General features: G+C 44.2%; 9 protein-coding genes across 12 annotated transcripts in view; 4 read left to right on the top strand and 5 right to left on the bottom strand.

The window, feature by feature from the left end:
• Nucleotides 1-5,950, bottom strand: part of LOC132865830 (microfibril-associated glycoprotein 4-like) — an 8,725-nt gene extending 2,775 nt beyond the window's left edge. Inside the window, exons 1-4 of the mRNA XM_060898326.1 lie at nt 5,942-5,950; nt 5,798-5,857; nt 5,418-5,639; nt 5,176-5,272 (exon numbers count right to left, since the gene is read on the bottom strand). Coding sequence (XP_060754309.1) covers nt 5,176-5,272; nt 5,418-5,639; nt 5,798-5,857; nt 5,942-5,950 — 388 coding nt within the window. The remainder of the gene's footprint in view (nt 1-5,175; nt 5,273-5,417; nt 5,640-5,797; nt 5,858-5,941) is intronic.
• A 16,072-nt stretch (nt 5,951-22,022) lies between these two features.
• On the bottom strand, nt 22,023-28,036 carry LOC132865829 (microfibril-associated glycoprotein 4-like). The gene is made up of 5 exons (XM_060898325.1): nt 27,989-28,036; nt 23,230-23,436; nt 23,048-23,144; nt 22,439-22,606; nt 22,023-22,279 (listed from the first exon to the last, which is right to left on the bottom strand). Exons 1-5 carry the CDS (start codon nt 28,034-28,036, stop codon nt 22,023-22,025), a joined length of 777 nt encoding a protein of 258 aa, XP_060754308.1.
• Nucleotides 28,037-47,685: 19,649 nt separating this feature from the next.
• On the bottom strand, nt 47,686-67,441 carry LOC132866498 (peptidyl-prolyl cis-trans isomerase NIMA-interacting 1-like). The gene is made up of 4 exons (XM_060899305.1): nt 67,277-67,441; nt 53,833-54,024; nt 53,477-53,587; nt 47,686-48,110 (listed from the first exon to the last, which is right to left on the bottom strand). The coding sequence occupies exons 1-4, from the start codon at nt 67,332-67,334 to the stop codon at nt 48,001-48,003; spliced, it is 471 nt and encodes a 156-aa protein (XP_060755288.1). The 5' UTR covers nt 67,335-67,441; the 3' UTR covers nt 47,686-48,000.
• Nucleotides 67,442-68,232: 791 nt separating this feature from the next.
• ubl5 (ubiquitin like 5) lies at nt 68,233-69,196 on the top strand. The gene is made up of 3 exons (XM_060899615.1): nt 68,233-68,316; nt 68,843-68,924; nt 69,109-69,196. The coding sequence occupies exons 2-3, from the start codon at nt 68,869-68,871 to the stop codon at nt 69,194-69,196; spliced, it is 144 nt and encodes a 47-aa protein (XP_060755598.1). The 5' UTR covers nt 68,233-68,316; nt 68,843-68,868.
• Nucleotides 69,197-95,681: 26,485 nt separating this feature from the next.
• LOC132866497 (proto-oncogene vav-like) lies at nt 95,682-146,646 on the bottom strand. Of its 2 annotated transcripts, none has more exons than XM_060899303.1 (28): nt 145,469-146,646; nt 139,935-140,051; nt 135,210-135,326; nt 134,234-134,292; nt 134,011-134,076; nt 133,705-133,813; nt 133,427-133,522; nt 133,185-133,253; nt 132,108-132,211; nt 131,721-131,820; nt 130,879-130,974; nt 130,723-130,791; nt 130,355-130,441; nt 113,277-113,362; nt 110,077-110,212; nt 109,855-109,964; nt 109,458-109,559; nt 108,216-108,310; nt 108,095-108,117; nt 107,826-107,865; nt 107,198-107,334; nt 100,671-100,736; nt 100,295-100,326; nt 99,984-100,094; nt 99,770-99,857; nt 98,663-98,801; nt 96,357-96,508; nt 95,682-96,264 (listed from the first exon to the last, which is right to left on the bottom strand). In XM_060899303.1, the coding sequence occupies exons 1-28, from the start codon at nt 145,553-145,555 to the stop codon at nt 96,211-96,213; spliced, it is 2,547 nt and encodes an 848-aa protein (XP_060755286.1). In that variant the 5' UTR covers nt 145,556-146,646; the 3' UTR covers nt 95,682-96,210. The 2 variants fall into 2 exon arrangements, with proteins under 2 accessions (XP_060755286.1, XP_060755287.1); XM_060899304.1 differs by having other exon boundaries at nt 107,318-107,334.
• A 12,802-nt stretch (nt 146,647-159,448) lies between these two features.
• Nucleotides 159,449-189,727, top strand: sh2d3a (SH2 domain containing 3A). 2 transcript variants are annotated; one of them, XM_060899301.1, is made up of 15 exons: nt 159,449-159,632; nt 162,190-162,281; nt 164,358-164,469; nt 165,099-165,327; nt 171,161-171,194; nt 173,657-173,773; nt 173,887-174,030; nt 177,844-178,136; nt 178,388-178,470; nt 178,545-178,813; nt 178,947-179,315; nt 180,409-180,696; nt 187,762-187,873; nt 188,470-188,655; nt 188,808-189,727. In XM_060899301.1, exons 2-15 carry the CDS (start codon nt 162,192-162,194, stop codon nt 188,981-188,983), a joined length of 2,502 nt encoding a protein of 833 aa, XP_060755284.1. In that variant the 5' UTR covers nt 159,449-159,632; nt 162,190-162,191; the 3' UTR covers nt 188,984-189,727. The 2 variants fall into 2 exon arrangements, with proteins under 2 accessions (XP_060755284.1, XP_060755285.1); XM_060899302.1 differs by lacking the exons at nt 159,449-159,632; nt 162,190-162,281; nt 164,358-164,469; nt 165,099-165,327 and adding an exon at nt 169,549-169,979.
• A 5,644-nt stretch (nt 189,728-195,371) lies between these two features.
• On the top strand, nt 195,372-219,540 carry trip10b (thyroid hormone receptor interactor 10b). The gene is made up of 15 exons (XM_060899300.1): nt 195,372-195,586; nt 196,977-197,092; nt 204,245-204,298; nt 204,405-204,552; nt 205,104-205,166; nt 205,299-205,403; nt 205,551-205,679; nt 208,960-209,106; nt 209,247-209,402; nt 212,427-212,450; nt 212,595-212,704; nt 212,779-212,911; nt 214,617-214,669; nt 214,788-214,924; nt 219,025-219,540. Exons 1-15 carry the CDS (start codon nt 195,563-195,565, stop codon nt 219,165-219,167), a joined length of 1,542 nt encoding a protein of 513 aa, XP_060755283.1. The 5' UTR covers nt 195,372-195,562; the 3' UTR covers nt 219,168-219,540.
• On the bottom strand, nt 219,541-269,885 carry dnm2b (dynamin 2b). Of its 2 annotated transcripts, XM_060899299.1 has the most exons (22): nt 269,633-269,885; nt 269,318-269,599; nt 255,318-255,391; nt 255,068-255,217; nt 253,292-253,376; nt 253,075-253,193; nt 252,886-252,984; nt 252,086-252,246; nt 250,154-250,296; nt 249,909-250,044; nt 244,065-244,132; nt 243,244-243,382; nt 237,883-237,969; nt 236,311-236,381; nt 236,131-236,179; nt 235,913-236,023; nt 235,721-235,830; nt 235,497-235,608; nt 234,301-234,465; nt 223,690-223,916; nt 221,667-221,915; nt 219,541-221,552 (listed from the first exon to the last, which is right to left on the bottom strand). In XM_060899299.1, exons 2-22 carry the CDS (start codon nt 269,476-269,478, stop codon nt 221,486-221,488), a joined length of 2,583 nt encoding a protein of 860 aa, XP_060755282.1. In that variant the 5' UTR covers nt 269,479-269,599; nt 269,633-269,885; the 3' UTR covers nt 219,541-221,485. The 2 variants fall into 2 exon arrangements, with proteins under 2 accessions (XP_060755282.1, XP_060755281.1); XM_060899298.1 differs by lacking the exon at nt 243,244-243,382 and adding an exon at nt 240,988-241,126 and having other exon boundaries at nt 269,318-269,885.
• A 15,773-nt stretch (nt 269,886-285,658) lies between these two features.
• LOC132866492 (A-kinase anchor protein 8-like) overlaps nt 285,659-288,358 on the top strand; it is a 63,130-nt gene continuing 60,430 nt past the window's right edge. Inside the window, exon 1 of the mRNA XM_060899297.1 lies at nt 285,659-285,729. Within this exon, the coding sequence (XP_060755280.1) occupies nt 285,705-285,729 (25 nt within the window). The 5' untranslated portion in view covers nt 285,659-285,704. The remainder of the gene's footprint in view (nt 285,730-288,358) is intronic.

Genomic DNA, 288,358 nt, shown 5'->3' with positions numbered 1-288,358 from the left:
CCCTGAAAATTTGAAGTCAATCGGTGCAATTGTCTTGACACTAAATTGTTAACAGACAGTCAGACACACACACACACAAACAAACAAACCGCACTGATTACAATACCTCACCTCACTTACTCCATCGCAGGCGAGGTAAACACTCAATAACGTGTGTTACTCAGTGTGGCCACATGGGGGAAGCATTGAGCTTAAGTGTTTGGCATTTTCAATAAAAACAATATTCAATATAAACATTAACCTGGTGTTTTGCATCTCAAACAGTTGATGTTAATTAGTGATTAGTGATAGAAATGAGTCATATTTTTAAAAAATGAAAAAACAGTCACATTCTTGTATCTCTGCTAAAACTGTATATAAAGTAACAGTATTTATATGAAATGGACGACTTTTCACTGACTCTTAAAGGGATAGTTCGGGATTTTTGACATGAATCTGTATGGCATCCCCATCGATAGTGTCGTGCAAACACACTGACTTACCCCTGACAGCATCCTGTGAGTCCAGTTCTTGTCCAGTTTTGGTCCAGACGAAAGTAGTCCGGCAAGTTTGTTGGGGTCACGAAAGTAAAACGTTTTTCGTCTCAAAACAGTATGTGTTCAAAAGAGTGATATATTTGCATCACAAAACCGTTGTCAAATAAAAAGTCAGACCTCGAAATCGCTTGGTGCTATTTTCTCTCCCTTCTTATCACTGCGCGCTGCCGGCTTCATCCAGCTGCGGCTCCAGCTTCAAGGATAAGCTGGAGCCGCATAAGTAGGAGTCCCGGCGGGTGGTTTGTATTCGATTCGTTTATATCCCGACCTTGTCAGCTGTCACATTTATGTTCATGGACCCGGTAAGCTGGTAAATAATATTTATTTATTTTTTTCTTTACCAAATTCTAACAGAAAACGAGAGCGCCCGAAAGGGAAAACCGAGCCGCCTCACGGCTGTAATGCAAATTGCTTTCCTCCTCAGTATACAAGTGCGCTTCCATGGCAGGGAAAAAGAAACTACCACTGCTGCCTATGTAGTGCCCTCATCTCATTATCTCTAGCCGCTTTATCCTTCTACAGGGTCGCAGGCAAGCTGGAGCCTATCCCAGCTGACTATGGGCGAAAGGCGGGGTACACCCTGGACAAGTCACCAGGTCATCACAGGGCTGACACATAGACACAGACAACCATTCACACTCACATTCACACCTACGCTCAATTTAGAGTCACCAGTTAACCTAACCTGCATGTCTTTGGACTGCGGGGGAAACCGGAGCACCCGGAGGAAACCCACGCGGACACGGGGAGAACATGCAAACTCCACACAGAAAGGCCCTCGCCGGCCCCGGGGCTTGAACCCAGGACCTTCTTGCTGTGAGGCGACAGCGCTAACCACTACACCACCGTGCCGCCCATGTAGTGCCCTATTTATACAAATAGGAGTCATTCAGGATTCAGCCATGACACGGAGCAAAAACATGGCTGAATCCTGAATGACTCCTATTTGTATAAATAGGGCACTACATAGGCAGCAGTGGTAGTTTCTTTTTCCCTGCCATGGAAGCACACTTGTATACTGAGGAGGAAAGCAATTTGCATTACAGCCGTGAGGCGGCTCGGTTTTCCCTTTCGGGCGCTCTCGTTTTCTGTTAGAATTTGGTAAAGAAAAAAATAAATAAATATTATTTACCAGCTTACCGGGTCCATGAACATAAATGTGACAGCTGACAAGGTCGGGATATAAACGAATCGAATACAAACCACCCGCCGGGACTCCTACTTATGCGGCTCCAGCTTATCCTTGAAGCTGGAGCCGCAGCTGGATGAAGCCGGCAGCGCGCAGTGATAAGAAGGGAGAGAAAATAGCACCAAGCGATTTCGAGGTCTGACTTTTTATTTGACAACGGTTTTGTGATGCAAATATATCACTCTTTTGAACACATACTGTTTTGAGACGAAAAACGTTTTACTTTCGTGACCCCAACAAACTTGCCGGACTACTTTCGTCTGGACCAAAACTGGACAAGAACTGGACTCACAGGATGCTGTCAGGGGTAAGTCAGTGTGTTTGCACGACACTATCGATGGGGATGCCATACAGATTCATGTCAAAAATCCCGAACTATCCCTTTAAAGCAGGTATCAAAAACAGACAAAACTAGTCATAGACCTGTATTTAACAAAACTTCAATGAAACACTGTCAAAAACCAACCAGAGATGAGAAAGGCTTTGCGCCATCACATGATCCTCCATAGCAACAGTAACTACACCGCCATGACAGGAAGCAGATTAAACAAAATGGCCACAAGAGAGAGAGAACACATGCCTTCTCTACTGAAATATCAGGACTGAACAGCATAAAAATTCATGAAAAAAAAAACTAGACTTCATCAGTAATATCAATCCCTACAATGTCATGAACTGTCATCCATTCCCCCCCACCCCCCCACCCCCCCCCCCCCCCCCCAGAATTGATGGAAATCTGGCCGGATGCGGAATTCCCCGAAAAAGTGACCTACTTGAAACTCTATGAGCCTTTACACAAAAGATCAAATCAAGCCTAGAAGCTTACTGGGTTTTTTTTTTTTTTTTGTGGCTGGCTGGGTAAGATGTGTTTTTGTAGGTAAAGCAACAGAAAATGTAAAGATTCTAATCGGAAGGTTGGGATTTCTGAGGGATCCATCCATCTTCTACCACTTATCTGGATCCGGGTCATGGGGGTTGCAGCCTAAGCAGAGCAGCCCAGACTTCTCTCTCCCTGGCCACCTCCACCAGCTCTTCCAGGGGAATACTGAGGCATAGCTTGTGACCATATGTGAGCTGTGTCACATTCAGAAGTTCGCTGATGACACAGCCATCGTTGGGTGTATCAGTGACGACAGAGAGGATGAGTATAGGAGCCTGGTGAGGGACTTTGCTGTGTAGTGCAACAGGAACCATCTGCAGCTCAACACCTTGAAGACCAAGGAGCTGGTCATTGACTTTGGGAGGTCCAGACCAAGGTCACGACCACTTCTGATTGAGGGAGTCGAGGTGGAGGCTGTGGATTCCTACAAGTACCTCGGGCTGTGGCTGGACAGCAAGCTGGACTGAACTTGCAACACCAACCACTTATACAGGAAGGGACAGAGCAGGCTATACTTCCTGAGGAGGCTGCGGTCCTTTAACATCTGCAGAACACTCCTGTGGATGTTCTCTCAGTCTGTGGTCGCCAGTGTCCTATTTTACACCGTGGTGTGCTGGGGGGGGGCAGCACATCCAAGAAGGACACATCCAGGCTGGACAAACTGATCAGGCAGGCCGGCTCTGTGGTCGGCATGAAGCTGGACTCTCTGGTGACGGTGGCAGAGAAGAGGACTATCGAAAAACTATTGAACATCATGGACGATGCCAGTCACCCTCTGCACACCATCATCAGCAAACAGAGGAGCCTGTTCAGTGACAGAATGCTCCTTCCCAAGTGCAGGACGAACAGACTTAAAAACTCCTTTGTACCTCACGCCATCAGACTGTACAACTCCTCTCTGGGAGGGAGGAGGGGGAACAGGAGGACAGAGGACGGGAAGGAGCTGTAGCCTAGCCTAACAATAAGCAATACCGGACAATGTGCAATATAATGTGCAATATAAAGTGCAATATCTCTCCTGCTGCCCCCTTTTCCTTTTTTCCCTCCTTCCTCTCTTCCCCATATCTTATTCTTTTTATATTTGTATATGTAAATACTTAATTTAATTTTATTTATCTAGAAGTTTTTTCTCTATTTTCTATTCTCTGTTTATCCTGTAATGATGTTGCTGGAATCTTAATTTCCCTGAGGGAACCCTCCCAAAGGGATCAATAAAGTTCTATCTAATCTCTAAGATAGGTCAGAGTGGGAACATAGATGGACCAGTAAATTGAGAGCTTTGCCTTTAGGCTCAGCCCACTCTCACGCAGCCTCTCAGCCTGCTCTCAGCCCGCTCTCGCGCAGTCTCGCTCTCGCTCTCAGCCTGCTCTCAGCCCGCTCTCAGCCTGCTCTCAGCCCACTCTCAGCCCACTCTCGCGCAGCCTCTCAGCCTGCTCTCAGCCCGTTCTCGCGCAGCTTCGCTCTCGCTCTCAGCCCGCTCTCGCGCAGCCTCTCAGCCCGCTCTCAGCCCACTCTCACGCAGCCTCGCTCTCGCTCTCAGCCCGCTCTCAGCCCACTCTCAGCCTGCTCTCAGCCCACTCTCGCGCAGCCTCTCAGCCTGCTCTCAGCCCGTTCTCGCGCAGCTTTGCTCTCGCTCTCAGCCCGCTCTCAGCCCGCTCTCGCGCAGCCTCTCAGCCTGCTCTCGCCCCTTCTCGCGCAGCCTCGCTCTCGCTCTCAGCCCGCTCTCAGCCCGCTCTCAGCCCACTCTCGCGCAGCCTCTCAGCCTGCTCTCAGCCCGCTCTCGCGCAGTCTCGCTCTCGCTCTCAGCCTGCTCTCAGCCCGCTCTCAGCCTGCTCTCAGCCCACTCTCAGCCCACTCTCGCGCAGCCTCTCAGCCTGCTCTCAGCCCGTTCTCGCGCAGCTTCGCTCTCGCTCTCAGCCCGCTCTCAGCCCACTCTCACGCAGCCTCGCTCTCGCTCTCAGCCCGCTCTCAGCCCACTCTCAGCCCGCTCTCAGCCCACTCTCGCGCAGCCTCTCGGCCCGCTCTCAGCCCACTCTCGCGCAGCCTCTCAGCCTGCTCTCAGCCCGTTCTCGCGCAGCTTCGCTCTCGCTCTCAGCCCGCTCTCGCCCCTTCTTGCGCAGCCTCGCTCTCGCTCTCAGCCCGCTCTCAGCCCGCTCTCAGCCCGCTCTCAGCCCACTCTCGCGCAGCCTCTCAGCCTGCTCTCAGCCCGTTCTCGCGCAGCTTCGCTCTCGCTCTCAGCCCGCTCTCAGCCCACTCTCGTGCAGCCTCTCAGCCCGCTCTTGCGCAGCCTCGCTCTCGCTCTCAGCCCGCTCTCGCGCAGCCTCTCAGCCCGCTCTCGCGCAGCCTCTCAGCCCACTCTCAGCCCACTCTCGCGCAGCCTCTCAGCCTGCTCTTGCGCAGCCTCGCTCTCGCTCTCAGCCCACTCTCGTGCAGCCTCTCAGCCCGCTCTCGTGAGTGGTTGGCATTTTAAAGTCAGTATAGTGTGAAGGGCTTCATACAAGGGACTATGATCATCTCGTCCTAAGTCTTAAAATAATATCCAGTGAGTGATCTGTGATGTAATTTCTCACCTAGCCAATATTCTCCATACTTGTTCCCAAACCCTTTCTTGTAGTGTTCCCATGGTCTGTAGAAATTCACACTGCCATCCATCCTCCGCTGAAACACCTGGTATAAAGGTAACATTCAACACTTTAGCTGAATCCCAGTCACTAGTATCTATTTCTGTGATTGATCTGATGATTTATCACAAAAAACACCTGCTCAGATCTACATTTAATTTAAATGAGAATAATGTCCACAGTGTTCATACCGTCCAATTCCCATCTTCTGTTAGGCTTTCTGCACAACCCATATCACAGTACACCTGGACAGGTGTTTTCCCCGTAGGGTAGATGGTGTACACGCCACTGAGTGTCTGTCCGTTAGCGTAAACATCAGAGCAGTCTGTCAGAAACAGATCCTGAGAAATAGGAGTACTTCCAACCAGCAGGGGGAGCGCACAGAACACAGCAAACACTGAAAACACCATGTTCTGGAAATCGACAAATAAAAACAATGACTTTTAAAATAAAAACAAAACATGTTGTGAAGCTTCCATTATAAAAAGCCATAACACTGAAAAATTGTTGAACACAGCAAACTGGATGAGCACTTTAACAAAGCAAGAGCTAATCAGAATACAGTAATTACATTATGACTTACACTCACTTTAGTCTCCTCTAACAATTTCAAGAAAACAGTCCCTCGATTCTAAAGCAGAGATTGTGGATTTGACCAGAGACACCTGTAAGTTTAACAGCAGTTTTCAGAGAACATGATTCTTTTTACTCACACTTTATCCATGACATTTGTTTTATTTCAAGATCTTATTTTTGTTCCCAAAACTGCACAATTTTAAAGAAAAGCTTTGTATCATGTAAATGAAACATAACAGTGGAACATACCTGAGGTGTTTATCTTATCTCTTTTTCAGATGTTCATCCTTCCATACTTTTAAACCCTGCTGAACTCCCAAACCCCTCCTACTGTAACTACATCACATGAGTGTGTGTCAATAATGGAAATTCCTGAATGAAATTCCAGTCATTGGATCGATGGCCTTATGGATAAGGTGGTGGATTTGTTCCGACCTTAATTTTTTTTTTAATGAATTTATACAAACCCAATTCCAAAACAGTTGGGACGCTGTGTAAACTGTCAATAAAACAGAATGTGAAGATTTGCAAATCATGGAAACTCTACATTTCATTGAAAATAGTACAAAGACAACATATCAAATGTTGAAACTGAGAAATTTTATTGTTTTTTGAAAAATATATGCTCATTTTGAATTCGATGTCAGCAACAAGTTTCAGAAAAGTTGGGACAGGGTCAACAAAAAACATAAAAAGTCGTGAAAAAAACCTAATTAGGTTAATTGGCAACAGGTCAGTAACATGATTGGGTATAAAATGAACATTCCAGAGGCGGAGTCTCTCAGAAGTAAAGATGGGGAGGGGTTCACCACTCTGTGAAAGACTGCAAAGAATTTGTGGATCACATCATCTCTGGTCCATAATATCATTAAAAGATTCAGAGAATCTGGAGAAATCTCTGTATGTAAGAGACAAGGCTGAAAACTGACATTGGATGCCTGTGATCTTCAGGCCCTCAGGAGACACTGCATTAAAAGCAGACATGTGTCTGTAGTGGAAATCACTGTATGGGCTCAGGAACACTTCAGAAAACCATCGTCTGTGAAAACACTTCATTACTGCATCTACAAATGCAAGTTAAAACCAGATATAAACAATATCCAAAAACACCACCCCCTTCTCTGGGCTCGAGCTCTTTTACAATGGACTGAGGTGAAGTGGAAAACTGTCCCGAGGCCTGACAAATCAAAAGTAGAAATTCTTTTTAGAAATCATGGACACCACATCCTCCAGGCTAAGGAGGAGAGGACCCATCCAGCTTGTTATCAGTGCACTGCTCAAAAGCCAGCGTCTGTGATGGTATGAGGGGCTTTAGTGCACATGACATGAGTAGCTTGTACTTCTGGGAAGGCATCATTTATGTTGAATGAGAGAGTGTCTTGCAAAAGTATTCATCCCCCTTGGTGTTTGTCCTGTTTTGTCGCATTACAAGCTAGAATTAAAATGGATTTTGGGGGGGTTAGCACGATTTGATTTACACAACATGCCTACCACTTTAAAGGTGCCAATTGTTGTTATATTGTGATACAAACAATAAGATGAAAAAAACAGAAATCTGGAGTGTTCATAGATATCTCCCCCCCTCCCACCACCCCCCCCCAAAAAAGTCAATACTTTGTAGAGCCACGTTTTGCTCAATTACAGCTGCAAGTCTCTTGGGGTATGTCTCTATTAGCTTAGCACATCTGGCCACTGGGATTTTTGCCCATTCCTCAAGGCATCACTGCTCCAACTCCTTCAAGTTAGATGGGTTGCGTTGGTGTAGAGCAATCTTCAAGTTATGGCACAGATTCTCAATTGGTTTGAGGTCTGGGCTTTGATTAGGCCATTCCAAGACATTTAAATGTTTCCCTTTAAGCCACTCCAGTGTAGCTTTAGCAGTATGTTTAAGGTAATTGTCCTGCTGGAATGTGAACCTTCATCCCAGTCTCAAACCTCTGGCTGACTCAAACAGGTATTCTCAGGGTGGTGGGTTTGCACCACACATAGCGTTTCCCATGATGGCCAAATAGATCAGTTTTTGTATCATTTGACCAGAGGATCTTCTTCCATGTGTTTGGGGAGTCTGCCACATGCTGTTGCACAAACTCCAAATGTGTTTTCTTAAACAATTACTTTTTTCTGACCACTCTTCCATAAAGCCCCACTCTGTGGAGTGTACGGCTTAAAGTGGTCCTATGGACAGATACTCCCATCTCCACTGTGGATCTTTGCAGCTCCTTCAGTGTTATCTTTGGTGTCTTTGTTATACTGTATCTCTGATTAATGCCCTCCTTGCCTGGTCTGTGAGTTTTGGTGGGCGGGGTCTTGTCTTGTCAGGTTTGTAGTGGTGCCATATTCTTTCCATTTTGCTATAATGGATTTAATGGCGCTCCCTGGGATATTCAAAGTTTGGGATATTTTTTATAACCCAACCCTGATCTATACTTCTCCACAACTTTGTCTCTGACCTGTTTGGAGGCTCCTTGGTTTTCATGTTGCTTGGTTAGTAGTGTTGCAGAGTCAGGGTCCTTCCAGAACAGGTTGATTTATACAGACATCATGTGACAGATCATGTGACACTTTGATTGCACACAGGTGGATCTTAATTAACTAATTATGTGACTTATTAAGTGAATTGGTTGGACCAGCTCTTATTTAGGAATTTCAAATGAAAGGGGGTGAATACCTATACACACTCCAGATTTCTGGGGGGGGGTGTTTATCTTAATTATTGTTTGTGTTACAATAAAAAAAGAAAACAATTTGCACCTTTAAAGTAGTAAGCATGTTGTGTAAATCAAATGGTGCTAACCCCCCAAAAATCCATTTTAATTCCAGCTTGTAATGTGACAAAACAGGACAAATACCAAGGGGGATGAATACTTTTGCAAGATGCTGTATACACATTTCAAAGCAATATGCTGCCATCCAGACAAAATCTTTTTCACGGAAGGCCTTCCTTATTTCAGCAAGACAACATCAAACTGCTTTCTACACATATTACAGCTGCATAGCCCTGCAGTAAAAGAGTCCAGGTGCTAAACTGGCCTGCTGCAGTCCAGACCTTGTCTTCCATTTTAAACATTTGGCACATTATGAAGCACAAAATACGACAAAGGAGACCCCGAACTCTTGAGCAACTGAAATTGTATATCAGACAAGAATGGGACAACATTTTTCTTTCAAAACTACAGCAATTGATCTCCTCAGTTCCCAAATGTTTACAGAGTGTTGTTAAAAGTCGAGGTAATGCAACATAGTGGTAAACACGCCCCGTCCCACTTTTTTTGAAATGTGTTGCTGACATCAAATTCAAAATGAGCATATACTTTTAAAAAAAACAATAAAACATCTCAGTTTCAACATTTGATATGTTGTTTTTGTACTATTTTCAATGAAATATAGAGTTTCCATGATTTGCAAATCTTCATATTCTGTTTTTATTTACAGTTTACACAGCGTCCCAACATTTTGGGAATTGGGGTTGTACATGAAAGTGTTCTGTGCTGCCATATTATATTATATTATATTATATTATATTATATTATATTATATTATATTATATTATATTATATTATATTATATTATAATGTTGTTGTTTTTATTGTACCTTAAACACAAAATCGTACTTATGGCCATTTTACCTCAGGAGCAATCCAAACAGACTCTGTAAATACATGACATATTTGTTCAATATTTACTCTGTACCAGTTGTTCCAGGATTGTGAAACAGAATTACGGATGCGTGACTGTGCTCTGGAACTGTGCCCTGGAACACGCTGAACAAGTCAGTTCAGCCTTCAGTATTTCCAATTACAGATTTCAGCTCTTCCTGGTTGATCCCCAGACATTCCCAAACTGACTGTGAGATATTATCTCTCCTGCTGGTCCTGGATGTGCCCTGTGGTCTCCATCAAGTGGAATGGCCCTAATACAGCTCTGCTGGAGAATTTGGAGGAGCATCAGCTCTACTCCGAGGCTCTGCCGGATTGCTGAACTCCTCACTCTGATTGAAGAGTAAGGCCAGCAACCCTGCATAGGAAACTCACAATAAAGATCTCCTTGATTTACTGACACGTTTCCCAAAATTCCTCTCAGGGATCCATAAAGTCTACAGTATATCCATCCATCCATCTATCTACATTTCTGTTGCCTGTACGCATGCCCATAGGTGAAGACAGGGATGTAGATTGACCAGTGAACAAAGCGCTTCACTTACAAACCAAGTTCCTGCTTCATTACCACAGAATGGTACATCTGCTGCAGACCTGATCCATTTGTCAGTCACACACTCTTTTTCCATCAACAAAGATACACCTTGATGGATTTCAAATTAATACCAAGAATGTAGACACAACTCTCACTCTGCATGTACACAGACTAGATCACATGAAGAATTGACCCAGACACCCTGCACTCATATAGTACCTTCAAAAACAGATATTGAGGCACATAATCATATGCCTTCTTCAAATCCACTACACATGTGCTGACTGGGGCTGGTGATGTAGTGGTTAGCACTGTCGCCTCACAACAAGAAGGTTCTGGGTTCGAGCCCAGTGGCTGACGGGGGCCTTTCTGTGTGGAGTTTGCATGTTCTCCCCATGTCTGCGTGGGTTTCCTCCGGGTGCTCTGGTTTCCCCCCACAGTCCAAAGACATGCAGGTTAGGATAATTGGGGGCTCTAAATTGACTGTACGTCTGAATGTGAGTGTGAATGGTTGTTTGTCTCTGTGTCAGCCCTGTGATGATCTGGCAACTTGTCCAGGGTGTACCCCACCTCTCAGCCATAGTCAGCTGGGATAGGCTCCAGCTCGCCCATGACCCTGCACAGAGTAAGTAGTTATGGATAATGGATGGATGGATATTAGGGTGGAGCTAATTTTTAAAGTTATTAAATATGACCATCTTTATATATATATATATATATATATATATATATATATATATATATATATATAAAATTCTGGTAAGATATTAAGAAAAATGAAGTTTGGCAGCCAAGCCATGAAGTCTGTCACAATTAAGTCCTGCTGTCATTAGAGGCATTATTCAGTATAGGGCCTACAATAATACTACACTGGAATGGATTGGGGCAGCATGAAATATTATCAGTTCATTAAGGGTTGACTGCAAAGTATACAGTGAAATGTACACTGTGCAATTGTTATAGTGTTAATCATTTTAAAAACTGATCACTAACATTATGGAGCTAACCGATCGAGCTGATCCCATTCCACAGTGCCCGACAACATAAGGTGAAAATATGCTCAGGAAAAAAGCCTCTACTGGCCCTCAGTCTCCCTATAACCCATACTGAAGACACTTTTTTGAGTACCTCTGAAGTCTGGATACAGAACTAGTGCATGGTAAATATGTCACATTGCTATAATTGTGAATGTATAAATAAACTATTTTGTTGAACAATATTAGTTTATTTACTTTATTGATAAAATATATCAAAAAGAAAGCACTAATAGGCTAAAAAAACTTGTAGAATGGGTTCTTCTTTTGAATACATGTCTGTGTGCATTTCTCCGAATATGTTCTGAATCTGTAGTTCTGTACAATATATACAAATACAGAGCTGGCCAAGAATACGTTTCTAATTTTTCCAAAACTTACTATACACATACATGAAATAAAAGAAAATAAAATTATATAAATCTTACATTAAACAAGAAGCCATCACAGTGAGCTTTTTCACAGAAATGCAAAGGACTAGAATTGTATACAAACTATATAATAATATAGTTTACAATTTGTACACATGGCAACAAATATAAATAAAATAAATAAATATAAATGAACAAGTGATGCTATAGTACCAACTAGAATACACATAAAATGGACAATTGTAAAAAGAAAATGAATAAAATACTTTTGTAATCTTCGAGTTGATGGAGCTACCATTAAAATTTAAGATATCATGCACAAACTTTGTCTATATGGTTTTTAGTACAAATGGAACAGGTTCAGGAAGTAAGACCAAATAAAATCAATGAAAAACAATTTTCTGTCATTTAAGTTCCACCCTAATGGATATGCTGACTAGATTGGCATACTCAGATGATACGATCACAAAATTGGTCATTGACTGTTAGCCCAGGATGTTCTGATACATAATCTATGGCTCTTCACAGTCAAACACCACCAAGGATCTCCATCATTCCCACATTATACACTTTTTTGACATCCCATTCCAGATTTATTCCCCTTTACTGTTCTCGTGAGCTCCACTCTTCTCCACGCTTCTCTTCTCTTCTCTTCTCTTCTCTTCTGGGAAGGCTTTCCACTAGAGTTTGGGGCGTGGCTGTAGGGATTTGTGTTCATTCAGTTCAGCTACAAGAGCATTAGTGAGATCAGGTACTGATGTTGGAATGTTGAGGCTCCAGTTCCAGTTCATCCCAAAGGTGTTCATTGGAGTTGAGTTCAGTCAGGGATCTGTGCAGAACACTCAAGTTCTTCTACTCCAACCTTGACGAACTATATACAGTGTGGGAAATAAGGCCAGACCGATGGACATTGACTGGTAATTTTCACATTTGTCTGTCTGTATTTCAAAAGCATCAAACTGGATGGCCCATGAAAAATTGTAAAGATATGGGTCTAATCTACTTCTAATTTTCTTCCAAATGTTACACTGGGCAAATACATTATGTCATAACACGGTCTGTGAAACGGGGGCCCCGCAGGCCCGATTTAAAAATTCATAACTTGGCCACCGATGGTCCTAGCCCTGCCAAACTTTACAGGCACACCCCACTCCCCAAGCTCTTTCCAACCAGCCCAGGCACAGCCCAGTAGAACCACGGCTCAGCCTGCTATTTGCCCCGGAGCCCCTGAAAAACTTTAACACAAGCTCTGGCTCAAGCCAGCCTTTAAAAATTCCTAACTCGGCCACCAGTGGTCCTAGCCCCACCAAACTTTACAGGCACATCCCTCTGCCTGAGACCTTTCGAATCAGCCCAAGTTCAGCCCAATCTGACATCAGCAGCGAACATGTCAGGGGTTAGGTACCTTGCTCAAGGGCACTTCAGCCCAAAGCTGCCCCATGTTAACCTAACTGCATGTCTTTGGACTGTGGGGGAAACCGGAGCACCCGGAGGAAACCCACGCAGACACGGGGAGAACATGCAAACTCCAAACAGAAAGGCCCCCACTGGCCGCTGAGCTCGAACCCAGAACCTTCTTGCTGTGAGGTGACAGTGCTAACCACTACACCATCGTGCCACCCAGAATTATCTAAGTTCTAGTCCAGCAGATTTGAGTCTGAATGCCAAATGATATGACCATGTTTAATTCTGAGTCATTTTAAGTCATTTTGTTACAAAGTTACTTGGAATCTCATCCTCAAAATTTTAACTCTATTATGTAAGAATAGTTGTATTATTAATTACTAAATTTCTTATAGATTTATTATAAACATAGTATTAAAAAATAGTGTGGCAGCGGGGGCGTGGTCAAGCGCCGCTCTGTGACAGGAGGGCGGAGTCAGGGAAGGTAAGTGGCAGAATCGCGACACCTGAGGGTAATTAACCTGTGTTTTGTGTGTGTTTTCCCCAGTAAACCGCGCCCTACTTAAGGAGGGAAAGGGAGAGCGGAAGGGAGCTCCTTCCCGAGCAGAGACGACAGTGTGTGTGCGATTGGGCGGGAGATAAGGTACTCATTCTGTTGCCCACGTCGAGTTCCAAATTAATCGCCAAGTGGCAAGGACCCTTTGAGGTCACACGGCGAGTCGGGTACGTCGACTATGAGGTTAGGCGAACGGACCGGGAGGGGGCGCTACAGATCTACCACCTCAATCTGCTAAAACTCTGCAACGAGGAGGTCCCCGTGGCGTTGGTGTCGGTAGTTCCGGAGAAGGCGGAGCTGGGGCCAGAGGTCCAAAAAGGGACATTGGCATCTCGTACCTCTCCGGTCCCCTGTGGAGACCACCTCTCCCCGACCCAACTCACGGAGGTCGCCCAGTTGCAGGCCGAGTTTTCGGATGTGTTCTCGCCCCTGCCCGGTCGCACTAACCTCATAGAACACCACATAGAGACGCCCCCGGGGGTGGTAGTGCGCAGCCGTCCTTATAGATTACCCGAACACAAAAAAAAAGGTGGTTCGGGAAAAACTTCAGGCCATGCTCGAAATGGGCATCGTCGAGGAGTCCCACAGTGACTGGAGCAGCCCGGTGGTCTTGGTTCCTAAGGCCGACGGCTCGGTCCGGTTCTGTGTGGACTATAGAAAAGTCAACACGGTGTCTAAATTCGATGCGTACCCAATGCCTCATATTGATGAGCTGCTCGATCGACTAGGCACGGCTCGCTTTTACTCGACACTGGATTTGACGAAGGGATATTGGCAGATCCCCTTGATTCCATTATCCCGGGAAAAAACGGCCTTTTCCACACCGTTTGGCTTACACCAGTTCGTCACACTTCCGTTTGGGCTGTTTGGGGCGCCCGCTACGTTTCAGCGGCTGATGGACCGGATCCTCCGGCCCCACGCCACCTACGCGGCTGCTTACCTAGACGACATCATTATTTATAGTAATGACTGGCAGCGGCACCTGCAACACCTGAGGGCCGTCCTTAGGTCGCTGAGGCGGGCGGGGCTCACTGCCAACCCGAAGAAGTGTGCGATTGGGCGGGTGGAAGTACAGTATCTGGGCTTCCACTTGGGTAACGGGCAGGTGCGTCCCCAAATTAATAAGACAGCAGCGATTGCGGCCTGCCCGAGGCCCAAGACCAAAAAGGGGGTGAGACAGTTCCTGGGGCTGGCTGGCTATTATCGTAGGTTTATACCTAATTATTCGGACGTCACCAGCCCGCTGACTGACCTCACTAAAAAGGGGGCGCCAGATCCGGTCCAGTGGACGGAGCAGTGCCAGCGGGCTTTCTCTGAGGTAAAGGCTGCACTGTGTGGGGGGCCACTTTTGCACTCCCCTGACTTCTCCCTTTTTTGTTGCAGACGGATGCGTCGGACAGAGGGCTGGGAGCTGTTTTGTCCCAGCGGGTGGAGGGAGAGGATCGCCCCGTCCTATACATCAGCCGAAAGCTGTCAGTGCGTGAGGGGCGCTACAGCACCATTGAGAAAGAGTGCCTGGCGATCAAGTGGGCGGTCCTCGCCCTCTGTTACTACCTGCTGGGGTGCTCTTTCACCCTCTGTTCGGACCACGCGCCCCTCCAGTGGCTCCACCGCATGAAGGATGCCAACGCGCGGATCACCCGTTGGTATCTGGCACTCCAACCCTTCAACTCCAAGGTGGTCCACAGGCCGGGGGCGCAGATGGTCGTGGCGGACTTCCTCTCCCGTCAAGGGGGGGGGAGTCGGCTGCGGGCCGGACGGGCGCCCGGCCTGAGTCGGGCGGTGGGGGTATGTGGCAGCGGGGGCGTGGTCAAGCGCCGCTCTGTGACAGGAGGGCGGAGTCGGGGAAGGTAAGTGGCAGAATCGCGACACCTGAGGGTAATTAACCTGTGTTTTGTGTGTGTTTTCCCCAGTAAACCGCGCCCTACTTAAGGAGGGAAAGAGAGAGCGGAAGGGAGCTCTTTCCCGAGCAGAGACGACAGTGTGTGTGCGTGCGTGTCTCTGACTGTCGGTTTACATTGCGAGACTGCAAAGTTCGGCAATAAAGCCTTCTGTAAACCTTGATCTCTGTCCTGCCGTCCTCTGTGCTCCACCCACACGCTATTCGCGCTACAGTGGTGCCGAAACCCAGGACGGCAGGACAGAGATCAAGGTTTACAGAAGGCTTTATTGCCGAACTTTTCAGTCTCGCAATGTAAACCGACAGTCAGAGACACGCACGCACACACACTGTCGTCTCTGCTCGGGAAAGAGCTCCCTTCCGCTCTCTCTTTCCCTCCTTAAGTAGGGCGCGGTTTACTGGGGAAAACACACACAAAACACAGGTTAATTACCCTCAGGTGTCGCGATTCTGCCACTTACCTTCCCCGACTCCGCCCTCCTGTCACAGAGCGGCGCTTGACCACGCCCCCGCTGCCACAAATAGTCATTGTTGACATAATGTTTCATGAGTGCTGTTACAGTACCGATATATGAGGACCAGTAAGTTGTAACCAACTGGAACATCCTTGGCCCCCAGACTTTTTTCTAGACATGGAACTGACCTGTGTGTGCTACTGTTTTCTTGGGTAGAACTTTAAACATGTTTTTCTTGAAGAAGAAACCTTTATTTGTCACATGCACACTTCAAGCACAGTGAAATTCATCCTCTGCATTTAACCCATGTGAAGCAGTGAACACACGCGCACACACACCCAGAGCAGTGGGCAGCCACACTAGAGCACCCGGGGAGCAGTCAGGGGTTTGGTACCTTGCTCAAGGGCACTTCAGCCCAAGGCCGCCCTACGTTAACCTAACTGCATGTCTTTGGACTGTGGGGGAAACCGGAGCACCCGGAGGAAACCCACGCAGACATGGGGAGAACATGCAAACTCCACACAGAAAGGCCCCCGCCAGCCTCTGGGTTCAAACCCAGAACCTTCTTGCTGTGAGGAAACAGTGCTAACCACTACACCACCGTGCCGCCCAGAATTTTCTAACTTCTGGTCCAGCAGATTTGAGTCTGAATGCCAAATGATATGACCATGTTTAATCTTGAATCTTCTGACACGTTCTTGTAAATTATATTCAATTTTTAGTGTAATTAGCAACTAATGTCTGGTGTAATTTGGCCTTTGAAGATCACAAAAATATGCCTGGAAATAGCTGAGAAGCCATCTCCAGGGATCTAAAGCCCTTTGGGCCCCGGACCCCTGGCCGCATTGTTTTAGGCCTTTGGCCCGTCATTCAGACAGGCTGAAATTTGGACAGAGAGACAGACAAACAGACAACATTTCAGACTTGTCTGTCCTGTGACAGTCTGCTTCAAATTCCTTATTTCCCAGACTGTATATATGTAATTTTTTTTAACTTGAGTCGGTTTCATCTATTAGTTTTCTAACCTTGCTGTCTATAAATCATGTGCTGTCCACTTAACTACAGTGGTGCTTGAAAGTTTGTGAACCCTTTAGAATTTTCTATATTTCTGCATAAATATGACCTAAAACATCTTCAGACTTTCACACAAGTCCTAAAAGTAGATAAAGAGAACCCAGTTAAACAAATGAGACAAAAATATTATACTTGGTTATTTATTTATTGCAGAAAATGATCCAATATTAGATCTCTGTATGTGGCAAAAGTATGTGACCCTTTGCTTTCAGTATCTGGTGTGACCCCCTTGTGCAGCAATAACTGCAACTAAACATTTCCGGTAACTGTTGATCAGTCCTGCACACCGGCTTGGAGGAATTTTAGCCCGTTCCTCCGTACAGAACAGCTTCAACTCTGGAATGTTGATGGGTTTCCTCACATGAACTGCTCGCTTCAGGTCCTTCCACAACATTTCCATTGGATTAAGGTCAGGACTTTGACTTGGCCATTCCAAAACATTAACTTTATTCTTCTTTAACCATTCTTTGGTAGAACGACTTGTGTGCTTAGGGTCATTGTCTTGCTGCATGACCCACCTTCTCTTGAGATTCAGTTCATGGACAGATGTCCTGACATTTTCCATTAGAATTCACTGGTATAATTCAGAATTCATTGTTCCATCAATAATGGCAAACCATCCTGGCCCTGATGCAGCAAAACAGGCCCAAACCATGATACTACCACCACCATGTTTCACAGATGGGATAAGGTTCTTATGCTGGAATGCAGGGGGTTTTTTCCCCCCTCCTAGAACTGCCACCTTATTGTGGTGGAGGGGTTTGTGTGCTTGAATGATCCTAGGAGCTATGTTGTCGGGGGCATTATGCCCCTGTTAGGGTTTCCCAAGGCAGACAGGTCCTAGGTGACAGGCCAGACCAAGAGCAGTTCACCAAAAAACCCCTATGGAGAAAAAATCCAGGACCATGACGTCGCCCGGTAGGACGCAGCCGGGGCCCCACCCTGGAGCCAGGCCCGGGGTTGGGGCTCGTATGCGAGCGCTTGGTGGCCGGGCCTTTGCCCATGGGGCCCGGCCGGGCTCAGCCCGAAGAGGTGACGTGGGCCCGACCTCCTGTGGGTTCACCACTCACAGAGGTAGCAGTAGGGGTTTGGTGCAGTGTGGATTGGGTGGCAGTCGAAGGCAGGGGCCTTGACGACCTGATCCCCGGACACAGCGGCTGGCTGTTGGGACATGGAATGTCACTTCGCTGGGGGGGAAGGAGCCTGAGCTTGTGCGGGAGGTTGAGAGGTACCGGCTAGAGATAGTCGGGCTCACCTCCATGCACAGCTTGGGCTCTGGAACCCAGCTCCTCGAGAGGGGCTGGACTTTCCATTTCTCTGGAGTCGCCCGTGGTGAGCGGCGGCGGGCTGGTGTGGGCTTCCTTATAGCTCCCCAGCTCAGCCGCCATGTGTTGGAGTTTACCCCAGTGAACGAGAGGGTCGCCTCTCTGCGCCTTCGGATTGGGGAGAGGGCTCTTGCTGTTGTTTGTGCCTACGGGCCAAATAGCAGTATAGAGTATCCGGCCTTCTTGGAGTCCCTGGGAGAGGTACTGAGGGGTGCTCAGACTGGGGACTCCATTGTGCTACTGGGGGACTTCAATGCTCACGTGGGCGATGACAGTGACACCTGGAGGGGCGTGGTTGGAAGGAACGGCCTCCCCGATCTGAACCCGAGTGGTGTTTTGTTATTGGACTTCTGTGCTAGTCACAGTTTGTCCATAACGAACACCATGTTCGAGCATAGGGGTGTCCATAAGTGCACGTGGCACCAGGACACCTTAGGTCGGAGGTCGATGATCGACTTTGTAGTCGTGTCATCTGATCTCCGACCCTATGTCTTGGACACTCGGGTGAAGAGAGGGGCTGAGTTGTCAACTGATCACCACCTGGTGGTGAGTTGGATCCGCTGGCGGAGGAGGAAGCTGGACAGACCTGGCAGGCCCAAACGTATGGTGAGGGTCTGCTGGGAACGTCTGGCCGAGCACTCTGTTGGGGAGGTCTTTAACTCCCACCTCCGGGAGAGCTTTTCCCAGCTTCCGAGGGAGGCGGGGGACATTGAGTCTGAGTGGACCATGTTCTCTACCTCCATTGTGGACGCAGCTGTTCGGAGCTGTGGCCGCAAGGTCTCCGGTGCCTGTCGTGGCGGCAATCCCCGAACCCGGTGGTGGACACCGGAAGTAAGGGATGCCGTCAAGCTGAAGAAGGAGTCCTATCAGGCCATGTTGACCTCCGGGACTCCTGAGGCAGCCGACGGGTATCGGCAGGCCAGGCGTGCTGCAGCTCGGGCAGTTGCGGAGGCAAAAACTCGGAACTGGGAGGAGTTCGGGGAGGCCATGGAGAAGGACTATCGGTCGGCCTCGAAGAAATTCTGGCAAACTGTCCGGTGCCTCAGGAGGGGGAAGCAGTACTCTGCCAACACTGTTTACAGTGCGGGTGGGGAGCTGTTGACCTCGACTGGGGACATTGTCGGGCGGTGGAAAGAATACTTTGAGGATCTCCTCAATCCCACCGTCATGTCTTCCACTGAGGAGACTGAGGCTGATGACTCAGAGGTGGACTCGTCCATTACCCAAGCCGAAGTCACTGAGGTGGTTTGCAAGCTCCTCGGTGGCAAGGCACTGGGGGTGGATGAGATCCGCCCTGAGTATCTCAAGTCTCTGGATGTTGTGGGGCTGTCTTGGTTGACATGCCTCTGCAACATCGCGTGGCGGTCGGGGACAGTGCCTCTGGAGTGGCAGACTGGGGTGGTGGTCCCTCTTTTTAAGAAAGGGGACCGGAGAGTGTGCTCCAATTATAGGGGAATCACACTTCTCAGCCTCCCAGGGAAAGTTTACTCCAGGGTACTGGAGAGGAGAATTCGACCAATAGTCGAACCTCGGATCCAGGAGGAACAATGCGGTTTTCGTCCTGGTCGCGGAACACTGGACCAGCTCTATACCCTTCATAGGGTGCTCGAGGGTTCATGGGAGTTTGCCCAACCAGTCCACATGTGCTTTGTGGATCTGGAGAAGGCATTCGACCGTGTCCCCCGTGGTATTCTGTGGGGGGTGCTTCGGGAGTATGGGGTTCGGGGCTCTTTGCTAAGGGCTGTCCGGTCCCTGAACGAACGGAGCAGGAGTCTGGTTCGCATTGCCGGCAGTAAGTCAGACCTGTTCCCAGTGCATGTTGGACTCCGCCAGGGCTGCCCTTTGTCACCGGTTCTGTTCATAATTTTTATGGACAGAATTTCTAGGCGCAGCGAGGGGCCGGAAGGAATCCTGTTTGGGAACCACAGGATTTCATCTCTGCTTTTTGCGGATGATGTTGTCCTGTTGGCTTCTTCAAACCAGGACCTTCAGCATGCACTGGGGCGGTTTGCAGTCGAGTGTGAAGCGGCTGGGATGAGAATCAGCACCTCCAAGTCCGAGGCCATGGTTCTCGACCGGAAAAGGGTGGCTTGCCCTCTCCAGGTTGGTGGAGAAGTCCTGCCTCAAGTGGAGGAGTTTAAGTATCTCGGGATCTTGTTCACGAGTGAGGGAAGGATGGAGCGTGAGATCGACAGGCGGATCGGTGCAGCCTCCGCAGTGATGCGGTCGCTTTACCGGTCCGTCGTGGTGAAGAAGGAGCTGAGCCAAAAGGCGAAGCTCTCAATTTACCGGTCGATCTACGTTCCGACTCTCACCTATGGTCATGAGCTTTGGGTAATGACAGAAAGAACAAGATCGTGGATACAAGCGGCTGAAATGAGTTTCCTTCGCAGGGTGGCTGGGCGCTCCCTTAGAGATAGGGTGAGAAGCACAGTCACTCGGGAGGAGCTCGGAGTAGAGCCGCTGCTCCTCCACATTGAATGGAACCAGCTGAGGTGGCTCGGGCATCTTTTTCGGATGCCTCCTGGACGCCTCCCTGGGGAGGTGTTCCAGGCATGTCCCCCCAGGAGGAGGCCCCGGGGAAGACCCAGGACACGCTGGAGGGACTATGTCTCTCGGCTGGCCTGGGAACGCCTCGGTGTTCTTCCCGAGGAGCTGGCCGAGGTGTCAGGGGAAAGGGAAGTTTGGGCTTCCATGCTTAGACTGCTGCCTCCGCGACCCGGTCCTGGATAAGCGGAAGAAGACGAGACGAGACGAGGCAGTGTTTTCCTTTCTCCAAACATAACGCTTCTCATTTAAACCAAAAAGTTCTATTTTAGTCTCATCCATCCACAAAACATTTTTCCAAGAGCCTTCTGGCTTGTCCACACGATCTTTAGCAAACTGCAGATGAGCAGCAATGTTCTTTTTGGAGAGCAGTGGCTTTCTCCTTGCAACCCTGCCATGCACACCATTATTGTTCAGTGTTCTCCTGATGGTGGACTCATGAACATTAACATTAGCCAGTGTGAGAGAGGCCTTCAGTTGCTTAGATGTTACCCTGGTGTCTTTTGTGACCTCGCCGACTATTACACGCCTTGCTCTTGGAGTGATCCTTGTTGGTCGACCACTCCTGGGGAGGGTAACAATGGTCTTGAATTTCGTTCATTTGTACACAATCTGTCTGACTGTGGATTGGTGGAGTCCAAACTCTTTAGACATGGTTTTGTAACCTTTTCCAGCCTGATGAGCATCAACAACGCTTTTTCTGAGGTCCTCAGAAATCTCCTTTGTTCATGTCATGATACACTTCCACAAACATGTGTTGTGAAGATCAGACTTTGATAGATCCCTGTTCTTTAAATAAAACAGGGTGCCCACTCACACCTGATTGTCATCCCACTGATTGTTGAAAACACCTGACTTTAATTTCATCTTCCAATGAACTGCTAATCCTAGATGTTCACATACTTTTGCCACTTACAGATATGTAATATTGGATCATTTTTCTCAATAAATAAATGACAAAGTATAATAATTTTGTCTCATTTGTTTAGCTGGGTTCTCTTTATCTACATTTATGACGTGTGAAAATCTGATTATGTTTTAGATCATATTTATGCAGAAATATAGAAAATTCTAAAGAGTTCACAAACTTTCAAGCACCACTGTAAATACATAAGAAAAATATTATTTCATGATGTTCCTAAATGTGAAATAAGCTCTGTATCTGTAATCCTACCAGTATATCCAGTGCCAGTATTTTATTTTCCTACAATTTTAAGGAACAGACACAAACCCCAGGAAGTAGATCAATACACATTTATTTCTGTAAAATCATGTGGTAAAAAAAGAAATACAGTGACGAAATCAAATCCAGGCAGACGACAAGACAGAATTCTATCAAACTCATCACTTTGTCACAATGAGTCTAAGACACAGGTCTGATCTTCAGAGTGATGAACTTGACACCATAATCAAAACCTTTCCAATGGTACCAGACATTTCCAATGGCAAAAAAAGTACCATCACGTCCCCACAGGTATATCCCGTTGGGGTTAGCATGGTGGCACTGATTGTACCAAAAACCTCCGAGGTAGGATTTAGCACAGTTAGCATCTTCTTTGGAGTCCTGGTCTTTATGAAAGGTAGAGAATTTCTGCCCATTGCTTGTCTCCAGAGAATCACCTGTGAAGCAATTTTAATGGTTATAAAGGATGTAGTTTATGTATCAGTGTTGCCTTTTGACTCATTTTCAGCAGTAATATCACAGGATTTAAAATGTTCCCATGTAGGACAATAGTCCCCTTGGTGTCCTTAATTATTCTCATATTTCCTCATTCTCACCTGCACCTCCATTGGTAAAGCCGCTAACATGGAGTTTATAGCCATCAGTTTCAGATTCTATTGAGAAAGAAGAATCCTGGGCATAAACTGTCACTCCATCAAAGTCCTGCAGGTCCACTTTCAGCTCGTATTTCCTCTTGCGTGTGAGTTGGTAGAGATTCTCCAATCCTGTCAGAATGTTAGCATTACACACATGAGATATTACACAGTGCTCATACATCAGTCAGTATAAGTGTAGAATTATTAAGACCATCGCTTCCTGAATTGTGGAAAATTTGTTTGTGTCCTCAACGTGAAATGTATTTTGAAGACAACTAAGTGAAGCTGTATTAGGTTAGATGTATGGGATATATTAATGCTGTGTATTAATCTTAATTCTAGCCCATAAGTTGGTAGAGAAGATTTAAACATCTGCTTAACATAAAGCACAATTTTTTTAATTATAATAATTCATAATACGATAAATAATTTCCTTTATATAGTTTTTCATTTTGACTGTTGCACTTTTAGCTTTCATTTTATTTATTCAGCATTTCAGCTCAGAATACAGTGGGTCTATTTATGATTTCTTTCATAGCCAATGAACAAGTCACTGCTGTAATTTCTCACCAAGCCAATATTCTCCGTACTTGTTCCCAAACCCTTTCTTGTAGTGTTCCCATGGTCTATAGAAATTCACACTGCCATCCAGCCTCCGCTGAAACACCTGGTGTAAAGGTAACATTCAACACTTTAGCAGAAGTAAAGACAATACGAGGACCTCTCATTTAAAAAAAATGTCTCTAATATACCGTCCACTTTGCATCCTCTGTTTGGCTTCCACCACATCCCATATCACAGTACACCTGGACAGGTGTTTCCCCTGTAGAATAGATGGTATACACTCCACTGAGTGTCTGTCCATTAGAGTAAACATCAGAGCAGTCTGTCGGAAACAGTTCCTGAGAAATAGAAGTACTCCCAACCAGCAGGGGGAGCAGGAGAGTCCATAACACACCCTGGGAAAATGAAATACAACACAATGATATGAAACATTAAAGAACATAAGTTGCCCTGGCACGGTGGTGTAGTGGTTAGCGCTGTCGCCTCACAGCAAGAAGGTCCTGGGTTCGAGCCCCGGGGCCGGCGAGGGCCTTTCTGTGTGGAGTTTGCATGTTCTCCCCGTGTCCACGTGGGTTTCCTCCGGGTGCTCCGGTTTCCCCCACAGTCCAAAGACATGCAGGTTAGGTTAACTGGTGACTCTAAATTGAGCGTAGGTGTGAATGTGAGTGTGAATGGTTGTCTGTGTCTATGTGTCAGCCCTGTGATGACCTGGCGACTTGTCCAGGGTGTACCCCGCCTTTCGCCCGTAGTCAGCTGGGATAGGCTCCAGCTTGCCTGCGACCCTGTAGAAGGATAAAACGGCTAGAGATAATGAGGTGAGATGAGATGAAGTTGCCCTGGTTTATGGCCACCATGCATGATTTCTTCACAAAGTCTCACCAAAATAATATATTAGAATAACATCCAGGAAACTGAAATGATGTACGAAATGATATAAAAAGCACATTTGATTAACTCACACTACTGTGACTTACAATCATTTTAGGCTCCTTCAGTTGTTCACAAAAAAAAAAGCAGCTCAATTCTGAAGCACCTTCTAAACCTAGACAATGAACCAAGGATTAATTTTAAAGAACTTTAATATCTGTTCAATATGAAGACATGTACTGTTTATGTTTTTAAACAGGGTTTCTTTGTGATTCAGACCAGAAGCAAATCTATTTTGATTACAAAAAATATCTGAATTTCAAAAATAACTATATTTTCTTTGCATTTCAGGACCTCACAGATACACAATGGGTGGAAGAATGATTGTAGTCTATAAACTACAAAAATACAATGTACCTGCTGTGTTTCTCTGATCCTCTATTCATCCTGGGGGATCAGAGAATGATCCTCACACTTATAAACCCTGCAGGACTCCAGAACTCCTCATAATGTGTGTGTGGGTGAAAATTCCTGAAGAAATTCCTGTAACAGTCCCTGACTTCACCAGGGTGTTGGACCATTTGGTACATTCTTGGATTTCTACATACACTCCTTTACCTTTAGGCCAAAAAAAAATTAATACTTTGTTTAGAGTTTCATACTGTTTTGAGTTTGGCTCAGTAGGTAGGGATTTTTTTTTTTGAGAGATGATAAAATAGGGTCGGGTTTTAGAAAAAAATTTTTACCCATCGAGATTTCCCGGCAGCCAATTCATAGTATTCTGAATAAGGGGGAGCAAATTGCATACATTTCAAAGTCTTAGCTGCAACATTGTAATGGTGTAAAGAAGACACTTTTTCATAAAACTTCCAATATTTATTAAAACTGTAATGAAAACTTTCATTTATTAAAACACCAAGAAAATCTTGTGACAAGAAAATCTTCAATAAACACTTCAACATATTCAAGTTACAAACCAACAACAGGAGCACTTAGTATATTCATAGTACATGTATTGCTGTCCCACAAATACTTCATGAAGTCAAAACTTCTTCAAAACTTCCAGGAAAACTTTTACTGACAGATTTCTTAACAAACTTCAATGAGAACTTCAGCATTCATTGGTAATACAGAACAAAACACTGCAAGAGAACATATGAAGTCACCCTTCTGTAATCAACAAACATCAATATTACAAAATGTTCATCAAGGCAGATTCAGCCACCCTTAACTAAACAAAAGTCTTTTCCAGACAGAGAATTACATGAATTACATGCAAGACGTACAAACACAGGTAAGTATGGCAAGTATGAATGTTTATTGAGTGTTCTTTGTAGCTTTTTTTTTGCAGCTTTGCCAAATGGTCTCATGCAGGCATGTTTTGCTCCTATTTGTGTGCATGCCGGACACAAAGGGAACACCGTCTTGTACCTTTTGGTCAAGTCCTTGTCTACCAGTCCCTCGTCATTACCACAATAATAACAGGTATCCTTTCTGCCAATGTCACTGCTGTAGTAGGCTTTCTCCATTGGACTGCTACACTGTATGTTCAGTCTCACCAAAACTTTACCGTGTAAAGTGTGGTTTGGTTCAGTGAGGGGAGCTCCACAAGTATAGTCATTCTCAGATAACAACATAGCGATTGATAATTTTTGTCTCTGACTTAGACTTGTCTTACTGTATATTATTCTCTGTTTTCCACATTCAACACAGGTTGCTAAAACCCTGGCGTTCTGACTTGTGAATGTAGCAGCATCACCCCTGAGTTCTGGGTCATCTGGCACAATGTTCACAATACCTTTAGATGTAACTGTGGGAGTTCCTGTGGCGTCAGGTGTAATATTCTGAGCTGTGGCAATCTTGGTTGGACATTGATCCACTGTTTCGGTGCCTAAGCCTGCTTCAAAGGACTTGTAATGCTCACCACTGTCATCCAGGACAGGGTCTGGCAGCCACTGAAGTTTAGATTTGCTTTTGACCTCGGAACAGCAATTGCGATCTTCACACTTTTTAATTTGGAAAGTATACTGCCTTTGACGACAGTGACGCTGCATCCAAAGTCCATATGTGGGCACTTTACTAGTGTGCTGCTTGTTTAGTTTAGTAATGTCCAAAGTTGGAAAAAGTCTGGTTAGATGTTGTTCCAGTTGGTTGATGGCTTCATCAGAAATCGGATCTTGAACTTCCAGGGGTTCATCCTGTAAAGCAAGGCGTCGAAATCTGTTGCCAATGCATGACTGCACTGGTTCAATACTTTGTGTCCACTTTTCTCTCATTTCAGGTGAATCTGATAGTTTGTTCCTCATTGCTTCCATTCCTGAACATTGTTTTATAAGCTTCTCTGTGTTTTCATCAAGCTGGTCCCGTTGCAGGGTGCAGTTTTGGAGACCAAGGTTTAATATTGACATCACACACTCGGCAGGGTTGGACCAACTCTGTCCTGGAGCACAAAGTGCAGCAACATACATATCCAAGTTCAACTCCTTGAATAAAACTATGGCAGAACATTTTACTGCCTCAAGTGTGTTCCTGTGGTCAGTTCCACCATCTGAAAATTTTATCAAAATATTTGGGGGATTTCCACGAGACTGGACTTGTCTCACAATAGCTGCTGCATGACATATTGGTTTGGACATTTGCAGGACTGAGTCATTGACAATGACACAGACTTTTCCTCGGACAAAGGACTTGGAGATATCATCGGGAATATTGCACCGCAAATAAACGGATGGGGTCAAGCTGCCTTTGTGATGAAGATCATGGTCTGTGGCACTAAGAGTAGTGTCTGTTGGTGTAATGGATTTTTTTCTGTGGACACTGGTGGAAAGTGCAACACCTGGTACTCCATAGGGCACTTTTGCCTTATCATCACAAAAAAATAGTTGAGCTTCCTCTTTGTACAAGAGGGCATACTGTTTCAAATATTTCAGTTGGGCCTGGCAGTAATGATCATCTGGATGACTTATCCTGAGTTGTCTATGCTGCACCTTGTACTGGACATCCAATTTGCTGGTAAATTTCAGAGCTGCATGTGTATAGGCGTTGCGGGGAGTGAACTGGAGCCTTACTAGAGCTGCAGATGGTATTTTTGTGTTTTCTGGGCATTTTTCTTCTGTTTGTTTCATTAAATCTGCCAAGGATAACCATTGAGACAGATGTGCCACATTGTGGCGTCTCTCATCTGCAGCAGTAACCTGTTCTATAACCTCGTTCATTTTTTCAAAAAAGACATCAAAGCTACAAGGATGCCCTGGGTTCAGTTCTCTCAAGTCAGGTATAATGCCAGTCTCTCCCATAAGAATCATGTACATTCTCTGCTGTACAACACTGGTTATACAAGATGCATCAATAGCTAGATCTCTGTATACGACTTCCAAAACAGATGATCATATATTTGCAATGCGTCCTACTTTGTCCTTAAACTCCCTTTTCATGGCTCGTGTGTGAAATTCTGGAAACAGAACTTTTACTTTAGCCATTGTGGATGCAATCTGACTGATCTTTTCACTCTCTGTTCGGCTTTCATTCACTCTGACAATACAAGCGACAGTGTGTGACGATCCACCAGGACTGTATTTGTAAAAGTCGACTGGCACAGATAGATGAAGGTTTTCATAAAACCTGTATCGCTGTAAACGAGATAGAGGTTGTTCAGTCACCTCTCTCATGTGCTTAACCTCATCAATGAACACCGGTTCAAGAGGTTCTGTGCTTTTCACATCTCTGTCTAGTTGACGGTATTGTGGAGGTATAACACCGTATAAATTTTTGGGAATATGACGTACACATGTACTTTCTGACACTTGTCTGACAGGATGAGCCAGCATATGGTTTGATTGTATTTCCTCAGCCTTGGATTTGAGGTAAGTAGCATAATTATGTAGACAGTCAGCAAGCCTTTTTATCAAATCAAATCAAATCAAGTTTATTTGTACAGCGCTTTTAACAATAAACATTGTCGCAAAGCAGCTTTACAGAATTTGAACGACTTAAAACATGAGCTAATTTTATCCCTAATCTATCCCCAATGAGCAAGCCTGTGGCGACGGTGGCAAGGAAAAACTCCCTCAGACGACATGAGGAAGAAACCTCGAGAGGAACCAGACTCAAAAGGGAACCCATCCTCATTTGGGCAACAACAGACAGCCTGACTATAATATTAACAGTTTTAACAGATATAACCCTCAACTGTCCTCATGGGGCCGTCCTTCACAGGAGTGGGGCGATAAAACTCCGACCAGACACAGGGCACCAGGATGGATCAAGCAGGTCCGAGGGGCAGAAGAGGCCAGCATCTCAATCCCAGGATCAACATGTAACTCAGAGGGACAGATGGGGGGGGGGGGGGGGGGAAGAGAGAGAGAGAAAGAAAACACGTTGTTAGGTATGCCCTAAAAATGACAAGTATTAAATCTGTGTGGTAGGCTCGCAGAGACGAGAGTCTTTACATCAGGCATAACACACAATGGCATGTTAATATGGTAAAAAATATATCATGACCTGCTCTGGCTGGATGCTTGATTGGGTGATGGGAGCACACTCCTCAGCAATGATGAGATGCAGATGGGACCCTTAGGCCTGGCCAAGACAATTCAGTTACATTTCACCGGGTCTGGGACATGCGACAGAATGTCTGACGGCCGATTCCCTGCAGGCTACGATAGCCAGTCGAGGTCCCCACCGTCTCCACCAAAAGATTTCCTGTTGACTCCATGTAACTCAGAGGGACAGATTTGGGGTGGGGGGGGGGAGAGAAAGAAAACACAGGTGGTTAGGTATGCCCAATGTCACCTGAATAAGTAGGAACAGTATACATATTGCACCGAGTACAAGCAGGGACTCCGGCAACTAACTATGACAGCATAACTAAAAGGAGAGAGCCAGAAGGTAACACAGGCATGAGGGAGCCCCGGGACATAAAGCAGCCAGCCACTACACCGTCAACAAACTCGAGTGAGCAAGCGAGTGGGGACTGACAGCATCCATACATCCCAGTTTACCAAAACACTCTGTCTGAGGACCCTCCAGATCTACTCCTTTACCTCATAAACACCATTAACAAAAGGCTTGACTAAACAGATGTGTTTTCAGCCTAGACTTAAATGCTGAGACTGTGTCTGATTCCCGAACATTACTTGGAAGGCTGTTCCATAACAGTGGGGCTTTGTAAGAAAAGGCTCCGCCCCCTGATGTAGCCTTCACTATACGAGGTACCAGCAGATAGCCTGCACCTTTTGATCTAAGTAGGCGTGGCGGGTCATAGAGGAGCAGAAGTTCACTCAGGTACTGTGGTGCGAGACCATTTAGTGCTTTAAAGGTCAATAGTAGTATTTTATAATCAATACGAAATTTGATTGGGAGCCAATGCAGTGTGGATAAGACAGGCGTGATGTGGTCATATTTTCTAGTTCTAGTAAGGACTCTTGCTGCGGCATTTTGAACTAACTGGAGCTTGTTTATGCACTTATTGGAACATCCAGACAGTAAGGCATTACAATAATCCAACCTGGAGGTAACGAAAGCATGGACTAGTTTTTCTGCATCATGCAATGACATTAAATTTCTTATCTTTGCAATATTTCTGAGATGAAAGAAAGCTATCCGGGTGATGTTATCAATGTGAGTTTCGAATGAAAGACTGGGGTCAATAATCACTCCGAGGTCTTTTACTGCTGCACGTGAAGAAACAGAAAGGCCATCCAGAGTCACTGTGGAATCAGAAAACTTGCTTCTAGCTGTATGTGGTCCTAGCACAAGTACTTCAGTCTTGTCAGAGTTAAGCAGAGGGAAATTTATAAGCATCCAGTGTCTAATGTCCTTAACACATTCCTCAATTTTATTAAGCTGGTGTCTCTCATCAGGTTTTGCAGAGACATACAACTGTGTGTCATCAGCATAACAGTGGAAACTAATACAATGTTTACGAATAATATCGCCCAGAGGTAACATATATAGAGAAAAAAGCAGTGGACCCAAGACAGAACCTTGTGGAACACCAAACTTTACCTCAGTATGTCTAGAAATATCACCATTTATATCAACATACTGATAACGATCAGTTAGATAAGACCTGAGCCAGGAGAGGGCCATTCCCTTAACTCCCACAACATTTTCTAGTCTATCCAGAAGAATGGAATGATCAATGGTATCAAATGCTGCACTAAGGTCAAGCAACACAAGTAGCGAGACACAGCCCTGATCAGACGCCAACAGTAGGTCGTTTACTACTTTAACCAGTGCTGTCTCTGTGCTATGATGAGGTCTAAATCCTGACTGATACATTTCATGGATGTTATTCCTATGTAAATATGAGCATAACTGCTGTGCCACAGCTTTTTCAAGGATCTTGGAGATAAAGGGGAGGTTTGATATTGGCCGATAATTGGACAGCTGACAGGGATCAAGGTCAGGTTTTTTAATCAGGGGTTTGATAACTGCTAGTTTAAAGGATTTGGGTACATAGCCAATCATAAGAGAAGAATGTATTATTTTTAGAAGCGGTTCAATTACTCCAGGCATTATCTGTTTGAATAGACGTGTCGGTAAGGGATCTAGTACGCAAGTTGAGGCTTTTGATGTAGAGATTAATGAAAGTAATTCAGTTTCTTTTAGGGGAGTAAAACATTCTAACTGATGATCTGATACAGTTATATTGTTAACTATAAGGTCACTTTCAGTGTCTAACCTTAAATTAGTAATTTGAATTTTTTGTCGGATATTCTCAATTTTGTCATTAAAAAAATTCATGAAGTCGTTGCTACTACATACTGCAGGTGTGCATGTGTTGATAGTGGACTTATTCCTGGTTAATTTTGCTACAGTATTAAATAGGAATCTAGGATTATTTTTGTTATCTTCTATTAGGGAGGAGAAATATGTTGATCTCGCAGCACTAAGAGCTTTTCTATACTTCAGGAAGCTCTCCTTCCAAGCTAATTTGAACACTACCAATTTTGTTTGACGCCATTTACGTTCCAATTTTCGAGTGGTCTGTTTTAATGTGCGAGTGTCATCATTATACCAGGGTGCTAATTTTTTGTCTCTGACCATTTTCCTTTTTAGAGGAGCTACATTATCTAAAGTATGGCGGAATGTTGACTCTAAGCATTCAGTTGCCTGATCAAGTTCTGCAGGGGCTGACAGTGACCCAATCAAAGTTGACAGCTCTGGGAGATCATTTATAAAGCTCTGTGCAGTAGTTGACGTGAAAGTACGTTTAATACAGTAGCGTGGTGAGGTGCATATATTATTACTCAGACATATTTTGAATGAGATGAGACAATGATCTGAGATAACTTCAGACTGTGGAAGTGTGACTATATTGTCTACGTTTAATCTGAATGTTAGTATTAGATCAAGGGTGTGACCACCATTATGGGTCGGTCCTATGACATTCTGCTTAATCCCGACTGAATCTAAGATGGACACAAACGCTGTTTTTAAAGGGTCTTCTGGGTTATCGAAGTGAATATTAAAATCTCCGACAACTAAAGCTTTGTCTAAGGAAATAACCAAATCTGAGATAAAATCTGCAAATTCAGAAAGAAAGTCAGAATATGGCCCCGGGGGCCTGTAAATAATAAGCAATGGAATTAACTGGGTAGACTTATTTTTCGAGGCTACGTACATTATATGAGTATGAAGAACTTCAAATGTATTAAATTTATAACCAGGTTTGTGTGTTACACCTAGATAATCTTTATAAATAACCGCGACGCCTCCTCCTCTGCCAGTTAGACGAGGCTGGTGTATATAACTGTATCCAGGAGGACTCGCTTCATTTAATGCTATATATTCATTTGGCTTAATCCATGTTTCAGTTAAACACAGTACATTAAACTCCTGATCAGTAATGAGTTCATTAACCATTAGCGCTTTAGATGTAAGAGATCTAATATTTAATAGCCCCACCTTTAGATCAAAGGTGCTGGCAGCAGCTGTACAGTCAGTCTGATCTAATTTTATATTGATTAGGTTACTGGAACAAACTCTCTGAAAATTTCTACCTTTTTGTTGAGCTCGGGGAACAGACACAGTCTCGATGTAGTGGACCCTGAGTGACGACTCTGTGCAGCTAGCAGACAGTCGGTTTAGCCTGTTCGTCTGCTCCCTGGCCTTGGCTCTGGATTGTCAGAAATTAACTAGGCCTGTTCTGAGACTATGACCTATGCTGCAGGAAATGAGAGCAGCACCTTCCCGAGTGGGATGGATACCGTCCCGCCCTAACAGGCCAGCAGTGCCCTCAAAATTAGCCCAATTATCTATAAAGCCCACACTGTTTTCAGAGCACCACCTGGACAGCCAGCAGTTCAATGACCATAACCTGCTGTAAGCTACATCGCCAGGCCGCATTGGGATGGGGCCAGAGCATACTACAGCATCGGACATCGCCTTCGCTAATTTAAACACCTCTACAAAGTTACTCTTAGTAACCTCAGACTGACGAAGGCGTATATCATTAGCTCCTGCATGGATAACTATCTTTGAGAACCTGTGCTTGCCTAGGACCCTAAGATTACCTGCTATGTCCGGCGCCCTGGCTCCCGGTATACACCCAGACCCGGTGCCAGACACGGACTGACGGACGGGCCTCGAATTGCTTTGGGGGGGCACACATTTTATACGCCAAGCCAGGGCAGCACAACTGTTTCTAGCAACCCAGGAGAGCAGCACAGACGTGATGAGTTAAATATTCTAAGAAACCTATAAAGCAACCAAAACAACTTTCCAAAATCTATCAAACATTGCTCAGCATATTAAAAGGGTTTTTTTTTTTTTTTTTTTTGCTCCGCTGGCCTCACAACGCACAAAGCTGATTTCGGGTATCTACCGGAAGATGTCGTGATATGATCCCGTCCAGCAATAAAATGTGATTGGCTGAGACAGCTGCTCATTTACCCAGATACCATTTGAAGAAAAAATGCGATTGGTCGGTTGGTTCATTCCATTACATTAACCCATTGGTTCCCAAGAAATATTAGTCCATGTTTATAGCAATGATCCAGAAATTATTACTCACGGATAATAATGAATGAACCGATCAGCCGATTTCGAATAGTTTCAATACATTTTAAATTGAGCACATTTTTCTTTATTATTGTTATACTGAAAAACTTTGACTTGTAGTTTACGTTTTTTTTTGAGGGGGAAAAAAAACAAAGAAGAAGAAGAAGCTGTGACGGGCTCCTATCAGGCCAAGTGCGGTCACTCGCCGGCCACTTTCAGGCATCTTTTTCGGATTAGTGAGACCAGACCCTCTGAACATGAATGGGAAGATATCAATACTGGACTCTGTGAAAACTAACGGTCGCGAAGAGCATATGATTGAAATCGCCATGAAAAGTTGATTATACTTGAGTGTTAGGTTGGTTCTCATGACTCAGAAAAAGCTTTAAAATCCACTTTTCTCGTGGATTATTTTGACACTGCGCAGGCGCAGTACTTCTATAACGGCAGGAGAGGGACAGCGGAGCACGAAGCTGCAAGATGATTGGAAAGCTGTTGGTTCAGATCGACATATGATTGGTTGTTGGCAGTGGAACAGGCGGGATATTTGCAGACCCGTACTGCCATCAGAGACGGTTGATTAGAATGTTTGCTGCCGTTACGAACTGTCCCCATTCATTTCTGTGGAAGATTTCTTCAGTGACCTGTCTCCTATGAAAAAAAGTCTCTGCTCTGGGTTCCAGCAGGGCGGGCCCACATGAGTCTCAGGGCGGGCACGGCCCCCTAAGGCCCGCCCATGGCGACGGGCCTGTATACACCTGACTAAAGCTGCTGGTGCCCCTAAAGGCTGAGCTAATTTCACGTGCCGTATGATAGAGTCCCCTATAACCAGAGCTCTTTCAGGTTTCTCAGTGGGTGCATCACTAAGGAGAGCAAACCTGTTCGACACGTGACGCGGAGAGGAGTGGTGCTCCCGTGGGCGAGCCTCAGCGGTAGCTTTGGCTCTACGCTTATGCCGCCGAGCCGTCACCCATTCGCCCCGCTGTAAGGGCTCTAATGCCGGAGTTGGGGGATTGCTAACTCCACCTAAGGCGTCCAGACTTTCCCTAACAGAAACTACACTGTTCTCACGCTCACTAACCTGCTCTAAAGCCTGGACACGCGCTTCTAGCACTGTAATCTTCTCCGTCAGAGAGCAAACTAATCTGCACTTATCACAAGTAAAGCTAATAGAGCTATCGCTAGTGACGGAGGAAGAATGACTAAACATCCTGCACTCAGCACACTGAACAGGCTGAAGGTGTGCCATGATGAAAAGATTCACGTACCTTAAATGAAAATCTGTTGATATTAAAGCAGATCAGATGGCCTCCGCTTGTGGACTTTACACAGGAGGAGAGAAAAAGAAAGCTTCCGGTCTCGGCGTTCTTCCGAGAAAAGAAAGAGAAAAAACCGGGAAAAAAAAACGGAAAAAGGAAAGCGAAAGTGAAAAGTACAAAAATGAAAGCGACAGTATAATAAAAATGAAGAGGATACTGGAAATTTATTTATAGAAAAAAAGTTAAAAAAGGATTAGTAATTAACGCCGGCACTCGCGGGAAAAAGGACTCGGCGCGAACAACTCAGGAAACAGGAAGTGCATCACAGAACAACCCTTCTGCCACTCAGGTGTACTGTTCATCACTGGCCGGGTACAGAGACTATACACACTCTGTGCATGAGTTTCCAGAAGTCCACTCTGTAACCTTTCGGTTTTCTGTTTTGTTTTGTTTTTTTCGCTTAATGTCATTGTAGTTAACAAATGCAGCAAACTCTGCAGGGAAAGGCAAGACCTTGGCTGATTCTCTCTGACTGGCACTGTTAATTTTATCATGATGGTTTGTCACATACCACAAGGTATTTGTCAATACCTGAAGAAAATGTTTTTTAAAAAAATTACATATAATTTGCAATAAATGACTTTGCCAAAAATAAAATAGTGTTTTTACAATGTCTTTCAGCTTTGTGGTTTGAATATGGTTTCAAAAAAATAATGTGTTACTTTACCTGCAAAATGTATTTTCCATCAGTATCTGCATTCAGCATTGTCAATTTCATATTTCCAAGTAGCTCAACTAGGTCATTGTACATTTGGTCCTTTTTGTTCAGAGAACTGCCACTACTGAAACAGTGAAAGAAATGAAATCTGAGGAAAGTTGATATTAAATTATTTCACTATCACAACACACATATTTGTAAATATTAGTAAAAATTGTTTTAAATACACAAACTTATATTCCGTGACATTCTACTTTAACCTTCATCCTACCAAGTGGGGTCCATCTGGACCCCGCACCTATATGTTTGTTTGCCATTTTAAAAATATGTGACATACTGCCTCACCGTTTTATGAATTTGTCGGAATTTATGTCTTAATTAAAACACTAAAACACTGGAAGATCAGCTTTTTGCATTGTGAAGGTATAATTAATTTGTTACTGGGGTCCAACCGGACCCCAGAGTAAAGTTTATCTGTCTTTCATTTTATAATTGAATAGCACACTGAAAGTTAACTTCTTTTATTTCTTTTATGTTCCATAATGAAACTACCAAGGCATTCCTTCTTGGGGTCCGTGTGGACCCCACTGCTGCAATAAGCACAGGCTGCAAAACAAAAGCCCTAAATTATTTTACAATTACTTTTTTTGTTTTAAATTCTGTAAGAAAAGACCTAAGTTGTAATCCAGAATGTTTTACAGCTGCATGAGCTGCAAAATCATGTATATAATGCCAATTTTTTTTGTGGCACTATAATTTGCTACATGTATGCTAGTTATTGCAATATTATTGCAATGTTATTGCATTTATAATACATCATTGATATTCAGCCATAGTGGATTTTGTTCTTCAATAAAGTTATGTCTGTTTGCTGCATTGAATTGGTTCTTACTGCATTGATTTCAAGGTATTCCCTCCTGGGGTCCATACGGACCCCGCCTGGTAGTTTGTGTATGTAAAATTGGCTGGTAGGATGAAGGTTAAGTGTGTTCTTTATGCCTTGGGCCCTTTAGTGTATTGCTGTTATTAATACAAGATGTTCTGAACAAAACTTATCTGGTGATTTTGTCTTTATAAGCTTTAATTTTAAAGAAAAGTATTGGGGTCCAAACGGACCCCACATGGTAAGATTAAGGTGTAAAATAGCATGGTTGGATGAGGGTTAATATCACAGGTACCAGTGCTAAAAACTTTTTTTTAAAGCCTTGAAGGTTCAGGATATCTAAACAAGCAATGAACCATGTCATGAAAAGATTTAACTGAGTTTTGATGCTGTCACAGTCCTGAATTAACTCTGATAAATTGCAGATTTTTTTCTGTCCAAAAATAATATATGTTGGCATCAATAGACCACCTTACCTGGCAACTTTTTTGCTGGACAGAGAATAATTGGCACGATGGGATGTAGCTTTCATCATGATATCAAATGCATTGGTTCGTGCTCTCTTGTTTGGGGGTTCAGCAGCTGCTTCAGAATCATTTTGTATACATTTCAACTTCAAAACTTTTAAATTCTTGAAAACACCGAACACATTTTTTGAGTGGCTGTCTGTACATTTGGTCAGTGTTATCCAAAGTTGTCCATGGTCCTTTAGCTGATTCTGACATCGATATCTCCAGATTTGTTGTTGACAAACATGCAAAGTCAGATTCAATATCTTCAAATGTTTTACGGGTATCCAAAACATGAAATATGTTCAATCCTCCTCCGTGTTTGCAAGAATCTTGTAAAATATTGACAACAACATTCTCGGCATCCATCATGGCGTCCATCTTCTCGCGCTAGCAACAGCAACTTCCCATCCCGTATGTAACGGGGACGCTGATTGGTTGGTGCGCTGGAACAGCCTCAATATGGCGCCGGCGATATTCCAGTCTAACTTTGGTGAAATGTTTGATAAGCATTTCGTTTTTATTTGTCAACGTGTATCTGTTTTAGAAAATCTGATAAAATAGTTAGATTTGCCAGCTAATTTCAGGGTCAGTCGGGAAACCCGAAACAGAAATTTTTTTTTTTCATATTTTGGCCTTTAGACATGCACAGTCAGCTCCATTTCAATGGGTCGGTCGGGAAACCCGAAACAAAGGTAATTTTTTTTTTGGCCTTACCTTTACCTAGTCCCATCCTCATGCCTGAGGGTTGGGGACTATGGTGGCATCCAGTATCAGCCTCTTCCATTCCCTCCTGTCTCTGGCTCTGTGAGAACACTCTGCTAGTGATGTGCCCATCCAGTCTCGGATGTCGTCACCCCACCTCCTTTGTGGTCTCCCACGGCTCCTCTTACCGTTGATGGTCCCTTGTAACATGAGTGGTGATGTTACCCGCTCTTGTGACATGACCAAAGTATTGGAGTTTCCGCCTTTTTATGATGTTAAGTAGTGTTCTTCCCACTCCCAGCTCTTCTAACACAGAGTCATTTGTGCGATGGTCAGTCCAGCTGATACGCAGTATCTTCCTGTAGCATTTCATCTCCAGGGTCTGGATCCTGCGGATGTCACTGGCGTGTAGAGTCCATGCCTCACAGCCGTAGGTTACCACAGGCCAGACAAGAGTCCTCAGCACTTTCAGTTTAGTGGCTGTCTTGAGGGCTCTGTCCTTCCAGATTACATTTAGACTTCGGAGGGCTGCTTGAGCTGTTCCTAGACGTATACTGATCTTGTGGCTACAGCTGGCTGTTTGTTCCATTGTGGACCCCAGGTACTTAAAACTAGAGACCTGTTGTAATTGTTCTCCTCTGCAGGTGGCTGTTACTTGGGTAGGTTCCTTGGTTACGGCCATCACTTTGGTCTTTTTGGTGCTGATTTTCAATTGGTACTCACTAGAGGTGCTGTCTGTGGAGTCCAGCAGTTCCTGGAGTCCTTCCGGTGAAGTAGCTATCAGTGCTATGTCATCGGCAAAGCGGAGGTTGTTGATGATCCTGCCACTTACACTGACACCAATCGTGGGCTGTTCCTCCACAGATTCCCTCATTACAACCTCTGAGTAGAAGTTGGAACACATCGGCGACAACAAGCAGCCTTGCCTAACCCCCTTCCTGACTTCAAACCACTCTGTTAGGTCATCTTCTACTCTCACTGCAGCTTGCTGATCCCTATATAGATTGCGTAGCAGCTTTACCAAGTGCCCTGAGACTCCCATAGTTTCCATCACCTTCCATAGGGTTTGATGTTTAACTGAGTCAAAGGCTTTCTTGTAGTCGATGAAGGCCATAAAGAGCTGCACGTTGCTTTCCCTTGCCTTTTCCATCAGTATCCTTAGGTTAAAGATCTGGTCCCTTGTACCCACTCTCTTCCTAAAACTCATCTGCTCCTCAGCAAACTCCTGCTCTGCCACTCTCTCCATACGCCAAAGGAGGATTCAGAGGAGGACCTTACTAACATGGGATATTAGGGCTATAGTGCGGTGTTCAGAACAGTCAGTGGTGCCAGGTACCTTGGGGATAGTGAGGAAGACAGACTTCACCCAGTCAGATGGCCACTGTCCAGTGCTGACGATCTTGTTGCAGAGTTTACACAGTAGCTTAGGTATTGTTGGGTTACCAGTCTTCAGTAGCTCTGCAGGAACGTCATCTACACCTGCTGCCTTGTTCTTTGGTAGACGTTGGATTGCTTCTTCCACCTCTGCCTCCAGGATTTCCGGGAAGTTGTCACTCCCATCTTCCTCTGGTGTGCTGTGGTTATCTCCATCATCTCCATTGTCACTGTACAACTTCTCGCAGTACTCCTTCCATCTTTGAAGAATGCTTTGTAGGTTGGTCAGTATGCGGTTATCAGCTGCTTTAATGTTCCTTTGTCTAGGTTGAAAACCTCACCGCAGCTTCTTGATAGTGGAGTAAGATTTCCTTAAGGTGCTGTTGCATTGCAGTCCCTGTTCTATATCGGCACACTGTTCTTCTAGCCACTTTGCCTTGTAGTTCCTCGCTTCTCTCTGGATTTGTCGGTCCAGCTCCCTGTAGTGTTGGTCACCGTTTACCGTGATGCTGCACTGGGTTTTCAAGTCCCGTCTTCTGTCCATAAGGTCCAGTATACTTTGTTTAATCCATGGGTGGTTCGCTCTTCTTGGTGCTTTACCAAGGGTCTTTGCTGCTGTGGATTTTATTACTTCATTAAATGCCGTACAGAAGTTGTCCGGTGTGCTTTCTTCTTCCAGCAGGTTCAGTGCTTCAAACCTGTTGTTGACTTCAATCTTGTACTTTTCCCGCACTGCAGGTATCTCTAGTGCTGCCAGATTCAGTTGGTTCCTCTTGTTCCTCTGGGCATTCCGTTTGATCTGGAGCCTTAGGGTTGCAATTACAGCGTTGTGGTCAGATCCGCAGTCCGGTCCAGGGTAGGATCGGCTGTTGGTGACACAATTTCTCCATCTTCTATTGATGAGAATGTAGTCTATTTGATTCCTGTACCTTCCCCTGGGTGCCTGCCAAGTGTAGCGTCTTCTTACATGGTGCTTGAAGCCAGTGTTTGTGAGGAACAAACCATTATCCTGGCAGAATTCCACTAGGCGCTCTCCATGTTCATTGGCTGTTCCTAGACCAAAAGGACCACACACCTCTTTCTCGTCTCTGTCAGCTCCTACTTTGGCATTAAAGTCCCCTGCTACCATCACCATGTCCTGGCTTGGGCAGTCTTGCAGTATCTGCTGCAACTTGTCATAGAAAGCTTCCACTTCTTCATCCGGGGCGTCTACAGTTGGAGCTTAGACCTGTACGAAAGATAAGTTGAAGGGTGAGGCCATGATGCACATGTAGAGGAGTCTGTTGCTTACTGCTTTGTAGGCCAACATGCTCCTAGCAGCTGCTTTAGACATCAAAACCGCCACTCCCCTCCTGTGGATATCCCCTCCTGAATAGACAACGAGTTCCCCTCCTGTTGTGGTGAAGTAACCTGTACCAGTCCAATGGGTTTCGGCAACACCTAGGACACTGATGTTACACCTTTCCATTTCCCTGGTAACATTGTCTAGCATCCCTGCTTTGTACAGTGTACGCACATTCCATGTTGCAATTCTTATGGTTGATCATAGGTTGATTCTGCCGGAATTCTCCCTTCCGTCTGTAGTGGGCCTCCCGTCAGTGTTACCATCTGGGTTTGAGTCCACCATGTCATCCTCTGTCCTCGGGTGGATACCAACAGCACCCCCCCTCTTCTCCAGTAGCCATTCGGGCGGGATACAATCTCCTGGAGGGACCAAGACTCCCGTCCATCACTCTCTGCTGATACTGTTGTGCTTCCATAGTACTCATGGGAAAGTTACGCCAGTGGGTTCCCAATCCTCTTCTGGCTGTGACACCATGTAATGGTATCACCCCCTCACATGGTTTAGCCCGCCTGCTGAAGCGGTATACCGGGATGTGGCGCTTGGAGCCAACACGTGAGAGTTTAGGGGATGAGTGAGGTCCAGTGGCACCTGTCGACCCTACTGTTGGTCGGTCGGGTGCAGTAGACAGGCAACCAAAGGTGCAGACCAAGGTACGATGTGCAAGCCCATGGTGTGAACCATGGTACGGTGTGCAAACCCGAGGTACCAAGGTACAAACCCCTACCCAGAGCCCCCTACACCCCGACATACACTCCAACCCCACTAAAATGAACTCCTTGTGTGACATCCAAATAGTTCATTATACAGAAAAATTCATAATACTGAATGGAGCCGCTCATCACACCAAATACTCACTCTTACATAAAACAACAACAACTGAGTTTAATTTATATTCATGCTGAATTCACTTACATATTTATGAAGTAAAGGAAATGTCACTCTTTCAATGTGTCATGTAAAGGAGGCGGTTGGACGGATGTAACTGCAGAAAGAGTGTTTATTTACAGACAGGCAGGCAAACAGTTCAAAAATGTAATGTGATAGCAGAGCGAGGAAACAGGGAAGAGTCAGGCGAAGCACAAACAGAATAGCTGAGTCAAGACCAAAAGGCAGAATCCAAATCTATAAAACAAAGTCAAAAGAAGAAGAGTGATACAGAGACACAAGTTACAGCACGTATAATTTATACATCACAAAATCTGTGTGTTTTCATTATCCTTATAAGTGTGCACTGTGATTGCACTCTGATCAGGAACAGGTGCACGGCAATTAGTCCTCATGAGCTTGAGTGCAGCACGGATGAGTAGCAGTCGCACAATGTCATAAAAATAATGTGAATATTAGAAACTGTCAGTTAGTAAAAGTACAATCCTACAGCAGGATTCTAACTAGGCCTTTTCAGCATATCAGGCCAATACGCAGTGTTTCCTTACAGCTACGCCCACAATATTTCTGACACGCCTGTAAAAGTTGTCGCTCCACTAATAAAAAGACTTGTCAATCTTGAAAATGTGGTCTTTTGTTTAATGTTCTCTTGTTGTCCCCACACAGTGGTTATGGAGCGCTGCCATGCAAATGTTCTACACTCGGACGTACTCCACTCCCCATCCACGTAAGCGCCCAGTGTAGAGCTGCCCGAGTAGTTCAGTGTGGAGATTGTCACTGATCATGCTAGTTCGGTTTACCTCCTTCCTTATGCTGTGTTTGTGGTAAAGTGTCATCCGTGTTAAGAGGCGCTTACGCGCCATGCAAGTAATCCGTGATGGCCCCCAAGTTAGATCTGGATAGTCATGTACTGTAACTGAATGGCTGAAGCTGAAAATAAAGCTGACACTTGGTGAACATCAACTGGTTGTTTTATTCTTATTTCATATATGTCATTATTATAGTTGACTATTAATTATAAAAAGTCTTCAATCAAAAACAATCACAAATTGTAAATTTCCCCACCGAGGGAGAATTTTGCATGAATAAAGTTTATCTTATCTTACCTTTTGGAGGGAACAAAAATCTCATGAATATTACCAAAAAAGAGTGCCTTTCAGGGAGGGCTGCAAGTGCCAGGAAATGCACTAGAATGCTCTGTCACAGCAAGGCTGCAGACACAGCACCCTGAGGCATTTATGATCATTTCTGGGGACTTTAATCACGCTACTTTGGACTCTACTTTGGCTGCTTTTTACCAGGTTGTGGACTGTCCAACAAGGAACAACAGGACAATTGACTTGCTGTATGCTAATGTGAGGGATACATACAGAGCCATACCCCTCCCCCACTAGGGAAGTCTGACCACAACCTGGTTTGTCTACAGCCGAAGTACACCCCCCTGGTCCAAAGGCAGCCTGCAAATTTGTGGGAACACAAATAGACTACTTTTTTGACATCAATAAGGATGAGACTTCAGCCTCTATGAGATGGGAGGCATTTAAGGCTTATATTCGTGGTCAAATAATTAGTTACACCAGTTCAATAACCAATAAAACAAATTTAGAAATGCTTACTTTAGACAAGTCAATTAAGCAACTTGAGAGGGAGGTCGACAAGACAAATCCTCATACACAGGAATTAGCTTCCCTCAGGGCCAGATATAATGCACTTTCTGCCTCTAAAGCAGAAAATTGCTTAATAAGATTGAAACAAATATTTTACGAACAAGGGGAGAAAAGTGGAAAGCTATTAGCTTGGCAAATAAAAAAGTTGGATACAGAAAGAGCCATCAATAGTATTCAGTCTTCAAATGGTGATATAATTGTTGATCCTTTAGGGATAAATGATATTTTTGCTGCATATTATAAGACCCTATATGAATCAGAATTATCAGAATTAGAGGAAGATCAAACTCCCTTTCTCAACCAACTCCCTGTCCCCATCATATCTGAAGACAATAAATCCTGGATGGACTGAACACTCAAAAGTCAGCAAATCTTAGAGGCTATAAATCACATGAAAGGAGGGAAAACAGCAGGTCCGGATGGACTCCCAATTGATATTTATAAATTATTTAAAGATAAATTGATAAGGCCATTGAAAAATATGTATGAAGAATCTTTTCAGAAGGGTACCCTGCCCCCCTCTCTGAGAAACGCACTTATCACCTTGATATTAAAGCCAGACAAACCTCCTTCTAAATGTGAATCCTATAGACCGAGCTCTCTATTGAACTCAGATACAAAGATAATTGCTAAAGTTTTGGCGTTAAGGCTAGAGAAATGCCTCCCATCTGTAATAGATGTTGATCAGAATGGATGGATGCATAAAAAAACATCAGCCATATTATAATATTAGAAGAATTTTAAAAATAATTCATGAAAAAAAAGAGACACAAGATTCATGTGTTTTGTCACTGGACGCTGAAAAAGCGTTTGACAGAGTCGAATGGCCATATCTATTTCAAGTACTCTCCCGCTTTGGTTTCGGTGTTTATTTTAGGCAATGGATCAAACTCTATTACTCAGGACCATGCGCAGAGATTATAACCAATAATATTATTTCCAAACCATTCAATCTCCATCGTGGGACCCGTCAGGGTTGCCCCTTGTCTCCCCTGCTTTTTAGCGGAACTCCCAGCGGAGCACCATACCTAAGAAAAAATGGTAAACCCATCGAGTCGATTTTTTGTGGTTTGTCCGTGTACGTGTACCACCAGTCATACACACCGCCTAGTGGTCAGTGTTATTAATTACCAGTCATACACACCACCTAGTGGTCAGTGTTATTAATTACCAGTCATACACACCACCTAGGCGGCACGGTGGTGTAGTGGTTAGCGCTGTCACCTCACAGCAAGAAGGTCCGGGTTCGAGCCCCATGGCCGGCGAGGGCCTTTCTGTGCGGAGCTTGCATGTTCTCCCCGTGTCCGCGTGGGTTTCCTCCGGGTGCTCCGGTTTCCCCCACAATCCAAAGACATGCAGGTTAGGTTAACTGGTGACTCTAAATTGAGCGTAGGTGTGAATGTGAGTGTGAATGGTTGTCTGTGTCTATGTGTCAGCCCTGTGATGACCTGGCGACTTGTCCAGGGTGTACCCCGCCTTTCACCCGTAGTCAGCTGGGATAGGCTCCAGCTTGCCTGTGATCCTGTAGAAGGATAAAGCGGCTACAGATAATGAGATGAGAGGAGACACACCACCTAGTGGCCAGTGTTAGTAATTACCAGTCATACACACCGCCTAGTGGCCAGTGTTAGTAATTACCAGTGATACACACCGCCTAGTGGCCAGTGTTAGTAATTACCAGTCATACACACCGCCTAGTGGCCAGTGTTAGTAATTACCAGTCACACACATCGCCTAGTGGCCAGTGTTAGTAATTACCAGTCACACACACCACCTAGTGGCCAGTGTTAGTAATTACCAGTCATACACACCGCCTAGTGGCCAGTGTTAGTAATTACCAGTCATACACACCGCCTTGTGGCCAGTGTTAGTAATTACCAGTCACACACATCGCCTAGTGGCCAGTGTTAGTAATTATCAGTCACACACACCGCCTAGGGCGGCACGGTGGTGTAGTGGTTAGCGCTGTCGCCTCACAGCAAGAAGGTCCTGAGTTCGAGCCCCGGGGCCGGTGAGGGCCCTTCTGTGTGGAGTTTGCATGTTCTCCCCGTGTCCGCGTGGGTTTCCTCCGGGTGCTCCGGTTTCCCCCACAGTCCAAAGACATGCAGGTTAGGTTAACTGGTGACTCTAAATTGAGCGTAGGTGTGAATGTGAGTGTGAATGGTTGTCTGTGTCTATGTGTCAGCCCTGTGATGACCTGGCGACTTGTCCAGGGTGTACCCCGCCTTTCGCCCGTAGTCAGCTGGGATATGCTCCAGCTCGCCTGCGACCCTGTAGAACAGGATAAAGCAGCTAGAGATAATGAGATGAGATGAGATGAGACACACTGCCTAGTGGCCAGTGTTAGCAATTACCAGTCATACACACCGCCTAGTGGTCAGTGTTAGTAATTACTAGTCATACACCGCCTCAGCTTTCTGTGTGGAGTTTGCATGTTCTCCCCGTGTCCGCGGGGGTTTCCTCCGGGTGCTCTGGTTTCCCCCACAGTCCAAAGACATGCAGGTTAGGTTAACTGGTGACTCTAAATTGACCGTAGGTGTGAATGTGAGTGTGAATGGTTGTCTGTGTCTATGTGTCAGCCCTGTGATGACCTGGCGACTTGTCCAGGGTGTACCCCGCCTTTTGCCCGTAGTCAGCTGGGATAGGCTCCAGCTTGTCTGCGACCCTGTAGAAGGATAAAGCGGCTAGAGATAATGAGATGAGACACCGCCTTAGCGGCACGGTGGTGTAGTGGTTAGTGCTGTCGCCTCACAGCAAGAAGGTCCGGGTTCGAGCCCCGTGGCCGGCGAGGGCCTTTCTGTGTGGAGTTTGCATGTTCTCCCCGTGTCCGCGTGGGTTTCCTCCGGGTGCTCCGGTTTCCCCCACAGTCCAAAGACATGCAGGTTAGGTTAACTGGTGACTCTAAATTGAGCGTAGGTGTGAATGTGAGTGTGAATGGTTGTCTGTGTCTATGTGTCAGCCCTGTGATGACCTGGCGACTTGTCCAGGGTGTACCCTGCCTTTCGCCCGTAGTCAGCTGGGATAGGCTCCAGCTTGCCTGCGACCCTGTAGAACAGGATAAAGCGGCTAGAGATGATGAGATGAGACACACCACCTAGTGGTCAGTGTTAGTAATTACCAGTCATACACACCGCCTCGTGGTCAGTGCTAGCCAGTAAAGAAATAAAGCAAAAGAGACTGGCTATGATATAAGAAAATTCTACAACCCAGAAACAGATGGGAGCTCCGCTTTTAGGCAGTGCCTAAATCTATATATTATTTTAGCGCTAGAACCCTTTGCCATCTCCATTAGAAATCACCCTATTATTAAAGGAATTCAGATTGCAGATGTAGAGTATCGCATAGCTTGGTTCGGAAATGATACTTTACTTTTTCTGATGAACTTGGAAAAGTCTTTCTTAGCCCTTGCTGACATGATCAATAGGTTTGGGAAGTTCTCAGGATACAAAGTTAACAAAACTAAATCCTCTGTTCTCTTCCTCAATGAGTGGGAAAGACTCCACCCCACAGTCCGGCACCCATTTATGAACACGCCTCAAGGATTCAGGTATCTTGGTATCTTTATTACTCCCAATTTAAACTCATTAATCTCTGCCAATTACAGCCCAGTTATTTCAAAAGTCAAGGAATTGCTCAGCAGATGGATCTCACTTCCCTTGTCTGAGATTGGACGTATAAATGCTTTCAAGATGAATGTCCTCCCCAGATTTATGTGTTCCAGTCAATCCCACTCCTTCCTCCTCCTAAATTCTTCCAAGATATGAAAACAACTCTTACAAAATTCATTTGGAAAAACAGGCGCCCGAGACTCTGATTTGCACTACTATACCTTCCATTTGACAGAGGAGGCCTAAAGGTACCAAACCTAGTATCGTACTACTGGGCACCCCAGCTTAGAGCTGCCCGTTTATAGTTCTCATCACATCCAGACTTACCTTGGGTAAAAATGGAAGCATCGTCCACAAGAGGGCTCGCGTTAGATTCATATTTATATTCTGACTCTCTTAAGAACTTGAAAAATACACTAAATTCATTTGTTAGAAACACCTTGATGATATGGCATGAAGCTCATAATGCTGTAGGTGACAATCCACCTTTGTCCTGCCTTGCACCTATCTGGGGAAATACAGAGTTCAAACCTGGCGTGAAAGACTTAGGATTCAAACAATGGTCACACAAAGGGATTAGAAGGATCATAGACCTCTATAATGGTGATACTCTGATGTCCTTTAACGAAATCAAAGTAATGAAGTTGATGAAATGTGTCTCTTTATAGGGTAGTTCAAGGTTTCTTTATTTGTACCGTACCATAGTACTGGTAAATTCGTTGCGCAGGCAGGAATTCAGCGATCCCAGTACAAAATGACAGCTACGTAAAATACATTGTGACAGACAAGACAACAACAGTACACACATCCTAACATATACAGTCCTTAAAAGTGTGGTCATTAAAAAGTGCTTCAACATCAATTGTTCAGTATGAACAAGATTGTTCACCTCTGGGCCTTACTGTTCAGCAATACAATTGCTGTTGGTACAAACCTTTCTGTACTGTTTTGTCCTTCCCTTAGGGACCCCAAAACGACGACCAGAGCGAAGGAGCTGGAACTCACCAAGCAAAGGGTGTGAGCCATCTTTAAGAATACAGGTAGCTTTATGTTGTAACTGTGTGTCATCAAGAGAAGACATGGTGAGTTGAGGCTTCCCAATTAGCCACCCAGCCCATTTAATGATTTGGTTCAGGGAGTTTTTGTCCTGAAGTGACAGATTACCAAACCAAGACAAAAGATAACAGTGACTCAATAAAAGCACGATAAAATAGGGTCAGCATAGTTTTGTCAATGTTAAAACGGAACAATTTCCGAAGATAAAACAGCCGCTGATGTCCCCTCTTGCATACTGCTTCGCAGTTCTTGTTAAAAGTCAGTTTGTCATCAATGACAATCCCAAGATACTTAGTTATAGTCCCAAGATAAAGGTTATTTATTACCTTATATGATTTGTCCCATTTTGTTTTAGTAATGTTCTTGGACTTGTCTGTGTTGTTTTGTGTTTTATTGTTTTTATGTATTAACATCAAGGACCATGATGGAAATAAGTGTTTTTCACTTTAACATATTATCCTTTGGAATTTATCATCAATCTAAAATAAAATCACTCACTCACTCAAAACATTTTTGAAATGTCTTTACTGTTACTTGTCACATTTTCTGAGAATGGCCCATTTAATGAATTTAAAAAGTTGAATAAAGGAACTTAAATATACAACTAAATTTAAGGTTCCTTTAAGGTTGAGATTAAATGCACTAATATTCACATCTTCAGCGAGTGTGTTGTGTATTTTTACAGTACAGGAGCAAATCTTAACTCACAGATTACTACTACTATTATTATTATTACGTGTTAAACTCATCATGACAAACCTGTATTCATCATGTGATCATTTTATTGGTCATTATCCATCGCTGCAGGTTCGACATCGTGTCCAGGATGAAGGTAATGAGAGACACAGCAGGAAAAAGAATCAGGGCTTTGATGAAATATGAAGTCTGATATCAGGCCTGTTCAGTGCAGACAATTTTATTCTACTCTTTATTTTATTACAGGTGTTTTATTGTAAACAGTTTGAAAGTGATTGTGTGGTGTGTGTTGGATTGAAGTCCATGGACTTTTCTGTATAATGGAATAAAAGACACAGACGGACTGATGGAGGGAGGGAGGGAGGGAGGGAGGGATGAGATTTATCCTGTACGCAGGATGATGTGAACACCGGAGTCAGTGAACACCGGACCGCTCATGTCTCCGATCTTCAGCGCAAATGAGGCGTCTTCAAACGGCTTCTGCATCTGACCTGTTCAACACACACACACACACACACACACACACACACACACACCTTAAAACAGGAAAGCATCAGTCACTGTACACAGGCTGGGCATGTTATTATTTACTAAAATGACACCAGTACTGCTGAAATTCACTGCTTTTTAATATGAAGCTCGTGTTAAGTGCTGGACACATGGTTTCGTGTATAAATTTACACCCCCTCAGTCTCTGAGTCGGGGTAACAACGTAACGGTTTCTCAGGCAGCAGTTCTGAGATTAGAGAAAACAGAAGCACAACTTTTTCAGTCTTTTGTTGCCCGTATTTGTTCCAACTTTTCTGAAACATGTTCCTGACATCAAATTCAAAATGAGCATATAGTTTTCAAACAACAAGCTTTCTCAGTTTCAGCATTTGCTATTTTGTCTTTGTACCATTTTCAATGAAACATGTGACCCCTCACCGAATCCAGGGACGCATATCGGCCGAAACGAATCCGAGATAATCGCAAAAGATGCATTTTTTTTTCAGAATTTGTGATTTTCGTTTTTTTCCATCATGTGCAAGTTGAGATCTTGAAGAATGCAATCAGTATTTCAGATAATAGATTGTTTTGTTGGAAAAGCATACATTTTTTGTTGCAAATTGTCTCGTTTTTGTCAGGACTGTAGCCTGCTGGGGGGTGTGGGTAAATTACCATATGGGCCATTCACATGATGATTTAAGTCTTTTGTTGTTGTTTTTCGCGAATCAGCTGTATGATACGAGTTGAGCGCATGGCTACTTAACTGCATACAGGCGTGTGATTTCACTATGGAATGAGTTACTAAACAGAGCGCAGAGGAGCTGAAACACCGCGAAGCAAACAGACACACGGTATTTACATCGGAGATCACCATTTCTAGCAAAAAAAAAAAAAAACCCCGCAACCTCGTTTTCCAGATTGAATGGAATACTTGAATGATCGGATGATACACGGACCGTTCTAGGATTACATTCCATCGGAGGCATTGGTGTGTGCAAGGCGCCGTTTCTCTTTCTGATGGGGTAAGTTTATTAATCTAAGGCTGTGTGGTTATTTTTGCATGTAACAGAGAGTGTTGTGGTTTGGTTAAGCCTAGGTCACAACCGGATGTATGATTTTTTGGCCGTGTGATTTTTGGCGTTTCCCAAATCGCTGCGGGTTTTTTTTTTGTTCATGGAGAAAGACGCGCGTTGGCCGTAAGTTTGTCTTGCAACCTGAAAAAAACGTAATCGCCTGTAGAGCTTGTTTGACATGACAAAGAACCTCTGCGGCCGGTCTGCGGCTCGAAAATCAGCGCAACACATGCGCGCTCTCGTGCTTTTCATGCGCGCTCTCATGCGTTTCATGCGTGTAGACCGGCCGTAGGAGCGCGTACTGTACGGCCGATTGTGACCGAGGCTTTACATGAAACTAGTGTTGTGTTAGTTGTGTCATCACCGTGCTATCTTTCTTTCTTACGGTGTGAGTAATTTTTCAACCACAAAACGTTAAAGTATACTTTAGGACTTATTTTTGTACTTCATAATTGTGTTGGGCATACTTTGCATGGAAGGAAAATTGACGTGGTGATCTTTGTTTACATGAAAGTAGCATCGTGCTAGCTCGTAGGGGGTAGCGCTTTCCTTAATGTCATGCAGATGAGCAGCATTATGTGCCCGCCCTACACCCAGAGTAGCTGAGATGGAAAACTTTGAGGGCGATTTTCTCCCTTTTCTGTTTTAAGAAGTATACACTTTCAAAAGGCCACACATTCTTCAAATATTGTCAGATCTCCACATGGAAGGCATCATTGGAAAGCTTAGAAACTGTACTTTCTGAATCTGTCAATAACTCAAAATGCCCCCGGGCCGACATGTGTCCCTGGATTCTGTTTTCTGACACATATGTGAAACAGGGTTTCCGTGATTTGTAAATCTTCTGTTTTTATGTGTTTCACACAGCGTTCTGGAAACAGTTATAGAAGCTCTCTTTTGCCGCTTTTCCACTACAAACGCGGCTGAGCCGTGCCGTGCCGAGTCGAGCTGAGCGGGGCTGTTGGAGTTGCATTTCGACTACAACCGCGCTGAACCGTGCTGGCTGGAAGTGGGTGGACACATTGGGTGGAGTTAGCGAAAGTGGGTGGACGTCATGTGATGTCGTTAAGCAGCGCAAACAGTGACATCAGTGACAGTGGCGGAACAGAGCCGGGCCGGGGGCGGGGCAAATGACCGGGCCCTTTATTAAAGCTTATCATAACATCATTTTAGGCTACAAAATGTCCGCAACTGCGGTGTTTACCAATTTCAACACTACCGGGTGCAACTATGTTAATTTAGTACATCAAGTCCTTCAAACGAACATGTAACTCAGAAACAAAAAACATTAGGATACTGTACATGGCTCATAATAAAACATCAATAGCCTATACTGCGCACATTATTTGAAGGGCATACGAATGAGCGCTCAGAGGTTGCAACGGTGACAGGAAGAGTCAGAAATAAAAGGAGGGCGGTGCAAACCTCACTGAATGCACTGTATTTACCAATTTCAACACTACGGGGTGCAACTATGTTATTTTGTACATTAAGTCCTTCAAACGAACATGTAACTCAGAAACAAAAAAACATTCGGCGACATACTGTACATGGCTCATAATAAAACATCAATAGCCTACTGCCCGCATTATTTGAAGGGCATACGGCGAGCCTTGCGCTCCGCGAACTCGTCCACGATGCTCTGTATGTCACTGATTCAGTGAGCTTTTAAGCGGTAGTCTCAAGACCCGAATAGTAAACAATAAACATGGAGGACATGGAGTCGTTAGTGTTTGCTGGTCTTGGTGCTGTGGCTTGTTGTCACCGACAACGCGGACAGATACTGGCAAGAGCGTATAGATGAGGCGAGGCGCATAAGGCTTCAGAAATTCTCGTAATTCATAATTATTCTCCTTCCGGGTTTGCGGTGTTTACAGATCCCAGCGCGCTCGTGTGTGGGCATGTGAGGACACTCCTCCTCACCAATCACTGCACAGGGGAGTGTCTGCTCACACCCCCAGCCTCAGTCGGCACGGTTTGGCTCGCTTCAGCCCCACTCCAAAACGGTGCGAGTTTTAGGGGCTAAGCAGGGCTGAAACGAGCTGAGTCGTGCTGGTTTTTGGTAGTCGAAACGCGAGCCGTGTCGGGCTGAAGTGAGCTGAAGCGAGCTGAAGTGAGCTGAAAAAGGGTAGTGGAAAAGGGCCATTTGCCTTTTGAATGTTTTATTTAACTGCATGAATGTCAGCAAACGCAAACCTTCCTTCTTTCTGCACATATTAAAACTGCATGGCTCTGTAGTAAAAGAGTCTGGGTGCTAAACTGACCTGCTGCAGTCCATACCTGTTTCCCATTTAAAACATTTGGTGCATTATGAAGCGCAAAATACGACAAAGGAGACCCCGAACTGTTGAGCAACTGAAATTGTATATCAGGCAAGAATGGGACAACATTTCTCTTTCAAAACTACAGCACTTGGTCCCCTCAGTTCCCAAACGTTTACAGAGTGTTGGATTTGGGGTTGGATTATTAGTTGTCAAAGCATTTCATGGTCCGGCATCTTCATACACCATTTCCAATCTCATTCACTTCCACTCCACACCAGTCAGTCCCTCAGGTTCACAATCCAGTCGTTCCCCATCAATCCCACGGACTCGTCTGCAAAGGAAACATGATTGTGCATTTTCTGCTGCTGGTCTTAAACTGTGGAATAGCTTCCCACTCAAGGTTCACCTGTCTGTCTACATTATCGCTTTTAACTCCGCCTTAAAACTAATTTTCACTCTCATAGCATCTGGGTGCGTTTGATGTTTTAGTGCGTCTTTTTCGTCGTTGTTGATTTCTTTCTGTTATTACTCGCATTTCATGTCTTATCAGAACTTACTGCTTTTAAATCATGTTTAAAATCTTTTTCCTGATACTGTTTAAGTCAGTTTTAAACCATTTATATTGTTCTTGATTCCACTCCAGAAGTGGAACCACACGTCCCTGTGACGCAGACTGCACCAACTGTGATTGGTCCACTTAAAAATATCCTTTTCCTTCTTACATCCAGCTGTTCCTTCCACTGACTCTCACGATACTGTGTTAATATAAAATACCTAAAGCGTGACGCTCCGTAACGGCTGTAGTTCGTTATAACAGTCTGTTTACTCTTGTGAACTTCAACACTAGTTACAGTGAAGTGCCTCGAGCTTCTCATCCTGCTGAAAACAGACGAGTTCAAACTTCAGAAACGCTTTCGGTGAGAATCCAGTTCACCACCAGAGGGTTCTTTACTCAAAGGACGTTTATTTCAAAGCAACGTTATTTATCGTTTATTATTCCTGCAGTGAAACACAGAATCTGTTACTTTTTCTGCTCTTCGTGTTAAATCAGTAAATTACCGTATTGGCTCGAATATAAGACGGTGTTTTTGTTGTAAAAAATAGCTCTTAAAAAGGGGGGTCGTCTTAAATTCGCGGACTAGACAAAATGCCGCCAAAAACAAAAGTGAAAGTGAGGACAGTGAGAGTGAGCAAAGTGAGGCTGAGGATCTCTGTGCTGAGTAGCTGTAATTTAGCAAACTACCCTTTCCATTGTTTCAGTTGTTTATTATTGTAAACCTTAATGTATTGTTTAATGCATTGTTTAAAGCATTTGCACTGTTCTGCAAATTTATTCCATATACCCGTAGGCTATGGGAAGTTAATGCATTGACATTCTGAAGTTTATGAACTTTCAATCTAAACCTGACAAATTTGTTGAATTAATGCAATTTAAATGTTTTAATTTGGCTTGTCTAGTAGCCTGCAGTTTAGCCTCTTTTTTTACTTCTATGAAAAGTGTTCACGGAAATGAGACTGAAATGACCTCTATTTAAATGTGAAAAACAAAAGCCTCTAATTTTAAACAGAATTTTGAAATAAATACGCTTTATATGAATGAACATTTGGTCTTCAAAAAACTTTTTCCCCAAAGATGAACTTGGAAAAGGGGGGGTCGTCTTACATTCAGGGTCGTCTTATATTCGGGCCAATACGGTATGGTATTTCGTGCAACAGCGCCTCCTAGAGGACACACACTTGACATGCAGGTATAAACACTTCACCCTGTGTGAGGGTCAGGGCATAAATCCTACACAGACGTCTAAGTCAGTGTTAACTCCTCAGCGATGGCACGTTCCTGGACTGGACTGGACAGGGACATGTAAAGTGGGCGGACCTAGAAGCTGTGCAGATCAGTGATTGGTCCCTGAAGCTCTTCCACTCTTTTACTGGGTCAGGTGATAAACTCTCACCACACCCTCAGGCAGAAAAGCCAGTAGGAGTATGTGTGTGTGTGTGTGTGTGTGTGTGTGTGTGTGTGTGTGGTGTTACCCTTGCCGAACAGGCCAAGGTCTCCTCCGTTGCGTGCGGAGCTGCAGTCACTGAACTGGGATGCCAACGTCTCGAAGTCTTCCTCACCAGACTTTATCTGTTCTATATACCCTACACACACACACACACACACACACACACACACACACACAGAGAGAGAGAGAGGAACTTTTACCACCAAACCTTTATAGCTGCATGGTTCCAGTTCCTGCTCAAAAATCAGCAGAACTAACAGTACTTTTGGGCGGGGCTAGCAGCACAACTCAGTGCTGACTGGCTAAACACACTGAATAAAAACACACTAGTCTGGCTCTGTGGCAATATTATACACTCATTAATATTCATGATGCTCTCACTGTGTATGAGCTGCACAGCTTCTTCTTTGGTGCGTGTGATGTTCTCCTGTCTCCATGATGACGGTCTGCGTGATTGGTTGTGTTTGACCAGCAGGTGAGAGCAGCGCACCTTGTCCACCGCTGCACCGCCAACCCCACTCGGCCGCTCCCACTGACTCGCATTCGTGCTGTGGTTAAAGTAGTACACCCTGCCTGGAAAAGGGGGCGGGGCAGAAAGAGAGAGAGAAAATTTTTGACTCAGGATTTAAACGTCCCACACAGACCCACCATCACGGTGCAAAAGAGAAAGGAAGGTTTTTTTCCTGGAAGTGCTCCCTCTTGTGGTGACAAAGTAGTGTATGCCATTAAATTTTATGAATCATGGTTCCAATAACATTATGAACTAACAGTCCTTTAAAGGTGCAGTCTGGGGTTTTTTTTGTTTGTTTGTTTTTTAAAGTGGCCCCAGACCTGTGTTAGCAATATAATTTCAGAAATACCTTTACATTCATGATAGATAGATAGATAGATAGATAGATAGATAGATAGATAGATAGATAGATAGATAGATAGATAGATAGATAGATAGATAGAACAACGGATCGCGTCTCAGTTCGGTTTACATTGCTAGGCCAGAAATTTGCTCCACCCCCAACCAAAGCAGAGCTGCTCAGGCCTGAACGTCTGTCAGAAGGCATAAGTGGATCTAAAACAGAGGTTGGCAAAGAAAGTAAAGATTTACCCATGCTTGAACTGCAACTGCAATTCACCTCACAGACAGATGGGGTAAATTATATACTGCCCCTTTAATTACAACAATAAACATACTGCACCCGCTGAATTATCAGTCACATGACACGATGGACTAAACACTTCCTGCTATCATGACGTGACATGTAACCAAGGCAACGACAGCCCATACGATATTACACACACTCCTCCAAGACCAGCGTCTGGGTACCTTTGGATGGCAGCTGAACCAAACGTCATGCATGTGAGATGTTCTCCACCTGCATCACAACACTCACTGCTGGTCCGGAGTTAGACTTCAACAGCTTCTCCTCAGCTCTGTTAGATTGTCCTTCACCTGGACGGTGTTCCTCAGTCTCATCGCGTTCCTGTGGGTTCTCCTGCTGCTGCTTAAAGGGTTAGAGACGTCCTCGGAGCAGACGTTAAGGCCGTGGCTGCTGCTGCTAACACTATTTTCGGTGTCAGTACAGGCTTGGGTGTTAGCGTTAACATTAGTATCACTGGTGTTGTGTTCAGTGCTGATCTTGTTCATCTAAGACTCCACACTCTGGTCTCCGGTTCCCTGTGGCCCTCCCACAACGGTGCTGCTGCTGTATTCGGACTGAACCGACCTGGAGCCAGACCCTCACCATCACTGCACTCAATCTTGCATCCAGGTTCTCACATAGATTAATCAGAAACATGAACCCTGTGCTTGAGAAGACAAGATCAGTTTCACTGCAGGGTTCTTGAAACACATTCACATGACAGACGTGATGTGGCAGCAGGTGACCCCAACCACCTCCCAACGCGGTTTCATTGATCAAAGGACAAAAAGTTCTTCAAGATGTACTGGACCCCATCACACGAGGACTGAGCGATTAAAAGCCCCACTGTTTGCCCTGTTGGCTGTAGACGGTGCTGTTATTATTTCTGGACAAATTAATGAGCCTTCTTTGTGGACAGAGGACATGGGGACCATGGGATGAAAAGCCCCAATGACTGAAGGTAACCGAGTCGTCTCCTCTAATTCGGGTTCCTTCCCTGGTTACAGCATGACGCCAAATCAACATACAGCATCAGCAACAAACCGAATAAAACCTCTGACCTTTAAAAGGAGTTACAGTGTGTTTACAAACAAAATACAAACATGAGGGCATAAGTTTTACCACTTCCGGGAGACAGACATAGAGGGACAGAGAGACAGACACAGCAACAGCAAGCGAGCGTGCCAGACAGACACACAGCGAGTGAGACAGCCAGAGACAGCAAGACAGACAGACAGAGACAGACAGAGAGACGACAGGCGAGATAGCCAGACAGAGAGATGGCAGGCAAGCGTGCCAGACAGACACAGCGAGCAAGACAGCCAGAGACGGTGGGCTAAACAGACAGAGAGATGGCGGGCGAGACGGCGAGCGAGACAGACAGCGAGACGGCGAGCGAGACAGACGGCGAGTGAGACAGACAGCAAGACGGCAAGCGAGACAGACAGACAGGGCCAGACAGGGCGGGCGAGACGGCCAGACAGGGCGGGCGAGACAGCCAGACAGGGCGGGCGAGACAGCCAGACAGGGCGGGCGAGACAGCCAGACAGGGCGGGCGAGACAGCCAGACAGGGCGGGCGAGACAGCCAGACAGCCAAACAGACAGGGCGGGTGAGCGAGCCAGCCAGCCAAACAGCCAGCCAGACAGGGCGAGCGAGCGAGCCAGCCAAACAGCCAGACAGGGCGAGCCAGACAGACAGACAGACAGACAGGGCGAGCGAGCCAGCCAGACAGGGCGAGCGGGCGAGCCAGCCAGCCAGACAGGGCGAGCCAGCCAGCCAGCCAGACAGACAGACAGGGCGAGCGAGACAGACAGGGCGAGCGAGACAGACAGACAGACAGGGCGAGCCAGCCAGCCAGCCAGCCAGACAGGGCGAGCCAGCCAGCCAGACAGACAGATAGGGCGAGTGAGACAGACAGACAGACAGACAGACAGGGCGAGCCAGACAGACAGCCAGGGCGAGCAAGCAAGCGAGCGAGCCAGCCAGTCAGACAGACAGACAGGGCGAACAAGCCAGCCAGCCAGACAGACAGACAGACAGGGCGAGCGAGCCAGCCAGACAGACAGACAGACAGGGCGAGCGAGCCAGACAGACAGACAGGGCCAGACAGGGCGGGCGAGACGGCCAGACAGGGCGGGCGAGACAGCCAGACAGGGCGGGCGAGACAGCCAGACAGCCAAACAGACAGGGCGGGTGAGCGAGCCAGCCAGCCAAACAGCCAGACAGACAGGGCGAGCGAGCCAGCCAAACAGCCAGACAGGGCGAGCCAGACAGACAGACAGACAGGGCGAGCGAGCGAGCCAGCCAGACAGGGCGAGCGAGCGAGCCAGCCAGGGCGAGCCAGCCAGCCAGGGCGAGCGAGACAGACAGGGCGAGCGAGACAGACAGGGCGAGCCAGCCAGCCAGACAGGGCGAGCCAGCCAGCCAGACAGGGCGAGCCAGCCAGCCAGACAGGGCGAGCCAGCCAGCCAGACAGGGCGAGCCAGCCAGCCAGCCAGCCAGACAGACAGATAGGGCGAGCGAGACAGACAGACAGACAGGGCGAGCCAGACAGACAGCCAGGGCGAGCAAGCAAGCGAGCGAGCGAGCCAGCCAGCCAGACAGACAGGGCGAGCCAGCCAGCCAGACAGACAGGGCGAGCCAGCCAGACAGACAGACAGGGCGAGCGAGCCAGACAGACAGACAGACAGGGCGAGCGAGCGAGCCAGACAGACAGACAGACAGGGCGAGCGAGCGAGCGAGCCAGACAGACAGACAGACAGGGCGAGCGAGCGAGCCAGACAGACAGACAGACAGGGCGAGCGAGCGAGCCAGACAGACAGGGCGAGCGAGCGAGCCAGCCAGGGCGAGCCAGCCAGCCAGGGCGAGCGAGACAGACAGGGCGAGCGAGACAGACAGGGCGAGCCAGCCAGCCAGACAGGGCGAGCCAGCCAGCCAGACAGGGCGAGCCAGCCAGCCAGCCAGCCAGACAGACAGATAGGGCGAGCGAGACAGACAGACAGACAGGGCGAGCCAGACAGACAGCCAGGGCGAGCAAGCAAGCGAGCGAGCGAGCCAGCCAGCCAGACAGACAGGGCGAGCCAGCCAGCCAGACAGACAGGGCGAGCCAGCCAGACAGACAGACAGGGCGAGCGAGACAGACAGACAGACAGACAGGGCGAGCGAGCGAGCGAGCCAGACAGACAGGGCGAGCGAGCGAGCCAGCCAGACAGACAGACAGGGCGAGCGAGCGAGCCAGCCAGACAGACAGACAGGGCGAGCGAGCGAGCCAGCCAGACAGACAGACAGGGCGAGCGAGCGAGCCAGCCAGACAGACAGACAGGGCGAGCGAGCGAGCCAGCCAGACAGACAGACAGGGCGAGCGAGCGAGCCAGCCAGACAGACAGACAGGGCGAGCGAGCGAGCCAGCCAGACAGACAGACAGGGCGAGCGAGCGAGCCAGCCAGACAGACAGACAGGGCGAGCGAGCGAGCGAGCCAGCCAGACAGACAGACAGGGCGAGCGAGCGAGCGAGCCAGCCAGACAGACAGACAGGGCGAGCGAGCGAGCCAGCCAGACAGACAGACAGGGCGAGCGAGCGAGCCAGCCAGACAGACAGACAGGGCGAGCGAGCGAGCCAGACAGACAGACAGACAGGGCGAGCGAGCGAGCCAGCCAGACAGACAGACAGGGCGAGCGAGCGAGCCAGCCAGACAGACAGACAGGGCGAGCGAGCGAGCCAGCCAGACAGACAGACAGGGCGAGCGAGCGAGCCAGCCAGACAGACAGACAGGGCGAGCGAGCGAGCGAGCCAGCCAGACAGACAGACAGGGCGAGCGAGCGAGCGAGCCAGCCAGACAGACAGACAGGGCGAGCGAGCGAGCCAGCCAGACAGACAGACAGGGCGAGCGAGCGAGCCAGCCAGACAGACAGACAGGGCGAGCGAGCGAGCCAGACAGACAGACAGACAGGGCGAGCGAGCCAGCCAGACAGACAGGGCGAGCGAGCGAGCCAGACAGACAGACAGGGCGAGCGAGCGAGCCAGACAGACAGACAGGGCGAGCGAGCGAGCCAGACAGACAGACAGGGCGAGCGAGCGAGCCAGACAGACAGGGCGAGCGAGCGAGCCAGCCAGACAGACAGACAGGGCGAGCGAGCGAGCCAGCCAGCCAGACAGACAGACAGGGCGAGCGAGCGAGCCAGCCAGACAGACAGACAGGGCGAGCGAGCCAGCCAGACAGCCAGACAGGGCGAGCCAGCCAGCCAGACAGCCAGACAGGGCGAGCGAGCCAGCCAGACAGCCAGACAGGGCGAGCGAGCGAGCCAGACAGACAGGGCGAGCGAGCGAGCCAGCCAGCCAGACAGACAGACAGGGCGAGCGAGCGAGCCAGCCAGCCAGACAGACAGACAGGGCGAGCGAGCGAGCCAGCCAGACAGCCAGACAGGGCGAGCGAGCGAGCCAGCCAGACAGCCAGACAGGGCGAGCGAGCCAGCCAGACAGCCAGACAGGGCGAGCGAAAGGCCAGACAGACAGACAGACAGGGCGAGCGAGCCAGACAGACAGACAGGGCGAGCGAGCGAGCCAGCCAGACAGACAGACAGGGCGAGCGAGCGAGCCAGCCAGACAGACAGACAGGGCGAGCGAGCGAGCCAGCCAGACAGACAGACAGGGCGAGCGAGCGAGCCAGCCAGACAGACAGACAGGGCGAGCGAGCGAGCCAGCCAGACAGACAGACAGGGCGAGCGAGCGAGCCAGCCAGACAGACAGACAGGGCGAGCGAGCGAGCCAGCCAGACAGACAGACAGGGCGAGCGAGCGAGCCAGCCAGACAGACAGACAGGGCGAGCGAGCGAGCCAGCCAGACAGACAGACAGGGCGAGCGAGCGAGCGAGCCAGCCAGACAGACAGACAGGGCGAGCGAGCGAGCGAGCCAGCCAGACAGACAGACAGGGCGAGCGAGCGAGCGAGCCAGCCAGACAGACAGACAGGGCGAGCGAGCGAGCCAGCCAGACAGACAGACAGGGCGAGCGAGCGAGCCAGCCAGACAGACAGACAGGGCGAGCGAGCCAGCCAGACAGACAGGGCGAGCGAGCGAGCCAGACAGACAGACAGGGCGAGCGAGCGAGCCAGACAGACAGACAGGGCGAGCGAGCGAGCCAGACAGACAGACAGGGCGAGCGAGCGAGCCAGACAGACAGGGCGAGCGAGCGAGCCAGCCAGACAGACAGACAGGGCGAGCGAGCGAGCCAGCCAGCCAGACAGACAGACAGGGCGAGCGAGCGAGCCAGCCAGACAGACAGACAGGGCGAGCGAGCCAGCCAGACAGCCAGACAGGGCGAGCCAGCCAGCCAGACAGCCAGACAGGGCGAGCGAGCCAGCCAGACAGCCAGACAGGGCGAGCGAGCGAGCCAGACAGACAGGGCGAGCGAGCGAGCCAGCCAGCCAGACAGACAGACAGGGCGAGCGAGCGAGCCAGCCAGCCAGACAGACAGACAGGGCGAGCGAGCGAGCCAGCCAGACAGCCAGACAGGGCGAGCGAGCGAGCCAGCCAGACAGCCAGACAGGGCGAGCGAGCCAGCCAGACAGCCAGACAGGGCGAGCGAAAGGCCAGACAGACAGACAGACAGGGCGAGCGAGCCAGACAGACAGACAGGGCGAGCGAGCCAGACAGACAGGGCGAGCGAGCCAGACAGACAGACAGGGCGAGCGAGCCAGACAGACAGACAGGGCGAGCGAGCCAGACAGACAGACAGGGCGAGCGAGCCAGACAGACAGACAGGGCGAGCGAGACAGACAGACAGACAGGGCGAGCGAGCCAGACAGACAGGGCGAGACAGACAGGGCGAGCGAGCCAGACAGACGGTGAGACAGGGCGAGCGAGCCAGACAGACAAACAGACAGGGCGAGCCAGACAGACGGTGAGACAGGGCGAGCGAGACAGACGGTGAGACAGGGCGAGCGAGACAGACAGACGGTGAGACAGGGCAAGCGAGACAGACAGACGGTGAGACAGGGCAAGCGAGACAGACAGACGGTGAGACAGGGCAAGCGAGACAGACAGACGGTGAGACAGGGCAAGCGAGACAGACAGACGGTGAGACAGGGCAAGCGAGACAGACAGACGGTGAGACAGGGCAAGCGAGACAGACAGACGGTGAGACAGGGCAAGCGAGACAGACAGACGGTGAGACAGGGCAAGCGAGACAGACAGACGGTGAGACAGGGCAAGCGAGACAGACAGACGGTGAGACAGGGCAAGCGAGACAGACAGACGGTGAGACAGGGCAAGCGAGACAGACAGACGGTGAGACAGGGCAAGCGAGACAGACAGACGGTGAGACAGGGCAAGCGAGACAGACAGACGGTGAGACAGGGCAAGCGAGACAGACAGACGGTGAGACAGGGCAAGCGAGACAGACAGACAGATGGTGAGACAGGGTGAGCCAGACAGACAGACAGACACAGCGAGCAAGACAGAGACAGACAGGGCGAGCGAGCCAGACAGACAGGGCGAGCAAGTCAGACAAACAGACAGGGCGAGCGAGCCAGCCAGCCAGACAGACAGACAGGGCAAGCGAGCTAGACAGGCAGGGCGAGCGAGCTAGACAGGCACGGCGAGCAAGCCAGACAGACAGACAGGGCGAGCCAGACAGACAGACAGGGCGAGCGAGCGAGCGAGCCAGACAGACAGGGCGAGCGAGCGAGCCAGACAGACAGGGCGAGCGAGCCAGCCAGCCAGCCAGGGCGAGCGAGCCAGACAGACAGACAGGGCGAGCGAGCCAGACAGACAGGGCGAGCGAGCCAGCCAGCCAGCGAGCCAGACAGACAGGGCGAGCGAGCCAGCCAGCCAGCCAGACAGACAGACAGGGCGAGTGAGCCAGCCAGACAGACAGACAGGGCGAGCGAGCCAGACAGACAGGGCGAGCGAGCCAGACAGACAGGGCGAGTGAGCCAGCCAGACAGACAGACAGGGCGAGTGAGCCAGCCAGACAGACAGACAGGGCGAGTGAGCCAGCCAGACAGACAGACAGGGCGAGTGAGCCAGCCAGACAGACAGACAGGGCGAGTGAGCCAGCCAGACAGACAGACAGGGCGAGTGAGCCAGCCAGACAGACAGACAGGGCGAGTGAGCCAGCCAGACAGACAGACAGGGCGAGTGAGCCAGCCAGACAGACAGACAGGGCGAGTGAGCCAGCCAGACAGACAGACAGGGCGAGCGAGCCAGCCAGACAGACAGACAGGGCGAGTGAGCCAGCCAGACAGACAGACAGGGCGAGTGAGCCAGCCAGACAGACAGACAGGGCGAGTGAGCCAGCCAGACAGACAGACAGGGCGAGCGAGCCAGCCAGACAGACAGACAGGGCGAGCGAGCCAGCCAGACAGACAGACAGGGCGAGCGAGCCAGCCAGACAGACAGACAGGGCGAGTGAGCCAGCCAGACAGACAGACAGGGCGAGTGAGCCAGCCAGACAGACAGACAGGGCGAGTGAGCCAGCCAGACAGACAGACAGGGCGAGTGAGCCAGCCAGACAGACAGACAGGGCGAGTGAGCCAGCCAGACAGACAGACAGGGCGAGTGAGCCAGCCAGACAGACAGACAGGGCGAGCGAGCCAGCCAGACAGACAGACAGGGCGAGCGAGCCAGCCAGACAGACAGACAGGGCGAGCGAGCCAGACAGACAGACAGACAGGGCGAGCGAGCCAGACAGACAGACAGACAGGGCGAGCGAGCCAGACAGACAGGGCGAGCGAGCCAGCCAGCCAGACAGGGCGAGCGAGCCAGCCAGCCAGACAGACAGGGCGAGCGAGCCAGCCAGCCAGACAGACAGGGCGAGCGAGCCAGCCAGCCAGACAGACAGGGCGAGCGAGCCAGCCAGACAGACAGGGCGAGCGAGTCAGCCAGACAGACAGGGCGAGTGAGCCAGCCAGATAGACAGGGCGAGTGAGCCAGCCAGACAGACAGGGCGAGTGAGCCAGCCAGACAGACAGGGCGAGTGAGCCAGCCAGACAGACAGGGCGAGTGAGCCAGCCAGACAGACAGGGCGAGTGAGCCAGACAGACAGACAGGGCGAGTGAGCCAGACAGACAGACAGGGCGAGTGAGCCAGCCAGACAGACAGGGCGAGCGAGCCAGCCAGACAAACAGACAGGGCAAACCAGACAGAGCAACAGGGCGAGCCAGACAGACGGTGAGACAGGGCGAGCGAGACAGACAGACAGACGGTGAGACAGGGCGAGCCAGACAGACAGACACAGCGAGCAAGACAGATGGACGGTGAGATAGCGAGCAAGACAGACAGAGCCAGACAGACAGGGCGAGCGAGCCAGACAGACAGACAGACAGGGCGAGCGAGCCAGCCAGACAGACAGACAGGGCGAGTGAGCCAGCCAGACAGACAGACAGGGCGAGTGAGCCAGCCAGACAGACAGACAGGGCGAGTGAGCCAGCCAGACAGACAGACAGGGCGAGTGAGCCAGCCAGACAGACAGACAGGGCGAGTGAGCCAGCCAGACAGACAGACAGGGCGAGTGAGCCAGCCAGACAGACAGACAGGGCGAGTGAGCCAGCCAGACAGACAGACAGGGCGAGTGAGCCAGCCAGACAGACAGACAGGGCGAGTGAGCCAGCCAGACAGACAGACAGGGCGAGTGAGCCAGCCAGACAGACAGACAGGGCGAGTGAGCCAGCCAGACAGACAGACAGGGCGAGCGAGCCAGCCAGACAGACAGACAGGGCGAGCGAGCCAGCCAGACAGACAGACAGGGCGAGCGAGCCAGCCAGACAGACAGACAGGGCGAGCGAGCCAGCCAGACAGACAGACAGGGCGAGCGAGCCAGCCAGACAGACAGACAGGGCGAGCGAGCCAGCCAGACAGACAGACAGGGCGAGCGAGCCAGCCAGACAGACAGACAGGGCGAGCGAGCCAGCCAGACAGACAGACAGGGCGAGCGAGCCAGCCAGACAGACAGACAGGGCGAGCGAGCCAGCCAGACAGACAGACAGGGCGAGCGAGCCAGCCAGACAGACAGACAGGGCGAGCGAGCCAGCCAGACAGACAGACAGGGCGAGCGAGCCAGCCAGACAGACAGACAGGGCGAGCGAGCCAGCCAGACAGACAGACAGGGCGAGCGAGCCAGCCAGACAGACAGACAGGGCGAGCGAGCCAGCCAGACAGACAGACAGGGCGAGCGAGCCAGCCAGACAGACAGACAGGGCGAGCGAGCCAGCCAGACAGACAGACAGGGCGAGCGAGCCAGCCAGACAGACAGACAGGGCGAGCGAGCCAGACAGACAGACAGACAGGGCGAGCGAGCCAGACAGACAGACAGACAGGGCGAGCGAGCCAGCCAGACAGGGCGAGCGAGCCAGCCAGCCAGACAGGGCGAGCGAGCCAGCCAGCCAGACAGACAGGGCGAGCGAGCCAGCCAGCCAGACAGACAGGGCGAGCGAGCCAGCCAGACAGACAGGGCGAGCGAGTCAGCCAGACAGACAGGGCGAGCGAGCCAGCCAGACAGACAGGGCGAGTGAGCCAGCCAGACAGACAGGGCGAGTGAGCCAGCCAGACAGACAGGGCGAGTGAGCCAGCCAGACAGACAGGGCGAGTGAGCCAGCCAGACAGACAGGGCGAGTGAGCCAGCCAGACAGACAGGGCGAGTGAGCCAGCCAGACAGACAGGGCGAGTGAGCCAGCCAGACAGACAGGGCGAGTGAGCCAGACAGACAGACAGGGCGAGTGAGCCAGACAGACAGACAGGGCGAGTGAGCCAGCCAGACAGACAGGGCGAGCGAGCCAGCCAGACAAACAGACAGGGCAAACCAGACAGAGCAACAGGGCGAGCCAGACAGACGGTGAGACAGGGCGAGCGAGACAGACAGACAGACGGTGAGACAGGGCGAGCCAGACAGACAGACACAGCGAGCAAGACAGATGGACGGTGAGATAGCGAGCAAGACAGACAGAGCCAGACAGACAGGGCGAGCGAGCCAGACAGACAGACAGGGCGAGCGAGCCAGACAGACAGACAGACAGGGCGAGCGAGCCAGCCAGACAGACAGACAGGGCGAGCGAGCCAGCCAGACAGACAGACAGGGCGAGCGAGCCAGCCAGACAGACAGACAGGGCGAGTGAGCCAGCCAGACAGACAGACAGGGCGAGTGAGCCAGCCAGACAGACAGACAGGGCGAGTGAGCCAGCCAGACAGACAGACAGGGCGAGTGAGCCAGCCAGACAGACAGACAGGGCGAGTGAGCCAGCCAGACAGACAGACAGGGCGAGTGAGCCAGCCAGACAGACAGACAGGGCGAGTGAGCCAGCCAGACAGACAGACAGGGCGAGTGAGCCAGCCAGACAGACAGACAGGGCGAGTGAGCCAGCCAGACAGACAGACAGGGCGAGTGAGCCAGCCAGACAGACAGACAGGGCGAGTGAGCCAGCCAGACAGACAGACAGGGCGAGTGAGCCAGCCAGACAGACAGACAGGGCGAGTGAGCCAGCCAGACAGACAGACAGGGCGAGTGAGCCAGCCAGACAGACAGACAGGGCGAGTGAGCCAGCCAGACAGACAGACAGGGCGAGTGAGCCAGCCAGACAGACAGACAGGGCGAGCGAGCCAGCCAGACAGACAGACAGGGCGAGCGAGCCAGCCAGACAGACAGACAGGGCGAGCGAGCCAGCCAGACAGACAGACAGGGCGAGCGAGCCAGACAGACAGACAGACAGGGCGAGCGAGCCAGACAGACAGGGCGAGCGAGCCAGCCAGCCAGACAGGGCGAGCGAGCCAGCCAGCCAGACAGACAGGGCGAGCGAGCCAGCCAGCCAGACAGACAGGGCGAGCGAGCCAGCCAGACAGACAGACAGGGCGAGCGAGCCAGCCAGACAGACAGGGCGAGCGAGTCAGCCAGACAGACAGGGCGAGCGAGCCAGCCAGACAGACAGGGCGAGCGAGCCAGCCAGACAGACAGGGCGAGCGAGCCAGCCAGACAGACAGGGCGAGTGAGCCAGCCAGACAGACAGGGCGAGTGAGCCAGACAGACAGACAGGGCGAGTGAGCCAGACAGACAGACAGGGCGAGTGAGCCAGACAGACAGACAGGGCGAGTGAGCCAGACAGACAGACAGGGCGAGTGAGCCAGACAGACAGACAGGGCGAGTGAGCCAGCCAGACAGACAGGGCGAGCGAGCCAGCCAGACAAACAGACAGGGCAAACCAGACAGAGCAACAGGGCGAGCCAGACAGACGGTGAGACAGGGCGAGCGAGACAGACAGACAGACGGTGAGACAGGGCGAGCCAGACAGACAGACACAGCGAGCAAGACAGATGGACGGTGAGATAGCGAGCAAGACAGACAGACAGACAGGGCGAGCGAGCCAGACAGACAGACAGGGCGAGCGAGCCAGACAGACAGACAGGGCGAGCGAGCCAGACAGACAGACAGGGCGAGCGAGCCAGACAGACAGACAGGGCGAGCGAGCCAGACAGACAGACAGGGCGAGCGAGCCAGACAGACAGACAGGGCGAGCGAGCCAGACAGACAGACAGGGCGAGCGAGCCAGACAGACAGACAGGGCGAGCGAGCCAGACAGACAGACAGGGCGAGCGAGCCAGACAGACAGACAGGGCGAGCGAGCCAGACAGACAGACAGGGCGAGCGAGACAGACAGACAGGGCGAGCGAGACAGACAGACAGACAGGGCGAGCGAGACAGACAGACAGACAGGGCGAGCGAGACAGACAGACAGACAGGGCGAGCGAGACAGACAGACAGGGCGAGCGAGACAGACAGACGGTGAGACAGGGCGAGCGAGACAGACAGACGGTGAGACAGGGCGAGCGAGACAGACAGACGGTGAGACAGGGCGAGCGAGACAGACAGACGGTGAGACAGGGCGAGCGAGACAGACAGACGGTGAGACAGGGCGAGCGAGACAGACAGACGGTGAGACAGGGCGAGCGAGACAGACAGACGGTGAGACAGGGCGAGCGAGACAGACAGACGGTGAGACAGGGCGAGCGAGACAGACAGACGGTGAGACAGGGCGAGCGAGACAGACAGACGGTGAGACAGGGCGAGCGAGACAGACAGACGGTGAGACAGGGCGGGCGAGCCAGACAGACAGACACGGCGAGCGAGACAGACGGACGGTGAGACAGCGAGCAAGACAGACAGAGACAGACAGAGAGAGCGAGACAGACAGACAGACAGACAGACAGTGAGTGAGACAGACGGCGATCGAGACAGACAGACAGTAACAGAGTGAGAGACAGGAGCATAAAAAGTGCAGGAGGAAAAAGGATGAAATAAAGATAAAGACAGGAAGGGAAAAAAGAAACTCAAGCAGGAGAGAGAGAGAGAGAGAGAGGTTTCTGACAGACACAGTAAATGTTATTATCTCGTTATTACACTGCTCCCCTTTAGCTGGGGTTAGCATGCTAACTGTAGCTCCAGGTCCCAGAATCAGCGCCGATTATTCGCCCTGATTTTCATTAAAATCTGCAGCTCAGACCCCAGATTCCTCAATAAACAAATAAAAGTGAAGAGAATTACTGAAAACTTTATGAGTTAGCTGTGATGCTAACGCCTGAAGGAAAACCACCGCAGTGGCTAGTTTAGCACAGCGAGCTAACTGTTAGCTTTGCGGATTTTCCCCCTCGCGCTTTATAAACTCCACAAACACGGCAGTAATTTAATTCCTTCATGTTGCTCTCACCTGAACTCCGGCTCATGCGCTTCTCCCACCCGGGCGGTAATTTATCATCATCGGACATGTTTTTGTTCTTTTATTTTTTCTAAAACAGTGGACTGATGCTAACTGCAGCTGCACACAGTCACTCCCCTCACAGACAGCGTTTTTATCCCACTGCACTTCCGCCTCAATCCGCCAGAGAGCAGTAAAACGAAACGCCAACCATAATATATACATGTACGCGCAGGCGCCATCTGCTAGGTTACGACAACGCGTCCGCCATATTGGAAAGGTCAGCTGTAGTCGGAAAGTCAACTAAAGTGAATGAAGCTGTGCTTATTTACGTTAATAAATTCGGCTAAAACACACTTCATATTTAACCGATTTTCAAAAAAAACTTGCTTTGTTACAGGCTTCATATATTTATACACGTCACCTGAGATGTAAATGTAAACAAATATGCACTGTTGAGATATATATATATATATGTATATATATATATATATATATATTTTTTTTTTGATTGTCAGTAAAGTCCAGTCCAGCACGTGGCGCTAATTCACCTGTTACTGATTCTTCACCGCCTCAAAAACCATCACAGAGACATAAAGAGGTTACAAAAGCATCGAACTATTCATTATATGTATGATAAATGAGGATTTTAAAACAATATTAGAGAACTCTTAAAATTATACTGCTTTCCATTAACATTGATTCGTGACTAAATAAACACATTACATTTTCAAACTTTATAAATGTGTATAAACACTTGCCATATTGTCTTACGTCATATTATTATATATTATACGTGTACACGTTTTCTTTATTTTATTTTATTTTATTTTACACACGCTGATTATTTTTTCACTCACTTCTTACCCCTTATTACGACATTTGAAAACGTTTGACGACAGCAGCAATAGTCCCGCCCACGACTGCGGATATCTGTCATTCTATTGGCTCGTTCTGAACGTCAATCTGCATTTCTTGCTATTTGATTGGTTTAGAGATTTCATTCGTTTTCTTTACAAGACGGACTCCTTTACGGCAAAGCGTTTCGAAACGTGAGTATGTTTATTTTAAAATTATTATTATTTTTTGGTGAAAGTTTCTGCTTTAATATAAACACGCCTTAATGTATATGTTTAAACACGTTGATTTAATGAGTGATGAGTTCAGGCGTGGCGTGTGACGCCGTTTAACATAACAGGAAGTGCAGCTGAAAGCTAATATAATAATAATAATAATCGTGTAATGCAGTTTAATTTGGATCTCACACACTTCAGGAGAGAACTGTGGTGATTACTACATCACTAAACACACTGTTTATGTGCCTGAGAGAGAGAGATAAGGAAAAAGATGCAGATCTGCAGTGTTTTCATTGTGATTGTGTTTATATTAAAGTGCAATTAACTTCATTAATCACATCTGGGTCTTCAGTGGTCATGTGATTTAGGATGCACTGTGTGATATTTACAAGTTACTTCCTGTTGTCAGTTCTATTATAGAAGCTATAAACAGCATTGACAGTGGAGACTCCTTCCTCCACACTTCCTTTACTAGGTCTGTCTGTCTGTGTGTGTGTGTAAGAGACAGGACAGGACAGCAGTGTAGAGATGATTGAGGTTGTGTGTAACGATCGACTGGGCAAAAAGGTCCGAGTCAAATGCAAGTATCCTTTCAAATCAGTTAATAAAAGCTTGCTTTTGTAACGTGATCTAAATATTGTTTAATTACGTCCACCATTTTAGATTTTTACTGATTAAATCCTAATTGCACATCAGTTCCTCATCTAAAGATGAAGTGTGTGTGTGTAGCACTGTGTATGTGAGCCTTAACAGTGTGTGCGCGCGCAGTCCTGATGACACAATTGGAGATCTGAAGAAACTCATCGCTGCTCAGACGGGAACCAGGTGGGACAAAATCGTCCTAAAGAAATGGTGAGACACACGCACAGACCACTCCTCGTTAGTACAGTTATTTCATCAGCCAATCATGTTGCAGCAGTAAAACACATAAAATCAGCTTCCGGAGGCGCTCTGCCATACCCTCCTCAATCACCGTGTCTAACTCCCCAGTGAAGTATTTCCGCTTCCTGGACAGTATAATCACTCAGGACTTTAAGTGGGAGACGAATATCTGCTCTCTCTCTCACCAAGAGGATGTTCTTCCTGCAGTAGCTGAAGAAGTTTGATCTGCCAGAGACAGTGGTGTAAAAGTGCTCCATCACTATCATTGAATCCATCACCATCTGGTATGCTGCTGCCAGGGATGAGGGCAGACTGCAGCGCATCATTTGCTCTGCTGAGAGGACGATCGGCTACAGCCTTCTGTCTCTTCAGGACCTGTACGAGTCCAGGACCCTGAGGAGAGCAGAAAGGATTGTGGCCGACCCCTCTCACCCTGCGCACGTACTTTTTTTTTTTTTTTTTTTTTTTTTTAATCACTCGCCTCTGGTAGGAGGTTGCGGTCCATTAAAACCAAAACCTCACACCATGAGGCCAGCTTTTTCCCCATTGTAGCTGCCTCATCAATAAGGTCAGAGACACACGCACACACCCCACTGACTCTAAACTCTCACTTCCAATCTGTGACATTAATGCACTTCGTCTCTGAACTGCGATTTTGCACATTTCATGGTCATCTTCATTCTGTGAACTTTTATTGCAAATTCTGGCTCATGCCGTACAGCTCAGCTATTTATTTAACCCATTACACACATTCTCGTCCTCTCACACACTTATCATGTCTCTTCTCCATCTTCACCCCGTGATCGTTTTTTTTTTTTGCAGATTCCGGGACATACTATACAGCTTTGACTTTAAAACAACCCATACACATTCCCCTTAAATATGTCCACTTTTCAAATTCGTATATTTCAGATTCTTCTACTTTTTTATTCTATTTATATAATGACTTTTTGTCTTTGCTAAATTCTTCTATCTTAACTGTCCAAGTACCAGCCACCAAAGCAAAGTCTTTGAATGTGAGATCAGACTTGGTACTAAAACCGATTCTCATTCAGATTCTAACGTAATGCAGGTGAAGAGCTTCAGTCACTGTTCACATCAAATATCAGTAAAGGGACAAATGTGATCTCGGTGATTTCAGTCGTGTTTGCTGGCGTCAGACGCAGCAGTGTCTGGAGTTTGGTGTAAGAAAAAACCAAACCCATCCAGTGAGGAGCAGTTCTGCAGAAACTTCTCGTTGATGAGAGCAGAGAGGAGAAAGGCGAGTGAGAAATTCCCATCAGTTACCAAAATGTAAAAGAACTGATGGAAATCTGAATTCCGTCCATCATTTTGACGGATACAAAAAAAGGCATTCGTCTTCTGTCGTAGATAGATTTACTGTATTGATCCCAGTGTTGTAGTCGAGTCACTAAACCTCGAGTCCAGTCTCGAGTCTCCAGTGTTCAAGTCCAAGTTATTAAAGAAAATTCCGAGTCGAGTCCGAGTCCAACGCTCCACCCGCACCATGTGACGGTGTCTGTTTCAGCCCCATTAACATTAGTTTGTTCCTGAACATGGCGTATGAACAGGTGAATGTGCTTCTCTTTATCAGGGAGTGCAAAGTATTCTGTCAGAGATGGTTGGGAGACGGATGGAAGTGCAGAAGCTGTGTTTATTAATACAAGTGAAGACGGTAAACAATCCAGAACGGCAGGAAAAATCGTAAAACGGTGAAACAGGCGATCGGTCGAGCGAGGCACAAACAGGCTATCGTAGACTCGGCAGAATCAAAGACGAGAAACAGGAAATCAGGGATCAGGAAACCAAACAAGGAAATAAGGCTCAGTAATGTGTCAGCAACACAACTCAATACTTCGCAAAGTGTTTTTTCACAGTTTTTATATCGGTGTGCTGATTGTGCCTTAATCCTGTGCAGGTGCAAATTGTTTATGGCGCGCGCGAGAGAGAGTCCGCTCAGCGCTGTCCGGGGCGCCTGTGAGTCTATCTGATGCACGCGCCAAGACACGCAGGTGTGACACGCTTACACGAAATTAGTACAAAAAATTAATGTAGATATAAATATCTTATGCCAAATTATTATGGCATGTTACAAAAAAGAAAGAAAAATCTGAGTCCTCATCTCCAATTTACGAGTCCAAATGCAGTTAATGCACGAGTCCGAGTCATCAGTGATCAAGTCCAAGTCAAGTCACCAGTTCTTAAAATTAGAGCGTGAGTCGGACTCGAGTAGTACAAGTCTGGTTGATCCCAGGCTGGAAAACTGTTATGTAACAGCAGTAAAAAAAAAAAAATAGACAGTGTACAACATAGAATTAAAAAAATTCCAAGAACAAGCAATGTGGATTGGGTGGCAGTCGAAGGCAGGGGCCTCGACGACCTGATCCCCGGACACAGCGGCTGGCTGTTGGGACATGGAATGTCACTTCGCTGGGGGGGAAAGAGCCTGAGCTTGTGCGGGAGGTTGAGAGGTACCGGCTAGAGATAGTCGGGCTCACCTCCACGCACAGCTTGGGCTCTGGAACCCAGCTCCTCGAGAGGGGCTGGACTCTCCACTTCTCTGGAGTCGCCCGTGGTGAGCGGCGGCGGGCTGGTGTGGGCTTGCTTATAGCTCCCCAGCTCAGCCGCCATGTGTTGGAGTTTACCCCAGTGAACGAGAGGGTCGCCTCGCTGCGCCTTCGGATTGGGGAGAGGGCTCTTGCTGTTGTTTGTGCCTATGGCCCAAATAGCAGTATAGAGTATCCGGCCTTCTTGGAGTCCCTGGGAGAGGTACTGAGGAGTGCTCAGACTGGGGACTCCATTGTGTTACTGGGGGACTTCAATGCTCACGTGGGAGATGACAGTGACACCTGGAGGGGCGTGGTTGGGAGGAACGGCCTCCCCGATCTGAACCCGAGTGGTGTTTTGTTATTGGACTTCTGTGCTAGTCACGGTTTGTCCATAACGAACACCATGTTCGAGCATAGGGGTGTCCATAAGTGCACGTGGCACCAGGACACCTTAGGTCGGAGGTCAATGATAGACTTTGTAGTCGTTTCATCTGATCTCCGGCCCTATGTCTTGGACACTCGGGTGAAGAGAGGGGCTGAGCTGTCAACTGATCACCACCTGGTGGTGAGTTGGATCCGCTGGCGGAGGAGGAAGCTGGACAGACCTGGCAGGCCCAAACGTATGGTGAGGGTCTGCTGGGAACGTCTGGCCGAGCACTCTGTCGGGGAGGTCTTTAACTCCCACCTCCGGGAGAGCTTTTCCCAGCTTCCGAGGGAGGCGGGGGACATTGAGTCTGAGTGGACCATGTTCTCTACCTCCATTGTGGATGCAGCTGTTCGGAGCTGTGGCCGCAAGGTCTCCGGTGCCTGTCGTGGCGGCAATCCCCGAACCCGGTGGTGGACACCAGAAGTAAGGGATGCCATCAAGCTGAAGAAGGAGTCCTATCGGGCCATGTTAACCTCCAGGACTCCCGAGGCAGCTGACGGGTATCGGCAGGCCAGGCGTGCTGCAGCTCGGGCAGTTGCGGAAGCAAAAACTCGGAACTGGGAGGAGTTCGGGGAGGCCATGGAGAAGGACTATCGGTCGGCCTCGAAGAAATTCTGGCAAACCGTCCGGCGCCTCAGGAGGGGGAAGCAGTACTCTGCCAACACTGTTTACAGTGCGGGTGGGGAGCTGTTGACCTCGACTGGGGACATTGTCGGGCGGTGGAAGGAATACTTTGAGGATCTCCTCAATCCCACCGTCATGTCTTCCACTGAGGAGACTGAGGCTGATGACTCAGAGGTGGACTCGTCCATTACCCAAGCCGAAGTCACTGAGGTGGTTTGCAAGCTCCTCGGTGGCAAGGCACCGGGGGTGGATGAGATCCGCCCTGAGTATCTCAAGTCTCTGGATGTTGTGGGGCTGTCTTGGTTGACACGCCTCTGCAACATCGCGTGGCGGTCAGGGACAGTGCCTCTGGAGTGGCAGACTGGGGTGGTGGTCCCTCTTTTTAAGAAAGGGGACCGGAGAGTGGGCCCCAATTATAGGGGAATCACACTTCTCAGCCTCCCAGGGAAGGTTTACTCCAGGGTACTGGAGAGGAGAATTCGACCAATAGTCGAACCTCGGATCCAGGAGGAACAATGCGGTTTTCGTCCTGGTCGCGGAACACTGGACCAGCTCTATACCCTTCATAGGGTGCTCGAGGGTTCATGGGAGTTTGCCCAACCAGTCCACATGTGCTTTGTGGATCTGGAGAAGGCATTCGACCGTGTCCCCCGTAGTATTCTGTGGGGGGTGCTTCGGGAGTATGGGGTTCGGGGCTCTTTGCTAAGGGCTGTCCGGTCCCTGTACGAACGGAGCAGGAGTCTGGTTCGCATTGCCGGCAGTAAGTCAGACCTGTTCCCAGTGCATGTTGGACTCCGGCAGGGCTGCCCTTTGTCACCGGTTCTGTTCATAATTTTTATGGACAGAATTTCTAGGCGCAGCCAGGGGCCAGAAGGAATCCTGTTTGGGAACCACAGGATTTCATCTCTGCTTTTTGCGGATGATGTTGTCCTGTTGGCTTCTTCAAACCAGGACCTTCAGCATGCACTGGGGCGGTTTGCAGTCGAGTGTGAAGCGGCTGGGATGAGAATCAGCACCTCCAAGTCCGAGGCCATGGTTCTCGACCGGAAAAGGGTGGCTTGCCCTCTCCAGGTTGGTGGAGAAGTTCTGCCTCAAGTGGAGGAGTTTAAGTATCTCGGGATCTTGTTCACGAGTGAGGGAAGGATGGAGCGTGAGATCGACAGGCGGATCGGTGCAGCCTCCGCAGTGATGCGGTCGCTTTACCGGTCCGTTGTGGTGAAGAAGGAGCTGAGCCAAAAGGCGAAGCTCTCAATTTACCGGTCGATCTACGTTCCGACTCTCACCTATGGTCATGAGCTTTGGGTAATGACCGAAAGGACAAGATCGCGGATACAAGCGGCCGAAATGAGTTTCCTTCGCAGGGTGGCTGGGCGCTCCCTTAGAGATAGGGTGAGAAGCACAGTCACTCGGGAGGAGCTCGGAGTAGAGCCGCTGCTGCTCCACATCGAGAGGAATCAGCTGAGGTGGCTCGGGCATCTTTTTCGGATGCCTCCTGGACGCCTCCCTGGGGAGGTGTTCCAGGCATGTCCCCCCGGGAGGAGGCCCCGGGGAAGACCCAGGACACGCTGGAGGGACTATGTCTCTCGGCTGGCCTGGGAACGCCTCGGTGTTCTTCCCGAGGAGCTGGCCGAGGTGTCTGGGGAAAGGGAAGTTTGGGCTTCCCTGCTTAGACTGCTGCCTCCGCGACCCGGTCCCGGATAAAGCGGAAGAAGACGAGACGAGACCAAGAACAAGCCGACTATACAATATACAGATAAAAATGTAACGATAGTGTGTGTGTGTGCACTTTGTACAGGTGAATGTGCATTAATAGTGCTAAAAACAAGAACTGTGATGAATGAAAATAAAAACTGTGCAAAAGTGCCAGTATTGAATGGAAGATAAATAAATAAAGACAAATACACTACCGTTCAAAAGTTTGGGGTCGCCCAGACAATTTTGTGTTTTCCATGAAAAGTCACACTTTTATTTCCCACCATAAGTTGTAAAATGAATAGAAAATATAGTCGAGACATTTTTCTGGCCATTTTGAGCATTTAATCGACCCCACAAATGTGATGCTCCAGAAACTCAATCTGCTCAAAGGAAGGTCAGTTTTATAGCTTCTCTAAAGAGCTCAACTGTTTTCAGCTGTGCTAACATGATTGTACAAGGGTTTTCTAATCATCCATTAGCCTTCTGAGGCAATGAGCAAACACATTGTACCATTAGAACACTGGAGTGAGAGTTGCTGGAAATGGGCCTCTATACACCTATGGAGATATTGCACCAAAAACCAGACATTTGCAGCTGGAATAGTCATTTACCACATTAGCAATGTATAGAGTGGATTTCTGATTAGTTTAAAGTGATCTTCATTGAAAAGAACAGTGCTTTTCTTTCAAAAATAAGGACATTTCAGAGTGACCCCAAACTTTTGAACAGTAGCGTAAGCTCTGATGGTACAAAGTTACAGGAACATCAAATCCATTCGAGCAGCACATTCCTGGCAGAAAATCCCTCTGCGTGCACTCGTTCAGCACCAGCGGCAGAAGCGTCTGCTTTAATGTGTACAAATCACTGCAGCGTCCCTCAGTGCATCAATACTTCATTCAAACATCTGGATAATCTGAATACTCCTGCCCCAAACATCTAACACACGGGGCAGATCCTCTAGATTTGATCAGACATGATGGCTGTGCAGGTGAAGGTTTATTTGACAAACTCCAAAAAGTCATCAGTGTGTGGAACCTGCTCCTGCTACAGACCCAGACGACACAGCTGTTCCACCTGAAGATAATCACGGAAGCCCGATATCAAATATTCCATTGAAAATAGTACAAAGACAACATATCAAATGTTGAAACTCAGACAGTTTATTGTTTTTTGAAAAATATTTGCTCATTTTGAATTTGATGTCAGCAACACGTTTCAGAAAAATTGGGACAAACAGGGGCAACGAAAGACTGAAAAAGTTATGTAATGCTAAAAAAAATAATAATAATAATTAGGTTAATTGTCAACAGGTCAGTAAGATGATTGGGTATAAAAAGACCCTCCCAGAGAGGCAGAGTCTCTCAGAAGTATAGATGGGGCGGGGTTCACCGCTCTGTGAAAGACTGCGTGGGCAAACAGTGCAACAATTTACAACTCTGATTCCAAAAAAGTTGGGACAAAGTACAAATTGTAAATAAAAACGGAATGCAATAATTTACAAATCTCAAAAACTGATATTGTATTCACAATAGAACATAGACAACATATCAAATGTCGAAAGTGAGACATTTTGAAATTTCATGCCAAATATTGGCTCATTTGAAATTTCATGACAGCAACACATCTCAAAAAAGTTGGGACAGGGGCAATAAGAGGCTGGAAAAGTTAAAGGTACAAAAAAGGAACAGCTGGAGGACCAAATTGCAACTCATTAGGTCAGTTGGCAATAGGTCATTAACATGACTGGGTATAAAAAGAGCATCTTGGAGTGGCAGCGGCTCTCAGAAGTAAAGATGGGAAGAGGATCACCAATCCCCCTAATTCTGCACCGACAAATAGTGGAGCAATATCAGAAAGGAGTTCAACAGTGTAAAATTGCAAAGAGTTTGAACATATCATCTACAGTGCATAATATCATCAAAAGATTCAGAGAATCTGGAAGAATCTCTGTGCGTAAGGGTCAAGGCCGGAAAACCATACTGGGTGCCCGTGATCTTCGGGCCCTTAGACAGCACTGCATCACATACAGGCATGTTTCTGTATTGGAAATCACAAAATGGGCTCAGGAATATTTCCAGAGAACATTATCTGTGAGCACAATTCACCGTGCCATCCGCCGTTGCCAGCTAAAACTCTATAGTTCAAAGAAGAAGCCGTATCTAAACATGATCCAGAAGCGCAGACGTCTTCTCTGGGCCAAGGCTCATTTAAAATGGACTGTGGCAAAGTGGAAAACTGTTCTGTGGTCAGACGAATCAAAATGTGAAGTTCTTTATGGAAATCAGGGACGCCGTGTCATTCGGACTAAAGAGGAGAAGGACGACCCGAGTTGTTATCGGTGCTCAGTTCAGAAGCCTGCATCTCTGATGGTATGGGGTTGCATTAGTGCGTGTGGCATGGGCAGCTTACACATCTGGAAAGACACCATCAATGCTGAAAGGTATATCCAGGTTCTAGAGCAACATATGCTCCCATCCAGACGACGTCTCTTTCAGGGAAGACCTTGCATTTTCCAACATGACAATGCCAAACCACATACTGCATCAATTACAGCATCATGGCTGCGTAGAAGAAGGGTCCGGGTACTGAACTGGCCAGCCTGCAGTCCAGATCTTTCACCCATAGAAAACATTTGGCGCATCATAAAACGGAAGATATGACAAAAAAGACCTAAGACAGTTGAGCAACTAGAATCCTACATTAGACAAGAATGGGTTAACATTCCTATCCCTAAACTTGAGCAGCTTGTCTCCTCAGTCCCCAGACGTTTACAGACTGTTGTAAAGAGAAAAGGGGATGTCTCACAGTGGGAAACATGGCCTTGTCCCAACTTTTTTGAGATGTGTTGTTGTCATGGAATTTAAAATCACCTAATTTTTCTCTTTAAATGATACATTTTCTCAGTTTAAACATTTGATATGCCATCTATGTTCTATTCTGAATAAAATATGGAATTTTGAAACTTCCACATCATTGCATTCCGTTTTTATTTACAATTTGTACTTTGTCCCAACTTTTTTGGAATCGGGGTTGTAAGAATGTTATTTAGTATAAATACGGCGCTGCTTATAGGAAATCGCGTGCTCTGATTGGTTGAGACATTCGGATTATTTATTTCTCGATAATCACCTCGAGCGACTTGGCAGAATGGCTCCAGTCGCTTCGTCACCGCAAGTGAGGAAGAATTACAGATGATGAAAGAAAATGCTGTTCTTAACAGCACGAAAGATGTTCTGAAGTTTGGCTTAAAACTATTCAAAGGGAAGGTGGGATTGGGATTTTATTTTATCGATTACAAAACAAAATATTTTTGTGACTCGGCGTAGATCAGTGACACGAGTCTGCGCCACAAAGTGATTACATTTGCACGAAGATTTTGAAGATTGAAGTAAATATTTTTTTTTAATACGATTTTTTTTTTTTTAAAGGTCCCATGGCATGGTGGTTTGTTGATGCTTTAAACGGGCTCGTGGAGGTTTCCGGATGTTATATCCGCAGCCTTTCTCGAAATGAACCCTCGGCACGTAGATATAGCCTCCTGGGAGAAAGCCCCATTTCAGCACTTTTCCCAGTGCGTCGTTTTGCTAATGAGAAGCAGGAGGCGGGGAAGGGTAGAGGGTGGGGGCGGGTCTTATCATTAATATTCATGACATGTAAACGTGTTACCTCTGATTGGCTAACAGCACTGTGACGCTACCTCCAGTGGGTCAGAACAAGCGGATGTGGGTGTCTTACTATGGCGAGAGAGAAGGAACAAACCGCGAAGGGAAAAATACCGCGTGCTGACGTCATTTAAGGTGCGACACGAGGAAATAAAATAAATTCAACAAATGTTTGGGTTTTTACTGAACAAATAAAATGAACGAGTGATTTAAAAAAAAAAAAAGAATGTGGGTGTCTTTTGTAAAAACTGTTTTGATTGGCTATTATAACAGAGCATGCTGCATGCTTTTTGGTTTTGTAGCGCAGAGTACCTGGCTAACTGCAGGAAGCGGTTAGCTGCACAGCTAATGTAGCCATTGCAAGGCTAACGCACCGATTTTAAAACACGGCAAAACGACTTAACAGTTCTACACTTACTTGTTCGGTGTTTGTGGCTGATGCGGCAGGGATGCTTGGTACGGACCCAGGCTTCAGTGACAGTTGATGTGCAAAACCTGCCCTGTACTGTCCCAAGTTGTGGAAACATTCATCAGGAAAATGCTTCCAACAAACATACACCGTCTTAGGTAGACTCGACGGCGTATTATTGGAATAAATAAAATTAAGCCACTGCGTCTTCAGGGGCTCTCCCGTCGGCAGTAAAAACAGACTCCTTTCTGTGTTGTCACATCCATGTACAGCGCAACTTCCATGTTTGGTGGCAACTTTTGAGCTGGGCGGGCAATCCATACAGTGAGTGGGAATCCAGAGGGGGGGCGTGGGGATCATCTCCCTTGCTGACGTAGTAAAGGGAAGAGCTTATCAATGCGCCGTTTTGACGCGCCATTCTCAAATGTTGGGCATAGTTTGGTTTACACATTATGAAATTTCTAGCCACTGGGGTGACTTAAGAAGGTCAGAGGAACTCATTTTAACGTTAAAAAACCTCAAAGTGAAAATTTCATGCCATGGGACCTTTTAATAATCACGTGTATTTCTACTCAAACAATTATCCACCTCAGGCTCAGTGAATATTTATTTATTTATCTCACATGGCATCCGTCCACAGTTCACAAAAATCACTTCTCGCTGAGTTTTCAGTGGCTTTTGATTGTTTTGTTTGAAGATCCAATCAGTGTGTACAGCAGTTACTCCCCGGTTTTGTGATTGGTGCGGCCGTGTGAGTTACTGCGTCACTGACGCTCTGGGTTTTTATTTTGTTTTATTCAGCATCCCAATATTTTTGGAAGTGTTTGAGGTTGTATTGTTTATTGGATGTGATGAGACGGTCATTGCAAGAAAAGCCTCAGTTTTTAATCGGCAGAAGAAAATGATGGATGAAAAAAGACTGACAGAATTTTTACAGCTTTGTCCATCAACATGACTGGACACTAATTACTATAATGCAGACACAACACCGCAAACCTTGGGGTAGATGGACAGCAGGAGACCACGTCAGGTTCCACTGCTGTCAGTGAAGATCAGGAGTATGGAGCTCCAGTGGCTACAGACTCGCCCACCGTGGACAGGAACAGATCTGAGATCAGGCTTTTCTCCGTTCTGGTGTGAACATGAACCGAAGCTCTTGACCTGTATCTGTATGATGATGTGTGTTGTGCTGCTGCATCGTGATTGGCTGATCGGATGAATGAGCAGGTGTTGTGATTACTGAATGTGACGTTTCTGTGTTTAAACCCGTTTCCTTTTCTGAGGTTTGTTCTTGGGTAATATTTTGTGTTCCTTTTGCAGGTACACCATTTTTAAGGATCACGTGTCACTGGCAGATTGTATCCTTCCATGACTTCTACATTATCGAGTCAAAACATTGCAAAAACATTTGAGTCCGAATGTTCATTTTGTTTTCCAGCACAAAATTAAACATTATTTACTTTATTAAATATAGGAATGCATTTTTGATCGCTATTTTGTCGCTGCTGTAGCAAGTTCTGAGTGTTTGAAATAGGCTCTGTAATATATCAGTCCATATGTCAAAGCAATGGCCGTAAATGAGATGCGTTGAGACCTGTGCGAGACATCGTAGGACGGAAGTAAAACGTACAGCGGAAATCAAAGTGACCGACATCTGCCAATGCTCCCTGTGTTGTCTGAAATCGCTCACTCGTTCACTACTCCCTATAGAGGGAATTACTATATATAGGACTATACAGTGAGCTCATTGGTAAAATGAAAAAACTCTGTCGGACACTAGTCCGTCGCGCTGGTATTTACGTCATTACTGTCGCACAATTAAAACGTGCCAGGTCAGTCGGCTGGTGAGTGTTGTGACCTAGGGGAGTCACCACAATACCAAAAAGAATGTTTTTACAGGGTTTCTGGTGAAAGACAAAAAATCCTAGAGGGGGGAGTGCAGTATTTGTTGAAACACGACCTGGCTGAGCAGTCGTACTCTAGCTGGGCTTCGCCCTGCATCTTGGTGAACAAACCCGACGGTACCTATCGATTCTGTACGGACTACCGTAAATTAAACGGCGTCACTAAACCTGACTCCTTTCCACTACCACGCGTAGACGACTGCGTTGATCAGGTGGGATCTGCCAAGTTCGTAAGCACACCTCCCCCTTTAAGAGAAACCCCATGGGTTTCCAGCAAATAAATACCCTCCGAAAACACAAAATAGTTAGTGCACTTACAATTTCTAAATTCTCAAAACATTTCACAGTCTAACCATGGTTATCAATCAACACAAGCGTATTTGGTTCTTGCTTTCTCAAGCCACTTTAGTCCACATTTAGTAGTGTTTCTAAGTTGCAAATATCAAGGGGATATAACACCATACACCAAAGGCATTCACACAAAACAGTCACAAATCCATGTTCACCATTTTCATACTACATTACCAACCCGACTTGGCCTGGTGGCAACCCAGCAGTGCCTTCAAATTCCGGGCCCTGGAATAGAAGACACAGTATAACACCATTACAAACACAGTGGGTAGATCTATGGGGCTGGAGAGCGTGACAGCGCGTCCGCTACCACATTCTCTTTCCCTGGGATGTGTTTGATGTTTAGATGGAAAGGTTGCAAGAAAATACACCAGCGCATTAGTCTTTGGTTGGGATTTTGGAGGGAGTGGAGAAAGGTAAGGGGGTTGTGGTCGCAGTAGACCGTAATTGGGCTTACGCTACCCCCCAGGTACACATCGAAATGTTGAAGGGCCCAAATCAAGGCGAGCGCTTCTTTTTCAATGGTGGAGTAGTGCAACTGATAAGTGTTGAATTTACACGAAAAGTAACATACTGGTTTTTCAACACCCTCATCATCCTCTTGCAGTAGAACAGCTCCAGCGCCTACCCCGCTCGCGTCAACTTGCAATTTAAAAGGCTCATACAATTTCGGTGCCGCGAGGAGTGGCGCAGAGGTAAGGACGCTTTTGATCTTGTCAAAAGCGTTTTGACAAGCAGGACTCCAAATGAACGGTTTGCTCTTTTTGAGCAGATCAGTGAGGGGTGTTACGATAGACGAAAAGTTTTGGCAAAACCCTCTGTAATAGCCAATCATCCCCAGGAACCTCATAAGTTCCTTTTTTGAAGTTGGTTGTGGAAATGCGTCAATAGCCAAGACTTTGGCGCGAATAGGGCGCACGAGACCTTGCCCCACCACTTTGCCAAGATAGGTAACCGTTGCTTTAGCGAACTCGCATTTGGCCAGGTTGATCGTAAGGTTGGCTTGGGCCAACCGTGTGAAAAGCTGACGGATGCGATGCAAATGTGATTCCCACGTTTCGCTACACAGGACCACATCATCCAGAAACACCGCAACGCCTTCCAGATGTGCGACAACTTTATTCATTAATCTCTGGAAGGTGGCAGGCGCGTTACGCAATCCAAAACTCATCACCTTGTAAACGTAGAGACCTGTGGGTGTAACAAACGCGGAGACTTCTCGTGCACGGGCAGTCAAGGGAATCTGCCAATATCCCTTGAGCAGGTCAAACTTGCTTACGAACTTGGCAGATCCCATCTGATCAACGCAGTCGTCTACGCGTGGTAGTGGAAAGGAGTCAGGTTTAGTGACGCCGTTTAATTTACGGTAGTCCGTACAGAATCGATAGGTACCGTCGGGTTTGTTCACCAAGATGCAGGGCGAAGCCCAGCTAGAGTACGACTGCTCAGCCAGGTCGTGTTTCAACAAATACTGCACTCCCCCCTCCAGGATTTTTTGTCTTTCCCCGGAAACCCTGTAAAAACGCTGTTTAATGGGGGGAGAGTCCCCAACATCAATGTCATGGGTAAGCACAGATGTTTGGGTGGGGGTGTTGGAGAACAAGGACGGAAATTCCTTTATCAAAGCTTCCAATTCGGACGACTGTTGTGGGGAAAGATGGTTAAACAGCATCGGAAGGTTAGCCAATGACTCAGAATTTTTGAGCCTTCCTAACAAGACCGCATCGTCAGGTTCACGAACCTCTACCTCCTGCAGCGCTGCCACCGCTGGGGGAGTCATCTCACCCGAGGATGGACGTCTGTCATTCTCCCCAGCCGACCCTGCCACAGACAAGCAAGAGAGAGGACAGACAGAGGTAGCCAAAGCAGTAGCAGGTTCAACCTTTGCCTGATCAAAATATTGTTTCAGCAAGTTGGCGTGATACACTTGGGTTTTAGACTTCCAGTCCAGTGTTGCCACCACATAATTGTCATTTTGCTCTACGCGAACAACCCTGTAAGGGCCAGCGAATTTGGCCTGGAAAGGCGAATGCACGACTGGGAGAAGGGCCATTACTTGATCGCCAACTTTAAACACGCGACGTACAGTCTCTTTGTCATATGCTTTTTTCATTTTGGTTTGCGTGGAGAGCAGTTTTTCCCGTGCGATTTTTCCCTGCCTCGTACAATCTACGGCGAAACCCATTGACGTAGTCAGTTAAAGATTGCGGAGGACCGCTAGACAAGTCAACATCGCCCATCAACGTTGCTACCGGACCTCGCACTGTATGGCCAAACACCAGCACGTTTGGGCTAAAGCCAGTGCTTTCTTGGATCACCTCTCTGGCCGCCAACAGCAACCAGGGCAGTCCTTCATCCCAGGAGCTTCCCAGCTCCACACAATACGCTCTCAACATGGACTTGAGCGTTTGGTGGAACCGTTCTAAGACCCCTTGGCTTTGGGGGTGGTACGCTGACGCCTTGTTGTGACGGATGTTCAGTAAGCGCAACACCTGGCCAAAGGTTTTGGAGGTAAAGTTCGTTCCACGGTCTGACTGTATGGTTTTTGGGATACCAAACACTGACATGAACTGAGACGGCGCTTTGACAACGGGTTTGGCTGTAATGGACCGAAGCGGGTACGCTGCAGGATAACGGGTGGTTTGACAGATGACAGTTAGCAAATAATTGCATCCAGTTTTGGACCGAGGAAGTGGCCCGACACAATCAATGACGAGGTGTTCGAACGGTTTTGGCACAGGGGTGATGGGTCGCAGAGGAACCGGTTTTGGCATTTGATTAGGCTTGCCAGTCTGTTGACAGACACGGCAGGCTCGCGCATGTTCCGTAATGTCACGTTTTACCCTAGGCCAGTAGCAGTAGCGTGTGACTCGGTCGTAGGTTTTACGGACACCCAGGTGGTTGGCACCACTACCTGCCACGCATGTTCGTCAGCTGGGCCGCTTGGAGGGCGTTTACGCATCAAGACCTCGTCCTTCAGTATGTAACCTTCAGATACGTCATCGTCGCAGTCACGAGCCTTGGGAAACAGCGTCTGCAGGGAAGCATCCGACCGCTGCGCGTCAATCACCTGCTGGTGAGAGATCGAGGCCGGCAAACCAGTTAAAGAATGAGCATCATCGTTCTCCAGCGCAGATGTCCTTTTACTGGACGAGCGCGTTACCACGGACACAGGCGCAACTTCACGGTCTGGGAGAGCACTACTTGAATTTTGGATACCCCCACATTCAATCACCCCATTTGCCCATGCACAAGCCCCAGCTAACCCATTCCCAAGAATAACAGAAACCCCACGGACAGGGAGTATAGGGCGCACACCGAGTGAAACATCTCCACTGACTAAAACGGACTCTAGGTACACGCTGTGTAAGGGCACGGTCAGGACATTCAAATTAATGCCACGAACAAAAACACACTGGCCGGTATCAGAAGACGTTGAAAAGGGCAAGGCAGACCTACAAATGAAAGACTCTACGGAGCCCGTATCCCTCAGGATTTTCACTGCGATTTTATCGCTGCCACGACGCAGTGACACATAACCATCAAACACAAAGGGTGAAAAACTTTCATCCACGCAAGCGAGACGACCAACTGGCACAGCCAAGGCATTGTCCTTAACGGGAATTTTAAATTTCTCTTTACCCCGTAAGACGGGACATTCAAACTTCCAGTGCCCTTTCCCCAAGCAGTAATTACAAACGCTGCTTGGATCTGGTTGATTATGAGCGCGAGGAGCGCCCCTGTTCGAAAGTACAGCATCGCGGGGTGTTCCGTGACCAGCGAATGTCACGGCTCGGTGGAGCAGAGAACCTACTTTTATGAATGAGGGCATAGTCATCGGCCAACGCAGCTACAGCAGTCAGTGTGATCGCTTCACGTTCACTAAGGAAAGTGGCCATAGCTTCGGGTAGTGTGTTTTTTAGCTGTTCGACCAAAATTAGGTTTGTAAGGCCAGCTTGTGTTTCAGCGCCAGACGCTACACACCAACGATTAAACTGAACGGCAAGCTCACGGGCGAAGTCGGTATAGGTTTGCGTAGGTCGTTTTCGCATGCTACGGAACTTTTGGCGATAGGCCTCAGGAACGAGCTCGTAAGCTTTGAGCACCGCTTGTTTAACAGAGTCGTATTTCAGGCTTTTGGTGCCATCCAGCGCGGAATAGGCCTCCTGGGCGCGGCCAGTTAAGGTGCACTGCAGTAGCAGTGTGCGCTCGATGTCGGGCCAGTGATACGCATTGGCGACACGCTCAAACAGAGTGAAAAAAGTTTCCACTTTGGCTTCATCAAATTTAGGCACCAGCTTTAAACTACGTGCCACATCAAATTCCCCAGGAGTACCAGCAGGCATTTTGCCACGCTCAATCAAAGCTAAATGCTGGCGCTCGACATCCAATTTAGACAATTCCACTTCCCGGTCGAGGCGTCGTTTTTCTATTTCTTTATCATACTCCAGTCTACTTTTCTTCATTTGAAGCCTAAGGAGCTCTTTTTGCTGTTCGTATGTCACTTCAGCCGCCGCTGCCGGAGAGGGAGGAGTCGCCTCCTCCTCGGGCAGCACCTGCGCTTTAATCAACGCCGCTTTAACAACTAGTTGCATGAGCGACTTGGAACGTTTGTCTTCACTAGTTAGAGGAACCTTATAACGCTCGGCAATGTCCAAGAGCTGGATTTTAGTTAATAAATTAAACGTCTCCACAGAGGGAGTGGCAATGAAATCGTCGACGATCGACATATCCAAAAAAAAAACAGCCTGCTTTATTCAAGGCGTACCGAAAATCCAAAACCAAATAACCACACAACTGTTATCAGCAGTCTCACGCTTACATCCCCATCTACCCAACTAAAACACTTTCAAAACTAAACTAAGTAGACCCTAGGTCTTCTGCGGTTACCGATGGGGGGATTTTAAGCACACAAAACCAGTGGGCACGTGAGGTGCGCACCCTGGAGGTGCACCTGAGACAACTGCTACTACCCACCTTCACCGCGAAAAAAACAAACTAAAAAAAGAAATGGTGCGCCCAAGAGCACACCCTCAGCCTATCAGGGAAGATACACTATGGTGAGACTACCAAAAGAGCAGCAGTACCGGGTTATCTTAACAGCCAGCATGCGAGTGGGGAATACCCCAACGATTACAAACGCCACCTAGGCGACTATCAAACAATTACCGAAAGGTAAAAGTGAAAATAGGCAAACGCACGCACGCCGCCCCCCACAAAAAGAAGTGAAGTGGGACGAAACAAATGTCGGAAATGCAAACAAACACAGATATTTACGTGGCAAACCCAAAGCGGAGGAGCGAGAGGGAAAAACTCAGCAAAAAAAAAGAAATTAGACGAGCCCCCATATTGTTGTGACCTAGGGGAGTCACCACAATACCAAAACGAATGGGGGAGACGACACGACGTTTGCAAGGAAAAATCCAACGTATTATTTATTTTTTTAAAAGTCCCGAAATCTCAGTTTCAACAAAAATTGCGATCAAAGTCAATAGTGTAAGGAGGGATGGTAGGCTATCAGTAGTGTGTGCAAATGCAGGAGTGGAGTGGAATGTGCTGTGTGTCTGTAGAGTGCGGGTGAGAGAAAAAGCCCCCCTCGGTCGCGGGTGACGCTCGTTTTGAAGGAGAGGCTCCGCCTGCGCGCCGGTGGAAGCCATAGTCCATTAGAAGCGGCCCGCCCCTTGCACACACCTGCGCTTCAAGACAGATTGGGGAGACGCACTAAACAGAAAAAAAAACAATCATTACTCAAGAGCTCATGGCCGTCACATGAGTTTCAAAATAATAAATCCATGCGTGTGTTTTTGTGATAAATCCATATTATACTGAGCGCATTTCCCACATTAATCAATACACAGTACCTACAACTTTCAGTTCTTTTAAATAAAGGCCGAATACTTTCTTTCTTCTTTGCTGCTGCCTTTTATTAAATCACATTTGAGACTTTTAATTTGATTTCTTTCAGCGCGACTGCAAAAAAAAGACGCGCGCGCCGGCTTTCGAATGCTGATGTAATCAAGCCAGAAGTTTTGTTTGTTTTGATGGCAGTCAGGAAAGTTTGAAAAAAGTCGGCAGTAATCGTCATTTAAACTCGTTTTTGTGCAATATTTCGTTTGGAAAACAGTTTTCAAAACGACGGCACTGACACCTGGCTGACGTATCGAAGTCTCGCACAAGTCTCGTGAAGATCGCGCGGATAAGCGACGCCTGCCGTGGACCAAACGAACTAAATTCAACACGGCTAAAAACCGAATAGGCTGATGAGTATAATATTTAATTACAATTAGTTGCCAATATGAGTCACGATATAAGGTTACTAAAACTGAAAACGTAATCGAATAACATGTCAATTAAGAAATAAAGCAAGTTTAAGAATGACTGACTTCAGTTCCCCTTTAACTTGTGTCAGCAGCACTGGTGCAAATTTCCTGTCACTCAGGATCTGTCTGTGAAGATTCTCAGTCATCCAGGTCATCGTAAACTGTAGGTGCCAAAGAAGGCAACTGGACTTACTTGAAATCCTTGAAGATGTTTCATCTCATTAAGAAGCCTTTCAGATGAGACGTGACATCTTCAGGAATTTCAAGCAAGTCCAGTTGCCTTCTTTAGCACCTCCAGTGTCACTCAAGATCCTTCTTCTTCTAATGTTTTTAGGATGTTGTTTCTCCCTCAGTTTTCAACCAATCACCAGCTTTCACATGAAGAATCCCTCTGGGCTGAATTACACTACCGTTCAAAAGTTTGGGGTCACCCAGACAATTTTGTGTTTTCCATGAAAAGTCACACGTTTATTTACCACCATAAGTTGTAAAATGAATAGAAAATATAGTCGAGACATTTTTCTGGCCATTTTGAGCATTTAATCGACCCCACAAATGTGATGCTCCAGAAACTCAATCTGCTCAAAGGAAGGTCAGTTTTATAGCTTCTCTAAAGAGCTCAACTGTTTTCAGCTGTGCTAACATGATTGTACAAGGGTTTTCTAATCATCCATTAGCCTTCTGAGGCAATGAGCAAACACATTGTACCATTAGAACACTGGAGTGAGAGTTGCTGGAAATGGGCCTCTATACACCTATGGAGATATTGCACCAAAAACCACACATTTGCAGCTAGAATAGTCATTTACCACATTAGCAATGTATAGAGTGGATTTCTGATTAGTTTAAAGTGATCTTCATTGAAAAGAACAGTGCTTTTCTTTCAAAAATAAGGACATTTCAAAGAGACCCCAAACTTTTGAACGGTAGTGTACATTGTTGTGACTTTTGGTGCTGATCTGGATCACTGATCTGGAACGATCCATGAAAATTTGGATTTTTTTTCAATCACTTATAACTGTCAATTTTCATGATTTGAAAAAAAAAATCACTTTTTTAAAAATTTTGTTCAGGGCCCAACTTTTCCTCACTAAGTGTCATTCTCGTCTTACCGTTCTGAATCTATTTAAGTATTTCACCTGACGTCACAGGGTCACGTGACGCCCCGGTGTCCACCATTTTGGACGGCAAGCTAGCTAATGTCAACAACAGTAGCTAGTATGTTACTGTAGCAATATTTACGTTCAGTCATTTGGATGACTGTTAAAACCTTTCAGTCTCAAGTTTTTCCTTTACTGGATTTACTAGTTTACTGAGCGAGCGCGCTCGGCGGCCGAGCCGGGAGCCATCGCGCGCTCGGCGGCCGAGCCGGGAGCCATCGCGCGCTCGGCGGCCGAGCCGGGAGCCATCGCGCGCTCTCCGGCCGAGCCGGGAGCCATCGCGCGCTCTCCGGCCGAGCCGGGAGCCATCGCGCGCTCTCCGGCCGAGCCGGGAGCCATCGCGCGCTCGCTCAGTAAACTAGTAAATCCAGTAAAGGAAAAACTTGAGACTGAAAGGTTTTAACAGTCATCCAAATGACTGAACGTAAATATTGCTACAGTAACATACTAGCTACGATGTTGTTGACATTAGCTAGTGCTAACAGCTAGCTGCTAATACACTGCTACAACTACACCGACCCTAATAATACAGTTCTTGGTCATTGCCTGGTAACAGCAAATTTATAACGGGCCATGCCTCAACAGACTAAGAAGTTATTTCAATGACATTTAATAACATTTTGTTTATCCTGAGGACCGAAAGTAAATGAAAATGTGAACAAACCTTAGCTGTAATAAGATGGCGACCACTGGCTCCAGGGACGACCCGCTGATGTAGGCATGTTACCCAGCCTGACACAAAATATCTGTAGGCATCCAAACTCTTATACGCTTTCAGATCAATACCTGTGTATGGCGATGGGTTTTTAACGACATAGGTATACAGATCATGTGGGCCGAAGTCAGGTAAAGACGAGGGCTTCGTGTACTTCCGTACGTCAGTGAACAATCCTGGTGGAAGCAGGTAAACGTCGTTCTCTAAGCCTGCTAACCTCAATTTTTGCAAATCCCTCTCCCTCTGCTCGCCCTGTAAATGCCCTACGTCGCTGGATAGTGAAGGTGTTTTCTGCATCTCGCTCCTTTTTCTTTTACGTTTTTCGTTTGTCGCCTTCCTCGCATTCAAACTGATTCGAGCCGTGCCGTCCAAAATGGCAGCGTCACATGACTTGGTCACGTGAGTGAAATACCTCAATAGGGTGCAGCGACCAGACGTCCTGGTTTGTAACAGCGAGCACAAATCACTGTGACTTTTGTCAAACCCTGTGTCTGAAACCACTCGCTATGTACTTTTTATATAGTGAGTTCGCCATTTTGTAGTGCTGTCCAAATGTATATTGAGAATTATTACACCCTGTCTAGTGCACTCAAAGTATCCCACAATGCATTATGAAAAGTAGTGAACAACTGATGATCACTAACCAAGCAAGATGTACTATCATACATTGAGGTCACGCTGGGGGGAGGGAGGAAGAAACGCATTATAAACGGACATTCAAGTACAATCAAAAATTGTAAAGGAACAGAAACAAAGCTAAAATAGAATAAGATGGAAAAAATACAAGAAAAGTTCCAGTAAAGAGTGAGGAATTAATCAAAAGACTCAGATTTGATTTAATAAAAGGCAGCGGTGGGCGGCACAGTGGTGTAGTGGTTAGTGCTGTCGCCTCACAGCAAGAAGGTCCGGGTTCGAGCCCCGTGGCCGGCGAGGGCCTTTCTGTGCGGAGTTTGCATGTTCTCCCCGTGTCCGCGTGGGTTTCCTCCGGGTGCTCCGGTTTCCCCCACAGTCCAAAGACATGCAGGTTAGGTTAACTGGTGACTCTAAATTGAGCGTAGGTGTGAATGTGAGTGTGAATGGTTGTCTGTGTCTATGTGTCAGCCCTGTGATGACCTGGCGACTTGTCCAGGGTGAACCCCGCCTTTCACCCGTAGTCAGCTGGGATAGGATCCAGCTCACCCGCGACCCTGTAGAACAGGATAAAGCGGCTAGAGATAATGAGATGAGATGAAAAGGCAGCGGCGAAGAAGAAAGAAAGGATTCGGCCTTGATTTAAAAGAACTGAAAGATGCAGCAGACATAAAGTACTTTGTATTGATTAATGTGGGAAATACACTCAGTATAGTAGGGATTTATCACAAAAACGCATGCATGGATTTATTATTTTGAGTGAAAACCCACCAGCCGACTGATCTGGCATGTTTTAGCTGTGTGACAGTAATGATGTAAATAACGGCACGGCAGAGTAGTGTCCCAAAGTGTTTTTACATTTTCCCATTAAGCTCACTATATAGTAATTCTCTACTCACGATATAGGGAGGAGTGAGCGATTTCAAACACAGAAGCAGTCTCTGTCTAGTTGATCGATTCTAAAATATTTGAGCAGTTATATAACTGTTCTCCGACACTGGCCTGCCTGATATATAGCATGTGAGCCCAATTACTGTTTTATAGCTTTATTTCCTGAAGCATTAACGTAGTGTGAGCAGCAGCTGTTTTCTCTGTAGGTTTGTATAAATCCTGGTCAGATGTGCTGGGTGTGAGCTCTGTGTTCACACTACAGTGTCTGGGTTTAACATTTAAAAGTCAGAGCTGGTTTCAGGACACGTCATCATAGCTGTGTTTCCACCTGTTTGTAACCAGAATAGGATTTAAAAAAAAAAAATCTGGCCATCCATTATCTATCCCGTTTATCTTACTGAGAGTCTCAGGTGAGCTGGAGCCAATCCCACCTGACTCTAGGTGAGGGGCGGGGTTTACCCTGGGTGGGTCACCAGTCTACCACAGGGTCACACAGAGATGAATAATTATTACATCACACAACATTCACACTGATGGGGATTTAGAGTCACCAGTTGACCGAATGTGTGTGTGTGTGGGAGGAAACCTGAGCACCCAGAGGAAACCCGTGCAGGCACGAGGAGAACACACACACACTCCACACAGAAAGGCAATGAGGTTCAAACCCAGAACGGCACCACTGCACCGCCCACAACAACCACAGAAATCATTTAAAAATCTTTTCTCTGCATGGATCATGTCCCGAACCGCTTACTTTTGTCCCACTGGATCAGAGTATTGAAAAATGACCTCTTCGGGCTGAAGTTTGAGGCAGGATACATAGTTCAGGGCGTGATTCAGTTATTTGAGTTGTGGAAGAAGGATTAAATTGGTATAAACAACAACAACGATGATGATGATGATGATTGGTTCTCGCTTGATGATGTCATCAGATAAAGCTGTGTTAGTCTCAGGTTCCATGATGTTTCTGTTTATTTCTTGATGGTGAACATCAGATGAGATCCATGATGGGATGAACCTGGAGCTGTATTACCAGTAGAGGCTGGAGCTTCGACCCCACACACACACACTACAGCCAACACGTGTACTTCTCTACTTCACACACATTTATATAGATGACGACTGACGTGTGTGTGTGTGTGTGTGAGCGCATGCCTTAGAGCAGGAAATGTTAGTTATTAATTTCATTTGAATTGTCTTTTTTTTTTTTTGTATTTGGAAATAAAAGCAATATTTATATCAAATGACTGATTCATTGTTACTTCATACAAGAAAGAAACCTGATTTTGCCGAGAGACACCGCTAACAATGGAAGGCTGCAAATAAGTGTGAGAGAGAGAGACACACACACACACGGTGTTTAACATATCCTTTGTTTATATTTAAATTTATTCTCTGCACATTCACTGGATATGAGCAATCGTGCGCTCTGATTGGCTACTCTACTACTAGGATATCAGCTCATATACCATGAGTAGAGAAAAACAAAATGGCGGATTGTGTTGCTGAACCAACCAAGAACGAAATAAAAACTCTATTCAAAAACAAAACCCCTGAAAAAGCAACAAAATATGGAATAAAAGTATTTCATGGTAAGAGGGGGGGGGTTCAATAATAATAATAATCATTGCATTTTTCACAAATTGCTCCTGTCATTTCGCCGGTTTGTTTATATTCTCAGTGGAAATGATTTTGTTGGACATTTTGTATAAAGTTTTTATTTATCAAATTTGATAAAAATGCTCCGTTTCTCAAAATCCAGTGAATGTGGATAGAATAAAAGTTATCCCACTTCAATCTCAGCGCTACATGCCTCGTCGCCTATCAGCTCATGTACAATTTGATTTTGTGGAATAACTGTTAAATATACCGAAGATCAGTCAGTGTCCTATCTCTGAAAATCTGCCCTACATGGACATTAGGTGCGTATATGCTGTGTTCATTCTTTAAAAGTTAAACAGTAGGACCTCTGATTGCGACATGGTGATGATATCAGTATAAGCAACTAGCTCCTGTTCATCAGAGGGGAAAATCCCTCAATTTACAAACAACTCCAAAATACGTCTTCTAGTCTGTAATGGAAAGGAGACGGAGACGAGGAAAATACATTTTGTTGATAACGATGACGAGAACAACGTGTCAGGGGCAGATGGAAACTGAAAGAGTGGCCATGGTCCGGTCAGGTCTGTAAGGTGTGGTTAAAGAAATCCAAGATTTTAAAACCAAGCTAAGTGCCACATCTGATAAATGACAGAATCGAGTAATGCTGATTAATGTGATTAATGGTTGTTGATGGTTTCAGTGAGATATTGGATCATAACCTAGACTCAATAAGCCTCAAAAGGAATAAAACCCTCAGAACCGAATTCATGCAGGAATCATTAAAGGAACAGCGAATTGGATAAAGACGAGACACGAGTGTTGGAGTGAAGATCACCTAAACCGAGACCAAGTCACGAACAAGACCAGAGTGTATCAAGACCAAGACTTTGAAGGGTTGAGACCGAGTCAAGACCAGAACCAGACCCGGGTGTGTAAAGGGGGTGGGGGAGGGGTGACGGTTGTTAACAGTAGCAAAAATTTTGAATTAGCAATGAGTCACATTATTGGTCGCATTTGTAGCAGGAAGTTTTACATCCAATCACAGTAACGATGTTCACAAATAAATCAGACAATGCACAGGCAGTTTAGTGAAATCCCCACAGCTGTGGTCTTGACTGGTCTTGAAATAAAATCCTGAGTCTCTATATCTGAGACAAGACCGAGTAAAAGTGTGGTTGAAACCAAGACCTTCAAAAAGTGGTCTTGAGATCAGTCTGAAGTTCTACAACACTATTAGACACATGATTTGTCTCCATATAATACTCATTCAAGATCTGATTTTATGTTTATGAATGGCTGGGGGCAGCAGACTGAAGAATTTAGGCGTCTGATAGATCAGATCACAACATGATCCATTTATTTGTGTAGTAGACAGAAAAACGCTACCCGGAGCCTTGCCTCTGTATTATCAGCAGCAGCTGTGTTCTCTGCAGGTTTGTAAATGAAATCAGGTCAGATTGGGTCAGCGTGAGATCTGATTTAATGTTGCGGTGATGATGGCAAAGATAAAGTCTGGGTTTAACATTTAAAAGTCAAACAGGTCAGTGAACACATCTGGAGAATTTCCGTCTTCCTGTTTGTAAACAGAACAGGATAAAAAAAACCCCACATCTGAATATTACAGTTACGTGTTTAGTACATGGATCACATTATATTCCAATATTTGTACTTATTCTGGATAAACATATTGGAATATTGGTTTATAAACATTATAGTGTAGCTACAAGTTTAGCTGTCCAAGCAAAGTTTTCTCAATCATCATAATTAGCCTGTGGTTGCATCCCAAATTGCATTTAAGCCTACAATACAGCAAAATGCTAATGTTTATTTATAAAAATGGGAGTTTGGGACACCATCTTCACCGTCACGATCATGTTTTAGTCTTAGCCACCTGTGAAACACTCGTCCTAAAGACCTACAGTTCAGTGTCAGTGTGGAGTTTAAAACGTGACCCACTTGTTGGAGGTGTAGAAATCAGCGTATGGATAAAAGATTAAATTTGAATAAACAAGTATGATGTAATGGCTGAATGTGATTGGCTGGTTTTTTATGGCCCCAGCCCAACTTTAGTCAGTGGGGGCATTATGCTTTCACTATGTCCATCCATCTGTCCATCCGGAACACTCACATACTTTTTCTGACTGTTAAAATTGACCCATGTGCACCAAATTTAAATTTTAAGTCTTTCTGGGCATGATCTAGCACGAGTTCGAATGGTGGCGAGATTGGCCTATATTTGACTGTGGGTGGTAAAAGAGAACAATTGGACTTGCTTGAAGATTCTTGAAGACGTTTCACCTCTCATGTCGATGACTCAACGACACCTTAGGATTGCTTTTCATCCATGAGAGGATAAATACCTGATACTCCCAATTAGTCAGACAGAACTGAAGAAGCCTTTCGGATGAGAGGTGAAACGTCTTCAAGAATCTTCCAGCAAGTTCAGTTGCTCTCTTTTACCACCCACAGTTTACTATGACGGCGGCACGGTGGTGTAGTGGTTAGCGCTGTCGCCTCACAGCAAGAAGGTCCGGGTTCGAGCCCCGTGGCCGGCGAGGGCCTTTCTGTGTGGAGTTTGCATGTTGTCCGCGTGGGTTTCCTCTGGGTGCTCCGGTTTCCCCCACAGTCCAAAGACATGCAGGTTAGGTTAACTGGTGACTCTAAATTGAGCGTAGGTGTGAATGTGAGTGTGAATGGTTGTCTGTGTCTATGTGTCAGCCCTGTGATGACCTGGCGACTTGTCCAGGGTGTACCCCGCCTTTCACCCGTAGTCAGCTGGGATAGGCTCCAGCTTGCCTGCGACCCTGTAGAACAGGATAAAGCGGCTACAGATAATGAGATGAGATGAGATGAGATGAGATGAGATGAATATCGATGCTCAGCTACCAAATGTGGTATGTAGGTTTGCCTTAGCAAGATCTTACCAGAGTTCGAACAGCAGTGAAATTGACTCACATTTGACCTACTTTAAACAAATGCAGTTTGTAGGTGTGCCTAGGGAACTCACATGACTTTTGGGGGCGTTGTAATCCATCTACACACCAAAGGTGATTCAAGATTCATGCAACTTTAAACTGGGTAATCTCATCTCATCTCATTATCTCTAGCTGCTTTATCCTGTTCTACAGGGTCGCAGGCAAGCTGGAGCCTATCCCAGCTGACTATGGGCGAAAGGCGGGGTACACCCTGGACAAGTCGCCAGGTCATCACAGGGCTGACACATAAACTGGGTCATAGATTTGAAAATTTTAACTTGCGTAACTTTTTAGTGCATCAATCTGGCTATAAATTTTCCACAAGCAACGATTAGATTCTCTCTCAAACTGCTCAGCCGAGGGTATCTGCGCTCCTTTGGACACATTTCTAGTCTTTTTATGATGTCATCATGTACTGTAAATCTGTATTAATGTCAGGTTTGGTGATAATTAAGTGTAGTCAGGTGTTAAGTATGTATTAATAGTGTGTGTGTGTGTGTGTGTGTGTGTGTGTTGAGAGAGACTGAGAGCCATAGTAATGCAGATCAGAACCTAAAACAAGCTTTATGAAAAACCACAGTTCCACAAACACTATACAATTTCATATTCTATTAACTTTCTATCGGATATTTAAAAAAACAATAATAATAAAACAAAAGCAAAATAATAAACATTCAACCAATGACATCTCAGTAAAACTGTCACATGATGCTCGCCAGCTTTAAAGTGGACTCAGAAGTTCAAAGGGTCTTTAAAAGGAATCAGAAAGGAGAGATTTAAAGAGTCATTGTTTAAATGATTCAACAAATTGATCACAGTCTTCATTTGGAGTCAAATACAAGAGGTTCAAAAGAGTCATTCAATGCAGAATCAGAGAATCAGACAGAGTCAGAAAAAAGATTCACTACTCTGTGAATCAACGAATGAGCAATAGCTTTCAAGTGTACTTAAAAAAAATGTTCAAAGAATCATTTAGTGTCTAAACAATTCAGTGAATCTAAACTAGCTGAATCTAAATCACTACATTGGCTAAAGAGATTAAAGAGTCACTCAGTGTGCAACTGACTCAATGGATCAGCAGTAGTCCGAATGTTCCTCCTCTACATAATTTGCAGGAAAGAGTCCAACCTGTACACACACATACACACATTAAAACAACAAGTGACAAATGCAACTCTATATGAATCGTGTGTGTGTGTGTGTGTGTGTGTGTTAGTTACCCGGCCATAGACCTCTCCTTTCCACCAGCCATTGTGTGCTTTCTTGGAGATGATCTTCACCGTGTCCCCCTCTCTGAGAGACAGCTCGGTCCGATCCCGCGCTGAGAAATCGTAGCGCACTTTAGCTGTGCCAAAATATCGTTCACTCATTCCTACACACACACACACACACACAATGATAAACACATTCACATATGATGCATCATGTCCACCCAGGACATTTCACCACCACACCACCAGAGGGCACCCTCCCATAAATTCAAGGACTTGTCTTTTGTCATTCTCATTTCCTGTCTGTTAGATACATAAAGCACATGGACTCACAAGAACAGTGTGAAGCCTTGCAGTTTGTTCTCAATGATATTAGTTCTGAGTTGTTGTATCTTGCCTTGATGTCTGTGATCTGTGTGTATGGCCTTGAAGGCAGTGGGCGTGTACTGTCCTTGCCCGCCATGCAATGGAGTAGTAAGGCGTGTCCTTCCCTCCACTAGCCTGGGGTGGTGCCTTGAGCAAGCACTAACAACCCCCTGCTCCCCCTGGTCAGAGTTACAACTGAAGACTAGACTCAGCAGACTGCATGGAGACCGCCACCTAGCAGTTCAACGGGCAGGAAGATGGACCCAGCAAAGTGCTTGTGGAGCACGATCAGGGCACAGTGCAACATATAGAACACTGTTGGCCATCCACTGCATCCTGACCTCATTCCAGCTGTCTTGATTCTGTCTTGCCCCTGGACCCAGTTCGGTTGGGACGAGAGAATGAGGCTGACGTCTGCGCAACTCTCCCTCACTCAAATCCAAGTCATGTGCAAGTCATGACTTCAGATGCAACTAAATTGAAGTCATGGTCATCTTTGACCCCGAAAGACGAACATCATCATCATGGCCTTGAATTGTATCTTTGTTCTCTCTTTTGGAGAGACATGGCTAAAATCAGACAAGTGCTCACACTGTTCACGTGGATGACACCTAGACAAGCCTCACCTGGATGAGCGCTCACCTGGACGACAGCCATGTTTGATCAAATGATGTTTCTCAAGACCTACTCTGAGTTTGAAAGATAATTTGATTGCTCTGTCTGAAGAAAAGACACAAGTGACAGACTTTTCACTCTGAAATGGGGCAAACAGTCAGCTGCTGTTTTGACTTTTCACCCCCCTGCCACTGAAAGAAGGTGCAATGAGCTAGCACTGAAACCACTATTTCACAGGGTTTCAACAAAACACTACTAAGCTCACCCAACTGAGCTTGCATGTGATGATGATTCTTTGTTCCTCAACCAGCTTGTCCAACTGACCACCTGATCAGATCATCATTCCTCCCACACCACCCTGTTAGACTGAAAGCAGACCTGAGAGTGAAGTCGGACATGTTAGCCTTTCGCCCAAGGAAAAGGAACATCACAGGCAAGATGGCCGCGTCTATACTTTGTAGAAAATGGGCGTTTTCAAGTGAATTGCACCCGAAGACTTGAGAACACCATCTGAGGCCAAGTGAGCACCACAGTAAGAGAAAATGAGAACATGACCTGTTTGGTCTGGGGCTGGAGCAGTGATGGGTCAACCAGTTAAGGCTCTGGGTTACTGATCAGATTGTGGTGGGTCAAAAGCCTGAAGAATCTGATCAGTAACTCAGAGTCTTAACCTGTTGACCCACCACTGCTCCAGCCCCAGAATCATTATTTCAGTGGTGGGGTGTGTGAAAAGTCAAGACTTAATCAGTGGTTGACTGTTTGCCCCATTTCAAGGTGAGAAGTCTGTCACTTGTGTCTTTTCTTGACACAGAGTGATCAAATTATCTCTTGATCTCAGAGTAGGTTAGGGCTTTGAGCCCCAGAACCACCAAACCGCCACTGTTGGGTCCTTGGGAAAGGGAAAGATCTAACCCAAAGTGACCCCATGTGGAGGTGGGAGAAAGGTGTAGATACTCCTTTTTCACTCATCCTATTCAAGGGTTGTGGTAATGCTGCAGAGGCTCACTTTCACTCTCCTGGAATCTTGCTTGACCTTTCATTGTTTCATTCATTTTTATTCATTTGGATATTTCTGTATGCTCTATGGTGTTTAGCCTGTACCCAGCTTTTATGGCTGCTCTCTGGATCACCCAAGTGGTATTGTATGGCTTGAGACATTTCTCTGTTTGGCCCTGGAATGTTACCTGACATTAGATTTTGGACTGTGAACTGTATTAATAAAACCTCTCCATATGGATCCGAATCTTGTCCATGAGTCCTCAACGTTAAATAATTATTTGTATTCTGTTCTAGTTATACATGTATGCATGTGTGTGTGTGTGTGTGTGTGTTACCTCTGGAAGGCGCTTGTGTGTATCCATGTGAGTGTGAGGACGCAGTCTGCTCCGGATGCTTGTATGGAATCAGCAGACGAGTGTCCACGTCTTTAAAACACTCCTTCAGAGAGTTCTCCTGATAGTACTGAACCAATTCCTATCAGAGAGAGAGAAGGTTTGTAGAAGTCATCCTGGTGTCTAAATGATTCAGTGAATCATTCATTCATTCATTACATTGTCATAACTCAACAATGAGAGACAAAGTGAAGAGTCCACAAAGTGATTTGAAGAGTCTAAAAGACCCTGCAAATCAATGCTAGAGTCAAACTTCAAATGACTCAGTGAATCTTTTAATTGGCAATGCTCTTCATATGGAGTCAAAAATGATATATTTGAAGAGTCAAACAGTTTCTAGATGAATCATCAAATCATTAAATTGGTAATTGCCTCCATGTGGATTATAAATTGAGAGATTTAAAGAGTCATTTAGTATGTGAAGAGTCAGCAAGTGTCTAGTTATTAGTCAATCAGAAACCAGCGATGTTAAGAATAACACAGATTCTAAATGACTCAGTGGCTCGTTAAATCAACCAGTTTTCAGCTGGAGTCAGGATTAATGGATTTAACGAATGACTTTGTTAGTGTGTAAAAAATGTGTAGAATCTTTCAAAGAACTGGTTTCTGTTGGAGTTAGAAGCGAGTGATTCCCACAGTTAAGTGGTGTTTAAATGACTCTGTGAATACATGAATCATCAATAATCTAAAACCAAGAGATTTGAAGGGTCATTCTGTGTGTAAAGCTCTCAGTGAATCACTGAGTCGGATTCAGAATTACTGAACTGGCTGTAGTGTTCAGAAGAGTCAGAACTGGTGGCAGATTCACTCAATTTGTACATGATTCAGTGAATCACTATTTGGACGTACACTTCTAATTTAACCTCATGGCTGATATGTTACACGGTGCAGTGCAGGGGAATTATGGGAAATGGGGAAACTGATCTAAAACACACACACACACACAGTTTTAATCATTTACAAGGTTAAATGAGTGCAGTAGAGCAGGGACAAGAAGAAAGAGTGCACACAACACATAGTCCCCTAGGAAGGGAAGTAGTGTTTACTTACAATAAGCCCTTTAAAGGCTTTTTTATCATTGATTCTGTAGAGACCTTCAGCCAGCGTGATCTTAATGTGGCGAATGTCCATGTTAAACCTGAGAGACATGACAAAAGAGGCGAGAGAGAGTGTGTATTTTCAGACTGGTATAAAAAGAAACAGAAATCTACGTGTGTGTGTGTGTGTGTGTGTGTGTGTGTGTGTGTGTGTGTGTGTGTGTTACTTGACACTGATGGCGAACTCTCCTCCATCCTTTTGCCGAATCAGGAATGTACCATCAGATCGAGACATTAGGAGACTCTTGGCTTCAGAACGGTCCATGTTACCTGCAAACCTGACACACACACACACACACACACACACACACACACACACACACACACACACACACACACACACACACACACAGCTGCTTTACCATAGTGGGGGTTAGATATGATAAGATTACATACAGTATGATAACAGATAACCTGGTGTGTGTGTGTGTGTGTGTGTGTGTGTGTGTGTGTGTGTGTGTGTGTGTGTGTCTTTTACCAGAGGAATCCTGTGAGGTCAGGAGGTGGTCTCTGAGAACACAGAAAAAAACATCAATATTATAAACTCTCCTTGACATCTAAATGATTCAGTGATTCACTGAATCATTAACCATTGAATTGTTTATAGTCTTAAGCTGGAATCACAAAAGATTCAAAGAGTTAGTAAGTGTGTTATTGACTCACTGAATCACTGAATGGGCCATAGTCTTTGGTTAGAGTCACAATTAAGAGACTCAAAGAGTCAACAAATGTGTTAATGATTCATTGAATCACTGAATTGGTCATATCTTTTATGTGGAGACAGAACTGAGGGTCAAAATGATTGAGTCGATCATTAATTTGACCTTTGACCTCGAAAAAGATGGTTGACTCACTGGTAAGAAGGGTTGCACTTTACTGCAGGGGAACCAGCCAACCTCACTTACTGTCAGATTCCTGCCCTAAAACACACACACACACACACACACACACACACACACACACACACACACACACACACACATTTGTGGAATGTTTCCTGTTTTCTCTGCACTGTATTTGAGAGAATAAAGCATTTTCTTTCATGTTTGAGACATGAAGTGCATGTGAGACACGGCGTGTCAGTGTGGGAACCAGGTCTGTACAGACTTGTGGTTGAACCTGAGAGCTCATGCAGCTAAAACCCACAGTGTTTTACTTCAAGCAAAGACATGTATTTGTGGACACTGACAGTAACAGCTCCTCTCATCAGGCTAATCTTGTCACATCTGCATAATATCTGTTACAGTGTCTTGCAAAAGTATTCATCCCCCTTGGTGTTTGTCCTGTTTTGTCGCATTACAAGCTGGAATTAAAATGTTTTTTGGAGGGTTAGCACCATTTGATTTACACAACATGCCGACCACTTTAAAGGTGCACATTGTTGTTTTATTGCGACACAAACAATAATTAAAATAAAAAAAAAACAGAAATCTGGAGTGTGCATAGGTATTCACCCCCTTTCACATGTAACCCCTAAATAAGAGCTGCTCCAACCAATTCACTTCATAAGTCACATAATTAGTTGATTAAGATCCACTTGTGTGCAATCAAAGTGTCACATGATCTGTCACATGATGTCTGTATAAATCACCCTGTTCTGGAAGGACCCTGACTCTGCAACACGACTAAGCAAGCAACATGAAAACCAAGGAGCCTCCAAACAGGTCAGAGACAAAGCTGTAGAGTATAGATCAGGGTTGGGTTATAAAAAATATCCCAAACTTTGAATATCCCACAGAGCTCCATTAAATCCATTATAGCAAAATGGAAAGAATATGGCACCACTACAAACCTGACAAGAGAAGGCCCCGCCCACCAAAACTCACAGACTGGGCAAGGAGGGCATTAATCAGAGATACAGTATAACAAAAACACCAAAGATAACACTGAAGGAGCTGCAAAGATCCACAGCGGAGACGGGAGTATCTGTCCATAGGACCACTTTAAGCCATACACTCCACAGAGTGGGCGGGGCTTTATGGAAGAGTGACCAGAAAAAAGTCATTGCTTTAAAGAAAATCACGTTTGGAGTTTGCCCAACAGCATGTGGCAGACTCCCCAAACACATGGAAGAAGATTCTCTGGTCAGATGAGACTAAAATTGATCTTTTTGGCCATCATGGGAAACGCTATGTGTGGCGCAAACCCAACACCCTGAGAACACCATTCCTACAGTGAAGCATGGTGGTGGCAGCATCATGCTGTGGGGATGTTTTTCATCTCCAGGGACAGGAAAGCTGGTCAGGCCTGAAAGAAAGATGGCTGGCATTAAATACAGGGCAATTCTGGAGGAAAACCTGTTTGAGTCGGTCAGAGGTTTGAGACTAGGACAAAGGCTCATGTTCCAGCAGGACAATGACCCTAAACATACTGCTAAAGCTACACTGGAGTGGTTTAAAGGGAAACATTTAAATGTCTTGGAATGGCCGAGTCAAAGCCCAGACCTCAATCCAATTGAGAATCTGTGGCATAACTTGAAGATTGCTGTACACCAACGCAACCCATCTAACTTGAAGGAGTTGGAGCAGTTTTGCCTTGAGGAATGGGCCTTGAGGCCAGTTTTGCCTTGAGGATGTGCTAAGCTAATAGAGACATACCCCAAGAGACTTGCAGCTGTAACTGCAGCAAAACGTAGCTCTACAAAGTATTGACTTTTTTTTTTGGGTGGGGGGGGTGAATACCTATGCACACTCCAGATTTCTGTTTTCATCTCTCATCTCATTATCTGTAGCCGCTTTATCCTGTTCTACAGGGTCGCAGGCGAGCTGGAGCCTATCCCAGCTGACTACGGGCGAAAGGCGGGGTTCACCCTGGACAAGTCGCCAGGTCATCACAGGGCTGACACATAGACACAGACAACCATTCACACTCACATTCACACCTACGGTCAATTTAGAGTCACCAGTTAACCTAACCTGCATGTCTTTGGACTGTGGGGGAAACCGGAGCACCCGGAGGAAACCCACGCGGACACGGGGAGAACATGCAAACTCCGCACAGAAAGGCCCTCGCCGGCCACGGGGCTCGAACCCGGACCTTCTTGCTGTGAGGCGACAGCGCTAACCACTACACCACCGTGATTTCTGTTTTTTTCATCTTAATTATTGTTTGTGTCACAATAAAACAACAATTTGCATCTTTAAAGTGGTCGGCATGTTGTGTAAATCAAATGGTGCTAACCCTCCAAAAATCCATTTTAATTCCAGCTTGTAATGCGACAAAACAGGACAAACACCAAGGGGGGTGAATACTTTTGCAAGACACTGTAAACTTCACTTGCAAGTAAGAATGTTAATGGTGAAAAATGCTAACAGCAACTTTACTATCAAATACACTGAGCCTAGTTTGTTGCTTATCATGAACTGCAGATAAAATTTTCATATCACAGTCAGAACTGAGAAGTTCAAAGAGTCACTCAGTGCTTATATGACTCAATGAATCAGTGAAGTGACCACCAACTGAATTCAGAGAGTCAGTGTCTAAATGACTCAGAGAATCATTGAATTAGCCATAGACTTCACATTGAATTAGATTTAAGAGATTCAAAGAGTCGTTCAGTGCACTCACTGAATCACTGAACTGTAGTGGGTTTCCCAAAAGCCTCTTAACGCTAAGAGCATCTTAACTAAGAGAGAGAGAGTGTTCATTGTCTTGCTCGTGCTACCATTTAACGATGATTTTTGTGCTATGATGCTTTTGGGAAAGTCAGCACTGGTGAGTTTTCATTGACATGCAAACTGAAAGATTTGAAGTGTTACTTAATATCTAGTTGATTCATTGAATCACTGAATTGACCCTAATCTTCTGTTGGAGTCAGAGTGAAGAGGTTCAAAGAGTAACTTAATGTCAAAATGATTCATTGACTCATTGAATTGGCCCTAGTCTGTAGCTGAAGGAGTCACTAAGGCCCTGTCCACATGGCAACGGATTCAGGTGAATCCGATACAATTGTTTATCGTTTCGGCCTGGCGTCCACACGGCACCGCCGTTTTGGTGCCCCAAAACGCAATCTTTTGAGAACGGGTTCCAGAGTGGAAAGATCTGGCAACGGCGCCGTTGCGAAGTCGTCTGGATGAGTAGAACGGATTTGTTTACGATGATGTCACAACCACATGACTGTCAGTGCTTCACGCCGGGTAGAAGTGTAACGAACTCAATGCGAGTTGTCAACAAATCCTATAACTTGGTTCATGAAACGCGCTTACAAAATATTTTCACTGTGAATATTTATTGTGTAATGGTGCAAAGTGAGAGAGAGAGAGAGAGAGAGAGAGAGAGAGAGAATAGCCCTTAGGGCAGAGTCAATCTCGCCAGCAAAAATAGGGAAAAAAAGGAGCGATCTCACCTCTTCAGATGTTGGTTTAAGTCCTACAATACATTCCTCAAAAAGGGCGTAGAAGAACAAATTAATCCATCAACGTGTAGCATTCAATTTATTCCGGACCATTAAAGACGCCGCCTTCCGCGTAGAATCATACGTCATCCTCGCCGCCATATTGGATGGGTCAAAGCGGAGAATAAAGATGCCTCATTCATGTGCTGCGTTTAACTGTACCAACAGGTTTATCGTCCAAACGAGATCACATGGGATTACCTTTCACAGGTGAGACTGGAAAAATACTTTTCATTGTATTTGGTCATTATAATGTCATTTTACGAACAGATTTTTCTGACTTTGTGGCTAATATGAAGTCTCGCGCATAATAGTTTATGCGCATGCGTCCTTACTTCTTCTATTGTTCTGGTGTCTCCGAAGGGACCGTCTTACAGCGCCCCTAGAGGTGTGGCATGTGTATTGCATCGTTTTCAGCAAGCGTTGCGTTGCCATATGGACCTGATATTTTACTGATCGTTGCCCATGTGGACGCGATATTTTTTTAAATAACATCTCGTTGCCGTTGTCGTGTGGATGTAGCCTAAGTGTGTTAGTGACTCACTGAATCATAAATTAAATCTTCATATTTCAGACTCCAGCAGTTAAATGAAGCTCTGAAACTAGTGCAGGATCATCATGAGTGTAAGGTAACACTTACGTGAAAATGCTAAGGAATATAACCTTGAGGAAAAAAGTGCAGTTTATTATTATTTATGATGCATAAACTCTATTTTGGTTAATGGATTTAGAGCTAACATTAGCGAGCTAGGAATCTGCAAGCATTTAATGTTATCAGTTTACTTGATAGCTGGATGTTTTAACCAGTTTTCTGGACATTATAAATTAATATTATACAGATATTAAACAGTATTAGTACTTTATATTGATATGTATAATTTCTGTATTTGCAAGTTTTAAAATGTTAAACATATTATTTTAGTACATTCTAAATACTTCTCATAATTGTTTATAACACAACCTGTTTCTAGACAACAAAATGTATTCGCTTAAAATGAGTAAAAATAAATTCACAGTAAGTTGGTTAGAAATTAACATAAATAAGTACAATGATTTACTTGCACTAGTGGATCATTTCTAATTATCTCAGGTATCTTTATTTATAAAGAAAACTGTTTTGTTAACCTTTTAAAAATGAATCTATTTTTTCCGTAAGGAACTGTAATGCAACGTTGATGAGATTTTGTTTTCAGGAAACACACTGTGTCGTAGATTTGTGCATACTGTACATAAAGTATTTTAACTTCACCAGAGGACAAGCTGTCCCGCAGTAAACCTCCCTCAGGAATCAGTGACCGTAAGAGGATGTTAAAGTGCTGAAATGCGGCTTTTTTTTTAATGAACCGAAACTAAAAAGCCGACCAGTTTCACTGCTGTTCTCAGATAAATCAGGCTCTGCGGTGAACAAAGCAGAACTCACTTCAGATTCCCAAAATGCTAACCGCTCACAGCGAAGTAAAGCTAATCGTCCCTGATGCTAACTGCTCTTGCTTAATTATTAATCATTATCATAACATTTGGGGCCCGTCCACACGAGTACATGGCCTCACCCTGTCGTTTTGAAAAAAATCTCCGTAAACATGGCGTCGTTTCCAGAAATATCTGCGTCCACACGGATTCACTGGAAACGACCCAAAACGCTGTAGTATATATGCCAGGCCTGTATGTGGCGCTGTGACGCCGCCACACCAATACACTAAAACCGGAAGAGAAGCCATGGAGCATGCGTATAAAGGTCACGCGCTGTTTACAAACAAGCTCATAACACGAGAAGAGGACGATCATGGCCAGCGCAACTCTGAGAGGAAGAGGAGAGTCTTTTGTGTGGACCGACAATGAAGTGGAACTTCTACTTCATGTCAAATTGGACGTTTCTGCAGTACGAGCACAAGCCTGTAGTCCGCCATTGTTGTTGTTATGACGTGTCTAGTGGCAGTGGCTGAGGTTAAAGGTTAGAGAGGCGGGGCTTATACTTCATCGTTTCTGAAAAAATCCGCATTCGCCGTCCAGACGACTCCGGGCTATCCGGCGTTTTAGGATTTTCCCACTCTGGGACCCGTTTTCAAAAAATACCGGTTTCACACCTCGAAAAAGTCAGATCCGTCTGGACGCGAGGCCAAAACGATAAAGTATTTATGCAGATTCGACAAAAACGTACTCGTGTGGACGGGCCCTTGTACTACAGTTATGCTCAAACATGCCAATTTCCAATAACTCAGTAATCATTCGACACTCAGCATCTACAAATGCACAAGACTGCAGTTAGTATGACGATGTTAGCTAAAATTAGCATGACAGCAGATAGTTTCTAAGTATGCCCTATTGTCTGTTGTCTTAACTTTTTAACATTACAACACTGAAGAACAAGAACAATTCAATCAACTCTGATTCTGGAAAAAAAGTAAAATTCGCTCATTAGTTCCCAGCAACGCACAGCAGAACGGGTTAGTACATGTCAGTAGGCTAACATATGCTAACCTGACAGGATTTCTGCGTAGCATTATAAGTGATATCTATAAATGTTTGTAATTTTCAACACTAACTAGCCGGTTACTGCTGAGAGTCAAAAGGAATGGAAATCTCCATTTTGTTTGAAATAACATCCTCGTCCTGAGCTAATATCTGCTACTAGCATTGGAAGCTAGTGTGTTTTTTTGCATTCGCTGTATGTTAGCTTGGATACTTGACTTTTAATTCACTGAGCATTGTGGTTTAATAACAAACAATGAACAATTGCTAACTAGCTAGCAGAGCAGTAAAGTTAGTTTAGCTATCCTGTGTCCTCTAAATAGGGAATACTGGAATATAGTCTTACATTTTTAATAATTTTTAACCATTACTATGTGACTGACTCCTCATTTCCACTTAGCATCATCATGCTAACTTTTACTTCCTGTTAGCAGCAATCCTTTCCTATCCATATTAGGTACAATTATTACATAAACTCAGTAATAAGTATCATGAGAAGGTAAAAGAGCGAAGCCCCACCTCCCACCACTGCAAGTCAACATCAGCACGTGTCAGCTCGATGACATCACCCACAGTGAGATGCAGTGGTTGGCCAAAAGCCACAGGGGGTGGGGGCACGCCATAGTAATCATGACACACCTCCATCTTAGGAAGACCTGGGAGTGAGAGTGAGAGAAGACAAAGCTGGTCATAAATGAATGACAATAATGCTAATGATAGCACATAATAGGTGATGGAACGCTAACCTGATAGGATTTCTCAGGGACATTTGTAAGTGATGTTTTCTAAATGTTGATAATCTTCAGTGCTAATGCGAACAGGCTAAAGTGCTACCCTGATTACTGACGGAAAACGATAGGTAGTATAGTCAGTGCTAATGCTAGCATGAATTCACAGATTTATTGGCTATTTTTTAAAGGAAGCTGTGTTCGATTGCAGCAGTGCCTTCTGGGTAATTTTCTCCTGAATTCTCCTTGGTATGTGCTGTGACAGAGTACGGTAACAGCTGTTAAAACTGCAGCAGGGCTTGTACCAGGAGGAAAGGGGGGAAAGGCTTGGAAATGGCAAGGGCTAGTGGACGAGGGCAGGTTATGGTGCGAGGGTTGGTCTGAGAAACGCTGATTAAAGTGAATGTGAGAGAACTCACCTGGTTTATTCTGTCTCTGAGTGGCAGGTCTCGACTTGCTCTAAAGGGAACACAAGCATGTTCATTAGTTTTGTTAGCTTTTGGAATCCCACAATGCACCGCAGTGGATTTATTCTCTCTGTGGTTCAGAAAATACCCATAATGCCAATACAGTGAATAGAGCATAGGGTTTTAAAAACAGATATACACTAAACCACGGAACTGTTAAAGGAAAGAAGATACGGACTGAATCATTTGATGGTGTACAGGGGGGTGTTTTCAAGACTGACCTTTTTCATAGTCACAGAGTTTTCTAGGGGAAAAAAACACACACACAGAAAAAAAAATCAGAAAAAGTTTTCTTATTTATTTTTAATAAACGACCACACACACAAACAAACCAAATCAGACCTGCATTGCGTCCACACACAGGAACTCGTCCGAGACACTCCTTATGGGCGGCCATTTTACAGCGGGTGCAGCGGTAACCCTGGTAGAAGATCCCTCTGATGGAGAAAGAACACACAAACTACACTTTTACACCTCCATACTTCATCAGGCTTTCTCTGTCGGCAAATCAAAGGATCTTTTTTGTTTTCATTTTCACATTTATGCTTCATACACGTGAGCAAGAAACAAGAGGCCAATTTCAGCAGCAAACAAAAAAAGTTGGGTTTTTTTTCAATTCAATGTAAATCGGGTATGACACAGTAAAGGGGCAAATCCAAACAGCTCCATCGGCTCAAAGGATTCCTCGGACCAGTCGTAGGGAGTGTATGGAGTGAAATTTCTTCAGTTAGAACCAAATTATCAAAACTTATAACTGTGATTTCATCTTATCCTGTCATATACAACCTCTCATTAAACGTGTATCAAGGAAAAATAAAGCTTGTAAGGAAGTATCAGAGATTGATGCTTCCTTTGCTGAGTGTACTGGTGAGTGGCCTAGTGGTTAGCGTGTCTGCCTCTCGATTGGGAGATCGCGAGTTCTACTTGCAGTTGGGTCATGCCAAAGGCCATCATAAAAATGGTGCCTTCTGGCAAGGCAGCTGCAATACAGGTGTGAATGAGGAGTCAAACTCTCGCGGTTACCCCGCTGTAACCCTAGCTATGTAATATAGGTGAGAGGCCAAGGGCTACGAAATGGAGATCGGCACCGCCAAATGTGCCATGAATGGTGTGGGAAGGACTTTGACTTTGCTGAGTGTGCACAGTTATTAACGGAGATGGTGCCAAACCAAGCATATAACATGTCTGACAAACAAACAATTTTCACACTAATTAGCGCGTTATTTAAATTGTGTTTGCTTTCTACACTTTATATAGCAACTACCATTTCTCAAAAATGCTAGACAGGTCACGCCCACAAGCAACAATATCAACACGATACACATGAGTGACTCATTTTGCTAACATATGTTAGAATTATTGCATTAGCCTAATATGCCCATTTATTAGTGTATTTACGGTAGACATTTTACTCTAGTAATTACAGTAATTTTATCAGGGCAAATGAATATAAAATACTCAACATTAGTATTATTTTAATTTCATATCCTCATATCACCCAGTCCTATGATATGTGATCCAATCATATCATCTCCTCTGTGAATGTCAATAAATTAAACTCCGAGATGGTTTCCAATGATTTACCTAAGCAACATCTGACAGGCTTTACAGGAAGTGGTGTCCTCAAAACAGTGCATTTGGAAGTCATGACCATTGGCCGTGCTGTTCTCTGGACACATGTTGGACCTGCAGAAGAACACATATGTCATATCAGCTGTCACGTACAAACGAAGGAGTCAAGGAGACTCAAATGCAAGAGTAAAGAACCTGCGACTGAATGCAGGATTACTCTAAAAGCTTTTACTACAATAATTAAATAGTAAAAATTGCATATTCACTAGCATTAGAATCAAACAAACTGAGCATGTATTAGCTCTTCTTGAAGTTATCTAGTCTGCTAGAGTCTATTTATGTAATTAAGAAGCAAAATTACAAAAAAAATTGATTAACGTGAAAATGGTGTGGCAGACACGTTACTCACAGAGCCATCTCGAACTGTTCTAGCCATTTCTTCTTCAGTTCACGTGTCTTGAAGTACAGATCGTATCCACCCTGACCATACGAATCCATCAGCAAGAAGGTATGTGTCCACTATACATACATAGGCCAAGACAGACACCCAGTGAGACAACATAATTGAAACAAATGCACAAATCACTCAGAAGAGAGTGAGAACAGAAAAGAAGACGGTGTGTAAAGGGACCTTTTTGTATTCTTTGTCTCCAGATGGTTCATCTCTCAGTTGGAACTGCTGCAGGTTGACGAGCTCTTTCAGCTCCATGCTCTCCCCACTGCGCTTCTTACACACCAGTAGGGCTTTATCAAAGAGAAACGCATACCTGCACACAAAATTCAACACTGATTTGAGATTTGTTTTAAATTTAGCTTGTTTTAATTGCAGCATAGCCAATCATAGCAAAACATGCAGAAAATGGGTAGCTAAAGAAACTTTCTGAAAGATGGAGAGTTGAGTTTCTGGGTTTGGGTCCATTTGCAAATGAACAAAGCATGAACCATTGACAATGACAGATGTAGGCATGAAAACTGTTTAGCAGAATATATATTATTTCTCCAGCTACGACAATTAGGCCCAGTGGGTCACCACTTACCAGGACCATGTAGGTACCAAACAAATCTAGTCAATTTCCTTTTGCCAATATGATATAATTATCAAGTAATTCCACTGGGTCACCAGTTATCAGGACCATGCAGGTACAGACCATGCCACTAGATTCCTTGTATCCAATACTGTGCAGTTACTGAACAATTTTACAATGGCCTGCCAGTTACCAAACCCATGCAGACACAAAACAACTCCACTACAGTGCCTTGAAAAAGTATTCATACCCCTTGAACTTTTTCACATTTTTCCACCTTACAAACACAAACTTAAAAGTTTTTTATTGAGATTTTATGTGATAGACCAACACAGAGTAGCACATAATTGTGAAGTGAAACGAAAATGATAAATGGTCTTCAAAATTTTAAACAAATAAAAATCTGAAAAATGTGGTGTGCATTAGTATTCAGCCCCCTGTACTCTGATACCTCTAAATACAATCTTCAGTGCAATCAGTTGCCTTCAGAAGTCGTCTAATTAGTTAATAGAGTCCTACTGTGTGTAATTTACTCTCAGCATAAATACACTTGCTCTGTGAAGGCCTCAGTGGTTTGTTAGAGAACACTGAAGAACAAACAGCATCATGAAGACCAAAGAACTCACCAGACAGGTCAGGGATAAAGTTCTGGAGAAGTTTAAAGCAGGGTTAGGTTATAAAAAAATATCCCAAGCTCTGAACATCTCAAGAAGCACTGTTCAATCCATCATTCAAAAATGGAAAAAGTATGGCACAACTGCAAACCTACCAAGACATGGCCGTCCACCTCAACTGACAGAGCGAGCAAGGAGAGCACTGGTCAGAGAAGCAGCCAAGAGGCCCATGATCACTCTGGAGGAGCTGCAGAAATCCACAGCTCAGGTGGGAGAATCTGTGCACAGGACAACTATAAGTCGTACACTCCACAAATCTGGCCTTTTTGGAAGAGTGGCAAGAAGAAAGCCATTGTTGAAAGACAGGCATAAGAAGCCATGTAGGGGACACAGCAAACATGTGGAAGAAGGTGCTTTGGTCAGATGAGACCAAAGTTGAACTTTTTGGCCTAAATGCAAAGCGCTATGTGTGGCGGAAAACTAACACTGCTCATCCCCCTGCACACACCATCCCCACTGTGGAACATGGTGGTGGCAGCCTCATGCTATGGGGATGCTTTTCTTCAGCAGGGACAGGGAAGCTGGTCAGAGTTGATGGGAAGATGGATGGAGCTAAATACAGGGCAATCCTGGAAGAAAACCTGTTGGAGGCTGGAAAAGACTTGAGACTGGGAAGGAGATTCACCTTCCAGCAAGACAATGACCCTAAACATACAGCCAGAGCTACAATGGAATGGTTTAGATCAAAGAATATTCATGTGTTAGAATGGCCCAGTCAAAGTCCAGACCTAAATCCCATTGAGCATCTGTGGCAAGACTTGAAAATTGCTGTTCACAGACGCTCTCCATCCGATCTGGCTGAGCTTGAGCTATTTTGCAAAGAAGAATGGGCAAAAATTTCAGTGTCTAGACGTGCAAAGCTGGTAGAGACATACCACAAAAGACTTGCAGCTGTAATTGCAGCAAAAGGTGGCTCTACAAAGTATCGATGCAGGGGGGCTGAATACTAATGCACACCACATTTTTCAGATTTTTATTTGTTTAAAATTTTGAAGACCATTTATCATTTTCGTTTCACTTCACAATTATGTGCTACTCTGTGTTGGTCTATCACATAAAATCTCAATAAAAAACTTTTAAGTTCGTGGTTGTAAGGTGGAAAAATGTGAAAAAGTTCAAGGGGTATGAATACTTTTGCAAGGCACTGTACGTCACCAGTTGCTAAGACCCTGTGAGTACTGAATCACAGATTACCAAAATCATACAACTACAAAAGGACTTCACTGGAATGTCAGTTACTTGTACCTTGCAAGTATGGACCCGTTCCACCAGACTGCTTCTACCCAGTACTGTGCAGATACTGAGGAACTTTTGGGGGGTTGCCAGTTACCAAAAACATAAAGGTGTAAACCAACCCCACTAGGATGCCAGTTACCAAATATCTTGCAGGTATTTGCACCTCTACTGGGTTTCCGGTACCTCACAACTCATCCATATAGCCACCTATACCCTACAGCTACAAAACAAACTGAAGTCACCAGTCACCAAGACTATATAACTGCCAACCAACTCCAATGGATTCCCACTTACCAAGACCAGTAAGGTACCAAAGAACACTACCAGGTTGTTAATTACCAAAACGTCGCAGGTGCTGAATAACTCCATGGCAACACTAGCTACAAAGACATGAAAATACCAAACAACTCCACTAGACCATCAGTTACTAAGATTGTTTGGCACTGAAAAACCCCACTGGGTCCCCAGTTATGAAGACCTTTTGGGATCCAAACTACTCCACTGGGTCCCCAGTTACAAAGAGCTTTTGGGATCCAAACTACTCCACTGTTTCACCAGTTATCAAAACATTGTAGGTTCTAAACAGCTCCACTAGGCCACCAGTTACTTAGATCATTCTGGTACTGAACAACTCCATTGAGTTGCCAGTTACCAAGACATTGTAGGTTCCAAACAACTCAGATGGGTCGGTAGTTGTAAGTACTGAAGAACTTCACTGGATCACTAGTTACCAAGACTGTGAGGGTACTAAACAACTCCCTTGGGTCACTAGTTACAAACACTGGGCGTGTACTGAACAACTCCTTTGAATGTTGGTAGAGAAAATTCCTGGGGACAAAATTATCCTGGCCATCATAAACACACACATTCAAAACCCATACAAACAAAACCATCACCTGTCTTGCTTGGATTTCTTGTCTGGGCCACAGATCTTCAGCTCTCCATCGATCTTCGGGCGACCAAAAAGTGCAAGGGACTGAGTCTGTGTGACAGAAAGGAAAAACAGGAGGAGGTTGAATGGAAGAAAGATGCAATTAAAGAGATGTGCAGAGATTTATCAGCAGATACAATGCTTTGTTCCATTTCAGTGTAACTTGAGGTTGTGGTTAACTCCACACTTTGCTGCAGCACTCTGCAAAAATTCATTGCATGCAAATGGGACTTTGGGGGTCACATCCCACCACAATGTGAAGTTACATCTTTTTCTTTTATATATATATATATATATATATATATATATATATATATATATATATATATATACACAGTGGCATGCAAAAGTTTGGGCACCCTTACTGAAAATGTCTGTTACTGTGAATAGTTAAGTGAGCAGAAGATGAACTGATCACCAAAAGGCATAAAGGTAAAGACAAGACATTTCTTTTCAGCGTTTTCTGCGAGATTTGTGTATTATTTTTGTTTTTTACAATTGGAGAGTGAAAAAAGAAAAGGAACACCATGCAAAAGTTTGGGCACCCCAATACATTTGAGTTCTCAGGTAACTTTTACCAAGGTTCCAGACCTTAATTAGCTTATTGAGCTGCGGCTTGTTCAAATTCTTCATTAGGAAAGGTCAGATGATGCAGATTTCAAAGCTGTATAAATTCTCTGACTCCTCAAACTTGTCCCTAAAATCAACAGCCATGGGCTCCTCTAAGCAACTCCCTCGCATTCTGAATAATAAAATAATTGATGCTCACAAAGCAGGAGAAGGCTACAAGAACGTAGCAAAGTGTTTTCAGGTAGCTGTTTCCTCAGATCGTAATGTTATTAAGAAATGGCAGTTAACAGAAACAGTGGAGATCAAGGTGAGGTCTGGAAGATGAAGAAAACTTTCTGAAAGAACTGCTCGTTGGATTGCTAGAAAGGCAAATAAAAACCCCTGTTTGACTGCAAAAGACCTTCAGAAAGATTGAGCAGACCCTGGAGTGGTGGTGCACTGTTCTACTCTGCAGCGACACCTGAACAAATATGACCTTCATGGAAGAGTCATCAGAAGAAAACCGTTCCTGCATCCGAGCCACAAAATTCAGCATCTGAAGGTTGCAAATGAACATCTAAATAAGCCTGATGCATTTTGGAAACAAGTCCTGTGGACTGATGAAATCAAAATAGAACTTTTTGGCCACAATGTGCAAAGGTATGTTTGGAGAAAAAAGGGTGCCAAATCCCAGGAAAAGAACACGTCTTCAACTCTGAAGCATGGGTGTGGATCGATCATGCTTTGGGGTTGTGTTGCAGCCAGTGGCACAGGGCACATTTCACTGGTCGAGGGAAGCATGGATTTGAATAAATACCAGCAAATTCTGGAAGCAAACATCACACCATCTGTAAAAAAGCTGAAGTTAAAAAGAGGACGGGTCCTACAATAAGACGATGATCCAAAACACACCTCAAAATCTACAATGGAATCCCTCAAGAGGCCCAAGCTGAAGGTTTTGCCCGGGCCCTCACAGTCCCCTGACCTAAACATCACTGAAAATCTGTGGATAGATCTCAAAAGAGCAGCGCATGCAAGACAGCCCAGGAAACTTGTAGAACTGGAAGCCTTTTGCAAAGACGAATGTGTGAAAATCCTCCAGGTAAGAACTGAAAGATTATTAGCTGGCTACAAAAAGTGTTTACAAGCTGTGATACTTGCCGGGGGGGGGGGGGGGGGGGGGGGGTTTACCAGGTACTAACCATGCAGGGTGCCCAAACTTTTGCTTCAGGCCCTTTTCCTTTTTTGTCATTTTGAAAATCTAAAAGATGAAAATAAAAAATAGTTTTTGCTTAAAATATAAAGGGAATGAGTCATCTTTAACTTTATGCCTTTTGGAGATCATTTCATCTTCAACTTGCTTAACTGTTCACAGTAACAGCGATTTTGACCAGGGGTGCACAAACTTCTGCATACCACTGTAGATACATACATACATACATACATATATATATATATATATATATATATATATATATATATATATATATATATATATATAGAGAGAGAGAGAGAGAGAGAGAGAGAGAGAGAGTGATTCCACGCTTATGGGTACTGAAATGGGGACATGAACTTATTTTTAAAAATTCACCTAAAACCATTTCTTTTTTTACCATCAGGTCACAAAACATGTAATCTTTAATGAATGATATGTTAAAAGATAACTTTAATTTTCTGAGATGTAATAAAAACATATTTATATGCCAAAGTCAGAACGTAACAGAAGTGTTGTGGGCATATATATTCTCAATTTTAACAATGTAGAATTACTTTTTGAAACATAGGAAGGTGATGTTTTAGCAAATATAATTAATAAACATGTGTAGTAGAATAAACATACACATTCTTTCAATAAGATTAACATGGTATAGAGCTAGATTGTAATTAATTTGTAACAGACGCGAGATGGACAATCGTAACAGAAGTAATGTAACAGTCATCATTTTGGAACTCATAGGCTTGACTTTGGCATATAAATATGTTTTTATTACATCTCAGAAAATTAAAGTTATCTTTTAACATATCATTCATTAAAGATTACATGTTTTGTGACCTGATGGTAAAAAAAGAAATGGTTTAAGGTGAATAAGTTCATGTCCCCATTTCAGTACCCATAAGCGTGGAATCACTCATATATATATATATATATATATATATATATATATATATATATATATATATATATATATATATATATATATTATTCCTGTGCTGCTGTATCACAAAGTGAATCTACAGTATATTTATCTCCATGAAGTACAGTGAGATAGAATTTAGCACAAGAATGACATTAGCATGCAGCAGTACAACACAAACTCATGGATGCAAACAATTTAGTTTGTAAATGCCACCACAACTTCCTGTTAAACAGGAAACTGTATGCATGACTGTTTCCCTACAACAGCAAGGCACTCTTTCCCTTAAGCTTTCATTCAGACTCTATTCTAATCGTACTGTCTCACTTGTTTTAATATTCAATAATATAATGTAATATAATATATGCAATATCTAACACCCATAACTTCCTAATTCAGAACATTTCAAAATATTATCACTCTTTTACATTCAATTCAAGGTAGAAGATAGACAGACTACTTGTGCCTTGAGGTAAAGTGTGTTAAATTTAGAGGGTGATATGTGGACAATCGTTTTCTAAGGATCTTAATTTTAGACAAATTTAAACAAATGCCAGCAAAGGCAAACGTATAATAGAGGCAAACACTGAACTCTGTGGAGGTTCATGATTAGTTGTAGTTAATGCGATTAATAGCGATGGCTCTACACGGTAAATTATCCTACAGAAGGTGGAGGTGTGTGGATGTAGGTGTAGGTATCGTGGTTAGAGAACATTTTGTGAGTTACACAACTGTTAAATGATGTTATACGCTACTTTAGCAGGGTGTAGGGTGTATCGAGTAGTGTTTAGGGGCCTTACTATGACTTATGATATGTATGTTCGATATAAATATGTTATTTCTTCTATTTTAAAATATTGTTTTAATCAATTAAATGTCATCCAGTACGAAACTACCCATGACTCCAGAGTAGAAACCACCACTTCGGGGTGCTGCTGTAACCACGGAAACAGAGCTAAAGCGTGAACACCCAAATTCTCAAGGCTAAATGGTAAAAAAAAAAAAAAACTAGAATATGTTGGAGAAAATGGTTTGTTGAAACATTTTATGGCTCAGTGGTTCATCTCATCTCATCTCATCTCATCTCATCTCATCTCATCTCATCTCATCTCATCTCATCTCATCATCTCTAGCCGCTTTATCCTGTTCTACAGGGTCGCAGGCGAGCTGGATCCTATCCCAGCTGACTACGGGTGAAAGGCGGGGTTCACCCTGGACAAGTCGCCAGGTCATCACAGGGCTGACACATAGACACAGACAACCATTCACACTCACATTCACACCTACGCTCAATTTAGAGTCACCAGTTAACCTAACCTGCATGTCTTTGGACTGTGGGGGAAACCGGAGCACCCTGAGGAAACCCACGCGGACACGGGGAGAACATGCAAACTCCACACAGAAAGGCCCTCGCCGGCCACGGGGCTCAAACCCGGACCTTCTTGCTGTGAGGCGACAGCGCTAACCGCTACACCACCGTGCCACCCACAAATTCTTTATTTAAGATAAAAAGCCAAAGTCCTTCCCACGCCAGGACCTGGTCTTCCCAGGCAGTCTCCAATCCCAGTACTAACCAGGCCCTTAAGGTGGTGCTGATTTCTGCTTCTATAGCCCTCGGCCTCTCGTCTATACAGCTAGGGTTACAGTGGGGGGGCGGGTCCTCTGGTAACCACAAGAGTTTGACTCCTCACTCGTATCTGTATTGCAGCGTGCCTTGCCAGATGGTACCATTTTTATGCCTCCGCCACTTTAAGGTGCAGGAGGCATTGTGTTTTCGGGTCGTCTGTCCGTGCGTGCGTCCGTCCTGAAACCTTGTGAACACGATATCTCAAAGGCTAATGAAAGGAATTTCACCGAACTTTCACCATTTGTGCGCTTTGGGACAAACATGAACTGATTAGATTTTGAGGTTAAAAGGTCACAGGTCAAGATTACTGTGAGGTCAAATGTCCATCCCCAAATCACAACTTAATAAGGCGTGTAGTCCACCAGGCGGAGGCATCTCCATCGACGCCGTTGGTGTCGAGTTCTATCTAGTTATGATGGTCTTTGGTATGACCCAGTTACAAGTAGAACTTGTGATCTCCCAATCGAGAGGCGGACACGCTAACCACTAGGCCAACTCGCGGTTCATTTAAAACAGTTCTGGAAAATCAACGAATGAAGGTAATGAATGGAAAAGAAACTTCTTTACTAACAAATTGTGCTGTCACTGATTAAAGGGAAACTCTGGGATTTTTTACCCTGGGCCCAATTTTGCCTTCTTTTTAGTTCCAGATATTTACTATGGACAGAAACGATTGAAATTGGTCCACTGTTGAGTTAAAACACTATAACTGGCAACCACAAAACAGCTATACAATGTAATCCTACGGGGCAATCACCTCCATCAAAGTAAAGTGCTTGTTTTCTCCACAGACAGGCTCATAATGTTCTTATAAATGTCTGAGAACATGGGAAGCATCTCTGTAGAGATACACCTGTGTGTGTTTCCCTCAGTAACTGGAAAGAAACTAGAAAATGTCTGTTTCAACACTGATTGCATTACAGGCATTTAGCAGAAGCGCTTATCCAGAGTGACATACACCACACCCAGGGCACTTCAGCTAATCCTGCGAATCAAACCAGCAACCTTTTGGTCCCAAAGCTGCTTCTCTAACCACTAGGCCATGGCTTCCCCCAGTCGTTGTTTTACCTTTCGCTTCTTCAGTCTCTGACGCAGCGCCACAGTCAGTGTCTGTAGCTGATTATCACAGGGCTGTTTTCTGATATTTACAAATGGGATCTTTTCCGTGTTCTCAGACACTCATTTATATTGTCGTAATCAGGTAAATATTCAGGTTTTACTCTGGAAATAAACTTCTTTATCAATTCTGCGTGACATCTTCATACATGTCAACCTATACGGAATGTCCGTATTTTATACGGATTTGATTCAATAAACGTAGTATACGGGCGTACAAATAAAGTTATACGGATTCTTTAAAAAAACTTCAATATTTATTTAGAGCTATAATCAATTCCCACGATGATAAAAGAGCGCATAACATTTACAAACGTACTGTACACCACAGACAGCCAGTAAAGAGTCTTATGAAATCGCGCGTTATCTTGTGGTAGCGAGACTTCGTTCCACTTTTAATCATGCGCACACCGCATTGCGAGAATCCCGCCAACCGGGAAGTAACATTTTGTTTGAAACGCATATTTCTACCTGAGCGACTTTCACTAGCGACTGAAAAGATTCTGAATGGGCACTCCGGCAAGATCAACACAGACACTTGCTGTGACGTGCAGCCTCGTGAGGTATTGGTGCAGAGCGCTAAAAAAGCTGCCATGGAGTACAATTCAGAACATTAGAGTGACACTTTGTGTTTTTGTCGAACATTGGAGCTTTGTATTCATTCTGAAGGTTTGTTGTTATTAATACTGAATAAAAAGTACCTGGGATATATCATTGTTAATTATCATTCAAATTTTAGGTAAATTATTTTAATTTGCATCTTATACGGATTTTATAAAGGAAATACGGATTTTGGAGGTTGGTTATACAGGTTTGATTGACTAAAGGTTGACATGTATGCATCTTTTGTAAACATCAGAAATCCTTTCAGTTTGCTACATAGAATTAGATTTTATAGCTGTTTTATGGATGTTTTATGGAGAGTCGATCTACGTTCCGACTCTCACCTATGGTCATGAGCTTTGGGTAATGACCGAAAGGACAAGATCGCGGATACAAGCGGCCGAAATGAGTTTCCTTCGCAGGGTGGCTGGGCGCTCCCTTAGAGATAGGGTGAGAAGCACAGTCACTCGGGAGGAGCTCGGAGTAGAGCCGCTGCTGCTCCACATCGAGAGGAATCAGCTGAGGTGGCTCGGGCATCTTTTTCGGATGCCTCCTGGACGCCTCCCTGGGGAGGTGTTCCAGGCATGTCCCCCTGGGAGGAGGCCCCGGGGAAGACCCAGGACACGCTGGAGGGACTATGTCTCTCGGCTGGCCTGGGAATGCCTCGGTGTTCTTCCCGAGGAGCTGGCCGAGGTGTCTGGGGAAAGGGAAGTTTGGGCTTCCCTGCTTAGACTGCTGCCTCCGCGACCCGGTCCCGGATAAAGCGGAAGAAGACGAGACGAGACGAGACGAGACGAGCTGTTTTATGGTTACCGGTTATAAAGTTCAAACTCAATACTGGACGATTTCAATCATTTTTGTCCCTAGTAAAAAATTTGGCCCTAAAAAGATGGGAAATAGGACCCAAGTTTAAAAAAAAAACATCCTGAAGTTTCAGTTTAACTCCATTTTCGTCACATTTGATAAAATTGCAGTTTTGAAGCTAATTATATCATTATATTTTGACACATGCCTAATGATCACATGCGAATTGAATGCTGTATCAGCACTGAATGTGTCGAAACGACTCGAATAAACGCTGACTGGAGTATAAAAAGTTTGATGATGCTGAAAATCTCATCAGGAAAAAGTGCTGTTTGAATATCGTTTCCTCGTCAGTGTCAGAAATCGTCTTTGTTTCAAATGAACGGTCTGCGTTTGCTAAAAAGAGAAATCTTTTGCCTTAAAAAGAAGTGTGTCATGGTGTGATAGTCTGTGTTTCCAGAGTGTGATGTAACTCCGCGTCGAACATGTGGTTTAAAAAAAAAAAAAAAAAAGGCTCCAGGGTGCAGCGCTCTGGTTTTACAGAGTTGCATCAAACAAGACGCTGCTAATCTGGTGCCTTCATAAAGCAGTGAAACCAGACTGATACTTTCAGATTGGGGTGTCACAGTTCTGTTCACCAGATGAAACTTTAACAAAACAACACGGTGGACAAAACCGCTCCAATAAAAACTAAATCCTGCCACAAGCCTAGCGTCATTAAAACAGACGTTGTTATGCATTTAGCTACATTTTCTATACGGATACAAACGAATCGAGACGTTTTATCAGAGGTGGACAGTAACGAAGTACATTTACTTGAGTTCTGTACTTAAGTACACTTTTTGAGTGTCTGTACTTTACTTGAGTATTATTTTTTTTAGAAACGTACGACTTTCACTACATTTCATACATGTCAACCTATACGGAATGTCCGTATTTTATACGGATTTGATTCAATAAACGTAGTATACGGGCGTATAAATAAAGTTATACGGATTCTTTAAAAAAACTTCAATATTTATTTAGCGCTATAATCAATTCCCACGATGATAAAAGAGCGCATAACATTTACAAACGTACTGTACACCACAGACACCCAGTAAAGAGTCTTATGAAATCGCGCGTTATCTTGTGGTAGCGAGACTTCGTTCCACTTTTGATCATGCGCACACCGCATTGCGAGAATCCCGCCAACCAGGAAGTCATAGACATATAAACATAGACGCCGCCTTCTGCGTAGAATTATACGTCATCCTCGCCGCCATATTGGATGTGGCAAAGTGGAGATTCTTCAGCCGTCTCTGGTATAGCGTCTAGACAGTAGCCGAGAATAAAGACGCCTCATTCATGTGCTGCGTTTAACTGTACCAACAGGTTTACCGTCCAAACGAGATCACATGGGATTACCTTTCACAGGTGAGACTGGAAAAATACTTTTCATTGTATTTGGTCATTATAACGTAATTTTACGAACAGATTTTCCTGACTTTGTGGCTAATATGAAGTCTCGCGCCTAATAGCCGCTCGGTGAAACCTGTCTCCAAACAACGAAGTATTTCCTTCGTAACTACGCTGATAACACTTTGTGTTTTTTGCCAAACATTGGAGCTTTGTATTCATTCTGAAGGTTTATTGTTATTAATATTGAATAAAAAGTAACTGGGATATATCATTGTTAATTATCATTCAAATTTTATGTAAATTATTTTAATTTGGGGGAACAAGATGGCGTCGTAGAGTGAGCAGCACTGTTCGGCAGCTCCAGTGGCTATCTTTATTTATTTTTTTTATATAAATACGTGTTTGTATAAAAGACATACGAAATAACTGCGAGGGAGGTACCCTAATATGAACCTAGACACTTATTTTGGACAAAAATCGACTATGGACAAAAAATTGATGAAAAAAACGAAGAATACTCCTGCGAAATCTAGCCTGAGAGGTGAGCAAACGACGGCAAGCGCTATGGAACCTAGCATTGTCCAGGCTTTGGATAATTTATCAGATAATCTCACGAAAGCTATCGACACGAAAATCTCCACCGTACTCGATGCCATTAAAGAACAGACCTCACAAATTCAAGCTGTTGCCACATGCATCGAAGAGGCTGAAAAACGAATCCTCGATGCTGAGGAAGCGGCCATAGCCTCAGAAGATAGGATAGCATCACTTGAAAAGCAGGTTCGTGATATGCTTGAACATGTCGATGACTTGGATAATCGGGGTCGCAGGTGTAATGTGCGTGTCGTTGGCTTAGTGGAGGATTCAGAAGGGAAAGATCCAGTGAAATTTTTAGAAACATGGATTCCCGAACACCTCCAAATGACGACGAAAGGCAACCGCGTAAAGCTTGACCGAGCTCACAGATCCATGGCACCAAAACCTGGCCCGAATCAGCGTCCAAGGCCACTGATTTTGAAGTTCCACAACTTTCGAGACAAACAGCGAGTAATGGAGGCGGCGAGGCGGCTAGGATCCCTTGATCAAGATGGCTCTACATCCAGGGAGCCCAAGATCTCCTTTTTCAACGACTTCTCGGCTGAAGTGGTACGGAGGCGCAGGGCATTTGATGATACGAAGACACGACTGAAGAAACTTAACGTGGCATATGCGTTGCTCTATCTGGCTACTTTGAGCGTGACATTGGACGGAAAACAGACAAGATTCAACTCTCCTAAAGATGCCACATTACTTGTACAGTCGCTGGAGGAGGGACGCAGAGGTAACGTTAGGTCGAGCCAGAGCAATGAGTCTGAGGATGATAAAGTGGACACTGATTAGCCTGGTAAATTTGTAAGTAGTACCTCCCTGCTTAACGTTAACGAAAACTCGTATATTTTATTTGTCTAGCCACTGTGAGTGTGCTGAAATGTTTGGGGTTTTTTTTACTATTCTTATTGAGGGTTCTTTTGTTGTTGTGTAGGCTAAAAGCGCCTCAATAGTGGCTTTACTTATGGTAAGAGATGAGGATTGGACGGCAAGCTATTTAAGCTGGCCGAGGATGACGTTTAGAGTTCCCTGCAGGTTAGGTAGCAGGGATATCCCCCGTGAACTTTTAAGTTGGACTTGTTTTTCTTTGTATGATCGTTCTTTGTTACACTATCAGCAGTGTTTCTCTCTTGGCTCCGTGAATGCATTATGGGGTTTTTTTTTTACGTTTTATGACACATGCTCAGTATAGGTTATTATTTGTGTAAGCTTATGGTTAAAGTCAGACAATATGTCAAATGATAAATTGCGCCTCTGTACATGGAACATAAAAGGGGTTCATAATCCTGTTAAAAGAAGAAAAATGTTGACCTTTTTGAAAAGAGGTAATATTGATATTGCTCTCTTACAAGAAATGCACTTAAATGATGAACATTTAAAACTGCAGCGGGGAGGTTTTGCACAAGTTTTCTTCTCTTCATTCACTTCAAGGAGTAGAGGGGTAGCTATATTGGTAAAGAAGAACTTACAATTTTCAGTACTGGATTGTGTTAAAGATAAAAGTGGCCGATATGTTATTGTTAAGGGTGTTATACAGGGCGTGACCATCTCTATTTTGAATGTATTGAGGTATTTCACTCACGTGACCAAGTCATGTGACACTGCCATTTTGGACGTCACGGCTCGAATCAGTTTGAATGCGAGGAAGGCGACAAACGAAAAACATAAAAGAAAAAGGAGCGAGATGCAGAAAACACCTTCACTATCCAGCGACGTAGGGCATTTACAGGGCGAGCAGAGGGAGAGGGATTTGCAAAAATTGAGGTTAGCAGGCTTAGAGAACGACATTTACCTGCTTCCACCAGGATTGTTCACTGACAGCTAAGATTTGTTCACATTTTCATTTACTTTCGGTCCTCAGGATAAACAAAATGTTATTAAATGTCATTGAAATAACTTCTTAGTCTGTTGAGACATGGCCCGTTATAAATTTTTCCTTTACTGTATTTACTAGTTTACTGAGCGCGCTCCGGGGCGGGCTGGCTGGCTGGCTAGCTAGCGCTCCGGGGCGGGCTGGCTAGCGCTCCGGGGCGGGCTGGCTAGCGCTCCGGGGCCGGCTGGCTAGCGCTCCGGAGCCGGCTGGCTGGCTGGCTAGTGCTCCAGAGCCGGCTGGCTGGCTAGCGCTCCGGGGCCGGCAGGCTAGTGCTCCAGAGCCGGCTGGCTGGCTGGCTAGCGCTCCGGAGCCGGCTGGCTGGCTGGCTAGCGCTCCAGAGCCGGCTGGCTGGCTAGCGCTCTGGGGCCGGCTAGCTAGCTAGCGCTCCGGGGCCGGCTAGCTAGCTAGCGCTCCGGGGCCGGCAGGCTAGCGCTCCGGGGCCGGCAGGCTAGCGCTCCGGGGCCGGCTGGCTAGCGCTCCGGGGCCGGCTGGCTAGCGCTCCGGGGCCGGCTGACTGGCTAGCTCGCTAGTGCTCCGGGGCCGGCTGGCTGGCTAGCTAGCTAGCGCTCCGGGGCCGGCTGGCTGGCTAGCTAGCTAGCGCTCCGGGGCCGGCTGGCTCAGTAAACTAGTAAATCCAGTAAAGGAAAAACTTGAGACTGAAAGGTTTTAACAGTCATCCAAATGACTGACCGTAAACATTGCTACAGTAACATACCAGCTACTGTTGTTGACATTAGCTAGCTTGCCGTCCAAAATGGTGGACACCGGGGTGTCACGTGACCCTGTGACGTCAGGTGAAATACCTCAATACTATCCTCCTGCTCACCCTTCGGACTTCATAACAAAAGTGTTTTTGGATTTTTCTGCTATTCAGTCAGATATTGCCATTGTAGGTGGGGATTTTAATTGTTTATTAAACCCAATGATGGACAGGCTCCCCCCTAAAGCTATGCCTCTCTCACCACAAACTAAAGCTCTCAGTGCAATTTGTGAGGAACTTGGATATGTAGATGTTTGGAGAGCTCTTCATACTACTGATAAAGCATATACTTTTTTTTCTGCTCCCCATGGCTGTCATACTAGAATTGATTACTTTTTTCCTATCAAGGCTCTCTTTGCACAGAGCTCTGTCCTGCTCTATTGGCAGCATCTTGATTTCTGATCATGCTAAAGTGGTTTTGGATCTCTCCATTAAAGGAGTGAATAGTAGGGTGAGATGCTGGAGACTGAATACATCTATTTTGAAGGATCAAACATTTCTTGATTACTTCACTACGGAATTTGGGTATTTTTTGACTACTAATTCCCAGTCCACAGATAACTCAGCTTTACTTTGGGAAACTACTAAAGTGTTTGCTAGAGGGTTAATTATTGCTTTTTCAGCCAGTAAAAGAAAACAAAAAAGGGAGAAGCAAAATAAGTTAATGGTGGAACTCAAAACTAAAGAAGAGGCTTATGTAGCATCCCCATCCCCTGCTATTATGGCAGAAATAAATGCAATAAAAATAACCTTAGATAATCTTCTAACACAAGATGAAGAGATCAAAATTCGATTTATTAGACAAAGGATGTATGAACATGGGGACAAACCTGGAAAGTATCTGGCTTATCTCACCAAGAAAAGAGCGGAGTCACAAACCATTGCAGCCCTTGTTGATGCACAGGGCAATCTCATATATGAGAATAAGCTTATTAATGACACTTTTAAGATATTTTACCATAATCTTTACACTTCATGTGGTGTATCTGTATTGATGGATAATTTTTTTGCTCCATTGGAAGTGCCCACTGTATCACCAGAGGATAAGCTTATTCTTAACTCCCCTGTTTCCAGAGAAGAGGCGATTAATGCTATAAAAGTACTGCAGAATGGGAAAGCCCCAGGACCTGATGGGTTCTGTGTTGAATTCTATAAAGAATTCTCTGGCTTATTAGTGGATCCATTGGTTAGCATGTTTAATGATGCATTCTCAAAAAACGAATTGCCCCAGACATTAAGAGAGGCAAATATCTCTCTCATTCTTAAAAAAGGGAAATGTCCAGAGGCATGTGGCTCCTATAGGCCCATATCCCTTCTAAATGTTGACAGAAAGATTTTGGCAAAAGTTCTGGCCACACGCCTTGAGGGTTTATTACCAAAGATCATAAAGGAGGATCAAACCGGATTTATTAAGGGACGAAACTCTTCGAACAATGTCAGGCGTCTTCTGAATATCATTCAAGTTTTTAAAAGATGGCAGATGGATGGTTTGGTGCTTTCTCTGGATGCAGAGAAAGCGTTTGACCGAGTTGAATGGTCTTATTTATTTTACTGTTTAGACAAATTTGATTTGGGAGATAATTTTATTAGATGGGTTAAGGTCCTATATGATAACCCTCAAGCAGCTATTCTAGCTAATGGTATCAGGTCTGGCAACTTTTCTGTATTTAGAGGTACTAGACAGGGTTGTCCCCTGTCCCCCCTTCTTTTTGCCTTGGTCATAGAGCCATTAGCAGAGGCCATAAGGACAACACCTTCTATTCATGGTTTAAAAATAGACAAGATAGACCATAAGATAAGTCTTTATGCAGATGATGTCTTGATCTATGTTGCAAACCCGGAAACATCAATACCCATATTACTCAATGTTATTGACTTGTTTCGTAAATTTTCTGGATATAAGATTAATCTGACAAAATCAGAAGCCATGCCACTTGGGCGTCTTGAGTCAGTTCCTAATGTGCTGCCTTCTTTCCCCTTCAAGTGGTCCCCAGGGGGCTTTACACACACATCACACATCACATTATCTCTAGCCGCTTTATCCTTCTACAGGGTCGCAGGCAAGCTGGAGCCTATCCCAGCTGACTACGGGCGAAAGGCGGGGTTCACCCTGGACAAGTCGCCAGGTCATCACAGGGCTGACACATAGACACAGACAACCATTCACACTCACATTCACACCTACGCTCAATTTAGAGTCACCAGTTAACCTAACCTGCATGTCTTTGGACTGTGGGGGAAACCGGAGCACCCGGAGGAAACCCACGCGGACACGGGGAGAACATGCAAACTCCACACAGAAAGGCCCTCGCCGGCCCCGGGGTTCGAACCCAGGACCTTCTTGCTGTGAGGCGACAGCGCTAACCACCACACCACCGTGCCGCCGGGGGCTTTACATATCTAGGTATATTCATAACCCCTGAATTTCAACAAATGTACAAAGCCAACTTTGTCCCACTATTTGAGAAGGTGAGACAAGATCTGGAGCGTTGGAGTTCATTACCAATCTCCTGGCTAGGACGCATTGCTATGATCAAAATGAATACTTTGCCTAGATTACTGTATCCAAATGATTCCAATTTTGTTTTCAAATGCAGTTGTGAAAAAGCTAAATGGCTGGCTCAGTGCATTCATTTGGAGCAAACGCAAACCCAAACTAAAGATGACTACCTTGCAGATGCCGCATTCTGAAGGTGGGCTAGATTTACCGAACTTTAGAAAATATCAAATATGTGCCCATATGCGATATATTTATGACTGGTTCTTTGTTGACAACGGGTCTGTCTGGTTAGATGTGGAAACTTCTCTATCTAAATACCCATTAAGGGACTTGTTGTTCATCAAAAACTTTAAAACAATTAAATCACTCTGTGATAATATTATCACCCTCAATACAATTAAGGCATGGCGACTAGCCCGTAGGCTTGAAGGAAGGTCAAAACTAACATCAATTTACACCCCCATCTTGAACAATCCTGATTTCCAACCAGGATTGATGGATGCTGGCTTTAAGCTTTGGAGTGGCTATGGCATATATAAGTTAAATGATCTATTCTCTAATAAGACGATAATGTCATTTAGTCAACTGGTTGAGAAATACAATATTCCCAGACAGCATTTTTTCCGTTATTTACAGATAAGACACTATACATTACAAAGTACAACTCTCACTGATAACTGTGAAACATCTCCCCTGGAGAGAGTGCTGTTTGGAACATATGGGAGGATGTCTATTAGACTACTTTATGGAGCTCTACCAGCTGTAGGCCTACAGGAGCTTAGAGAAAAATGGGAGACTGAGCTCTCTGTTACAATAAGAGATAATGAATGGCATGATATGTGGACCTATGCTAAAGCAATTTCAGTTTGTAACCGGGCTAAATCAATACAGTTCAAGATTTTACATAGAATGCACATATCTCCTAACCGCAGACATATGTTTAATCACACTTTGTCACCAATGTGCCTCAAATGTAAAACAGAGATTGGTACTTTAACTCATTGCCTATGGTCATGTCATAAACTGCAGAGCTATTGGTCAGATGTTGTAACGGAAATGGAAAAGATACTGGGTGTGAGCGTAGAAATGGAACCTATGTCTCTTATTATGGGTCTTCCAGGCAGATTTGTGATGTCAAGGAATCAGAGACTTTACTGTATTCTAACATACGCAGCTAGAAAAAATATTCTATTGCAATGGATCAGTGATAAGGTGCCTACTATTAAGGGTTGGCATGATGTATTGTTTGGCATGGTACCTCTAGAATATCTTACATGTGTAATACACTCAAAGTCAAACCAGTTCTTTAAGGTTTGGGAACCATATCTGAATTTTTTAGACCCGGATGTGTCTGATATTATGTTACAAGGATTTTTTGAAAGGTAATAGGAAATTGCTTGATGCTGTGTAACTGTCATAACTATGTTTTTGTAATAATTATTGTTTTGTGCATGTAGCTGAGCCGTGTTGTTGTTGTTGTTGTGGTTGTGTGGTTATTTTAATTTGCATTTTATAAGGGAAATACGGATTTTGGAGGTTGGTTATACAGGTTTGATTGACCAAAGGTTGACATGTATGACATTTGAAAGGTAAATATCGTACTTTTCACTCCATTTCATTTCTATCAAGGTCCTCGTTACTCGTTACTATGAAGCAGCTTTGAAAATGGATGTTTGTTTATTTTATTTTCGAAAATGTGATTGTTTTTTTTCACAGGTGACACTGAGAGCCGATCAGCCATCACTAGGGTCACGTCACGTCCATAGACTGGATAAAATCAAGTCCAATGATTTCTCACCAGCGTTATCTCTACACGATCAGTTGATGGCAGAATGGAAGGAGGCGGTTCTTCTGGGGAACTCACGCACTCACGGCACATGAGCCCACATTTCAGTTTTCTGGAAGGATTAAAGAGTCATTTCGTTTTAAATGTTCGCTTTGTTTGCTGAAAACAAACCACATCACAGCCTACAAAAACTCGCCGTCCAACCTGCAGAAGCATGTTGAGGGATTAAAACGTTTTATTCCAAAAGAAAGCTTGTCTGTGCTTTTAGAGCTAGCGATAACGTTGCAATAGCGATGCAGTCTGGTTAGTCACATGACTTTCTGCGGATTTTCCCGCCAAGTTGCCGTAGCCTTGTCCACGGTTGACGTTAACACATAGCTAGTTAACTTGGACACTGTTAGTTAGCATGTAAAAACAGAGTTACGCTAACATGAATAACGTTAACTTATCTGAAGTCTTTTCAGAAATATGTTTTAGCATAATCTTGCCAAATAACCAGAATGTAGAAATCTTTCTTTTCTAGTAGCGTTAGCTACCCAATATGATTTTGAGTGTGAAGAGAGTTTGCTAGCATGTCAGGTGGAGTTTCACTGACTAGCTAGCTTAACGTTAAACTGCCATGATGCACAGCATGTGTTCGTTTTGTGAATTCACATTTCTGTCTTTGGTAGCGGCGTTAGGTTTTGTAAGCGTTGTGGCAATAATACAACAATGCAATGACAGAAAATGTACTTTTAATACTTAAGTATTTTTAAAAGTAAGTACTTGAGTACTTTAACTTAAGTAAAAATTTGACTGGACAACTTTCACTTGTATCGGAGTCACATTTGACCAGCGGGATCTGTACTTTGACTTAAGTAATGAAGTTGGGTTCTTTGTCCGCCTCTGCTTTTTAAACATATTTAGCGAAGAGTGCGCTGACTAACCCCAAACCCTGCGACGTAACGTAGCTCGCTATCTGGCATCGCTACGTCACGCAGAAGCTGAATAAATCCTACTTCTAAGATATTATACTGTGAGTTGATGTAGTGTATAAAATTGAAGTTGATGAAGTAACAGGGATGAGGAGGTGAGTCAATAACATCTGCAACAGGATAACAGGAAGAAATGACCATATAAGGTAAAAATGAACAAAGATTTGACAAAAGTGATACTTTATCTCGATTGGTGCACACAGCAGTCATTGCGGGGAAAAAAAAGAAGATGACGATATTTTGAAGCCTCAATACCAATGAGTGCTAAACATCATGATACATCCCATAATAATCAGAACAAATAAATGTTTAAATTTTTGTTCTTACCATGTTTTCGATACAGAGCTGAAAGGCTGTGATCTGACGAATGATCTCGTTATCCCTCTTCACTTCATTCACACATTGAGCAAGATCCTACACACACACACACACACACACACACAGAGAGAGAGAGAGAGAGAGAGAGACAGAGCGAGAGAGAGAGAGAGAGAGAGAGGTGTTTGTATTCCTATTCTTGTGAGGACCTTCAACTGACACCTAAATCTATTAGTAGCCTTTCGGCTTGTGGTTTTTTGTTTAAATAAATAAATATCCAGCCAAGTGTCCCCATAAGCTCAGATACTGTCAGATATAAAACACACACACACACACACACACACACACACACACACACACACACACACACACACACTCACCCTCATGGCATCCAGTGCAGTGCGTAAGTTGTCCTTATCAGTGGGATTCACCGTGTGCTTCACGAGTTCCTGAGACAGGATACACAGTGATTATGTCCATTACCTCTGTGTGTGTGTGTGTGTGTGTGTGTGTGTGTGTGTGTGTGTGTGTCTTACCTGCAGCAGCAAGTGATACTTCAACACTCTCTGCATGGGCACCATCAGCAGGTCTCTGAGAGAGAAACGCCCGCTGTTCGCCCTCATTGAGCACTCCTGAAAACACACACACACACACACACACACACACACACACACACACACACACACACACACACACACACACACAGATGTTGATTAATTCTCTCTAAAAGCAGCTCTGACAGCAGCGCAGCTGCGAATCACAGGTTTATATTCACACACTCGTTATAATACGTTATCGTTTCCATAGTAACAGCTCATTCACAGGGGCATGTCCAATAACAGACAAATCACTAACAATAAACAGCTTAAAAAATGTCTGTAATCGTTGACATAGTGACGTTTTCCGTGAGGAGAAATGTGTTTATTTATGCATCTTCTCTGTAAGGAGTCTCCAGTGTCGGCGCTGTGTCTCAGTCAGAGGTGACGCTGGAACTTTACGCTTCGTGACGTTTTCTTCAGCACAGAGGAGTTTACACTTTACAGTTTCTCACTGAGCTGTGTAACAAACCGCAGGGTTTTTTGTCTTATTAATTTTGAGAGAGAATAAAGAGAGGCTACTGACGGGACAGTTGTTTATAGCTGCTATAACCTAAGTGAGAACAGGAACTAATTTCTTTCATGAACAAAAAGTAGGTTTTTTGGGGGGGGTTTATTTACTGAGTAAAAAATTATAATTGTTGGCAAACTGACATGGAATAAGAGGAATAAAACACTGTCGTTTATTATCTTTCAAAAGCAACAACAGCACACACACAGCGCTTATTTCTGGTTGTATAAATGTCGTTTGCCCATGTGGTAGCGTGTTTACGATTCATTACCTCCAGCTTCATCCGGACGTCTTCCCTCGCACTGGCAATTTTATCCAGCTGTTTAGTTGCTGATTCGACCTGACTGCAGTATCGGCCGTACAGCAACAACCTGCAAACACATCACACACAAAACTAACTCATGGAACACGCAATCATCCCACAGCAGTCTCAGAACTGCTGAAGGAGCGAGTTTACCATAAACACACACAAAACTATATCACACACACAAAGCTTTACTGTATACAGGCCAAAAGACATATCATCAGAACCATGAGATATTTCATTCCATCTGTAGAGCTCTCAGCCACAACACAGCGGTCGAGATGTACATTAGTCAAGAATGATGTCACTAATAATAATAAGAAGAAGAAGAAGAAATCCTGAAAACGCTCTCACTTCTCTTTGTAATCGATGAAGACCTGGTAAAGATTCTCTGCTCCGTAAGACAGTATCGACGTCTGGACCTCTCTCAGCAGACGACGGTGTGTATCGGCTAACTCCTACACACACACACACACACACACACACACACACACACACACACACACACACACAGTGAGTTAATGCACAGAAGAACTGATGAAAGGATTAAATGGTGGACAAATAAACACAGCTGGGAGGATCATCAGAGAAATCCAACTCTGCACAGCGCGATACATACAGCGGATAAACAGGAAGATAGATAGATAGATAGATAGATAGATAGATAGATAGATAGATAGATAGATAGATAGATAGATAGATAGATAGATAGATAGATAGATAGATAGATTTACAAAAGAAATCGCTTTATGGATAGATGGAATAGTGGATGGAGGAATAAAGATGGCAACCACTGATGGACAGATGGTTTAGAAGAATGGATGGATGTGTTCATGGATGAGTGCATTAGATAGAGAGATAAACTTTCATACTGATATGAAAGTGTATATTAGAGTAATGGATGGATAGATGATGTGATTGATAGGTGCAGTGATGGATGAATAAAGTGATGATGAATAGGAGGATGGATGTGTGATATGACTGATGTGTAGGGTGATTGACGGATAAAGTTATGGATGCTGGATAGATGGAGTGATTAATTGTGGAGAGGTCAAGTGATAGATTTATAGATGGATGGAGTAATGGATGGGTGGATGGATGATGGATGGACGGATGAATGTATGGATGGACAGGTCGAGTGATGGACGGATTTATGGATGGAAGGAGTGATGGATGGATGGTGGATAGATGGATGGACTAATTGATGTATGGATGGACAGATGGATGGATTTATGGATGGAGGGAGTGTTGGATAGATGGATGGATGGATGGATGGATGGATGGATGGATGGATGGATGGATGGATGGATGGATGGATGGATGGATGGAAGGAGTGCTGGATGAATGGACTAACTGATGGATGGATGGACAGATGATGGATGGATGCATGGATGGAGAGGTCAAGTGATGGATGGATGATGGTGTGATTACCTCTACATTCATGAAGATGTTCTCAATGTCAGCTGGCCCAAGGAAAGCCTGCAGTGGCCTCATAAAGTGCTGCAACACACACACACACACACACACACACACACACACACACACACACACACACACACACACACACACACACAGCTGCTGTTAGAGAGAATTAATCAAATCTGTGTGTGTGTGTGTGTGTGTGTGTGTGTGTGTGTGTGTGTGTGTGTGTGTGTGTGTGTGTGTGTGTGTACCTGTAGTATAGACTCAAGGGTCTGTGTGTATTTCTCCTCAGTCTGACTGATCTCCTGAAGGCAGCAACCTCTCTTGTCCACTTCACTTTTCTGTTGCTGAAACACACACACACACACACACACAAACACACACACACACACACACACACACACACACACACAAAATTGAACTTGAAAATGTATAATAATTATATGACAATTATTTGTGTGTGTGTGTGTGTGTGTGTGTGTGTGTGTGTGTGTGTGTGTGTGTGTGTGTGTGTGTGTGTGTTCCTCACTGTCTCTGGTGTTTCCTCTGTTCTCATCAGGTCTTCATAAATGTCGTCTCCTTCATTCTCTTCATCCTCCACACAGTCATACAGATCATCATCCTCATCCACTGTGTCACTGAAAGAGAGACAGAAAGTGAGACAGACAGTGAGAGAGTGAGACAGAGTAATTGAGAAATAGAGAGTGAGATTGGGTAAGAGACAGAGAGTGAGACAGAGTGTGAGAGAGACAGATAGAGAGACAGAGACAGAGGGTGAGAGAGACAGAAAGTAGGACAAACAGAGAGTGAGACAGAATGAGAGAGAGACACTCACTCCATCTGGTCAGAGAGGCCATTGTAGATATCATCGTCTCCAACACACACTTCACTGGGAAACGGCCTGCGCAGGAAAAACAAATTATAAGGTGGAGTTCACGTAAGCTCCGCCCCCTGATCGTCCTACATCGGTTAACATATAATTACGTATTTTTAATGCGACATTTATGAGCACTGCAGCTGTTTGTCTGTTAATGTGAAGAGAATGAAAGTGTGGTCACCTGTAGCCTCTCTGAACAGCGATGGAGGTCTGAGAGAGGATGGACAGCGTTCCAATAACCTGCAGGCATAAGACAGGAATAAGAGCTCATAAGGCTGACGTACAGCACAAACAGGATGACATCATGCAGAAATACAGTGTATACAGGATATGAGAGTGAAAATATGTGATGTGAAGTAATGCATTTACTACAGCTCATAAGAGTGACATAAGGCAGGAATGAAGGCCTATAAACATGGAGTAAGGCAGCAATAAGAGTTCATAAGAGTGACATAAGGCAGAAATGGGAGGATATAAGGATGGCATAATGTGGATTCAGATATATGTGATGTGAAGCGTGCAATGAGGCAACATGAGGAGACGTAAGGGAATTACTATTGTTCATAAGGGTGACATAAGGCAGCATAAGAGTAAGAGAGAATAAGAGTTCAAAAGACATAAGAGCTTATCATCATGTAAAGCAGAAAATATTGCTGATAAAGGTTCAATAAGACGGAAATAACATTTCATAAAGCAGGAATAAGGGGTCATAAGTGTGCTGTGGGTCAAAACAGGTTCATAAGAGTGAAGTAAGGCAGAAATGGCTTACAGAGTTTATAAGAGCTAAGAAGAGTGGCATGAAGCAAGAGTAAGGGTTTATAAAGGTGACGCAAAGCAGGAAAAACACAAAGAGAGTCCACAAATAAACGATCATTAGACTGATGCGAGAAAGTAAGAAATGCTCCTGAGGGTGAAGTAAGGCAAGAACAAGAGTTCATAAAGATGTAATAAGAGTTTGTAAAAGTGACATAAAGCTGGAATAAGAGCTTACAGGGCAGGATAAAAGTCCATCAGGGATACAGAAGATCGGAATGGTAGTTCACAGAAATAACGTAAGTCAGGAATAAGAGTAAAGGAGACAGCAGGAATAAGAGTGCACAGTGTGACATAAGACATTTCTAAGCGTTCATAGGGATGTTAAAGAGAAATATGTCGACCTTGCCAAAATCTCTGACATCGAAAAGGTCGAAGGCCTCAAACAGTTCGCTCTTCTTCATCCCAAAGCGCTCGTGACATGCAGTTAGAAACATTCTGATGTTCTTTAGACACAGGAACTACACACACACACACACACACACACACACACACACACACACACACACTGGTGGTTTATACATGGAACACTTTGTTTCACAAATATAGGAGAGAGAGATACTGGTGGAGTGTATAGTGTATATCCCTTTGTGTGTGTGTGTGTGTGTGTGTGTGTGTGTGAGAGAGAGAGAGGAAGTTAGTTTATGATAGGGGAAGTGCAGAGAGAGACTGAGTGCTAAGTGTGTGTGTGTGTGTGTGTGTGTGTGTAAGGGAAACCCTCGGAAAGCACACAGCGGAAAAGCGTCCATCAGGTCTGAAATGACGAACTGGACATAAAATGACTAAATGTGGGAAACCACACACACACACACACACACACACACACACACACACACACACACACATTCTTTACTGCTATCTCATTATTTTCCTATCATACAGATAATGACTCAGTGTCTCTCTCTCTCTCTCTCTCTCTCTCTCTCTCTCTCTCACACACACACACTTCTTGTAAAGCGGTCATGATTTCAGCCAATGGCACAGTTTCAGTGATGTAAGGTGGGCGGAGCATCTCCAGACCAGTGGTAGCAAAGTAGTCTCTTAGTTTTTGAGGCGAACCTGTCCAAAGCTGCTGCTGGACTCTCTTTCTGAGGCACAGATTTCACAGAGAAGTGTGGAAATGTGTTTTCATGCCCCCATCTTGTTTTTCTGAGCGATGTGTGGCACGAGTTTAACGATGAAACGTCGAGAGCGAGAGAGAGATTAAAGTAGAATTCGGAGATATAACGAGGTTAGTCTAGGACAGTCTGAGTGCCAATCTCCACACCACATGCAAATATTAATGCTGCAGCTCTAAAGGAGAACTGGACTAACCACAACACACACACAGATAAATACACAGGAAAGGGATTGAATAGCTTCACACTTCCTCTTTCTCATGTTTGTTAATAAATTCTTATCTTCTTATCAGAGTGATTTTTTATCAAATAACCAAAACATTTAACGCCTTTACTCATAAATATTTATTCATGTTTGTTTAATGCCCCAAGATTTGCGACATATAATATGATCTATTTTCATCTACAGGTACACCGAGAGCCCAAGCTTTACGAATATCCATGAGGATGCAAATTTAGACACACCCCCTTATCATCATCCTGCTCACCTTTACAGTATTTAGATTCAGAAGTTTTGGAAAGGTGGATTTATAAAGAACTTTTACAGAACTATTTATTTATTTATTTATTTATTTATGAAAATAGAAGATGAAAGAAAATTTATATCGTTATATTTTGTAGACCATATATGTACAAATGTTTTTATGCAATTCATCACAAACTTTAGTTTGGATTATGAAGAAATTTGACTCGTAAAGCAGGAAACATTTTTCAGGCGTATATACAACACGGCGTGATGGTGGGAGTGGGTGGAGCTTAAAAACTTCATCAAAGTCGTTAAGTTTTAAGGTGATGCAGTTCATCAAGAGTGGACAAAAACTACTATGTAAACATATTACTGATGAGTTTTGATAAGTTTTGTTGCTAATTGAATTGCTTCATGTACAAACCCCATTTCTAGAAAAGTTGGGATATTTTCCAAAATACAATAAAAACAAACAAACAAAAAATCTAGGATTTGTTAATTCATGTTAATCTTTATTTAACCCTCATCCTACCATGCTATTTTACACCTTAATCTTACCATGTGGGGTCCGTTTGGACCCCAATACTTTTCTTTAAAATTAAAGCTTATAAAGACAAAATCACCAGATAAGTTTTGTTCAGAACATCTTGTATTAATAACAGCAATACACTAAAGGGCCCAAGGCATAAAGAACACACTTAACCTTCATCCTACCAGCCAATTTTACATACACAAACTACCAGGCGGGGTCCGTATGGACCCCAGGAGGGAATACCTTGAAATCAATGCAGTAAGAACCAATTCAATGCAGCAAACAGACATAACTTTATTGAAGAACAAAATCCACTATGGCTGAATATCAATGATGTATTATAAATGCAATAACATTGTAATAATATTGCAATAACTAGCACAAAAAAAAATTGGCATTATATACATGATTTTTGCAGCTCATGCAGCTGTAAAACATTCTGGATTACAACTTAGGTCTTTTCTTACAGAATTTAAAACAAAAAAGTAATTGTAAAATAATTTAGGGCTTTTGTTTTGCAGCCTGTGCTTATTGCAGCAGTGGGGTCCACACGGACCCCGAGAAGGAATGCCTTGGTAGTTTCATTATGGAACATAAAAGAAATAAAAGAAGTTAACTTTCAGTGTGCTATTCAATTATAAAATGAAAGACAGATAAACTTTACTCTGGGGTCCGGTTGGACCCCAGTAACAAATTAATTATACCTTCACAATGCAAAAAGCTGATCTTCCGGTGCTTTAGTGTTTTAATTAAGACATAAATTCCGACAAATTCATAAAATGGTGAGGCAGTATGTCACATATTTTTAAAATGGCAAACAAACATATAGGTGCGGGGTCCAGATGGACCCCACTTGGTAGGATGAAGGTTAACTGACAAAAGTACAAAGAAAAGATTTTCAAATGTTTTACTGACCAACATAATTGTCTCATCTCATCTCATTATCTCTAGCCGCTTTATCCTGTTCTACAGGGTCGCAGGCGAGCTGGAGCCTATCCCAGCTGACTACGGGTGAAAGGCGGGGTTCACCCTGGACAAGTCGCCAGGTCATCACAGGGCTGACACATAGACACAGACAACCATTCACACTCACATTCACACCTACGCTCAATTTAGAGTCACCAGTTAACCTAACCTGCATGTCTTTGGACTGTGGGGGAAACCGGAGCACCCGGAGGAAACCCACACGGACACGGGGAGAACATGCAAACTCCGCACAGAAAGGCCCTCGCCGGCCACGGGGCTCGAACCCGGACCTTCTTGCTGTGAGGCGACAGCACTAACCACTACACCACCGTGCCGCCCCCAACATAATTGTATTTTGTAAATATAAACAAAGTTAGAATTTGATTCCTGCAGCACACTTAAAAAAAAAAAGTTGGGATGGAGGCGTTATTACCATTGTGTTTCATCACCTTTCATTTAATAACACTTTTTAATCGTATGGAATCTGGGGATAATAATTGTTTCAGTTTTGCAATTGGAATTTTTGTCCATTCTTACTTGATACAGGACTTCAGCTGCTCAACAATCCATGGTCGCCGTTGTCTGATTCTCGTCATGATGCGCAATACATTCTCAATAGAAGACAGATCTGGACTGGCAGCAGGCCAGTCAAGCATACGCACTCTGTTTCGCCAAAGCCACGCTGCTGTAGCCCGTGCAGAATGAAGCATGGCATTATCCTGCTCAAATTAGCATGGACTTCCTGGGAAGAGACGTTGCCTTGATGACAATATACGTTTCTCTAAAATCCCAATATACACCTCCATGTGAATGGTACCTTCACACACACACCTCCCCCATGCTGTGGGCACTGATGCCCCCCATACCATCACAGATGCTGCTTTTGCACCTTTCACTGATAACAAACTGGATGGTCGTGCACCTTTGGCACTGAGAACTCAACGTCTGGTTTTCCTGAAAACAAGCTGAAATGTGACTCATCTGACCACAGCACATGTTTCCACTGTTTCTTGGTCCATCTGAGATGAGTTCAGATCCAGAGAAATCGGCAGTGTTTCTGTATAGAATTGATGAATGGCTTCCTCCTTGTGTAATACAGTTTCAGGTTGCATTTCTGGATGCAGCAGTGGACTGCATTAAGTGATGATGGTTTTCTGAAGTCCTCCCGAGCCCATGTGGCTATATTTGTCATATTAGCATGACGGTTTCTCAGGGAGTGCCGCCTGAGGGCTTGAAGGTCACGCCCATTCAACAGTGGTTTCCGACCACGCCCTTTACACACTGAGATGTCTCCGAATTCCCTGAATCTTTTCACAAGATTATGGACTGTAGATTTTGAAAGACCTAAAATCTTGCACTGGGAAATGTTCTTTTTGAATTGATGAACAATTCTCTCATGAATTTTGGCACAAAGCAGTGAGCCACGCCCATCCTTACTTGCAGAGACTGAGCCTTTGGTGCTGCTCCTTTTAAACCCAATCATGTGACCAATTAACCTGCTGATTGTGGAATCTTCCAGAATGGTGTTAGTTGAATATTCGATAAACTTTTCACTCTTATTTTCTTTCTGTCCCAACTTTTTTTTGAGTGTGTTGCAGGAATTGAATTCTAACTCCATTTATATTTACAAAATGCAATTAAGTTGGTCAGTAAAATTACTGAAAAGCTTTTGTTTACTTTTGCCAGTTAAATAAAGATTCACATGAATTAATAAATCACAGATTTTTGTTTTCACTGCATTTTGGAAAATACCCCAACTTTTCTGGAAATGAGGTTTGTAAGGCTTTATTTATAGTTTTATTACTAAAAGGTCATGAAATTCAAAGTTTATCAACAGCAAAAAAAAATTAAATGTGAACAAATTCATCATTATTTCTATCTGGAAGTGTAAGCAAAATAAACATGATTAAAAAATATTCAATTCTCTGTCTCTCTCTCTCTCTCTCACACACACACACACACACACGCACACACACACATGTGGTACCTGAGACATCTGAGGACGCAGGTTGATCTCCCGCAGGTTGACCGAGTGAGGGAGGAGATTATTCAGGAGGTGACACAGAAGAACTCCATCTCTAAGCGCCTGGGCTAACTCACACACCTACACACACACACACACACACACACACTATTATAAGGACTAGAGGCGACATGATACCACTTTTTCTTTTCTGATATCGATACTGAAACCTTGCGCATCACTCGATTCTTTAAAACTCAACCCCATATTTAAAAAAAAACAAAACAATAAGCATTAAGATGTATCTTTTTTGTACCAAAGCCCTGTGAAGTTAACGTCTTTCACACAAAAATCATTTACATTTTAAATATAATATATAATATATAATATATAAATAATTTATATAAATAATATATAAAGTAGAAATATCATCAACTCAATCCGAACTAAAGAGAACAGTCATGTCTCTTTACATGTAAACATTTCTAGCTGTAAATAATTTCAAAAATAAAATTTCCAAATTCCAGTCTTTGTTACATGATCTGACAGCTGATACACTTTTTTCTGTAGTCCAGCCTGGTACTGGTGCTGATACTGGTAATAATACTGGTGCTGGTGCTGATACTGGTACTAATACTGGTGCTGGTACTAATACTGGTACTGATACTGGTGCTGAGATTGGTGCTGATACTGGTGTTGATATTGATACTGGTACAGGTGCTGATACTGGTACTCATACTGGTACTGATATTGACACTGGTGCTGATACTGATAATGGTGCTGATACTGGTATTGATACTGATACTGGTACTGGTGCTGATACTGATACTGGTACTGATACTGATAATGGTGCTGATACTGGTGTTGATACTGATACTGGTACTGGTGCTAATACTGATACTGGTACTGATACTGATAATGGTGCTGATACTGGTGTTGATACGGATACTGGTACTGGTGCTAATACTGATACTGGTACTGATACTGATAATGGTGCTGATACTGGTGTTGATACTGATACTGGTACTGGTGCTGATACTAATACTGGTACTGATACTGATAATGGTGCTGATACTGGTGTTGATACTGATACTGGTACTGGTGCTGATACTGGTACTGATACTGATACTGATAATGGTGCTGATACTGGTGTTGATATGGATACTGGTACTGGTGCTAATACTGATACTGGTACTGATACTGATAATGGTGCTGATACTGGTGTTGATACTGATACTGGTGCTGATACTGATACTGGTACTGATACTGATAATGGTGCTGATACTGGTGTTGATACTGATACTGGTGCTGATACTGATACTGGTACTGATACTGATAATGGTGCTGATACTGGTGTTGATACTGATACTGGTGCTGATACTGATACTGGTACTGATACTGGTGTTGATACTGATACTGGTACTGGTGCTGATACTGATACTGGTACTGATACTGATAATGGTGCTGATACTGGTGTTGATACTGATACTGGTACTGGTGCTGATACTGATACTGGTACTGATACTGATAATGGTGCTGATACTGGTGTTGATACTGATACTGGTGCTGATACTGGTACTGATACTGATACTGATAATGGTGCTGATACTGGTGTTGATATGGATACTGGTACTGGTGCTAATACTGATACTGGTACTGATACTGATAATGGTGCTGATACTGGTGTTGATACTGATACTGGTGCTGATACTGATACTGGTACTGATACTGATAATGGTGCTGATACTGGTGTTGATACTGATACTGGTGCTGATACTGATACTGGTACTGATACTGATAATGGTGCTGATACTGGTGTTGATACTGATACTGGTGCTGATACTGATACTGGTACTGATACTGATACTGGTACTGATACTGGTGTTGATACTGATACTGGTACTGGTGCTGATACTGATACTGGTACTGATACTGATAATGGTGCTGATACTGGTGTTGATACTGATACTGGTACTGGTGCTAATACTGATACTGCACTGAAGGCAAGGCAAGGCAAGTTTATTTCTATAGCGCATTTCATACACAGTGGCAGTTCAATGTGCTTTACAGAAGTAAAAGCAAAACAGTAAACAATAGAAAATAAAATTACATAAAATAAATGGGGAAGAAGAGAAAAAAAAATAATAAGAATTAAACAATAGTAGAAATAAAATAATAAAATGAAGTAAAAGTTCAGTAAAAAAAACAGCAGAATAAAATAGAATAAAATTTAAGTAAAGTTTAAAACATGCAGAGACTGTAAAAGTTAAGTAAAGTTTAAACCATGTAAAGATGATGATATTTATCAGTTAGCAGAAAGCATCTGAGAACAGCTTGGTCTTTAGTCTAGATTTGAAGCTGCCAACAGCAGGAGCATTTTTGATGTCCTCTGGCAGCTGGTTCCATAGCTGCACTGCATAGTAGCTAAAAGCTGCTTCACCACACTTTGAAAAAAGTAACCTATAGAATTTACCCAATAAATCTGAGGTAACAATTTGCATTGACTTGTTTGGGGTAGATTTAATTCCATATATTGAGTATAAAATAACTGAAATAAAAAGCTATGAAATACTTAAATAAATTGGGTAAAATTTACCTCACATTCATGTATCTATTCAACAGCTACTTTCTCATTGACATTGGGTAAAATTATCTCTTGTTTGCTAGTAGGTAACACCTGATAATTACTAATCAAAGGTAATTAATATCACTTAGTAACCATTACTTATTCGGAGAAGGTAAGATGTACCCCCCCCCCCCCCCCAAAAAAAAGACTTTCAGATGGTTCATCATCTCAATGTTTTTAATCCATAAAAGCAGAAAAAAACCAGAATAAAGTGCAGTACAACAGCTTCACACAACATTTCAAGTAATGAACCTGTTTTATAACTCACTAACTAACAGCCGGAGAGAGGAAGATGGCGGTCCGAGAGTTCCCTGTCCCACTCACTCAAACGCACGGTCTGACGCATGCGCAATTTGGAGCACAGGACTCACGGCTTTGGGGTCGATTTTACCGTATTTTTCCATGTAACGGTTGTTACTGTTAACGAATAGGTAGCATATGTATAATTTACCCATTACTTTATAATTCCTTGGCTGACTGCAATAATCGAGTAAATTTTATCTGGTTTGCATAGATTATATTTACCACTCTCCAAAATCACTTCTTACAGTGTGGTGCTGATACTGGTACTGATACTGATATTGGTGCTGGTGCTGATACTGATACTGGTGCTGATACTGATACTGGTACTGATACTGGTGCTAATACTGTCACAACTTATCCACAACTCCTTCATCACACCTGCCTCCCCACTCTCCCTGTCTCTTCCCCCTTGCTCTTGGCTTTTCCCCCTCTTTCCACTTCAGATGTCTCCCAGCTCCTGCACTCTCACCATCCAACCACCTGTGCCCTTGACCCTATCCCCTCATCTCACCTCCAGACCATCACTCCTGACATCCTCCCATTTATCATCTCCCTTGTCAACTCCTCCTTGTTCTCTGGATGCTTTCCCTCCAGCTTCAAATGGACCCAAATCACTCCTCTGCTAAAAAAAAAACACTCTAGACCCCTGTGTCATCCAGAACTATCGTCCCATTTCTCTTGTCCCCTTCCTGTCAAAGATGCTTGAACATGCTGTTGCTAACCAACTCTCCTCTTTTGGAACTCTCATGGAACAACCTCCTGGATCCTCACCAGTCCGGCTTCTGAGCCAGACACTCAACCGAAACTGTGCTTCTCTCAGTCAGTGAGGCACTTCATGCAGCGTGTGCTGCCTCCTCCTCTGTCCTGATTCTCCTTGATCTTTCTGCTGCATTTGACACTGTTGATCACCCCATTCTTCTGTCATCCTTATCAGCTCTAGGGATCTATGAGACAGCCCTAGATCGGTTCAAGTTCTACCTCTCTGGTCGCTCCTTCCAGGTTACCTGGTCTGGTACTATATTACCACCATGCCCACTCACCACTGGTGTCCCTCAAGGTTCAGTCCTTGGTCCACTTCTCTTCTCCCTCTACACCCAGTCTCTCAGCACGATTATCTCTGCTCATGGTCTTTCCTACCACTGCTATGCTGATGACACTCAACTGTTTCTCTCTTTTTCTCCTTCTGACACACAAATCTCTGCTTGCATCTCTGCTAATCTGTGTGACATCCAGAGCTGGATGGACAACCATCACTTGAAGCTCAACCCAGGTAAGATGGAGGTAATCTACATTCCTGCTCCATCCGCTCCACCTCTGGACATTGTCATCTCCCTGGAGGACATCTCTAGGTCACCTTCACCCAGTGCAAAGGACCTGGATGTCATGCTCGACGACAAACTCTCCTCCTCAGTGAACATTGCTGCAGTGACCCAGACATGTAGATGCCTCCTCTACAACATCCAAAAAATCCACCCTTTTCTTATCACCTACTCTACTCAGCTCCTGGTCCAAGCACTGATCCTGTCCTGCTTGGACTACTGCAACTTTTTCCTTGCCGGCCTTCCAGCTTCTGCTTTCAGACCCCTGCAGCTCATCCAAAATGCTGCAGCTCATCTTGTCTACAACCTCTCTTGTTCTTCCCATGTCACCACTCTACTTATCAACCTTCAATGGCTACCCATCACAGCTCGCATCAAATTTAAGACATTGGTGCTAGCTTACCAGACTCTCAAGGGCTTAGGTCCAGCGTATCTCCAGAGTTTGTTCCACCCCTACATGCCAGCCAGATCCCTCCGCTCCACTACTACTGGTTGCCTGTCCCCTCCTCCTCTCTGCTCCTGCCCAGGCCACTCAAGACTGCTGTCTGTCCTGGCTCCCCGTTGGTGGAATGACCTTCCAATTAAGGTCAGAACTAAAGACTCCCTGACCACCTTCAAGCACAGACTGAAGACCCACCTCTTCAGGCTGCACCTCTCCTCTTCCCTGCCCGCTGTATTTCGGTCTTGACCAACCAAGGCTGTGTACTGTCTAGCATGGGGTTAGCCATTTGAGTTCTCTATTTAGCTGTACTTTATATGGTTGGTTTGTGTCCTTGACTGTTTGAGTTTTGATACTTCAACAGAATATTACACGAGGTATTGCTGTCATTGTTCAGTTGGCACTAGAACTTACTTGTCTAGAAGTTCAGCACTGTGCGTACCTGACTTTTGCACTCATTGTACATTGCTCTGGATAACAGTGTCTGCTAAATGCCATGTACTGTAATGTAATACTGATACTGGTGCTGATACCGGTACTGGTCCTGATACTGACAATGGTACTGAATATTGGATCAGTGCCATCTCTAATGAGGACAATTTTCTGACACTGATGTGTGATGTGATGAATGTTTAGTTATCTTACTTGTTTAAGTGACATTTGTTTCAAATATTTTCATGTCCTAATATGAGAAAGTAGCACACTCCTCTGTGGACCAATCAGAGTCAAGGATTTCACATCGCAATATTGCAAAACAGCATTTTAAACAAACATGCATGAAATTCTCCTGTACTTCTATAGGCAAACACACACACGCACAGACAGACAGAGAGAGAGAGAGAGAGAGACAGAAAGAGAGAGGGATACACACCTGTGCGCTGTCCCAGGTCACTCGGTGGTTCTCAGGAAGAACTCGGCACTGAATCAGCCACGATGCACACTGTCTCCACAGCTCCATTTTTAAAACAGCCAAAATAACCTTCTAATAACCTTTTAAATAACTTAATAACCAAATAACCTCCCAGAATCCAAATCACTACAAAATAAATAAACAAATAAATAAAAAACTAAAAACCCACTAAATTTAAATGAACTCAAAAATCTAAATTCCTTCTAAATATACTTGAAAAAAAAATCTTGTCTCCAAATCTCGACTATAAAACTTCCCAAATCACCGACAAAAAAAAAGAAGTAAAAACTAATCTCCTCATATGGTAAAATATATATATATAAAATGATCTGAAAGTAACCAGTGAAAAAGTAAATATCCTGAAATTAATCTCTAAAACAGATTCAAGCTGGAACTAACTTTGAAAACTGGACTATAAAATTAATCCTAAATCCTAAAACTGACTTCGAATGAAAATAAACTTTAGCTGAAACCCCTCAGACACGCTGACCTTTAATAACCTCAGAGTGACAGTGAGCTGAAACACTCGCCAGGTCCAGCGCTAGCATCAACCACTACCAAGAATTTAACTCAAAATTTTCCTCAGGGACCCCCCCCCCCACACACACACACACACACACACAGAGTGGGAGAGGATTCTCACACACTCTGCGCTAACAGGCTAACAGATTCAAAACCTGCTAACTTTAGCAACTTGGCTATACACTGAACTCCCGTGAGTGAACACACTGGTGACTCACAGCAGAAAACACACAGCCGCTACTGTTATCACACACACACACACACACACACCTGCTACAGTGTCCACACACGAACAATATCGTTCTATTATTCCTATAAGGCCTTCGCTTTCTCTCGCTCTCGCTCTCGGCTCTATGGGCTGTTCGTCCGTCGCGCTTCTCTTCCTCTCCACGTCTCTTGCTCGCGTTCCTCTCTCTTCTTACTTCAGACCATTGATTTTTTTGTTTGTTCTTCCTTTAACTTTCGCTCTTTTATTACCTCTATCTCTCTTTTTTCCCCAAGTCATCTATCCGTCTGTCCGTCTTTCTCTCTCTCTCTAACTATCTCTCTCTCTCGCTCTCTCTCTTTCTGTCTGTGTGTGTGATGGTGGGTGTTCTGCACTGCACGGCTGCAGCAGGGAGGAAGCCTTTCAACTGCACATGCTAACTTCCTTTTTCCTCACACACACACACACACACACACACACACACACACACACACACTGTATATGCAAACACACACTCATGCACACACACACACATTTTGTAAATATGCAGGGGCCTGTAGCTTACTTCTCATGAATATTTATGTGTGTGTGTGTGTGTGTGTGTGTGTGTGTGTGTGTGTGTGTGTGTGTGTGCGCGCGCGCCATAGGCTGAAGTGAGAACAGTCACACACACACACACACACACACATACACACACACACACACACACACACACAGCTTCAAATACTTAAGTTCTGAACATTATGATCATCTCACATCCTCTTTGTCTGTCTGAAACTGGGAAATTTCCCTTCTCTTGCTTTTCTTCTTTTGAAATTACAACATTCTGGCCTCTCTCTCTCTCTTTCACACACACACACACACACACACACACACACACACACACACACACACACACACTGTAATACTTACAGGATTTTAACATTTGTGTAAACCGTTTATGAGCAGCGCCCTCTGTTGGTCTGCTTGTGTGAACCTCTGAACGCAATCAAACAAATCATTTGGCACCAAACTGTCATGCATGAAACATCTCATGACGTGTAGAAGCAAAGAGCTCTCCCAAGACCTTCAGAACAAGACTGTGGAGCAGCACGGCAATGGCTGCTGGACACCGACGGATTTCTCAACTCCTAAATGTTCCTAAAAGCACCATCATGACCGTTAATCTACAAGTGGAAGGAGTATCGCTCAACCATCAACCAGCCATGCACAGGAGTTCCTCATGAGATTTCTCACTGGACAGTAAGAGCATTCGTCAGAAGAGCAGCCCAAGAGCTGAAGAGCTCACAAAAAGAGCTCTAGAAAGAGCTGGAAGCAGTGGGTACAACATGCAGTGCACTCCACAGCCATGGCCTCCGTTCTCCATCACTTACTGAAGAAAAGGCAGGATGAAGCTTGTTTAAAGTTTGCTGCAGAACATTTGGAGAAGCCTGTAGATTACTGGGAGAATGTAGAGTGCTCAGACGAGACAAAAAAGAATCTAACTTTTCAAAGCTCTGCATTTGACCCCAAAATATCAGACCTACAGTAAAGTTCAAAGGTGGAAACATCATGGTATGGGACTGGTTCTTTTCTCATGGTCCCAAATTATCAAAGGGAACATGAATGGAGTCATGTCCTGGAAAATTGTTGAGAAAAATCTGCTTCCATGCACTAGAATGACGAGGGTGAGATGTGTGTGGATTTTCCAGCAGGACAACGATCCAAAATATACTGCAAAGGAGACTTTCAGTTGGTTTCATCAGAAGAAACTAATGGTGTTTGCGTGGCCCAGTCAATCAGCACACTGAAACCCAGGAGAACATTTGTAGAATGAACTGAAGATCATGATACAGAAGATCATTTAAAGACTGTTGGTGTAAAAGAACGAGCCAAAATCCCACCTGAACACTGAGAGATTAGATTCTTCATACAGGAAGCAGCTCGAAGCCATCATTGCAAACAAACACTTCTCCACCGAGTATTAAATGCAAACCTCATTTCCAGAAAAGTTGGGGTATTTTCCAAAATGCAGTGAAAACAAAAATCTGTGATTTGTTAATTCATGTGAATCTTTATTTAACTGACAAAAGTAAAGAAAAACTTTTCAGTAATTTTACTGACCAACTTAATTGCATTTTGTAAATATAAATGGAGTTAGAATTCAATTCCTGCAACACACTCAAAAAAAAGTTGGGACAGAAACAAAATAAGACTGAAAAGTTTATCGGATATTCAACTAACACCATTCTGGAAGATTCCACAATCAGCAAATTAATTGGTCACATGATTGGGTTTAAAAGGAGCAGCACCAAAGGCTCAGTCTCTGCAAGTAAGGATGGGCGTGGCTCACTGCTTTGTGCCAAAATTCATGAGAGAATTGTTCGTCAATTCAAAAAGAACATTTCCCAGTGCAAGATTTTAGGTCTTTCAAAATCTACAGTCCATAATACTGTGAAAAGATTCAGGGAATTCGGAGACATCTCAGTGTGTAAAGGGTGTGGTCGGAAAGCACTGTTGAATGGTTCCAAGATGGCAGCGTGCTCAGACGCAGTGGCTCATGGCTCTCCCCTTCAGTGTGTTTTTTTACGTCTTTTGTATGTTTGTTTGTGGATTTTGTGGATTTTCGCTTCGGCGGTACACCACTACAGCCGCCAGGACCTCATAGATATTGGCTACCGACATAAGATTGCTGTTACAAGGGAATTTCAATTCAGTCACAACAACCCAGACGAGCTAGCAAGACCACCGGATTCTCCGTGGTATGTTGTCGGGTCTGGAAAGCGGTGCAGGCGAAGGAGGGAGAGGAAGCAGAAGCGAGGTCGCAGGTCCGGCCTCCTGCTAAGGCTAAGGAACCAACCGCACAAGCCACCCCTGCCGAGCCTATATCTCACCAACGCCAGATCTCTCACCCACAAGATGGAGGATCTGGAACTACAACTTGTGGGAAATTGCTACATCCGAGACTGCTGTGCCCTCATTATTACAGAGACCTGGCTGAACCCGAAGATCCCCGATGCTAGCGTGCAGCTAGCTGGCCACTCCCTGCACCGCAGGGATAGGACTGAGGACTCCGGCAAAAGTAGAGGTGGGGGGTTCTGTATTTATGTGCATGAGGACTGGTGCAACAACAGCAGTATTATAGCGAAGCACTGCTCCCCTGACATAGAGTACATGTCTGTAAGATGTCGGCCTTATTTTCTCCCGAGAGAGATAACCATAGTGATTGTCACCGCTGTTTACGTCCCGCCAGACGTTAACGCTAGCGCGGCGCTCTCTCTCCTGCTGAATGCCATCAATGAACAGCAGTGGGCCCACCCTGATGGCGTTCACATTATAGCTGGAGACTTTAATAAGACCAATCTTAAGACTGTACTCCTGAAGTTTCACCAGCACGTGAAGTGCCCAACAAGAGGGGAAAGGACTCTTGATCACGTGTACTCCAACATCAAACACGGTTACAGAGCCATGCCCCTCCCCCACCTCGGACAGTCAGACCATCTTTCCTTGCTGCTCATCCCTGCATACACCCCCCTCAGATGCAGATCCAGGCCCATCACAAAGACTGTAACAACTTGGCCTGAGAATGCACTCAGCGAACTCCAGGACTGCCTTCAACACACAGACTGGGACCTATTTGAACATCAGGACCTGGAAACGTTCAAAGAGACAGTTTTGGACTACATCAAGTTCTGTATGGGAACTGTATCTGTGGACAAAACCATCTGGGTTTTTCCAAATCAGAAACCCTGGATGACCAGCCAGGTTCGCTCACTCCTCAAGGCCCGCAACACTGCCTTCAGGTCAGGTGACAGAGTCCTTTATAGCACGACTTGAGCTGACCAGAAGAAAGGGATTAAAAAAGCCAAAGCGGAATATAAGAGGAAGATAAAGTCCCATCTCGCCAGCAACAGACCACGAGAGGTGTAGCAGGGCATACAGAACATCACCAACTTCAGAGGTGGTGATGTGACATCAGGAGTCCCGAGTAAGTCACTGGCAGAGGAGCTCAATTGCTTCTTTGCTCACTTCAAATCTCTGCAGCGACACTCACTTGCTCTAGCCCTGCCCCCACCCCCATCAGATCCCAGCACCCCTCCACTCACTGTAGAAGAGCAGGAGGTGAGGCATGTGCTCCAGTCAGTGAACCCCAGGAAGGCTGCCAGTCCGGACGGAGTACCTGGCAAGGTGCTCAGAGCATGTGCCCACCAGCTGTCCTACATGCTCTGTAGGATCTTCAACCTCTCGTTGGTCCAAGCAGTCATCCCTACCTGTCTGAAGTCAGCCATAATAATTCCCATCCCAAAACAGTCACCCACAACCAGCCTCAATGATTACCGCCCTGTTGCCCTCACCCCCGTAACTATGAAGTGCTTTGAGAGACTGGTCCTCCAGCACATCAAAGACTGTCTTCCCCCCACACTTGACCCCCACCAGTTCGCATACTGGGTGAACAGATCTACGGAGGATGCCATCACCATAGCTCTGCACGCTGTGTTGAGTCACCTGTAACAGCAGCAGAGCTATGCAAGAATGCTCTTTGTAGACTACAGCTCGGCATTTAACATGATCATCCCGGACACTCTGATCACAAAGCTTGACATTTTAGGCCTCCCCCCTCTCATATGCACCTGGATTAAGAATTTTTTGACCAACAGGCCCCAGACTGTGAGACTTGGCCCCCACTTTTCCTCCACACGTACACTGAGCACCGGTTCACCACAGGGCTGCGTGCTGAGCCCCCTCCTGTACTGTCTCTACACCTATGACTGTAGTCCAGTTCACGGCGACAACATGATCGTCAAATTTGCTGATGACACCACAGTGGTCGGGCTGATCTCAGATGGAGACAAGACAGCCTACAGGGAGGAGGTTCAGAGGCTCGCGACCTGGTGCTCAGTAAACAACCTGGCTCTAAACACCACAAAGACAAAGGAGATCATTGTGGACTTCAGGAGGAAGAAAAGTGACCACCTCCCCCTCTACATCAATGGCGAGTGTGTGGAGAGGGTTCATGATTTCAGATTCCTGGGAGTCCAGATCTCTGACGACCTCTCCTGGACAATCAACATCTCAGCTGTTATAAAGAAGGCTCAGCAGCATCTACACTTTCTGAGAGTCCTCAGGAAGAACAATCTAGACCAGAAGCTGCTGCTGGCCTTCTACCGCTCTTCCATTGAAAGCCTGCTGACGTACTGCTTGTCCACCTGGTACGGGAGCTGCACTGCTGCAGACAGAGGGAGGCTTCAGAGGACAGTCGCAGCAGCGCAGAGGATTGTCGGCTGCCCTCTCCCCTCCCTGACAGACATATACACCATCCGGTGCATCAGCAGAGCTCGGAGCATCATTAAGGACAATTCACATCCTGCCTCCCAGCTGTTTGAGCTGCTTCCTTCTGGGAGGCGCTACAGATGTATTAAAACAAAGACTACTAGCTGGCCCGTAGCCAGGGGGGATCGGAGGGTTCGTTCGATCCCCCCCCCCCCCCCCCCCCGCGACATCGCCCCCCCCCGGACACACACGCCCCTCAAGATTACTCAAGATTTATTCATTTGTTCATGTCCGATGAATATACATTGATTCACATTTAAATTTACAATATCAAATCCAGACTAATCAAAAAAGAAAAGTAGACTAAGTGAGGACGAGTTAGAAAAACGGGTTCATTTCTCCTATGTTTATGTTTACACGTTTTGTTCAGACTGCTTTACACCCCAATCCAGTGGGTGGTGGTAATGCCCCCATTAGACCCCTTTCACTGACGTCACCCGAAACCGGAAGTAAACAAACCCTGCGCCACATTGGAAGACCAACAAACTCGTGATTTGGGGGAAATAAAGGCAGCGCGCGGTATGTGAACCCACGAGGCACTTGGTTCATCAAAACCCTACAATGGTAAACTTTTGTGCTGTGTTAGGGTTCTAACAAAGCTGATGGGAAAGGTGAAAAGAAGTCTTTCTACAGAATACCAGCTGTGATTGAGACACAAGGGGAGCAAACCAAGGAGCTTTCTGCCAGGAGACAGAGAGAGGATTTAGCTGCTTTATGCAGAGCGGATCTGAATACTTCAAGTCTATTTTGTTACTGGTAAGTCACTAGGCTAGAGTGTTGTAGAACATTTTTTTAAATGTTTACTGAATAAAAACATCCTTAATTTTATCAAATATACTCTACTCTATATTTCATTTCTTCTTTTGTTTTAATTTTCCTCCATCCATCCCTCTTTGGATTTTAAATATAGTTTTTCCCCATGTCCAAATAATTCAAATACATATAAATAAAAACAGATAAGTAGTAAATTAAAAATAAATTATGAAATAAAAAAATCCACTCCCCCTTGCCCCGAGTCTTATCATATGGGTCAAACCCATCAATCACAGCCAGTTTCTCCACATACCGTGCCCTTTCTGCAGCTGGTAATGTACTCACATAACCAGAATTATCAGCCATCGTGTCACTTTACTCTCTCGTACTTTGTTTTATATTGTGAGTGCATGTACTTGGTCTTCCAATATGGCGCCTAACAAAATCTCGCGGTACGGTGACGTCACGCGGTAGCCCTGGATAGAAGAGAAAATGGGGGAAAAAAGAAGATAAAGACAGAAAACGCAAGAAATCTGCTGCTACTTTGTCTCAAAATATTGGCGCCATGTTCCAAAAAAGGGCCAAAATGGGTAAGGTGCTGAGTGCAGGACTTTGTTTTTCTTTTGTTTACAACAGTAGTGGTAGATCGATCTGTCAGAGTGATCAGTGGGGGGTAGCGTCAGCCCGTCCGTCAGTCTGTGTGTGTCAGTGACACGCACACACAGAGATGAGTTAGGTGGCTCGATGGCTGGGTACTAGTAGCCTCGGACCTGGGGCTGCTTTTATTTTTTTTCAGCTTGGGAAATCGGAGCTGTGGTGTGGTGTGAAGACAGTAAAATGCGAGACTTTAAGAGCACATGTTTTTCAGTCGTCATGGTAACATGACGCCCTGTCAGTGGTTTGGCATTTGGATCAGAGTGAAAAGAAACGTGTGCACTAGCTGAAAAATGAAAATGTTCAGACCAGTGTGTGTGAAAACACCCACTGTTGCTGCATTTGGGCAATTTTAAATTAATTGTCCTTATAGGGCTGTGCGATATTATTTCAATCTCAGGATTACTTGAAACATTTATCTCAATTAGAAATTATTGTTGTTTTTTATGCTAAAGCATGGGCAGATCAGGAGTGTTCTGATGCCATAAACAACAACTGAAGTGAGCAACAGAGACAGACAACAACAACAGACAGAGGAGGGGAGAGCAACAACAGACAGACAGTGAAGGAGAGCAACAGAGACAGACAATTAAGAAGAGCAACAACAGACAGACAGAGGAGGGGAGAGCAACAACAGACAGACAATGAAGGAGAGCAACAGAGACAGACAATGAAGGAGAGCAACAACAGACAGACAATGAAGGAGAGCAACAACAGACAGACAGAGGAGGGGAGAGCAACAACAGACAGACAGAGGAGGGGAGAGCAACAACAGAGACAGACAATGAAGGAGAGCAAAAACAGACAGACAATAAAGGAGAGCAACAACAGACAGACAGAGGAGGGGAGAGCAACAACAGACAGACAGAGGAGGGGAGAGCAACAACAGAGACAGACAATGAAGGAGAGCAAAAACAGACAGACAATAAAGGAGAGCAACAACAGACAGACAGAGGAGGGGAGAGCAACAACAGACAGACAGAGGAGGGGAGAGCAACAACAAAGACAGACAATGAAGGAGAGCAACAGAGACAGACAATGAAGGAGAGCAACAACAGACAGACAATGAAGGAGAGCAACAACAGACAGACAGAGGAGGGGAGAGCAACAACAGACAGACAGAGGAGGGGAGAGCAACAACAGAGACAGACAATGAAGGAGAGCAAAAACAGACAGACAATAAAGGAGAGCAACAACAGACAGACAGAGGAGGGGAGAGCAACAACAGACAGACAGAGGAGGGGAGAGCAACAACAAAGACAGACAATGAAGGAGAGCAAAAACAGACAGACAATAAAGGAGAGCAACAGAGACAGGCAATGGAAAAGAGAAACAACAGACAACTGAGGTGAGCAACAGAGACAGACAATGAAGTCACAGCACAGTTGTAGGAAGATAACAATAATAAGTTAGATAACAGAGAACTTATAATGAATAAAAAAATGTCTAAATTAGAAGATTTGAAGTGTGCTCGTGTATTTGGGGGGTACGGGAGTAGGGGGCCAGATGAAGTCCACTTTTGGGGAAAAAAGATTCCCCCCCTCCACAATGCTGGCTACGGGCCTGACTAGAATGAAAAACAGCTTCTTCCCAAGAGCCATCACCATACTGAACTCTGAGAGGAAACAAATATAATGTCGACATTATGCAAAACTTCTGTCACTGTCACTACTGCTCTAACATTCTGTGCAATACAAATAATTTATTATTTACTCTGTACATAGCCCATCCATGTTCATATTCATACTTGGATATAAGACACTTTTATACGTGTTTCAATTTTTGTAATGTTTATTTGTTAGGATTTAATTTTTTTTTTGTTTTTTTCTCTTTCTTTTATACTTACTTTTTTGCACTGGAAAGGGAGAAGCTTCTAATCTTGTTATACAATTGATTGTAAAATGACGATAAAGGGCATTCTGTTCTGTTCTATTCTATTCTATTCTAATGGGCGTGACCTTCAAGCCCTCAGGCGGCACTGCCTGAGAAACCATCATGCAAATGTGACAAATATAGCCACATGGGCTCGGGAGGACTTCAGAAAACCGTCATCACTTAGAGCAGTCCACCGCTGCATCCAGAAACACAACCTGAAACTGTATTACACATCAATTCTATACAGAAACACCGCTGATTTCTCTGGATCTGAACTCATCTCAGATGGACCAAGAAACAGTGGAAACATGTGCTGTGGTCAGATGAGTCACATTTCAGCTTGTTTTCAGGAAAACCAGACGTTGAGTTCTCAGTGCCAAAGGTGAACACGACCATCCAGTTTGTGATCAGAGAAAGGTGCAAAAGCAGCATCTGTGATGGTATGGGGGGCATCAGTGCCCACAGCATGGGGGAGGTGTGTGTGTGTGTGTGTGTGTGTGTGTGTGTGTGTGTGTGTGTGTGCGCCATTGATGTATTAGGACTTTCAAGAGACATATTCATCAAGGCGACGTCTCTTCCCAGGAAGTCCATGTTTATTTGAGCAGGACAATGCCACGCTTCATTCTGCATGGGCTACAGCAGCGTCAACACAGAGTGTGTGTGCTTGACTGGCCTGCTGCCAGTCCAGATCTGTCTCTTATTGAGAATGTATGGTGCATCATGAGGAGGAGAATCAGACAACAGCAACCACAGACTGATGAGCAGCTGAAGTCCTGTATCAAGTAAGAATGGACAAAAACTCCAATTGCAAAATTGAAACAATTATTATCCCCAGATTCCATACGATTAAAAAGTGTTATTAAACGAAAGGTGATGTAACACAATGGTAATAACGCCTCTGTCCCAACTTTTTTGTGTGTGCTGCAGGCATCAAATCCTAACTAGGTTTATATTTACAAGATACAGTTAAGTTGGTCAGTAAAACTATTGAAAATCTTTTCTTTGTACTTTTTTTAGGTTAAATACCGTAAAGGTTCACATGAATTAACAAATCACAGACTTTTGTTTTTATTGCATTTTGGAAAATATCCCAACTTTTCTGGAAATAGGGTTTGTATATTTCAGTTAGTGTGTTCAATACTTTTTTCCTGTGTCATTCCACTTTATTGAACAGAACCTTTTTATGGATTGGAATATTACGATTTTTTTTCTGTGTCGTTTTACTGTATCAATACCAATGTCAATAGCTAATGTGTTGAATGATACCAAGAAGATGTAAAGGAGATCATACACAAACAGTTGATCTTTATTTGGGGTTAATCAGAATCACTATATTGATGACCAAAAGCCAGTTTTGTCAGTCGGGGATCAGTACGCCAGGGTCTCCGCCTTTGGCTGCCACCCAATCCACAGTGCACCGGACCCTGACAGCACCTCCTGCGGGTGGTGGGTCCACAAGAGAGTGGTTCCGTGTTGCTCATTCGGGCTAGGCCCGGCCGGGCCTCACGGACATAGGCCCGGCCACCAGATGTTCACTGACGAGCCCCTCTCCCAGGCCTGGCTCCAGGGTGGGGCCTCGGTATCCCTGGTCCAGGCGCAGGCACTCGGATCCTTGCTTTTTCTCTCATAAGGGTCTTCAGAACCTGGGGAGTTGCTGCCTCAAGTGGAGCAGTTTAAGTATCTCAGGGTCTTGTTCATGAGTGTGTGTGTGTGGGGGGGGCGGGAGTTGGACAGACGGATCGGGGCGGCATCAGCAGTGATGCGGATGCTAAACCGGTCTGTTGTGGTAAAGAGAGAGCTGACCCAAAAGGCAAAGCTCTCAATTTACTGGTCCATATATGTTCCCACCCTCACCTATGGTCACGAGCTGTGAGTCGTGACCGAAAAAATGAGATCATGGATACAAGCTGTTGAAATGAGTTTTCTCCGCAGGGTAGCTGGGCTCTCCCTTAGAGATGGGGTGAGAAGCTTGGTCATTCGGGAGAGACTCAGAGTAGAATCGCTGCTCCTCCACATCGAAAGGAGTCAGTTGAGGTGGTTCAGGCACCTTGTTAGGATGCCCCCTGGACGCCTCCCAAGGGAGGTTTTCTGGGCATGCCCCACCGGGAGGAGAACCTGGGGCAGACCCAGGACACGCTGGAGAGATTACATCTCTTGGCTGGCCTGGGAACGCCTCGGTATTCCCCTGGAATAGCTGGTGGAGGTGGCCGGGGAGAGGGAAGTCTGGGCTGCTCTGCTTAGGCTGCTACCCCCGCGACCCGGACCAGGATAAGCGGCAAAAAATGGATGGATGGATGGACTATATTGATGACAGGTGTGTAATAATTACTTCTGAAGATGAGTTTGAAGGTGATTGGTTCATGCTGAGAAGAGTAACATGACCCGTTAGAAAGCAGAGTACACATTTTGTGCAACCAGTTTATTGTAAATTTGTTCTTTTATTTTTTTTCCTGAAACATCTCCTTTTGTTTTCAATTAAATTCTGTTGATTTCTGTATTACATTAAAATTGGAAAAAGATCTGATATCATTTTATCTTGGTTCCATTTTTACATCACAAATCCTGCAGATTTAACAGGGGTGTGTAAACTTTTTATATCCTGCATGTGTTGAAATATTGGCAGACTGGGGTGGTGGTCTCCCTTTTCAAAAAGGGGGAATGGAGAGTGTGTTCCAACTATAGGGGGATCACATTTCTCAGCCTCCCCAGGAAAGCCTATGCTGGGGTGCTGGAGAGGAGAGTCCGGTCGATAGTTGAATCTCTGATTCGGGAGGAACAAAGTGCTTTTTGTCCTGAGCGTGGAACACTGGACCAGCTCTTTACCCTTGCAAGGGTGCTAGAGGGTGCATGGGAGTTTGCCCAACTGGTCTGCATGTGTTTTGTGGACCTGGAGAAGGCTTACGACCATGTCCCTCATGGTGCCCTGTGGGGGGTGCTTCAGGAGTATGGGGTTCGGAGCCCACTGCTGCAGGATATTAGGTCCCTGCATGACCCAAACAGGAGTTTGGTTTGCATTGCCGGCAGTAAGTCAGACTCGTTCCTGGTGCAGGTGGGACTCCGCCAGGGCTACCCTCTGTCACTGGTTCTGTTCATAACTTTTATGGACAGAATTTCTAGGTGCAGCCAAGGGGCGAAACGTGTCTGGTTTGGTGGCCTCAGGATCGCATCTCTGCTTTTTGCAGATGATGTGGTCCTGTTGGCCTCATCAACCTGTGACCCCCAGCAAGCGCTGGGACGGTTTGCAGCTGAGTGTGAAGCAGCTGAGATGAGGATCAGCACCTCCAAGTCCGAGGCCATGGTACTCAGCTGGAAATGGGTGGAGTGCCCACTTCGGGTCGGGGGGAGTTGCTGCCTCAAGTGGAGGAGTTTAAGTATCTTGGGGTCTTGTTCACGAGTGAGGGTAGGGGGCAGCAGGAGTTAGACAAATGGATCAGGGCAGTGTCAGCAGTGATGTGGATGCTAAACCAGTCTGCTGTGATGAAGAGAGAGCTGACGCAAAAGGCAAAGCTCTCAATTTACTGGTCCATCTACGGTACGTTCTGACCCTCATGTATGGTCACGAGCTGTGGGTAGTGGCTGAAATAAAGAGATCGTGGATACAAATGGTCAAAATGAGTTTTCTTCGCAGGGTGGCTGGGCTTTCCCTTAGAGACAGGGTGAGAAGCTCAGTCATTCGGGAGAGGCTCAGAGTAGAACCGCTGCTCCTCCACATTGAAAGGAGTCAGTTGAGGTGGTTCGGGCACCTTGTTAAGATGCCCCCTGGACGTCTCCCAAGCGAGGCTCTCTGGGCATGCCCCACCGGGAGGAGACCCTGGGGCAGACCCAGGATATGCTGGAGAGGTTACATCTCTCGGCTGGCCTGGGAATACTTTGGTATTCCCCTAGAAGAGCTGGTGGAGGTGGCAGGGGACAGGAAGGTCTGGGCAGCTCTGCTTAGGCTGTTACCCCCGCAACCTGGCTCTGGATAAGCAGCAGAAAATGGATGGATGTGTTGAAATAATACAATTATAAAGCCAGAGAAGCAGGAAATGGTTTAAAAGATTTTCATTATCATTATATTTCATTATAATGTTTTTCATTGTCTGCTCTGAATGAGGTGACAGTTTGTTTCTCTGCTTCACACCTGTCTAACTGTACACCTGTCTAACTGTTCACTTGTTTAACGCTCCACCTGTCTAACTGTACACCTTTCTAACTTTTCACGTCTAACTGTACACCTGTCTAACTGTATACCCCTCTAACTGTTCACTTGTTTAACTCTCCAACTGTCTAACTGTACACCTGTCTAACTGTTCACATGTCTAACTGTTCACCTGTCTATCTGTACATCTGTCTGTGTATCTGTCTGTGTGTGTATCTGTCTATCTCTCTATCTGTTTGTCTGTTTATCTGAAGAAACAACACTATAAACCAGACTAGCCAGATTTCATAACAGACCCAAGTTATTACACACACACACACACACACACACACAGTAGAATTTGAGAAATTTTCCTGCTCAGCTTTGGGGTCTGTCTGAACTTGTTGGCTCCGCCCTCCCTCACAGAAGGCCAAATGATTTCTGCACCTGATTGGCCGAGAGCAGGGGGGTCAGGGTTGCCCTTCCCACACTTTGATTGGCTGATGACTCAGGCCTGTAGGTCTTCACCTTCCCTACGGTTGGCATTTCAAACTTCAGAAGCAGAAAGTGAGAGAGGGATAAAAAGCAAGAACTTCAGGAGAAGAGAAGGAGGAAGGAGAAACGAGACGAGTGTGTGAGGAAATAAATTAAATACGACGTTGTGAGATCTTCATACACACATACAGGTAACTACTGCTACACAACACTGAGTGTCTATTGCATTTGTGTGTAGGTTTCATTGATGTTTAAGATCTTATCAGGAGATCGTTTCAGACAGACAGGTTTGTCTCTGATCAACATGAACTTTCTTTGAGATTTGGCTAAAAAATAACGAACCTTAGTAGGCACCTTGAAAATGCTCCCTACATGGGGTAGTGATGATACTTTGAGTCCACAATAATGGTATTGTGTGTGTTAAATATCGCAATATATCGTATAATCATTTATTAGCATTGGCAATAACAAGTAAAAATATTTGTTTATTAGCATCTGCTTTTATTCTTCATTTTCATTGATCAGGATTATTTTAATGTTTTATTTATTTTAATTTTTAATAGAAATATTCTTTTAATACACATTTTTAAAATGACTATCAATCACCTAGCATGTCGCTTTCACAGCGCTAACTGGTGGCTATTGATATTTAGTAATTTTTAGCCAAATTAGCTGGAATTAATGAGTGGACTGTGCCTTTCATGTTGGATGTTTGTTTTCCTTTATTATTAGCCACATTAGCATTACTTTTATAAATGATATTTAAGCTAATTAGCATATTGTTATGTTCAAAATATCAGTTAAACAAGTGGCTTCATGCTTTAGCATCATTAGCTAGCACACCTCAATTACACCATCATCCATTAGCAATTAGCATAACAACACATTTAATTTAGCTTCACTGTTAGCAGTGTTAACATTAATGCACTTCTCATGATGACACTTTTAGGATGCTAATTTTGTTTCCCTGTTAGCATTTTTCAAGATTAGCGCTGTAACAACTGAACAGTTAGCATGTTGTTCATTGTTAGCATCCACCAAATAGTGTAGTGTAACTCACACAATGCTAATTCATTGTTAGCAAATTGTACAACCCTGATTCCAAAAAAGTTGGGACAAAGTACAAATTGTAAATAAAAACGGAATGCAATGATGTGGAAGTTTCAAAATGCCATATTTTATTCAGAATAGAACATAGATGACATATCAAATGTTTAAACTGAGAAAATGTATCATTTAAAGAGAAAAATTAGGTGATTTTAAATTTCATGATGACAACACATCTCAAAAAAGTTGGGACAAGGCCATGTTTCCCACTGTGAGACATCCCCTTTTCTCTTTACAACAGTCTGTAAATGTCTGGGGACTGAGGAGACAAGTTGCTCAAGTTTAGGGAGAGGAATGTTAACCCATTCTTGTCTAATGTAGGATTCTAGTTGCTCAACTGTCTTAGGGCTTTTTTGTCGTATCTTCCGTTTTATGATGCGCCAAATGTTTTCTATGGGTGAAAGATCTGGACTGCAGGCTGGCCAGTTCAGTACCCGGACCCTTCTTCTACGCAGCCATGATGCTGTAATTGATGCAGTATGTGGTTTGGCATTGTCATGTTGGAAAATGCAAGGTCTTCCCTGAAAGAGACGTCGTCTGGATGGGAGCATATGTTGCTCTAGAACCTGGATATACCTTTCAGCATTGATGGTGTCTTTCCAGATGTGTAAGCTGCCCATGCCACACGCACTAATGCAACCCCATACCGTTAGAGATGCAGGCTTCTGAACTGAGCGCTGATAACAACTCGGGTCGTCCTTCTCCTCTTTAGTCCGAATGACACGGCGTCCCTGATTTCCATAAAGAACTTCACATTTTGATTCGTCTGACCACAGAACAGTTTTCCACTTTGCCACAGTCCATTTTAAACGAGCCTTGGCCCAGAGAAGACGTCTGCGCTTCTGGATCATGTTTAGATACGGCTTCTTCTTTGAACTATAGAGTTTTAGCTGGCGACGGCGGATGGCACGGTGAATTGTGTTCACAGATAATGTTCTCTGGAAATATTCCTGAGCCCATTTTGTGATTTCCAATACAGAAGCATGCCTGTATGTGATGCAGTGCCGTCTAAGGGCCCGAAGATCACGGGCACCCAGTATGGTTTTCCGGCCTTGACCCTTACGCACAGAGATTCTTCCAGATTCTCTGAATCTTTTGATGATATTATGCACTGTAGATGATGATGTGTTCAAACTCTTTGCAATTTTACACTGTCAAACTCCTTTCTGATATTGCTCCACTATTTGTCGGCGCAGAATTAGGGGGATTGGTGATCCTCTTCCCATCTTTACTTCTGAGAGCCGCTGCCACTCCAAGATGCTCTTTTTATACCCAGTCATGTTAATGACCTATTGCCAATTGACCTAATGAGTTGCAGTTTGGTCCTCCAGCTGTTCCTTTTTTGTACCTTTAACTTTTCCAGCCTCTTATTGGCCCTGTCCCAACTTTTTTGAGATGTGCTGCTGGCATGAAATTTCAAGTGAGCCAATATTTGGCATGAAATTTCAGAATGTCTCACTTTCGACATTTGATATGTTGTCTATGTTCTATTGTGAATACAATATCAGTTTTTGAGATTTGTAAATTATTGCATTCCGTTTTTATTTACAATTTGTACTTTGTCCCAACTTTTTTGGAATCGGGGTTGTATTATTATAATTTTTTTTTTTTTATTGTTGTGAACTGAACGTCGATGAGCAGGTATGAGTAATCGCTCCATCGCGTGGTGGCTCAAACAGATCGGCCTGCCGCAGTACACACAGACCCTGGAGAGAGAGTATTATGGGCTGGAGGTAGGCGTGTCTCCATTTACACACTTCACAAATATTTTATATTTATGTCTAAATGTCTGTTTAAATTAGAGAGGCTCTGTCTCAAATCACACTCTGCACTATATTTTTACCCTACACACTGTCACATGGCTCCGCCCCCTCAGTGGTGTGCGAGTGTTCTGAGTGTCATCACACGATTTCTCCTGGTAGTCAGTAGTGCACTACATCTCACTGAGTGTCCCAGTGTTAACACAAATTCACTAACACACCACTATATCAGACAGCTGTCTGTCTGTCTGTCTGTCTTCCAGTTTACCTGTCTGTCTGTCTGTCTGTCTATACATCTGCCAGTTTACCTGTCTCCCTGTCTGTATATCTGCCAGTTAACCTGTTTGTCTTTCGGTCTGTCTGTCTATATATCTGCCAGTTTAACTGTCTGTCTTTCTGTCTGTTTGTCTGTTTACCTGTCTGTCTTTCTGTCTGTCTGTCTATATATCTGTCAGTTTACCTGTCTGTCTTTCTGTCGGTCTATATATCTGCCAGTTTACCTGTCTGTCTGTCTGTCTGTCTGTCTGTCAGTTTACCTGTCTGTCTGTCTGTCTGTCTGTCTGTCTATATATCTGCCAGTTTACCTGTTTGTCTGTCTTTCTGTCTGTCTATATATCTATCAGTTTACCTGTCTGTCTGTCTGTCTGTCTGTCTGTCTGTCTGTCTGTCTGTCTGTCAGTTTACCTGTCTGTCTGTCTGTCTGTCTGTCTGTCAGTTTGTCTATATATCTGCCAGTTTACCTGTCTGTCTGTCTGTCTGTCTGTCTATCTGCCAGTTTACCTGTCTGTATATCTGCCAGTTAACCTGTCTGTCTATATATCTGTCAGTTTACCTGTCTGTCTATATATCTGTCAGTTTACCTGTCTGTCTATATATCTGTCAGTTTACCTGTCTGTCTATATATCTGCCAGTTAACCTATTTGTCTTTCTGTCTATATATCTGCCAGTTTACCTGTCTGTCTATATATCTGTCAGTTTACCTGTCTGTCTATATATCTGTCAGTTTACCTGTCTGTCTATCTGTCTGTCTATATATCTACCAGTTTACCTGTCTGTCTATCTGTCTGTCTATATATCTACCAGTTTACCTGTCTGTCTGTTTACCTGCCTGTCTTTCTGTCTGTCTATATATCTGCCAGTTTACCTGTCTGTCTATCTGTCTGTCTATATATCTACCAGTTTACCTGTCTGTCTGTTTACCTGCCTGTCTTTCTGTCTGTCTATATATCTGCCAGTTTACCTGTCTGTCTGTCTGTCTGACTATCTGCCAGTTTACCTGTCTATCTGTATGTCTGTCTTTCTGCCTATCTGCCAGTTTACCTGTCTGTCTATCTGTCTGTCTACCTGTCTGTCTTTCTGTCTATATATCTACCAGTTTACCTGTCTCTCTGTCTATCTGCCAATTTACCTGTGTGTCTGTCTGTCTCTCTCTCTGTCTATATATCTGCCAGTTTACCTGTCTATCTATCTGTCTGTCTGTCTATATATCTGCCAGTTTACCTGTCTGTCTGTCTGACTATCTGCCAGTTTACCTGTCTATCTGTATGTCTGTCTTTCTGCCTATCTGCCAGTTTACCTGTCTGTCTGTCTATATATCTGTCAGTTTACCTGTCTGTCTGTCTGTCTGTCTGTCTCTCTCTCTCTCTGTCTATATATCTGCCAGTTTACCTGTCTATCTATCTGTCTGTCTGTCTATATATCTGTCAGTTTACCTGTCTGTCTTTCTGTCTGTCTATATATCTGCCAGTTTACCTGTCTGTCTGTTTATCTGTTTGATTATCTGACTGCTTATTTATTTGCATATCTGTCTGCTTGTATCTCTGTCTGTCTGTCTGTCTGCCAGTTAACTTGTCTGTCTGTCTATCTCTTTATCTGTTCATTAATTGTCTGTCTGTCGGTTTGACAGTTTGTTTATTTGTGTGTTCTATCCTCAGTAGTTCTCATGTCTTAATTTTGTTTATCTGTGTGTGTGTGTGTGTGTGTGTGTGTGTGTGTGTGTGTGTGTGTGTGCGTGTGTGTGTGTGCGTGTGTGTGTGTGTGTGTGTGTAGGGCCTTTTGATGGTTACTGATGGTGACTTGATGTTGATGGGTGTTGAAGATGCTGATCACAGAGTGACCATATTAACTAATCTAAAAAAACACCAACAGAGTTTACAGTCAGGTATTCACACACACACACACACACACACACACACACACACACACACACACAGAGTGGTGCAGGAGTTTTTTGTTTGAGTTCTGTAGTCGTGTTTTTTGGCTGCTTCAGTGAAGAGTTTCTGTGCCACGCCGTGTCTTTTCTCTGACACTCGTACACTGGAGTCAGTGGATTTAATAACACGGAACATATCTGAGTTTTGATGAACGCTGGAACGTGCTGGCCGAGTGAAGCTCAGACAGGTCCGAGAGCTGAAGGACAGACCTGCGGAAGGTTGAGGAACGCATGGGGCAACGCAAAAACAATGTTATTTACTAACTGAAGTAAAAACGCTCAAGCCATTCTTTAGCCATTCTGGTTATTTCTAAAACTGTAATCTTGTCCTAATTTCGCTGTCAGATTTCTCCCTTGCAGTTTATCATCACGAGCCTACATCAGCTACAGGAAGTGTTATATTTAAATTTTTTAAATGTTATGTTTGAATTCCAGCCTTTTTGTTGTTAAAGTTTGAGCCTACAGATCAGTGAAGTTCCTGAAATGGACCGTTTTAATCTGTTGTTGATGTGGTAATGTTTGTGGGTGTGGCATTTTGAGTTTTCTTTTCCAACCCTTGCCCACCCTGTCTCACCCAGGCTCACCCACTGCTCAGTGTCAGGCCTCGCCCCTGACACACACAGAGCGTTTCCAGGCCAGAGAAAAGAAAGTGAGCAGAAAGTTCTCTTTCAGTTCATCTGACCTGTTTCGCCAGAGCATCATTCCACGCTTCAGTCGCCATAACAACCACACCCTCTCCATGTCCTGCTCCAGTCTCCTCCCACTCGACGACCGGCATCATCCCATCTCCATCAAACCCAAACACAGGTAGAGTCCACAGCTCCGTTCCTCTACGGCTTTTCTTTCTTTTAAATCCAACATGAGTCACAGAGAGAGAATCTGACCAATCAGAACAGAGCACAGAGCTCCGTCATGGAATCAATTACTGAATAATTATTAATCATGATTACACTTGTTAATTAATAATCCAAATGATTTACCTTTATTTTTGATATGTAAAACTCTATAAAAAAATTCCAGATAATAAATAATTAATTTTAAAAAATCTAAAACAAATGTATGGTATAAAACGGGCGGCACGGTGGTGTAGTGGTTAGCGCTGTCGCCTCACAGCAAGAAGGTCCGGGTTCGAGCCCCGTGGCCGGCAAGGGCCTTTCTGTGTGGAGTTTGCATGTTCTCCCCGTGTCCACGTGGGTTTCCTCCGGGTGCTCCGGTTTCCCCCACAGTCCAAAGACATGCAGGTTAGGTTAACTGGTGACTCTAAATTGAGCGTAGGTGTGAATGTGAGTGTGAATGGTTGTCTGTGTCTATGTGTCAGCCCTGTGATGACCTGGCGACTTGTCCAGGGTGAACCCCGCCTTTCGCCCGTAGTCAGCTGGGATAGGCTCCAGCTTGCCTGCGACCCTGTAGAACAGGATAAAGCGGCTAGAGATAATGAGATGAGATATTTATATCATGAATTAATCTGTAAATTAGATAATATTGTTTTGGGTGTAATAGCGCCCCTTGGTGGCGGCTATTTCTCTCTTTCTCTGGGAAAAGAATGTGGAACACACACACACACACACACACACACAGAGGCATGAGGATCCTCTCAGGGATGGGCGTGGCTGCTGGAAACTGTGGTTTTAAAGGACCTGAATGAAACCAACACTTTAATCATTTTCATGTCACTCTCTGTGAGCTGTACTCCTGTGATCTCTCACGCTGTTGTGTGTTCCTCTGGAACACTGACGCACAGTTCCTCATATCCGCTACACTGCTGAAGATAAGCGACACTGCAGTTGTGCAATATGGGTTGCCAGGTTGTGAGTCTTTAGACTCTCGATACACATCTCAAATCCTGTTTGATGGTGTTTGGGATTTTCCATGATGTGTGATATAATAATCCTCTTTTAGTGAACTGTATGTGCATGTGGTCCTTCAGTAGCCCACTGTGTTAATCAGTGCAGACACACACTCAGCGGCCACTTTAATAGGAACGTGTTGTTGATCCTACGATCCCTGTTCTTGGCTCCAGGAGTGGAACCCAATGTGTTCTTCTGCTGTTGCATGCTGAGATGCTTTTCTGCTCACCACGGTTGTAAAGAGTGATTATATGAGTTACTCTATCCTTCCAATCTGTCCATTCCCCTCTGACCCTCTCTTATCAACAAGGCGTTTGTTTCCGCCCACAGAACTGTCGCTCAGTGTTTTTTGTTTTCTGCACCATTCTGTGTAAACTCTAGAGACTGTTGTGTGTGAAAACCCCAGGAGATCAGCAGCTTCTGAAATACCAGTTTCAAACCAGTCCATCTGGATCAAACCAGCACCCATACCACAGTGACAGAAAGAAAGTCACACTTCACTGTGAGATCACAATTTTTCCCGTTCTGATGTTTGAACATTGTGAACATTAACTGAAGCTCTTGATTTGTATCTGTGTGATTGGATGCATCGTGCTGCTGCGGAGGGATCGGCTGATTACAGAACAGCAGGTGGATGTAGGAGTGTTCCTAATAAAGTGGCTGATGAGTGTGTACAGTACTCTCTCCATACCGTACAGTGCACTATACACTCATTGGAGATAACGCGTCTCGGTCCAGCCAATAACTCTCACATGATTTTGTTTTGTGATATATACAAAACATATTATTTTTTCCCCCTGAAATTTTAGAACAAAAGGCAAGGCAAGGCAAGTTTATTTCTATAGCACATTTCATACACAATGGCAGTTCAATGTGCTTTACAGAAGTAAAAACAAAAACAATAAACAATAGAGAAATAAAATTACATAAAATAATTTTATCTTTATTCTAAAAGAATTAATTAAAAGAATTAAAAGAAAATAATAAGAATTAAACAATAGTAGAAATAAAATATTAAAATGCCAAAAAGAAAAAGAAAAAGGAGAAAAAGAAAGAAAGAAAGAAAGAAAGAAAGAAAGAAAGAAAGAAAGAAAGAAAGAAAGAAAGAAAACTAGCAGAATAAAATAGAATAAAGTTAAAGTAAATTTAAAACATGCAGAGAAAGTAAAGATTATAAAAAATGTAAAAATATTAATTATTTAGCAGAAAGCATCTGAAAACAGCTTGGTCTTTAACCTAGATTTGAAGCTGCCAACAGCAGGAGCATTTTTAATGTCCTCTGGGAGTTGGTTCCATAACTGTACTGCATAGTAGCTAAAAGCTGCAGAGAAAAGAAATTCATAAATCACTGAAATAGTTCAGGAGCGTTATAATTTGTTTGCACACTTATGTTTTTGTTCATTTTTACAGTTGGCTTGTTTTCCTTGGCTGAGTGTTGATTGGCACTTCAACAGCATATTACACTCGGTGTTGTTCTGTCACTTGTTCAGTTGGCACTAGAACTTCTCATCTCATCTCATCTCATTATCTGTAGCCGCTTTATCCTGTTCTACAGGGTCGCAGGCAAGCTGGATCCTATCCCAGCTGACTACGGGCGAAAGGCGGGGTTCACCCTGGACAAGTCGCCAGGTCATCACAGGGCTGACACATAGACACAGACAACCATTCACACTCACATTCACACCTACGCTCAATTTAGAGTCACCAGTTAACCTAACCTGCATGTCTTTGGACTGTGGGGGAAACCGGAGCACCCGGAGGAAACCCACGCGGACACGGGGAGAACATGCAAACTCCACACAGAAAGGCCCTCGCCGGCCACGGGGCTCGAACCCAGGACCTTCTTACTGTGAGGCGACAGCGCTAACCACTACACCACCGTGCCGCCCGCACTAGAACTTTCCTGTCTAAAAGTTCAGCACTTCTGGTACCTGACTATTGCAGTACTTGTTCGTCGCTCTCGATAACAGCGTCTGCTAAACGCTTGTAATGTAATGTCTGCTCATTCACTTTTGTGGTGCGAGTGTTTGCACTGATGAGAAGATCATGAAAAACGCACGTTTTGTGCGCCTTCTTCTTCTGCTCGATCAGTGTCTCGTCTAGAGGTTTTTCTGCGTCATGACATGCCACGCATCCAAAAGGTTTCTCACAGTTTGAGGCTTGGTACCAAAGAAAATAATAAAAATGAGCAAACAGTTTTCCTTGGGCCTACTTTTATTTTGCAAACCTGCATGCACAGACGCAGTGTGGCAGTTCAAAGGAATCGTGATTATGGACCCCACTGAAAAACACACCCACAATCGGTACTGAGTATTGGGACCGCGAGTGAAAACCTCCTGACAGAGTTCCACTTGTAGCTTTTTCTAAAAGGGAACTTCTCCGGTAACCCCTGGATGTATTGGAACAGATTTGTGTATAATCTGTTGTGTACGAGCGTTTACACAGGAAATGTGATGTTCATGAAAATTCTGTAAATTCAGAAAAACGTTCGTAGCCTACTCGTGTCCCTGAGTGTGTGAATTTACGCATAAGGAGACTAACTTATTTTATCCTCAGTTCGATCAACTTCGAATCATATAATCTGCAAGGATTACTGTACTTTTATATCCGGAATATATTGTTGAGTTTAAATTGTTTATATTTATTCCTACAATTTATTATTATTTTGAATAAAAATGAATTGTTTAATTGTGACAGAAGACACGGCGGTGTATTAAAGGAGGACGGGCCGGCCTGTCTGCGCAGAAAACAAACACCTCAGCTGATGGAGGATTTAGCACATTATTATTATTATTATTATTATTATTATTAAATATTTTAGTGGTGCAGAAGTGAGTCAAAATAACTTCCGTTTCTGTTTTTCACTCTTTACCCTGATCGCTCATTTCGTGCCCCAGCTGCTTGTGCACATTACCTTTTATGGAGTTTTGTGGGCGTCACTAAATGTAAATGAGCTGTATCAGGACCGTGCTTTGCACTTTACATCTGATCAACATACGCACGCAAGTACAAGGAAAATGAGCATTTCTGAAACTTTTGGGGAAAATTGTAGTTCAGTTTGACGTACGGAGACATTTACACGTGACTTTACTAAAAAGTTTATTTAAATGAGGCCTGATTTCAGTCTTAAATCTTCACTAAACTATTTGGGATTCGTACTCACGTTCTCATTACCCTTATTTAAGTGCACTACATAGGGTAACATACACTAATAGACTAATAGGGAAATAGGATTAAGTTCTTTACCCACTACATTAGTGAACCATTTTGGTGCTGGCAATCAGTGGTTCCAACCTGGCAACCCAGAATAAGGTGGGTGATAAAAGTCAGTAGTGCGGTGGAGTGAAACAGCCCGTAGACACATAATCAAGCTGACACAAGTCCGAGGTGTCGACATGCTTGCTCAGGCTGAGGGAGCTCTGAGTCTCCGAGCTCAGACAGGTAGGGGGAAGACAGGAATCTGGGGAATGTGAGACAGCCAGAGAGGGATGAGGTTAGGCTCTGAGAGGACATGGACACTCCCGTTTGTTACTTTCCTGTACTTCTACGATGATTTGTTGTGTGGATTATGTGTAAACTCTAACACAGCTGTGTGTGTGAGACGGTGTTCAGGTGAGTTCAGTCTTGTCACTGTTTGTTTAATTACTTACCGTACTAACACTGTTAATGATTGGCTTGAAGTAGAGCGGCACTGCGCTGAAACACAGCCGAATTAACGCCGACAGCACTGAACCGTGTTCAGTACAACAGCTGGAATGTTTGTACCCTTATAGTGTGGAATTAACACTGAAGGGTACCGTGGGACTGTCCTGAAGAAGAGCTGCAGGACGAATCTGACTGAGTACACAACATGAACACTGACAGTGGGGTTTAAATTTGCTTAGAGGTTACGAGAAGAAAGACAAGACAAAAGTTATATACAAAGATCAGCAAAAAAACAGAAAGACGACAGAAAGAAAAAACCCGAGACTGACAAGGAAAACAAGAAAAAGATAACAAAATAAACAGACAACAAAACACAATATTCCTACAGTGAAGAATTCATCTATAACCTGCACTGTAATTGTGTTGAATTAATACACACACAGCATTACAGTGTTGAATTAGTATTTATAGCAATAGATACAGTGTTGATTAAAGACATACACGAACGGATAATGTTTAATTAACACCTACACTAATAGATACAGTGTTGAATCAACACATACATTCAGTTACGTTCACTGCGCTCTATATTCCATGGGCAAGCCATGGCCTAATGGTTCAAGAAGCAGCTTGGGGACCAAAAGGTTGCTGGTTCAATTCCCTGGACCAGCACCAGCAGGAATTGCCCTTGAGCAAGGCATCGAACCCCCAACTGTTCCCCAGGCTGCTCTGGATAAGAGTGTCTGCTAAACGCCTGTAATTTAATGTAATATACACGAGGAAGCCATGCAGAGTCTCCACCTGAGATGCTTATAGTCCTGGTATAAATGCTCTAAATAGGAAATGATATGAGGAGCCATTTGGGATGGACGCTGTTTTTCCTTTTTGGATGTTCAGAGAAGGAAGGAAGTACTCCTAGCAACACTCCTGCAGGGTTCCTGAGTGTGTGCATGTGCGTATGTGTGTGTATGTAACAGACCTTCAGCATTCTTCATTATATGAATTTCCAATGTCCAATGAACTTCCTGTTTAAACAAAGGTAGTCTTGGCAGTAGTGTATCACTGTGTTTACTTTATTCACATCTGTCAGACAGCTGCTTCAGGGCATATACTTTTAACAATAGCCCTGAATCTTATGTGTTTTACAGTAAGAGGAAGAGTGTCGGAATTTTCATCGCTCAGGTGAGTCATGTCCTTTATCACACTTGTCATTGAAACTGTTCCAGAAATGCTGAGTGTGAGTGATTAAAACTGGTTCATCTAAATTCATCCCAAAGTGTATTGCAGATACACACTGATCAGCCATAACATTAAAACCACCTGCCTAGTATTATGTAACTCTCCTTGTGCCACAAAAACAGCTCTGACCCTCAAGGCCTGAACTCCACAAGACCCCCGAAGGTGTGCTGTGGGATGTGGGACCAAAATGTCAGCAGCAGGACCTTTAAGTCCTGTAAATTGTGAGTGGAGCCTCCAGGGATCAGACTTATTTATCCATCGCATCCCATAGATGGTAGATCAGATTGAGATCTGGAGAATTTGGAGGCCGAGTCAACACCCTGAGCCTTTTGATTTATTAGCTTTGCCATATATATGTATACACATCATGGCTGGGAAACCACTACAGCTTGCACCAGTTACAGTGGCCCCATTGTACCAAATCTGCATGTCTTTGGACTGTGGGGGAAACCGGAGCACCTGGAGGAAACCCACACAGACATGGGGCGAACATGCAAACTGCACACAGAAAGGCCCCTGTCGGCTGCGAGATTCGAACCTGGAACCTTCTTGCTTCAAGGCCTGAATTGTCTTGCTTCAAACCTTCAAGGCCTGAATTGTCTTGGCCAGGCCTAAGGGTCCCATCTGCATCTCATCATTGCTGAGGAGTGTGCTCCCATCACCCAATCAAGCATCCAGCCAGAGCAGGTCATGATATATTTTTTTACCATATTAACATGCCATTGTGTGTCATGCCTGATGTAAAGACTCTCGTCTCTGCGAGCCTACCACACAGATTTAATACTTGTCATTTTTAGGGCATACCTAACAACATGTTTTCTTTCTCCCCCCCCCATCTGTCCCTCTGAGTTACATGTTGATCCTGGGATTGAGATGCTGGCCTCTTCTGCCCCTCGGACCTGCTTGATCCATCCTGGTGCCCTGTGTCTGGTCAGAGTTTTATCGCCCCACTCCTGTGAAGGACGGCCCCATGAGGACAGTTGAGGGTTATACCTGTTAAAACTGTTAATATTATAGTCAGGCTGTCTGTTGTTGCCCAAATGAGGATGGGTTCCCTTTTGAGTCTGGTTCCTCTCGAGGTTTCTTCCTCATGTCGTCTGAGGGAGTTTTTCCTTGCCACCGTCGCCACAGGCTTGCTCATTGGGGATAGATTAGGGATAAAATTAGCTCATGTTTTAAGTCGTTCAAATTCTGTAAAGCTGCTTTGCGACAATGTTTATTGTTAAAAGCGCTGTACAAATAAACTTGATTTGATTTGATTTGCTGTGAGGCGACAGCTATAACCACTACACCACCGTGCCGCCAAAACTTTGCCAGGTTCCTGAACAGTTTCTGCAGTGTGTGAGGGAGCATTATCCTGCTAAAAGAGTTCACTGACATTAGGGAATACTGTTGTCATGAAGGGGTGAACTTGATCTGGAACAATGTTCAGGTAGGTGGTACGTGTCAAAGTAACATCCAGATGAACACCAGGACCTAAGGTTTCCCAGGAGAACATTGTCCAGAGCATCACGCTGCCTCCACCGGCTTGGCTTCTTCCCATAGTGCATCCTGGTGCCATTTCTTCCCCAGAGAAATCACACACACACACACACACACATCCAGTCATCCACATGACGAAAAACACGATTCATCACACCAGGCCACCTTCTTCCATTACAGTCAAGTTCTGATGCTCACTTGCCCATCTGTATGACCTTTTAGCAGTGGACAGGGGGTCAGCATGGACTCTCTGACTGATCTGCAGCTACACAGCTCCAGACGCAGCAACCTGTGATGCACTGTGTGTTCTGATACCTTTCTATCATTAATTGTTTCAGCAGTTTGTGCTCCAGTAGTTCTTCTGTGGGATTGGACCATATGGGCTAGCTGTCGTGCTCCATGAGAATCATTGAGCCTTCGACACCCATGACCCTGTCGCCGGTTGACCGGCTGTCCTTTCTTGGACCACTTTTGTTCAGTACTAACCACTGCATACCGGGAACACCCCACAAGATGTGCCATTTTGGAGATGCTCAGACCCAGTCATCTAACCATCACAATTTGGCCCTTGTCAAAGTCGCTCAGATCCTGACACTTGTCCATTTTTCCTGCTTCCAACACATCAACTTCAAGAACTGACTGTTGTCTTTCTTGCTGCCGAATAAACCCCGCCCCCTCAACAGGTGCCACTGTAACGGGATAATCAATGTTATTCACTTCACCTGTCAGTGGTTTAATATCATGGCTGATTGGTGTCATTACACTTAAATTACACTTAAATACACAAACACTTTTAGTATAAAGTTATTTTGTTGCTACTTTAATATTTTTGTAAAGCTCTAGTTTTTTTGGGGGGAGGGGCATAAGAACATGAACTTAGTGTTATTTTTTTGTTCTTTGAATCATTTCAAAATGTCATTTAGGTGTTTTCAAATCGTAAGGATATGGACTCTCTGAAGAAAGAACTGGAAGAGGAGCTTAAACTGAGTACCGACGATGTCAGGAGTCATGCCTGGTATCACGGGCAGCTACACAGAGAGGTGTGTGTGGGTGTGCGTGTATTGACATTGTGAAAGGAAGTGTTTGTGCTATGGCAAGACTAAGGCAAGGTGTGTGTGTGTGTGTGTGTGTGTGTGTGTGTGTGTGTGTGTAGGGAGCAGAGGAGCTGTTGAAAAATGACGGGGATTTCTTGGTGCGAGACTCTAGCATGAATGCCAATGACTACGTCTTGAGCTGCATGTGGAAAAAGCAGTGTATGCACTTCAAAATCATCCGCATTGTCCTCCGACCAAAACAGGTACACCAACAGTTCTCTGGCGCAAACCAGGTACACCTACAGTTCTCTAGCGCAAACCAGGTACACCTACAGTTCTCTGGTGCAAACCAGGTACACCTACAGTTCTCTGGCGCAAACCAGGTACACCTACAGTTCTCTAGCGCAAACCAGGTACACCTACAGTTCTCTAGCGCAAACCAGGTACACCTACAGTTCTCTGGCACAAACCAGGTACACCTACAGTTCTCTAGCGCAAACCAGGTACACCTACAGTTCTCTGGCCCAAACCAGGTACACCTTCAGTTCTCTGGCCCAAACCAGGTACACCTACAGTTCTCTGGCCCAAACCAGGTACACCTACAGTTCTCTAGCGCAAACCAGGTACACCTACAGTTCTCTGGCCCAAACCAGGTACACCTTCAGTTCTCTGGCCCAAACCAGGTACACCTACAGTTCTCTGGCACAAACCAGGTACACCTACAGTTCTCTAGCGCAAACCAGGTACACCTACAGTTCTCTGGCCCAAACCAGGTACGCCTACAGTTCTCTGGCCCAAACCAGGTACACCTACAGTTCTCTAGCGCAAACCAGGTACACCTACAGTTTTCTGGCCCAAACCAGGTACACCTACAGTTCTCTAGCGCAAACCAGGTACACCTACAGTTCTCTAGCGCAAACCAGGTACACCTACAGTTCTCTGGTGCAAACCAGGTACACCTACAGTTCTCTGGCGCAAACCAGGTACACCTACAGTTCTCTAGCGCAAACCAGGTACACCTACAGTTCTCTAGCGCAAACCAGGTACACCTACAGTTCTCTGGCACAAACCAGGTACACCTACAGTTCTCTAGCGCAAACCAGGTACACCTACAGTTCTCTGGCCCAAACCAGGTACACCTTCAGTTCTCTGGCCCAAACCAGGTACACCTACAGTTCTCTGGCCCAAACCAGGTACACCTACAGTTCTCTAGCGCAAACCAGGTACACCTACAGTTCTCTGGCCCAAACCAGGTACACCTTCAGTTCTCTGGCCCAAACCAGGTACACCTACAGTTCTCTGGCACAAACCAGGTACACCTACAGTTCTCTAGCGCAAACCAGGTACACCTACAGTTCTCTGGCCCAAACCAGGTACACCTACAGTTCTCTGGCCCAAACCAGGTACACCTACAGTTCTCTAGCGCAAACCAGGTACACCTACAGTTTTCTGGCCCAAACCAGGTACACCTACAGTTCTCTGGCGCAAACCAGGTACACCTACAGTTCTCTAGTGCAAACCAGGTACACCTACAGTTTTCTGGCCCAAACCAGGTACACCTACAGTTCTCTAGTGCAAACCAGGTACACCTACAGTTCTCTGGCACAAACCAGGTACACCTACAGTTCTCTGGCGCAAAACAGGTACAACTACAGTTCTCTGGCGCAAACCAGGTACACCTACAGTTCTCTGGCGCAAACCAGGTGTACCTACAGTTCTCTGGCGCGAACCAGGTACACCTACAGTTCTCTCACAGAAACCAGGTACACCTACAGTTCTCTGGCACGAACCAGGTACACCTACAGTTCTCTAATGCAAACCAGGTACACCTACAGTTCTCTGGCCCAAACCAGGTACACCTACAGTTCTCTGGCGCAAACCAGGTACACCTACAGTTCTCTGGCACAAACCAGGTACACCTACAGTTCTCTGGCGCAAACCAGGTACACCTACAGTTCTCTGGCACAAACCAGGTACACCTACAGTTCTCTGGCACAAACCAGGTACACCTACAGTTCTCTGGCGCAAACCAGGTACACCTACAGTTCTCTCGCAGAAACCAGGTACACCTACAGTTCTCTGGCCTGAACCAGGTACACCTACAGTTCTCTGGCCTGAACCAGGTACACCTACAGTTCTCTGGCCTGAACCAGGTACACCTACAGTTCTCTGGCGCAAACCAGGTACACCTACAGTTCTCTGGCCTGAACCAGGTACACCTACAGTTCTCTGGCCTGAATCAGGTACACCTACAGTTCTCTGGCCCAAACTAATACATCTACAGTTCCCTAGCTCAAAACAGGTATACCCACAGTTCCCTAGCCCAAAACAGGTATACCCACAGTTCCCTTGCTCAAAACAGGTATACCTACAGCTTTCCTGCACAAACAGGTACATTTACAATTTACGGTTCTCTGGCCCAAAATAGGTACATGTAAAGTTCTCTGGTCCCGAACAGGTATATCTACAGTTCTCCCACCCAAACAGGTACTAAACAGGTACACTTACAGTTCCATGACTTAACCATATACACCTTTTCTGGCCCAAATAGGGACACCTACAGTCCTGTGACCCAAACAGGCCTACAGTTCCTCAAATAGTAGATGAACCTGTTCTCTTGGCCAAACAGGTGTAGTTACAGTTCTCTGGAACAGATAAGTACATTCTGTGGTTCAAACAGGTACATGTACAGTTATCTAGCCCAAACATGTACGACCATAGACTACATAAAGGTACATTCAATTATACTTAAATTAGTACAGCAACAATTCACTGGCCAAAATGGATATACAGTACCTATGATAAACTGTCCCAAACAAGTACATCCAAATTTCTTGGTTAACCTGGTAATGTGTATATGTACATGGCCCAAACAGTCACACTCCTCAACTCCAAAGAGGACTGCACATGTATCTCACCCAAACAAATACACTCACAACTCTTTGACCCAAACAGTTATATCCATAATAATCTGACCTGAAAAAGTGAGCCAACAGTTCTATGTCCCAAACAGGTAAACTTATACCTGTTTTACAAAAGAATAAATATATATCCACATCCATGTGGCCCAAACAAGTACACCCACAATTATATGACTCAAAAAGAGTGCACCCACAATTCCAAAGAAGCAGACTCTGGCTCATGTAGGTGGTCACAACCTGCTCCAGAACTTGTTCTTGCTCATCCATCAGTCATTAAGACCATTGCGAATTTCATCAGTTGTGTTGAAACAGGCCTAAACATGTATGCCCATGTAGCTCCATCCAAACTGTATACACCCACATATTTCCTCTCTAAAGATCTACACTCATGTACAGTATCTCTGGTCCAAACAGGAACACCTGCACGTCTACACTCTAATTTAATGCTTCTGTTTTGACTCACTTGTTAGTCATGGAGTCTGTTGGGAGTTTCTTTGGATTAGAGCAGGTGAGGTAGTAAACTGTGTAATGCAGTAATCAGACAGGAGTGTAGTTAGGAAACACTGAGCAAAAGAGGAAGTAAAGCCCCAAACAATAAACACCAGCAAGAAATCACTGTTTGAGTAGATCATGAGTTCTATTGTGGTCAGGTCATGCTAAAGACCATCATAAAAATGGTACCAACTGCAATCTGGTGAGGCTCGCCACAATACAGATGTGAGTAGGGAGTCAAACTCTTGAGGTTACCAGAGGACCCGCCCCCCACTGTTTCCCTGGCTATGTAATAGGCAAGAGGCTGAGGGCAATAGAAATGGAGATCAGTGCCACCCAGTGTGCCTTAAAGGCCTGGCTAGTACTTGGATGGGAGACTGTCTGGGAATACCAGGTACTGGCACAAGAAGGACTTTGACTTTTTTGACCAAAAAGTACTAAAGTATTCCAAAGCTGTTTTTAACTTACCCTGGTTGACTTGCTCACTCCAATTCCTCTTGGTTGAAGGGAAAGTCCATTAATGTACCCAGGTGTTGATCAGGTGTGTTGGATGCAGGAAAAACAATAATATGGAGCATGGGTTAGGGTTAGGAAACTGTGGTCTATTGAGATGACTGCATAACAGATGTCGGAACAGAATTGTATGTGTTTCTGTGTGTGTAGGGTTACTCAAGGGAGCTGTTTCAGTTTGAGAATGATCAATTCGACAATGTTGCCGCTCTGGTGCGCTTCCACGTAGGGGGGCGTCAACCAATATCGCAGGCTTCCGGAGCTGTCATCTCTCACCCAGTCACGCGTACCCTTCCTTTGCGGGTCATCAGTGAGCGCCAGACAGTGAAGTTGTCCAACATAAGCTCTGCAGCAGCACCTCACTGGCCGGGAGAGAAGGGCAAGAGGCGGAGCTTGAGCTCCACACATGTGGACATGCTTCAGGTCAACAATTACAACCTGCTCAGGTACGTATGGTTTTAAAGGTGGTCTAAAGGGTGTGTGTTTTATGTTAGAGTAAGAATGAATTGTCAACATCAAATTATTTTGTGTTGTTATGGAAAGCAAGTAAGCAACACTGAATATTTTTAACATCAGTCTGTTGTATTTCATTCACTCAGCTAGCTCAAGTTTGAAACCTAACTATCTGATGTGTTTGAAATGGTGTAATAATGCTTAGTTTGCTTAGTGCATAAAAATGTTTATTGTGTGTGTGCAGGAGTGGCAGTCAACCTGCTAATTTAGAGACCGTAGGAAAACCATCACTACAGTCAGCACAATCAGACAGCAACCTTCGCCCAGGTATATGCACGTAACCCCCCACCCCCAGCGCCCACTCACACGCAGTCTGTTTAACTTGATCTCCTTTTCTTCAGTTCTTCCCCAGAGTATTCCAGTGCAGGAACCTCTCTCCCCAGTGTTCCGTACAGGCAGTGAGCCTTTACTGAGCCCTGGCTCCATCCACTCACGCAATTCCAGGCGGTTAGCCACAGGAGGCTGTACACTCCGTGGTTCTGATGGACAGTTGCATTCTCGGGCTCCACCCAAACCAGTCAGAGTTTCCACCCTGTTTCAAGCAAAATCACCAACCATACCACAGATCGAGGTCAACCCCGCCTCCGTCTATGATGAACTTGTGCCTCAGGTGTGTGTGTGTGTGTGTGTGTGTGTGTGTGTGTGTGTGTGTGTGTGTGTGTGTATTTTAATTCTTTTAATCTTTTAAATTCTGTAACAGGACATAGGAACATTTCTGCATGTCCTTTGATTTTTGAACCCAGATCCCTTCGTCAATGCTGCCCAAAGGTCCAGCTGCTCGTCTTCGTGCTCAAGAGAAATGGAGCAGCCGGGCACGTATCACCGAAACGAGCTTTACTTTTCTTGAGGCACAGACAGATGAGGAAGAGCAAGAGGCAGAGAAAGAGAAGAGAGACAGAATGACAGAGGTAGCAAGAAATGGAGATGACTGGCGGTTCCTCCGTCCTGAAACAGAGACAACCTCGTCCTTTCGCCTGGATGCATTCCGCTCACTGCTGCTGCCCGACAACAACCGGCCACTGGAGCAGAGTGTACTACATTCACTCAAAGAGCTGTTCGCTCACACGGACGCTAACACCACTGCTCTGCACATGCTCAGTGTGGACTGCCAGGTGACACCACACATGCGCGAGCGCACGCACACACACACACTTGTCTCCACACCAAGCACCAATCTCCTGAGTCTACATCCAAGTAAGCATGCATTGGTGTTACATTTCCATCACAACAAAATCTCATCCCCTATTTACTTTTAATGAAAGGTTGTGGATACCAGATACGACCCCAAGAAAGTAACCCACCAATCTCTGAGTTCAAAACTTCTCAAATTTTGAGGTTGTGACCTTATGATAGCTTCACAGTTGGCCAACGAAATAATAGATCTTAAATCTACAAAAGCACCAACGCAAACCAAAGCTAATAGGTTTAAAATATGTGCCAAAATGTACAAAAAGTGCTTCCAACAAATATCTTAATATAGTTGTTACAAGGAAGCAAATGAAAATGAGGCATTTTGGTGGTGATGCATGGAAAAATTCCTCGAGCTTTGGGAAGTATTCTCAAACCCATCTGCAAGTATTCGGTGCTTAGTTTTCTGACGAAAACATCACCACCAAATTTCAGTGCATGCATTGAAGTGTTTCACAATGGTTTTGGCTACTCGTGAGGCAGAGACACACCCAAAAACAACCTGCAAAGCTCAGAGAACATTCACTGTGCATCGCTACCAATTTTCAATTGCCAAATATTCGCAAACCCATTGCAAGCTGTAGTGTGACTAGGGCCTTTGCAACATGGTGTGTGAAGACTGCATGAGATCTGTTTTCTCCACAATTGAAGGATTTGTGAAAGCCAGCCAAACATTGTCTCCACATGAGGTTGAGGAATACTGAATCATAACTCAGGTGTACCACCATAGCAGGCAGTTCATATGGTATCTTTTCACAAATGATCTGACACACTATACATTTCAGGTGGCCAAGTCATTCTGATATTCCTGCATTGACTCTGGTCTGTTGGGGTAAAAAAAAAAAACCCATTGTATTGTATTTTTATTTTTCATTGACCATCAAATTCAAGTCCAAAATGCTGTAGAAAGCTGTCCAGTTGTGGCCTCTGAAAAGACACAGTTGAGTATCATTACTATTGTCAGAAAAACATTCCTAATTAACTGGGAGCTCTCTGGTCTAAATCATTGCTTCTCAGGTGGCACGTGTGACGGGTGTGACTGAGGAGCAAAAGAGGATGATGGGAGTGAACTCTGGACTGGAACTCATCACACTGCCACATGGGAGCCAGCTGAGACAGGACTTGCTGGAGAGACATCACCTATTAGCACTGGGTGTGGCCTTGGACGTGCTGGGCTGTACAGGCTCAATCAACCAGAGGGCACTGGTGCTCCATAAGGCCATCCAGCTGGCTCAAGCTCTGCGCTCTACTGCCCACGACCTCTATGCCTTCAGCGCCATCATGAAGGCCCTTGAGCTGCCGCAGGTTGGTGCAAAGGTCATACATGGTGCACCATGAAGATTTACAAGTACAGAACCAGTGTTGGAATGGAGTTTGAAATCAAGTTCAGCAGGGTTTTCCTGACCATCTACACTCACCCAGACCCATAGTCTCTTCTCATCTCATTATCTGTAGCCGCTTTATCCTGTTCTACAGGGTCGCAGGCGAGCTGGAGCCTATCCCAGCTGACTACGGGCGAAAGGCGGGGTACACCCTGGACAAGTCGCCAGGTCATCACAGGGCTGACACATAGACACAGACAACCATTCACACTCACATTCACACCTACGCTCAATTTAGAGTCACCAGTTAACCTAACCTGCATGTCTTTGGACTGTGGGGGAAACCGGAGCACCCGGAGGAAACCCACGCGGACACGGGGAGAACATGCAAACTCCACACAGAAAGGCCCTCGCCGGCCACGGGGCTCGAACCCAGGACCTTCTTGCTGTGAGGCAACAGCGCTAACCACTACACCACCGTGCTGCCCCATAGTCTCTTGTTTTACTAATCTTTGTCTTTGTTTTCCCCAACCTGGCTGAATGTCCCCAAAATATCAGAATTGTTCTACCATCATCAGAAAGATTCGTGTTCCCTACAAACAGCTAAATGCTTCACTTCACATGCATAACAGACAGGGGTTCATGACCCTGCAGAAGGGGTGTCCAAAGTCCAGCCCCAAATACATTACAATATCTTACATTAAAGGCATTTAGCAGATGCTCTTATACAGAGAGACATACAATGAGCACACACACACTGCCTGGGGAGCAGTTGGAGGTTAGATGCCTTGCTCAAGAGCACTTCAGCCATGGGTTTTCCTGCCAGTTCAAGGAACCGAACCAGCAATTCTTTGAGCCCAAGGCTGCTTCTCTAACCTTTAGGCTGCCGAAACATACATTAGCTGGACCACGGTTTCTCGGTTAGAATGTATTACAGTGGCCCAACAGTCAACTTGTTATGAATTTTCCCTTCACCCCACAGTGGCAGCAGTCTGTGTTAACACACTTGGCGACAATGCAAGAGGTTTTTCCCCTCCGGCTCATCTCATTATCTCATTATCTCTAGCCACTTTATCCTGTTCCCCTCTGGCTACACCTGCAAAATTAATTTACAGAATTATATTTAGTGCTAGGCGGCACGGTGGTGTAGTGGTTAGCGCTGTCGCCTCACAGCAAGAAGGTCCTGGGTTCGAGCCCCGTGGCCGGCGAGGGCCTTTCTGTGTGGAGTTTGCATGTTCTCCCCGTGTCCACGTGGGTTTCCTCCGGGTGCTCCGGTTTCCCCCACAGTCCAAAGACATGCAGGTTAGGTTAACTGGTGACTCTAAATTGAGCATAGGTGTGAATGTGAGTGTGAATGGTTGTCTGTGTCTATGTGTCAGCCCTGTGATGACCTGGCGACTTGTCCAGGGTGAACCCCGCCTTTCGCCCGTAGTCAGCTGGGATAGGCTCCAGCTTGCCTGCGACCCTGTAGAACAGGATAAAGCGGCTACAGATAATGAGGGATGGGATATTTAGTGCTCATCACAGACAAAAAGCACAAAGTTAACTGTGAGGAGGAGACGATTTCAAAAGACCTGGAAACCATGAAGCATGGAAAACCTTTTGTGAATTCTTGAAAGAGTCCTTAATTAAGTGGATTTGCAACTATTAATGACAATTTAATTCATGATTATCTAAGATTGTCCAACAGGAACTGTGTCCAATCTGGCCTTTGTTGAAAAAATTGACACCCCTGTCCTAGGGAGTATAGCTAAATTGACTGCTAAGCTAACATCCTTCAATTTCAGGTCATGTACATTGTGTGTTTTCACTATGACACCAAAATGATCTTCTTGAAACTTGAAGTGTAGATCTTCTGTTAGGGTTAGCCATGGTCTAATGATTAGAGAAGCAGCTTTGAGATTAAAAGGTTGTTGGTTCAAGTCCCTGGACTAGCAGAAATGCCTGAAGTGCCCTTGAGCAAGGCACTTAACCCCCAGGCTGCTCTGGGTATGTTGTATGCTGTTGTGGTTAAGAGCTAAATGTCATTAATAATAGTAAGAGCTAAATGACATTAGTAATAGAATGTTGGACATTCTTTGTTTTGGTAGTTACAGTCTTTACTATGTTGAAGCTGCCACCAGAGGGAACAATAGCACTTCACTGCATACACAGGTTGAGAGGGAAAAGTTTAGGGTGGCCATTTTGGTTTGAAAAATGGGTGGGGTTTTGTTTTCGTTTTTGCACTGTGATGGATGTTTGGGCAACAGAGTGATCTGAAACACCACACAATGATCTGTTTTGTGCAAAACGTTAGTTTGATCTGAGACATTACCATGTTACAAATTTATATATCTTTTCAGTATTATTAAATATTAAGCCTTAAGTTAGATTTAAAGACATAAACACTTCAATATAGTCAGTAACATTTTAATAAAACTTCCAGAACAGACTTCTGGTGCTTATCTAACAGTCCTAGTCCATTTGAGTGTTTATACAGCGTTTTTATTCAGCAGCTGAGGGAATTTAAGTGAGTCTTATGTATCCAAAATGCACTATGATGAATTGTCCAATCTAACAAATGCATGGAACATGAATAATTGGATTCATGAGCCCAAACGGTATCACTAAATACTCGTAATGTCTATTCTCATGTAAACCATTTCCTCAAACACTGTTCTTTGAGCCGCAGCCCATTTACAGCTTCATAACATGTTTTAGGTTTACACTGGAGCTCACTGGGGCCCCTTTTGTACAAGTGTGAAAATATATATATATATATATATATATATATATATATATATATATATATATATATATATATATATATACACAGTGGTGCTTGAAAGTTTGTGAACCCTTTAGAATTTTCTATATTTCTGCATAAAACATCAGATTTTCACACAAGTCCTAAAAGTAGATAAAGAGAACCCAGTTAAAGGGCTGATGACACGAACATGACTCTATGCAATTTCTTAAATAAACTATACAACATGGCAAACATGTTAGATTTCTGTTATAATTACGTGAAAAGAAGCTGTTGTTACGCAAATATCCAACTTTTAATTGCACAGCACAAGAAAACTGGGTCCGTGGCTCGCGGCCATGTTGTGACGTCAGCGGGAGAACACGCTGCGGTTCACTGGCTGTTCTACTCTGGTTCTACTCAATGGAAATGGCGCATGAAAACGCCGGTGAACTCTCTAGTGCTAGCTCTTCCTCTTCTGGGAGTCTAGAATTGTGTTGATCTCTTCCGAATAGAATCTATGATAGCCTACCCTCTTTACCCTTTGCCTCTCGTTGCTAGGTGGCAGTTACATGAAAGCTGCAAGCTTTCACAAGCAAATACATGACTGATATCACGCCGACTTTATGATTACATTTATGATTATCATGTAGAATCTATAGCTCTACGTACCTTTATCTTATGCCGTTTCACAACACATGTTCTGACAGGAGGACTGTCTTTGGATCCGGCATAGCTACTAGTAGACCCCCTCCGGAATACTGGCAGTGTTGCCAGATTGGGAGGTTTCCCGCCCAGTTGGGCAGTTTCAAGTGCATTTTGGTGGGTTTTGAACATATTTTGGGCTGTAAAACTTCAGCAGTATCTGGCAACAGATACTGCTGACGTTTTCCAGCCCAAAATATGTTCAAAACCCACCAAAATGCACTTGAAACCGCCCAACTGGGCAGGAAACCTCCCAATCTGGCAACACTGTGTAGGCACTGCTGATGGTAGTAACACGTTTGTGCTGAACTGAACACCCAAGAGATTCTTTTAAGCTGGGAAGGGTGTCAAAACAATCCAATTCGAAGTGTTCAGAGCACAGGACGGATGTTGGTGAGGGCTGCCACTTGTCACGAGTGCACCTGACTTGCTTCACCCACTTCGCATGCAGCTCGGGATCTCTGGGAAACTTGAATAAACTTACCCCATCCTTGTGGGTTTTGGAGCAAAAGTCGGCAACACAACGCGAAGGCATAATAACTATATATATAATAATGTATAATAATGTCTAATAAAAATACTAATAATGATGAACTGAACACCTGCCGCATCAACAACAAACTGGTAAGTTAGGAGGAAGGTTCTTTCGCTGACGTCATATAGCTCCTCCTCCTCCTTCGTCTCCTGGGTGCTGCAGCCCCATCAAATTTGCCCAAATAGCCGCGTTTTTTATCATAACTTGTAAAATAGGCGCCTTCGTGAATTAATATATAGATCATCGGGAATTACTTTTTATGTTATAAAACATCGCCAAAGATGTCAAAAACGTGTCATCAGCACTTTAAACAAATGAGACAAAAATATTATACTTGGTCATTTATTTATTGAGGAAAATGATCTAATATTACATATCTGTGAGTGGCAAAAGTATGTGAACCTTTGCTTTCAGTATCTGGTGTGACCCCCTTGTGCAGCAATAACTGCAACTAAACATTTGCGGTAACTGTTGATCAGTCCTGCACACCGGCTTGGAGGAATTTTAGCCCGTTCCTCCGTACAGAACAGCTTCAACTCTGGGATGTTGGTGGGTTTCCTCACATGAACTGCTCGCTTCAGGTCCTTCCACAACATTTCGATTGGATTAAGGTCAGGACTTTGACTTGGCCATTCCAAAACATTCACTTTATTCTTCTTTAACTATTCTTTGGTAGAACGACTTGTGTGCTTAGGGTCGTTGTCTTGCTGCATGACCCACCTTCTCTTGAGATTCAGTTCATGGACAGATGTCCTGACATTTTCCTTTAGAATTCGCTGGTATAATTCAGAATTCATTGCTCCATCAATGATGGCAAGCCGTCCTGGCCCAGATGCAGCAAAACTGGCCCAAACCATGATACTACCACCACCATGTTTCGCAGATGGGATAAGATTCTTATGCTGGAATGCAGTGTTTTCCTTTCTCCAAACATAACGCTTCTCATTTAAACCAAAAAGTTCTATTTTGGTCTCATCCGTCCACAAAACATTTTTCCAATAGCCTCCTGGCTTGTCCACGTGATCTTTAGCAAACTGCAGATGAGCAGCAATGTTCTTTTTGGAGAGCAGTGGCTTTCTCCTTGCAAGCCTGCCATGCACACCATTGTTGTTCAGTGTTCTCCTGATATTGGACTCATGAACATTAACATTAGCCAATGTGAGAGAGGCCTTCAGTTGCTTAGAAGTTACCCTGGAGTCCTTTGTGACCTCACCGACTATTATACGCCTTGTACTTGGAGTGATCTTTGTTGGTCGACCACTCCTGGGGAGGGTAACAATGGTCTTGAATTTCCTCCATTTGTACACAATCTGTCTGACTGTGGATTGGTGGAGTCCAAACTCTTTAGAGATGGTTTGTAACCTTTTCCAGCCTGATGAGCATCAACAACGCTTTTTCTGAGGTCCTCAGAAATCTCCTTTGTTCGTGCCATGATACACTTCCACAAACATGTGTTGTGAAGATCAGACTTTGATAGATCCCTGTTCTTTAAATAAAACAGGGTGCCCACTCACACCTGATTGTCATCCCATTGATTGAAAACACCTGACTCTAATTTCACCTTCAAATTAACTGCTAATCCTAGAGGTTCACATACTTTTGCCACTCACAGATATGTAATATTGGATCATTTTCCTCAATAAATAAATGACCAAGTATAATATTTTTGTCTCATTTGTTTAACTGGGTGCTCTTTATCTACTTTTAGGACTTGTGTGAAAATCTGATGATGTTTTAGGTCATATTTATGCAGAAATATAGAAAATTCTAAAGGGTTCACAAACTTTCAAGCACCACTGTGTATGTATAAATCTCCTTCTCACCCCCGGTGGTATCCATGTCATCCTCAAGCTCGGGTCCTCTACCAGAGGCCTGGGAGTTTGAGGGTTCTGCGCAGTATCTTTGATGTTCCTAGTACTGCACTCTTCTGGACTGAGGCTTCAGATGTTGTTCCTGGGATTTGCTGGAGCCACTCTCCCAGTTTGGGGGTTACTGCCCCAAGTGCCCCCACTACCATGGGGACCATGCAACCCTTGACCTTCCACATCCGTTCCAGCTGCTCTTTCAACCCTTGATACTTCTCAAGTTTCTCATGTTCCTTCTTCCTGATGTTGGCGTCAGCTGGGATCGCCACATCTATCACCACCACCCTCTTCTGCTCTTTGTCCACCACCACTATGTCCGGTTGGTTAGCCAGGATCTGTTTGTCAGTCTGGAAGCTGAAGTCCCACAGAACCTTGGCCCTGTTGTTCTCAGCCACCTTCTGTGGTATGGCCCATTGGGACTTGGGTACTTCTATTCCATACTGGTTGCAGATGTTCCTGTATACTATCCCAGCCACTTGGTTGTGCCTCTCCATGTATGCTGATCCAGCTAGCATCTTACACCCTGCTACTATGTGCTGGACTGTTTCAGGGGCTTCTTTGCACAGTCTGCATCTTGGGTCTGATCTACTCTGGTAGATCCTGGCCTCTATGGCTCTTGTGCTTATGGCCTGTTCTTGTGCTGCCATGATTAGTGCCTCTGTGCTGTCTGTCAGTCCTGCATTATCCAGCCACTGGTAGGATTTCTGCAGGACTGACAGACAGCACAGAGGCAGAAATCTCCTTTGTTCGTGCCATGATACACTTCCACAAACATGTGTTGTGAAGATCAGACTTTGATAGATCCCTGTTCTTTAAATAAAACAGGGTGCCCACTCACACCTGATTGTCATCCCATTGATTGAAAACACCTGACTCTAATTTCACCTTCAAATTAACTGCTAATCCTAGAGGTTCACATACTTTTGCCACTCACAGATATGTAATATTGGATCATTTTCCTCAATAAATAAATGACCAAGTATAATATTTTTGTCTCATTTGTTTAACTGGGTTCTCTTTATCTACTTTTAGGACTTGTGTGAAAATCTGATGCTGTTTTAGGTCATATTTATGCAGAAATATAGACAATTCTGAAGGGTTCACAAACTTTCAAGCACCACTGTGTATATATATATATATATATATATATATATATATATATATATATATATATATATAATATAATATGTGTGTGTGTGTGTGTGTGTGTGTGTGTAGGTGATCCGGTTGGAGATGACATGGCGAGTGTTGAGGAGGAACCACACTGAGAGCGCTGTGATGTTTGAGAAAACCCTGAAGCCCTTCATGAAGGCACTCAATGAGGGCGATGGTGTGTGTCTTTTAAACAAGCACAATCATTGTCATGTGACTTCAAAACTAACTTTTCATTTTATTTATTCTACAATTAGCATGAAATAGATTAGCACATTAACATTATCTAACCTTGCTAGCTAGCTATTTGTCTTAGCAATCAGTATTGTTACTGATATTACAATAACCTGCTGAATTGGCTAGCAAGCTCGCTAATACAAGGATAATTTTTATATTGTGTACCATTTTTCAATCACTATTTTATATTTTTTAGTACATCAAGTGAAAAGAAATGCAAGTTAGCATGTGATTGATCTAATTGACCTTCCAGGAGCACCCTGGTGGTTTTTATCCTAATACGTATTCAATAAATTTATATCGTGTTTATTCTTGTAATGTTACCAGTAAACTAGCTTGCTAATTTTAACAGCACTTTCCCTTCAAAAGCAGATCACACTATAATCTTATGGAAACAAATGTGTGTTGTCATGAATTTAAACCCTGATGATGTGTTCCATTGTGGTCCATCCTGGAGTCACTTGGCCACATTACAACATAATTAAAGTTCGAATAAAGCTTTTCTATAAGTGTGTGTGTGTGTGTGTGTGTGTGTAGAGTCGGTGGTGTCCGGCCCCCTGTCCCTGCCCCACATGGTGCCGTTGTTAAAGCTGATGGAGGGAGAGGATGGAGTGGAGAACAGCGAGAGAGGCTGCCAGCTCCTCTACAACATCCTACAGTCCTCACGCCATGTCGCTCATCACGCTAAAGACTACCAACAACACGCGCATGCACTGCTATCTGGTATAAACACACACACCCCACACACACATTCACACCAATGTCTTAATGTTACATCACTAATCACCATAACAACACTCAGAGACACTGCTTTTCTAATGGTTACAATCCGAGCGATGTGATTGGCTGCCTGACCTGTCCATCTCCCTCTGCAGCAGGTTGGGAGCCAATCCCGGAGCTACTGGAGGTCTTCCACACTGAGTTTGCTCTGCGTCTGTTCTGGGGTCACGCAGGAGCCGAGGCAGCTCGAAAGGAACGCTATGAAAAATTCGACAAGATCCTCACCGTCCTCTCTGACAAACTGGAGCCGGCTCAGACCTCCGAACTCTGACCTTTGAACAGGAAGCAGGAACTTAGGCTGAAAGCAATTTTCTCTGATTGGATGAAAGATATGGGAAGCTGAGGAAACTTTTCGAAAGCAGTGGGAAGGTTTTCTCTGATTGGATGGAAATTTTTGATTTTTTTTCTCTAATTAGATGGAAATATCTGGAACGAGCTAAAGTTTATTTCTGATTGGATGGAGTCCAGGGAAAGCTCTTCTCCCATTGGATGGGATCTGGTTTGAACTTGTGGAACTGACTAAAGGTTGAGTGGTAAAATCTCTTACTGGCTGTAATTTGTGGAAAGCTTTCCTCTGACTGGACAGGATTCACAGACAACATATGAAGTTTATCTGCTGTTTGCCATCAGGTCAAAATGAAAACGGGAAAATCAAAGAAAATATGATACGAGTAAAAAAAAACAACTTTTGCGATGAGCAGAAATGGACTTCAGACATCATCGTCATCATCATCATCATCATTAAAGGCCTTCAGACTCAGAGTTACCAAAGAGAAATGTTTATTTTTGGATTTAGACATGTTTACACATTCCATCGTCCACCTCTCTCTGTGTGTGTGTGTGTGTGTGTGTGTGTGTGTGTGTGTGTGTGTGTGTGTGTGTGTCCTGAACAGTGTCCGCACTTGTGCCTCCCTGTTTCTGTGAATGTTTGTTTTCTTACAATGTCAAACACTGGAAATTATACATTTCTTTTGATAATAATAATAATAATAATAAAAACCTTTCTTGTACAGTATTATACAATCCGACTGAATTGAATGTAAAAACACAAATACACTCTTTGACCTTCTCAGACAGGAAGCAGGAAGGTGGAACAGAGAGGAGCAGAGCTTGGGTAACGTCACCAATTCCCTGTGTGTGAATGTTCCCACTCACTTCCTGTCACTTTCGTTTTATGGCTTTATGACTGAACTGTGAACACACACACACACACACACACACGGTAAATACCAAAACCCAGTGACAAGATCCATTCCAGGAGCAAGGACGTGGACGCATATTCCAATCCATGCTCATCAGGAATTATCCAGAAACTGAGACATTCTGCGAATATTAAATATCTATAATCAGTAACATTCACAGTTGTATTTTAAATACAATTCCAAAAAAGCTGGAACGCTTTGTAAACTGTAAATAAAAACAGATTGTGAAGATTTGCAAATCATGGAAACTCTATATTTCATTGAAAATAGTACAAAGACAACATATCAAATGTTGAAACTGAGAAATTTTATTGTTTTTGACAAAAATATATGCTCATTTTGAATTTGATGTCAGCAACACGTTTAAAAAAAGTTGGGACAGGGGTGTGTTTACCGCTGTGTTGTATCACCTCTACTTTTAACAACACTCTGTAAACGTTTGGGAACTGAGGAGACCAAGTGCTGTAGTTTTGAAAGAGAAATGTCGTCCCATTCTTGCCTGATATACAATTTCAGCCGCTCAACAGTTCTGGTCTCCTTTGTCGTATTTTGTGCTTCATAATGCACCAAGTGTTTTAAATGGGAAACAGGTCTGGACTGCAGCAGGCCAGTTTAGCACCTGGACTCTTTTACTACAGAGCCATGCAGTTGTAATCTGTGCAGAAAGCGGTTTGGCGTTGTCCTGCTGAAAGAAGGAAGGCCTTCACTGAAAAAGATTTAGTCTGGATGGCAGCATATTGCTCTGAAACGTGTTTATATCATTCAGCATTAATGATGCCTTCCCAGATGTACAAGCTCCCCATGTCATGTGCACTAATGCCCCCTCATACCATCACAGATGCAGTAATGAAATGTTTTCACAGACGATGGTTTTCTGAAGTGTTCCTGAGCCCATACAGTGATTTCCACTACAGACACGTGTCTGCTTTTAATGCAGTGTCTCCTGAGGGCCTGAAGATCACAGGCATCCAATATCAGTTTTCAGCCTTGTCTCTTGCATACAGAGATTTCTCCAGATTCTCTGAATCTTTTAATGATATTATGGTCCACAGATGATGTGATCCACAAATTTTTTGCAGTTTTACATTGAGAATGCTTTGTTATTCTTAAATTGTTGCCCTGTTTGCCCACGCAGTCTTTCACAGAGCGGTGAACCCCGCCCCAGTCATGTTACTGACCTGTTAACAATTAACCAAATTAGTTTTTTTAGCATTACACAACTTTTTCAGTCTTTTGTTGCCCCGTCCCAACTTTTCTGAAACGTGTTGCTGACATCAAATTCAAAATGAGCATATTTTTTTCAAAAACAATAAAATTTCAACATTTGATATGTTGTATTTGTCCTATTTTCAATCAAATATCGAGTTTCCATGATTTGCGAATTATCACATTCTGTTTTTATTTATGTTTTACATAGTGTCCCAACATTTTTGGAATTGGGGTTGTATAATTCTAAAGATATCGAAGACATGTTTCACTATGGATGCTTTTTTTTTGAAAGTTGTGAAATATTAGAGGTTTTATTTTAACCATGTCGCATTAATTACACTTCTGTTTGAACTCATCTACAATCTGACCATCTCCTTTAGTGAAGTCTGTAAAAGGATGAGAGAGAATTCAATGGCATGTTCATTACAGAAGCAAAATTAAACACCACGACACATATTTAGGCCCCAAACATGACCTGACTGTTCAACTCCATGGAGAAAAAGATTACTAAACATTTTGCGATGCACAGTAAACCTCTCTGAGTTACCGCACTTCACTTCTAAATTACTTTTCACACTGTATTATTTGGGCGGCACGGTGGTGTAGTGGTTAGCGCTGTCACCTCACAGCAAGAAGGTCCTGGGTTCGAGCCCCGGGGCCGGCGAGGGCCTTTCTGTGCGGAGTTTGCATGTTCTCCCCGTGTCCGCGTGGGTTTCCTCCGGGTGCTCCGGTTTCCCCCACAGTCCAAAGACATGCAGGTTAGGTTAACTGGTGACTCTAAATTGAGCGTAGGTGTGAATGTGAGTGTGAATGGTTGTCTGTGTCTATGTGTCAGCCCTGTGATGACCTGGCGACTTGTCCAGGATGAACCCCGCCTTTCGCCCGTAGTCAGCTGGGATAGGATCCAGCTCGCCTGTGACCCTGTAGAACAGGATAAAGCGGCTACATGACAGATGGATTGTATTACAGTGGTGCTTGAAAGTTTGTGAACCCTTTAGAATTTTCTATATTTCTGCATAAATATGACCTAAAACATCATCAGATTTTCACACAAGTCCTAAAAGTAGATAAAGAGAACCCAGTTAAACAAATGAGACAAAAATATTATACTTGGTCATTTATTTATTGAGGAAAATGATCCAATATTACATATCTGTGAGTGGCAAAAGTATGTGAACTTCTAGGATTAGCAGTTAATTTGAAGGTGAAATTAGAGTCAGGTGTTTTCAATCAATGGGATGACAATCAGGTGTGAGTGGGCACCCTGTTTTATTTAAAGAACAGGGATCTATCAAAGTCTGAGCTTCACAACACACGTTTGTGGAAGTGTATCATGGCACAAACAAAGGAGATTTCTGATAGCATCTTATAGCAATCTTTCAAAATCTTTATGAAGGTACTACTGCATCTATCAGTGGCACACAAGCAAAATTTGATGTCCTAGTTGGATGTAAACAAGGCGGGCAGGAATCCCCCTGTATTTTCAATTACTGCTTTGATTACATACTAAAAGTTGCCGCACATGTGATTGATGAAGCTTTCCCTGCAGGATGGCGAATCCAGGTCGAGTGCAACATCTGTGTTCAAATAGAAAACAAAGGAGCAATGGAGGACTACATGGTATATGCTGATGATGCACTACTGGTGATTTTATATGCTGATGATGTACTACTGTTCTGTAGCACAATAGATGAGGCTGAGAGACTCTTGAATATCATTAATAGCATGTGTAAAAGATTTGGGTTGACAATCTCATCTCATCTCATTATCTGTAGCCGCTTTATCCTGTTCTACAGGGTCGCAGGCGAGCTGGATCCTATCCCAGCTGACTACGGGCGAAAGGCGGGGTTCACCCTGGACAAGTCACCAGGTCATCACAGGGCTGACACATAGACACAGACAACCATTCACACTCACATTCACACCTACGCTCAATTTAGAGTCACCAGTTAACCTAACCTGCATGTCTTTGGACTGTGGGGGAAACCGGAGCACCCGGAGGAAACCCACGCGGACACGGGGAGAACATGCAAACTCCACACAGAAAGGCCCTCACCGGCCACGGGGCTCGAACCCGGACCTTCTTGCTGTGAGGCGACAGCGCTAACCACTACACCACCGTGCCGCCTGGGTTGACAATATCATTCAAAAAGACTAAGACCCAAATCTTCAACAGTGAGGAACTTGCAAAAAAAAAAAAGAACACTCTTCAGTGTAGATGAAAACGTGATTGAGAATGTGACTACATTTATTTACTTGGGCAAGTTGATCTCAAGTGACACTAAAGTGATATCTGTAGATCTACAAATAGCAATTCAACAGCTAAATTCAATGAGTTACGTTCCGTGCTAAGTGATCACAGTATCAACATGACTACAAGAAGGAACATGCTGGAAGCCTGTGTGAGAGCTCGGCAAACCTATGGAGTGCAATCTTGGCTCCCAAAAGAAACTGAAATACATAAAATGGAAGTGTGCTGGTTCCAATGCTTAGTCTAGTTAAAGGGGGTTGGAGAAGACGCAACTCGGAGGAAGATGAATACAAGTTTGAGTATTCTAACAAAGACCTGGAAAGTATCATCAAAACCACCTCCTTACAAAACTTCATACATGCACAACATCTCAAATCTATCAGTCACGTATTGTAGGTAGAGCAGAAAACGCCACCTACACGAAGAAGCTGCTAAACCAACTAGAAAATACTACCGTGATCCGTGGATAAAATATGCAAGAATTCTCAACCTTACTATCGATGAAGTAAAGAAGTTAACATGATCTAAATTAGGGTTCACCAAGCTCGTCAATGATAAAACTAACTTGCCTCATCCACTTCAATGAAGTAAATGGAGGAGCTCACAGGTACAGGTGGGTACACACTGAATATAAAATAAGCCGATCAGATTGCACCAACAAATCCTGTATCGCAAAACAAGACAAAAGACACGCCCCTTTTCATTGCATTTCTCCTCCTGATTTACTTACTTGCAGATAATTTTTATGCGTCTATCACGAGGTGATGGAGGCATAACATTTTAGGCCCATCTGAGATTCTCTTGAGCAAGATTTCTTGAGAACAACCGGTTCAATGTTTGTAAGATTTGAGCAGAGGAACTGATTCAAACAGGATCAAGGTCATGGCAATGTCAAATGTCTGAAATAGTGTGTTTTAAGGCATGCACATTATTAATCAGAAGGGCTAGATTTTTGTAAGTAGACGCATCGAGTTCTTGATTGTTGGCGTTATTTAAAAAAAAAAAACAATACCTGAGCTCTTTTGCCCCTTTTCCACCAAAGCAGTTCCAGGGCTGGTTCGGGGCCAGTGCTTAGTTTGGAACCGGGTTTTCTGTTTCCACTGACAAAGAACTGGCTCTGGGGCCAGAAAAACCGGTTCCAGGCTAGCACCAACTCTCTGCTGGGCCAGAGGAAAGAACCGCTTACGTCAGCGGGGGGGGCGGAGTTGTTAAGCCCAACAATAATAGCAAGATCGCAAAAGATCGCCATTTTTAAGTGACGATAAGCCGCAGCTGTACAAACGCGAAGTCATCCATTATTATTATTATTGTTGTTGTTGTTGCTGCTGCTTCTCCGTGTTGTTGTTGCTACGATGTTCGCGCCAAGGTTTATACAAACGCAGCGACGTAACTGATGTATACAGGGACATAATGACGTGGCTCCGCTTAGCACCGCGAGCTATGGAAAAGCAAACTGGTTCTCCGCTGGCTCGCAAGTTGAACGAGTTGTGAACCAGCACTGGAACTGGTGGAAAAGGGGTATTTAAAAACTTCTAAACTGTTCTTGTGGCTCTGGGATGCAATGCCTAATTTCACCACCAGGTGTCACCATCAACAGGGTGGGGTTGAGTCAACGTAGTGAGGGATTTTTTTTTTTCCCACCACTGCCATTTATTTTCAACTAAGAGTCCAAGATAAATAAATAAATATATAAATAAAAGTGTACACAGTGCTCTCCAGATGGAGTTGATCAGCCATGACAGGAAGTCTGCTTTTGAAGTGAAACACTTATCGTCTCCAGTGGTGCAAACTCCATAAATAAATCATTGCACAGTCAATTATTAGGAGTTTTTTTTTTTTATTAATATTTAATGGGCTTTAGGTAGCATTTTTTTTTTAAATTTGCATGTGAGAAGCATGAAATTGGGGTGTGTTGTGTTTGAGTGGGAAAAATGCAGCTAGGCAGCCGAGCCGGTTTGTCCAGAATCAGGAACTGTACACACAGTGGTTTAGGTGTGGGTGTGTGTGTGTGTGTGTGTGTTGAGACAGGTTGAGGAACCTTTACGGCACTTGTCGTAGGACAGGTGGGAGTTTTGCGCCGCCCCGCTGAGAGAACAGGCACCATAAAGTGGACCTTTGGACTGAAATTTTATTGTATCAGATTAAACCTTTTTGGATAAAGACGCTTCCTGGGTGAGAACGTGAAGCTATGGATTGGGGCTCAGCACTTTGGGTAGGTCTCTTCCCCCACCTGTTACTGTCACTGTTCTCCTTTAAAATGGTTCGAGTGTGTGATTGAACAAGCCTCATAAAGTTCAGGGATTGTGCAGGGACAAAGCGAGGGATTACGGTGCAGTAAAGCAAATCAGTATATGAGCTAAAACTGAGGAACAGTGTGATGGGTAAGATCATATTCTCGCCCGTAATTGCAGTAAGATTTATTTTTATTTTATTTGAAATGCTTTCATTTTCAATGCAGCGTTACATAAATCCAACTCACAAACTCTAAATAACAAGTGAAAGGCGGAAGGGAAAAAGAAAGCTCTCGAAGAACCTGAGAGGAACTGAGACTTGAGAAAAGGAAAGAGGAACACATCCTGCTCTGGTGGATCCTGGATCACACAACCTGCTGTTTTGACCCTTTCACTCTTTAAACTCCGCTCCCTTTTCACCACAGATCCTCTAACATGGCTTCTGTTCAAAGTAGGACAATGAAACTCAATCCTCTGCACGTACATGTTCAGGTTAGACATGACTCACTCAGTTCATCTGGTTCCCTAACGACGGATATCTAACGACGCATCTGAAGCCTTGGAATTCTTACAGATAATGTTATATAAGAGATAAACATGGCGTGTTGATATTTCAGTAAAACTCTGAGTGACGCGGTTACTGTTATTACCCCGTAGTATTTTCCTGTCTGTAAATGTTGGAAAACTGACAGTTCCAGCTTCACCTCTGACTGATACACAGCGCTGACACTGGAGACTCCTTCCAGAGACGTTACATAAATAAACACATTTCTCCTCGCAGAAATCTTCACCGTTTCAAGGATTTTTTTTAAATCCGTGTATGATCAGTGGAGCGTCTCCTGTACACGCTGCTATAGAAATGATAACATTAGAACGAGAGCATTAATATAAACCTGTCAGAGCTGCTGTTAGAGAGAATTAATCAACACCTTCTCTTCTGACCAATCAGAATGCAGAATTGAACAGCGCTCTGGTGTAAAACACAACACTAATCTGCAGTAAATGATTTACGTTTCAAACTGCTTTTGATGCACAAACGTGGAAAACTCACTGCTTGACAGAAACTTGGTGAGTTTCACTGAGTACGAGTAAAGACAGACTGGTCAGACTAGATTGTGTGTGTGTGTGTGTGTGTGTGTGTGGGCATGTTTTTACACGCTGGTGAATACTAGATATCCTCATAATGATATAAAACTGTACTGTATGGAGCCTTTTCCACATTTCTCCCACGGCGGGAATATTTTTGTGAAGAACGATTGTCATCTGATGATTGTGCCAAAGCAACTGAGAAAACCTGTAATCACTGTCAGTGGAAGGTCCTCACAAGGATGCACAAGGATAGTAAAATGAATGTGTGGGTGTGTATTTCAGGACCAGCATGATGCGATTGAGAAGCACACACAGATGGGGCTGGACCTCATCGATCGCTACGTGAAGTTTGTCAAAGAGAGAACAGACATCGAGCAGAACTACACCAAGCAGCTCAGGCAAGTGATCTCATACACACTACCGTTCAAAAGTTTGGGGTCACCCAGACAATTTTGTGTTTTCCATGAAAAGTCACACTTTTATTTCCCACCATAAGTTGTAAAATGAATAGAAAATATAGTCGAGACATTTTTCTGGCCATTTTGAGCATTTAATCGACCCCACAAATGTGATGCTCCAGAAACTCAATCTGCTCAAAGGAAGGTCAGTTTTATAGCTTCTCTAAAGAGCTCAACTGTTTTCAGCTGTGCTAACATGATTGTACAAGGGTTTTCTAATCATCCATTAGCCTTCTGAGGCAATGAGCAAACACATTGTACCATTAGAACACTGGAGTGATGCAGTGGTGCTTGAAAGTTTGTGAACCCTTTAGAATTTTCTATATTTCTGCATCAATATGACCTAAAACATCATCAGATTTTCACACAAGTCCTAAAAGTAGATAAAGAGAACCCAGTTAAACAAATGAGACAAAAACATTATACTTGGTCATTTATTTATTGAGGAAAATGATCCAATATTACATATCTGTGAGTGGCAAAAGTATGTGAACCTCTAGGATTAGCAGTTAATTTGAAGGTGAAATTAGAGTCAGGTGTTTTCAGTCAATGGGACGACAATCAGGTGTGAGTGGGCACCCTGTTTTATTTAAAGAACAGGGATCTATCAAAGTCTGATCTTCACAACACATGTCTGTGGAAGTGTATCATGGCACGAACAAAGGAGATTTCTGAGGACCTCAGAAAAAGCGTTGTTGATGCTCATCAGGCCGGAAAAGGTTACAAAACCATCTCTAAAGAGTTTGGACTCCACCAATCCACAGTCAGACAGATTGTGTACAAATGGAGGAAATTCAAGACCACTGTTACCCTCCCCAGGAGTGGCCGACCAACAAAGATCACTCCAAGAGCAAGGCATGTAATAGTCAGAAAGGCCACAAAGGACCCCAGGGTAACTTCTAAGCAACTGAAGGCCTTGCTCAAATTGGCTAATGTTAATGTTCATGAGTCCACCATCAGGAGAACACTGAACAACAATGGTGTGCATGACAGGCTTGCAAGGAGAAAGTCACTGCTCTCCAAAAAGAACATTGCTGCTCGTCTGCAGTTTGCTAAACATCACGTGGACAATCCAGAAGGCTATTGGAAAAATGTTTTGTGGACAGATGAGACCAAAATAGAACTTTTTGTTTCAAATGGGAAGCGTTATGTTTGGAGAAAGGAAAACACTGCATTCCAGCATAAGAACCTTATCCCATCTGTGAAACATGGTGGTGGTAGTATCATGGTTTGGGCCTGTTTTGCTGCATCCGGGCCAGGACGGCTTGCCATCATTGATGGAACAATGAATTCTGAATTATACCAGCGAATTCTAAAGGAAAATGTCAGGACATCTGTCCATGAACTGAATCTCAAGAGAAGGTGGGTCATGCAGCAAGACAACGACCCTAAGCACACAAGTCGTTCTACCAAAGAATGGTTAAAGAAGAATAAAGTTAATGTTTTGGAATGGCCAAGTCAAAGTCCTGACCTTAATCCAATCAAAATGTTGTGGAAGGACCTGAAGTGAGCAGTTCATGTGAGGTGTTCCGTACAGAGGAACGGGCTAAAATTCCTCCAAGCCGGTGTGCAGGACTGATCAACAGTTACCAGAAACGTTTAGTTGCAGTTATTGCTGCACAAGGGGGTCACACCAGATACTGAAAGCAAAGGTTCACATACTTTTGCCACTCACAGATATGTAATATTGGATCATTTTCCTCAATAAATAAATGACCAAGTATAATATTTTTGTCTCATTTGTTTAACTGGGTTCTCTTTATCTACTTTTAAGACTTGTGTGAAAATCTGATGATGTTTTAGGTCATATTTATGCAGAAATATAGAAAATTCTAAAGGGTTCACAAACTTTCAAGCACCACTGTAGTTGCTGGAAATGGGCCTCTATACACCTATGGAGATATTGCACCAAAAACCAGACATTTGCAGCTAGAATAGTCATTTACCACATTAGCAATGTATAGAGTGGATTTCTGATTAGTTTAAAGTGATCTTCATTGAAAAGAACAGTGCTTTTCTTTCAAAAATAAGCACATTTCAGAGTGACCCCAAACTTTTGAACGGTAGTGTACACCTGGTTCCTCTGTGTTTTATGGCTCAGACTGTGGGATTGTTGTGGTCATAGCTTCAGAAGGAGGCAAATAAGAGATTAGATAAGAATGATAGTTTAATTGGATGCAACAATTGGTAGAAAAAAGCCTTCATGGAAACAGATATAATGTAGATGGTGTAGAAGTTGTGAGCTGGATAACTCAAGAAAACGTCAGGAAGGTGTTTTAGCGAACGGCATGGAGACACGATGATGAGGTTTAAGAACTGGTGGGTGGGAGAAATGTTCATTTTTCAAGCTAAACTTGCAAAAATGTAAGATTTCTTTAACTTACGGTACCTCAACTCCTTAAACCACAAGTCGGCCACCTCAGTGGCTCCAAAAGACTGCAGGAAGATCCAGAGTGATTGTACACGTGGACAGGAGCAGGGATCGCTACGGAAACAGGATATCACAATCTGATGTGATCCCTATACAGTATGTGAGTTTGTGTTGCTGTTGTATCCTCTCGTGCTCCTGAGTGTTAACACATAAGAAGACGAACTCACGTAAGCTTCAGCGTGATCGACTTCAATTCGTATCATTTGCACGGATTACTGCACTGTTTAGGCGTGTAATGATTCGTACAACTCACGATTCGGTTCGATTCACAATATTTGGTTCATGATTCAATTTTCCCATCATGCTTTTGAAAAAATATTAAATGAAGCAAATTTTATTACCAAAAAATGACATTTATTTTTATTCTTTATCAATTTAAATGTTAATTTTGTTAAAGGGACATAGGTCGATGTGCTGGTTCAGGAATTATTTAAACCCCTCCCCTTTCTGAACTGTTTGAGCTGATACCCATCCCCATAGCTGGTATACATCATCGTTTCAATACATTTTACTTCCTAACGCGGGGTGTCCTAACCACATGCTAGTCTGTTTACAAACCGCTCGGTAGCCAGTTCGGGAAAGTCACTTGGGGTCATGCGTGAATCAGAGGTCGCCACCATGGAGCCACAGCAAACATGGCGGATCGCCCAGATTGAACGAAGACTCCTGAATCAAGAAGTATCTCACATTGTCAGAGGCAAAACACACCAGAAAAGAGAGAAAACACAGCAGACAAGCCGTTTTTGTACCCGAGTCTAAACATTAGTGCACAGTGTTTTTCCAGCTCATTCTCCTTCACAGGCATGAGGCAGCGGGCAATACAGCATGTGATTCAAGTACCCAGGGTACTGGGTACTTGAATTCTAGCTCCACAGATTACTATTCATCTTTTTAATACCGTACATCGAACTGTGTCACTTTAAATAAAAACACTTTCATTTTCTTAATAACCAACAATAATTATTCACCCATATTTATAAAGGTTGAAGTAAAGTATAATAGTCTATTCACTAAAATATTCCTTTTATTAAACATGAAAAACATTAATAACAAGTATTCCTTTTCTTAATAAACTTTGATGAACATTTGTTCCGCCTCTATTTGCTTCTCTTTTCTTTATCTTTCAGCAGTCTGTAAAAAGAGAGAGACGATTTCTTATTAAATCTATTTGTACACAATCACGCAACAACTCTCACATTTTACAGCTGTTTGTTTTTGTGTGTTTTTGCAGCATTAGAGCTACGTTACTTCTGCCTACAGTGAAGTCACGTGTATTCCCGCTATTGTACATTACTGCCCTCTCTGCTGTCTAAACAGTGCAATTACAGCGAAGAAAAACTAAGAGATTCGTGATTATTATCAGGCTGCTATTCATTTTTTATTTCATCGATTTGAATCATCATAAGTTTGTATTGTAATTTATTGTTGCACAATCTGATGTCATATGACTCGCACTTTTATATCTGTAATATACCGTGGAGTTTAAACCGCTTATCTTTATTCCATTTACAGCATTAATTCAGTGTTAAAGAAAATCATAATTTCTGAAACTTTTGTAAATCCGTTCAGTTTGACTCGTGCAAATATTTACACATTAAATTCCACAAAGATGCTTGATTTTTCCATTTTCGGAAAGAAGGTCATGTCAATTTCTATTCTGAGGTCAGTATTTGTGTATTTATTTCCAGTCCCTAAACACATCATTGTTTAAAATCTCCAGTGTACATTCTCTATCTGTATCGAGTGAATCACACACTGATTATCATCCTTCAAGTCTAATAAATACCATTAAGGCATATTTACCATCACAATTCATTATTTCAACACTGGAAGCGAAACACCTCACTCTCTTACTTCCTATTAAAAAAATCCTCTATGCACAATACTGAGAGTACTGTTGCTAGGCAACAGGACAATATGGATGCCCCAAAATCCCTCAATGTTACTGAAAATGAGCTTAGCAGTAGACATAAGAGAGCTCCATCAGGATCATGAGTATTTTCCTTAGATGCAGTGGCGATCCTAGAGTGATTTACTCCCCGGGCGAAACCCCCTGCTGGCCCCCCCCGGCCCAACCCGACAACCACCTCCCACCCACCACCTAAGAAAACACTAACTTCGTCCAGAACACACACGACCCCATACACAAACTCACAACAGCTATTTTCAAGAACAAATTTCCAGTTTTAATGACTAGTGCAATAAAAAATACAAAGATAAACAATAAAAGATAAACAATAAACAAAAAGACTCAATGACTTCGCATTACAGCTATCCACAGCTATTTAAGAAAGCACAACTGCACTACAGCACCACCCGATGGTCAAAATATTGCACAAGTCAGTCAGTTTTACCAACAGAGTGCACAATGAATTACCGTATCACAGAGTACCATTCACCATTATTATTAACAAGAAGACTTAAACCTCCATTAAAGTCGCAACATATAAATAACAAAAGAAGCTAAACAGTTAAACAATCACAATTACAGAATAACATGAAGTGACAAAAGATCTAAAAATACGATACATTAAAGTGGCAAAAATGGTAAAATGCAATCTCATCTCATTATCCCTAGCCGCTTTATCCTGTTCTACAGGGTCGCAGGCGAGCTGGAGCCTATCCCAGCTGACTACGGGCGAAAGGCGGGGTTCACCCTGGACAAGTCGCCAGGTCATCACAGGGCTGACACATAGACACAGACAACCATTCACACTCACATTCACACCTACGCTCAATTTAGAGTCACCAGTTAACCTAACCTGCATGTCTTTGGACTGTGGGGGAAACCGGAGCACCCGGAGGAAACCCACGCGGACACGGGGAGAACATGCAAACTCCACACAGAAAGGCCCTCGCCGGCCACGGGGCTCGAACCCAGGACCTTCTTGCTGTGAGGCGACAGCGCTAACCACTACACCACCGTGCCGCCCCTAGAGAAGAGGTAAATCCTATACATATTACTGTACACATAAGAAGAAAGAACAAACACTATTGTGTATCATAAATAACAAGGAGTAACAAATGAAGAAGTTAACACTCTTTAAAGTGGCAAAAATGGCAAACCACTATAATTTGTCATAAATAACAAGACATGCAAAAGAAGTAAGAGGAAAACAGTCTATATACATTTAAGTGGCAATTATATTCAGGATGCAAAAGTGAAAGCACAACCTAAAAGTTGGCTTTTCTGGCCTTCCTGGATGCAAATTCTTCCACAATGTCTTCATATGAGATTTGTTCCCCTAAGGCGTGGTTTATGCTGATCACAGCAAGGCCACTGAACCGTTCCTGTGACATTGTTGACCTTAGGTAAGTCTTGATCAGTTTTAGCTTCGAGAAGCTCCTCTCTGCCTGAGCCACAGTGGCAGGCAGAGTGGCAGCAATTCTGAGTCCAGTCCAGAAATTGGGGTCGATCTCTGATAGCTCCTTCTCGTGCATGAGTGTGATCAGCTCAAGAGGGGTCACAGTTGCTGACAGCAAGTCAGGAAAGTTCCTGATCTCCTGCACGAGCTCTTTTTTTTTTTCACGCCCACGCTCGTGCCGCCCCGGGCGGCTGCCCGGTCGAACCGCCCCCAGGACCACCCCCAGGACCGCCCCTGCTTAGATGTGTTTGCTAAATCAATAAAAAAGTCTCTCTATGAATAAAATTACACTTTACTGACACTTAGCATCAATCGCTCACCCTGTATTACCATATTTATCAAAATAATTCTTTACCAAAAAACCCAATCTTCACAAAAATGTATGAGTTGTGATGTATCGTTGATGTTTCTCAGTATAGAAGGTAGCAGTTTGGGGAAGTTGTGTTAGCATGTTAGCACTAAGTTTAATGTTAGTCACTCTGAATATTTTCTTAGTAATGTACACTACCGTTCAAAAGTTTGGGGTCACTCTGAAATGTCCTTATTTTTGAAAGAAAAGCACTGTTCTTTTCAATGAAGATCACTTTAAACTAATCAGAAATCCACTCTATACATTGCTAATGTGGTAAATGACTATTCTAGCTGCAAATGTGTGGTTTTTGGTGCAATATCTCCATAGGTGTATAGAGGCCCATTTCCAGCAACTCTCACTCCAGTGTTCTAATGGTACAATGTGTTTGCTCATTGCCTCAGAAGGCTAATGGATGATTAGAAAACCCTTGTACAATCATGTTAGCACAGCTGAAAACAGTTGAGCTCTTTAGAGAAGCTATAAAACTGACCTTCCTTTGAGCAGATTGAGTTTCTGGAGCATCACATTTGTGGGGTCGATTAAATGCTCAAAATGGCCAGAAAAATGTCTCGACTATATTTTCTATTCATTTTACAACTTATGGTGGGAAATAAAAGTGTGACTTTTCATGGAAAACACTAAATTGTCTGGGTGACCCCAAACTTTTGAACATGATAGGAATCAGGATGGTTCTGTTTCTAGTTTTGAATGTTGCCGTGTCTTTACAGTGTCATTATAAAAATACTTTAAGAGCATCATGCTTGCTATCTCGCTAAACATAATCTTAGTAATTAGCTAGCATGCTCTTGGTGCGTTTCAGTTTTCAAATTGCCTCGCAACAACGTTAAGATGAATTTAACCTCATGAAAAAGTTTGATTTGAAAACAACAAACATTCATCATCCCTCTCTCTCTCTCTCTCTCTCTCTCTGTATGTATGTATAGAGCTCTTTGTAAAAAATATTCCAGACGAGGCAACAAAGAAGACCAGGAGACGAAGTGAGTGTGTGTCTGAGATTATTATTATTATTATGAATTTGTTTTTTGGTATTCTCAGTCACCTCTGAATCAATCACATGCTGTGTTTCTGGTCATGTGCCACCAGGTTCTCCAATCAGCAGGTGTTTCAGGACATGCTGTGTGAGCTGAGCGAGTGCGCCACACAGCGGGAGAGCATGGTCGAGAACATGAACCTGAACATCTGCGCGGAGCTCAACAAATACCTGCAGGAGCTCAAACATGAGAGGAAGAGTGTGAGAAATGGGGGGATAGAGGGAGAGAGACAGTTAAAAAGAAAGAGATGAGAAAGAAAGGACACAAAAGAGGCAAGAGAGAGCGAGATAGAGAAAAGAGATAGATAAGCGTAAAAGAAAGAGGGAAAAACAACCAAGGACAAATGGAAAAGAGGGAGATGGAAAGAGATGGAAAAATATGATGTATATAGAGAAGAGAGAGAGAGATGGGTAGAGATGGAGGGAAAGGGGGAACATGAAAGGAAACAGATAGAGAAAAGAAATAGACAGATAAGCTAAATGAAGGAATGAAAATATATGAAGAGAGTAAGACAGAAAGAAGAGAGGAAAGGAAAAAGACGGGTACAAAAAAGAAAGAAGAGTCAGAATGAGAGACGGGGAATGAGAGAGCAAAAACGGAGAGCAAAAGAAAGAAACAGAAAAGACAGCTGAGAAGAGAGATGAGGCAGAGAGAGCTGTTTGTGTATCCTGCTGTTTGTGTTTGTTAGACAGTAAGCTGTTACTATGGAAACACAGATGATTGACAGGTGAATGTCTCCTTTCTGTTTCAGTATCTGAACGATGTGAAGAAAAGCCAACAGAACCTGGAGATCAGCTACAAACAGCTCGAGAATGTAAGTGTGTGTGTGTGTGTGTGTGTGTGTGTGTGTGTGTGTGTGTGTGTGTGTGTGTGTGTGTGTGTGGTTATACCGTATATACATATTGCAAAAGTATGTATATGTTTTTATTTGTGTGTGTGTGTGTAGAGTAAGAAGCGCTTTGAAAAGGAGTGGAAGGAAGCAGAGAAAGCCAATCAGCAAGCAGAGAAAACAGAACAAGACCCCAACTCCACCAAAGTAGATGTAGACAAGGTATACACTCATACACACACACACACACACACACACACACACACACACACACACACACACACACACACATCAGACTATACAGAGGTCACCATATCAAGAGATATTACCATTAACGTGTGTGTGTGTGTGTGTGTGTGTGTGATTCAGGCCCGGATGCACGCTCGTCAGCGTCTCGACCAATCAGATGAGTATAAGAATGATTATGCCGTGCAACTGCAGAAATACAACAAGGATCAGAAGCGCGTCTACTACACAGAGATTCCCATGATACTCAATGTGAGACACACACACACACACACACACACACACACAAAACTCTCCATGGTCATGTCTCAGACTTGTTTGAACCCTAAAGTTCTGTTTGTGTGTCTCTGGTCTGTTATAATATAATCAATGTATCATGATACTGGAAAACGTGTCAGCCCTGTGATGACTTGGTGACTTGTCCAGGGTGTACCCTGCCTCTCACCCACAGTCAGCTGGGATAGGCTCCAGCTTGCCCGTAACCCTGCACAGGATAAGGGGTTATGGATAATGGATGGATGGATGGATGGATGGATGCTTTTCATCCATCCATTATCCACCACTTATCCAGGTCGTGGGGTCAGTATTGAGCCCAGTTACCCTGCCGAGGAAGCTCATATCTTCCAGTTGCAGCCACAATCTTTTTCTTTTGGTTACTGCTTATAGCTTGTAGCCATTGACATAGAATGACAAGTGAATTGATAGCTTTGCCTTTTGGGTCATCTCTCTTTACTATGACAGACCAATATAGCGTCTGTATCACTGCAGATTTTGCACCTATCTGCCTGTCAATCTCCCACTCCATTCCTACACCATTTATGAACAAGACCTTGAGATACTTTAACTCCTCCACTTGAGGCAACAACTCATCCTTAAACTGGAGCAGGCAAGCCACCCTTTTCTGGCTGAGAACCATGGCCTCAGACCTGGAGATGCTAATTCTCATCCCATACACTTCACACTCAGCTGTAAACCACCCCAGGGCAAACTGGAGGACACAGTTTGATGGAGCCAACAGTACCATATCATCTCCAAAAATCAAAGATGCAATCCTGAGCCCATGGACCTGGACACTCTTTACCCACTGGCTCCACATAAAAATTCTTTCCATAAAAGTTATGAACAGAATTGATGACAAACAGCCGCCCTGGTGCAGACCAACCCCGATCAGGAATGTGTCTGATTTATTGCCAGCAATACAGACCAAACTCTCACTACAGTTATATAGTGACCGAATGGCCCATAGCAGTGAGCCCAGTACTCTATACTCCCAAAGCACCCCCCACAGGGCACCCCAAGGAACACAGTCATATGCCTTTTCAAATTCACAAAGCAGATGTAGACTGGGCAAATTCCCATGAACCCTCCAGTACACTTGTGAGGGTGAATACCTGGTCCAATGTTCCATGGCCAAGGCAAAAACTGCATTGCTCCTCCTGAATCAGAGTTTCAACTAATGGATGGACTATCCTGTCCAGTACCCTGGCACTAACTTTCCCAGGGAGGTTGAGAAGTGTGATCCCCATAAAGTTGGAACACACCTTCTGGTCCAACATTTAAGCACCAAACCAAGGGGCTATTAAGTAAACCCATACCTGTCTGATGCCTTTCCCCCAGGGCACCTCCATAGTGGAATAGTGGACATTCCAGGAGATTCCAGATCTCATGCTGTGTGTTGAGGTGAGCTTGACTATATCCAGTCACTATCTGTCAACTTCTCACACAAGCTCAGGTTCCTTCCCCACCAGAGAGGTAACATTCAATGTCCCTAGAGCCAGTTTTGGCAGCTGGGGATCAAACCACCAAGGCCTCCACCTTCAGCTGCTGCCTGATCCACAATGCAGCAGACCCCTATGGCTCCTCTTGCATGTCATGGGCCCACAGGATAGTGGTCCCACTTAGCTCTTTCGGGCTGAGCCTGGCTAGGCCCCATGGGTAAAAGTTCAACCGCCAGGCACTTGCTAATGAGCCCCTCCCCCAGACCTGGCTCCAGGGTGGGGCTCCAGTTTTCTTATCCTGGGCAAGGTATCTTGGCTCCTGATTTTTTTTTCTCAAAGGAGTTGTTTGAATTGCACTTACTTTAGCCCTTCACCGAGGACCAATTTTCCTTCAGAGACCTTACCAGGGGCAAATTGTCCCCAGTTGCTCCTAGGATCACTTGGACACTCAAACCCCTCCACCTTAATAAAGTGGCGATTCATGGAGAGGATCGCCATGGACACTGAACACCCTTGTGTTGTGGACAGGTCCCCACCCTGGGTGGCAGACTGTGGAGAGTCCAGCCTGGTTGACAGTTATGTTGGAGGTGGAGGGGCTGTGTCCCTGCCCCGTGGGAAAGGAAGGCTTGGGGGTGACTCACATTACTGCTAGCATGTTAAATTATTTAACCTCTGATGAGTTTGAAAGAGGCATTATTTGTACAAATTTTTTCAAACACACCTATCAATCAATCAATCAATCAATCAATCAATCAATCAATCAATCAAATTTTATTTATATAGCCTTTTACAATAACCAAAAGGTACCCAAAGTGCTTTACATCGAAGCCATAAAACAGAACACCAAAACACATAAAAACACAGGTTTTAACTGCGGAAGGTGCCACCGTGCTGCACATTACCAAAAGCCTTTCAGAAGTACATGAAATAAAACAGACGAAATGAAGCACCCCTCAAAAACAGGACTCCCCTAGTCAGGATTGAACGCCAATCTAAAAATGTAGGTCTTCAACTTTGATTTAAAAAGGCCGGGATCAATAGATCAATAGTGGTGCGAATGTCGGGGGCAGATTGTTCCACAGTCTGGGAGCAGCGACAGCAAAAGAATGATCACCTCACTGTTTATATCTCAACCTTGGAACTTCTAACAGAAGCTGACCCGAAGAACGCAGGGCCCTACCATGATCCCGAATAGTTAAAATCTCAGACAAGTAAGAGGGAGCCAGGCCATTGATGGCGTTAAAAACAAACAACAGAAGTTTAAAATCAATTCTAAAATGGACTGAAAGCCAATGGAGTGACGACAACACAGGAGTAATGTGTTCACGTCTAGACGTGCTTGTTAAAAATTAGTCATTAAAATAAAAGAATAAAATAGTTTGGGATCATTATGTTGTTGCAACAAGTATAGTTCTTTTTTTAATCTCCGCCTCAGACTCTCTGCTCAGGGGATGATGTTTTTGTGCACTTTTCTGGCCACAAACTTCAGGATCTCCAAAACTCTGTATAGTACGGTGTGCTTTTTTGGAGCCTAATACACTCACTGTACAGAATCTTGTATTTAAAAGTTATGAGTTTTGTGTGAAGGAGTTAACAGTGAGGAAATGATATTGTGGTTGATCATCTGTCATGTCTTTCAGATTTCCTCTTCCTGTTACAGTACGCGACTCTCTGTAATGATTATTGCTGACCCGAAGCACTGTAAAGTGTCTCTCTTCAGTGGAGGCAGGAAAGGAGAATGCAAAAAACAAACAAGAACACGAGTAGGCCCCACCCCTTATGTATTGACCCCTGCCCTTTTGTGTGTCCCTCAGAAGCTGCAGCAGATGGAGGAGATGAGGATCAGGAAACTGGCGGAAGGTTACGGCATGCTGGCCGACAGTGAGAGAAACATTCTGCCCTCGATCAGCCATTGTCTGGAGAAAATCAGCACACAGAGCAGCAACACGTATGAGAAACAGGTACACACACACACACACACACACACACACACACACACACACACACACACACACACACACACACACACACACACCAGCCTACAGTTACCAGTAGATGTGTGTGTTTGACTGAGGCCCAGTAAAGTGTGTGTGTGTTTCAGGACTCACTGACCGTCATCGAGTTGTATAAATCAGGTCTAGTGCCCCCTGCTGATGTCGAGTTTGAGGATTACAGTCAAGGAATCAGACCTGCAAGTGCGGACAACACACAGCACATGCCGAAAGTCCGCATCAAACAGCTGTTCAAAAAGACTAAGGTACACACACACACACACACACACAGGGTAATTATAACGTCTGAGATAATAATGAACTGGCTGCACCACTTTCCACTTTCTGTTAAAATTACGTTCCGATTTAACTTAAATGTAAACACGGAGTATTTCTTTTTTCTTCTTTTTCTTTCTACAACCCCGATTCCAAAAAAGTTGGGACAAAGTACAAATTGTAAATAAAAACAGAATGCAATAATTTACAAATTTCAAAAACTGATATTGTATTCACAATAGAACATAGACAACATATCAAATGTCGAAAGTGAGACATTTTGAAATTTCATGCCAAATATTGGCTCATTTGAAATTTCATGACAGCAACACATCTCAAAAAAGTTGGGACAGGGGCAATAAGAGGCTGGAAAAGTTAAAGGTACAAAAAAGGAACAGCTGGAGGACCAAACTGCAACTCATTAGGTCAATTGGCAATAGGTCATTAACATGACTGGGTATAAAAAGAGCATCTTGGAGTGGCAGCGGCTCTCAGAAGTAAAGATGGGAAGAGGATCACCAATCCCCCTAATTCTGCGCCGACAAATAGTGGAGCAATATCAGAAAGGAGTTCGACAGTGTAAAATTGCAAAGAGTTTGAACATATCATCATCTACAGTGCATAATATCATCAAAAGATTCAGAGAATCTGGAAGAATCTCTGTGCGTAAGGGTCAAGGCCGGAAAACCATACTGGGTGCCCGTGATCTTCGGGCCCTTAGACGGCACTGCATCACATACAGGCATGCTTCTGTATTGGAAATCACAAAATGGGCTCAGGAATATTTCCAGAGAACATTATCTGTGAACACAATTCACCGTGCCATCCGCCGTTGCCAGCTAAAACTCTATAGTTCAAAGAAGAAGCCGTATCTAAACACGATCCAGAAGTGCAGACGTCTTCTCTGGGCCAAGGCTCATTTAAAATGGACTGTGGCAAAGTGGAAAACTGTTCTGTGGTCAGACGAATCAAAATTTGAAGTTCTTTATGGAAATCAGGGACGCCGTGTCATTCGGACTAAAGAGGAGAAGGATGACCCGAGTTGTTATCAGCGCTCAGTTCAGAAGCCTGCATCTCTGATGGTATGGGGTTGCATTAGTGCGTGTGGCATGGGCAGCTTACACATCTGGAAAGACCCCATCAATGCTGAAAGGTATATCCAGGTTCTAGAGCAACATATGCTCCCATCCAGACGACGTCTCTTTCAGGGAAGACCTTGCATTTTCCAACATGACAATGCCAAACCACATACTGCATCAATTACAGCATCATGGCTGCGTAGAAGAAGGGTCCGGGTACTGAACTGGCCAGCCTGCAGTCCAGATCTTTCACCCATAAAAAACATTTGGCGCATCATAAAACGGAAGATACGACAAAAAAGACCTGAGACAGTTGAGCAACTAGAATCCTACATTAGACAAGAATGGGTTAACATTCCTATCCCTAAACTTGAGCAGCTTGTCTCCTCAGTCCCCAGATGTTTACAGACTGTTGTAAAGAGAAAAGGGGATGTCTCACAGTGGGAAACATGGCCTTGTCCCAACTTTTTTGAGATGTGTTGTTGGCATGAAATTTAAAACACCTAATTTTTCTCTTTAAATGATACATTTTCTCAGTTTAAACATTTGATGTGTCATCTATGTTCTATTCTGAATAAAATATGGAATTTTGAAACTTCCACATCATTGCATTCCGTTTTTATTTACAATTTGTACTTTGTCCCAACTTTTTTGGAATCGGGGTTGTACATAAACTTGACTTTACAATTTCTACTTTTATCTTCATGTGTAATGTCGACCTTTCTACTGTATTAGACCTCTACAACTCGGGTATTAGAATTCTAGCTAGAGTCTGAGGACTAAACCATGATTTCTTACTCAGTTTCACAAAGTAATGCTGTACTTTTATCGCTATAAATCTAGAGCTGGAATATTTCATGATTATAGGACTGCACTTATAATGTTGAGTTTGAGAATGTTGGATTCATAATAAAATCTGAAAGCTAGGCTTCTAGAATTATTCCTGTACATGGCAAAAAAGAAAAACGAAAGAAAGATGACAGCAAGTTAAAATATCTTGAATCTTGAGCCACATTTATCTAGAGTTTCCTGTTATATGATAATAAACCAAATATAAGCTTATTAAAACTATTTGTAGAAATAGTTATTATTTTTAAGCTTTGAATTTTCTTCTTCTATTGGCAGATAATTTGCTAATTTTAAGCATTCATTTCTGGAAAGAAGCCAAATTATCTGCAAACAGAATAATCAAATTTAGAGCTTAAAAATAGTAAAATATTCAGTGAAATAGTCTTAGTAATCTCACATCTTGTTTATTGTAATATTAAGAAACATTTGACTAGATTTACAATATTTTCATTTGCTAAAATAGCTTTTTTTGCTGTCTACTTTTAGTTTTTTTCTTTTTCAAACCATACTTAGAGTTTTAGAATGGGAATTTTTATCCTCTAGGGTGAGAATGTTGGATTTATAATACAACAGTAATAAAACAAGGCTTCTATAGTTAAGTAATTTCTTGTAAGGATTAATAAAATAGTTATATCTATGTATTATTTCAAGATTTCTGTTTTATACTTCTATACTGTAATATTTAGTACTATAGCTATAATTATAGAACTGAAATTTTTTATTGTATATTTAGGACTGCAGTTTTCATGTTCATGTCTAACTATGTTGAGTTTCTAATAAAAACCTGTGAGCTGTGTTTCTGGAATTATTATGATGATTATTATTATACTTGAAATTATATAGTTTTGAGAACCACGGTTAGAATTGTAAAACTGAAATGTTCAAATTTAATTCTAGGACTGTAGATGTAAGGTTGAGTTCTCACTGACTCACATCCAGTAAGCGCTTTTTCTGAATTCTGGGTTTGTAATAAAACAAAAAGCTCAGATTGTGGATTATAAACAGGTTTCTCGATCAATGTGCTGTATTATTGTGTTAAAACGTGCGTGAACTGTTTGTGACGATTCTCTGTTCTGCTTCTTTCAGGGTGGGAGTGGCGAAAGAAACATGGTAATAATAATAATAATAATAATAATAATAATAATGCAGGGGTTAATTCAAACAGTGTATGAATATAGGTTATACTTGAGCTACTACTGTACTACTGTGTGTGTGTGTGTGTGTGTGTGTGTGTGTGTGTGTGTGTGTGTGTAGCCCCCTCCTTTGGAGGATTTCTCCCACTTGCCCTCAAACCAGAGGAAGAAACGTCTTCAGGAGAAAATTGCTGAACTCAATAAGGAGCTGCAGAAAGAGACAGACCAGAGGTAGCCTTACACAGACATACCACTCATGTCAGTGATGATGATGATGATGACGATGATGATGATGATGTGTGCAGTGAGGCTCTGAATAAGATGAGACGTGTGTATGAGCAGAACAATCAGCTGGGAGATCCGGCCAGTCTGGAGCCTCAGATTAACCAAACTACACACAACATCAACCGACTGAGGACAGATCTCTCCAGATACCAGGTATCAACACACACACACTACATATATATATATATATCTATATACACACACACACACACACACACATCTATCCATCCATCCATTATCTGTAGCCGCTTTATCCTGTTCTACAGGGTCGCAGGCGAGCTGGATCCTATCCCAGCTGACTACGGGTGAAAGGCGGGGTTCACCCTGGACAAGTCACCAGGTCATCACAGGGCTGACACATAGACACAGACAACCATTCACACTCACATTCACACCTACGCTCAATTTAGAGTCACCAGTTAACCTAACCTGCATGTCTTTGGACTGTGGGGGAAACCGGAGCACCCGGAGGAAACCCACGCAGACACGGGGAGAACATGCAAACTCCGCACAGAAAGGCCCTCGCCGGCCACGGGGCTCGAACCCGGACCTTCTTGCTGTGAGGCGACAGCGCTAACCACTACACCACCATGCCACTACACACACACACACTCTCTCTCTCTCTCTCTCTCTCTCACACACACACACCTGGCTGTGTTCCACTCTGAAGTGGTCATTTTCGCTACATTCACACTGCAAGGCTTAATGCTCAATTCCGATTTTTTTGTGAAATCCGATTTTTTTGTGAGGTCGTTCACATTAACAAATATATGCGACTTGTATGTGATCCTCAGTATGAACGAAAAGCGACCTAAAAGTGTTCCGCATGCGCACTGCAGGATACGACGACGTCACACGCAGTGAGCATGGCCAGTGTTTACGGAAGTAAAACCGCCCGGTTGCAGTATGACCCATCCAATCTAGCTTGAATAGCTGCATCCCCCCAAATGGAAATCAGCTCCCTAACCTCTGCGTCCTTCCATTGAGAAGATTCAGAACCTTCACAGCCCGAAGCGTCCCTCGCATTGATGTCATGCGCAGGGGCGCAGATACGTTTTTTGAACTGGGAGGGACAAAAAACTGGGAGGGACAAAGCTGCCAGCAAACCAACCCCAACCCCGATATGCCTGTCAAACTTGTTGTTGGTAACCATAGCAACCAAGCTCGAGCTCGCAACCTGTGCAGTCTGCGCAGCTCAACCAACCGAATATCAGTCTTTGTTTTATGTGAGTTGTTGCAACTATGTATACACTGCTGTGCACCTCAATAAACCGAATGGTAATTAGTCTTTTGATTTTTCCGTGAGGTTTGCCTTATGCAAAGAAAGACAGCATAGACGTTTTTTCCTCCCTATAAGTGGGGGGGACCGAACGAGGTGAATTTAAATCTGGGTGGGACGAGTCCCACCCTCTATCTGCGCCCGTGATTATGCGCCATGTTGTTGTAACTTTTTTTGAGAGACCCGCCGCCTACTTCAGCGCAGAATAGTGACGTTTGTGGCTTGTTGATGACGTGTAAGTCGGATGAATGCGACCTGGCGGTTCAGACTGAAGTTGCATATGAAAAGAGCGGATAGGAATCGGAATTAGCACCACATATCCAAACGGCCTGGGTCGGATTTGAAAAAATCGGATCTGTGTCGTTCATATTGTCAATAAAAGATCGGATACAGGTCACATATGGGCGAAAAGATCGGATTTGAGTCACTTCAGCCTGCAGTGTGAACGTAGCCTTTGTCTTGCCCTACCTTCCACTTTAATTAAATGGAATAGAATATCATAATATCCAGCAGGGGGCGATAATGTTACATTTAACAACAATATGACCAACATGGATACGGCTCACTGTGTTTCTGCAGGCATGGTTAGGTGAGGCCAGAGGTGTCCCAACGCAGAACAACAACCCAAACAGGTGTGTGTGCGTGTGAATATTAAAATTTTAAATACCCCTATGTACCACCCTTTTCTCCTTTTCAACACCCTGTTGTTCCTGTGCCTCCCCTGTCTCATGTCCACTGTTGTGTGTGTAGTCCATACTACGTCACTGTATGTCCAAGTTCTCCAGCTCCCTCCAACATGATGGATAATCAGTTCCACCACAGTTTTGATGAAGACTTTGATGAAGATGTCCCCATTGGCCAGTGCCTTGCCCTCTACGACTTTGATGGTAAAATTATCACAGCCACATTTCAATCAGCAAACAAACTACTCAAATATCGTACTTGAGCATACTACTCAAATATACTACTCAAGTATACTACATTCTATTTGAATAAACGGCACACTACTTGAATACACTACTTAAATATACTTCATACTACTCAAAAATACGACTCAAATATACTACACACTACTCAAATATATTACTCAAAATACTACTCAAATATACTACACATATATTGCTCAAATATACTAAAGTATACTACATTCTACTTGAATAAACTGCACACTACTTGAATACACTACCTAAATATACTTCATACTACTCAAATATACTACACACTACTCGAATGTACAACTTGAATATACTGCATATTACTCAAACATACTACATGCTACTCAAATATACTACTTGAATATCCTACTCAAATATGCTACACACTACTTAAATATACTACTCAAATATACTACATACTACTCAAAAATACTACTACGTTAGGGGAGTCTGAGAGTCTGGACTCCTGGCCAGCCCAGCTCCCTACAGGGATGACAACCCTAGCTTGTATCCATACGGGCTGTGAAGGGGGAGGCCCTGTTTCAGCCCCAGGAGCAAGTGGCTTCGGCCCCTGGTTATATTTCGCTTGGGTTAACTGCCCAAGTCATCTTATCTTGTTGTTACTTCGCAATTAAGGAAAGCCTCGAAACAGACTGATTACATGTTGATGACCTTTGCAAGGACCGACTATGATTTTGGAATTGTAATTGAACTTATGATACTACTAATGATTCTGTCACTTACCTGTGGTGACATCCACCCAAACCCAGGCCCTCATCAAAATAACATTACCGCTCGTCTCACAAATATCAGAGGCCTATGAACCACCTGGAACATGACCTACTTTCGACACAGCCTCATATTTTCTGTGTGTCTGAGCTACTTCTTGTACCAGGTTACTCCTTTTTCAGATGGGACAGATCGAATGATTCTGGTTGGGGCGGGCTTGTAGTATATTACAGTGATGTAATTACCGCTACAAGATTGACTGACTTTGAGGACCCATGTCATGAAATGATTTGTCTGAAACTACCCCTTCCAGGTCGTATGATTTTCTTGTTTTGTGTCTATAGACTGCCATCAGATGATGACTCTGTGTATGATATCATATCTGAGAATATTGATAATATACAAAAACTCCACCCAACATCTGAAATCATTGTTCTTGGGGATCTCAATGCCCACCATGAAGACTGGCTAGGTAGCCAAAAGACTGGTGTGCATGGAGAATGTGCATATGAATGTGCAGTACTCAACAGCCTCCACCAACTCGTTGACGAACCTACCAGGTTTGGTAACGATGGCAACTGTTCCAAACTGGATCTCTTCCTTACTACTTCCCCAGACAACCACCTTGTCACCATTAGCGCTCCTCTTGGCTCCTCTGACCACTGTGTGGTATCCTCTGTGGCCCATTACAAACTACCAACACAGAGCAAACCAGGCAAATGCAAAATCTGGAACTATGACAAAGCTGATTGGGATGGCATGCGATCATACCTGGCTGAAATCAAGTGGTCCTTTCTTTTGAAAGGGGAAAGTGCAAATGAAGCGTGGTCTTGTGTTAAGGAGAACATTAGTGATGCCATGGACTTTTTCATTCGCTCCAAAACTACCAAACATAGGTATTCTGATCAACCCTGGTGTAATGATGAGTGCAAAGTAGTAGTCCAAAGGAAAGATAATGCATTCAAAAACTGGCTAAATGATTGTACGAAAGATTCTTGGGCTTTGTACATGGATTCTCAGTCTGAATGCCAGCGTACATTACGCCGTGCTCGCACGCAGTTTTCACAGCATCTAGAGCAGAATCTCAAACATACAGACAACAAGCAGTGGTGGAAACTTGTCAAATCTGTGACTGACAGTAACAAAACCTCTTCTGTCCCTCAACTTGTAAGTGCTGGTCAAACCGTAAGTGAGGCGAAAGACAAGGCTGAGCTGTTGAATAGGACCTTTGCTGCTAACGCTTACTTCAGTGACGATGGCAAGAGTCCTCTGAAGTTATTACCAAAAACCAATGCAACTCTTTCCACCCTGAGATTTCAGCCTAAAACTGTACTGCAGAAACTCCATAGTCTGGACACCTCCAAGGCCAATGGCCCTGATGGGATCTCGGCAGCAGCCCTTAAGAAGTGTGCTCCTGAGCTTGCTCCAGTACTTGTCAAACTTTTTCAGATTTCTTTTGACTCCAAGACAGTTCCCTCTGACTGGAAATCTGCCCATGTGATAGCAGTACCTAAAAAGGGAAATAAACAAGATCCCTCCAACTACAGGCCTATTTCACTGCTGCCTATAATATCTAAGGTCATGGAAAGCATTGTCCATGACCACATTCGTAAACATCTTGACAAGCATCAGCTGCTCTGTGATAGCCAGTATGGATTTCGTGAGAGGAGATCGACAATCGACATGGTTTCATACATTACTCAGTGGTGGAACAATGCCCTGGACTCTCAGAAAGAAATCAGAATTCTTGCCCTCGACATCAACAAAGCGTTTGATCATGTATGGCACCGTGGTCTTTTGTCCAAATTGACTTTGTTCGGTATTCAAGGTGACCTACGGTACATGGCTGGATCTCATCCTTCTTAGCTGGCAGCTGTACTTGACGGGTTTACCTCTTTATCAACGCCCATATCTGCTGAGTTCCCCAAGGCAGTGTTCTAGGGCCTTTGCTTTTTCTTATGTATATTGGTGATCTTGCCTCACACTTGGAGAATGACCTTCACCTATTTGCTGATGACTCAACACTGCACATTGTCATAAAAAATCCAGGCGTAAGAAACATCTGTGATGACAGCCTACAGCATGATCTAGACTCATTTGAAAAGTGGGCTTCTGACTGGTGCATAATATTTAATGCAAGTAAAACTGAGATGATCATAAGCAGAAAGCGGACTCAGAACCACCCTCCTCTTTGTTTCATGAAAGAAGAGCTAAAGCCCATACAGAGTATAACTGTCCTTGGTGTAATCATTACCAACACATTGACTTGGACTCCATACATCAAAGGCCTTGCCAAAAAGACTGCTAAAAGGTGGCATAATCCTCGGGCGCACCAGAAACCTCCTCCCTCTCCAGGCACGGATCACGGTCTACAAGGCTTATATCCGCCCCTTTATGGAATATGCTTCTCCAATATGAAGCGGAGCAGGCACAACAGCGCTAGAGCTACTGGACAGGCTTCAGAAGAAAGCTCTGCGCCGACTCAAAGTCAGTGACCTACAAAAGGCGGGCATCCTCCCAGTGGAACACGGGAGGAAAGTTGCAACTGTCAGCACTTCCTACCACCACATCTTCCTGCAACCTTCTATGGAGTTTTCAAAAATCTTGCCTGCTCAAGCACCTAGAGCATCTACGAGTGGTCACCTATACCTCGTCAGTGTACCAAATCTAACATCCAGCTCCATCTATCTTCATATGTCCCCAGGGCAAGCAGGTTGTGGAACTCGCTTCCAGCTTCTGTATTTCCCAACACCGTCCATATGGACCGATTCAAGACTAAATGCATATTTCTTGAAGTCATTGTAGATACATGTATTTATATTGCTATTAATGATAGATGATAATGCAATTGCGATATAATTTATATTACTATAAATTCCTCAAGCTGCTTTTCATCTTTTAGACGGCATCACCGGGCTCAGAACTCTGATGTAAAAAAAAAAAAAAAAATGCTACTCGAACATACTATTGGAATAAAGTATTCCAGTAAAGCCAGAAAAGACACACATCTTCATTAGGTCTCATGTCCGTTGTCTATGTAACTTATATGTACATCTCTATTACGTCTTCTGTCCATCTCTCCCTATAAATCTGTTTCCTCTTTATCTGCTCATATCTCCTTCATGTCTTCTCAAACACATCCTATTTCCTCTGTCTCCCAATTTATCTTCTTGATATCTCTCTGTATGTCCATTACGTCTCCACACATCATCTCCTCTGTGTCTCTTCTGCATCTCACTTTTTCCTTCCTTTCTGTTATCTCCTCTAACCCTTTGACCCTGTCCCGTCCGTGTCTCTCTCTCTCTCTCTCTCGTCTGCCTCAGGTGTGAAAGAGGGGGAAGTGAGCATGCAGGTCGGGGAGTGTCTCAGTGTGATGGTCGAGGACTTGGGAGACGGATGGGTGCGTGTGAAGAAGACAAATGGAAACATCGGATACGTCCCTGCATCCTACGTCAAGATCGAATGATCAAACTAGACCGATTTCTTTCCACACGCACAACATTTTCTCTCACACTGATGCACGCTTGTTTGTATATATAGACAAAAAAATAAAAATAAAAATAAACTGGGGCTATGAAGCTCATGGAGCGAACGAGAAGCCGACGGCTACCAGCTGAGCGCTGTATTCATAAAAGTCCTGTAAAAAGAAATATTCAGTAATAACATTAAGTATTTTAGAAAAATAAATACTAAAATATTTCAATAAAATATACAAACTACATTTTAATTCTATTTTAATTTGAATAAATGATTTCTATCTCGTGTGTGATGCTTTAGCTGTAAGGCTCCAAGTGAATACAATGAAAAATTAAATAGAATAAAATATTCAAGAAAGACAATGAGTTGAATTCCCTTTATTATTATTAATTTTTCCTTGTCTCATTTTTTATCGTTGCATTTATTGAGGAGTATTATAATAAAGCAGGCACTTATAACAAGGCACAGATGGTCAAAATACAAAATATTCATAAAAAAAGAATGCAAAAAAGATTTTAAAATAAAAGCTAGCCACAGGATGTGTTCAGGCTGAAAATTAAAAAAAAAAAAAAATGCATACAGAAGAAAATGAAAAAAAAATGACCTCTATAATAAAACTTCATATGTAAGAAAACGAAGGCGGAGTAATAAAGTAAAGTAATATGCATTTTAACGCTTCAAACATCATCGCTAATCTAATATCATCCTGTTCAAAGTGATAAACTTACTTGGCTTAAAACGCACGGCAGTTAAATGCAAGTTAAGGATCACCGAGTGTCGGAGTTGCAGATTTTGCTGTTAATTCAGTATCATAATCACGACAATAACACCGCGACGGGTTTAGCTCAAAGAACACAGCTAGCTAGCCAGCTAACTGTTTAACTATCGCTAGCCAGCAAGTTTACATGCACGTTTATCTTTGTGATGAACGTAGCTCACTAATTAACTAATGCTAGCAAAGGTCTGATGTTAACGCGGTGCGTTAGTGTTTTAGCTAACAAATCAGCAGCAGCAGCAGCACGGTCATGATGCTGAACTTCCGCGTCACACGTAAAGCCAATTTCCTATAATTGCATATTCAACGACAAAATAACACTGTAAAGAATCACAGTCGAACCTGATCAGTTTTGTAAATCTGCGACGTGTTTACGTGTATCTGATGCAACACTGATTAATCGATGCTCACATTCAGTGTCATCATTTACAATTTGTTTTCACGACTTGTACAAACTAAGTTATTCACACATGTAGCCACACCCCTTTCTCTCATACTGACACCACCCCTCAAAATTGTTGCTCGGGTCGTGCGATCACGGATTCATAAACGTGGCTTGAAAATTCACAACACGAACAAGTAAAAAAAGATCAAATACTTTTCCTAGTTGGATCATATTGCACTCGCAAAACAGATTCTGTTATAAAGTAATTTTATAATTAATTCAACGATAATCTCCTCGACACATTTGTTTGCAGCTTTTAGCAGGAACTTATCCCGACCTAAAAGTTTTAGCGTTGTTAGAGCGCGAGATCACGTGCATCAAAGTGCAGATAAACACGTACAAACTTTAAATCTGTACATAAGGGTGTGTCGTGTATATAAGGCACTGTTTAAAGCAAAAAACACGTCCAGTTTGGGTCCCTGATTAGTGTTAGCATGTTAGCAATTAGCGAGGTATATTATACTAGCAAATAACATACAAGTGATTATTAGCGCAAACCTGATTAGATGAAACCGAGCACCTTTTCCAGCTACGGGTTAATTATTAACAATTTATCTGTAAACACGTTCGTTTTCATTCATGCACATTAGGAAACTGATACACAATAACAGTCTGTTGTTCACAAAATGTTTCGAATAAATGACAATTATAGCAATAAAACGTAATACAAAGAGGTTTCTCAATACGAATTCGTATTCAGTCTCACATTTTCCTGATCTGAACACTGCAGCTGGAATACGACTATTAAAACGTGCTCAAGTCAAATCCATCAACACTATATTTGCTGAGTTTTACTTCATTTTGTATAAATTCCTCATATCGATCCTACACACTGTTGTCCGCTCCAGAATTAGCATTAGATAGCTCGTGTAGGTGGAGTGAGGGTTATTCCTGAAATTGATAATAGACTTGTTAAAAAAAGAAAATGGAATTGACACAATAATAACGTGGTCTCTATGGACATCTACAGAACTAAGGCGGATCAATTCATTTTACGATAACGTGAGCAAGTGTGTTTGTGTTTAGCACACACGTACACACTTCTTTAGCCATATCGTTTTCTCTTTGTCTGTAGGTATATGCGTGTTCAGTCGAGCAGGGATGGCTCAGACGGGCGGATGATGGTTGGCCTGTTTGGAGCTGCTGGAGGTCTTCTGCTAGAAACAAACAGTGCAGTGGTTACATTTGTTCCTGAATAGAATACTCATTTCTATTTCAGTGGAATTTCCAGTGTTGTTAGCAGCGGGAGAAAGAGGGAAAGATCGTACCTGGGGATTCCAGGAGGTATGGAAGGGGGCACTCGGGCGGGTCGAGAGGGGATCTGTGGTGGAGGGGCGGAGCTTGGCTCCAGAACCCCTCCCCCATACGCAATCACAGGTGGTGGACCGGGCCGAGATGGAATTGGTGGCGCTATTGGTGGAGGAGCGGAGACCGGGGGAGGACCAGGGGTGGGACCCCTCACTGCAGGAGGACGACCTGGAGGAAGGGCGGAGCTTGGAGGCTTCACCTGAGAAGGGCTGAGAGAGACAGAGAGAGGAGGATGTTTTTGTGTGTATAGATAGATAGATAGATAGATAGATAGATAGATAGATAGATAGATAGATAGAGTGATGCTTGAAAGTTTGTGAACCCTTTAGAATTGTCTATATTTCTGCATAAATATGACCTAAAACATCATCAGATTTTCACACAAGTCCTAAAAGTAGATAAAGAGAACCCAGTTAAACAAATGAGACAAAAATATTATACTTGGTCATTTATTTATTGAGGAAAATGATCCAATATTACATATCTGTGAGTGGCAAAAGTATGTGAACCTCTAGGATTAGCAGTTAATTTGAAGGTGAAATTAGAGTCAGGTGTTTTCAATCAATGGGATGACAATCAGGTGTGAGTGGGCACCCTGTTTTATTTAAAGAACAGGGATCGATCAAAGTCTGATCTTCACAACACATGTTTGTGGAAGTGTATCATGGCACGAACAAAGGAGATTTCTGAGGACCTCAGAAAAAGCGTTGTTGATGCTCATCAGGCTGGAAAAGGTTACAAAACCATCTCTAAAGAGTTTGGACTCCACCAATCCACAGTCAGACAGATTGTGTACAAATGGAGGAAATTCAAGACCATTGTTACCCTCCCCAGGAGTGGTCGACCAACAAAGATCACTCCAAGAGCAAGGCGTGTAATAGTCGGCGAGGTCACAAAGGACCCCAGGGTAACTTCTAAGCAACTGAAGGCCTCTCTCACATTGGCTAATGTTAATGTTCATGAGTCCACCATCAGGAGAGCACTGAACAACAATGGTGTGCATGGCAGGGGTGCAAGGAGAAAGCCACTGCTCTCCAAAAAGAACATTGCTGCTCGTCTGCAGTTTGCTAAAGATCACGTGGACAAGCCAGAAGGCTATTGGAAAAATGTTTTGTGGATGGATGAGACCAAAATAGAACTTTTTGGTTTAAATGAGAAGCGTTATGTTTGGAGAAAGGAAAACACTGCATTCCAGCATAAGAACCTTATCCCATCTGTGAAACATGGTGGGGGTAGTATCATGGTTTGGGCCTGTTTTGCTGCATCTGGGCCAGGACGGCTTGCCATCATTGACGGAACAATGAATTCTGAATTATACCAGCGAATTCTAAAGGAAAATGTCAGGACATCTGTCCATGAACTGAATCTCAAGAGAAGGTGGGTCATGCAGGAAGACAACGACCCTAAGCACACAAGTCGTTCTACCAAAGAATGGTTAAAGAAGAATAAAGTGAATGTTTTGGAATGGCCAAGTCAAAGTCCTGACCTTAATCCAATGGAAATGTTGTGGAAGGACCTGAAGCGAGCAGTTCATGTGAGGAAACCCACCAACATCCCAGAGTTGAAGCTGTTCTGTACGGAGGAACGGGCTAAAGTTCCTCCAAGCCGGTGTGCAGGACTGATCAACAGTTACCGCAAACGTTTAGTTGCAGTTATTGCTGCACAAGGGGGTCACACCAGATACTGAAAGCAAAGGTTCACATACTTTTGCCACTCACAGATATGTAATATTGGATCATTTTCCTCAATAAATAAATGACCAAGTGTAATATTTTTGTTTCATTTGTTTAACTGGGTTCTCTTTATCTACTTTTAGGACTTGTGTGAAAATCTGATGATGTTTTAGGTCATATTTATGCAGAAATATAGAAAATTCTAAAGGGTTCACAAACTTTCAAGCAACACTGTAGATAGATAGATAGATAGATAGATAGATAGATAGATAGATAGATAGATAGATAGATAGATAGAGTGTTTTTGTACCTGGTTTCCATGTTGATCCAGGTGTCGTCCACAGGTGGGGGCAGGGGGGTAGAGATGGTGGTGGTGCTGATGTCACTGATGATGCTGAGAGCCTCTTTGAGGGCGTGGTACATCCTCAACACCTCTTCACGGTGCTGAGCCTGATCAGCACACTCCTCCATCAGCACGCTCTGATCCGCACTCGAGTACAGGAACGCCAGCAGCTCCGAGTGGATGAACTCCTTTGCCTGGAGTGGGGGAGGGTGGGGTTTGTTATCAGGATTGAACCAATGATTGCATGTTTACCCATGATCAGCTGTAAATCAACAATAATAACTCAGAAGAAGAGATTTTATGCTTGTTTAGATATGCTGTTACATGTTAAAATAAAGACATCCAGGTGGAAGTGGGATTTACACACAATATTTCGCATGATGAGATCATATCCATGATCTGGATAAACTGAATACCAAAATTATATACGATATCTAAATATAATCTATTTCAAAACCCATATTATAGCTACTGGTAATCAGTGTGTATTAATACAGGGGGCAACCCTCAGTTCACATGGTCCTTATCAAGGTCCTATGTTTCCAGAGTTCTATGTTCTCAGGGTCCTATGCTGCCCAGGTCCTATTTTTCCAGGGTCCTATTTTCCCAGGGCCATATGCTTCCAGGTTCATATGTTCTCAGGGTCCTATCTTTCCAGAGTCCTCGGTTGCCTGGGTCCTATCTAGCTATCCTTCGGCTTTGGCCGAGATGCCCCACACAACCCTTCAGCACATCTCTCTATCAGCCATTGTGTTTGGCAGGTCATTTGCATCGATCCCAGTATCCTTCGATATAAACGCAGGGAAGATGAGTTTTCTTGACCTTACTGGTCAGTGACTCGGGCTCCACAACAGGAGGTGAGATATCGGTTCCTCCCTAGCACGGAAGCAGTGCCCGGCAAAGAGCACCCTTCTTTGTTTAAGTCTTAGGGAGACAGGTGTTAAATCCTGATAAATTTCCTCTCGGGTAGGGTAGGGTGCCTGGGCCCTAAGTTTCCAGGAGCCTATGATCTGAGGGTTCTATCTGAAAGATAGAGAACCTGAGAAACCTGAAAGAGCTCTGGTTATAGGGGACTCTATCATACGACATGTGAAATTAGCTCAGCCTTTGGGGGCACCAGCAGCTTTAGTCAGGTGTATACTGGGAGCCAGGGCGCCGGACACAGCAGGTAATCTTAGGGTCCTAAGCAAGCACAGGTTCTCAAAGATAGTTATCCATGCAGGAGCTAATGATATACGCCTTCGTCAGTCTGAGGTTACTAAGAGTAACTTTGTAGAGGTGTTTAAATTAGCGAAGGCGATGTCCGATGCTGTAGTATGCTCTGGCCCCATCCCAGTGCGGCGTGGCGATGTAGCTTACAGCAGGTTATGGTCGCTGAACTGCTGGCTGTCCAGGTGGTGCTCTGAAAACAGTGTGGGCTTTATAGATAATTGGGCTAATTTTGAGGGCACTGCTGGCCTGTTAGGGCGGGACGGTATCCATCCCACTCGGGAAGGTGCTGCTCTCATTTCCTGCAGCATAGGTCATAGTCTCAGAACAGGCCTAGTTAATTTCTGACAATCCAGAGCCAAGGCCAGGGAGCAGACGAACAGGCTAAACCGACTGTATGCTAGCTGCACAGAGTCGTCACTCAGGGTCCACTACATCGAGACTGTGTCTGTTCCCCGAGCTCAACAAAAAGGTAGAAATTTTCAGAGAGTTTGTTCCAGTAACCTAATCAATATAAAATTAGATCAGACTGACTGTACAGCTGCTGCCAGCACCTTTGATCTAAAGGTGGGGCTATTAAATATTAGATCTCTTACATCTAAAGCGCTAATGGTTAATGAACTCATTACTGATCAGGAGTTTAATGTAGTGTGTTTAACTGAAACATGGATTAAGCCAAATGAATATATAGCATTAAATGAAGCGAGTCCTCCTGGATACAGTTATATACACCAGCCTCGTCTAACTGGCAGAGGAGGAGGCGTCGCGGTTATTTATAACGATTATCTAGGTGTAACACACAAACCTGGTTATAAATTTAATACATTTGAAGTTCTTCATACTCATATAATGTATGTAGCCTCGAAAAATAAGTCTACCCAGTTAATTCCATTGCTTATTATTTACAGGCCCCCGGGGCCATATTCTGAGTTTCTTTCTGAATTTGCAGATTTTATCTCAGATCTGGTTATTTCCTTAGACAAAGCTTTAGTTGTCGGAGATTTTAATATTCACTTTGATAACCCAGAAGACCCTTTAAAAACAGCGTTTGTGTCCATCTTAGATTCAGTCGGGATTAAGCAGAATGTCATAGGACCGACCCATAATGGTGGTCACACCCTTGATCTAATACTAACATTCGGGTTAAACGTAGAAAATATAGTCACACTTCCACAGTCTGAAGTTATCTCAGATCATTGTCTCATCTCATTCAAAATATGTCTGAGTAATAATATATGCACCTCACCACGCTACTGTATTAAACGTACATTCACGTCAACTACTGCACAGAGCTTTATAAATGATCTCCCAGAGTTATCGACTTTGATTGGGTCACTGTCAGCCCCTGCAGAACTCGATCAGGCAACTGAATGCTTAGAGTCAACATTCCGCCATACTTTAGATAATGTAGCTCCTCTTAAAAGGAAAATAGTCAGAGACAAAAAATTAGCACCCTGGTATAATGATGACACTCACACTTTAAAACAGACCACTCGAAAATTGGAACGTAAATGGCGTCAAACAAAATTGGTAGTGTTCAAATTAGCTTGGAAGGAGAGCTTCCTGAAGTATAGAAAAGCTCTTAGTGCTGCGAGATCAACATGGGTCATTCCGTGCCAACTCGCCTAAATTTCTGGAAACTCCCCAGGTCACCCTCTCAGATTTTGCTGAAAAAAATTCCTAAATGTAGATCTATATGTTTCCACACTCTCTGCAAATTATTAGCTTTCAATTCCTCATAGTTTCTGAAAAACAGGCCTTTGAAATTTGACCCCCAAAAAGCTAAATTTGCAAAACGTGCTTTCTTCCAACTTCAGGAGCTTATAATTTTAAAATGGATTAAACCTGGAAGCCAATATTGCAGATATTTACTAAATGGCATCCACATTTTTCAATTATGCCATCAGTTAGCCTCTGGGATGCTTATTTATCACTCTATAGGAAGCCAAAAATGGCTTTTCGGCCAAAATGAGCTAAAATAGGGTGTAACTATAGGAGCCATTCTGGAAAAATGGATCAACTCAGACTTTTCTCCTCATAACACAGTAATTATATGGTCATTATCTGTTCATAGGTACATTTTTTCCAGGATAACACTGTTCGGTGATGAATTACAAAAGTTTTAACATAAGCCCATCTCTCCGAGGGCCCAAAAATAGCCCATTTTTGCCCCCCAGTTTGACCATGTGGCTAGGGGTTCAGGATCTTCTAATTTTTTCTTGATATTGTCTCCTATAAGATGTATCAACTGACCAAGTTATTTTAGCGAACACCTATGGCTTCACATTTAAATCAATTTTTATGTAAATGAACGTTTTTTTCATAAATCACTGTTTTGTCATATTCAGGACCTTATAAATCTGAAACAGAACTATATAGAAAAGTGATACTGCACAGATCTATAAACTGGCATACACATTTTCATATTCTGGAATGGGAATGCCTGAAGAATGCTTAGTTTTCTATCTATGGGAAACTGAAAATGGTAATTTGGCCCAAACTGGTAATTATTTATGAAGAGGTCCTTAAGTGAGGTTATGTGACAACATTGATTCTTCTACTCATAAAGTACTGGTAATAATGTTCGGTACTTTTGCTATTCATAAATATATTGTTTCAATCATGATCCATACATGTTTGGAGTTTTATTTAAAAACCTGTCCAACAGTACTTTAACAGTTTACTGAAGTCATGTTAGTTATGGCATGCACCACCAGATGGAGTGACAGTCTAGGGACAGCAGAGTCAGCCTGTCTGTCTGCACATTCTTTGTGTGGTTGAGGCCCCCGACATAAAATCTGGAGGACGTCAGTATCAACTGTCACAGCATGACTTTAAGCATGTTCAAGATCTGTTTTCTAAGATGTAACATTATGCACATTTTAATACTAGATATTAAGAGTCAGGACAGATGAAAATGGCATTAAGGAGTTTTCTAAAAGTGGTAAAAATGACTCTTTGCCTTTGTATACATGCATATTATATAGAGTGTACATGTGTGTATCTGTATGTAGTAAAGAAATGAGATGCTACTCAAATAAACATTTTCTAGAGGTATTCTGATACAACAATCTAAACTGTTTTATGGCAGCTTATAAAACTCTGTAGGACCTCTGTCCAGGATAGTTCCATTTCAGGCCTATAAGCTGATAAATATGAGAAAAATGGAATAATCATAAAACGTTTGTGTACATAAAAATTGATTTAAATATGAAGCCATGGGTGTTCGTTAAAATAATTTGGTCAGTAGATACATCCTATATTTAGAAAAAAAAAAATGAAGATCCTGAACCCCTAGCCACATGGTCAAACTGGGGGGCAAAAATGGGCTATTTTGGGGCCCTCGGAGAGATGGGCTTATGTTAAAACTTTTGTAATTCATCACCGAACAGTGTTATCCTGGAAAAAATGTACCTATGAACAGATAATGACCATATAATTACTGTGTTATGAGGAGAAAAGTCTGAGTTGATCCATTTTTCCAGAATGGCTCCTATAGTTACACCCTATTTTAGCTCATTTTGGCTGAAAAGCCATTTTTGGCTTCCTATAGTGAGATAAATAAGCATCCCAGAGGCTAACTGATGGCATAATTGAAAAATTTGGATGCCATTTAGTAAATATCTGCAATATTGGCTTCCAGGTTTAATCCATTTTAAAATTATAAGCTCCTGAAGTTGGAAGAAAGCACGTTTTGCAAATTTAGCTTTTTGGGGGTCAAATTTCAAAGGCCTGTTTTTCAGAAACTATTGAAAGCTAATACTTTGCAGAGAGTGTAGAAACATATAGATCTACATGTAAGAATTTTTCCAGCAAAATCTGAGGGGGTGACCTGGGGACCCCTAGGTGAGTTGGCACGGAATGACCCACATATCTCTCCTCCCTAATAGAAGATAAAAATAATCCTAGATTCCTATTTAATACTGTAGCAAAATTAACCAGGAATAAGTCCACTATAGACACATGCACACCTGCAGTATGGAGTAGCAACGACTTCATGAATTTTTTTAATGACAAAATTGAGAATATCCGACAAAAAATTCAAACTACTAATTTAAGGTCAGACAATGTAAGTGACCCTGTAGTTAACAATATAACTATCAGATCATCAGTTAGAATGTTTTACTCCCCTTAGAGAAACTGAATTACTTTCATTAATCTCCGCATCAAAAGCCTCAACTTGTGTACTAGATCCCTTACCTACACATCTATTCAAACAGATAATACCTGAAGTAATTGAACCGCTTCTAAAAATAATAAATTCTTCTCTTACGATTGGCTATGTACCCAAATCCTTTAAACTCGCAGTTATCAAACCCCTGATTAAAAAACCTGACCTTGATCCCTGTCAGCTGTCCAATTATCGGCCAATATCAAACCTCCCCTTTATCTCCAAGATCCTTGAAAAAGCTGTGGCACAGCAGTTATGCTCATATTTACATAGGAGTAACATCCATGAAATGTATCAGTCAGGATTTAGACCTCATCATAGCACAGAGACAGCACTGGTTAAAGTAGTAAACGACCTACTGTTGGCGTCTCATCAGGGCTGTGTCTCGCTACTTGTGTTGCTTGACCTTAGTGCAGCATTTGATACCATTGATCATTCCATTCTTCTGGATAGACTCGAAAATGTTGTGGGAGTTAAGGGAACGGCCCTCTCCTGGCTCAGGTCTTATTTAACCGACCGTTATCAGTATGTTGATATAAATGGTGATATTTCTAGACGTACTGAGGTAAAGTTTGGTGTTCCACAAGGTTCTGTCTTGGGTCCACTGCTTTTTTCTCTATATATGTTCCCTCTGGGTGATATTATTCGTAAACATTGTATTAGTTTCCACTGTTATGCTGATGACACACAGTTGTATGTTTCTGCAAAACCTGATGAGAGACACCAGCTTAATAGAATTGAGGAATGTGTTAAGGACATTAGACACTGGATGCTTATTAACTTCCTTCTGCTTAACTCTGACAAGACTGAAGTACTTGTACTCGGACCACATACAGCTAGAAGTAAGTTTTCTGATTCCACAGTAACTCTGGATGGCCTTTCTGTTTCTTCACGTGCAGCAGTAAAAGACCTCGGAGTGATTATTGACCCCAGTCTTTCATTCGAAACTCACATTGATAACATCACCCGGATAGCTTTCTTTCATCTCAGAAATATTGCTAAGATAAGAAATTTAATGTTGCTACATGACGTGGAAAAACTAGTTCATGCTTTCATTCCCTCCAGGTTGGATTATTGTAATGCCTTACTGTCTGGATGTTCCAATAAGTGCATAAACAAGCTCCAGTTAGTTCAAAATGCAGCAGCAAGAGTCCTTACTAGAACTAGAAAATATGACCCCATCACGCCTGTCTTATCCACACTGCATTGGCTCCCAATCAAATTCCGTATTGATTATAAAATACTGCTATTGACCTTTAAAGCACTAAATGGTCTCGCACCACAGTACCTGAGTGAACTTCTGCTCCTCTATGACCCGCCACGCCTACTTGGATCAAAAGGTGCAGGCTATCTGCTGGTACCTCGTATGGACCCTTTTCACGTGACGTCACGACAAACGCGGCCGCCATTTTGGACATGTACTACCAGTAGTTTACCACAGCCAGCACTGAGGAACGGCAGCAAAGAAAGTGTTTATTTTCAGCAAGACTTCCATCATGCCACTATATTGTTGTGCACCTGGATGTAGTAACCATCAACAAACAAGGCAAGGGTTATCATTTTATCAGATCCCGGTAGATGCTGACCGACGGAGAAGATGAATAGCAGCATACCAGCGCTTGTGTAGACCACTTTGTTGGAGGTAAGACGAATAAAATTAGCCAGAAAAGGCATTACATTGCTGTTAACATTCCATTCTATTTTACTGTAATTATGATCTGGCAGCTATTTACACCGGATCCAGTGTAAATAGCTGCCAGAGCCAACGTCCGAGGTTCCGGAGCGCGCTAGCTCGCGGCCGGCCGGACCGCACTCCGGCAAGCTCGGACGTTGGCTCCGGCAGCTATTTACACTGGATCCGGTGTAAGTAGCTGCCAGATCATAATTACAGTAAACTAGTAAATACAGTTTTCTGCATCTCGCTCCTTTTTCTTTTATGTTTGTTGCCTTCCTCGCATTCAAACCGATTCGAGCCGAAGTCCACTACATGTCCAAAATGGCGGTCGCGTTTACGAAGGTCACGTGACTGAAAAGGGTCTATAGTGAAGGCTACATCAGGGGGCGGAGCCTTCCAAGTAGTGTTCGGGAATCAGACACAGTCTCAGCGTTTAAGTCTCGGCTGAAAGCATATCTGTTTAGTCAAGCCTTTTGTTAATGGTGTCTCATCTCATTATCTGTAGCCGCTTTATCCTGTTCTACAGGGTCGCAGGCGAGCTGGATCCTATCCCAGCTGACTACGGGCGAAAGGCAGGGTACACCCTGGACAAGTCGCCAGGTCATCACAGGGCTGACACATAGACACAGACAACCATTCACACTCACATTCACACCTACACTCAATTTAGAGTCACCAGTTAACCTAACCTGCATGTCTTTGGACTGTGGGGGAAACCGGAGCACCCGGAGGAAACCCACGCGGACACGGGGAGAACATGCAAACTCTGCACAGAAAGGCCCTCGCCGGCCCCGGGGCTCGAACCCGGACCTTCTTGCTGTGAGGCGACAGCGCTAACCACTATATATAAAATAAAACAATTACACTGACAGTAGGCTGATAAATTGCATTAATAAAAAGATTAAAGTGGGATCACAGATGAGACAACTCAAAATACTTTACTTGACATACTGATAACAGATAAATCAAGAAACTAGGATCGCCGTTAACTAAAAACCCATCTCATATATTGAGAGTACTGATAAATTAATATTCAGTGATACTTACTGAGCCTGTAATGACAATACTCATAATTGACTGTTTAAAAAATAGGATCCCGTATTACTCTATATCCATCATTTTTAGTCCACCACAGTACTCATGAAGCAATGTTTCCTAACAGAACACAGAGCGCTCTCTCAAACAGACGAGAACAGTTTAACTTTGATTGTAATGGCAGTCCTGAATGTTCCTTGCAGATCAATCACTGAGCGCTCTCAGAGTTCCTAGAAACGCTGCTCGATATCGCCATTATGATCGAGCATCATAAGTTGTTTAGTGTTGGTCTCCGTGAGACTGAATCTTCTGTCATTTAGATGTTTATGCATGGAAAAGGGTCACTTGCTTGAATGCCGCATCGACGCGCAAATTCTTCCGAAGCACGTGTCTTTTGGATTTCAGGTGGTCCTTGCACATGTCAACCCTGACGAAATCAATACTGTGGTCACAAAACTTTGACACGCAGTTACACTTTGACACGTGAGCAATGTTGAAAAAAATGAATACAAGCACAGATATACTAAAATTCCGTTTGGCAGTCAAAAATCCGTTTCACTATAAAAATTCCGTAATTTCCGTCCGTGATCGCGGAAAATCATTGGCCCTATCTATGTTCACCGGGTTCTATGCTTCCTATGTCCTATTTTGCCATGGTCCTACCTTTCCATGGTCCTATGTTCTCAGGGTCCCATTTTCCTCCTTGTGGGTTATTTCCCAGACATTATGTCCCTGAGACTTTATGCTGCCTGGGATGCAAGTTCCTACAGCCCTATGGTACTGGGATACATCTACAGTGGTGCTTGAAAGTTTGTGAACCCTTTAGAATTTTCTATATTTCTGCATAAATATGACCTAAAACGTCATCAGATTTTCACACAAGTCCTAAAAGTAGATAAAGAGAACCCAGTTAAACAAATGAGACAAAAATATTATACTTGGTCATTTATTTATTGAGGAAAATGATCTAATATTACATATCTGTGAGTGGCAAAAGTATGTGACCCTTTGCTTTCAGTATCTGGTGTGACCCCCTTGTGCAGCAATAACTGCAACTAAACGTTTGCGGTAACTGTTGATCAGTCCTGCACACCGGCTTGGAGGAACTTTAGCCCGTTCCTCCGTACAGAACAGCTTCAACTCTGGGATGTTGGTGGGTTTCCTCACATGAACTGCTCACTTCAGGTCCTTCCACAACATTTCCATTGGATTAAGGTCAGGACTTTGACTTGGCCATTCCAAAACATTCACTTTATTCTCCTTTAACCATTCTTTGGTAGAACGACTTGTGTGCTTAGGGTCGTTGTCTTGCTGCATGACCCACCTTCTCTTGAGATTCAGTTCATGGACAGATGTCCTGACATTTTCCTTTAGAATTCGCTGGTATAATTCAGAATTCATTGTTCCGTCAATGATGGCAAGCCGTCCTGGCCCAGATGCAGCAAAACAGGCCCAAACCATGATACTACCACCACCATGTTTCACAGATGGGATAAGGTTCTTATGCTGGAATGCAGTGTTTTCCTTTCTCCAAACATAACACTTCTCATTTAAACCAAAAAGTTCTATTTTGGTCTCATCCGTCCACAAAACATTTTTCCAGTAGCCTTCTGGCTTGTCCACGTGATCTTTAGCAAACTGCAGACGAGCAGCAATGTTCTTTTTGGAGAACAGTGGCTTTCTCCTTGCAACCCTGCCATGCACACCATTGTTGTTCAGTGTTCTCCTGATGGTGGACTCATGAACATTAACATTAGCCAATGTGAGAGAGGCCTTCAGTTGCTTAGAAGTTACCCTGGGGTCCTTTGTGACCTCACCGACTATTGCACACCTTGCTCTTGGAGTGATCTTTGTTGGTCAACCACTCCTGGGGAGGGTAACAATGGCCTTGAATTTCCTCCATTTGTACACAATCTGTCTGACTGTGGATTGGTGGAGTCCAAACTCTTTAGGGATGGTTTTGTGACCTTTTCCAGCCTGATTAACATCAACAACACTTTTTCTGAGGTCCTCAGAAATCTCCTTTGTTTGTGCCATGATACACTTCCACAAACGTGTTGTGAAGATCAGACTTTGATAGATCCCTGTTCTTTAAATAAAACAGGGTGCCCACTCACACCTGATTGTCATCCCATTGATTGAAAACACCTGACTCTAATTTCACCTTCAAATTAACTGCTAATCCTAGAGGCTCACATACTTTCAAGCACCACTGTATATATATTTCCAAATTCATAAGTACCTGAGATTTTATCTTCCCAGGGCCCCATGTTCGTGTTACATTATATTCCTACATCCTCATATTTTCAGGGTCCTATCATTGTTGTAGAAATACCAGTGTGAACAAGTTAAAATGAATTCATTTTGAATAAGAAAGTAAAGCGGAAAATATTTAGTGAAGAAAGTATGAAGTTCAAATAGTGACGCAAACTAAAGATGGAGGTGGCGGAGTCATGAACGTAATTCTGTGACTGTGTGTGAAGCTCACGCTGTTGATCATGAGGTGCATGATGGTCTTGGGCATAAGGTCCCGGATGCTCTTGTTGACGATGCCGATGTAGGAGTCAACCAGGTTCCGGATCGTCTCCACCTGTCTCTCCAACTGAGGGTCCATGGAGAAGGTGTCTGCTGGAGCCCCCTCACCGTTCTCCACCTGGAGACAGAGGTATGATCTGAACTGGTGGTACTGACCATAGACATACAAACATAGACGCCGCATTGAGCTGGTGGCCCGTTGCTGGGATACATCAGAGTGTCCGCCATATTGGATGTGGCAAATCTTCCCCGTAAACCAATGCAAGTAAATGGACTGAACTTCATAAAGCCCCTTTCTACAATAATATTTAACTCCATGCCTTTTATTCACCCATTAAGACACACACGTATATATTTGGGAAACAAACAGGCATCAAAACAACACATATAACTTTTAATGTGATGGTTATAAATAGTGTGCGAAATACCCTGTACACTGCAAACTAGCGACAGATCTGCGATAGATAGCTCAGGTAAGCTAATCAGTCAGCATACCGTAGCAAGCTACCAAAACCTGAGGCCACAATAACCAGCCTACAAGACTGAATATGATAAATGATGGAAATAGTGGAAAAACTGGAAATAGTGAATGAAAAGAAAAATGTACTGTTTTATTTATTGAGTCACCACACAGACCTGCTCTCGCTGAATAAAGTGAGCTGAATGAGCGCCAAACTGAGTTCGGCCAGGTTCTAACGTTATACCGAAACAAAATACATCACTGATTCCTTCACATTCAGAAAGGTTAAAAACATTCATCATAGTGTGGCACTGAATTATCTAATTCTCACTGCTTATAACTCTACACCTACCCGGTGGAGATGAGCTGGGAAACTGAAGACTGAAGGAACGTATGAAAAGTATTTTTCCAGTCTCACCTGTGAAAGGTAATCCCATGTGATCTCGTTTGGACGGTAAACCTGTTGGTACAGTTAAACGCAGCACATGAATGAGGCGTCTTTATTCTCGGCTACTGTCTAGACGCTATACCAGAGACGGTTGAAGAATCTCCACTTTGCCACATCCAATATGGCGGCGAGGATGACTTATGATTCTACGCAGAATGCAGCGTCTATGTTTATATGTCTATGGTACTGACCGTCATCAACGCAACACACACACGTGTGAGACACCCACACAAGAAGGTACCTGGTCTTTCTCGGGATACACTCCGGCCCGCAGGAACGAGGCCTTCCAGCTGTCCACGTCCTCCTGAGAGTCGCACGCCAACTCGATCTGACGCAGGTCTTTATACACGTTCCTACACACACACACACACACACTACACTCAGCCAAAATACTGTTGTCTCCATCACCTGCAGTGATGGGTACAGTTACAGATATATAACCCCCCCCCACACACACACACACACCTCTGCTCAGTGTTAAAGATAGCAAAGGTGTGTTTGGTGGACATGAAGCCTTTCTCTACATCTCTGATCTTCAGGTTATCCAGAGGGAGCATGTACTTCTTCTCTTTCTCCTGCAACACACACACACACGGTGGAGTGTAACCTCTTGCCTTCATAAACTGACATTATAAGAACTCTCTCACACACACACACCTCCTCGTCCTTGTACCAGGACAGTGACTCGGCGGTCAGGACGAACCAGTAATCCCGAGAGCCTCCCTTCATTATGCTGATGTTGATTGTGAGCCAACCCTTCCTGATCACCTGCAAAAGGGGTGGGGTTATGGTAATGACTCCAAAAACCCACACTGATTAGCAGTGATATGAATATGCTAATTAGAGAAAATAATGGAGTCTGTCTGGTGTAGCACCTGGTTGGGAACAGCTCTCTTCTTGGTGACAGCGGAACTCTGCTGGGCGCTGTAGGTGGTCAAAAATAAAAATAACGTCATCCTGTAATCTAAATCTTTAATATTTCAGGTCACAGGCTGGGTTAATTCCGCACAGGATATTGTGAGATCCTCTGGGGTGAAAGGTCAGGGGTCACTCACTTTGCAAAACCAATGAAGTCCTCATGATTGGTGTTGATGTAGGAAAGTTCGATGTCAATCAACAGCATGACCTAGAACACCCCCCGGCACACACACACACACACACACGTTAAAACAACCCTGAAATCTTATATGCGTCCTCAAAATCAGGACCCAATTTCCTAAAAGCACTCCAGAGTTAAGATCATGTGATGACTTCACAACATTTCACAACAAAGCTTATGCTGGAAAGTTTTTGAGGAACTTGACCCTTAATGACGAGTGAGAAACTTCAGGTTAATTGGGTTTAGCTAACTTGGTTACCCAGTGTTATAAAGATTTCTGTATTTTTCAGTTCATTCTAAAATGACGGCTGTGCGATAGCTAGCACGTGACCTTTGTCTAAATATATCTGTTTCCCCTTCTCCACCAAGGCAGTTTTAGGCTGGTGCCTAATCTCGAACCAGTTCTTTGTGTTTCGGCAGCCAAAGAACCAGCTCTCAGCCAGGAAAAGTGGTTCCAGAGTGGCAACAAGTCTTTGTTGGTCAAGAACCAAGAACCGCTTGCATCAGGGACTTAGGGTGGGATTATCATGGCCAACAAGATCAAAGAAAAATTTTGTGACTGCCATTAAAAAAAATATAGCCTCAATGAGGCTGGAGCTCAAACCGGCCACTGTTGTTGTGTGAGAGTTTGAAATCCGATCAATCCTGTAGGAGGAGTAGCAGTTTTTGTGAAACTGCATATGACCCCCATGTAGCTGCATCCATGACAGGTGGCGCCACCTGGTGAACAACTCTTGTTGAAATACGTCTTTAGAGTCTTCTGGGTGAGTTTCAGTGAAAACATCCTAGCAGTTTACAAACAGTAGTGTTTGGTAATCTTCAAATGCCCATAAAATGTTAAATATGACAGGTGGCGCCACCGTCTTGACAACTTTTATACACACCAACCTGGGGAACATTCCATACGAGTTTGATCAAAATCTGATTACTCCTACAGGAGGAGCAGCGATTTTCGTGAAATTGCACATGACCCCTTTGTAGCCTCATCCATGGCAAGTGGCACCATCTGGTGAACAATTCTTGTTGGAATACATGTCTTTAGAGTCTTCTGGATGAATTTCAGTAAAAACGTCCCAGCAGTTCATGAAGAGTAGCGTTTAATGTGACGAGTCACTCAAAAATTTCAGACGCCCATAAACTCGTAAATATGAAACGGGGCACCACCATCTTGACAACTTTTATGCACATCCACCTGGGGAACATTGTTCGCGAGTTTGATCAAAATCTGATCAATCCTGTAGGGGGAGTAGCGATTTTTGTAAGATGTGGACGGATGATGACGATGGATGATGACAGAAGCTCATCTGGCCTGGCCTGCAGCCGGATGAGCTAAAAAAAAAACAGAGCTAGTGTAGCATCTATTCTGACTAACCCCAAGAAAAAGAGATGAAGTCGTCCACCGTCATTGTAACTGTGATGTAATGATGTGACACTATGGTGGCGGCTCTAAGAGGTTTCCAAGTCAGAACCAGCCTAGAACTAGCACCTGATTCACGTTGGTGGAAAGAGGGTATGCAACATCACCCACCTGGTCTTTCGTCTTGCTGTCCCTCTCTCTGATGTAGGTGGTGACAATCCTCTCGGTCTCCTCTCTCAGTCGAGGATATGAACTCAGCTAATAAAAACGCAAGACTGCATCAACACGTGCACACGTCCAAATGCTCAACTCGAATAAATACAGTATTTCTGTTGTTTCACACACACCAAGCATCGTCAGTGATTAGAACACAGACACGCATGAGGATGTTACGGTACGTTACACACCCATCATATGAGTGGTGTAGACTAGGGCTGCACAATATGACCTGTGTTAAAAAAAAATCGCGAGTATGTTTATTAGCTAAATACTAACACAATTAGAATAATATCACACAGGAGCACTAGCAGAAATTAGCATTAAAAATAGTGCCAATGCTCAGACAAACAAAAGCTTCTTGTAAAGCTTATGGTGCAGCTCTTAAGTATTCACGCAATTGTCAAGAAACTACAAGACTGGATCTCAACAATGCTACAGCAAAACAATAACATACTGTGCAGCTCTAAATCAGGGATACGTTCAAGAGTCTGTGTTAATCAAGCAAGTTAGATCTGTGATACTGAAAGTGTGAGTCAGGAAAAAAAAAAAGGAGGAGGAGATACTGCATCAGGATATCAACAGAACAACAAGAATGAAGTCAGAGGTTTTTTTAAGTGAAGGGCTGTAAAGAAATTGTGGGTAAAGGTACAGATGGAAAATTGACCATGAATTGACCATGAGCATTGGATCGGACGTTGTTAAAATCATCTGTGGTCAAGCTGACTGATTGGATGCTCAAATGGCAGGAGGTGAGATTTGGGGTTTTAGGGTGGAGCGTCACCGTAAGTGCCGCTGCAGGGAAGGTGTGAACACAAGATAGAAAAATATATAAGCGCTCAAACACACAGTAATATTCATGCACGAAATGGCAAAAAGAATGTGCACACCCGAGTCGGAATATTCTTTTCCAAAACCATCAGCGTTAATATTAATTCACTGGTCTAATAAGCTCCACTCTTCTCTTCTCGGGAAGGCTTTCCACTAGATTTTAGGGCGTGGCTGTGTGGATTTGTGTTCATTCAGTTCAGCTGGAAGAGCATTAGTGAGATCAGACCCTGATGCTGGATGTTGTTGAGGCTCCAGTTCCAGTTCATCCCCAAGGTCTTCAGTGAAGTTGACTTCAGTCAGGGTTTACACTTCATGTCTTCATGGAGCTCAGTGTGTGTTCAGGAGCATCGTGACGCTGGAACAGGTTTGGACTCTGAGTTCCAGTGAAGAGAAACTGTAACACTACAGAATACAGAGACGTTCTGCACAACTGCGTGCTTTAAACTTTGTGGGAACAGTTTGGGGAAGAACTACATATGGGTGTGCTGGTCAGGGTGCGCATACTTTTGGCCATTTAGTGCATGTTTTTTGATACTTATTAACTTATGCTTACACTATTTGTCTGTGACATTGATAACTTTCTGAAACAGTAGAGATTAATGTTCATCTCAAAATTCGAATCGATCATCCATTTATCTAATCTCCGAAACCAAGATCTGTGAAATTCATCCAGCCATCCAACCCTTACATCTGTCTAATCCTCCCATCCATCCATCGTCCAGCCATCCAACCCTTACATCTGTCTAATCCTCCCATCCATCCACCGTCCAGCCATCCAACCCTTACATCTGTCTAATCCTCCCATCCATCCACCGTCCAGCCATCCAACCCTTACATCTGTCTAATCCTCCCATCCATCCATCGTCCAGCCATCCAACCCTTACATCTGTCTAATCCTCCCATCCATCCACCGTCCAGCCATCCAACCCTTACATCTGTCTAATCCTCCCATCCATCCACCGTCCAGCCATCCAACCCTTACATCTGTCTAATCCTCCCATCCATCCATCGTCCAGCCATCCAACCCTTACATCTGTCTAATCCTCCCATCCATCCATCGTCCAGCCATCCAACCCTTACATCTGTCTAATCCTCCCATCCATCCACCGTCCAGCCATCCAACCCTTACATCTGTCTAATCCTCCCATCCATCCACCGTCCAGCCATCCAACCCTTACATCTGTCTAATGCTCCCATCCATCCATCGTCCAGCCATCCAACCCTTACATCTGTCTAAAGCTCCCATCCATCCATCGTCCAGCCATCCAACCCTTACATCTGTCTAATGCTCCCATCCATCCATCGTCCAGCCATCCAACCCTTACATCTGTCTAATGCTCCCATCCATCCATCGTCCAGCCATCCAACCCTTACATCTGTCTAATGCTCCCATCCATCCATCCATCGTCCAGCCATCCAACCCTTACATCTGTCTAATCCTCCCATCCATCCATCTGACTCCTACATCTGTCTAATCCTCCCATCCATCCATCCATCGTCCATCCATCTGACTCCTACATCTGTCTAATCCTCCCATCCATCCACCGTCCAGCCATCCAACCCTTACATCTGTCTAATCCTCCCATCCATCCACCGTCCAGCCATCCAACCCTTACATCTGTCTAATCCTCCCATCCATCCACCGTCCAGCCATCCAACCCTTACATCTGTCTAATCCTCCCATCCATCCACCGTCCAGCCATCCAACCCTTACATCTGTCTAATCCTCCCATCCATCCACCGTCCAGCCATCCAACCCTTACATCTGTCTAATCCTCCCATCCATCCACCGTCCAGCCATCCAACCCTTACATCTGTCTAATCCTCCCATCCATCCACCGTCCAGCCATCCAACCCTTACATCTGTCTAATCCTCCCATCCATCCACCGTCCAGCCATCCAACCCTTACATCTGTCTAATCCTCCCATCCATCCACCGTCCAGCCATCCAACCCTTACATCTGTCTAATCCTCCCATCCATCCATCGTCCAGCCATCTGACTAATTCACCTATCTAATTAATCCAGCCAGCCATATAACTGCTATGTCCATCTAATCTACCGAATCATCTAATCCATCCAGAGCCATCTCATCCTCCATTTTCTCCACTGCTTCAACGCATTATCTTAAGTATACATACATCTGTCAACCAATCCACATCCAATCACCCTTTACACCTAAATCCACCTTCCAATCCCCTCCCTCCTCCCAGCGCATCATGCCCTTTACCTTCTCCGTGCACTTGTGGGCGAGAGCAGAGAGTTCGGACACGACCAGGTCCACACATTTCAGACACGGCTGCTTCAGCTTAACGATCTGCTTTTTCACTATGGCCTCGAACGCCAGGTCCGGGGTGAACAAGCCCGTCCTGAAGGATCATGGGAATTGGGTGGAGCAGGACAGAGTGTAGGTCATTTTTATATCAGGGTAATGTGAGGGAAAAGTGGCCAAGTTCAGGAAGGAAAGATACGAAAAGAGGGATGTACCAAAAGAAAGATGGGGTCAAGAAGGACAAAGAACAGGAGGGAAATAAAAAGAAACAGCAAAAAGGTTTAGTTGTCATCATACACGTCGCCTCAAATCAGAGGAGCTTCTGGTTCCAACAAATCTCACTTACACTAATTAAAGAAGCAATGGCTTTATTTATTCAGTGACCCTCACGTACTTTAGAGTAAGTGTATGTGTGAGTGAGTCATCTACCTGTTCATCCAACTCATCTACTCATCTATCCTTCCATCCTTCCAACCAACTCCAACTAAAATTCTTGAACCTTTGCAATTTATCCATTTCATTCATCCAATAATCAGACCATCCATCATCTAATCTACTAATGCATTTCTCCAAGTCATCCATCCATTTGTCAATCCATCCATCATCCATCCATCCATCCAATTTTTACATCAATCAAATGATCACCTAATTTTATAGTCCATCCATTCAATTTATCCCTTCATCTAATCCACTAATGGTATCTCTTTACTTCATCCAACCATCCACTCATATATCCAATTCTTACATCTCCCATTCTTCTATATAATTTATCACCTAAATAATCTATCCATCCATCCCTCCCTCCCACCCCTTTATCTAATCCATCCATTCTCATCGCTCTCCAATTCCTTTATTCAGCTCATTCATCTACCAATCTAAAGCTGCCTTTACATGAGCACTTGTGCTGGAAAAGTTGCCCCAGTGCAACTGCCCGTCTAAATAGAATTTGTTCTGGAACAATTTGACACCAGTGGGTGCAACTTGCTCCACTTTACAAGGTGGTGCAACTTGTTCTGGAACATCTTCTGGGCACACCTTGTTCCCACTTACCATCTAAACACAATCGAAGGCAAGTAGGAGGGGCTTATGCATGTGCGGTAGCATTGATCCAGGTCATTTATCATCCAGACAAGACCACTTCACGGCAAATTCAATGGTCAGTTCTTCTCAAGTGCTTTTCCTTGTCAAACTTTTCTGCCTTTAAACAATGGAGTTAAGCGGTTCCCAGGCCAACCACAGTGATTCAGGACTAAAGAAGTTGTTCTTACCCTCATCCAGTTGTGGGCAGATATAGATACCCAGTTGGGTTTAGAAAAATCGGGCCGTAATGAGCTGATTTACCGCCGAATCACTGAGCATTTAACCAGAAACAAGCAGCGAGAGGATAATAAAGCAAGTTAAAAACAAGCTTTTGATCACTGATTTGCGAATGCGCACTTTTGTGTTTACCTTTTAAAACTTCAGTTTGCCACCGATCGAGAGTGGGTGTGTGAACATAATGGAAAGTGGGCACAACTTGTTCTGGGCACAACTTGTTATAGCTGTCCATGTAAAAGCAGCTTAAGAACTCGTTCTTAGATCCATTAGATTCAATCGATCCATTAACCATTCATTCTTCCATCATCCATCAGTCCTCCATCCATCCATCCATCCATCCATCCATCCATCCATCCATCCATCCATCCATCCATCCAACCATCCACCTATAATCCATTAGACCAAGTAATAGTACTTTGAAATGGCCACAGTTTCTGTGTTGTGTGTTGATCAATTTGTGGTACCATGTGACCGATGATGAGTATTTAACTGATGCTGATGTGTAGGTGAAACTGGCAAATCCAGAAGCTCGTCTTTATTCGAGGCTGGAGTCAGGAAGTAAAACTGCCTCCTCTACATGCTCACTCAGGGAACGAGGCGGGACCAGGTGGAGAAAACGGGGTGATCTGCACAGCTCAAGTCTGCTGTTAAAAACACTTTCAGGTGCTTCCAAAGAACACCAAATGGAAACCATTCCAAACTGGCGTTGTCATGACAACTTCAGTAAGACTTTGAGGAATTTTCCAAAGCCCCACTCAGCAGCTCTCCAGAGCAACTACTTGGATTAAATCCCTTAAAATGTTATCAGTCTAAATGTCCAAGTTAACTTCATGTAGAGGCTGTGCAAATCGCACCCCTCCCCCGCTCTGCAGCGCCCCCTCTGGCTGCATGTGCTACCTTCGCAGTGCACTGCCTGACTGTATTGATGAGCTCCTGGATGACCAGGTCGATGCATTTGAGACACGGCTCCTTCAGCTTAATGATCTGCTTTTTCACTATGGCCTCGAAGGCCAGGTCAGGGGTGAATAAACCCGTCCTGATGCGCGCGCGCGCGCGCACACACACACACACACACACACACACACACACACACACACACAGTGATGACTGGGAGAAATAAACTTTTTTTTCCCCCCTATTGCATTTTCTCTTCATTTGTTTTCTTTTTTTTAAATCTCTGTACATCTTTACTCATCCTTTATTTATCCCTTTTCTTTTTTCTATTTTTATTTCCATTCTTTTCCACTTTTTTCTCTTACCTCCATTTGTCCCCTTTCTTTTTCTCAACTATTTCATTCTCTTCATTTTTTCTTTTGCTTCTTGTTTGCTTTATTTCTCCTTTCATCACTTTTTTAAATTTTTCTTCCTCTATTCTCCTAAATTCTAAGTTATTTATTTTTATTTCCCCTTCTATTCATTTTTTGTTTTCTATTCCTCTTTCTGTCTCCAAGTTATTTTTCTCTTCTTTCTTGTGTCGTCTCTGTATTTGGACTCAGGGGGGACACACAGCGCCGCAGGTCTCTTTCAGGAAGGTCAGGAGAAAAGTTCATACAAAGCACTGGATGAAGAAAGAGTTCAGAACTGGGAATGTGCTGATATATTGAACGACTGATTATCAGCACATTCCTAAGGGTGTGTGTGTGTGTGTGTGTGTGTGTGTGTGTGTGTGTGTGTGTGTGTGTGAGAGTGAGTGAGTGAGAGTACATGTATACACTTGCCTCACACCATGTATGTTCTTAATTGCGTAGCTGATTTCTCTCCTCAGTTCTTTCTCATCAAACTCCATCTAAAACACACACACACCACACACACACCACACACACACACCACACACACATTAACACTGGTTCTCTGTTCTTGGCCATTGTAAATTGTTTAAGATTTCTTTCATTGTTTCTGACTTCTTTCTTTTGTTAATTCATTCATTATATCCTTTTATACCAAACATATGCTTTCTTTGAATTCTTAAATTATTCTTTCGTTCTTCCTTTCATTTTTCTTATTTACTTTTATATCTTTCCTATATTTGAGTCCCAATTTTTTTTCTTTATTTCTTATTATTTCCTTCCCTGTGTCAGTAACACAATAGAGCACGCCACTTCCAGTCAGACGACAACCCCGATTCCAAAAAAGTTGGGACAAAGTACAAATTGTAAATAAAAACGGAATGCAATAATTTACAAATCTCAAAAACTGATATTGTATTCACAATAGAACATAGACAACATATCAAATGTCGAAAGTGAGACATTTTGAAATTTCATGACAGCAACACATCTCAAAAAAGTTGGGACAGGGGCAATAAGAGGCTGGAAAAGTTAAAGGTACAAAAAAGGAACAGCTGGAGGACCAAATTGCAACTCATTAGGTCAATTGGCAATAGGTCATTAACATGACTGGGTATAAAAAGAGCATCTTGGAGTGGCAGCGGCTCTCAGAAGTAAAGATGGGAAGAGGATCACCAATCCCCCTAATTCTGCGCCGACAAATAGTGGAGCAATATCAGAAAGGAGTTCGACAGTGTAAAATTGCAAAGAGTTTGAACAGATCATCATCTACAGTGCATAATATCATCAAAAGATTCAGAGAATCTGGAAGAATCTCTGTGCGTAAGGGTCAAGGCCGGAAAACCATACTGGGTGCCCGTGATCTTCGGGCCCTTAGACGGCACTGCATCACATACAGGCATGCTTCTGTATTGGAAATCACAAAATGGGCTCAGGAATATTTCCAGAGAACATTATCTGTGAACACAATTCACCGTGCCATCCGCCGTTGCCAGCTAAAACTCTATAGTTCAAAGAAGAAGCCGTATCTAAACACGATCCAGAAGCGCAGACGTCTTCTCTGGGCCAAGGCTCGTTTAAAATGGACTGTGGCAAAGTGGAAAACTGTTCTGTGGTCAGACGAATCAAAATTTGAAGTTCTTTATGGAAATCAGGGACGCCGTGTCATTCGGACTAAAGAGGAGAAGGACGACCCGAGTTGTTATCAGCGCTCAGTTCAGAAGCCTGCATCTCTGATGGTATGGGGTTGCATTAGTGCGTGTGGCATGGGCAGCTTACACATCTGGAAAGACACCATCAATGCTGAAAGGTATATCCAGGTTCTAGAGCAACATATGCTCCCATCCAGACGACGTCTCTTTCAGGGAAGACCTTGCATTTTCCAACATGGCAATGCCAAACCGTTTTGTGGAATCGGGGTTGTACAAACATGGCTGATCTAAACTACAACACCCAAGAACCATAGCACCCTCTATCGCCTGTCTATTAATTACACCTGTCACTCATTTCCTGGTTAATCAGCCCACGCCGTATAAATACCTCTCCCACACCTCACTCGATACGAAGACTCGTTCAGTGTCTTACCTGTCATACCAAGCCTTGTTATTCTGCCTTCCTTATGTTCTCGACCCTCGATATTGTCTCGTTGCTCTTTAGTCTCGCCCTTATTACTCTGTCTGCCAATGGATAGACCCCTGCTTGTCCCTCAACTTCGATTTTGTCTAGTGCAGGGGTTTTCAAAGTGTGGGAGAGTCAGACCCCCCTCGGAGAGCAAATAAACAACAGCGCCCCCCCCTTAAAATTTGTGTTGTGGAAGCCTTCTCTAAACACATCAATGCAGTGGATATCAACGTCAATTTCACTCAGGAGGACGTCAGTGGGAATAATCTAGCCTTCTTGGATTGTGATGTACACATTAGACAAGACAGAAGCCTGAGCATCAAGGTCTACCGGAAACCCCCACACACAGACCAGCGCCTGCTCTTCGACTCTCACCACCCACTGGAACACAAATTGGGGGTCATTAGGACCTTGCAACACAGGGCTCAGAATATCCTACAACGGTAGAGGGAAAAGAGAAGGAGCAAAATCACATCAGGAAAGCACTTCAGAACTGCGGGTATCCCAACTGGGCTTTCTTCAAGAGCAGGAAAAGGAACATAATGGACAAGGAGGATAACAGGAACAAACGCAAGAACATTGTCATTCCCTACATTTCTGGTCTATCTGAGAAACTCAGGAGGATCTTCTACAAACACAACATTCCGGTACGTTTCAGACCCAGTAACACCCTGAAGCAGAAACTGGTCCACCCTAAGGACAGAATACCCAGACACTAACAGGACAACGTGGTGTATGTAATTCAGTGCAGTGAGGAATGCACGGACTCGTATATTGGGGAAACTAAACAACCGCTTCACAGGCGCATGGCTCAACACAGGAGAGCCAGTTCCTCAGGCCAGGACTCTGCTGTCTATCTTCATCTTAACAACAAAGGACACTCATTTCAGGATTGCAACTTATGCATTTTAGCCAGAGAGGATCGTTGGTATGAGCGAGGAGTTAAAGAAGCCATTTTTGTCAACTTGGAACGGCCCTCACTGAACAGAGATGGGGGTCTAAGACATCATTTATCAGCCACCTACAGTGCAGCCCTTGGCACACTTCCCAGACAACTGAATGCACACCAAAGCCCAGCTGTTTTCAGCGACTCACAGGAGGACAGAGAGAATCAGCATTCCATTGATCACCTTAACGGGCAATCCATTGATCACCCTAACGACTCTCGAGGCCGTTCACATTCAGCCCCCAGTGACCCACACCAACAGGATGACTCAACGACACCTTAGGCTACGTTTACATTACGTCGAATCAGCGGATCATCAGATTAACGTTCTTAAAACGATTCGCGTTTACACTAAAACCGTTAGCCGTGCACACAGCAACACCAATACGCGGATACACTAATCACATGACTTTAGACGGCGCGTAACATGATCCCAGTGCATTTAGGGCATGCGCAAGGCTCACCACTTGCAAGTAGAAGGATGGCAAGCCTAATACGCTCGGCTCCGCAGGCATCCTGCGCTCCAAATCACTCCGCCCTGAACAGTGAGTGCCCTCTGGAGGGCGCGCACTCCGGCCCTGCGCAGCTCACACAGCGCGCGAGTGAAGTGAACAAGCCACGATTCGGGACTGAGCCGCTGTGTGTGAGATCCCAGCGCAGATCACTTACCACTTGCAAGTGGAAGGATGGCAAGCCTAAAGACAATCATAACTACACAATGGGCAGTATTTGCATCAGTATTTGCAGTATTTTCATACTTTTATACTCTTTAATGAAAGGTGATACGAGGCGGAAGTCCACGCCGTTTTTCAGCAGTTGCGTCACATGACCAACGCCAGCGAATCAGGAAGGTGGATGTCACAGTGACGTTGTCCAATGAGACGCCAGCTAGAGCTCAGCACAGCGTATCCGCGTATTCTCAATGTTTACACAGCACCGGACCAGACATGATCTGGATTGAATACGTGGACGCTGGCGGATTCCTGTTTCCCGGCGTTTCCAGGCGGTTTAATGTAAACGGACAGTGCGTCCGCGAAGAAAACGAGACAGATACGGTCTAATGTAAACTTGGCCTTAGATGAGCTTTTCATCCATGAGAGGATAAATACCTGATACTCCCTACCAGTCAGACAGAACTAAAGAACAGGGTCTCTGCACATTTCTGACCAGCAAAAATAATACTTTTTAAGACCATTTTAAGACCACTGAGTATAAAAAATAAGACCACTACCGCGGAACAAATACGTACAGTAAAAAAAAAAAAAAAAAAAGCATACTCTAGGTTAAGTTCAAAGCATTTTTTTTTATAAAAAATGTGCATCTTCAGTTTACAAAACAGAACATTAGCTGCCTTCTCGATATTTTAATAGTAGGGTACTGCTGTAAACAAACAGTGAGGAAACAAATTGATCTTCAGTTAACAAAACAGAACATTAACTGCTTTCTCAATATTTTAATAGTAGGGTACTGCCATGAACAAACAGTGAGGAAGCAAGGAAGTTTGACTACTGATCGACCTGCCTCTGGGGACTGTTGTTGCCCGACTAGCAGCATAGCGCATATGCTTTTCCCCTTTCGAGTGAGCGTCAAGGGCTTTACAGCCCATTGTTGTTAACTTGATGTCTTTCCGACATACCTTACATCTCGCTTCATATTCTGAAGTTGCTGTTGTTAGCCAACTTTTGTATTTTGGCTCCTCAAGCCACTTGTTACTAAACTTACACTTCCCCATCTCCGCTCATGTTCAAGTTCAACCACTTCTTCCTCGTCTGCTCTACTCTCAATGGTTCTACTACCAGTGTTGGGCACGTTACTTTCAAAAAGTAATTAGTTATAGTTACTAGTTACTTTTCCCAAAAAGTAACTGAGTTAGTAACGGAGTTACTTTGTCATAAAAGTAACTAATTACCAGAGAAAGTAATTATTCCGTTACATTTTGTTCCCCCTCAAAAAAAAAAATCAATTAGTGTAATCATAATAAAAGTGAATGTTAAATGTGTTTAATGACTGAAATGGACACTTAACAGAACCAATCAGTAACGTTATCTACACTATATTAATATTTTTGTGGGACAATGTGAGATAAGACATCTATCAAATGTAATATATTTCTGTAGTTATTAAAATTGTTACTAATTACTGGCCACTGACGAGGACAAACGCTTTGTTCCTCGACATAATGTGCATTGCACGTAAACACTCTTGCCTTTTATTTCAAGTAATGAAAAGTCCTGGCTGTATTTCCAGTGTGAAAGCGCAGTGCTGGGCTGACCGCTCGCCATCGCTGGCTCTTCCAATTGAAAGAGCGCGCAGTAGTGCAGTAGGCGTGGCCTACCTACGTATGTTGTCCAAATCTACTCTGATTGGCTTACTGTGCCGTTGTCTCGTGTCTCCCCGCCCCACATGAAAGCAGAGTAAAGAAAGGCTGAGCGAGCAGCGTGCCAGATGAGAACAGCTTTAATAAAGTAACGCATAGTATTTTATTGTAAGTAACGGGAACGGCGTTATAACGATGTAAAAAGTAATTAGTTAGATTACTCGTTACTAAAAAAAAGTAACGCCGTTAGTAACGCCGTTTATTTCTAACGCCGTTATTCCCATCACTGTCTACTACATGGATAAAAGAACACACTGCCCCCTGTGGCGTGGTTCCTGCGCTATTAGAACTAGTGCTAGACACACAACGGCTCTTGTGCTACTTGTTCAGCATCTTGATAACAAACGACGCTGGTTGAATAAATAACGTTAGCGCGGAAAAAAAATCCAGACATATGTTTTTTTTTTTCATTTACCGTAGGCTACCCGGATGAAATTTAATACCTCCCATGTGAAATTTAATACCATAGCTCAAAAAATAGCGAAATATAATGCTTTTTAAGACCTTAAAAAACACATATTAAAAATAAGACTTTTTAAGACTTTTTAAGGATCCGCGGAGACCCTGAAGAAGCCTTTCGGATGAGAGGTCAAACATCTTCAAGAATCTTCAAGCAAGTCCAGTTGCTCTTTTTACCACCCGTAGTTTGCCAGTCTACGTTCCCCGCTCTCCCCTGCACATACATCCATAAGTGCCTGCATCCTGACGCCCCGTTTCCTTCATTCTTTGAATTCTTATTTATTTGTTTGGTTTTTTTTGTTGATTTACTTGTTTCCTTCATTCTTTTAATTCCTATTTTTTCATTCTTCCTGTTTTTTTCTTTTTTATAGACCTTGACGAGTTCGAAGGGGAAGCGCTCGTGGAAGATGCGGTTGATTCGAGCTCCTCCAGAAAGTTCCAGAGTGTCCACCTGATCACCTGAACCCTCGATCCGCTTCTCAAAGTCTACACCGAACTGCTGCACCATCCTACACACACACACACACACACACACACACACACACAGTGAGGAGCAGACATTCAGCAAATAACGCCAACATGACTACTGAGTGTGTGTGTGTGTGTGTGTGTACTCACTGCAGCAGGGCTTTAGTTTTGCGTGTCGGATCATCAGGTTTGAAGTTCTTGTACTCCTCCACCTCCTTCTCCAACGAGAGCAGCTGACTCTGCAGTTTACTGCGCAGACTGGGCAGCGTGTCCCGGATATGATTCGTCAGTTGCTATGGAAACAGATATGGTTGGATTAGGGTATAAATACGTTTGTTAAAATTTGTATAAGGCCTTTATAACACATTCACAGCACTTTTAAAAAAGCCTAACCTGGACCCGTCTGAGCATAAGAATTATAGACCAATTTCCAAACTACCATTTTTATCTAAAATCTTGGAAAAGGTGGTAGCTAATCAACTCACTGCCTTTCTAGACAGCCATTGTCTCTATGATAAATTTCAGACCGGCTTTCGGCTGCTCCATTCTACCGAAACTGCCCTTTTGAGAATCACAAATGACATTCAGATGGCTGTGGACAATGGTGAATGCGCTGTACTTGTCCTTCTTGATCTGAGCACGGCATTTGATACTGTTGACCATCATATCTTGATCAAGAGATTACATGACTGGGTAGGCATTTCAGGGACTGTGTTAAACTGGTTTGCCTCTTATCTAACAGAAAGGACCTTTACTGTCTCAATTGGGGACTACGTCTCCTCTTCCTCCCCCCTTTCTTGCGGTGTCCCGCAGGGGTCAGTGCTGGGCCCACTCCTTTTTATACTTTATATGCTTCCCCTGGGTCAGATTATTCAGAATTTTAGCATCACTTATCACATGTATGCAGATGACTTACAACTGCTTTTTAAATTCAGCCCAAAGGAGGTCGCTAGCCTCTCTAGACTCCTAGAATGCCTGGAAGCCATTAAGGGGTGGATGGCAGAAAACTGGTTACAATTAAATGATAACAAAACAGAAATATTAATCTTTGCCCCAGACTTATTGGCATCAGAGATTAAGCAGAATTTGGGAATTTACTCAGCTTTTGTTCGCCCCAGTCTGAGAAACCTTGGGGTAATCTTTGACAACTCCCTCTCTTTTCAGCCTCATATTAAAAAGTTAACAAAATCTTGCTTTTTTTCACTTACGTAACATTAGTAAGCTTAGGTCTATGGTGTCCCACACTGATCTAGAAATGCTCATCCACGCTTTTATTTCTTCCCGCATTGATTACTGAAACTCTCTTTTTCTTGCCCTCAACAAATCTGTCATTTCTCATGTGCAATCTATCCAAAATGCTGCCGCCAGGCTACTCACTAGGTCCAACAGATTTTCTCACATCACCCCTATCCTCCGCTCCCTACATTGGCTCCCAGTCCAGTACCATTTTCAGTTCAAAATCCTCACCATTATCTACAGATCACTTCATGGCCAGGCCCCTGCCTATCTTGTTGAGTTATTGCACCCCCTATCCTCTGCTCGCTCTCTTAGGTCCAATAATCAAAACTTACTGTCTGTCCCACGTACCCGCCTTAGGACTTGGGGTGATCGTGCTTTTGTAGTGGTTGGCCCCAGGTTGTGGAATGACTTACCTGCTGAACTCAGGTTTGCTCCTTCTTTAAATGCTTTTAAGAGCCAATTAAAAACACACTTTTTTTAGACAGGCTTTTGGCTAGGTTGTTTTTATCTGTTATTTGCTTTTCTTATTGTACAACTGGGTCCACTTTGTCTTTGAATTTGTTTTAATTTATACCTTTTTTATTAGGTTTGTTTTGCTTGCTATTGTTTACTGTTTATTTATATTATTTTTATTTTTTCCTTTCCTATTGTTTTTGGCTTTGATACATTGTAAAGCGCTTTGTGACTGTTTGTCTGTGAAAAGCGCCATACAAATAAATTTTACTTACTTACTACATTTATATTTGATGAAACAATGCTCTGTGGTGTGTGAGGATATCCTTCGAATGCACTGTTACTATATACACACACGTACAGCTGGTGTGTGTGTGTGTGTGTGTGTACCTGGTTGAGTGCTTTCTGCAGGTACGGTGTTCCCATCCTCTCAGCCATGTGTCTGTACGCAGGATGAGACAAAAAGAACTTCCTCTCTGCTGCCAGAGCCACGCGGATGTCCTTCCTGCCATCAATGTCCTTCTGACTCCGGTTCACCACGCCAATGTAGCCTACACACACACACACACACACAATCTTACTTACAAACCCCAATATCAAAGGGTGTGTGTGTGTTTTTATATATGTGTGTATCTAAAGGTGCAGTTCTCTTTGCAGGAACCCATAATCCAGGAACCTTTGCATGAACCGTGAAAACTTTTTCCAGGAACATTTTTACATCCACAAGAACCTTTCCTTGAGACGTAGTACAGTATAGGAACCTCTTCCCTAATTGTTTTAAAGCTAGTAGACTTTTCATGAAACCTTTTCAATAACATGTTTCATAACCATGAACCATTTCAGGAACCAAGGAACCTTTTTCCATAATCCAGAAACCTGTTCATTAACTCATTATACACTACAACCAGGAACCTTTTCCAGGAGAAAGCTTTTTAACAGACTAACTCAGGAACCTTTTTGAGACACCTTGATTCATGAAACCATGAAGCTTTAACAGAAGCTCAGGAACCTTTTTCAGGAATTCAAAATTGTTTTGGACTTTAGCATCTTTATCAGGAAGTCTTTTCAGTGAACAAAGAACAATTGTGGGTGGAGTCTGCTGTACTCAAAAATGGCTGACTGATTAAATGTTATCTTAGCCAGTGTGTGTGTGTGTGTGTGTGTGTGTGTGTGTGTGTGTGTGTGTACACCTCTACGCAGAGGCAGCAGTTTGTTCTCCAGAATATCTCGGGCATCTGTTCCTTCATCCATCAGATCCAGTTTGGTGATCACACCAATGGTGCGCAGACCTGCAAGGCACAGGGTCAAAGGTCAAACATCACCAAGTGGTCCCACACAAACATGCCCACAGGTACACACACATCCACACAAACACATACCCTGAGGGTCGACCTCTTTGGCTATCTTGAGTGCATCGGAGTTGGCAAGGTCGGTGTTGGCAGGAGTGACAGCCAAAATCAGACAACTGTCCCTCGTGATGAACTGCAGCAGCATGTCCCTGCGCACACACAGCATTATTATTATTATTGACTAGAAGCAGTTCCTATAGAGTTTTGACCAATCAGCTCTCGACTCATACTCAATTTAACCAATTACCTTATTTGGAACTCAATGTCTGGTGGCTGGTCGCCAACGGCAACCTTTGTCATCCCAGGAAGATCAATCAGAGTCAGATTGAGCACTGAGAGACAGAGAAAGATCCAGTTTAGTAACAAAATTATATCACAAAGAGCTGTAATTTGCTTCTTTAACCAACGCTATTTATTCACTAATGTACTTCAGTTTTTTGATTGGTAAATTTGTGTATGCTGCCAAGTGCAAATCATTTATGATAAAAATGAACACTATAGACAATGAAACTGCATTTGGAAGTTAATTATTGAAATATTTACTGTTAGAAAGCATAAACATTATCAGTAGTAGTTACATCGTGTATTACAGAATTGCAAAGATGATCCAAAGCCAAAATCATACTTTTATCAGGGGTTTTTCTAGAAAAATTTAGTATGAGGGCGCTCACCATGGCGAGGGAGTGAAGGGGGTGGGGATGGTGCCGGTTGTCCGTCCCCCGCCCCCCCCCCCCGCCGTGCGAAGCCTTTGAAAAACTGAGGCTATAAATGGGACATTCTGAGGCTATCGGACAGGGAAATTGTAACAAATTGTCAACATTGAAAAAGAAAAGTAATCATCTTCTGCTCCGGACAGTCTTTGGCTTTCTTCCGTTTCGTACTGCGGGATGACATCTTTAAATGCCCAAGTGTCAACAAAAACAACTCGCGAACTACTTCTGTCAAAAGCTCCCGCGCCGGTGGGTGAAAGGTCATTCAGTCTCGAGAAATCTCACTCTACAAGTCAGCTGACCTTGTATGTAACCCATGTCAAATCTCACGAGAGCAGCCGCGTCAAGTAAACAACATGGCGCCTCAGTCTGGAAAACGCCAATTCGGATTGTTTTTGCACCGTCTGGCGGTGTATCTACTATGATTGGAATATTTTTGGAGTAATTATAGCGTATTTGATGATCAGACACATTGTCACGTGGTGCTGCTGGGATGTTTTCACGGAGACAAGATCGTTTTGAGAAAGATTGCATGTTGTGCAGTAGCATACAAGTGCATGGCCTAAGTGTGACTTGGAGTTCAATCGGCATTTTGGTAAGGGGGCGCACGCCGAGAGTAAGAGGGTGCAGCGCCCCTGTTCCCCGGTTTAGAAGAAAGCCTGCTTTTATCATTAAAAGTAATGTTTAGTTTGTTGTATCTGCAATACTGAACATGTTTTATTATGCTGAAATCACTTCCTAATAACTATACACACTCACTGCACAGAGTATAACACAATGCCTTTGTGGACCCACCAGAACTCCGTTTCATAATCTCTTTAGTCAAAATCAAATCGACTCAAAGTTAAAATGAATTCTCCCTGAGCTCCAAGAGGTCAAAATAGCAGCAAAATTTTCATTTTTACATCGGAGCTTAAAGTTAATGCTCATGCAACTCTGAAGTCACAGTACACCAAAGTTAACCTGTGCTTAATATCGTACACTTTATTCATATTTGTGATTTATTTGCTGATACTTCAGAAAGCGACTCAGTCTACTTAAAATCTGATCGATCTCCTGCGTAAATTAAACTGAGGAAAATATGCTGAGTGCTTCAGAAAGTTACAGCAGCATACCCAACGGCTAGCACAAGTCGTGCTGCTAATGTGTTACAGTTTTGTAAAATAAGGCAAAGCAGATGCGAAAAATATGTTTCACTGAAGAAGGTCAGCATGACTGGTTCTCCTCTTGGTGTTTAAACAAGTTAGTGCTAAATCTTAATTTTTATATTTTTTAAGTGAGTATGTCCATGTGTGTGTGTGTGTGTGTGTTACCGTTAGGAGAGTACACTCTCAGGTTGATGGGAATGGGTGAGATTCCTTTATTCGAGCCGGTGATGCGGTCCGTCTCGGCTTCGATCTCCAGCCGCACCTCCTCAAAGTCAACAAACTTCCGACCTTTACAGTGGAGGAACTCAGCATATTCTACAGATTGGGGGAGGGGAACCATAAACTGTAAACGCTCAGAGAAACACCGAATATACCCCGTGTGTGTGTGTGTGTGTGTGTGTGTGTGTGTGTGTACCTGCTTTGTGGTTGACCAGCTGAAGGATGAGGGGTCTACGAGTAACAATACCAGAACCTCGGGGAAGAAAATCCCTGAGAGAGAGAGAGAGAGAGAGAGAGAGAGACAGACATATGGACGACAGAATCACAATATCAATGTGCTGATATTTGATTATCACAACAGTCACAGTGACGCAACAGAAAGGTGTTCGTGCTCTCTTATGATGATCGCTAGTGTAATTCCTGAAGTTGCTGCAGCCGGCCGGGAGCATTCCTAATCTCCACCGGGAACGGATCTTCCAACTTCCATCCATTATCTGTAACCGCTTATCCTGTTCTACAGGGTCGCAGACGAGCTGGAGCCTATCCCAGCTGACTCTGGGTGAGAGGCGGGGTTCACCCTGGACAAGTCGCCAGGTTATTGCAGGGCGACACACAGAGACACACAACCGTTCACACTCACATTCACACCTACGGTCAATTTAGAGTCGGGTTGTTTTACGATCAGGGTAGGCAAGCTAAAAATCACATTTAACACTTATTATCTTCAATATCAAAAGGCTTGACTAAATAAACTTGGTTGTTTATTGTAGCCCTGTGATAGCGCTATTTACCGTGCAAAAAACAATTTGGTGATAACGTTATTTACTGTTCAAAAGTTTGGGGTCACCCAGACAATTTAGTGTTTTCCATGAAAAGTCACACTTTTATTTCCCACCATAAGTTGTAAAATGAATAGAAAATATAGTCGAGACATTTTTCTGGCCATTTTGAGCATTTAATCGACCCCACAAATGTGATGCTCCAGAAACTCAATCTGCTCAAAGGAAGGTCAGTTTTATAGCTTCTCTAAAGAGCTCAACTGTTTTCAGCTGTGCTAACATGATTGTACAAGGGTTTTCTAATCATCCATTAGCCTTCGTAAAGCCAATTTATGCTGACAACCCAGTCTTCGCAGATGGCGTCGCAGATGGCGTCTGCGAAGCCCCCCCCCCCTTCGCAGACACTCTGCGCGCACCTCCCAAAAATTGTGACCACCGCAGACAAGAGGGCTCTGATTGGTCCACTCTACATCCGCTGTACACGCACTTCCGCTTCCCTACTTTCCCGGTTTGGTTTGTTTTCACGACCGCTATTTTTAAAAACACGAGTGAAGATGGAGCAGCACGAAGAGCAGTTGATCGAGGAAGTACGTACATCTACACGACTCCAGTTCTAGTCATTATAAGTAACCGGAGGATAAACACTCCACTAACCACACCCACCAACTACTCCTAGCGATTTCGCGCCCCCTTGCGTTGTGGCGGTGAATAACATCGCGCACGCCTATTACTCCCCGCTCAACGATAAATTATGTCTGCGAAAAGATATCTGCGAAAGCCTTGTCGCAAGAGCATGCAGAGGCCCTGAGGCAATGAGCAAACACATTGTACCATTAGAACACTGGAGTGAGAGTTGCTGGAAATGGGCCTCTATACACCTATGGAGATATTGCACCAAAAACCACACATTTGCAGCTAGAATAGTCATTTACCACATTAGCAATGTATAGAGTGGATTTCTGATTAGTTTAAAGTGATCTTCATTGAAAAGAACAGTGCTTTTCTTTCAAAAATAAGGACATTTCAGAGTGACCCCAAACTTTTGAACGGTAGCGTATGGCAATATGTGTCATATTTAGCAAAATTACTCGTGTCATTTAGAAAAAGTGCTTTTTTGACCACAGGTAGCTCCAAAAGGGATGCACTTACATCATTCTTTATACCATAAAACAAATATTTGGTTCCATATCATTGGAAACAGTTAAGTTTTAATGTTGAATGCCAGTAAGTTTTTGATCAAATTAGTCTGTAATTGTGTCAAAAAAAAGTCCTCTCCGAGACAGCTCATTTTTCAATATAAAATAACATATCTAAAATGATTATTTTCATCCTAAAATGTGGTCAAGATATTGGGACACAAATAGAGACAACTAACACAAAGCTTACAGCCTTATATTTAAAAGCACCATGGAAGTCGTGGATTCTGAATTGTCCAAAAAAAAAAAGTCCTCTCCGAGAATCACTTCATTTGTTTCTCCCAGCCCTGCTTAAAGCTACACTTAATTTACTTAGAAAAAAACCCTAAATAGTTCATGAACATGCTATAAGATTAGGTGAATGTCATGGACTACTAACAATTTCTTAACTGTTGGAATTTTATTTCTATCAGCTATTTTTTGACAAGGAGTCTTTGATAACATTTTTGCTGCTTTTCTTTATCTTATAGCAGATTACACAAAACTACCATACACACGTCAAAAAATTACCTGAAATCTGTTCTTTAACTCGTCCTTCACTTAAAAACTGGTACAAGAACCAGTTTGAATTTTGGACCCCTGTGACACAAACTTTGTCCCCTGATTGTAAAACAACCCAGTCACCAGTTATCCAAACCTGCTGTTAGGACTGCGGGGGAAACCGGAGCAACTCGTCCCTTTCTAATGTGAATGTAGGGCTAGTCGTCCTTGTGCCCTACTAGGTGCCCTCCTCCTGTCCATCAGCACAGCCCCTTAGAGACTGACCGTGGCACGCTGTGACACGCACCACAGGAAGAGGACATGAAAGTGCTTTCTTAGCTTCATGAGAACTTCTGAACATCCTGCCTTCGTCTGCAGAAGACCATTTCCAGTTCTCTGACTCATCTTGAGTCAGGATTCCGTGAGGAGTTAAAAGGTTAAGTGGTTCAATCTTTGCTCCAAATTCACACACTTTCGATTTTAATCCTTTCCTGAGTTCAGATGCAGCACGCCACGCAACAGCCGAGAGAGAAACTCCAAGTCTGTTCGCATTTTACACCCCGACAGCACAGGATTCCAGGAAATATTCAGTTTTAGCTTCTAAAATCTTTTCTGTAATTAAAATAATTAGTGCAATATGTTGATCAAGTGAAGGTTTAAAGTTGTAAATGGAATGAAGTTAAATAACAGTATAAGAGTGTAAAAGGTAAAATGTACACAACTATAGTGACTCGCTTATTAGCACAACGATAAGTTACACTTCTATATAATTATATAAAGTACAATGTATTCTAATTATATTGTTTTAAAAGATTAATTACACTTTAATTTGTTTTTATTGAACTTTTTTATTGACAGTTTATTCCTGAAGAGCAGTGAAATGAGCACCAATCCAAAATACACTGCGTGTGTTTATATATCGTGTGCGTGTTGTGCGTTTGTGTGGGTATACGATGTGTATAGCGGGTTACCCGGCATTGCCCAGTTGTTGCAAAATTCTGGGTTGCCCCCAGACTTCCATGTCAAATAAATTTGGTGAAGATCCATTGAGAAATGGTGATGTTAACCCAAGCCAAACAAAAATCCAAACATCCACCATCCAGGGGCCCACCAGGGACCCCCTGGGGCCCAAATATGGAATTTCTGAGTTCTGCCAAATTGTGGCCATCTCCTAGCCTGCCAAGCCAGACTAAGGCTACATCCACACGACAACGAGATGTTATTTAAAAAATATCGCGTCCACATGGGCAACGATCAGTAAAATATCAGGTCCATATGGCAACGCAACGCTTGCTGAAAACGATGCAATACACATGCCACACCTCTAGGGGCGCTGTAAGACGGTCCCTTCGGAGACACCAGAACAATAGAAGTAAGGACGCATGCGCATAAACTATTACGCGCGAGACTTCATATTAGCCACAAAGTCAGAAAAATCTGTTCGTAAAATTACGTTATAATGACCAAATACAATGAAAAGTATTTTTCCAGTCTCACCTGTGAAAGGTAATCCCATGTGATCTCGTTTGGACGGTAAACCTGTTGGTACAGTTAAACGCAGCACATGAATGAGGCATCTTTATTCTCCGCTTTGACCTATCCAATATGGCGGCGAGGATGACGTATGATTCTACGCGGAAGGCGGCGTCTTTAATGGTCCGGAATAAATTGAATGCTACACTTTGATGGATTAATTTGTTCTTCTACGCCCTTTTTGAGGAATGTATTGTAGGACTTAAACCAACATCTGAAGAGGTGAGATCGCTCCTTTTTTTCCCTATTTTTGCTGGTGGGATTGACTCTGCCCTAAGGGCTATTCTCTCTCTCTCTCTCTCTCTCTCTCACTTTGCACCATTACACAATAAATATTCACAGTGAAAATATTTTGTAAGCGCGTTTCATGAACCAAGTTATAGGATTTGTTGACAACTCGCATCGAGTTCGTTACACTTCTACCCGGCGTGAAGCACTCACAGTCATGTGGTTGTGACGTCATCATAAACAAATCCGTTCTACTCATCCAGACGACTTCGCAACGGCAACGTTGCCAGATCTTTCCACTCTGGAACCCGTTCTCAAAAAGATTGCGTTTTGGGGCACCCAAAACGCCGGTGCCGTGTGGACGCCGGGCCTAAACGATAAACAATTGTATCGGATTCACCTGAATCCGTTGCTGTGTGGACAGGGCCTAAATGTGAATATTTAGTCTGGCCTCGCTCGTAGACATTTCTGAAGGGTGTGGGAGGAACAACCCGCTGTCTTTCAAACTGTCTCTGTGCGTACAGGCCAACGCTCTGACCAATCAGCGCAACAGTGACTGTGACGTAGTCAGAGCGACAGAAAGCAGTGGGGGAGGCCTTGAAATAAATCATTTTTCAAAATGCGTATTAATTAATAAACAGGTTCTAGATATTAAGAAGTTTGGAGTCTGTACCACATACTTAACATACACTTTTTTTTCCAAGTGTTTTTCAAGGGTTTGCTGAAACTGTTTGAGAGTTTTTATTTTTATTTAGGCTAGGCAAGTTTATTTGTATAGCGCATTTCATACACACAGGCAATTCAATGTGCTTCACAAAATTAAAAGCATAAGAACAGTAACAAAGAATTAAAGTAAAAGTGAAATCATTAAAATCAAAATTAAAAAGAAATTATGTTAAAGGAAATTAATTACACTTTAGGTAAAAATTAATCAAGTGAAAGCATCTGAAAACAGCTTCGTCTTGAGCCTGGATTTAAAACTAACAACAGTAGGAGCATTTTTGATCTCATCTGGAAGTCGGTTCCAAAGCTTAGCAGCATAGCAACTAAAGGCTGCTTCACCACACTTCGCTTTTACAGCTGGTATTACTAGCAAGGTTTTCTCCTGTGATCTTAGAGACCTAGGCCAAGTTTACATTAGACCGCATCTGTCTCGTTTTCTTCGCGGATGCACTGTCCGTTTACATTAAAACGCCGGGAAACGGGAATCCGCCAGCGTCCACGTATTCAATCCAGATCGTGTCAGCTCCGGTGCTGTGTAAACATTGAGGATACGCGGATACGCTGTGCTGAGCTCTAGCTGGCGTCGTCATTGGACAACGTCACTGTGACATCCACCTTCCTGATTCGCTGGCGTTGGTCATGTGACGCGACTGCTGAAAAACGGCGCGGACTTCCGCCTTGTATCACCTTTCATTAAAGAGTATAAAAGTATGAAAATACTGCAAATACTGATGCAAATACTGCCCATTGTGTAGTTATGATTGTCTTTAGGCTTGCCATCCTTCCACTTGCAAGTGATATGCACTGGGATCACACACACAGCGGCTCAGTCCCGAATCACTGCTCGTGCGCTTCACTCGCGCGCTCTGTGAGCTGCGCAGGGCCGGAGTGCACACCCTCCAGAGGGCACTCGCTGTTCAGGGCGGAGTGATTTGGAGTGCAGGATGCCTGCGGAGCCGAGCCGGTGAGGAGAACACATTTCAACTTACGTGCCGTCTAATTAGACATGTGATTAGCGTATCCATGTATTGGTGTTGCTGTGTGCACGCGAATCGTGTATTGGTGTTGTTGTGTGCACGCTAATCGTTTTTAAAAACGTTAATCTGATGATCCACTGATACGGTCTAATGTAAACCCCACCCTAGTTGGTGCATATAATTGAAACATATCCAGTAGGTAGCTGGGTCCCATCCCATTTAATGTTTTAAATAGAAGAAGTAGTGCTTTAAAGTCAATTCTATAGCTCACTGGGAGCCAGTGCAGAGACCTTAGGACTGGAGTGATATGGACGACCCTTTCTGTTCTTGTAAGAACCCTTGCTGCTGCATTTTGGATTAGTTGAAGCTCTTTGATGGTCTTTTTTGGAAGACCTGTGAAAAGGCTATTGCAGTAATCAACCCTACTGGAGATGAAAGCATGAATAAGTTTTTCTAGATCATGCTTTGACATGAGACCCCTGAGTTTAGAAATGTTTTTTAGGTGATAGAATGCAGACTTTTTTACCACTTTCATATGACTGTTGAAGTTAATTTCACTGTCAGTAAGGACACCAAGGGTTTTGACAGTATCCTTTGCTTTAGTGGTGTTTGGTGAAATAATTTCCCTTAAATTTAAAATAATGGGAAAATAAGAAACAATCAAAAAGTAATGTTTCAAAGCTGTTTATTAATTCTTCATACTGCACAAACTAGCCCCATCCTTTTGGCTACGAGCGGAGCCAGCTGGTAGATCAGACTTTTGCGATAGCCGGTCGGCAAAACAGCGAAAACGTCCTTCTTGAAAAGGAATGAGCGGAGAGCCTCTTCCTGCTCATGTTTCAACCAAAACTCCAAGTCTAATTCTTCTAAAACTGATTCCAAAGTGGAGTCAAACGAGCGCTGTTCTCTAGCCGTAGCCATCTTTCCTGCTGTGCTTTCTCCAGCGTCGCGCAGCTTTGTCGTCACTCCTGCAAAAGCCCGCCCAAAGAATCCAAACAAAAACCTTGCGTTGTGATTGGCGGGCACAATTTGATGCCCGGGGTGTTTTGTTTATATGGTCTGAGGCTAGACCCACTCGTAGGCAAAAATATTTTTGGCCGCTAGGCGGGTGGGTCTAGTTTACTAGGCTAGCTATCTCCTGTACCTACTTGCCAAATTAGGTGTAAATCTGTCAAAAAATGCCAACGTTAACGCTGCAACGATACATTAGGCCACGATACGATACGCATCACGATATTAGGGTCACGATACGATACGTATCGCGATACACAATGATACACGACAAACTGGTGTGAAAATGTCAAAAATGACATTTTTAATATGAATCAACAATAACACCATACATTTATGCAGACATTACAGTGTATGAGAAATGATGAGCGACCAGCCGATATAAACAGATAACACATCCTTCATCTGTTTACATAAAAGGGTGACTTCTTACCATGCTTACAGTTCTTACTAAATACCAATATATCAGCAATGCATGCACATTACATGCAGTGTGTGGAATAATCCACTGTACATATGCAGAGATTGGACTGACCAACTGACTTAGTTGGACTAAAACAGACGAGTTGATTAAAGCACCATTTGCACAATAGCATCTGTCTTTCAAAAACAAACTAATAATAGTAACAGCTACAAACTGCTCTTTAAAAACATTAAGTCCAGTTAGTCTTTTAAGCTTCCCCGAGAAAAATATCAGTACATCAACAATATGAGTGTTGACACGCTATTTGAGAATTACATTCAATTGACTAGATTAATATGATTACCTTAACATAATACTGTAGTAATAGCAACACGTGCCAACGTCAATGTTACCCAATGATCTGATTGGCTACGGACAGAACCGAATGCACACGGAAGCGCACGATCTACTGCGCAAGCGCGAATACCTCGGACATGGTATTGAAACTGCCCCGCACATAAAAGTCGATCACGCTGAACTTAGTAGCTTATCATCGTTAGCATATTGAGTACGGTCACACACGGACTGGCCATCGGGAGTAGCGGGAGTTTTCCCGGTGGGCCGGTGGTGAAAAAAAAAAAAAAAAAAAAAAAAAAACAGTTGCGCGCTGGCCTTTAATATGATAAGCAATGTTAACAGTTTAACATAAACTGTTAACATTGCTTATCATATTAAAGGCCAGCGCGCAACTGTTTTTTTTTTTTTTTTCTCCGCCGGCCCACGCTGAACCACCGGCCCACCGGGAAAACTCCCGCTACTCCCGATGGCCAGTCCGTGTGCGAGAGAGCGGCATATGTCAATTTCCCAAATGTTTCCAAATAAATACCCACCTTTCGTGTCATTTCGACGATCACGCCCGACTATAATCGTTTTGAGTATAATATAGTCTCTACATGTGGAAAATGAGTTAGTATCGTCGTGTATCACGATTCGTTTTGGCCGGCGATACATATCGTATCGTGGCGAAAGTATCGCGATGCATCGGTGAATCGTTGCACCCCTAGGCAACGTTAGCTCAAGACAAACAAACATTGTTGCTTTATCTATCTATCTAATATATGAAGAGCTCTTTTCCAAAACGCGATAAACGCCCAATTTTAAAAAAACGAGTCCGTCGCGCTATTCTGCTGTGTACTGAGCCTATTCACGGCTCCATTAATGTTTCATGCCAAATCGCTATATTTCCTTGTTTATATGTGCTGCAAATTGTAGTTTCTCTCCAAAACGCAATAGGCGCTCCACCTGTTTTTTGGCTGAATGCGACATTTCCTCTCGACCAATCAGATTTCTGTCAGCGTGCTACGCTATCCCACATGGCGGCGCCCTGAAGCGAGGAGTTTTGTTTGCTTGTGTAGCTTCTTGAGTACAAATAACTTTTGCAAATGGTGGTTGTGAATACTTTTGATGGTTCTGAAGAACCTGTGAGACCTACACCAGGTGGTAGAACACGTCGTTTAAACAAAGATCACCATGAACGAGAGCAAACTAAGAAAATTTGCTATTCTGGTGGCGGGCTGATTGTTATTTAATTAGTGCTGTTTAAGGTGGGGTTTACATTAGACCGTATCAGCGGATCATCAGATTAACGTTTTTAAAACGATTAACATGCACACAGCAACACCAATATACGGATACGCTCGGCTCCGCAGGGATCCTGCGCTCCAAATCACTCCGCCCTGAACAGCGAGTGCCCTCTGGAGGGTGCGCACTCCGGCCCTGCGCAGCTCACAGAGCGCGCGAGTGAAGCGCACGAGCAGTGATTCGGGACTGAGCCGCTGTGTGTGTGATCTCAGTGCATGTCGGGCGTGCGCGTCACTTACCACTTGCAAGTGGAAGGATGGCAAGCCTAAAGACAATCATAACTACACAATGGGCAGTATTTGCATCAGTATTTGCAATATTTTCATACTTTTATACTCTTTAATGAAAGGTGATACAAGGCGGAAGTCCGCGCCGTTTTTCAGCAGTCGCGTCACATGACCAACGCCAGCGAATCAGGAAGGTGGATGTCACAGTGACGTTGTCCAATGACGACGCCAGCTAGAGCTCAGCACAGCGTATCCGCGTATTCTCAATGTTTACACAGCACCGGACCAGACACGATCTGGATTGAATACGTGGACGCTGGCGGATTCCGGTTTCCCGGCGTTTTAATGTAAACGGACAGTGCATCCGCGAAGAAAACGAGACAGATACGGTCTAATGTAAACTTGGCCTAAGGTGGCACTCTGAATGGATTGCATTTAAAAAAATTGAACTAACTGGCCATTTGTTATTTAGTTAGTTGTTTTCTGTGGTGGACAGTCTTAAAACGTAAATGAATGAATGTTATTTAAGTGGTGATATAATTTATTTGATTTTTATTATAAATTGTATGATGAAAGTTCCTGATATTATATATCTACAGCATGTTCTCTTGTTTTTAAAAACAGAAAGACAGAAAAAATGAGTGGACTTATAGCGTTTTGAAAAAAATATACATAAACTTTGGATTTATAATCAATAATGTTGTTGTTAGATTTGTCAATTGTTGAAAATGTTCAGACCGAGCCAACTATCTATTATAACAGGATAAATTAAATATTTGCAAAATGTATGGGTCTGGGTAAATAAATGTCATTTTTCTGAAAACAATCAAAATGGATTTATAGCATTTTGGAAAAGAGCTCTACACATATTAATTTAAAAAAAATGCCAGGTCACCTGGGTGAGGGTTCTTTTGACTAAAGACCTGAAACACCCTGTGAGTCTGGGTTCATCGCTGAAGGCGTGTCGGAGCGGTGCTCAGGGATGGTGAAGGCTGGCGTGCTACACCGTGCCCGTGGGAGATCCTCTGCCCAAGCTTCTCTCTCTGGGTTTCTGTACGAGTGTGTGGGTGTGTGTGGGAGAGATCTCAATTCTATGCAGTGTGTGTGTGTCCTGTGTTCTGTTGTGTTCCATTCTGCTCTGTTCTGTCAGATTCCCTTGTTTTCTTGTGGTGTGTTCTGTTGTCTTGTCCTGGCTGTTGATCCTACTCTGTGTGGAATGTGTATACTATTTTTGTTGTATTCTATTCTATGCCACCAAAATGCTTTCTATTCTATTCCTATCCATTCCTTTCTATTCCATCCTAATGCATTCTGTTCCATTTTGGGGTGTTCCCTTCTTTTTTCTCTCATGATGTATTCTACTGGATTGTCATGGCTGCCCATTCAGCGGTCTCAAAAGTAGCCGGTCACCGGCGGCAAATCGCCGACTATGGCTTGTTATGCCGCCGGCTATTGTCAGTCGAGTCACAAAATTTAATGTTAAATATTTCTGACAGCAAAAAAAGTTGTGAACGTAAATTTCATCCACTATGTCATGTATGTCCATTGCCGCATCAACTGTGTTTACATCCTCGACATGAGTGCAGCCATTACTGCCCTGTGTTGCCAGATTGTGTGTATTCCCGCCCTATTTGGGCGGTTATAAGTGCATTTTGGCGGGTTTTGAATAGAGATGTCCCGATCCAGGTTTTTGCACTTCCGATCCGATACCGATATTTTTTTTCACTTCCGATCCGATACCGATACTGGCCGATACGATACCGGCCTATCCGAGCATGTATTAAAGTTCAAAGTTATTTACCTTCCTTACCTAGTTGTCAGACTCATGTTGAAAAGGGTTTTAGTACTCTTGAGAACAGCTAGCCAGCTGAATTAGGTGAGTTTGAATAATACACAATGGTTGATAACAAGAAACTGACCTGTTTATTCAGGGATAAACACAAAATAGACAGCATTATAAATAAAAAAACAGAAATGGCATCAGTGGTCAGTAAAAAGTGCAAATAAGACTGTAAACTGTATCAAAAAAGCAAAGCACATAAACAACCTTATCTGTATCTATAATATAGTCTATTAACTCAGCATCAGTACTCTTCTCTTGAACAAGTGTAAACCAAGGCTTTAAAAATCAGTGCAAATAATACTGTAAACTATTTAAAAACAAAAATGCCTTCTACTCCCCAATCTGCTAGTGTTAGTTGTGTAGGACCTTTCTTTTTGTCTGCAGTTTTTTTAAGATACTCTTCGTGTTCTTTATGGTGGTATTTTGCTAAATGCTTTATTAAGTTGGTTGTATTAAAACTTCTTACAGCTTTACCACCACGCCTGACTTTATTGTGGCATATGTTGCACTCCACCTCTTCGTCTTTGTCGTCCTTTAGGGTAAAATGATCCCACACAGCTGACATCTTTACCGTGAAACTACTGCTAAATTTACATCGCCGTGATAATGTAGAAGATGCCACTGAGGTAAATTGTAAGGCGCTAATGCTGGTGCTGAAGGTGTGCTGGAAAATGCGGACCGGATTTTGGGGAAACCAGAGCAAAAAACTGGAATGGATTATCTAAATCGGTGCGCTGGAAAACCCGGAGCGGATTTTTTTTTAAAATGGATCGGGAGTCTGGATCGGAATTTTTCCGCGCCTGCCGATCCGATCCCGATGCGCATTTTTTGCTGATATCGGCGGCCGATCCGATCCTAATATCGGATCGGGACAACCCTGGTTTTGAACATATATTGGGCTGTCAAACGTCAGCAGTATCTGGCAACATTTTTTTTACTTAATACAAGAAATTAATGGATGCCAATGTTTTTGCCAAAATGGTATTTTATTTTCCATTGTTTCGGCAGCTTCAGCATCATACTGTGAGATTCTGTTCAAATTGTTTTTTTCTTCTATGAAGCCTGAGCCATTTATTTTATTAGTTTATAATTATTGTTTAATTTAGTCTTCAGGAGAGACTGCCTGCACACAGTACTAGTATTAATAGTTTTTTTTTTCTTACATGAAAGCTGAGGCATTTATATTATATTTTAAGGTAACTTCATGTTGTGCTGTGAGGTTCTCTGCACTTTAACTTTTGAACCAACAGGAGCATTTGGATAAGTAAAGCCTATTTTTCTGCATTTTTGTAGTCCTGCTAATCTTTTATATTGGTAAAGTTGTTTATAGGACCATTTCTCAGTGTCTGTTTTTTTAATCAATAGTTTTTCAGTAATAACTTAATATTTAACATATCACTCAATGTTAAACAACCCCCGCGCCTCCCCCATAGTCTCCAAAATTTCTGTGGGAAACACTGGCGTGCGTAACAACGCTAATCAAGCTTAAGCTAGACGACCCGCCTCAAATACCCGTCCCGGGTAAATGTTATCCCAATTTTAGATGGCCTGTTCCAAACCATCCCGCCCCATGAAAAATTCGTACTTGCATATCTATCTATCTATCTATCTATCTATCTCTGCACGCTTTGTGTGCATTATGTCTGCCGCTGGCAGACATTTTACCATTTTGCACCCTGCTGTAAATTATTTGTACCCTGCTATTCTCCCAAACTTTGAAGCCCCTGCCATTCCGTGGAGAATACGTGGAGTGTTTTGTCGTGTTCTGTTCTGTGTCTTCCTATTCTGTCATATTCCTTTCTTCTTTCTTTCCAGCTATTCTGTTGTACTGTCGTCACTGATTATTCTTTTCTACAAGCTAAAAAGAATGAGGAGCATTTTTTGTATCATATTCTTTTCTACGTCTTCAAAATCCTTTCTATTCGATCATATTCCCTTCTGTTCTCTAATAATATACTCTCCATCCTCCTAATGTCTATTATTTAAAAATAAAAGTGATCATGCTGTCCTGTTCTGTGCGCATGCACTCTATTCTCCGGGCTCTGTTTTAATGTGGACTGTTTTGTCATATTCTATTCTCCACTTCTATAGAGAGTGTGTGTGTGTGTGTGTGTGTGTGTGTGTATATATGAGTGTGTGTAAGAGTGAAACTGTGTATGAGTGAAAGTATGTGTATGTGTGTGAATGAGTGTGTGAATGAGTGAAACTGTGTATGAGTGAAAGAGTGTGTGTATGAGTGAAAGTGTGTGTATGAGTGAAAGTGTGTGTATGAGTGAAAGTGTGTGTATGAGTGAAAGTGTGTGTATGAGTGAAGGTGTGTGTATGAGTGAAAGTATGTGTGTGTGAATGAGTGTGTGTATGAGTGAAAGTGTGTGTATGAGTGAAAGTGTGTGTATGAGTGAAAGTGTGTGTATGAGTGAAAGTATGTGTATGAGTGAAAGTATGTGTATGAGTGAAAGTATGTGTGTGTGAATGAGTGTGTGTATGAGTGAAAGTGTGTGTATGAGTGAAAGTGTGTGTATGAGTGAAAGTGTGTGTATGAGTGAAAGTGTGTGTATGAGTGAAAGTATGTGTATGAGTGAAAGTATGTGTGTGTGAATGAGTGTGTGTATGAGTGAAGGTGTGTGTATGAGTGAAAGTGTGTGTATGAGTGAAAGTATGTGTATGAGTGAAAGTGTGTGTATGAGTGAAAGTATGTGTGTGTGAATGAGTGTGTATGAGTGAAAGTGTGTGTATGAGTGAAAGTATGTGTGTGTGAATGAGTGTGTATGAGTGAAAGTGTGTGTATGAGTGAAAGTGTGTGTATGAGTGAAAGTATGTGTGTGTGAATGAGTGTGTGTATGAGTGAAAGTGTGTGTATGAGTGAAAGTGTGTGTGTGTGTGAATGAGTGTGTGTATGAGTGAAAGTGTGTGTATGAGTGAAAGTGTGTGTGTGTGAATGAGTGTGTGTATGAGTGAAAGTGTGTGTATGAGTGAAAGTGTGTGTGTGTGTGTGTGTGTGAGAGAAAGTGTGAGTGCGCGCGCAGGTTCCATAAGAACTACATTTTTTTTTATCTTCCTGCTATAAAAGGCGGATTATTAAACTGTTCAACAGGGTGTGTGTGTGTGTGTGTGTGTGTGTGTTAGTCTTTAGCATTAGCAGGATGCTAACCAACCTTCCGACGAAGTTCTCCAGCACGGAGCTCTTCCCGGCGCTCTGGCCGCCCACCACGGCGATCTGCGGCAGGTCCAGGTTGCAGCTCTGGCCGATGGAGCTGAAGGCGTCCTGCAGCTTGTTGATGAGGGGAATGAGCTCCTCCATCCCGCGGTTCCCCATGATTCACCACACACTCCACTCCACTCCACACACCCGTCACCTCAGCCTCACACTCCACTCCACACACTCCACTCCACACACCCTTCAGCTCTCCACACACTCCACTCCACACACCCTTCAGCTCTCCACACACTCCACTCCACACACCCTTCACCTCAGCCTCACACTCCACACACCCTTCAGCTCGCCTCACACTCCACACACCCTTCAGCTCACCACACACTCCACACACCCGTCACCTCAGCCTCACACACGCATTATCAACACCCGGGGCACCGAAACCCTCTGTAACACCCCGCCGGGGTTAAATATCGGCCAAATTAACGGCGCCACCGAACCGAACTCCGGGCAGAATAACGGAAACCCACAACTTTCCATCCGGTCAGGCGACTGTCCTCAAACTTTCATCACCCCGCCCTCATTCAGGAATCCCGCGCTCTCATTGGTCAATCTAACTGCCCGTCAAGAGGCTCCGTGTTGTGATTGGATGATGCGTCATGATTCCGTTTCTTCAGTAAAAGCCTGGAGTTTGACGCTGATGGTGCTGAGCGCGGCTCCGCCCCTAAGCCTGGAGGCTCCTCCCCACACACAGCCTCCCTCTCAGGCCCACACAGCACCAGGATTCATCTCATCTCATCTCATTATCTCTAGCCGCTTTATCCTGTTCTACAGGGTCTGACTACGGGTGAAAGGCGGGGTTCACCCTGGACAAGTCGCCAGGTCATCACAGGGCTGACACATAGACACAGACAACCATTCACACTCACATTCACACCTACGCTCAATTTAGAGTCACCAGTTAACCTAACCTGCATGTCTTTGGACTGTGGGGGAAACCGGAGCACCCGGAGGAAACCCACGCGGACACGGGGAGAACATGCAAACTCCGCACAGAAAGGCCCTCGCCGGCCACGGGGCTCGAACCCGGACCTTCTTGCTGTGAGGCGACAGCGCTAACCACTGCACCACCGTGCTGCCCAGATGGAACCTACTTTGCACAATTTGCCAAGTCTGGTTTCTCAGTATTAACCCTTTATTTACATCCGAAACAAATAATTTTTACTTGTTGTAATGTCAGCAATCACCATTTTCACCAAAAACAGGAAATGCTAAATATCGCATGTTAAAAACATTAAAAAAAACATATATCCGTATCACTTAAGTCCAATATAACATCTGTATTTTTTTAATTACCCATTTACTAACTTTATGTGAATAAAATCATATACCCCCCCCCCCCCCCCCCATCTGTCTCTCTGAGTTACATGTCAATCCTGAGATCGAGATGCTGAACCTCTTCTGCTCCTCAGACCTGCCTGATCCATCCTGGTGCCCTGTGTCTGGCTGGAGTCTCATCGCATCGCTCCTGTGGAGGACGGCCCCATGTGGACAGTTGAAAGTCACACCTGGAGGACGCTCTGGACTCTTACAGTAATGCTTTTATGGCTGAGGACTACAGTTGACTTGCTAACTTTAGGACTGCAGTTGTCATGAACAGTTTTGCACTCAAGTTTCCATCAATGAAGAGTTTATAACATCAACGAAACTGTCTTCATGTTAAAGCTGTTAATGTTATAGTCATGCTGTCTGTTGTTGCCCAAGTGAGGATGGGTTCCCTTTTGAGTCTGGTTCCTCTCGAGGTTTCTTCCTCATGTCGTCTGAGGGAGTTTTTCCTTGCCACCGTCGCCACAGGCTTCATCATTGGGGATAGATTAGGGATAAAATTAGCTCATGTTTTAAGTCATTCAAATTCTGTAAAGCTGCTTTGCGACAATGTTTATTGTTAAAAGCGCGATACAAATAAACTTGATATATTTACATGATATTATCAAGTTAAGTTTAAAATGAGACATTTAAGTACACAGAGAACATAAAAAAGCCAGAAATATTTTTTGCTACAGAACTTGAGAATATTTATAGCTCATCTATATTCCAGAACTCAGCTCACAATCTCTCATTTCAGAAATTTCTATGATATGTTTATTACTAACCTGCTACCAGTTTCTGGGGTTTTTTAATGTCCAAACTACATCAAGAAGTCACACTTTGCCTAAGGATTCAAACACAAACATGAAAATAAAAGCAGTTTTTGGTAACACACACATTTGTCTGTGAAGATTCTCAGTCATCCAGGTCATAGTAACTGTGGGTGGTAAAAGAGAGCAACTGGACTTGCTTGAAGATTCTTGAAGATGTTTCACCTCTCATCCAAAAGGCTTCTTCAGTTCTGTCTGACTAATAGGGAGTATCAGGTATTTATCCTCTCATGGATGAAAAGCAATCCTAAGGTGTGGTTGAGTCATCCTGTTGGTGTGGGTCACTGGGGGCTGGGTGTGAATGGCCTAGAGAGTCGTTGGGGTGATCAATGGGTTGTTGGTTCTCTCTGTCCTCCTGTGAGTCGCTGAAAACAGCTGGGTTTTGATGTGCATTCAGTTGTCTGGGAAGTGTGCCAAGGGCTGTACTGTAGGTGGCTGATAAATGATGTCTTAGACCCCCACCCCTGTTCAGTGATGGCCGTTCCAAGTTGACAAAAATGGCTTCTTTAACTCCTCGCTCATACCAATGATCCTCTCTGGCTAAAATGCGTAAGTTGCAATCCTGAAATGAGTGTCCTTTGTTGTTAAGATGAAGGTAGACAGCAGAGTCCTGGCCTGAGGAACTGGCTCTCCTGTGTTGAGCCATGCGCCTGTGAAGCGGTTGTTTTGTTTCCCCAATATATGCATTCCTCACTGCACTGAATTGCATACACTACGTTGTCCTGTTTGTGTCTGGCTATTCTGTCCTTAGGGTGGATCAGTTTCTGCTTCAGGGTGTTACTGGGTCTGAAATGTACCGGTAACCACTCCAAGATGACCAGTCTCCTCAGCGACACACCCACCTATGAAACCTTGAGGCGGGACCCCACCAGTTGTTACAAAAAGAAAGTTGTTAGCTGCCTGCAACAACTAGAAAAGGACCAAGCCATCAACCGATCTCTGTACTACAGATTGTACCCTGGGGAAGCCGTTCCTCTCATATACGGACTCCCTAAGATTTACAAGGAAGGAGCTCCACTCAGACCTATCATCAGCAGTATAAATTCTGTCACCTATAACATTGCCAAACACCTAGCCACTATACTGGCTCCTCTTGTTGGGAATACGTTACATCACGTCAAAAACTCCCAAGATTTGGTTAGGGTGTCGTGGCTCAGGTGGATACGGCGCCATACCATAAATCTGGGGACCTGGGTTTGATTCTGACCTGAGGTCATTTCCTGATCTGTCTCTGCATTGTCCTATCCAATAAAGGTGAAAAAAGCTCAAAAAATATCTTTGAAAAAAAAAACCTCCCAAGATTTTGCTACTAAAGTTGCAGACCTCAAACTAGACTCAGATGAAACCATGGTTTCTTACGATGTCACTTCTCTTTTCACCTGCATTCCCACCACAGAAGCAGTCGAATCTGTTAGAAAACGACTCCTTCAAGACAACGCCTTAGGCTGGGCAGACACTGTGCGATTTTTTTCAATCGCGGTATTTAGCTGCTGCTCACTGCACACTGTACGAGTGAATCACAGGGGTAAACAGCACGCAGCTTACGATTCCTGTTCTCACACTATACGATCCGATGCTCGGATGCGATCTGACTGCTCACACTGTACTTCCATACTTCCAGATTCTTGTATCCGGAACTGCAACGTGAATAGTGTTGTGAGATTCGCGAACGAACCGGTTCTTTTGAACGGCTCCTAGGCATGAACGATGAGAACCGAGTCTCCAGCTGGGGGAGCCGTTCTTTCTGTCGTTCTTTTTCTGTACTGTGTTTCAGATAGTTTATAATGTTGTGTGATATTAATGATAATATTGTGGGAAAACTACTTTGCACGGACGTTCATTTAATTTATTCTATCGTCATTTTGTTTGTTCCATTTTTGTGTATTTTATTTATTTATCTGTTTTGTATCTCAGACTTAAATATTTTTGTAAAACAAGTGTTTTTCTATAAAATATTCTTGCGTTCTTGGTAACTATGTTCTTGAGTGGGTTCTTTTTTTTTTTTTTTTACAGAAAAGCCGTTCTGCATGGACATTCATTGAAGCCCTCGTTGTTTTGTAATGGTTATTTATGAGCGTTTAGGGGTTACAATAATGTAAGTCTAGGTTGCTTTATATAAAAGGTATGTCCAGAAATATTGATGTCACTGTCTAAGCAGAGGGATCTGGCTTCTTTAGACGCTGTCTTCTTAAAACTGAATAAATATTTAAAAAAAGAGCCAAATGAGCCAGTCTTTTGAACGGCTCTTTTCAAAGAATGGATCAGAAAGATGCGGATCCCATCAAAGAGCCATAAATCCCATCTACGTGAAGAAGAAGAGGAGACCGGAAGTGCTGCTCAGTGTTTTTTTCTTCCGTATCTGTGTTCGCGCATGTGCAGTGTGACAGGTTGAGGTAAATCGGCTCGTGACGCTGCTTCAACAGTGCGATAGCTTCACGATGGGCGACCAGGATTTCAAACATGTTTGATTTTCATCCGATCGATCGGGAGGAGGTCGTGAGGTGTTAATCGTTTGTCGTTACCCCATGTATACTACACGATCCGAGACGCATGATTGAGACGAAAATCGGCCCAATCTCCAAAATAGTCGCATGAGTGAAAATCGTGTCAAAATCGGGCCAAAAATCGCACAGTGTCTGCCCAGCCTTACTGGATAGAACGAACCTCACCACGGACCAGATTTGCACCCTGCTTGACCTCTGCCTGACCACCACCTATTTCCAGTTTAATGAAAGTTTCTACAGACAGAAGCATGGATGTGCCATGGGCTCACCGGTATCCCCTATTGTGGCCAATCTATACATGGAGGAAGTGGAACATAAAGCTTTGACCACTTTTTCAGGAGTTGCTCCCAGCCACTGGTTCAGATATGTGGATGACACCTGGGTTAAAATCAAAACCCATGAGGTGGAAGCCTTCTCTAAGCACATCAATGCAGTGGATATCAACATCAATTTCACTCAGGAGGACGTCAGTGGGAATAATCTAGCCTTCTTGGATTGTGATGTACACATTAGACAAGACAGAAGCTTTAGCATCGAGGTCTACTGGAAACCCACACACAGACCAGTACCTGCTCTTCGACTCTCACCACCCACTGGAACACAAATTGGGGGTCATTAGGGCCTTGCAACACAGGGCTTAGAACATTCCTACAACGGTAGAGGGAAAAGAGAAGGAGCAGAATCACATCAAGAAAGCACTTCAGAACTGCGGGTATCCCAACTGGGCTTTCTTCAAGAGCAGAAAAAGTAACATAACGGACAAGGAGGATAACAGGAACAAATGCAAGAACATTGTCATTCCCTACATTTCTGGTCTATCTGAGAAACTCAGGAGGATCTTCTACAAACACAACATTCCAGTACATTTCAGACCCAGTAACACCCTGAAGCAGAAACTGGTCCACCCTAAGGACAGAATACCCAGACACAAACAGAACAACGTAGTGTATGCAATTCAGTGCAGTGAGGAATGCACGGACGTATATTGGGGAAACTAAAGAACCGCTTCACAGGCGCGTGGCTCAACACAGGAGAGCCAGTTCCTCAGGCCAGGACTCTGCTGTCTACCTTCATCTTAACAACAAAGGACACTCATTTCAGGATTGCAACATACGCATTTTAGCCAGAGAGGATCGTTGGTATGAGCGAGGAGTTAAAGAAGCCATTTTTGTCAACCTGGAACGACCATCACTGAACAGAGGTGGGGGTCTAATGCCGCTTTTCCACTACCAACGCGGCTGAGTCGGGCTGAGCCGTGCGGTGCTGAGTTGGGCTGAGTCGAGCTGAGTGGGGCTGTTGGAGTTGCATTTCGACTACAACCGCGCTGAACCATGCTGGCTGGAAGTGGGTGGACACATTGGGTGGAGTTAGCGAAAGTGGGTGGACGTCACGTGATGTCGTTAGGCGGCGCAAACAGTGACATCAGTGACTTTTTAAGCGGTAGTCTCACGACCCGGATAGTAAACAATAAACATGGAGGACATGGAGTCGTTAGTGTTGCTGGTCTTGGTGCTGTGGCTTGTTGTCACCGACAACGCCAACAGATACTGGCAAGAGCGTATAGATGAGGCGAGGCGCATAAGGCTTCAGAAATTCTCATAATTCGTAATTCTTCTTCTTCCGGGTTTACGGTGTTTACAGATCCCAGCGTGCTCGCGGGGCGTGTGTGGGCATGTGAGGACACTCCTCCTCACCAATCAGTGCACAGGGGAGTGTCTCCTCATGCCCCCAGCCTCACTCAGCTCGGTTTGGCTCGCTTCAGCCCTACTCCAAAACCGTGCGAGTTTTGTGTGCTAGACAGGGCTGAAGCAAGCTGAGTCGTGCTGCTCTAAGGTAGTCGAAACACGAGCCGTGTCGGGCTGAAGTGAGCTGAAAAAGGGTAGTGGAAAAGGGCCATATGACATCATTTATCAGCCACCTACAATGCAGTCCTTGGCACACTTCCCAGACAACTGAATGCACATCAAAGCCCAGCTGTTTTCAGCGACTCACAGGAGGACAGAGAGAACCAACAACCCATTGATCACCCCAATGACTCTCTAGGCCGTTCACACCCAGCCCCCAGTGACCCACACCAACAGGAGGACTCAACGACACCTTTGGATTGCTTTTCATCCATGAGAGGATAAATACCTGATACTCCCTATTAGTCAGACAGAACTGAAGAAGCCTTTTGGATGAGAGGTGAAACGTCTTCAGGAATCTTCAAGCAAGTCCAGTTGCTCTCTTTTACCACCCACAGTTAACACACACGTTATGACCAGAAATAAAGCAGAATGAACATTTTCTAAGAGCATGCCTGTTAAGCTCAAATGCATCCACATGTTTATGATGCAATGAACTCTTCATCATTTGATATTCCATATTAATGAATAAGTAAAAAAACGAATGATACTTCTAATTCGAAATATTTATATTTGACATGTGCAAGTTTCAAATTTTGTCTTATAAAATCTTTTATTCAAATAAGGAATCACTTAGGCGGCACGGTGGTGTAGTGGTTAGCGCTGTCGCCTCACAGCAAGAAGGTCCTGGGTTCGAGCCCCGTGGCCGGCGAGGGCCTTTCTGTGCGGAGTTTGCATGTTCTCCCCGTGTCCGCGTGGGTTTCCTCCGGGTGCTCCGGTTTCCCCCACAGTCCAAAGACATGCAGGTTAGGTTAACTGGTGACTCTAAATTGAGCGTAGGTGTGAATGTGAGTGTGAATGGTTGTCTGTGTCTATGTGTCAGCCCTGTGATGACCTGGCGACTTGTCCAGGGTGAACCCCGCCTTTCGCCCGTAGTCAGCTGGGATAGGATCCAGCTTGCCTGCGACCCTGTAGAAGGATAAAGCGGCTAGAGATAATGAGGAATCACTTATCCCAGCTTTTTATTGAAGAGTTGGTATGTGGACACATTGTTATTAAGTCAGATCAAGTTTATTTGTATCGCGCTTTTAACAATAAACATTGTCGCAAAGCAGCTTTACAGAATTTGAACGACTTAAAACATGAGCTAATTTTGTCCCTAATCTATCCCTAATGATGAATCCTGTGGCGACGGTGGCAAGGAAAAACTCCCTCAGACGACATGAGGAAGAAACCTCGAGAGGAACCAGACTCAAAAGGGAACCCATCCTCATTTGGGCAACAACAGACAGCCTGACTATAATATTAACAGCTTTAACATGAAGTCAGTTTTGTTGATATTATAAACTCTTCATTGATAGAAATTTGAGTGTAAAACTGTTCATAAGCATTAGCATATTAGCACAAAGCATATTTACAGGATCGGTGCAAGGATGAGGAATCTGTTGAGGTATGTGGTTGTGTATGGAGAGTGCATGGACAGATGAGCATCAGACATTTCAGTAACTCTCTAACTAACATGGTTAAAATGGCTCTTGTGCAATATACCGACTGACTTGTGCAATACTATCTGGGTAATACTGGTAATAATACCTGTGCAATACTTACACGTGCAATACCACCTTTGTAATACACTTGTGTTGACTAACCTGTTTAATTTATGCAAATTTGTCAATTTTTTCTGTCTCTAAATTTGTAGTGTACTTTATGATTTATTTGGTGTATACTGATGAAGTTACGGGCGGCACGGTGGTGTAGTGGTTAGCGCTGTCGCCTCACAGCAAGAAGGTCCTGGGTTCGAGCCCCAGGGCCGGCGAGGGCCTTTCTGTGTGGAGTTTGCATGTTCTCCCCGTGTCCGCGTGGGTTTCCTCCGGGTGCTCCGGTTTCCCCCACAGTCCAAAGACATGCAGGTTAGGTTAACTGGTGACTCTAAATTGAGCGTAGGTGTGAATGTGAGTGTGAATGGTTGTCTGTGTCTATGTGTCAGCCCTGTGATGACCTGGCGACTTGTCCAGGGTGTACCCCGCCTTTCGCCCGTAGTCAGCTGGGATAGGCTCCAGCTTGCCTGCGACCCTGTAGAAGGATAAAGCGGCTACAGATAATGAGATGAGATGAGATGATGAAGTTACGTTTTTTGGGTTTTTTTTTTGGCCAAGTGAAGGGCAACAGGCCAGGATTATAACATGGTGGTGCGCCATTTTAAAAGCGCCCGTGGAGAACACTGTCAAACAAAATTAGAGAACTGCATCTGAAAAATTTACACATCACTCACTCACTCTCCATTAACGTCAGTTTCCACCAGCCAGCAGGCCTGATGTTGCATGATAGGCTTTCACCCTCATTTTCCATGCTGTTCGGTCCCTTGTGTCATTTGTTGGTCACCTTTAGATCATTTCACACAGTGTTTTGCGTGGCCTACCCCTTCTTTTACGCCCATCAACCTGGATGTTCCTTATGGTGTTAATACAGCTGTCAGCCCTTTCTACATGTCCAAACCTTCGTAGCCGTTTACATCTGATAGCAGTCACGAGGTCAACCATCTCGAGCCTTGCGCGTAGGTCACTCACGCTGGTTACATCATCAGGTTTGACACCACACATCCACCTTCGCATCACCCGCTCGTTTCTCTCCAGCCCTGCCATGTCGATCTTGGTAAGGCTGGAGAGAAACGAGCGGGTGACGATGAGGTGGATGTGTCATGTCAAACTTGATGACACCAATAAATGCTTACCTTTCTAGATTTTTAGAAACAGAAGAAAAATGCTCTTTCTGTAAATCTGTTAAAGAGGATGTTGTTCATTTATTTTGCTCATTTTGTGTTCTATTTTGGAAGGATTTGGAGAGTTATATTTTTAAAAAATAATTCAAATAGGATTTGCATTGAAGGAAAAAAACATTATTTCTGGTTTTGTGTTTCAAAATAATATCTGTAAGACTGTAAACCTTTTCATTTTGTTAGGAAAATTTCATATCCACAAGGCCAAAATATCAAAAATAACTCCATCATATAAGTTATTTTTGATTGAAATAAAATATTATTTTGAGTCTCTAAGATATAAAAGATATAAAAATAATAAGAAAAGTTTATCTGTTATCAAATTATATTCAGAATGTTTTAATTGAAGATGTCTGTCACTTATACCATTTTTTATTTACTTTTTTCTTGATTAGAATTATTTTTTCTTCTTTATTTTTCCTTTTTTAAATATTTTATTTATGAACTGGAATGTCTGGTTGTTTGTGTAGTCGTTGTTCATTCTGTTGTATAATAATAAAAAAAATTGAACTTGATGATGATGATGAAGATGGCTGAGTCTCAAACCAACCTGTGGACACTTTTACTCACACTCAGTTTTACAGTCTCATAAACCTGACAGCACAGGAAACACAATCTACAGCCTTTTGAATTTATCTTCAAAGAACAAAGACGTACACAAACCCATGGCAAAATCCAACTTTACAAAGAAAGAAAGAAACATAAAAGAGGTATTAAAGAAAATAGACACATAATAACCTGAACATAATTTTAAAAAAGTGTAAATAAGTACAGAAAAAAGCACACCACATCCCATTCTAAATGATCTCATAATTCTAAATAAGACATCTGATGTTTGACAGATTGTTTTTCCATTTTTTTAATTGATAAGGCAGTTTGCAAAAGATCTCATCTCAAAATAAAACGAGGTCAATTTAGGCTTCGACGTTCTCTCTCTGGTGTTGAGGTGAAACTTTCCCAAAAAACACAAAGCAGTTTGACTGCAGTGTCGCCAGAGAGACCAGACAGAAACAAGACCGTTTTCTTCTCCATCGTAATATCAAAGAATTTACCCTCAAGGGTGTGTGCTGAGCCCTTTGCTCTACACTCTGTTTACACATGACTGCTCTGCCTCCTCCTCGTCCAATCTCATCGTCAAGTTCGCTGACGACACCACGGTTCTTGGACTTATTACTAACGACGATGAGACAAACTACAGGAGAGAGGTTCAACACCTGGAGTCGTGGTGCCACAACAATAACTTGGCCTTAAACACCAAGAAGACCAAGGAGATAGTCATGGACTTTCGCAGGAAAGGACACATTGACCACCTACCTCTCTCCATAGGCAACGATGTGGTAGAGAGGGTGAGGAGTTTCAAGTTCCTGGGGGTAACAGTGACTGAGGACCTGTCCTGGGGCACTCACATTTCCACAGCCGTGGGAAAAGCACAACAGCGGCTCTATTACCTGAGGAAGCTGAGGAGCGCTAATATCCCCAGACCTCTGATGGTGAACTTTTACAACTGTGCCATCAGTAGTGTGCGGACACATGGATTTCTAGCGTGGTTCTCCAGCTGCACTGAGGCCGACCAGCAGGCACTTCAGCGGGTGGTGAAAGCTGCCGGGAGAATCATTGGAACGGCTCTCCCAGAGATCAGCACCATCTACTCCACTCGCTGTCTGAGAAGAGTGCGCAACATCCTGCGGGATCAGCACCACCCTGCTCATCACCTCTTCCACCTGCTGCCCTCAGGGAGAAGATACAGGTCCATACAGGCCAGAACATCCAGACTGGCCAATAGCCTGTATCCACAAGCTGTGAGGCTACTGAACTCTGCCACATCCACAACCATCAATTAATATCATTGAACTGGTTTGCATTGTTGCAGTTGTCACTACTCTCTCTCCCCTGACCCCCCCCCCCCCCCCCCGACAATAACGTTATAACATTACAATGGCACTGATCTGGTTTTTGCACTGTTTATACAATGTCATAATACTCAGGTATCTGTCTGCATGTCCCTGCTCTGCACTTTATTAACATTGATGACTTGAACTCATGCTGCTATTTGCTATGCAGTTTTTTGTTGTACTGATGTAATACTGGGTCAAATGCTTACACTGGGTTACTTAGGGGGGTATGTATTTATTATGGGTTTGTACTTTATCAACTCTGCTGTATGGATGCTCCAAACGAAATTTCGTTTTTTCTTTTTTGTGATGATGACAATAAATATTCTGAATCTTAAAGAATCTTAAAAAGAGGCAACAATTTTTAACGAAATCTCCATCCAGAATGATGTAAAGAAACATTTAAAAAGAGATGACGGAATGGTTCATGTTCATTACGACAGAAAGAGCATAATGGGGAAAGATTTTACAAACTTAGACAAATATACTGTAGACTGTATCAGATCATCAGCTAGAATGTTTTACTCCCCCTAAAAGAAACTGAATTACTTTCATTAATCTCTACATCAAAAGCCTCAACTTGTGCACTAGATCCCTTACCTACACGTCTATTCAAACAGATAATGCCTGGAGTAATTGAACCACTTCTAAAAATAATAAATTCTTCTCTTATGATTGGCTATGTACCCAAATCCTTTAAACTAGCAGTTATCAAACCCCTGATTAAAAAACCTGACCTTGATCCCTGTCAGCTGTCCAATTATCGGCCAATATCAAACCTCCCCTTTATCTCCAAGATCCTTGAAAAAGCTGTGGCACAGCAGTTATGCTCATATTTACATAGGAATAACATCCATGAAATGTATCAGTCAGGATTTAGACCTCATCATAGCACAGAGACAGCACTGGTTAAAGTAGTAAACGACCTACTGTTGGCGTCTGATCAGGGCTGTGTCTCGCTACTTGTGTTGCTTGTCCTTAGTGCAGCATTTGATACCATTGATCATTCCATTCTTCTGGATAGACTAGAAAATGTTGTGGGAGTTAAGGGAACGGCCCTCTCCTGGCTCAGGTCTTATTTAACTGATCGTTATCAGTATGTCGATATAAATGGTGATATTTCTAGACGTACCGAGGTAAAGTTTGGTGTTCCACAAGGTTCTGTCTTGGGTCCACTGCTTTTTTCTCTATATATGTTCCCTCTGGGCGATATTATTCGTAAACATTGTATTAGTTTCCAAAGACATGCAGGTTAGGTTAACTGGTGACTCTAAATTGACCGTAGGTGTGAATGTGAGTGTGAATGGTTGTCTGTGTCTATGTGTCAGCCCTGTGATGACCTGGCGACTTGTCCAGGGTGTACCCCGCCTTTCGCCCGTAGTCAGCTGGGATAGGCTCCAGCTTGCCTGCGACCCTGTAGAGGGATAAAGCGGCTAGAGATAATGAGAATGAGAGACATTGTATTAGTTTCCACTGTTATGCTGATGACACACAGTTGTATGTCTCTGCAAAACCTGATGAGAGACACCAGCTTAATAGAATTGAGGAATGTGTGAAGGACATTAGACACTGGATGCTTATTAATTTCCTTCTGCTTAACTCTGACAAGACTGAAGTACTTGTACTCGGACCACATGCAGCTAGAAGGAAGTTTTCTGATTCCACAGTGACTCTGGATGGCCTTTCTGTTTCTTCACGTGCAGCAGTAAAAGACCTCGGAGTGATTATTGACCCCAGTCTTTCATTCGAAACTCACATTGATAACATCACCCGGATAGCTTTCTTTCATCTCAGAAATATTGCAAAGATAAGAAATTTAATGTCATTGCATGATGCGGAAAAACTAGTTCATGCTTTCGTTACCTCCAGGTTGGATTATTGTAATGCCTTACTGTCTGGATGTTCCAATAAGTGCATAAACAAGCTCCAGTTAGTTCAAAATGCAGCAGCAAGAGTCCTTACTAGAGCTAGAAATATGACCCCATCACGCCTGTCTTATCCACACTGCATTGGCTCCCAATCAAATTTCGTATTGATTATAAAATACTACTATTGACCTTTAAAGCACTGAATGGTCTCGCACCACAGTACCTGAGTGAACTTCTGCTCCTCTATGACCTGCCACGCCTACTTAGATCAAAAGGTGCAGGCTATCTGCTGGTACCTCGTATAGTGAAGGCTACATCAGGGGGCGGAGCCTTTTCTTACAAAGCCCCACAGTTATGGAACAGCCTTCCAAGTAATGTTCGGGAATCAGACACAGTCTCAGCATTTAAGTCTAGGCTGAAAACATATCTGTTTAGTCAAGCCTTTTGTTAATGGTGTTTATGAGGTAAAGGAGTAGATCTGGAGGATCCTCAGACAGAGTGTTTTGGTAAACTGGGATGTATGGATGCTGTCAGTCCCCACTCGCTTGCTCACTCGAGTTTGTTGACGGTGTAGTGGCTGCTGCTTTATGTCCCGGGGCTCCCTCATGCCTGTGTTACCTTCTGGCTCTCTCCTTTTAGTTATGCTGTCATATTTAGTTGCCGGAGTCCCTGCTTGTACTCGGTGCAATATGTATACTGTTCCTACTTATTCAGGTGACATTGGGCATACCTAACCACCTGTGTTTTCTTTCCCTCCCCCCCATCCCAAATCTGTCCCTCTGAGTTACATGGAGTCAACAGGAAATCTTTTGGTGGAGAGGGTGGAGACCTCGACTGGCTATCGTAGCCTGCAGGGAATCGGCCGTCAGACATTCTGTCGCATGTCCCAGACCCGGTGAAATGTAACTGAATTGTCTTGGCCAGCCCTAAGGGTCCCATCTGCATCTCATCATTGCTGAGGAGTGTGCTCCCATCACCCAATCAAGCATCCAGCCAGAGCAGGTCATGATATATTTTTTACCATATTAACATGCCATTGTTGTGTATTATGCCTGATGTAAAGACTCTCGTCTCTGCGAGTCTACCACACAGATTTAATACTTGTCATTTTTAGGGCATACCTAACAACCTGTGTTTTCTTTCTCTCTCTCTTCCCCCCCCAATCTGTCCCTCTGAGTTACGTGTTGGTCCTGGGATTGAGATGCTGGCCTTTTCTGCCCCTCGGACCTGCTTGATCCATCCTGGTGCCCTGTGTCTGGTCGGAGTTTTATCGCACCGCTCCTGTGAAGGACGGCCCCATGAGGACAGTTGAGGGTTATACATGTTAAAACTGTTAATATTATAGTCAGGCTGTCTGTTGTTGCCCAAATGAGGATGGGTTCCCTTTTGAGTCTGGTTCCTCTCGAGGTTTCTTCCTCATGTCGTCTGAGGGAGTTTTTCCTTGCCACCGTCGCCACAGACTTGCTCATTGGGGATAGATTAGGGATAAAATTAGCTCATGTTTTAAGTCGTTCAAATTCTGTAAAGCTGCTTTGCGACAATGTTTATTGTTAAAAGCGCTGTACAAATAAACTTGATTTGATTTGATTTGATAGACTGGAGGGATAAAGTTATGGAAAATTTGGTGTTCCAACCACCGGGAAAGAAAGTGAGGGGAAACTTTCCTCCAGTGAACAGAAGCTGTTGGATCCATACTCTTTAAAGAAATAAGTTTTATTCTTATATGAATATTGCTGCACTTACTATCTAAAAGACCAACAGATCTTTAATCTGGATAGGCTCAGAGTAGTGTTATAGTCAAGACCATTTAAACCGAGACCAAGTCATGGCCAAGACCAGAGTTTATCGAGACTGAGACAAGACCAAGACTTTGAGGGGTTAAGATCAAGTCAAGACCAAAGCAGGGCGAGACTGAGCCAAGACCAGGACCAGACCAGTGGGTGTGAAGGGGGTGGGGTGGGGGTGACGACCGTTAACAGTAGTAAAAAAAATTCAATTAGCAATGAGTCACATTATTGGCCACATCTGAAGCAGGAGATTTTTAAAAAATTATGTGACTTATGAAGTGAATTAGTTGGACCAGCTTTTATTTAGGGGTTTCATACAAAAGGGGGTGAATACTTATGCACACTCCAGATTTCTGGGGTTTTTTTCATCTTAATTATTGTTTGTGTCACAATTAAAAAAACAAAAAAACAAAAACTATTTGTACCTTTAAAGTGGTCGGCGTGCTGTGTAAATGGAATGGTGCTCACCCTCCAAAAATCCATTTTAATTCCAGCCTGTAATGCGACAAAACAGAACAAACACCAAGGGGGTGTGAATACTTTTGCAAGACACTTTATTGCCCTAATTGTGGGAAGAAAGTGGCAGAACACATTTATTAACTTCTTTGTCAGTATTCCTTCTCATTCATTCATTATTCTTATCAATCTCTTTTTTCTCTTGCAAACTCTGATACCAGTCAAGTTTAAAATGTCAAAAAAACTATGAAGATTCAACCTCGTGGAAGAGGGAAATCCAGTGCGGCTTTGATTCTCCATTCTTTCTTAACCTTGTTGAGTTTGTGTTTATTGTCCTGTAGACTGTATTTATTATTGTACATGTTTGTGCTCACGTCACACTGTTGTGCATGTTTTTGCTGGATGTAATCCTGTACGCCGTGCTGCTGTAGCACTCTGTGTTATTTATGCACGATTTTATTCAACTGTTTGGAGTTTATATGCAGGAGCGACAATAAAAGCCACTTGACTGTAATTTTAATAGTTTAAAAATAAATATGCATCTTGAACAGGAGTGGCACGGTGGTGTAGTGGTTAGCACTGTCGCCTCACAGAAAGAAGGTCCTGGGTTCGAGCCCAGCAGCCGGTGAGGGCCTTTCTGTGTGGAGTTTGCATGTTCTCCCCATGTCTGTGTGGGTTTCCTCCGGGTGCTCCGGTTTCCCCCACAGTCCAGGTATGAGTGTGAATGGTTGTGTGTCGCCCTGTGATGACCTGGCGACTTGTCCAGGGTGAACCCCGCCTCTCACCCAAAATCAGCTGGGATAGGCTCCATCTCGCCTGCGACCCTGTAGAACAGGATAAAGCGGCTACAGATAATGAGATGAGATGAGATGAGATTAACGCATGTCTAAAGAAAGGGAAATGGTTTCTGAGTGAGTTGAGTGTTGAGAGAAGACTTTTCTGCGGTAGGGGTTGGAATCACGGATAGGGGGCGCTGTGGCGCAGGCCGCTCTCAACACTGCAGAGGAAGAAGAAGAAGCGGAAGCTGTTTCAGTTTGCACTTCCGGAGAGGTTGGAGTTCACTATGGCGGCTTCTAGATCTGGGTCAGGTAAATAATTTAGAAATAAAACTGAAATTTACGGCGATATGAGCTGTTTAACTGAAATAAAGATGAGAGAGAGTTAGCGCTGCTGTGGGAGAGAGAGAGAGAGAGTGAGAGTGTTAGCGCTGCTGTGGGAGAGAGAGAGAGTGAGAGAGAGAGAGAGAGAGAGAGTTAGCGCTGCTGTGGGAGAGAGAGAGAGTGAGAGAGAGAGAGAGAGAGTTAGCGCTGCTGTGGGAGAGAGAGAGAGTTAGCGCTGCTGTGGGAGAGAGAGAGAGAGAGTTAGCGCTGCTGTGGGAGAGAGAGAGAGAGAGAGTTAGCGCTGCTGTGCGGGAGAGAGAGAGAGAGAGAGAGAGAGTTAGCGCTGCTGTGGGGGAGAGAGAGAGAGAGAGAGTTAGCGCTGCTGTGGGGGAGAGAGAGAGAGAGAGAGAGAGAGTTAGCGCTGCTGTGGGGGAGAGAGAGAGAGAGTTAGCGCTGCTGTGGGAGAGAGAGAGAGAGTTAGCGCTGCTGTGGGAGAGAGAGAGAGAGTTAGCGCTGCTGTGGGAGAGAGAGAGAGAGTTAGCGCTGCTGTGGGAGAGAGAGAGAGAGTTAGCGCTGCTGTGGGAGAGAGAGAGAGAGAGAGTTAGCGCTGCTGTGGGAGAGAGAGAGAGAGAGAGTTAGCGCTGCTGTGGGAGAGAGAGAGAGAGAGAGTTAGCGCTGCTGTGGGAGAGAGAGAGAGTTAGCGCTGCTGTGGGAGAGAGAGAGAGTTAGCGCTGCTGTGGGAGAGAGAGAGAGAGTTAGCGCTGCTGTGGGAGAGAGAGAGAGAGTTAGCGCTGCTGTGGGAGAGAGAGAGAGAGTTAGCGCTGCTGTGGGAGAGAGAGAGAGAGAGTTAGCGCTGCTGTGGGAGAGAGAGAGAGAGTTAGCGCTGCTGTGGGAGAGAGAGAGAGAGTTAGCGCTGCTGTGGGAGAGAGAGAGAGAGTTAGCGCTGCTGTGGGAGAGAGAGAGAGTTAGCGCTGCTGTGGGAGAGAGAGAGAGAGAGTTAGCGCTGCTGTGGGAGAGAGAGAGAGTGAGAGAGAGAGAGAGAGAGAGAGAGAGTTAGCGCTGCTGTGGGAGAGAGAGAGAGTGAGAGAGAGAGAGAGAGAGAGAGTTAGCGCTGCTGTGGGAGAGAGAGAGAGTTAGCGCTGCTGTGGGAGAGAGAGAGAGAGAGTTAGCGCTGCTGTGGGAGAGAGAGAGAGAGAGAGTTAGCGCTGCTGTGCGGGAGAGAGAGAGAGAGAGAGAGAGAGTTAGCGCTGCTGTGGGGGAGAGAGAGAGAGAGAGAGTTAGCGCTGCTGTGGGGGAGAGAGAGAGAGAGAGAGAGAGAGTTAGCGCTGCTGTGGGGGAGAGAGAGAGAGAGAGAGAGAGAGTTAGCGCTGCTGTGGGGGAGAGAGAGAGAGAGTTAGCGCTGCTGTGGGAGAGAGAGAGAGAGTTAGCGCTGCTGTGGGAGAGAGAGAGAGAGTTAGCGCTGCTGTGGGAGAGAGAGAGAGAGTTAGCGCTGCTGTGGGAGAGAGAGAGAGAGTTAGCGCTGCTGTGGGAGAGAGAGAGAGAGAGAGTTAGCGCTGCTGTGGGAGAGAGAGAGAGAGAGAGTTAGCGCTGCTGTGGGAGAGAGAGAGAGAGAGAGTTAGCGCTGCTGTGGGAGAGAGAGAGAGTTAGCGCTGCTGTGGGAGAGAGAGAGAGTTAGCGCTGCTGTGGGAGAGAGAGAGAGAGTTAGCGCTGCTGTGGGAGAGAGAGAGAGAGTTAGCGCTGCTGTGGGAGAGAGAGAGAGAGTTAGCGCTGCTGTGGGAGAGAGAGAGAGAGAGTTAGCGCTGCTGTGGGAGAGAGAGAGAGAGTTAGCGCTGCTGTGGGAGAGAGAGAGAGAGTTAGCGCTGCTGTGGGAGAGAGAGAGAGAGTTAGCGCTGCTGTGGGAGAGAGAGAGAGAGAGTTAGCGCTGCTGTGGGAGAGAGAGAGAGAGAGTTAGCGCTGCTGTGGGAGAGAGAGAGAGAGAGTTAGCGCTGCTGTGGGAGAGAGAGAGAGAGAGTTAGCGCTGCTGTGGGAGAGAGAGAGAGAGAGTTAGCGCTGCTGTGGGAGAGAGAGAGAGAGTTAGCGCTGCTGTGGGAGAGAGAGAGAGAGAGTTAGCGCTGCTGTGGGAGAGAGAGAGAGAGTTAGCGCTGCTGTGGGAGAGAGAGAGAGAGAGTTAGCGCTGCTGTGGGAGAGAGAGAGAGAGAGTTAGCGCTGCTGTGGGAGAGAGAGAGAGAGTTAGCGCTGCTGTGGGAGAGAGAGAGAGAGTTAGCGCTGCTGTGGGAGAGAGAGAGAGAGTTAGCGCTGCTGTGGGAGAGAGAGAGAGAGAGTTAGCGCTGCTGTGGGAGAGAGAGAGAGAGTGTTAGCGCTGCTGTGGGAGAGAGAGAGAGAGTGTTAGCGCTGCTGTGGGAGAGAGAGAGAGAGTTAGCGCTGCTGTGGGAGAGAGAGAGAGAGAGTTAGCGCTGCTGTGGGAGAGAGAGAGAGAGAGTTAGCGCTGCTGTGGGAGAGAGAGAGAGAGAGTTAGCGCTGCTGTGGGAGAGAGAGAGAGAGTTAGCGCTGCTGTGGGAGAGAGAGAGAGAGAGTTAGCGCTGCTGTGGGAGAGAGAGAGAGAGAGTTAGCGCTGCTG

The sequence above is a fragment of the Neoarius graeffei genome, chromosome 18, assembly GCF_027579695.1.
Source record: "Neoarius graeffei isolate fNeoGra1 chromosome 18, fNeoGra1.pri, whole genome shotgun sequence".
NCBI lineage: Eukaryota > Metazoa > Chordata > Actinopteri > Siluriformes > Ariidae > Neoarius > Neoarius graeffei.
This window is presented reverse-complemented; position numbering and strand designations above follow the sequence as displayed.

Bases quoted from the DNA above. Each gene is read 5' to 3' on its own strand.
- sh2d3a (XM_060899301.1), top strand. From the start codon at position 162,192: ATGAGTAATCGCTCCATCGCGTGGTGGCTCAAACAGATCGGCCTGCCG. The intron at 180,697-187,761 runs GTTGGTGCAAAG...GTGTGTGTGTAG, and splicing joins AGGCCCTTGAGCTGCCGCAG to GTGATCCGGTTGGAGATGAC. The intron at 188,656-188,807 runs GTATAAACACAC...CTCCCTCTGCAG, and splicing joins CGCGCATGCACTGCTATCTG to CAGGTTGGGAGCCAATCCCG.
- LOC132866498 (XM_060899305.1), bottom strand. From the start codon at position 67,334: ATGTCCGATGATGATAAATTACCGCCCGGGTGGGAGAAGCGCATGAGC. The intron at 53,588-53,832 runs GTGAGAGCATCA...GTGTGTGTGTAG, and splicing joins AGCTGTGCAGCTCATACACA to GGTATATAGAACAGATAAAG. The intron at 48,111-53,476 runs GTAACACCACAC...TGTGTTGAACAG, and splicing joins CCTTGGCCTGTTCGGCAAGG to GTCAGATGCAGAAGCCGTTT.
- ubl5 (XM_060899615.1), top strand. From the start codon at position 68,869: ATGATTGAGGTTGTGTGTAACGATCGACTGGGCAAAAAGGTCCGAGTC. The intron at 68,925-69,108 runs GTATCCTTTCAA...GTGCGCGCGCAG, and splicing joins AAGGTCCGAGTCAAATGCAA to TCCTGATGACACAATTGGAG.
- trip10b (XM_060899300.1), top strand. From the start codon at position 195,563: ATGGATTGGGGCTCAGCACTTTGG. The intron at 212,912-214,616 runs GTATCAACACAC...GTGTTTCTGCAG, and splicing joins CAGATCTCTCCAGATACCAG to GCATGGTTAGGTGAGGCCAG. The intron at 214,670-214,787 runs GTGTGTGTGCGT...TTGTGTGTGTAG, and splicing joins CAGAACAACAACCCAAACAG to TCCATACTACGTCACTGTAT.
- LOC132866497 (XM_060899303.1), bottom strand. From the start codon at position 145,555: ATGGAGCTGTGGAGACAGTGTGCATCGTGGCTGATTCAGTGCCGAGTT. The intron at 109,965-110,076 runs GTCCCTTTACAC...ATGTATGTATAG, and splicing joins GAGACAAAGAATACAAAAAG to TGGACACATACCTTCTTGCT. The intron at 100,737-107,197 runs GTGGGGCTTCGC...TGTGTGTTTTAG, and splicing joins TTGACTTGCAGTGGTGGGAG to GGCAGGAATCTGACAGTAAG.
- dnm2b (XM_060899298.1), bottom strand. From the start codon at position 269,478: ATGGGGAACCGCGGGATGGAGGAGCTCATTCCCCTCATCAACAAGCTG. The intron at 244,133-249,908 runs GTCTATAAAAAA...TGTGTGTTTTAG, and splicing joins TCCCCTTCGAACTCGTCAAG to ATGGAGTTTGATGAGAAAGA. The intron at 237,970-240,987 runs GTAAAGGGCATG...CGTTTTTATTAG, and splicing joins CCCACAAGTGCACGGAGAAG to CTGAGTTCATATCCTCGACT.
- LOC132865829 (XM_060898325.1), bottom strand. From the start codon at position 28,036: ATGAGGATGGGTTCCCTTTTGAGTCTGGTTCCTCTCGAGGTTTCTTCC. The intron at 23,437-27,988 runs TCATGTCGTCTG...TCATTTTCCCAG, and splicing joins TTCCTCTCGAGGTTTCTTCC to GGTGTGTTATGGACTCTCCT. The intron at 22,607-23,047 runs GTGAGAAATTAC...ACATTCTGACAG, and splicing joins GTACGGAGAATATTGGCTTG to GATTGGAGAATCTCTACCAA.